This window comes from Callospermophilus lateralis, chromosome 6, assembly GCF_048772815.1.
Source record: "Callospermophilus lateralis isolate mCalLat2 chromosome 6, mCalLat2.hap1, whole genome shotgun sequence".
Taxonomy (NCBI): domain Eukaryota; kingdom Metazoa; phylum Chordata; class Mammalia; order Rodentia; family Sciuridae; genus Callospermophilus; species Callospermophilus lateralis.
Genome location: NC_135310.1, coordinates 28,902,802 through 29,191,159, shown reverse-complemented (window position 1 = coordinate 29,191,159; position 288,358 = coordinate 28,902,802). Strand labels below are relative to the sequence as shown.

General features: G+C 39.1%; 3 protein-coding genes, 1 non-coding gene and 1 pseudogene across 4 annotated transcripts in view; 4 read left to right on the top strand and 1 right to left on the bottom strand.

Moving 5' to 3' along the window:
• Positions 1-22,021: 22,021 nt before the first annotated feature.
• Perp (p53 apoptosis effector related to PMP22) lies at positions 22,022-37,684 on the bottom strand. The gene is made up of 3 exons (XM_076859690.2): positions 37,302-37,684; positions 27,841-27,981; positions 22,022-23,345 (listed from the first exon to the last, which is right to left on the bottom strand). The coding sequence occupies exons 1-3, from the start codon at positions 37,513-37,515 to the stop codon at positions 23,119-23,121; spliced, it is 582 nt and encodes a 193-aa protein (XP_076715805.1). The 5' UTR covers positions 37,516-37,684; the 3' UTR covers positions 22,022-23,118.
• Positions 37,685-79,672: 41,988 nt separating this feature from the next.
• On the top strand, positions 79,673-79,779 carry LOC143402719 (U6 spliceosomal RNA). Its single transcript, XR_013091780.2, has one exon. It is a non-coding gene; the product is annotated as a U6 spliceosomal RNA (small nuclear RNA).
• A 6,321-nt stretch (positions 79,780-86,100) lies between these two features.
• Arfgef3 (ARFGEF family member 3) lies at positions 86,101-246,286 on the top strand. Its single transcript, XM_076859689.2, has 34 exons — positions 86,101-86,185; positions 94,270-94,321; positions 124,746-124,827; positions 127,252-127,383; positions 143,348-143,416; positions 150,996-151,118; positions 155,255-155,297; positions 157,697-157,775; positions 165,251-165,355; positions 166,179-166,512; positions 176,192-176,304; positions 177,261-178,171; positions 186,125-186,291; positions 187,221-187,386; positions 190,754-190,861; positions 191,216-191,431; positions 191,575-191,685; positions 193,581-193,731; positions 195,542-195,862; positions 197,667-197,800; positions 199,755-199,900; positions 201,604-201,783; positions 210,821-210,965; positions 212,600-212,722; positions 216,628-216,731; positions 218,060-218,204; positions 224,026-224,154; positions 226,055-226,231; positions 227,856-227,970; positions 228,715-228,817; positions 228,953-229,084; positions 231,184-231,305; positions 243,465-244,686; positions 246,095-246,286. The coding sequence occupies exons 1-34, from the start codon at positions 86,101-86,103 to the stop codon at positions 246,284-246,286; spliced, it is 6,537 nt and encodes a 2,178-aa protein (XP_076715804.2).
• On the top strand, positions 167,609-174,462 carry LOC143401643 (GTP-binding protein 10-like; annotated as a pseudogene).
• Positions 246,287-284,723: 38,437 nt separating the features above from the next.
• Positions 284,724-288,358, top strand: part of Smim28 (small integral membrane protein 28) — a 4,255-nt gene continuing 620 nt past the window's right edge. Inside the window, exon 1 of the mRNA XM_076859433.1 lies at positions 284,724-284,834. Within this exon, the coding sequence (XP_076715548.1) occupies positions 284,724-284,834 (111 nt within the window). The remainder of the gene's footprint in view (positions 284,835-288,358) is intronic.

Below are 288,358 nucleotides of genomic sequence, written 5' to 3'. Positions count from 1 at the left end.
GGAGTCCTATAGGAGAAATTTGTACTCTGTAGCCTGAAGCAACTGCCCATGTTAATTAAGCACTCAGGATTCTCACATTCTGCTATGGATCTCTTGAGATCAAATGCTGCCTTACCACCCCAACCCCCTGTAATCACCAATTCATATTAATAACTTCCGTTTTTCAGCACATGCTCTTGGCAGACAGTGCCTTTAGGGGATCCCTGTACCGACTCACTTAGTCCTCATATCCTTATCTTGTGGTCATATCCTTATTCCCCCTTCTACAAACAGGGAAACTGAGGCTTTGATAGACAAAGTAATTTTCCCTAGGGCATACAGTTAATAAAGCCCTAATTAAAAAACCAAGATTCCTGATGGCAAAGGAAGAATGCTATGTGAAAGGAACAGAAAACCAACATGAATCAAACTATCTGAGCCAGAGAAATACAACAGAAGGAAAATCAGAGGGCAAAAACTCTCCTTTCATCACCTCTACAGTTCTCTCACTAAACCTATCTTACCTGCACTACCAAAGGGAAATGAAGGCCATGGTTAAAACACAAGGGGAAACCAATAAAATTTGTCTTGGGGCCCAGTATTGGAATAATGTCAGGGATTTTCCAGGATAATTTGATCATCCAGTGTTTCCTCTTATATGCTGAGTTTAGAACTTAACCCTCAAGAAAATGTGACTCTAATCAGTTGATGTGAGTGACTTGGGGAAAATCTTGTACCATTTCTTTCATCACTGAAATATGGTCAAGAGGCAATGTGAAAACCACCAACTGTGCTCAAGGCTGACATATCTTCTTTCTATTGCTATTTCTATACTTTTTCTGCCTAATAGGTTCCTGGGCTCTGTAGGCCCCAGTATACCCCTCTCAAAGTATAGTGGGCCCCTTATCTGCAAGAGATGTGTTCCAAAACCTCCAGTGAATGCCTAAAACCATGGATAGTACTCAACTCCATATATATGATTTTGCTCTATGTATATATCTATGATAAAGTTTAATTAATAAATTAGGCACAGTAAGAAATTAATAATAATAATGAAATAAAACAAATATAATAATGTACCATAATAAAAATTATGTGGAAGTGGTTCCCCACCCCTCAAATAACTTATTGGACTATATTGCATCTTCAGACCAGTGTTGACCCAAGTAACTGAAACCACAGACAATGTAACTGTGGATAAGGGGGACTGATGTAATAGTAACAAAACAGTTTTGTAGGCATACATTGATCAAAACTCCATTAAACACTTCTCCATCAGACATAAATCACACATCAATTAGAGCTGCTTCAGACAGAGCCTATTACTATTTCACTCAACTGTAAAATGAAACATCTGCCCACATATGTCCAACACTAATTGTTTTTTTTTCAAGTTGAAAGTCATTTTCATTTGTGCAATATGTCTCAGTGTGATTTGATGAAGGCATTTTGCCAAAAGCAAGTTGGGCTGTCTTTCTGAGCGTCATATTCATCATTACATTTGCAGCTGCTTTTAGAAGCTTCTCATGAATACAACTGATACTATTTTTGATCCAAAATTTCATTTGTTATAAAACCTCTTAGGTAGAGAAGAGGGACTCCAGATGTGAAGCTGAAACTAAGAAGCAATGTGTTCTAGAACAAGGAAGAAGAGCCAGTCTTTCTTTTGGCTTAGACAAGTAATTAAATGCCATTCTTCAGAATCACTAAAATAAATTAAAAACTAATTCCTGCCTCCACTTGTAGAGTTCTGATTCTCCAGGTCAACGTGTCCAAGACTAGGAGTTAAAAAAAAAAGATTTCACAGATAATTCTGATGATCAGCACAGGACAGAACTCAATGCAAAAATCATTAGGTTCCCGAAAGCCCTCTAGACTGGTTCTTTTCTATGAGTTCTAGACTTATTATCAAATTTTCATTTTTTAAATAGTTGTATCTTTATAAAAGATGACCAACTATCATTTAGCATCTATTAATGAGGGTTTAGGATTATAAAATTAGTGTTTTGACACAATATTTGTATTTTCTTTTGAAATCAGAGGACCTCATAGGAGAAACTCCACTCATGGACCCTTGAGACAGCCCCCTCTCAATAAGAACAAGACTGATACATTGGTCTTGTGCCATCAGTAAGAAAGGAAATGCTCCCCATGGCATGACAACACAATGCTCCCCCCCCCCCACTGACAGCTCCCCACTGCAGAAGCTGGAACATAATCCAGGGAGTGGCAAGAACATGTCACAAACTAGCAATGTCAAGTGCAGGATTAGTCTCTCCCTTTCTCTAGCCTCCTGTTTCTTCCATGGTGGTAACTAGAAACATGCTGGTCTCACATTAGAACCAAGAAAGATATCTTCAAATTAAAAAAAATGACAATAATAATTAAAGTGGGGAGATAGTAAATAAATATATTCTGTGAAAAGATACTGAGTAGAAATATTTTATTAGTTGATTTAATTTTCAAATTTTATTAATGTTATGTGTTTCACGAAAGCAGTTACTTTTATCTGTTTAAAAATGAGGTTCTGATTAGTTTAACTCTGAAAAAACGATTTCTAGAAAAGTGTTTCTGCATCAACCTCAGATATCCTGAAGCTAATCCTACTTTAGACATCTTTTAATTGGATCTACATATCAAGGATCAATTCTTAAGGGAACAGATAATTAGATGACATCTGCCATGTGGACCCAGGCTGGAGGCTTGAAAGCAAAGGTCCTGCCTAGGATGTATCTTTCTCCCTTATTCCACAAGAAAGAACAGGTTTTTAAACCAGAACTTGCTTTGTTTTATAAGCTAGGTTATCTAGGCCTATACCCCTTCTTTGTTATTTCCCATACATTATTCCCTAACGTCAGATAGTGTTAACTAAATGTTCCAGCACCTGACTCAGCAATGCTTCAGGGACTCAAGAGTCACATGTCCACAGTTATCCTGAAGCCCCAGAGAGGAAAGACTCCTTCAGAGGCCACAGCTGCTATAAGCTGAAGCTTGAGGGGGAGAATAAATCTCAGAGTACAGAACAAAGGCAGTATGTTCCCAGTACCTCCCCCAAGGAAATTCTCCTTTCAAGGACAAATTTAGAGGTTCAAATTTTTTTCCCTTATTAAGTAAAGTTGCATATCTGCATCTGACACAAGACATAACTGCAACCAAAATAAGTTAATTACCTTCCCCTACATAATACAGCTGCAAGTGATAGTACAGAAATGAGAACTGTACCATTTAGAAATTATATTACTGGTGTTTACACTTGAGGAGTTATAGCATCTTTTTTGTTGTTGTTGTTTAGTACATTTTTTTTAAATGGCTAAAAAAAAAAAAAAAAAAAGCATAGCACAAAATTTACCAACTTTGAGTACACGGTCAGTAGTGTAAGGTGTATTCACAGTGTTGTTGCACAACACATCTCCAGAACTTTTTCATCTTGCAAAACTAAAACTCTGTAACGCATTAAAAAATTCCTCATCCTCACCGCACTCTAGTCCCCATAGCAGCCACCATTCTACTCTCTGTTCCAGTGAATTTGACTATATTATATGCCTCATATAAGTAGAATCTCACAGTATTTGTCTTTTGTGAGTGGCTTATTCGACTTAGCATAATACCCTCAAGGTTCATTCTTTTCGAAGCACACAAAAGTATTTTCTTCTCTTTTTTTTTTTTTAAGAGAGAGACAAGAGAGAGAGACAGAGAGAGAGAGAGAGAGAGAGAGAGAGAGAGAGAGAAAATTTTTAATATTTATTTTTCAGTTTTCAGTGGACACAACATCTTTATTTTATTTTTATGTGGTGCTGAGGATCGAACCCAGCGCCCCGCACATGCCAGGCAAGCGTGTTACTGATTGAGCCACATCCCCAGCCCTATTTTCTTCTCTTTGAAGACTGAGAAATATTTCATTATATGTGGTACCACATTTTCTTTATCTATTCATCGGTCAAAGGACAATGAGTTGCTTCTGCCTATTTCCTACTATAAATCGTGGAGCTATGAACATGTGTGTGCAAGTATCTCTTTGAAATTTTGTTTTCAATTGTTTTAGATACAGTTCCAGAACCAAGATTACTGGATAATATGGTAATTCTATTTTTAATTTTTTAATGAACTACTCTAGTGTCTTCCATAGTAGTTACACCATTTTAAATTCTTCTCCACACATTTGCCATCACTTTTTATTTTCGGTTATGTGCATTTTTTTTAATAGCTGTCAATTTAATGAGTAAGAGGTAACATTTAATTGGAGTTTTGATTTGCATTTCCCTAGTTACTAATGATATTTAGCATCTTTTCTTATGCTTGTTGATCACTTGAATGACATCTTGGGGGAAATATGTATTCAAGTCTTTGCCCATTTTTCAAATGATTTGTTTGGGTTCTGGTTGCTGAATTTATTTTTATAAAAAATTTTGTAGTTATAGATGGACATCATGCCTTTATTTTGTTTGTTTATTTTTATGTGGTGCTAAAGATTGAAGCCAGTGCCTCACACATGCTAGACAAGTGCTTTGCCATTGAGCTATAGCCCCAGCCAAATTGTTGATTTTTTTGTATATATACTGAATATTAACTCTTTAACAGATATGTGATTTGCAAATATTTTCTCCAATTCTATAGTTTGCCTTTTCTATTAATTATGTCTTTGGATACACAAAAGTTGTCAAAGTTTGATATAATCCCCTTTATCTGTTTTTGCTTATACCTCCTGTGCTATTGGTGACATATCCAAGAAATTGTTGCCAAATCCAAAGCTACAAAGCTTTTACTCAGTTTTATGATTTTTAGGTCTTAATAATCTTCAATCCATTTTGAGTTGTTTTTGGACATGATTTAAGTTAACAGTACAGCTTCATGTGGATATTGAGTTTTCTCAACATTGTTTGTTAAGAGATTGTCTCCCCCTCCCCGCATCAGTGGCCCTGACATCCTTGTATAGGGTCATTTGACCTTATATGTCAGTCTTTATTTCTGGGCTCTCTATTCTACTCTATTGGTTTATATGTCTGTCTTTATATCAGAATTTTTTATCACTGTAGTATGTCCCAACTAAGCTTCCTTAAAAATTTATAATTAATTTCATGCATGAGATATTTCTCTGATGCTAAATTACTTAGTTGTTATTTTATCTCTTAGGTATGCATTTCAATGTCATTAACCATAGTAAGAGAAACACAGGCATTGGTAAAAAAATGTGTTTGCAAGCCAATGATGGATTGGTATTTCATTATGCCTCAGCATACCAGTTGATCACTATAATGGTATAGTGCAGTCTTTCATGGAGGGTATTTCTTGTAACTCTAAGCATAGTTTCCCATCCTTATTAAGCTGAATGATTACACGAAATTAATCAAAAGAATTAAATTTTCTGACCTCTGTGCAAGGTATTACAATTTTATTTTTATTTATTTTTTTGGCTTTTTAATGTACTTTTATTTTTTGTAATTTTTTAAATTTATATATGACAGCAGAATGCATTACAATTTTTTATTACATATATGGAACACAATTTTCTATATCTATGGTTGTATACATAGTATATTCACACCAATTCATGTCTTCATACATGTACTTTGGATAGTAATGATCATCACAATACACCATCATTAATTACCCCATGCCCCTTCCCTTTCCCTCCCACCCCTCTGCCTTATCTAGGGTTTGTCTATTCCTCTCATGCTCCTGCTCCCTAACCCACTATGAATCAGCCTCCTTATATCAGAGAAAACATTTGGCATTTGGTTTGGGGGGATTGGCTAACTTCACTTAGTATTATCTTCTCTAACTCCAACCATTTACCTGCAAATGCCATAATTTTATTCTCTTTTATTGCTGAGTAATATTCTATTGTGTATATATGTCACATTTTTTTTATCCATTCATTTATTAAAGGGCATCTAGGTTGGTTCCACAGTTTAGCTATTGTGAATTGTGCTGCTATAAACACTGATGTGCCTGTGTCCCTGTAGTATGCTGTTTTTAAGTCCTTTGGGTATAGACCAACGAGAGGGACAGCTGGATCAAATGGTGTTTCCATCCCCAATATTCCAAGAAATCTCCATACTGCTTTCCACATTGGCTGTACCAATTTGCAATCCTACCAGCAGTGTATGAGTGTAAGGTATTACAATTTTAAAGCAAAGTACATAAATTGAATTAAACAATAACTGTCATTTGGCTCATGAATGAGTAGGAGGTATATTGGTTCGATTATCTTAATAGATACAGCTAAAATTTGAGCTGTTTCCATCCTGGGATATTCCATGTTCCTCAGAAGAATTAGTTAATGATTAATTGGGGACAAGGAAGCTTGGTGTGGTGATATTTTGCTCCAGGATGTTTCAGACAAAAAGAGACTCCTCAACAACATCTCCAAGACAGACAGTTCCTTATGCAGTTTAGGTGAAGGGTGTGTCCTACTCTTGGCTCCAGTGGCAGCCCAAAAGATAAAAGAAACTCTCTGTCTACATAACAATCATTAGCTCCCCCATATATCCTCAGTGTTATTGTCTCCCGTTTTGCGGAGAAATAAACTTAAGTCCACAGAGATGAAATGCTTGGCCAGAGAACACAGAATAAATGATAAAACATGGCACATGGCACTCAAAGTCCAAATTCATCAACTAGTAACTAGCTTTCTTTACTCTGCTATTTTCTTAATCTAAAAAATTATCCAAACATTTGATTTTCTGAAAGCATAAATTAGATAATTCCCCAGCACCCTTCAATGCTTCCCACTGCAAGAGGAATAAAATCTAAAATCTGTATGATTCAACATTTGACTACCTTACTGAACTCATATCCTACCATTTTCTCCTCATTCCTTATATCCTAGCTATCTTAACATTCTTTATCTTCCTCAAGCATACCATATTTTTCCCATCTTGCTGTTCCTTCTGCCAGGAACAGTCTTTTGAAATTTTCTCATGATTCTCTCCTCCTCAACATTCTTTTCCCAATCCCAAATGTCACTTTCTTTGACATTTCCTGGCCAGTTCAAAATCACCTAACTCCACCATTCTCTCTTCCATTACCCAGGTTGTGTTTTAAATATCACCTGCTCCTGCTTAAAATCATCATATTTATTTGATTTGTTGACTGGTTATCTTCACCCACCAGAATATCATTTCACTGGGATAAGAATTTCATCTTGTTTTTCTCTGAATTTTCAGTGCCTAGAGTAACACCTGTTGCAAAGAAAGTGTGCAATAAATATGTTCTGATTATAAAGTTAAAATGAACTATTAAAAAATTTGTAAAATATAAAAGATTATTAGAAAACACTTTATCTCATTATTCAAAAGTAGCAACTCTTTATTTCTAGCTGTGTATGTGCGAGTGTTTAATAAAATAGTATATATAATAATATATAATACAGCCTGATTTTAGTACCTGGCAATAGTTATTAATTATGTACATCCATATCAATAATAATTATTATAAAGTTGAAATATGCCTGCATAAAAAGAGTAAAAACTAAATATTGAAAGTCATAACTCAATCCAGTTCCCAGGGGTAATAATTGTCAAGATTGGTTGTATTATTCCATGGTTTTTCCTTTGTCTTTATACATAACACACACATTTTAAATGCAACATGTCATGTATATAATACGTGTATGCATGTGTGTATATAAAAATATATATGGAAAAATAAGATCACAGAAGTCAAATTTGCTTTTCTAATTTCAAAATATATTGAGATATTTTCTTGTCAGAACATGTTCAAGTTTTTAAGGGATTTTTAATCTTTAGAGTGGGTACAGGGTAGGGAGAGAAGTAAGCCAATGAAAAACAAGTTGGTTCCTACATCAGAGGGCTCAGGAGTTAAATTTAACTCTATCTCTGAAGGCAGAAATTCAGGTGGGGGTGAACTCAGGGAGATAGATTCAGTTTACAAGAAGCATATAGAAGTCCAGTTCCCCTTCCTCACCACAGAGTCAAGTGACTACCTCTTCCCATCCTTGTCAGAAGACTAGAAATGTATCCAGAGGGTATGGGACACAAACCATAGCTGAGAGTGTAATACAACACTTGCTGAAAACATACGGGGTATAGTCTATATGTTCAATGGTGAAACTCTTAGCCCATTCTCATCCTGGCTTCTAAAGTAATGACAGGAATATCAAGCATCAAGATAATACTCAAAATTTAAAAATAGAGACGAACACCTATACATGAACAAAGGAAAGATGAAGTTCAAAGGAAAGGGATGAAAAATAAACTTCAAAGACTCATTACTGGGCTGGGAGGTAGCTCAGTGGCAAAGCACTTGCTTCGCTTACATGAAGCTCTGAGTTCTATCCCCAGTTCCAAAAAAGAAAAGACAAAAAAAAAAAAAGAAGAAGAAAGAAACTCATTACTAATTCTTCTTCCATAAAATAAAATAAGATAACAATAGTTTTCAAAATGAATAATTAGAGAATAAAAAAGTTCCTACAAATTGAATATTTTAGGCTCAACAGAAATATTTAAAAAATAAATATTGAGAAAAATCACTGCAATGGTAGAACAAAAAGACAAGCTATGGAAAAGGGAAAAGAAAGTAAAACATTATGAAAAGGACAAATTTTGCTCTTCCTCTTCCATTAAAGATCAGATTATTAGATCGTAGCAATTCATTCACATCTTCAGCCCTGCTTTTAATTCTAGTCCTCTTGCTATTTCCATCACTCTGTAGTTACTTCTTCCACTGAAATCTTGAACCTCTCAAAGTCATCCATGAGGGTTAGAATCAATTCTTTCCAAACTCCTGTGAATGTTGATATTTTGAACTCTTCCCACAAATGTTCTTAAGGGCATCCCGAATGGCAAATCCTTTCCAGAAGGTTTTTGGTTTACTTTGGCCCGCTCTGATTTCCCCAAAGCTGAAGGTGGAGAATCACTATACATGCCCCAAGGACCTGTGTCTCTTTTCCTCTTTGCCCATGGGATTTGGGCACCTTGCTTAGCTCGTGAAGTGCTCACAATTTAATGCCCAAAGAGAATCCTCAACCAATAAGAGACAGAGGTCAGTCGAACAGTACTCTGGCCTCTTCTCTTGCAGGACAGTTCTAGAGGCTCTAGAGCATAACTGAGCCCCAGTTGTCCACAGTAACAACCACCTCTTTAACATACACTTTATTGACTTTTCTCCCTTCCCTGCATCACTTTCCTCACTTCCACATCTGGGATTCCTGGGATCACCTCCCAAATACTACCTGTGTCCAAATTCTAACTTTGCCTCAGGTTCTGCTTTGGGGGAAAAATGAACTGAGGCAAGTGGTTCTAGAAATGATCTCAGGATGGATCCTGCAGTTGGCCCGGTGGAGTCAGATAGCCACAGGGCTGCACTGGTGGCAGTAAGCGCAGCTGTGACAAGCTGTGGCATTGCAGTTACTACAGTGTTCACCTTGGATGGGTTGGGTTGGAAGAGCAATCTCTGGCTCATAGGATCTGTTCAGCACTGGATTCAGGGGCTACCGAAGTGGTAAGAACTGTGAAATTGTTGAGGAAAGCAAATAACAGGCTCTTTTCAACCAACAATCAACTCACTGTGGCACACCATGAAAGCCAGGGGTCCTCTTTGAAAGCATTAAGGAGACTCTTACCTCCTGCATCTGGAGGGCAACCTGGTGAAAATCAGGGATAGTGTTTGATATAAGAATGAAAGACCTGCAGAGGAGGTTGAAGGTGCAGTCCCAGGAGGTCATGCAAGTTAAGAACTAGGCCTCAGTAGGGAAGGAGTTGGACTCTAAGACCTGGGATTAAGGGCACTGGGAAAAAAAAAAAAAAAAAAAAAAAAAAAAAAAAAGCTTCAGGCTGTCCTAATGGCCTCCTCCCTTTGGATTAAAAAAAGAAAAAAAAAAAAAACCTTATTTTCTGGAACTATGCCAAGACCTAACCTGATGCATGTGTCTTTCTGGCTATTCCTTTCTTTGTTGCTTCTAGGTCAATGGCTGGGGCAAAGTTTCAGAATATCCTGAATGGACAGTAGAGTCCTTGACCCAGGAAGAAAAATAGTTGACCCAGGCTAAGATGTCTGGCAAGAACTGAGGGAACATATATAAAAGTAGATTTTGAGAATACTGGATTAAGGGATGGATCGATGGAATGAATAACCCTCAAAACAAGACAGGCATGCCTAATTTTTCTGCATTTGGCTTTAATGCACTTTACAGATATTTTTTATAAATTGAAGGTTCATGGTAAACTTACATCAAGCTAGTGTCTCAGTGCAGTTTTTTATGCAGCACATGCTCACTCTGTATCTCTGTCATCTTTTGGTAATTCTTGCAATAGCTCAAACTTTCTCATTATTAAATCTGTTATGGTCATCAGTGTTCAGAGATCCTTGATATTGCTATTACATTGTTTTAGGGAGTCACCAACCATACCCATATAAGACAAACTTGATGTTGTGTGTGCTCTTCTACCTTCTTGGGTTGCCCTATTACCTGAGATGCAACAATATTGAAATTAGGTCAATTAATAATCCTATAATGACCTTTAAGTGTTCAAGCGAAAGTCACATGTCTTTCCCTTTAAATCAAAGTTATAATTGACTAAGCTTAGTGACAAAGACATATTGATAGCTGAGCTAGAACAAAAGCTAGGCCACTTGTGCCAGTCAACCAAATTGTAAATGCAAAAGAAAATTTTTGAAAGAAATTAAAAGTGCTATTTCAGTGAACACAAGAATGATAAGAAAATGAAACAGCCTATTGCTGATATAGAAAAAGTTTAAGTAGTTTGAACAGAAAATCGAGCCAGTCACAACATTCTCTTAAGTCAAAGCCCAAGTCAAGGCATGGCCCTAACTCTCCCAAATTCTGTCAGAGCTGAGAGGTGAAGAAACTGACGGAGAAAAGTTTGAAGCTAGCAGAGGTTGGTTTGTGAAGTTTAAGGAAAGAAAATAAAGTGAGATGGGAGGAAGACAGTGCTGATTTAGCCTGGTACCCAGAAGATCTAGCTAAGAGAAATGTTGAAGATGGTCCAGCTTTTCACTGTAGACAAAACAGCCCTTGGTTGCAGGAAGATGACATCTAGGAGATGTCAATACCTGACTTCAAAGCCTCAAAAGCCAGGCTGACTCTCTTTTTATGAGCTAATACACCTGCTGGCTTTAAGTTAAAGCCAGTGCTCATTTACCATTCTGAAAGCCCTAGGCCCCTTAATAATGCTACTAAATCTTTACTCTGCTTATGCTCCATAAAGCGAACAACAGAATCTGGGTGACAGCACATCTATTTGTAATATGGTTCAATGTTGGGACCCACTGCTTTGAAAAAGATTTCTTTGAAAATATTACTTCTCACTGACAATGCATCTGGTCACCTGTGAGCTCTGATGGAGATGCTCAATGAGATCTATGTTGTTTCCATGTCTGTTAACACAGTGGGTCCTTTTGCATCCCATGGACCAAGGAGTGATTTCAACTTTCAAGTCTTATTATTTAAGAAAATACATTTCATAAGACTATAGCTACCATAGTGATTCCTCAGATGGATGAAAATTGAAAACCTTCAAAATAAATTTAAAATTCTCTGGAAAGGATTTGCCATTCTGGATTCACGATGCATGGGAGAAGGTCAAAATATCAACATTTACAGGAGTTTGGAAAAACCTGATTCCAAATTTCACCCATCCTGGATGGCTTTGAGGGATTCAAGATTTTAGTGGAAGACATAACTGTAGATGTGATGGAAATAGTAATAGAACTAGAATTAGAAGTGGGGCCTGAAGATGTGACTGAATTGCTGTGATCTAATAGTATTTCAATGGATGAGGAATCACTTCTTACAGATGAGTAAGAAATGATACATTGTGATAGAATCTACTTCTTGGTGAAGGAGCTGTGGACATCATTTAAATTGACAACAAAGATTTTAGAATATTTTATAAACTTGGCTGATAAAGCAAGGCCAGGATTTGAGAGGATTAACTCCAATTTTGAAAATTTTACTGTGCTTAAAATGCTATCAAACAGCATCACATTTTACAAAGAATTTTTCCCACATTTTTTATTGGTGCATTATAGTTGTACATATTGATGGGATTTGTTGTTACATATTCGCACAAGCACACAATATAACAGTATAATTTGATCAATATTACTCCCTAGTATTTCTCCCCTCCCCTCCTGCATCTCAGGTCCCTTCCTCTACTGATCTTACTTTGACTTCTAGGAGATAACTCCAACTTTGTTTTTCTGTTTCCTCTCTAGCTTCTGCATGAGAGAAAATGTATGACCCTTAACCCTCTGAGTTTGACTTATTTTACTTAACATGATAGTCTCTGGTTCCATCAATTTTCCTTCAAATGCCATAATTTCATTTTTCTTTATGGCTGGATAAAACTCCCTTTTGTATATATACCACATTTTCTTTTATTTATTTATTCATCTGTTGATGGATGCCTAGACTAGTTCCATAGTTTGGCTATTGTGAATTGTGCTGCTATAAACATGGGTATCCACATATCTCTGGAGTAAGATGACTTTAATTCTTCAGGGTAAATACTGAGAAGTGGTATAGCTGGGTCTTATGGTGGTTCCATGCCTAATCTTTGGAGGAGCCTCCATACTGATTTCCACAGTAGTTGTACTAATTTGCAGTCCCACTATCAGTGTAAAAGTGGTCCTTTTTCTCCACATCTTCTCCAGCATTTCTAATCATGTATATTCTTGATGACTGCCATTCTGACTGGTATGAGATGAAATCTCAGTGTAGTTTTGGTTTTAATTTCCCTAATTGCTAATGATGTTGAACATTTTTCATGTACTTGTTAGCCATTTGTATTTTTTCTTTGGGAAATGTCTTTAGTTTCTTTGCCCATATGTTAATTGAGTTATTTTATTTTTTTGGTCTCAAGTGTTTTGAGCTCTTTATATATTCTAAATATTAATCCTCTGTCAGAAGGGTAGCTAGCAAAGATTTTCTCCCATTCTGTGGGTTCTCTCTTCACATTCCTAGTTATTTCCTTTGCTGTACAAAATATTTTGAATTTGATGCCATACCATTTATTAACTCTTGGCGTTATTTCCTGAGCTTAGGGGTCTATTAAGAAAGTCATTGCCTGTACTTAAAAGCTGGACTGTGGCCCTATGTGTTCTTCTAGGAGTTGTGTAGTTTCTGGCCTAATTCTGAGGTCTGTGATCCATTTCAAGTTGATATTTTTACAGGGTGAGAGATAAGGGTCTAGTTTCATTCTTCTACATATGGATAACCAGTTGTCCCAGCACCATTTGTTTAAAAGACTGTTTTCTTTCTCCAATGTATGTTTTCGGCATCTTTGTCAAAGATCAGATGATTGTATCTGTGTCTTCTGTACCATTGGTCTACATGGTTATTTTTATGCCAGTACTAATGCAGGTTTTGTTATTATAGCTGCTACAGTAAAAAAGTTTCATAAAAGGGAGGAATCGATTGACATAGCAAGCTTCATTGTTATCGTAAGAAATTGCCACAGCTATCCCCAACCCTCAGCAACCACCACCTGGATCAGTGAGCAGCCATCCACACTGAGGCAAGAACCTCCATGAGCCAAAAAGAAAAAAAATGACTTACTAAGGGTTTAGTTTATTGTTAGCCTTTTACATAATGAAGTATTTTCTTAAAACTTTTTTTTATGGTTCTAGGGATTGAACCCAGATTCTCATGCATGCTAGGCAAGTGCTCTACCACTGAACCCTGTAGGGTATTTTAAATTAAGGTATATGCATTGTCCTTTTAGATATAATGCTGTTGCACACTTCATAGACTACAGTGTACTACAGCTTCTACATGTACTGGGAAACCAAAACATTGGTGCAACTTGTTTAATTACGATGATAACATTGTGTGGTGGAATGGAACGAAATCTCCAACATGTTGGAGGTAGGCCTGGAGGCCACCCACCCGGAGACAAGTTGATTGCATCAGATTCTTTAATTCTGGAGAGCATAGTACTTTATCCTGTCAGGGTCCAAATTATCTCAATTTCCTTTCCCTGTTCCTGTTGCCTCTGTAAAGGTTGGTGGAATATACTCCCCCAAAATATGCCACTTTGGCCTAAGAATTATTTTGAGTTAAAGGCACTTGAAAAATAGCAGATGTACAAAGAGCGTTCCAATCTTCCTTTTTCTTCTTGAAAACAGGAGATTAAAAACTCCCCTGAAAGATGTTCTCCCTGTACCAGGAAAAGAGAAACATTCCTGAGAAGAAGTTTAGAGCCAAGAAAATTTGGTACAAGCAAACCTTGTTAAAATAATTCTTACCTTCCTTTAGCCTCCTCAGGTGGTTTAGTAACTTTTCCATAATTGCCCTTTTTTCTTTAACCTAGCATAAAAGTATTTAGGTTTTCCCAGCTCCCTGAGTCTGTTTGTCCTTATGAGGGCTCCTGTGTCATACGTTAAACTTACATGCTTTATATACACATTTCTCCTATTAACTGAAATCAGCATCATTCTCTGGCTCCACTGGAGCCCTGAAGTGGGTAGTGGTAAGGTTTTGCATCTGCTACATCCACAAGCCCCATTCTCCAAGGACTTAACAGTGTTCTTGAGTTATTGGCATGAGATCCTGTGTGTTTTCTTAAAGGGAGGCAAAGTTGCAACGATTACCACACTGCCATGAGATCCATTGGCCTTTTCTTATACTACATCTCCCAGAAGCTGTTAGACTAATAAAACATGAAACCACCTCTTCAGCTCAGCTAAGGAATCAGTTCCCAGACAACAACCTTTAGATCTGGGGACCAACTCAGAGCTGTATCATTACCCCCAGTGTCTTATTTGGGGAAATGTATGCCTCTAGAACTAGTCTGTAATTATGGCAGAAATATATTAACTAGGGGGCATAATAAGGGTTCTGCTGAACTTAAAGCTACTGCCTCTGGTCATTTTTGGGTTCCTCATGGCCAGCAGGGATTAATTGACCTTGATTATCACAAGGGGGTGTAGTTGCTGTTATAAAAGATTAATTAAAGACTTAGCAATAACTGTCTCTGTGGGGATCATATTTGGTTTTGCTAACCCTTCATTTTTTAATTGAACATTAGGGACAATGGCCCACAGCTGCATTGAGACATTCCGGTCAGAACCTCCTGAATGTGGGGCAGAAATGATCTGAGCAAGCCAGCAGTGGTGGACTGTGGCAGACAGGTATCATTTCATGGCCCCATATTTACTTTGAAAGTCTCTAACCTCCCTATACTTTGGTATCCCTAACTCTAAAATGACAATAATAATGACCCAGTGGGATTGGTTAAGATCAAGTGAAATAAGCCTGGCAAATAGTAAAGGAGTAACAAATGGAAGATATTATTGATATCATTTTATTCCTTAGCATAGAATTGTTTTGAGTAATACCTATTAACATCAGAAGCATTGATTTTTTTGGGGGGTGTCTTTGGGGAAAAATCTGATATTTTTCTTGAACTGAAAATACTAGATCATAATTCTATATGGTGGCTTTTTTTTTTTTTTTTTTTTTTTTTTACTGAAGTCTTATAGGCATTTGTAGAATGCAAAAGAAGATGATACTTCTTATCAGTTAACTCCTAAAAATGAGAAATCTATGTCTAACTGCCAACTTGGCATGGAATATGAGCCATACAAAACTTCTTTGAGTTAGCATTTTGGCTATTTTGAGAACTTTGTTGAGTGTCAATTGGTGTTTCAGAGAAAGTTCTGTGTTTTAGAATTTGTCTGCCCTTGTCTGCCAGTCCTAATTCAGCCTGTGATGACTCATCCCCAAGGTTGAGAAAAACATGACTGTTACCAAAATAAACACAGGGCCTCAAGAAAGCCTATCTCACTGACTACCTGCTAATAGATAGTAGAACCAGGCTATCCTTGGTGAGAACCCAAGGTTTCCTTGTGCTTAACATTCTCCCATTCTTCCTCTATTTCCAAAAGCAGCCCTAGGGTTACACAAAATGCATTGCTAACCTTTTCTTAGAACAAAAAAATAAAAGAATATGAACAACTGGACTTGGTTTATACATAGCCCCTTGGTGCCACACAAGCTGCTGAGATGACAGATAGAGGGTTGGAAGCAAGCTCTTCTCCGGAAGTGGCTTTCCTTCTAGCATCTCAGCTTTACCATGGGTTGAGGCTGGAGCCTTTAAACAAAACTCAAACAGGACACTCCCTGAGAGATTCCCAGAAAACCCCACTGGGCAATTTGGTTAATAATTAGCCAGTTGCCATGGAAGCCTTTTGATAGTCTGTGCAGGCAAGAAGCACCAAAGTAACTTTCTGAGTGGAGGAACTTCGGAGTGACATTTCATTTTTTTAATATGGTACAGTTCATCATGCATTCCTGTGTATTTATAGCATATAATGAACAGGAAAAGCCAAATATCATTTGACTCGGCTTAGATTTTAATTTGCAATGTTTCCAAATGTTGACTTTACCCATCAGAGACATAAATTGGAGAGTGTGATACCCACGGTGAGAGATGTCTCCATTTCTGAACCTTAGAGAAGAAAATTCAAGGGAAGTGAGCAGGGAATGTGGGGGAGAAAAGAGGAAGAGACTCAATTGACTTACTAAAAATGATACCAGTAATTTTCAGCCCTCCCAAAGTTTCTCTTTGCACTGAGGACAGACCCACTGTGGAGTCTGGATGTCCTATCCCACAGCCAGGGCTGACTGGTAGGTGTGTGGGGCTGTATTCTGTACACAGGTACCCAGAACCCATCCTTGGGTGCTCTTGGTAGGAGGCTGCATCAACCCAAAGGAAGAATCAGGTTCTCCTACGTCACAGTCCCTCTACCTGGACAATCACTCTAGAGTGAGGAGCAGGAGGTATCTGTTCTCTGTGGCTAATGTGCTATTCTGATACAAAAAGCATTTATTTTTGTTAAGGATCTGCCAGGAATTCATTTTATCATGTCAGTGTCTCTAATATTGTTGTATCCAATTTCTAAAAAACATATATCTTAAAAGAGTATTTTATTCTTATGACATGGCAAATGCCAGCTTCCTAAATGTACTTCAATTTTCATCAGTCATCTCAATCTGCCCTGAAACCAGATTTTTTTTTTTTTTTCATTTCCTTGAGAAAGGGTCAGGCATTGAAGTATTTATTGACTTTAGATACTGGGTGGAATAGCATTTGGAAATACAAATTTTCACTGTGGAATTTTAACTTAAGAATTAAATTAAAATAACCAGAATAGAAAAGGAAAAAAAAAAAAAGAACAAGAATACAGAATTTTCACATAGAACTTGCTTTCAGAGTCTCATTCAGCAATTTACTTTCAGTAATTAAATTCAAAGTTTCAATTTCAAGTCTAAGTATTCTTTCTTAAAAGTAACTTAATCAAAACCAGTTGCTAATAGCTGGTTAATTATCTGTGTCTTTGAACTGGAAAAACTGGCTGGGCAAAACACTACACAACTGTCTATTATGATTATTTAATGACTCATTATCGCTAGCACAATCTTATGCCATTAAATCAACAAGATTCCATTTCTTCACCAGAGAACTCTCTCTCTCTCTCTCTCTCTCTCTCTCTCTCTCTCTCTCTCTCTCTCTCACACACACACACACACACTTCGGAGTTTTCCTATTTATTTCTAAGGAGACATGACTGGGTATGAATCTCCTTTAGTTTTTCTTTTGCCTGTCTTTTCCCACACCTGACATGCATTATACTCATCTCTGCCACACCCAGAACACACACCTAGATACTTCCCAGAATTGCAAAATTTGGGAACAATGCTCTGTACTCTGGATCCAGGCTTGCCAAGCTCACCTAAGAATTGTCTTAGAAAGTAAAAGGATCAAGATCAAACCTTGATCTCAAGCCCAGCAAGTCTACAGAAATTCTAAAATCCAAAACCATTTTACAGCAATAAGATAAAGCAAATTTTGACCCCAGTAGACCTGTTTTTAAAAATCTGGTGCAAAAATAACTATTGCACAAAGAGTGAGAAAATGAAGAAGCAGTTTAAGATGGGGAATTGGAACTGAATCCATTCACCCCAATTCCTCTCCTCCATCTGCTCCTGCCCCTCGCTGAGCACAGCACTCTGCACGTTTGAATGAAATATTCTGGTGTAGAGTCATTCTTTCTTCATAGTAATTGAAATTACTCCAAAGGGATTTCAAAATTGATTCCTACTATGATTTTCCTGACAATACTTTGAATTCTTCTCTTTAGAAGAGAATTAGGTACTAGAGGACTATTACAAATGTCTGCATATATGTCATGTATGTTCCACCTAAATTAAAGTCAAGATTTCAGGAGGAGTACCTAAGAAGACAGTGTCCTTCCCAGATGTGAAAGGCTTTGGCCACATCTCCTCTGTTCTAAAGATTTGTAGGGTGGGACTCAAGGGTTAAATGATGAACTTTAAAACATATTTATTTTAAAACAAGCCAGGCTATATTTCAGAGTAGACATTGTATAAAAAATTTGAATATGAGGGTTATGCATTCATTTTCCTCTGCTTGGAGTACTTGGATGAAAGAGTTAACACAATGATGCATTAAATGCATCATTACATTTCTACTTCTGATCAGGTATCTTCTATAATATTACCTAAGCCAAAAGAATTGGCTGTGCTGTACTTATATCTGTGTACTTGGTTTCATCTGTGGTCACAGGATATTTCTTTAAGCAACACAAACTTCAGAATACCATAATTAATACTCACAAAATTCTATACAGTACATGGATGATTCTAATGTCTGAAACTAAGTTGAACTTCATTAGGAACATAAATATAACATCAAAAGCATTTATTTATGAAAAGCTAACAGTAAATACTTAAGAAAGCTATACTGCAGTTTTATTTAAGAAGCTCTACTCATCAGGTCTCCAAATCGAGACCAGACACTCTCGTTTCAACCACACCCTGCGATGGTTTGGAAATGGATTTATATGTGTAATGCTTACAAAGTAATGACTCACGTGGTCCAATCACAGAGAAGCGCTCCAAAAGTAGACAGGTGATAATGAAAAGTCATTCTCAAACAATGGGAACTGTTTCTTAAAAACAGTGCAGTTAAGTATGTAGCTCTTGGAGGTAGATTTTTAAAGATCTTTTTCCCCTTTTATCCCCTTCATTGACTTCACCCCCACCTCTCCACAGATGGCCAGACTCACACAGGCCTGCTCACACTTTTGGCCCTTCCCCTGACCCATATTTCTCCATAATAAGATGCTCCAGACACACTAGCCAGGTAGAAACCTCCTTGGAGGGTGAAATAGAAGAGATTGAGGAACCCAAACCAACACAAGGAGGGAAGGCAGGCCAGGGAACAGTGCCAATACCGTGCCACACCCTAGTGTACCAAACCCTGCCCAACACCGTACATTATGACTGTCCTTGTCATTTCATGTTCCTGTGCTTCCATTTCTTCTCTGAACAAGTAAGAATAATTGAATCCATATGAGAGGGTCAAGGAGAGGTTTATACAGGGTAGTACATGAGAAGCCTTTAGGACAGAGCATCTGTTAGCCTGATCATCACCTCTGGGTTTTACCTGAGGAAGACCTAGGCCTACTGTCCCACGTCAGGCCTACTGGCAAATGACTGAGAGAGGAGACCTCTAAACACACCCCTCAATTCTCACCCTCCTCCCTTCCATTCCTGCTCTCTCCCCTGCCAACTCCAAGCAGAGCACCCCTTTGGCACTTACCAAGAATCACAGCTGTCCCTTCCCTACAGACTTGGGTTTGTTGAGGGTGGAATTTCCTGGGCTATGAACAATGTCACTCATTTTTCTTGTTTCAGAAATTTGACAAAAATCTCTGATTAGCTAGTGGATCCCTCTTCTGTTATAGATCTTTTCCTTCCTGTTTACTGTTCTATAGTTTTTGCTCTGCTGTTCAAAAGAGACATGTTTAATAGAGTCCACTCCACATCTTGAATTGGAAGCTCCCTGGAATACAATAAAGTTGTTGTTTTACTTGGCTCTAGGTGCTTTTGATCGAGTTTATAGTTACTTATTTAGCAGCTGTTCCACCTCAAGGAATATTCTTCGATTTTTTTTTTTTGAGAGAGAGAGAGAATCTTTTTTGTAGATGGACACAACACAATGCCTTTTATTTTTATGTGGTGCTGAGAATCGAACCCGGGTCCCGCCCTTGCTAGGCGAGCGCTCTACCGCTGAGCCACAATCCCAGCCCCAATATTCTTTGATTTTTATTAGAGAAAAAATTCCATCACAGTATTAAGGTGATTTTAATCATTTTCTCTATTATGAAAAACAATTTGAAAAAAAAAAAGCACAAAAAAAAGTTGCTTCATTTTATCCTTTTTCCCTTTCCCAGGATTGAGGGGATTATAAAACGAGCAAATACACAAGTACTCAAAATCTCAGACTTTGACCAAAAAGGTCTGATTCGCAATCATTTTAGGTAAGAATACTGAGACCCTCAGGGACATAACCTGCCCAATCCTGTACAACTAGCAAGAGCCAAAGCTGGGATGAGACTAAGATGCATTCTTTCAGGTCAGCCTAGAAAAACTATGCAAGTCAATTATTCGCCTGAGCTTATAACATTAGTAAGAATGTCTTTCAGCAGAAGTTTGTAGAAAAAATAACATAATTAAATTACGGTGGCTATCTTCTCCCATTGCTTTAATTTCCTTAAAAGAGGAAAGCCTATCAAATTTTATGGTCAGTCCTGCATGATACAATTTTGAGGCTAAAATTAATTATATTCCACAACTTCCCATGTGATCACTGAGAGACCTTGACGTGTTACATTCAATAGCAAATGGCACCCAAACTACTAAGTTGGATTTGACCATGGGAAATCTCATACAATGCCCAGTTAGTCTTTAGGTGGTTTTTCAAATTCTTCATTATTTCTGGAATTCTCAGGAATTTCAGGACATTAAAGTATCTGTCCTGATGACTCTGGACCAACAAGGAATACAGGAATTCCGCACTTGAACAGGGCTAAAGGAAATGGAACATTTCAGCAAAGTAATGACAGTGTGTCTTGTCCCAGATCTTCCATTGGCCCCAGGAAGTTGTATTTTTCCTTAGCGTTCGCCATTAAGATACAGTGTGTTATTGACTGAAGAGGGGAAGAAGAAAGTTGAAAGAGAGAAATTCAAAGACAAAAGAGTATGCTTTAGAGAAGCTTGTGATCTGAGTCATTTTCATGTGCAACAGGAAAAGAAGTTTTCCTGCTCTGTAGGTATCCATTATCTTCATGAGTTAGCTGTGCTATTATTTTGGCAGATGGTAGTTTTGACATTATTAATTACCATTTTAAATTATCTAGCAGTCAAAGAATAGTCAAGTTTTAAAACAAAAATTTGTCATACATAATCACACCATATTCCTTTAAATTTATGATGGAAAATGGTTTTCTCATAATTTGAAAGGTATAAGAGGAAAATTTACTGCCAAGGATCAATTAGTCAACAGAAGCAGAGAGTACCTATTCTTCCACCTGTCACTTTGAAGCCCTTCTTCTTACTCACATACACCATTGTAGAATTAATTTATGACTTATGGTGGAAAATACTATTGAATGCAAGATAGTCAAGGAAAAGAAGTAGACCACTACCTCCTCTTCCTGAATGGAAGAGGACCCACAGATGATGGAAGAGGCTGACACAGATGATGGGAGAGGATCATCTGAATCTTCACTTCACCCACACAAATCTTCCCTGGGTATCAGAACCTACCAGAAATTTTAGTCAGTTTCCTTTTGCTAGAAGCACTGGATAAATGTTGTCTGATGTCGGTGCATGGATTATTCATTCATTGAGGGAAAAGCTCAGAGAGTAGACCGCTAGATTCATTAATATTTCAAAAATTATAATTGAACACCTAAAAGAAGCAAGAACCCTAAAACTGAGAAAAAGCAACTTTTCATTTTATCTAATGTTCTTACCCACTCACAGCATTTTTTTAAAAAATTCCCTTCCCCAAAATAGCTAATTAGCAACAACAACCGAAAAAATAAAAAGTGCAAATTAGACAAAAGATTTGAAACCTGGTTTATTGGGAAAACTCACAATGAAAACTGCAATTGTTTATGCTGCAATTTACAAAACAATAATTTGATATATAAAATGAGTTGGTTATCATTATGTCAGTAAAAATGGTTTAAAAACCCCCCAATAATTTAGCCAATATATACTTAGAGAAACTCACATCCCTGTGTTCTCCTGTTGTATGTTTTACATCAGACATTTTAAGTCTGTTTACCAAGGAATACCAGGTTTTTAACTATATGTTGGTTTTTGTTACAGTTAAAATCTATCAGAGCTGTGTCTATATGATTACAGCACAGTTAAACCCAAAATGAAAAATCCAAGCCACTTCTTCTCCCTGGGCTGTTTCAATGGCACTTTTGTGATAGTGACAGCCTCCTAAGGCTTCACAACATGACCTAATCCGATCCATCAATCAGAATGAATTAGACTGGTCCACTTTTCAGTCCAGTCTACATTGGTACTAAACACATAGACACAAAACAAGTATAGATGTATTAATATAGCATTTTCCCACACCCTAACTCTATAAACTACTTTAAAAGAGAAATTTTCATCTCAACATTTCACTACTTAAAGAGGTCTTTATACTAAAACCTGTTTCACCCATGAAACAATACTTTCCTGTATAACACATCAAGTTAAGGCAAAGCTTAGCAAAGAAGCAACTATTCAGGACATTAATTAGAAATTCTTACAAGTGATAGCCCCTAGGAAATTATTTTGCTTCTTTGAATAGCTGAAGACTTGAAAAAGTATTTTTTGTTTTGCTTTTATTCTGAAGATTTGGTCACTGATAATTTTTACCAATATCTCCCTCTATTCCTTAACCCTTATAGAAACAGTCCATTCTATATGGGAAAAACAAAAAACTTGATCAGACCATTAAATCTTAGAAGCCATATCCTTCTCACCTTATTAAGTTTGTGTTTATATTCGTTTACAAATGCAGCACATTATAGACAGATATAAGGAAATACTGCCTTAGTAACTAGCAAAACAAGCCTATTGTATTCCACAAAACATATAAAAGATGAATATGAAAGTACAACACTATTTAAAAAATTTTTTCTCCCGAATTATTTTAGCACTTTTGTCTAGTTTAATCATAGGAACGCAACCAAATCATAGCTTCCAAGTGGGCTGGAGAAAAGCGTCCTCCTCTGGTCCATGTCAGCAGCAGGGCTTTCTTTCACTCCTTGCCCACATCAGGCAGAAGTGTAGAAGTACCTGGGCTTGGCGTTGCCCAGCAGGTCATCTTCGTAGTTGGGGAGACAGCAGAAGAAGAAGGCGCAGCCAATCAGGATGATCGTGGCTGCCCACCCGAAGCCGTAGGCCCAGTTGTAGATGTAAGTGACAGCTATGTTGGCATGAAGGTTGAAGGTCTGGGTGTACTTCACGGGGTAGATTACCAGAGAGATGATCTGGAACACAGCTGAAGGAAAGAAAAGAATATCGGAGTATTAATGCATGCAGACATGAATGAATGAATGCACAGAACAGATTACTCCTTCCCACCAAGTTTCTGACTTTAAATATGTGTTAAATCCACCTAAAACATGAAGTGGATGAAGGAGTGTAGTTAACTATGAGCCAAAAACCATATTGGCTAATAAGAGACACCTGGCACCAAAGAGCTTGACACATATATAACGACTATATGAAATACGGACAGAACACAGTAAGAGATCACTTTATATTGCATATATTGTTCTCCTATTGTAAATTTGTGTTGTACAATAGAAAGCAAAGTGGTAAAGAAGTCTTTTTTTTTTATCTTCATGTTTCCTGTGCCAAATACAGTTAATGAAACAATGAAGCCATGGTGGTAATGATCAATGCGGAGAATCACCAGAAAGTCCCATAGAGAAGGTGAAGAGTAATGCAGAGACAGAAGGCAACAGGGAATAGCACCCCAGGTTGGGGGAAAAGAAAGAATTAAAAAAGGGAATAACCAGCATGATTTAGGGAAGGACAAGAGAGGATGTGGAAAGGAAAACCTTCGTCAAAAATGGTTTTGAATGAATTGGAAATAACTTTCCCATGTTCATATATGAATACACAACCAGTGTAACTCCACATCACGTTCACCTACAAGAATGGGGGTCCTAATTAGAATAAGTTATACTCCATGTATGTATAATATGTCCAAATACATTCCACTGTCATGCATGTCTAAAAAGAAAAAAATAAGAAAAAAATACATATATTAATTAAGAATAGCTACCTTTTAGTATTTAAAAAGAAATGATTAGATTATGAGAATTTTGAACTAATTGGTAGATTAATCCACCATATGGATTGTCTGGGTGTTAACTGTACACAGGTAGGATGTGGCTGGAGAAGGTAGATCCCTTGGTGCTTGCCCTTGGAGTTTATATTTTATCCTTGTTTAGTGGTGTGCACTCTCTCTCTCTCCTCTCTCTCTCCTCTCCCTCTCTCTCTCTCCCTCTCTCTCTCTCTCTCTCTCCTTCCTGATTGCCATGTTCTGAGCTGCTTACCTCTGCTTTGCCCTTTGCCATGATATCTGCCTCACCTTGGGCACACAGCTACAGTTGAGCCACCTAAATGGAACCTCTAAACTATGAGACTAAATAAACTTTTGCTCCTCTAAATTGTTCTTCTCAGGTATATTTGTCACAATGAAGAAAAGCTAACTAAAACACTAAGTTATTGCTGTTTATAGTAATCCCTGAAAAATCCATTTTTATTTCTCTAGAATCAGTAATGATCTGTACTTATTCATTCTTTTTTTAATATATATTTTTTAGTTGTAGGTGGACACAATACCTTTATTTTATTTTTATGTGGTGTGGAGGATTGAATCCAGTGCCTCACACATTCTAGGCAGGCGTTCTACCACTGAGCCACAACGCCAGCCCCCACTTATTCATTCTTGACTTCAATATTTCACTCCACAATCCTTTCAATAAAAATTATGTCTTCTCAAAAAAATAGTTCTATATGCTGTGTTGTAAAAATCACAGCATTAATTATCATTAAGCATCATATTTAAAGTTGCTTAAAATGCCCATAAGTTTTTAGAGTCTACATTTGGAGTCTACAAAGAAAATGCAAGATTTTATAAAACTATAACAGTATTTACATGCTAAGTTATGTTTTGCCTTGATGTGCTTAATGTGTCTCTCATGTGCACTGCTAAGTCCAAGGGCAGGAACGGATTTTAGCCCATTAAGACACTGCTCTCAAGAGCAGGCACCAACTGGCTGTGCCTAGGAACGCAGCAGGGAATGTCTAATCCTCACCACCGGGTTTTTCATTATCTTAATTTTACTCTACTAGCTCCACAGATGTGCCCCAAAGTGCACAAAGTTCTCTTCTTTTTTTAGAAAGGCAGTAGATGTTCCCATATCTTGATTTGCTACTTCTATTTTTCAACTCAATTAAAATGTTTTTCTTCTCTGGCACTTTTATGAAGGTCAATCATGGTGCAGATCTTTAAAAAAAAACATTTCTTGACTTCTAATATACTAATAGCAAAGCTACTAGTTAAGCTTGTCCTTCACTCACTGCAAAATATTGTATAAGACACACAAAAGTAATCCTTCTCTATACTGACCTCTGATTTTCCTAGTAATAAATGTTAAATGTTGTTAAATAAATGTTAAATATTGTTTTCTAGTAATAAATGTTAGATATTGATTGGTTCATTATACATGAAGTTCTTATAATGATTTGGATGAATTTCTGCAAAACGTAAATTATATCAGTGTTCAACTTTTCTGATTTTAACCATATTATATATAAATTAAAAATAACTTTTGCTGTGAAATATATCTTTAAAAACAAGTAAACAGTATTCAACATTATTACCACCAAAAATGCATTTAGATGTCTAGACCTTTTATTCTTCTATATACATTTCCTTGTCGAACCTTAAAGGAAGGGATAAATATTAAATTATAATATGGGAACACAGGTTAAGCAGGACATTTCAGCTATAAACCTGTTGAGCACTAGAACTAATTTTCTATACATTCTACCTTGTTAGCTTGGACAGCCACTACTTGACCTTACTGTTTTAATGCTAAGACAAAGCAATGGTTGAAGGAGTTCTCCTAGGATATTTTTTTATCATGGTTAAATATACATAGCATAATATATATCACTTTTACTATTTATAAGTGTTTAATTCAGTGGCATTGAGTATACTCACAGGGTGTGTAACCATCACCACTATCTATACCCAAAACTTTTTCACCGTCTTCACATACACTCCATATCCAATTAAAAAAAAAAAAAATAGCTCACAGTCCCTGGAAACATCTATTCTATTTCCTGTCTCTATGAACTTGCCTTATCTAGGTACTTCATGTAAATGAAGTGATATTTTGTCCTTCTATGTCTGGCTTATTTCACATGGCATAATGTTTTCTGGGTACATCATTTTGTAACATGATCAAAATTTCATTCCTTTTTATGGCCAAAGTAGTCAATTGTATCTATATATCACATTTTGTGTGGCCATTCATATGTTGATGAATACTTTGCTTCACCTTTTGGTTATTGGGAATAATGCTATGCCCGTGGTTACAAATGTGTATCTTTTTAATTTTTAATTCTTTTGAATGCATACCTAGCAGTGATCTTGTGGGTCACATAGAATTCACTAGGATTCTTCAATTAAGGTTAATATCCTAGCATGTTGTTCCTAATAGCAACTTAAGCAGATAACCATCTAGCCTTCTACGACATGGGAAAGGAAAGGATGACAAATTAAATATGTTCCTGTGATGAGCTTTCATAAATTTGAACTATGAAAAGCCACACAGAAGTGGAGGTTTCAACAAGGTTCTTCATATCTTTTGTGATTCCAAGTTATTTCTGATATTTAAAATATCTTTTCAAAAAGCAAACTTTGAAATATGAGAAGCACAGAGTAAGCTTTTGTTTTTCAAACAAGAGAAATTTTCAAATGTCCAATGGAAAGGCTGGGCCAGGACTGCACTGGTTATTCTCTGATGCCGCTCCTTCCTCTCAGCCAAGCCTTCTCACTCCTCATTTGTGTGGCCCTACGCTCTGCAAACTCAACTGATCTCAGCATACAGTGGTCTTCCTCCTGGCTCATGTTCAGTCTTAGAGATAAGGCTATCCACCAGCTTCCAAGACTATCTGCTAACGTTGTATTTGTCCCCAGATCTGCAGTCTGCTTTGGTCCTATGAGCCTTGGTTGATATCTGTAGCCTGTGGCCTGGTTTTGCTCTTTTTAGCACCTTCTTTTTTCTCCTCCTCAGAAAATCCAGTTTTGCATCTGAATCCAGCTCTGCAGCTGAGGTCTTGCCCCTTTGATAGGTGCCTGACTAAAATTTCAAATAGCTCTTGTTTCTAAATTCCTATATTTTTACTATATGACATTCTATTCCACTATTAAAGGACCACTCTGAGCCCTACCCACCTGCAGAACTGGATTTCTTTATATTATCTATGTCTGAATCTCCCCTGGCACAAGCTCTATGCTGTGGATTCTAGATATGGTCCCTCCCCACCTCACTGCAGAAAACCCTTTCATGACCCACCATATCACAAAGTCACAATATTCTTTCAATAAGTGAAGTGACACAGGGACACTCAGTTTCCCCCAGCACAGGGCTCACAGGAGGCCAGGACTAGGGACCACTCTAAAAACCACTATACTTCCAGAGGAATATAGCTCTGGTCCCTTGGGTAGGTAGGTACCAGTGGATGGAGCCACTAGGAGAGAGAGGGGCATACACAGAATAACTTGGTCACTGGAGTGGGAAGCATAAAATACTGTCGAAGGCACAAGAGGAAAGGAATCCTCTGTTGGTGAGCTATTTCCAAGAATAGATCAGAAACCATGATTATCAAGGATCTTCCTGGTAGAAAGAACATGATCTATTGATGTCCACTGTAGATATAAAGGAAAAATTGCTGCCACCCAGTCTTACCAGCCAGAGCAAGGAGGCCTCCAATCACTCTCAGGAAGACAAGCATTTGAGGTCCACAGAGCGCAAAGAAGGAGAGGATGAAACAGATGACCAGGATGATAAAGCCACAGAAGAGCATGGCGGCCGCGGCTCTTCCCCACGCTGCAAGAAAAGGGAAACAAATTAATCAGGCAGACATGTCAAATTTAAAAACTGCTTATCAGATACCAGTAGGGGGCTTGGGTTGCAGGTCAGTGGTAGAGCACTTGCTTCTCCTGTGAGACACTGGGTTCAATCCTCAGCACCATGTAAAAATAAAATAAAGGTACTGTGTCCACCTAAAATCAAAAAAATTTTTATCAATAGGGTTTTGTTTTTTCTTTCTACTAGCAAAATTTGTGTGGAGGGACAGTTTCCTTTTGACAATACTTAAGTACCTTCACATTTCAAGGGAAGATGAGGCAATTCAAATATACAGACTGTTCATCTATTGAGATTCAGGAAATGTTTACTCTCCTCAGTTTGGGGATAAGTGTTTACATCTCTGAAATGGAAGTTCCTCTTCTTTAAACTGTTTCTTATTAAATAAATTTGCCATACAAATAGATCTATTTAAAAGGTTTTACCAAGCTCTAACACAACATGATCAGACTAAACATTCGTAGTATTAGAGAATTTAAATTACAAATTTTGTAGGAAATGTTTCAAATGCCTTTAAGGGTTTTTGTTTTCTATTAATGTTTGGTTTCATGGAAAAAGAACAAGTGAAAACATATGTTTATAACTAGGCAGAGACGCTAAATAAAACAATGAAAAAAAAAAGCCATGATTCTACAACAAGTTTGGTAGCAAACCACCTTGCTAAATTTCTGCCTAAATTTTTCCTTTCTAAAGTATTCAGAATTTATCGCACAAGAGTTCTTAATTATTGATCTTGGCCCTAGAAAGAGAATCAGAATGAATTCTAGGTTTGAGGAACCTACAGGGGCCCCTCATGTAGGAAACCCATCCATGATACACATACAGACAACTCCAGTCTACAATTCCAGTCACTCCACCAGCACTGATTTCTAAACACTCTTTGCATACAACCTTGGATCTAGAGCTTGAAAAATAGCATTTAAGACACATGCTAGCTCACTGACTCCTCACAACTTCTTAGGCTCACAAGAGTTTCAGTTCTAGTTTAGAAATGAGGATTTACTTGGGCTTTAAGAGTTCAGATAATCAGCACACAGTCACATGGCTAGTAAATGGTTTAGATAGTTAGATTTCCAACCTGTCTGAATCCAAAACATGAAGTTTTTAGATACAGTTTAGATGCCTTAAAATGCACTCTTTAAAAAGGTACAGCTTCATAGTTTTCACTATATTCGCAGGGTTGTGCAAGCATCACCACTATAATTGCAGAACATTTTTATCACCCCAAAAAGAAACCTGTGAGCCATCATTTCCCAGTACCCCCTTCCCCAGCCCTGGCAACCACTAATCTAAATGCACCTATTCTGGACATTTCCCAGGATCATATGCCCTGTAGCCTTGTGTGATTGGCTTTTTTCTCTGAACCTGGTAGTTTTTTCAAGGGTTCATCCACATTACACCATGAATCAGTATTTTCTTCTTTTTGGTGGTTGAATAATACTCTATCATATGGATATTTTGTTTACCCATTCATCTGTTATTGGAAGAACATGTTCTTAACCTATTACTCATTATTGCATTTGAAAAGGAAACTCATTTGCCCTTTGCCCTGGTTTTCCTTCTACTCTCTAACACATCACACAGCAGACAACATTCTCCCTCAATTCTAGGTCATTTGGGTACTCCAAGTCAAACAAAGACATGGGCCAGCAGGAAAGACAGGGGCTTTGGAGCCAGCTAGACCTCATTTACACCCTGCATCTGCTACCTGTTAGCTTCATGCTAGTCTCTTCACTCTTCTCACTGTTGCCTGCATGACTTTACCTCCCTCAAGCCTTAACTCAGATGTCACTCAGCTAAAAATGCTTATTGCAAGGTTCATGTAAGGATGAATGCTGCTGTGTGCAAATCACTAGCTCCCTAGAGGTCACTGCTCACAAAGATCCTCCTCTATTTCTATGGCTTTTCTCCAGGACTCAAGTTTTATTCTATATTTGGTGAATAAAACCAAAATGTGAATTTTTTCCTCACTTTTGCCTTGTCCTTCAAGTATGGAAACTTTTAAGAGAGAAGGGACCATGTTTTAGAAGGAGCATTAATTAACTAGACTGCCTCAGAGTGTAGCCCGTAGACCATACGGTCGTTTTAATCAGTGGTGTTCAATAAACATGCAGATTCCAGCACCTCCCTCCAGATTTAACTGAATCAGAGATGGAATATTGCATTTTGGTAGTACCATGTTTCTTATATCCATACTAAAGTTAGAAAACAACTAAGATTCATACTTAAACTCCCCATAGAATAGATATAGCACTACCAAAAAGGAGCCCAGAAATTTCAGTATATACCCCTCTGTCAATTATAGTCTCATTTCTATAGATTTTTGAGTGTGTGGTTATTACCAGCCATTGAGTTTAATTAAATCCACTTGTGCCCAGGGTGGTGGCACGTGCCTGTAATCCCAGCTGCTAAGGAGGCTGAGGCAGGAGGATCACGAAAAGTCAGACTCAGCAAAAGAGAGGTGTTAAGCAACTCCATGAAATCCTGTCTCTAAATAAAATATAAAATAGGGCTGGAGATGTGGCTCAGGGGCTGAGTGCCCCTAAGTTCAATCCCCGGTACCACCCAAACCAAAAAAACAAATCCAATCATTAAATTCAAATGAGCAAAGATTTACTTTTCCTTGTATGAGTTCATAAATTCGATACTCTGCAATTCCATGTGCATGTGGAGGACTGCAGACATAATGAAATACGCTGTGGGGCAGGGGAGAGCTTTCAATAGTACAGGAAAAACATCCTCATGAGGAATCCATTTCAATAACCAAAGTTTCTTACTCACAGACCCATGTTTTAAAAGTCTGGCTAAATAAGTTATGTGTAATATTACTATAAAATAAATAATGATTCTACTTGGTTATTTGAGTTAAATTAACACAGATTATTGTGATTGCTGCTTCCTCCCACATTTTAACTGAAGTATAATTTATGCTTAGTTTCAGGTACTTGAAAGGAATTAAATAAAAGAAACAGTAAGCTAATTCACCCAACCGTATGCCAACAAGTGGACATCCATACAAAATGTACCATTTTGAAAAACTGTTCCTATTAATTCTGTTAATGTCTTGATTATTTAAAGTGCTGAGTCTAAAGAAAATCGAAATGGAAATAAAGCAACATTTTGTCTTGGGAAAGGCCACCTTGGTTGTAGAACGTGTAAAACCTGCTCCTTACAGCAGGGAAACACCCACATTGAATCATGTAACTATCATTTAGACAGAAATCTTGGCATAGTTTTGAAGGTCCTCACTGAGGAATGACAGACCTCTCCACATAAGGCAAGCGGCTTCCCACGTCTGTGACTTGATGTAAAATGATCAGATGGACCATACCAGGTCTGAGCAGGCTGCTTGAGACCCAGTGTTCTGAGAAGGGAATCATCAGTCCTACAGGCTTAGAGCAGGGCTGTTCTCCACAGTATACATTTTGTAAAAAGTTAAGTGTATCTATCCTAAGTAAATTTTGACTCAGCTGTCCAGACTAAGCCCAATATCTATAAATTTAGCCAGCCCTTTTGGAACTACTCAGATTTCTTATATGATCTAAATTACACCACATTACCAACCCTAATGGGAAAATATCAATTTTTAAAATTGGTGCTAAATCTAAACTTCTTTTATGATATAACAGATGGCCTGTAGTTCTTCAAATGCAGACTTCATCTTATCTTTTCTGAACACAAGTCTGTCCTTCATTACTATTTTATTACTCCAGATTTTAAGGCCTTTCTTAATTGCACGCATGTGGTACCAGGGAGGCTTCTCACTGTCAGTTGTTAGCCCCCGAATTAAGACAACAAAAGCCAGCAGCACTCCAGGGGAATAGATGCTGTGTTTCTGTGTAGGAATTTTTGTTTGTTTTGTTTCCTCAGGGGAACACCAATTTGGTTTATATTCATACTCTATGTCCTAAGTTGATTTAGTAAGTACCACTTGGAGAAGATTATGTTGTCAAAGAAACCAGCATAATAAATCTACTTTCAAATAAAATGGATAAACAACAGCTTATCATCAAACTTTGCTATTACCTGCTAAAATTCAACATTAAATCAATGGCCACTAATGAAACTGGAGTTTTCCTGGGAAGTGTTTCTAAGGTTCTTCTGTTGTTTGTATGAGGAAGCGTCCTATATTTTTCTCCAGAAATTATACAGGAGAACACATATTACAAAGCAGATATGGGTAGGAAAAGATCAGCAAGGACAACGGATAAGAAAAAGGTAAAACTAAACAAAATCCTTGAGGGTCAAGTTAGAAATGATAAACTACAGTTTGGCAGGGGTGGGGGAGACACTTATCTTAAAACAAGGAGAACATTGCTAAGATTGTTAATGTTGCTGGTGATATTTTGGAGACTATGTACTACTATTTCCCCCAAAGTGAGTGCTTCTTTCATGGATTTGCTGAATTCTTCAGGTGTTTTACGTGGACACCAAATAGACTGAAACAATCAGTACCCTTCCCCTTGCTCCAGGACACCAATGTCACCCAACTAGGGTTTGTTTCCTTTCCAGAATGAAGGATTTGCCTATTAGTAATAGCAAAGGCCCCACTGAGGGGATCTGAGCTGAGTTTTTGTCAAATATCTTCATATTGTTTCTATAAGGTTCTTTATGCCACATTCAGGCAGAATTGAAATCATAGTTAAAAAAGTAAAAGGTCCCACCTATCCATAAATAAACATGAGTAGATACTATACTCAAAAACACTCTTTTGCAGAGTCAATGAGGAGGTCATCTGTATTGACTTGGCCAGTGCTTCTGAAACTCAGGGGAAGTTGTTAATGCAGATTCTGATTCAGTAGGTGGATGTGGCACTAAACCTCCAAGATCCTGCTGATGCTACTGGTATGTGACCTGGAGTGGCAAAAATTCAGAGGACAACAGAATGTACTCGCAAAAACAAAACAAATCTACCTAGGAAGATGCCACCATCCTGCAAGGAATAGTTCATCAAAGAACTGCAGGGAGAACCACAGGGGCCAGCATTCCACAGCTGGTGTGAGATTCTTCACATGCTCCACATTTTCTCCTGAAACTGGGCCAGGCGGTGACTACTTACTTACCACTGTGCTCTTACAGAACTACCCTACTCCACCACGTTATGGTCTTCTTTCATATAATCAGTGAACGAGCAAGCCCTCCTACACAGGAAGAAGCGAACATGAGAATTTTTACTTTGAAGACGAGAATTAGCAATGAATTGGGGATCTACCCTTAAATATTTAAAATCTGTCCGAAGGAAGAAAGAAACTGGAAAGCAGAAATCCAGGGAAGCACATTCCAGCTCAGTCGGTATGAGATGGGGTGTTTGTAAACAAATAGTATCATTCAGGGAACAGAATGAAGTTGCCTAATAAAAAGAACCTGCTCAGAACCTGCTCCTCAGCTGAAGTTAAGGAGCATGGGGCTTTGTCCAGCTCTTGAACTGGATGCACTTTAATTCTAACAGTCCAGGAGTCTGTGACTTGACATGGCAGAGACAAGTTAGGTCACAGGAAAGGGACTGAGGATCCCTGGGGTAGCAACTGCTAAGAGCAGCAATACACTAGACCAGCCTATAAGACTGGTTAGACTTTAAGACTCCAAAAATCAGTATATATTTAAACTACAGAGTGGCCAATTTTTTAATCTAATGTGTAAGGAAGTAAAGATACACACATGTGAAGAAATACAAAGAGTCATCTGCCCACTAATGTCTAATGTCATAAAATAAGTTTACTCTCATCCAACATGCTCCCCCAAAAGCCACAGAGTATAATCTCAAAATGAAATCCTGTAAGTTGAATTTGGCCTGATGTAAACTATTGAGTTCATAATTATTATTCTCATTTTCTATACTTTTGAGAACCATAGGACTTAATGATCTAAAATTATTTCATATAAACTCTAGTTCTTTGAGTTTTCCAAGAGGAATTTCTTGTGAAAAACACTGGATGTATCTGGTTATATTCAAAAGGTATCTCTGAGGAAAATGAGGCTCTGGCCAGGCACAGTGACATATGCCTTATCTCCCAGAGATATGGGAGGCTGAGGCAGGAGGACTGCAAGTTCAAAGCCAGCCTTAGCAACTTAGCAAGATCCTGTCTCAAAACAAAAAGTAAAAAAGACTGGGGATGTGGCTCAGTGGCCAAGCCCCCTGGGTTCACTCCCCAGTACCAAAAATTAATTAATTGATTAATTTAAAATGAAGCTCTGCATTTCTGAGTTCTGACTCCAGGTAACAACTCTCCACTTTCTTTTCTATTCCTCTGTTTCATAGATCACACCCATTATTCTCCAAACTGACAAGCTAGAGCCTGCCCCGATTTGAAATCTCTATAGCCAATGCTTAGACTATATTCCTGATTAATTTGTCCTTAAAACTAGAAAGGTGCTGGCAGCTCAGGAATACTAAGCTATGTAATGCACATTCAAGCTGAATCTCACGTTTTATTTTTAGGTGACTTTGAATGATCATTTCAGTCGTAAACCTCAATTTTCTTTTCCCTCTTGACATATACAAATCAAAAAATTCAAACAAACATCCATTAAGCTAGGCTTTAATTTAGCTATTAGCATAATGTAAAAGATAATATTCAGAATATAATTTGACTCATTTTCAAGGAAAAATGAGATAATTTGCTCATCTGAATTTTTTTTTAAATCACCAACAATGAAGAATAGTGTCCTGTTTTTCATATTTGTAGTGCTAAGGAATTATTTGCCTTTATAAAAACATTCATATTCTTTAGTATTATTGCCAATACTTTCCAGAAATAATCTGTGTCTTCACCACAAAAAGAACATATTTTCACCTAATGAAAGAGCTGGTCAAACACAGTAATGAAAAGGTCTACTTTCTTAACAGTACAATGGTAATCGGGATACTTATTTCCTACTACACATCAAGTTTTTAAAAAATGATCATACTCAGTTCTCTATCCTGAAGTATCACTTTGTTCAAAGCCAACCACGGTGATCTGTTTTACACAACCTGCTGCATGTTTGTACCCATGTGGGAGTGTGTGTAACTGCGAACTGCATTTAAGATAAAGTGTGATCTCAGCTAAACATTGTTTTCAGCAGGCCTTAAAGAGCTATGTGAAAATCTACAGAGTTCAGAGATGCCTAGATAATCACCCTATAACACAGAAGTCTCAATTTCTACACTTGTGGGACAAAACTAGCCAAACAGTCCATGCAGGAGATGGATGGAAGAACAAGCACTTAAACTCATCTTTGTCTACAGTGGTGGGAGGTGGACACCCCCCCCCCCCTCCGTGTTGGCTTCATATCTAGCTGTCTTCTTCCCATGGTCAATAGCCATTCCTGGATTTGTGGTGTGATTCTAGGGCCTGAGTCACAGCCATTACTGGCACTTCACTATCTTTGCAAAGGTGACAGAAGTAACTCAACTGAGATGTCAAAGCCACTATTGATTTATGAAAACAAGGTGTGCTGCATCAGAAAGGTAGTGATAGACTTTTCAAGATTCACTTGGAAAACTGAGCTTTTCCAAAGGGCAATTTCTGTAGCAAATTCAAAGGAACCATGCACTTGATCTCTTGATCTGGTGTGCTTTTTATAATGAAAAAAGATAATGATTCTGACTTCTCTATCTAAAGGAAATAAAATCCACCAAACTAGAAACAAAACCTGCTTATTCCCTTCAATACACTGACTACTATATCAGCTTAAGGCTGAAACAGCCGCACCCTAAAAGGTGAGCTCACCCAGCCCAACAAGAAACATTAAAGTGGCATTGTGCCTGTTTCAAAAGAGGGTTGCAGTCACAGCCAAGGCCCAGCAGGCCAGATCATGTCCCAACAAGAGTGGGACATGGCTCTACCAGCTTACCTCATATGTGGAGGATTACTGAGTGTTCTTTGGGTCTGCATAGGAGTCTTTGGCCTCAGAACTACTCAGATCTGTTTTTAAAAAAACTCTAAGCAGATCTCAAGTCTCCTACAGGAGACTGAGTTTGAACGCATTTTAACTAGAAGATAGTTATATTATTTCAAAGTAATTAATTCCCTCTAAAGCCCTAAAATACTTGTGATAATACAACCTTAGCAGGCAAAGTGTTTGTGTATGTGTTTTCGGAGGGGGGTGGGGAAGCTTTAAGGAAAGCAGGAATTCCCTGCAGTCTCTCCATTTTATTACCTGCCTAGTGGGAACCCTGCCTCCTTTTCAGGAACGTACACCGTGAGAATTTCCAAATGATTCCCTAAGAGTGAGGCTAGGCCTAGCCACTGATAACAGGGCCCAGAACCACCAATGAACAGGATTTGTTTGGAAACTGTAGGCTCCTTCAGGAAAAGAGTCAAGTCGGGGTGAAAAAAAGCAAGGCTGCCTTCTTCCTCTTTAAAACTATATCACTTAGATGGTGAGGTCTCATTTGGCACCAAGCTTTCTATGATGTCCACAGGACCCCACTCCCTACACAATGCCAATCACAATGGACTCCAGCTGTTATTCATATCTACCCTGGGGGGGGGGGGCAGAGATTCCCCTGTAAAAGAAGATGCCTTTTCTTAAAAGAACTATTGTCCACTAACCAGTCAAGTACTGAGGCTTCCTCCAGCCTGGGAAAATAGAATACTCCATCTGCAAGGAATTAAATGTGCCAACTCTGCTTCCCTTCACTTCGCTGATGTAGAAGATGAGTTTGCTATTTGGATATCAAATCAGATTAAAATAAATATTCTAAACAGCAATGCCAATGCTTAAGCCAAAAGGGCACTCCCTAGAGCGAGAGCTAACAAGAACTAGCCCAACAGGTAAAACACTTAAGTGTCTACTGAAACCGTAACTGCTAAAACTGCCAGAAAGGACTTTCTTAGTAGAAAAAAAAGAAGTTTCTTTCCCTTCAATCCAATTAAACGAATTCACCTATTTAGAGAAGGCATGCTATTTTAATACTTATATTTTAACCACAAGAACCAGAAGAGGAAGGAGAGTGGAAAGAAATTTCAGTAGGTCTCCAAGAAAGCATTATTCTTTATATTTACTCATCTAAACCTCCACAATAGCTGGAATCTTCTTATGCAGGTAATTGACAAATCCTACAGGGAAAAAGCATAGTTTGAACTAGGGCCATTTTCTTTCGGTTTTGAACCTGACTTTGGTCATCCAGAACGGCAGCTTCTTGTAGCTCAGGTCGGATACAAGAACCTCGGTTTAGTTTAGTTTTGTTTTGTTGTAAGCAGCCACGCCTGGAACCCCGTTAGGGCTCTGGACGCGCTGTGTCTCCCCCAAGCCGCTGCCCCGAGGGCTTCCTGGAGGCGGCGGTGGGCACTCACCGTAGTCCATGAGGCTCTGGCAGCCATCGTCGTAGGACCCGCTGCCGCCGCCCTCACTGAAGCATCTCCACCACAGCGAGGACGTCTGGATGTGGTCGCTCGACTGCAGCCAGCCGCGGCCGGCCAGCGCGATGATGTCGAAGGCGATGGCGCTGAGCAGGAGCAGGGGTAGGATCCACCTGCAGCGCTCGCAGGCCAGGCCGCAGCGCAGCATGTCGACGATCGCGGCGCGGAGCAGAGGAGCGCGCGGAGCACGGGCGGCGGGGAAAGTGACCCGCAAGCGCTGGCTCCACGACAAAAGGGAAGAGGCCGCGGGGAGGCGGCTCCCAGGAGAACGCCGCTCGGGGCTGGCCGCGGGGGCGCGGCGCGCGGGCCCCACCTAGATTCCGGTGACTCAGAGCGCGCCGCCCCGACCTGCCCGGCCGGCCCGGGGCGCGCGCGGCAAGGGCGGGGCCGCGGGTCAACCCGACCGGCTCGGGTTACACCCGGCGGGACCTCAACCCGCGGTGTGGACGCAGGGGGCCGCCCCTCTCCAGCACGGTGGTTCCTAACACTTGGACGGCACGTCTGTCTGCGCGCACGGGCTGCGCACTTTGGCTCCGTCGTCCGACACTAGTGTGACTGTCAACAGGGCGACACTTGGGCTTGAAGCAGTTCGAGTTGGGTGTTCCAGCTGTCCCTGTGGGTCAACGCTGTCCCCGCCCCTATAGGAGTCAGGACCTGCGCACCCCAACCCAGGACCCCGTCCCTGACCGCGCAGGCAGAGGTGGCCACTTCCTCCCGGGCTCCACCTTTGCACCTTGGACCGTCGCTCCCTTCCGACTCATCTGTTTACAGGGCTTTTCCCGCTGGGTCGCGAGCTCCCAGTCTGCAGAGGCCATGTTTTCAGGGTGGCCTGGTGTCTCGCACCCAGTCTGGGTCAACAGGGAGCTCAGGGGCTTTCAAGCATGAACGCAGTTTAGCAGATACTGGCTTCAGTCTCGGAAGCGCTGCGTCTGGTTTCCCTTAGGTAACTTAATGTCATTTCTGCTGCAGTCCAATCTCTTACACAAACCTGTAGCTACTGAAACCCCACTTTTGTCTCTCCAAAAAAAAAAAAAAAAAAAAAAGAAAAAAGAAAGAAAGAAGAAAAAAAAAAAAACCATGTCAGCATGTGGTCAGCATCAAAAATCCCACCACTCAGCGTCCTGAGCCAGCTTCTGCCGCAGCCCTTATTCCTCAGGTGTGGCAGAGAGGGTGGGGCCGCAACCTGGAACCAGGATTAGGAGAAACTAGTTCTGAGAGTGTGGCGCCATGGTGGCCTTGGGCAAGTGACTAAAACACCCAGTGAGGGGCACATTTTACCCCTTACCTCAAAGAGTTCTTCTGAATCCCTTGTTTGTATTAACTTAATATAAAAGAAATGAGAAGTACTTAATGTCTCAAACTTAGCCCTCTGTACTTCAGTTTGGTACTCATAATAGGAACCAAATACTATTGTTTTAGACAGTTCTCTGGCAGTTTTTGAGGGTGAATAAAATCAATGTACAGAGAAAATCAGTGTCTGAAACCACATGAAATTCTCCCTCTAGGCATTTTACATAAGCCAAGTTTTATTTATACACCAAATTCACATATTTTCATTAGGAGCAATTATTTTTCCTTTTTTTAAAACACTGAATAGTTTCTCTTTTATTTTTTAAATACTTCAACTTGAGGCAGTGTGGTATAAATGGATGTTAATTTTCATCTATGCTTTGGAAGCAGTCTGTTGCCCTAAGAAGGAATTTGATGGCCATGCCTCAGAGGCCACAGATACACTTCAGCTATCTGTGTCTTAGTACAGTGAAAGTTGGAATTAGACTATCATTGATAAAAACTTGTGTTTTCACTTTCAAAGAATAGCACAAGAGGGTATTCCGAAAAATGTTAGCTGCATGCATTATAGATTTTGTGAAGAAAATTGTGACATTTATGTTCTGAAGATTTTAAAAGTAACAAAAATATTTGTTTAATTAGCTATGTGCAATATATTTGGGGTTTTTTGGGAGGGCAGGTACTGGAGGTTGAACTCAGGGACACTCTTCCACTGAGCCACATCCCCAGCCCTACTTTGCATTTTATTTAGAGACAGAGTCTAACTGAGTTGCTTAGCACCCCACTGTTGCTGAGGCTGGCTTTAAACTCACAATCTGTCTCAGCCTAAGCTGCTGGGATTACAGGCATGTGCCACCCTGCCTGGCAGTAATATATATTTTAAGGAAAAATCATGTTTATACACATCAAATAGAACACTGATCATTGCAAAGTGGTTTTCCACAAAATAAAGAGTTTCACTGGAGTCTTAATATTTCTGAATAATTTCAAATTAGTTGTAACTTCTTTTTCTTATTCCAATGTAGCCATTTCCAATGGATTTGAGGAAAAGAGCTAATTAATGCTGAGTTCAATGAAGGAAAACAGTTGTTCAGAATTTCTGGAAGAGACCACATTGACCCTGGCTAGGTTCCAACAATAATGCTCTTACCATGATTTGCACTGTAGAACCAGACAGATCAAGCTTTCACATACTAGCTGTGTGGCATTGGGAAAGTTACTTAACCTCTTTGTTCCTTGATTTCCTCATCTGTAATATGGATTGTGCTTGCTCCATAATGTTGCAATGAGCATCAAAATATCATATATATATATATGATATTTGTGAAGAAAATTCATATATATATATATGGGGGGGGTGTATGCATGTGCACGTTAAGTGTTTATTTGAACCTTGAGGTCTTTATAAAATTAGAACTCAAATGGAAGAATTTGGATAATTAAATTTAACTTTTCGGGTTGGGCTTTTGGCTCAGTGGCGGAGTGCTCTCCTAGCATGCACGAGGCACTGGGTTCAATCCTCAGAACCACATAAATGTAAAATAAAGATATTGTGTCCATGTAAAACTAAAAAATAAATTAAAAAATAAATTTAACTTTTCACAAATGTCAATGGCAATGAAAGTTCAGGGTTAGATCCTCAGAGGGTGAGGGGAAGACATATGTTAATATTCAATCTGCATAATTTTATTTTATAAAATGTTTTCTATCACCACATAAAGCTTCAAAACTTCCACAAGTATCATCAATTGCCAAAATTACAAGGTGTAGAATATAGAAATTCTGCCTCTCCTCCCTCATAAATTAATCTTGTCATATATATGTATATATATACACACACACACACACACATATATACATACATATATATATAAACATACGTACATATATATATATGACGGCGGAATGCATTACAATTCTTATCACACATATAGAACACAATTTTTTATATCTCTGGTTGTATACAAAGTATATTCATACCAACTCATGTCTTCATACATGTACTTTGGAATAGTAATGATTATCACATTCCACTATCATTTCCAACCCCATGCTCCCTCCCTTCCCCTCCAACTCCGCTGCCTTATCTAGAGTTTGTCTATCCTCCCATGCTCCCTCTCCCTTTCCCACTATGAATAAGCCCCCTTATATCAAAGAAAACATTCAGCATTTGGTTATTTCATATATTTTAAAGTATAATTTTTAAAATTTATTTATAAATAAATAAATATTTATTCAGGATAATGCCTGCACAAAACTTAAAGGTATTGATGATGGCAATGATTTTTCATGTTTCTCACTTTAACAAGTTTGAAAAGGGGAACTTCCATGTTGATAATACTATGAATGAATACCAACCATAATTCACTGAGTTATCTTAAGACAGTACAATCGTCTGTCCCAGCCTATTCATGATACAATGGAATATAGTGACTGATAGACAATTAACTAGTTCCCCCTGCTGGATAACACAGGGATTGCAGAGAGCTTGACAAAAATGTTAATTGAAAAAAAAAATTGAGGAAAGTTTTTAGGTCGAAATGTTATTTATATACATAAAAAATCTGCATATATTTAATATAAACGTCATGATGAGATTAGAGATAGTTACATGCCCAGGAATCTGTCACCATAAAGAAAAAGATTTCATTTTTATAATTTTGGTTATTGTGGTTATAAAGGAAGAAAATGTGGCAAACAAAAATACATAAAATTTAAGAGTGTGGGACGTATTTCTTATTCTCTTATATATCATAAGAGTTTGGGAGATATTTCTTCAACTTTTATTTACCTCATATACATCCATCCCATGACCAGTCCTCTCCCAGGCCATGTTGAAATGATCCCCTGAGGATGTCCTGGTTATCTCTGGCAAGACCTTAGGCCTTCAACAGAGTTCTGTTGTGGCTGTTCAGCTGACACCAGATATAAGGTCCCCTCCATTTCATATGGAGCCACTGAGTCTCTCCTGAACACGGTAAATATTCCTAGTGTCAATTATTTGGCAAAGAAGCTGGTCATGATTTTTCATATTCTGCATTAATGGTAAAGCTTGACTGCTATGGACCAATGGGAATCAGTAATAAAAATGTAGGCCTGAGTTAGAAACAACACCTGAAATCCAAGAAATCAAGTATGTCCTGCATAAATTAACAATGACTGGGAAACATGGTAGATGTCAACAGCAGGACTCCTGGGCCACCTCAGCCACTCCCTCCTGTTCCTTTGACCTAATAATCCTCAGATCTTAGCAAAATGTCCCTTCCTCAGAGAGCATTTCCTGAACTCTCATTTAGGTGAGGTCCCTGATACATGCTCACAAGGCTCTATGTGTTTTTCCTTTTCAAATATTTCTTGCAAAATTTTAAGTATATATTTACTTTTGTTAGTAAGTTTTTGTCCACTTGCACCTACATCACAGACTTAATGAGGGCAAGGATGTTGTATGTGAACTCTTGCCATTGTGTCTGCAGTTCCCAGTGCTGGGCACATGACAGGATTTCAACAAACACTTGTTAATGTAGTCTAGCCTTTAAATAACTCAGGATCTGAGCACCCTTTCTTTTAGAAGGTCCTATTGTGAAATTGTCATGCTCATTCCATGACAGCACTGTATCCTGTGACCCTTCCCCTTGAGATCATCAGGTTGCATATTGAGTCTTCTGACACTGAATGTTTCTTCTCTTCTCTTGGTTCTTGGCTCTTACATTTTTTTCTCTTTGGTTGACTTAAAATCTTCTATTATATCAACTTCTTGGGGTTTTTTTAAATCAACTTTTGGCACTTCTCTGAACACCTTCTGGATTTTTAACATTTCTCATTGGATGTGATGCTCAGAATTAAACCTGGAGCTCAGGGTGTGGTCTTCGCAGTACATTTTTGCTTATTTTTCCTTCCAAAATGCTAAAGGTACCCTTCAAGGAAACAGCTCCTTTACAAGGTGACAATTTGAAGGTTCAATGATTCAAAGAGCCAATGTAAAATAAGTGATCAAAATATTGTCCCACACACTCATCCCCACACATAGGAATCTAGTTTAGATTGATTGTGCCTCTTTCTTTTAACTTCCCCTATCCACAAAAGAAGATATCCCTCTTTCTGACATGAAATGACTCAGAATAAAATACCTACTTCTTTAGACTTTACTGAAACTACTTAGGTGGTTTTGCTTTTCTTTTTGTTCAGTATGATTATGGAGTGGACTAATTTTTGTCTTCTTCTATCACAATTAGAATGACCTTGTGAGGTCCTGACATTCTGTGAAACTATGATCAGCCAAGAATCAGCATGGCCTTGCTATTGGTTGCCAGACCAACTACTAGTTGTCAAGGATTCTTAGTTATTGTTGTTGTTGTTTTTTTTCTGGGGGGCAGGGAACTGTGTTGTTATTGTTGTATTTTGTTTGTTTTTCCTTTCTCAATGGTTCTTCACCCTTCCCTTTCCTTTCTCCTTAATATGCTTATATTCTTCTGCACCCCATTCCTACCCCTACCCAGTATTAGATTCTCTGGGGTTCTTTCCTTGGACCACTCTTCTTGTCTTTCTGTATGTTTTCCTTGTTTGACTTCATCCACTTTCACAATTTCAATCTCTGACTCCGTACCTGTGATTAACCAATATGTATCTTCAACGTGCACTGTCAGTTTGTACTCCTAAACTAACACCTATTTCCTGTAAACCTCTGTAGCATCATCATCATCTGGGTCACCAAAATTAAAACTTCTGGATCCTTCTTATCTCTGCATCTCACACTCTGCCTTCAATAATTTAAAACGTTTCACCCATTTCACTTCCCGAATATTTCTCTCTGCTCTGTCCCTGCTGCTCCTACCCCTCACTCCTACCTGCATACTCCCAGGAGAATCCTCCACAGATGACAAAAAAAAGATTGGCTGAACCTGACACCCTCCTGCACCCTTCACTGGTCTTCCACTGCTAGGGTTATGTCTGAGCTTCCTAAAAAAGATGCACAAATTCCCCTTTAGTCTGGTCCTGTTTGCCTTTCTGGCCTCCTCTGTCATCTCTTCCTGTCCTATACCTGCGGGTGCTTTTTGTTCCTCACATACATGGTTCCATTCTCATCTTTATTCCTGATGTTACTTCTGGTATACATTTTTTTCCCAGTCCCAGTCCCCTACTTATTCATCTAATCACTGTCTACTGATCACTAAGATCTACTTCAGGTGCCCCAAGAAAATTTCCTTGGATCTTGTCATCTTCCCCATATCCCCACCTGCCATAAAAGGTAATCATGTGCTCTCCCCCCGCACAGTGCCAGCACAAGTTCTCATTGTGTGATTTTGTAATGATCTCTCTTATGTCCCCACCAAACTGTGATATCCTTGAAGAAAATGACCATGTATTATTCACTTATTCAATTCAATTAATTGTTTCCCGGGTATATGGATGAATGCATGCATGCATGAATGAATGAATGGCTTTGTCCATGGCTACTTGTCATATTCAGCCTCTCTGAGATTCACTGTATTCATCTATTTGTTGAGGTGGTTGCAAAATGAACTGTAAAGACATTTATAGCTCTAAAATGCCACAAGATAAAAAAATTTTCTTTTAGAAATCAAAATTTTAAACATTTTTATTTAAAACAGTAGATGGCAGTAGAATAATGTTTTTCAGCATAATATTTGCAAGCCTGATCAAATACTCATAGAAAAATGAAGTTACACAATGTGATTTTAAACATGCCTCTATGCCATAGTTAATAAAGTAGTAGTATTGATTGTAATTCATTGTATAAATTAGTTGCAACAGATGAAATGTATCATACTGATGTAAGTTGCTAAACATAGGGGAAACCAGAACTCTCTAATATTTCTGCAGGTTTTCTGTAAATTTGAAACTGTCCTAAAAAATAAAGTGTATTTTTAAAAAATGCCTGTTTATTGTTTGGAAGAAATTTTTCCCAGAAAAAATAAACAGGAAAAGTCCACTATCAATCATTTTCCTCATATAAAATTAATTATGGGAACCCCAATGTCAACAATTAATCTTCAGATTTTAAAAATAAGCCTTTAGATATCCAAAATTATCTATTTAAACAAAAATAAATAAATACAGCTAAATATTTTATTCTGTTATGGTTATGAATATATTTCCTACTCATTGTGGAAGTCAGGAAATGATAGAAGGTATAATGAAAAAGCAAAGCAAAGCAGCCATTCTGAGGTAATTACTCTTATTTTTAAACCAGAGAAAATGCTACTGATATTTTGACTTATTTTTGTTTGTTTGTTTGTTTTTAATATTCATCTCTGCTCTACACTGTCGAGATTCTTTCTTGGCTTCTGGCAGCCTCCCTACGTCTGGTTTCTTTTTCCTCTTTGCAGGTTTCTTTACTGGCTACTGAACTCTGACATCAGAGGTAGGTCCTACTACTACCCCTCTCTTCTCCCTCCACATTCCTTCTTCTTCTCCTTCTTCTTCTTTTTTTTTTTTTTTTTTTTTTTTTTTTGTACCAGGGATTGAACCCAGGGGCATTCAACCCCTGAGTTACATCCCCAGACCATTTTTTGTATTTTATTTAGAGATAGAGTCTCCTGAATGGCTTAGGGCTTTGCTAAATTGCTGAAGCTGGCTTTGAATTTTCCATCCTCCTATCTCAACCTTCGGAGCCCCTGGGATTACAGGCATGCCCCACTGTGCCTGGCTCACATTCCTTCTTTAAATGGTCACAACTATTCCATCCCATGGATACTAAGCTGGAAATGTTTATTTTCTGTCCAGACATCTCTTCTAAACTTCATCATGTTGAGTGTATCACCTGCATTTCAAACTTAAAACAGCCAAAACTGTACTCTTTCACCCCCATATCTATTCTTTTACCCTCTTCATTGTTTTCTTCATATTAATAAAGGATCTGAGCATCTACCCGCATCCAGGATGCTATCTTCAAGCCCATTCACCCACATCCAACCAGAAAAACGAAATGCCACCTGAAAAATTGACCTCAAATCTATGATGCTTGCCTGAGCTCATTGTCACCCTTTTAGTGACACTTTCCCTACCTGGACTAATGTAAGAGCTTCCTACCTGACTTTCTAACTCCCACAATAGAGCAGCTGGAGAGATGTCTAAAGACACAAGTCACTTCCCATGGCCCCTGTACTGAAACTAAGGCCACTTGCTGTGGCCTCTAAGACCTGGCAGGCTCTGCCCATCCCTGTTAAAAGCATTGGTGTGGCTTTTAATTCTTGCTAAAATTCTGACTGCTATTGTTTTTCATTACTGAAAAGCACCAGAAAAAGCACCAGAAAGACATGAAAAATATCTATAATCTTATCACCTACTCAGAGATAAGTTGATATTTTGATATATCTCTTTCTACTTCTCTTGTATTCTCTGTGAACATATACTGTCATGCATGTGCACACACATATACACATATGTATTTGTATTATATATAGTTTCATTTAAAAAAAAATAGAATCAACTCTAATAACTTTGCATCCTGCTTTTTTCCACTTGATAGGTAGGAATATTTTAAAGTAATTGATATGCATTACCAAGTAACTTTTCAATTTCTATTGGCTATCAACTGTACTGAATTGCTAACTTATGTTATGGTTTAGATGAGGTGACCTCCAAAAGCTCATGTGTGAGACGTGCAATAACTTTTAGAGGCAAAAGGATTGGGTTATGAGATTCTTAACCAAATCAGTGCATTAGTCCACTGATCTGAACTAACTGGGTGGTAACTATAGGCAGGTAGGAAGAGATAGGTAAGTAGGGACATGCTTTGGGGTTTTATAATTTGTCCCTGGTGAGCAAAGAGCGGATGTGCATGCGTTCTCTCTCTCTCTCTCTCTCTCTCTCTCTCTCTCTCTCTCCCCTCTCCCTCTCTCTCTCTCTCTCCCCCCTTCCTGGCTGTCATGTCCTGAACTGTTTTCCTCTGCCATGATATTCTGCTTCTCCTCAAGCCCAGAGCTATGGAGTCATCCGTCTATGGATTGAGATCTCTGACACCATGAACCAAAATGAACTTTTCCTTCTCTACATTGTTCTTGTCTGGTCCTTTGGTCACAGCAACCAAAAAGCTGACCAAAACACTTACCCTTGCTACTTTGTTTATTTTTGCTGCTTGGATCTTTATATTTTTGTGTGGTATTGCGTATAACATTCATTTTTCCAGAAAACATTTAACGAGTTTTCATACATACAAACATCATGTCAGGAAATAGTCTAGCAATTCAGAGGTGAAGGCCACCCCTCAGTGCTCAGGATACTGGGGAGGCATGGCCACCAAGTGATCCCAGCCTAAGTACTGTGCCTAAGATCCTGTTGTAGGGACGTGCCTTTAGTGAAGGGAGCAGAGAGGGGCGCAGCACTCCAGGCTCTGGAGCAGTCAGCAGGATCATTAGGAGTGGGGAACAGAGCTGGTTTCAAGTACTTTTGTTCTCTGTGACCAAATTCCAACTAAAGTCCAATTCCCAGCCCCCTCCCTGGGACCACGGTGGCAGCACTTACATAAAGGACTCCTTGACATGCTTTCAGTGGTTATAATAAATAAACATTTGCTTAAAAGGATTATGTTCCAAGGACTGTGTTATTCTACTTCACAAATAACCTCTTATGAAATTCTCATAACTAACTTCAGGTTAGATACTGTTATGCCCATTTTACTGAAACTGAGCAACTAGATAAATTAACTTAGTCGTTAAGAGGATTCAAACCTTGCTCTACTTGCCACAATGTCCATGCTATGTCACCCCATCCTAACTATCTGAGGTGATCTAAAAGCTGTTTCTTAGCTAAGCACAGCATTTGGAACAAACAGAGTTAAATGAACAGTATCAAGGGAAAGAAAGGGGGAAGGAAGGTGGAAGTACTGGGGAACAATTTCTGCCAAATTATATTTTCTATCATACACATGTACAAATAGGTAGCAAAGAATCCCAACATTATGTATAATTATAATGCACCAATAAAAACATGGAAAAAAAGAGTTAGAATACGCAAAATATCTACAGATAATAGTTAAATAACAACATCAGTTCCAAGCTTTGAAAATCACTAGGTAAACAGAGAAGGAAACACTGAGCTCAAATCTGGAACCCAAAAATCTAATTAGAAATAATAGTAACATGAATTAAGTGCTTCCAGGTGTGCAGAATTACTCTAATAGTTACAGAATACGTATTTGTTTCTTTAATTTTTGATCAACCCTGTGAGGTAGGTACAATTGTTATACCTACTTTGCAGAACCACAGATAATTTAAATTACTTATTTAAGCTCTCTCAGCAGGTTGGTGTTAGAACTAGGATTAGAGCAATGTTACACCAACATTCTGGCTGAAAGTCCTTAGCACCTCCTCCCCATGCAATTAACAACAACAATAATAAGGACAACAGCAGCAATTAAACCTGATACAGTAGCCCCCTTTTAGCCCAGGAGAATATTTTCCAATGTCCCTGTTGGATACCTGAAATTGAAGATATACTACTAAACTCTATATATGCCATGTTTTTTTCCTATACATATGATAAGGTTCAATTTTTAAATTACGTACAGTAGGAGATTAACAATTACTACTAATAAAATAGAAAATTTAGAATAGTATGCTCTAATAAAATTGCAAGCATTTATATTCTTGCACTTTGGGACCATTATAAATTAAAATAAAGGTTATTTGTACACAAGCACTGAGATATAGTGACAGTGGACCTGATATCCAATATGGCTACTAAGTGAATAATGGGCTTGTAGGATATACAGCATGAATACACTGGACAGAGATATGGTTCACATCCCAGGCAGGATGGAACTGGTTGGAGTGTTTTTATCATGCTACTCAGAATAGTGTACAATTTAAAGCTCATGAATTGCTTATTCCTGGAAATTTCCATTTAGTATTTTCAGACAATGGTTGACCACAGGGAGCTGAAACCAAGGAAACAAAGACTGCAGAAAAGACAATCACTGTACAGCACGTTTAATCACATGTTAATTTATCTTACCCTCACAACATCTCCACAAGGTAAGTAGAATTATTGCTTCTGTGATGAAGCAATACAGAGGAAGAAACTGAGGCACAGGAAAGCTAGATGACTTTTCCTTAGATAACACAGCTAGTAAGTGGTAGAACTGGGCCTCAAGCCCAGAGTATGCATAATTAACTCCTAAAACTTCCAATTTTAGTGTGCATATTTTAAATTTATTGGAGCGCATTTGAAATTTGTAGAGCATACCAAGTTGTCAGTATATATTTTAAGATTCAACTTATCTCTCTAAATCAATTCTACACTCACTCCCTTGCGCATGCCCTCTCACTCTCTCTCACACACACTTTCTCTCTCTCTCTTACACTCTCATTACTGTATAAAGATTATTTCTGTGCCCCTGAGACCATCACAAAAATGCTAATTATATGTCTCAGGGTTACTTCAGCCTGGAAAATTTCCAATAAATAGTGTGTGAAGACCTAAATGTGTAATTCATGCCCTTAAAAAAATGCAGGCCCCAGTGGAGCTGAGTTGTACTAAAATTTCTTCTCGAACAAATTGAAGAAGCCTTCCATGTTTGGGAACTTTTTGTATTTAAAATTCATGCCTTGCAGTCTGTTTCAGAAAGTGACACTTTGTCATATTTGGAACTTGAGAAACATGACAGCACCTCTCAGCAGGTCCTCTTCCCCCTACATGTGACCCTTGACAGCTTGGCTCAAAGCCTGTTTGGTCTTGTCTCTTGCCCCTACACAAGTTTTCATCTTATTGCTCAAATGCACCTCATTTTTTTTTTTCAGAATTAGAGAGAGAGAGAGAGAGAGAGAGAGAGAGAGAATTTTTTAATATTTATTTTTCAATTTTCGGTGGACACAACATCTTTATTTTATTTTTATGTGGTACTGAGGATCAAACCCAGTGCCCTGCGTATGCCAAGCAAATGCACTACTGCTTGAGCCACATCCCCAGCCCAACTTCATCTTGAAGTCCCAATAGTCTCCACATTAGGAAACAACAACAACAACAAAAAAAATAATAATAATAAACTGATCTGCCATGTGAGTAGAAATGAGAAGGAGAGAAATAACTTAAATATATGAATATTATATAGTATCTAACACATCTGTTAAAGAAAAACAGAGGCTCCTAAACTTATTCAGGGAAATTTCACTTGCTGGTAAGCTAGATCCAGAACATCTTCATAGCCTGGAGTCAGCTAACATTGTCCTGCAGGGAGGCAAGAGGAGTAGGAGTCAGGAGGTTTATTAATTTATCAATGTTCAATTACAGATGTATAGAAAGAGAGATGTTGACTCTTTGAACTCACCAAAAAATGTTAAATGGATTGCAAGGATATCTTCAAGTCTTTTGACAAATATCTAGCTTCGTTTCACTAGAAATAAACTTGGCCATGTGGCCTTTCTTGTCCATTATTGTATGACTGTTACTGCTTTCATTCACTGGACTCAAATGAAGAGCTCTCTTATCTAAGTGAAGCAAAAGCCCAGAGTATTTTTCTCATCTTTCTGTGTTGTACATACACCATGCACATACACATCACATGGTATATGAAATATATAAAAATGTTTTTGCTTTAGTAAACTACTGATAAATTTCTGCTTTGAGAAATGCAATAGATATGTGAATGCATCACTTATTACATTTACAGAAACATTCATTAATTAGAGAGCATAAACAGGTCTGAGAAAATTTTTATAAAAATATCGAAATCTCAAATGACAAAACACGCAAATGAAGTGTGGTAATTTATTATGAGAGGGTCTGGTTTTTGCATTTTGAAAAGATTTAAACCAGTGTTTTCTTTAACGTTTCCATGCTTTAGTTAAGCTCCTCATTAGTTGGATTAGCAGCAACTGGAAATGAATATAGATCCCACCTCTGTTTCCTTTGAGTTTACAGCCTAATTTGGGGGACAGCTCATAAAGGAACATATATGATATGAAAACAAATAGCATTGAAAACTCCTTATGATCAAGGGCACAGTGGAGATATATTGAACAGAAAACCAGAGGAGAACTGGAAAGAGAATTCTGTGGTAGGCAGATGTTGTAATAGGTTGCAGTAGTACTCCTCCCCTCCACACACACCGCCATCCGTATGTTGAAGTCTAATTCCCAGTGTGATGGTAGCAGGGGGTAGCCATTGGGAACAAAACAAGATCATGTGGGATATATATGTGCCCTGAGGAGAAGAGACACCAGACAGCTCTTCCATCTGTCTGTCTGTGTCTCTTTCTCCTATGTAAGGATGCAATGGGAGGATGGCCATCTGCAAACCACAAAGGCAATTCCCACTGGATCTGCTGGCACCTTGATCTTGATGTTGGGTTTACCAGCTTCCAGAAATGTGAAAAATGTTGGTTGTTGTGCTTAAACCCTCTATGGTACTGTTGTTTGAGCAGCCCAAGCTAACATAATAGGTGTATTCCTTTTCTACTGCTGTGTTCTCTATTACCACAAGTTCAGCAGCTTAAAATAACACCATTACTAGTTTACCAATCCGTCACTCTGATGCCTTGGGTTGCTACTTGGAGTATTCTCCACTCAAAGGTCTCATGAGGCTGAAATCAGGCTGTGAGTGGGACTAGGTTCTTATCCAGAGGCTTGGGGTAAGAATCTGTTTCCAAGCTCATTTTGGTTGTCAGCAAAGTCCAGTTCTTTGTGACCATACATGTAAGGTCCCTATTCTCTTGCTCTCTTTCAGCCAGGGTCCTCTCTATTCCATGGCTTTCTCCATCTTCAAAGCCCACAATACCACATAGAGTCCCTGTCACACTGAATCTCTCTAACTTACTTATCTGCTGCCAGCTATAGAGAACTTTCTTCTTTTAATGGGTTCTTGTGACTTGATTTTGCCTACCCAGTTAATCTCCCTTTTGCAATATAGGGTACATGACCACAGGAGTGATGCCCTCATCACATTCAGAGATTCCACCCACACTCAAGAGGGGGGATTCGACAAGATGGAGGGATTCGACAAGATGGAGGAATATAGGGGCCATTTGCAGAATTCTGCCACCCTAGCAGAAAACAGCAGAGGAGGAATGAGAGTGTATCTTAAAGGAAGGACAGGACTAAAAAGCTGATTACAGGAGGAGCAGTTTACTCATTCAATAGATATTTATGTAGACATATCTACAGTTGAATATTGGGACTGAGATGATAAGAAGATGAGATGTGATTCTGACCTCAAGAGATACAGATAAGCAAGGCCATGGGCAGAACTGAGTGATCTTGTGGTCAGGGGGCAGTGAGAGTTTGATCCTTGATCCATCCCTGTCTTCAGTTTGGAGAACAGAAACAGTTTCTTAAGTAATGCTGGGTAGAGTGTGGAGTAACGTGGGTGTGTTTGGAAGACAATGTGTAGACATGTGAAGCTTGAAGGTTTAGGTGAAGAGGTAGGAAAATTTGCACAAGTGGTGAGGGGCCTCTGGAAGGAAAGACCACTAAACTTTCTCCCAGAAATCTAAAGTTATTAAAACCTGTCCAGGTGAACTGGGATGGTTCTAAGCCCATCTACTAGAAGAGAAGATCAACAGAGCTCTTAGATTTTAGAACAAAACCAATGGTTCCTGTGAGCCAGTCCCCATGTACAGTGGCTCCTAGGCACATGTGGTAGAGCCAAGAACATGTCACCCAGATCCTGGTTGGCAAGCCAGTACCCTGAGACAAAGTGATGTGAACAGAGAGTTTGGGAGCCCAGGCTGGATTTGGAATGAATAGTTTTGACTGAGTTCAGTATCAGGGGCAAATTATCCTTGATCCATCTCTGTGGCAAGGATAGGGACCTGCAGGAAGAGCATAGGTGTTGTGAGCTGGAGGTTCTAACCCATCTACTGCATGTGACCCCTAAATGCTGTAGGGACAGAATCTTCTTATACTGTCAAGATCCAGTAGAGTATTGAGGCAGATGATGATGCTTCTCCAACTTTGAAATTGTTAGAATCTGTAAACAAGTCTGGATGGTGCCTGGCATTTTGCTAGAGGGAGTGGTTTATGAAGTAACACCAGCGAGCCATTAAGTGTAGAGATTTCTTATTGGTTGACTGCTGTATCTAGTTTATGTTAATTAAGATAAACTGTGTGTAATGTATATATACCCCTCCTGTCCTACAATAAACAGCTCCCACTCCTGCTGTATCAATGTACACAAGTTGTTCGTCACCCCCCGGCTATTTTGCTGCAGCCGGACTGCGGCATGAAATAATAAGTGTTAAGCAAATACACTTAGGGTTATTTCATAATTTCCCTGGGGCACTACAAAGGAAGAGGCCCAGGGCAGTAATCTAATGAGAGCTACCATTTATGGAGTGTCTAGCTGACATCAGGAGTTGCAGCAAGTAATTCCCTTACATCCTCTGTAATCCATCCAAAATTCTTAAGAGACAGACACTGCAACTTCAATGTTTCAGATAGGGAAACTGAGGATCAGATTGGTGAGCTGGGATGGTCCAAAGTCTCACAGCAAAGAATCTGTAGCTAGAGTTGAGTGCCAGGTCTGTCATCTATGCTCTTTAAATTGAACACCACTGCCTCTTGGGACCATGCTTTAAAAAAGATGAAATGTGCTTTTGATTCTAATTTTTCAGGATGTCTAAAAATTTATGAAATAGCACATGACCTACATTAGTTGCTTTGATGGCATGTTTTGATACTAATTCACTCATCAGAGAGTAATGAAAGTGACCTTGGGTGAAAAAGACCCAAGTGGCGAGAATGTCAGACTGTCAGTAGAGAGATCTTGGAGCTTAGATCATATTGTGTCTTGCAAACATCATAATCAAAGCATTAAGCTGCTTAGATATTCTGGGATGTAGCCTGGTTGGTTGTCAGCACGGTGGTCATTGAACATTCCCAGCAGAATACTGGGGACATTCTGGACCTGAACAAAAGCTACTCTTTGGTGTATCTGGACTGGATGGGTCCAGGCTATACATCTGCCCAGCACTCAGCTTTCTCTGATGACCACTGACATTCAAGGATATCTCTCTTGATAGGAAAGAACTGGAAACCATGGAATGAGAGGGAGAGAGACCAGAGAACAGAGATAAACCAAGAGGAGAAAGGGGAAAGGTGGTGTTCTCTCACAACATCGGGCAAGGAATCACCAAATGGACGAAAGTGCCCTCTAAGGGTTCAGATGACACTAGCCCCTTCAAATGCTGATTATGAAACTTATTTGGCCCTGGGATCATGTCTCAAAGGAATATCCCACCTTCCCAGGTCTCAATCTACCTCTGAGTAACCTTTTGGAAAAAGAATAAGACTAGGAAGGAGCTAGAGTTGGGTCTTGACTTTGCAAAATTATAAGACTGGGAAAAATACTGTCTGTCTGGAATTAATTTGCCTCATCTGTAAAATTCAGGCATTGAAGTAGCTAATACAGAGTTGTAAAAATGAAAAATGAAGCATTCAGTGAAATCAATTATCCAAATAATTTTAGCCTGAAAAATACTTTCCGTCAAGAAAATCATGGCAAACAAGCTGGAGGTGATTCTTGTACCCGTTCTCAATAAATGCAGACATTTCTCTCTTTATCATACCTGTTTACATACAGTAATACTGGGCAAAATTTTTGTTGATAATAAAAAAAATTGAATCCTGGAAGTCTTACTTCTGAAGATTGGTAGAGCCTAGGATGAGAATAGGTATGGAATCTAAATACCCTATGTCTAAATATTTAAAAGTTATAAAAGTCAAGACAACTGCTGTGACCTGCACAACTGAACTGTAGAAACTGTGGAGGAATGATGGGGAATCAAGAAAGATACACAAACACGTACAGAGAGAAAGCTGGGACCCGGTGGGATACTGACCTCTAATGGAGGAGCAGTGACCCAGAGCTAAGTCAGCACATTTATTATATAGGGTCTCACAGTCAGGAAGTTAAAACTATAGGGGCATTGTTCTTTATGCACTAAAAAATTACAGAACTAGAAACTTTTTTTTGGTAGCTATTCTACTGTTGCAGTGCTAGAAACATCCTGCTATTATCCTGCTGCACCCAGGAATATCATTGTCCATAGTTTCTGCAAAGCAGACAGGCTTGAAAGTTGCAGCACTTGCACAATATTGTAGTTATCTTGTTATGCTCAGAATTCTTTATCCAGGCCAGCTGGTGTCTGAATGCAAGGTCAAGACTGTTACTGTTCCATACCTTTGCACAGAACTTCCTCAGGCAGAGCTTTACCATAGCTCCTGGGAAATCTTGTTCTGCATCTTTGCACAGAAAGTTCCCAGAGCAAAGCATAGCCACAGCTCCGAGGCCGTCAAAGACCATGATACAAGTCAATGCTCTCCACAAACAACAAACTTGAAAATAAAGTATATTCTATCCTCTTACCTTAACAAATATATTTTCCTAAGGATGAGTGGTCATGTCTCCTTGTCTCTAAGGACTCCTGGCACTTTGTGGAAAACACAAAGAAGGACCAGAAAAGGGTCCTCTAAAGCCAGCCTGGACAGAGGCTTGGAACAGCAAAGCTTCACAACACCCACCAGGCTTAACCCAAAGACTGAAGATCGTCAATGAATACCTCCTGCTTACCTGTGCATCTGGGCACCTTTTTCTCTTGTGGACATGGTAGGACCTTCCAGCCATTCCTTCTGGAACCCCACTCACTCAAGAGAAATGTCATCAGACAGACCCATGACCCATATGCCTGCCTGTGCCCTACACACCACTCTCCATCTTCTCTGCTGAGTGTCAACCCACCTGCCCTGCCCTCATCTCAGCAAGTCTGTTCTGCCATCAAATTGTATCATTTAATTTTGTCTGGGGACGTTTCCAGCTTTTGGTTTTTTAAATTTAAAACAATATCTTTATATGACTAAGACAGGAAGTATAGATTATATGTTAATGATGGTTATTTATGAGTTGTAAAATTATACAGTTTTAATTTTCATTATAGCTATATTTTCTAGATGTTCTGCAATAAATGTATTAATTAATTGTTTTTTCTAGGACTAGGGAATGAATTCAGGGCCTTGCATATGCCAGGAAAACAATTAGCTATATCCCCAACCCTTTTTAATATTTTATTTTGAGATAAGGTTCTGCTAAGTTGCCCAGGCTGGCCTCAAACTTCCAATCCTCCTACCTCAGCCTCTCAGGTAGCTGACATTACAGGCATATGCCACTATACCTGGCAAATGTATTAATTTTTAAAAAATATTTTCTTAGTTGTATATGGACACAATACCTTTATTTCATTTATTTATTTATTTTTATGTGGTGCTGGGGAACGAACCCAGTGCCTCACATGTGCTAGGCAGGTGCTCCACCACTGAGCCACAACCCCCACCCTATTAATTTGTTTCTTTAAAAAGAACCATAATTTATATGATTCCTTTAGATGATTATTTGGGCACATATAAGCTCTGCTTTGCCAAAAATATGTCTTCAATATTGGTAGACCTCATTTGTTTTTTCATGTACCAGATCTCTCTATATAGGATAACCATAGTTAACTCAACCATTCTATAGATGAATATTTAGGTTGTTAATAGTTTTTTGCTATTATAGGCAAGGCTGCAATAAACATTCTCTGTTTCTTTTTGCAAGTATTTCCTTGGGATGAATCTCTAGCAGGGAAATCTTGGGTCAAAGATGGTGTGTTTAAAGCTGATTGGCAGCTGGACTGGGACCGTAGCTTAGTGGTAGAACACTAGCTTAGCATGCAGGATGCTCTGGGTTTCATCCCTACACTGAGAAAACAACAACAGCAAACTTACTGACAGTCACAACTTGACTTCCAAAAAGATAACATCCATATTTGTTTCCACTATAAGTACACAGAAGTTCTGACAAATGTTTGCCAACATCATGTTTTACAAATGTTTCATTTTGCCCGCCTGATAGATGAAAAAATATGGTATTGCCTTAATTTGATTTTAAGCTCATTTTGAGCAAGGTAGAATATATATGTGCATTAGGCATTTATTTGCATTTGTTAATAATTTAAAATTAAGGCTCTGTACAGTATTCAATTCAGGGTTACTGGTGCTCAGAGAGAAAATATAAAAAAATAACCTCTCCCTTCTCTAATTTAGCATTCAGTGCTGATACCCACCACCTTTTCAGGTTTATTTTCTGATCATTTCTTATAATATTTACACCCTCCTACAACCTGTCCGTAGGCCACTTTGTACCAGTGACTTTGTATACCTCAAGTTTAGGAAGGTAACTAAATTTTAATAAATAAATAAAACAGAACTAATAGTAACCGCACACAAGCAAGACTCAATTGCTTGTAATAAAATCCAAAATCCTTTCTAAGGCCTACAAGCCAGTTCATTTGGCCCTCACTAATCTGGCTATCAGGTGCCACTGGTCCCTCCCTCACCAGGCCCTCTCCTGGTCTCTGTACTATCCATCCAACACATTGAGTACTTCACTGTCCTGAGGACTTTGCAGTTTCAGTCCCCTGTGTCAGGAACAGTAGCCTCTAAGCTCTTCACTTACACCCCTTAGGCTCCACTTCATTCCCATCTGAACCAGTCTCTCCATCCCTTTCCACGCACCCACTTGGTTGCTTAATAATCACTGTCTACTTCATTTAGAGCAATCTGAATGTCAAGGGTCCCCAAGAACTCATGGACTCAGTGATTTGCTAGAAAGAATCACAAGTTCAGAAATGCTATTATGCTCACAGTTGTGGATTATTACAGCGAAGGGATACAGATAAAGATCAGCAAAAAGAAAAGGTCCAGGAGCCCCTCCCAGCACAGTCCATGGCAATGCACTGCATTCTCCTAGTGACACTGTATGACACTGCATGTCAACGACCGCCAACCAAGGAAGCTCACCCCAACCATGCTGCACAGTTATCATGAAAGCCAATCAATCACAGACCTGCAGTGCCCTGGAGAAAGACTTTTGCTACTTAGTCTCCACTGCCCCCTAGAGGTCAAACTGATACCTCACAATGGGCATCTTGGGCATTCAAAGAGTGTTATCAGGCAGGATATTTCAAGAGCCCAGAGGTTAAGAGCTGGTCAAGAGCCAGTCCCTCTATGACAGGACTTTCTTTGGTGCATAATTAACCAAATAAAGGGTTAGCAGTTAACCCTTTACTGTGCAGAATGAAATTGCTTTGTTTATTCATTGCTGTTGACTGTCTCTGTCCTTGGAAGATGGTTCCATGAAGGCAAAGACCTAGTGTGTGTCCTCCTGTGCTGCACACCCAGAAACTACCCCAGTGCTTGGCACAGATACATGTTTTATTTATTAACTGAATAAATAATAAGCAAATGGAACTTTGCTTAGGTATTTACCATAAGTCCCTATTGCCGCTGCTGCTTATATAGGAATTTATCATGCTCACACACCTTGAGAGCTTGGAAGAAAGTTTTAAAACACAAAATTTTAATACAGAAAAAATATTAAATTTTTTTCTCCCAAGTTAAATCCTTATTAGCATAAAATTGCAGGCATTCCTTCAAGCAATTTTTAAATTTCATAATTATTTGGCTTGGCATGAAAATTCGATCTAAATATGTCAGAAGTTTGAAAAATAATTTTGGCATTGTAATGAATCTCACTTTATTGCAGAGCCTGCCTTTCTCAAATTATAGCCATAATTCTACTCTAATGTTTCCTGAAACATTTATGAATTCCTTTAACTTACATTTCAGTAGCATCTTAATCTTTTAAACTTCTTGATGTGGAAATATCTTTTTATCTAATGTCATAATTTCTTGCAACATATTCCACTGAGTAAAAAAGTTATTTGATAAATGAAATAAGTCTCCAATGTAGAACAGTTTTCTCTTGGGGAGTGCAGGGAGTTTTTATGATCAAATTACCTAATTCTTACTTTGTACCATCTGTTCTGGCCACTAATTATAAATGACAGGTGAACAACTCACAAATATATAACAGATAAAAATGATTTAAAATTCTGTATATGCTTCTTTCCTTTAAAAAATGCTCCCAAGAAGACATTATTATACATGATTATAAAGGCACAAATTATAAAGCAAACTGGTCATACAAAACAGAACAATTTGTTTCCTGGGCTAAAGATGTCCTAAAGATACTGTGATGCCAGGTTATGATTGCATTGAAAAGTCAGTAGCATCTTCTGCCTTAGACATAATGGAAAGTGAATTATTTAAGGAATGATGCTTATGGTAGGGTTGATAATAGTGGTAAATAGTTTCAAATACACTCACTTTGTAGAAATCCCTGTTTCAAGAAAAAAAAGGATAGTTAGGATGAGAGTATGACAGTGTGTATAAGCTCTGCAACTTTGTATTCTCAGAATAATGATAATAATGATATGAAGGTAATGAGTAGTCGAATAAATCCTACTGTGGACAAGGAATTTAAGCCCTAATTAAATCCATAGTCTCATCATAATCATATTGTTTCTGTTTAAGCAAGTGACTGTCCCCTAGTTTTGGACAAATCATTTGCCTGGGAACTCAAATTCTGATATAGTAGATTCTGTGCTAACTCTACACTTTGCTAATAATAAGAATCACCAGATTTCTTATTGAATGTAACTCTCTAAGCTCCATGCCTGCAGAATGTTTCTGTAGTGGGAGCAGGATGGATAATGTTTAAATTCCACATGGTATGCTGGGACAACAGGAAATATCATGGGCAAACCAGGCCGTGTGTTTATTATTGGTAGATCTGGGTGTATATTTACCAAGAACTCCAGGTGCTTCTCGGAGTGAGTGAATGGGAATCTTCCTGAAAGAATTAATCTCTCTGTATCCCTCAGGACCTTCAGCACATCAAAGAAGAGCTTCTACTTGGAGGGAGCCATGTGGTAGGTAACAAGGAAGGATCTTCAGGTACAGTGACCAAATGTCCTAGTCACCTGGAACTGGAAGGATTCCCAGGACATAGGATTTTTGGTGCTGAAATGAAGACAAGTCAGTGACCCCTGTCCAGGAGAGTCAAGCAAGGTGGCTTCTCCAGAGATTTAGGAAAGGGAGAAGGTAATGAGAGAGAAGTCATAAAGAGAAATAGAAACTCTCACAGGAGTGGAACATTATTGCTATCCAGTGGCACAAAGCTACCTGGGAACTGTCTCAGGGATTTATCTTACTGAGAAGGGCAAAGTTGGATAAAACACAGACAATTGAAGCATTTGGTGGTCACGTTTCCCTGAATGGCCACAAAGTTGTCTTCCATTCATTGTTCAAATCTCCACATTCTTTGCACAAGTCTCAGTGAGGCTGTTGGTCCTATGGTGCTGGGTCTTCAGGAGTCTGTAAGCAAGACCCCAAGCATGTTGGACACATGCTCTCCTTCCTACTGCCCCCAGCAGAGTGAAACATAAATTATAATTGAAGGCCTCTTCCACTCAGTATGACTCTAAAGTCCCCGTTATCTGGTACACAGCAGTAGAGGAAGGAAGCCTGAGGTCTGAGAAGACTCATAAACATGAATTTGATATTGGGGAAGGGAGGACTAAGCTTCTTATTCCCATCACAGTGATGGGGATTCTGAGGTCGGAGGCACAGAGCCTGTGAGCAGAGAGGTAAGAATATAGGGTGTAAGGGCCCCAAATCAGGTCACTGGGGGGCAAGCATTAATTATGAAAGCAAGTAATTAATTGTAAACTGTAATATGGACTGTGAAAGGAAAGCATAAGGGGCTTGATAAAGAACAATATGAGAACATAACTTATATTGGGGGAGGCAGGAAAGACTCCTTTAGGAAGTGATATTTAGTCTTAAATGGGCGAAGTATTACAAGGACATGCATGTGAAAATCCTTAAGGCCTTAAGGGGGAAACTGAAAAGAAGACAGTATGACCTGAGCAAAGAGAGTGAGAGTAATGAGCAGACCAACACATAGGCAGGAGCCAGACCAAGAGGACATTAAGTCACAGTGAAGAGTTGGAATTTCACCTGAGCTATCATTTCACCTGAGCTATCATTTCACCTGAGCTATCTTGGGGAGCAATTTGAAGTTTTTAAGCAAGATATCAAAGGATAAGTGATATACTCTATCCTGGTAGGAAAGTCCCATGTCCAGGGCAAACTGTGTTCCTCTCCAAAAGCCTCCATCTCTGCTCCAGTTTTGTCATGTAAATGGATCTGGGGGGACAGGTCAAATTTAGGGAATACCAGCTGGAGGGCAAAGTCATAAAGTTAGGACAATTATTTTAGTGCCTAAAGTCTTCAATTCATTAGTTTCTTGACTATTGACATTGATCTGGAGGAATATGTTTATGATATTCCACAAAGCTTTGTATTATTTACATTTTATTCAATAAATCATATGAGAATGAAGTGTCACTTAACAAATCTCTGGCTGACATAAAACTTAGAAAAAGCAAATGTACTGAATGACAAAATTCACTCAAAAGTATGTCAAAATAAGGATACTCTCAATTAAAATCTTTTGGATGTAATGCTACAAGAAATTGAAAGCCTTATATTTATGATACAAATCAATTATAACACCAAAGAAAGTGAAAGGAGATCCATGGAATGGGAGAAAATATTTACAACTCATATATTTGATAGGCAACTTGTATCTAGAATATATAAAGAATTCTTACATCAATAAGTAGACAAAGATCCAATATTAAAAATGGGCAGAGACTCTGGGTAGACTTTTCTTAAAGATATACAAATGACCCAAACCATAATGAGATGCCATTCTGCAATAGTGGGATGACTGTAATCAAGAAGACATACAGTAAAAAGACATGGTGAGAATATGGAAAAATTGGATCACACATACATTGTTAGTGGGAGAATGTAAAATGGTGTAGCCACTTTGAGAAACAGTCTGGCAGTTCCTCAAAGGTTAAATATGGATTTACTGTATGACCAGCAGTTCCACTATGTGTATACCTAGGTATTACCCAAGAAAAAAGAAAACATGTATCTACACAAAAACTTGTACACTGAGGCAACATTATCTGAAATAGTCAAAAGGTAGAAATAACCTAAATGTTCATCAATTGATGATGGGTAAATGAAACACGGTATATCTTTATACTGAAATATTATTTTTCCATAAAAAGCAATGTAGTCTGAGATGGCTACCATGTGAATAAACATTGAAAACCTTATGCTAGCGAAATAAATCATCCCAAAGACCACATAGTATAGGATTCCTCTACATGATATTTCCATGAAAGGCAAATCTATGGAGACACATTGGTGGGACCCAGAGTTTGTGGGGGGTGCGTGGTGACTGCTAAAGCATGCGGGAAGTAAAGAAGTTTCTTTTTGAAGTAACAAAAATGCTCCAAAATTTATTGCAGTGATGATTGCATAACCCTGTTAATATACTAAAAACCAATAGATTTTACATTTTAAAATAGATAAATTAAGTAAATTATATCTCAATAAAGTTTTTATAAAATTATATAAAGTATATGAATTGATAAAGATAAAATTTACTCAAAGACAAGTTACCAAAGTTCACTCAAGAATAAATAATCTGGGCCTGGGGATGTGACTTAGTGGTAAAGTGCTTGCCTGGCATGCACAAGGTCCTAGGTTCAATCCCCAGCAACACACACACACACACACACACACACACACAGAGAAAGAAATAATCTGACTCTCCTCATATTTAATAAAGGAAGTATACTGATGGTTAAAAACAATTCCACAAGAAAATACCAAGCTCATATAGATTTAGTGGTGAATTTAACCAAACACTTGATAAAGTAACAACAGTTCTACATAAACTTTTCTTGAAAGGAAAAAAGAAAACACTTCTTAATACATTTGATGAAGTTAGCATTTCCCTGATATTACATCTGGAGAAGATATTATAAGAGAATACTATAAGTCCCATTATCTCTTATGCATATTGATACAAAAATTCTTAAGATATTAGCAAATTGACTTGAGCAATCTATTCAAGAATAATAATACATCATGACCAAGTGTGGTTTATCCCAAGAATGGAAGATCAGTTTAACACTTGAAAATCAAACAATGCCATTCCCCAGATTCTATGCTAAAAAAGAAGAGAATATGATGATTTCAATAGATGCATAAAAAGCATTGGAAGAAATATAATGCCCATTATGAGAGAAAACAGAGGATATTGAAAAGGAAAATTCCTGAGCATGATAAAGGTCATCAGCAAAAATCTTTCACTAACATTGTACTTAATGTTAAAACATATTCCTTTTAAGATAAAGGCAAGCATGCCAGTTCACATTTAGCATCGCACAGAGCATCTCAGCTATTTCAATTATGATAAATAAATAAGTTGTATATAGCTGGAAAGGAAGGAGCAAATTGCGATCTTTAATTGTGAATGACATTTATATACAAAACTGTAAGTAATCTATAAATACTTTTAGAGTTAATAAGTGAATGGTACAGAAAAGTAGGATATAAGATCAGTGTATGAAAACCAATTATATTTTTATAAACTAGCAACACACAACTGGAAATACAATTTACAGTAGCATATAAACAACATGAAATACTTATGTATATGTAACAAATTCTGCACAAGCCCTGTATATCGAAAATCACAAAGCATTGTTGAAATTAAAGTAGACCAAAACCAAGGGAGAAATACACAATACTAATGCATCAGAAGACTTAATATTGTTAATGTATTGATTTTCCAGAAATTTATCTATAAATTCAACACAAACAGAATCCCAAGAGAAATTTTTAAATTGAAATTGACAAACTGATTCTAAAATTTATGTGGAAATGTAAAGGTGTTAGAGTAGCTAAAATCAACACAGTGCAGTATTAGCGTAAGTTAAAAATGGAGATCAATGAGACACAGTAAAGAGTCTGCAAATAGACTATTTCCAGAGAAACACAACCAATTGTATGTATGTATGATTCTGTGTATGTGTGTGTGTGATCTGTGTATTCCACAAACCTCACACATATGAATATCGAGATTTGTTATGAGGATTATTTAATGTAATTGCCAAGGCTATGAAGCCCCAGAAGCAGCTGTCTGAAAATGTTCAAGAAACAGGAAAGCTGGTGGTATAGAGAGTTCAGTTCAGGTCTAAAGGCCTAGAACCAGGAAAGCTAACTTACACTCTGAGGTCAAGGTCCTGAGAACTCAGTGGGGATGGGGAACACTGGTATAAGCCCTAAAAAATAAACACCCAAGAAAGTGGAGCTCCAGTTTCCAAGAGCAGAAGATGCTGTCCCAGCTCGAGAACAGAGAGAATTCAGCCCTCTGGGGTGCGCAGAGAATTCCACTGAGTTCTCACAGATTGGATGATGCCCACTCACATTGGTGAAGGTGGATCTTCTACAGATTCACATACTGCTTTTTTTTTTTCAGAAACAGCATCAAAGACACAGCCAGTAATCATATTTTATCTGACCATTCATTTTTAAGTTGATACATAAAATTAACTACCACACAGTCTACCACATATGTCATCATTTGATATCTGACAGAGGAACTAAGGTAATTCAAAAGGGAAAAGAGAATATTTTTAATAGATGATGTGTGACTCAAGGTGGGGAAAGGGGATTTACTTCCTATGAGCATGAGGAAACCTAGGGTGGTGGATCCATTCTGTGTTTTGATTGGGATCATGGCTACATGACTGTATATTCCACAACTTACAGTAATTCCATTTATAATCTTTCTACTTTACTGTGGTATAAGAGCAAAATGATGCAGATTAACGGAAGTTATACTTAGAATTTTGAATTTTTATCTTATTTTCAGGGCAAATGACATTCGGTACCATCCCCTGGTGCTAGGCAGTAGCAGGAAGCGTTAGCTCCTTGTCATGAGGGGAAACAACTGATACTCTATAGCACACTGTGTGGCTTTGCCAAGATGTTGGTAAGTGTAGTAAATGAATTTTCAACTTATGATAGTTTCAACTTACAATGATATGATCTGTAATAAGTTGAGGATTAACTGTATAGACTTGCCAAAACTCACTGTACAATTAAATAGGTGAATTGTATTATATGCAAATTTTGCCTCCATGTAGTTGACCAATATTTTTAATCAGGTCACATGGAGGAAGTTTTACTTGGGAATGGTTTCTATGCAAAAGACTTCTGAATGAGTTTTAACTTACAGTATTTACGATGGGTTTATAATGTGCCATGCTTATTTTATGGACCATCACACATCCATACCTGTAATCCCAGGTCCTCAAAGATTGAGAGAGGAGGTTGCCGATTTCAAGGACAGCATGGCAACTTAGTGAGATCCTGACTCCATATAAAAATTTAAAAGGCTGGGGATGTAGCTCAGTGGCAAAGCACCCCAGGGTTCAATCCCTAATACTGAAGATGGTGATGTTAACAACAGAGACAACAACAGGTAATATAAATTTGGGCAATATGAAATTTTTATGAAACAGTATAATAGCACTTTGCTTCTCTTTACTAATCAATCAGCCTTTTTCTAGAGTACTGTGAGTCTTTCAAGAGGGGCACTAATGACTAGACAGCATGAGCAGGAAGAACTGGATGTGTCTTATTCTGGAAACCCCCAATGAATGAAGACAATTTAGGGAGTTGGGGAGCTTCATTCAATCATAGAGTGAACCTATAGGGAAAAATTATAATTATCTTAAAGAGCTCATAATTCATTAAGCATTTAAGTCCCTGCTATGCCCCGGGCATTATACTACACATTAATAATGTTAAGGGTAGCAGAAGAAATTCTTGTCATTTTATAAAGATAGATTCTTGTTCCAAGAAAAGAACATTCTTACAGGAACAGTTATCTACCCACAAATGAATCCTTTATAAAAGAAGTCAAACTTCTCAGTGTATGTAGGTGACGACTGCAGTCCCAGTTACCAGGAGTAAGAGTGCTTTATTTTGTGAAGGAAGGCAGTTTATCTTTGAGTTTGTTTTCTAAATATAGCTCTGCAGAGTTATATAGACAAAAAAAATAATTTAATGTGCACCTGATAATGAGGAAAGATACATTTTAAAATATTTTTCATTGAAAATATGTATTTTTCTGATTATGAATGCAAAACTTGAGCATTATATTGCAGATAACTATGAAGAAAATTTATTCATAATGTAAACACCTGGAAATTACTATCATTAACATTTTATTAATGTCCTTTGAGGGATTGAACTCAGGGGCACTTGACCACTGAGCTATCCCCGGCCCTATTTTGTATTTTATTTAGAGACAGGGTCTCACTGAATTGCTTAGTGCCTCACTTTTGCTGAGACTGGCTATGAATTTGGGATCCTCTTGCCTCAGCCTCCTGAGCTGCTGGGATTATAGGCATGAGCCACCACACCTGGATTTTTTTTTTTTTTTTTGGTACTGGGGATTGAACTCAGGGACACTCAACCACTGAACCACATTCCAGCCCTTCCTTTCAGATCTTTGTTACACATTTATTACACCACAGAGAAAGGAACACAAACACACACACACACACGCACATGCACACACACACTTTTTAATCAAAATGTCATCTGTCATCCTATTTCTATTTGATTTTCTCACTTGAAACCTATCATGGAGCTCACTATGTCAACATATATTGATTTTTCTTAAATTGGATAGCATCATGCTGTGTGGAGTTACCATAATTTGTTTAACCAGATGTTTCTCTAATGATCTGCTTTAGCAATATGGCTAAAAATGGGATTATGTGTGTGTATAAGGCACAAACTGCCTTTCAGAAAGGAAGGTTGTTATCAGTTTTGCCAATATTTAATAATCTGAAAGGGAAAAATGTTTATACTTTCATTGATTCTATATTCTATGCATATTTATTTGAATCTGGTGCCATTCATTCATCATTTATTGATTTATCCAAAAATATTTCTTATATAATGACAAGTGAAAACAGCTTTGGTTCTGGCCAAATGGCCTCATGGAATTTACATTCTAGTTGACAGACATTAATCAGAAGATCATAAGTAAATGTAAACGTACCACTGTGGTAAGTACTATAATGGTGAATCAGTGCAAGGAGTACCTAAACAGAGAACATGATAATTAAGTGGGGATCTTAAGAAGCCAGGGAAAACTTCTCTGAAAGCATGATGGCTGAATGATCTACAAATTGCCTAATCAAGGGAGCAGAGATGAGGGCTAGGTTAGGAGTTAAAAGAACTCTAGGTAGAGAAACAGCATATTCAAAGGCACTGTTCATTCATGTTCTAGGAACAGAAGAAATGCCAACATGGATGGTATACAATTCAGTGCTAATATAGAGCTGGAAAGAAAGGAAGAGCCCAATCACACAGGGAGCTGTAGTTCATGTTAAGCTGGCATTTGAGAAAAATATAATTTATTCATATATTCCACTGGCAATACTTACTTATGGATTTTGGTCTTTATCCAGAAAAGAGTTGGAAGTCATTGAAATATTTTAAGCAAGAGATTCATGTAAGATTTATGTTTTGAAAATAAACAGTTTGGCTTCAGGTTGGAAAATGTTTGAGGGTGACCAGGTGGATGTGGGTAGCCTCCTCCAGGAGCTAATAAAGTGGTCTGGAAGAGAGATGGCTTAGACCAAGGTTGTGTCAATGGAGCTAAAGAGAAGAGAATGGGTTTGGGAACCCTTGGGGATACAGGATTTGATGAAAAATTGGTCACTTGAGGAATAAACATTACAAGATCCCTGGCTCCAGGGAGGCACTGGTGCCTTTCCAGGGATTTCTGCAAAATAACTACTTTTAGGAGGAATCTTACTGTGTTGGTCAGCTTTTAATTTCTATGACCAAAATAACTTTGGTCATGGACATGAACAATTTAGAGGAGCAAAATGTTATTTGGGGCTTAGGTTTCAGAGATTCAGTCCATGGTCAGCCGACTCTGTTTCTTTGGGGCTGAGGTAAGACAGAACATCTTAGTAGAGGACATGGTGAAGGAAAGGTACTGAGCTTATTGCAGCTGGCAAGTGGAGAAAGAGCAAGGAGCAGAGGACAAGATATAGTCCCCAAGGGCACACCTCCAGTGATCTACTTCCCACCACTCCCCCCCCCATATGTAGATTAACCCACTCATGAGGTTACAGTTCCCATAATCCCATTGTCTAATGCAGAAGCTTCTCAGGGGACTCTTCCTATCCAGACTGCAACACTTGTGTTTAGATTTGAACATGTAGTTTGAGCACTTTTGAATGGTATATTGATCATTTGTGTTTCTTCTAACTCATACCTGCTATTGTGTGATTTTATCTGGTGTTGCTCTTTTTCTTATTCATGTGACACCCCGATGATTGTTAGGGACATTCAACCTTTGTCATATGTATTGCAAATGTTTCTCTCAACTTGTCCTATTCTTTGGTTCATTTGCTTTTCATTTTGCTTATCATTGAAAATTTGAAAATTTTAAGAAGTCAATAAATACATCATGAATCTTTGTATTGCCTTTTAGTTTTTGAAATTAAGCTGTTGACATCACAGAGGATTTAAATGTAGTTATCAATTAGGACTTCCATCCTAGGAATCCATATCTTTTAAATCTTCTGAAGAAACTGGGGCGTGTACCTCCATGGGAGAGTACTTGCTTAGCACACGAGGCCCTGAGTTGGAGTCACCTCAATGAAGATATGGATAACCCTTTCTAAGAAAATAGAGAATTCGAATTTTCATAACAAATGTCAACTTTGTCATGTTTTCATGTGGAGTTTAATATATATACATACATACGTACATATGTGTATGTGTGTGTGTGTGTGTGTGTGTGTGTGTGTGTGTATTACTTGTCAATAAACAATTTAGGATATTTCCAATCAGGTACTTCCAGGTGATCTGATCCACAACCCTGTCAACCACTGACATGTGGTTGAGAGAAGTGGCATGTATTCCAAAGATGGCTCCAGAGTCATCCAGGTCTTCACATCTTTGCATCTCAAAGTCTTAGCACACTATGTGTAGAAAGAATTAGCAAAAATGCTTCCAATGAAAATACTTAGAACATGATATTTAGAAACTGTTAGTGAATGAACATCCCCTGATTTGTAAATTCTTGACTTAATAAGATTTATGAATAACTTGCCTGCAAAGTCCTCCCTGTCATTTACACCATGATTTCCAGGAATCTTCTGTCATCAACAATGTGATCCACAAAGCCTTCTCCATTTGCTGTGAAGACCGCCAGGGGCCATGTCTGGCCCCTCTTCACCTCCTTTTCCTGCCTTGTTTTGGGGCCTCTCCAGCCGATACGACTCCACTTTATTCTTCCTATTGCCAAAAGCTTCGGAGACCCAGGGTCCTCAGGCTCAAGAGTCTCAGAGCTTAAGACTTGAAGTGTGAGTCTAAGATTCTCAGGTATCTCTTCCTGGGAACACTAAGAACTACACTCAGGAATATGCAGCCCTATGATGGATTAAATTAGATTCTGTGTTTGCCTGAGAATATCATGACCACTTACAACACTCCCATACAGAGATTTAATAAAATGCTTTTTTTTTTTTTTTTTTTTTGAGGTTGGGGGTTATCTGTAGAGTGAACATTAATGGCTATAATAATTTGATTTTTTCTTTCCATTTGATGAATATTCAATCAAATGAGCATTTTATCTTTAATATTAAAGGCCAGTTCAATTGTAAGGATGAAAAGGGAACCGTTTCTTTCTGGGCATGCCTGCAGCTAGCTCAAGGGAGCTCTGCCATAAAGGCAAGCAGGATTGCTTTTCCCTTCAAACCCATGGACTATGGATTCCCTTCTACTTCTACTTGTATATCAAAACCTAAATTTCTGAGGGACATGGTCTTTGCTTGAAAACAATGTTCATATTTTTCTTCTTAAATCAAACTATAACTGAATTACAGAGGGAAACATTCAATCTCTCTCACTTCTAAATTTCCCTAAAAGTCTCTTTGGTGTTTGCTGGAACAATTTTTGCAGAATAAATTTCCACGTGTGACAAAAGTAGGTCAGAGCAGTGTTCCAGAGAAGATAACAGGATAATTTTATGGTTCAATAGAAATTTTCGTTTCTTCCACTCCTGGGATCAAAAGTCTCTTCTCTGAAAAGCAGGACCAGCATTAGAATTCTCCACTTTGGGCACCCATCAAAATGTGACTCTGTGTCTAAAAGTACATCCACCCTCAAGAACAGTTTAAATAGCTTATTTTTCCCACAGAAAATGAAAAAAAAATCAGGTTTAAATACAATGTAGAATAACTAATAAGAACATCAAGATAGAAATATAATTGTTCACTTAATCATTCACATATATTTTTCAATTGAATAATCACTATGTACCATGTGGACATGTGGCAAAACATGTTCTCTTCCTTTTTGGCTCCTAAGCTAATTGCACCTGGAAGAGATGCCTTAGATGGAGAGTGATCAGCACAAGTGACAATCTCAAAGGCTCTGAAAGTATATGTGATCACCTATGTAGGGTGGAAGGCTGAGACAAGGGTTAGGGGACCAGGCTAGGATTGAGTGTCAAGTTACATAATGTTTCAAGTTTGAGCAGAGAAGAGAGAATCAGACAACAAAGACTAATAAAGTACAGTTATAAAAAAGGAAGAAGAAGAGGAGGAAGAGGAAGAAGAAACAAATAAGGCAAATGTGGATTAGTAGAATCCAATAAAAGAGTGTGGTTTCAAGAAAACAGCAGTCAATGACATTCATGAATGGTGTGACTCCACTTTGTGGACAACCAGAGACATGAAAAATGTGTTCTAGATGTATACTGTGCATTGAAATGTGTTCTGCTGTCATGTATAACAAATTAGAAGAAATAAACAAATTTTATAAAAAGAGTTAAAATGTAACATAACCTTTGTCTAATGTATTTGAAGAAAAGAGACTTGACCAGAGGAGAAAGGCTAGGACCTAATGATAAACCAAAGCACGTGGCAGAAGAGGCATCACAAGAAGCGTAACATAGAGAACCTGGACCTTGGCCTCCCCTCCCATCTCCTGCTCTTTTCTACTCATTCAAATCAAAGCCTGAATATCCTCACATATGGGAAGCTACCTGCACCTCGAGTCTCGGGTAGGTACCCTCCAGTATGCTTCCATTGAAAATATCCTGTTACTTCCCTTCACAGCAATGAGGAAAGGCATTTGTTGGTTCACGCAATCTGAACAGAAAGACTGAAAAACTAGACTTGGGAAACTTGTCAAATTCAAAGGTGGTCAAGCAACACAGATACAATCACAGTCACTTCTCCAGGTGGGGCACTAGTTAACCAGGTGCCTCTGGCATCATATTACAGTAGGAATGAACTGCAAACCACCCATGCTCCTTCACTTTATTAAATTGTGTCCCATAAAAGTTATGTACAATTTAAAGATTAAAAAGTTAACACCTCTATAGCTACTTCTGAGCCATTATTTTGAAGCCTTTGAACACTCTTCTGATTACTTCTCCCTCGTTGCCCTCATCTTGCAGGAACTAAGCTCCTGGATTGCATTTCCCTTAGAGTTTTACCAGGTTTGTGTCCCCAGACTACACATAGCATGTTAATTTTGCCTGTGTTTGAACTTTATGGTAATGATATTACACTGCATGTGTTCCTCTGTGACATGCTCTTTTCACTGACTCTGTCATTACCTGCTGATAGGAAATAGCTCTAGTTTGTTCACTTACACTGATTTATTATATCAATATACTGGCCAGATTTATCTTACTGTTTATGTCTACTGTTGATGAAGTAAAGTGGTTCTTCTTTTTCTCCCCAGTCCACAATGCTGGATGTACATGCCTTCTGGAGCACCTATGAAAGAACTCATTGAAAGTCTGTATTAAAAGCAGAATCTTCTAAGCAAGAGAGAATGAGCATACACAACTTGATTAAGTAATGGAAATTTTTTCCAAAACAACTGTAATTGATATTCCCACCGGCAGGGATGAGCTTTCCCATGGCTCCAGCGCTTGATAACAATTTTTGATTTCTAATAGAGCATGTCCCTGCATAGCATCCAGCTTTATTATTTGAGTCAAGCTAGGGGGTGCAGCACAGCAGCTCCCAGAGGCCCTCAGTTGGGTTTCCTTGATTGTTGATACATTTGAGTGTCTTCCTCTGTGTTTACAGGCCACACTTTCTGCTCTTCTGTGAGATGACCATCCATGCCTTTGACCCATTTTTATACTGAGCTGTCTTGTCCTGATTGATTTATAGGAGTTCTTCATGCACACAGGATGCGAGCCCTTGGTCAGGTTGTATTTCCAAATATCCTCTCCCAAGTTGGATTGCCTTTAAACTTCCCACGGTGAACTGAATTTCTTAACTTTAATGCAAATTTCCATTGTGTTTTCTGATTTTTGTGTCTTGCTTAAGAAATCCTTCCTGAGATCATAGCAACATTTCATTTTCATTGAAAGGTTTTACAAAATCTTCATGTATCTGAGGGTTTTATTTAATTTTATTTCTAGGTGTGAAGTAGAGAGATATGTATTTATATATATTTTGTGTGTTATCATTGATTAAAAAATGAACTGACACCCTTCCCCCTCATCCACAATGCTAGCTCTGTCCTACATTAATTTCCATTTATGTCAAGGTCTGCCTATGGGTTCTAGATTCTGAGTCGTTGGTCTGCCAGTCTATCCTGTGCCAACCCGACATTGTCTTGACCACTATAGCTTGATAACAATTCTTGATTTCTAATAGGGCATGTCCCTGGCTTGCTATTTTTTCCTCAGGAACGGTCAAGTGCTCTTGACCTTTGCTCACTCTCTTTTCTTTTCTTTCTTCCTTGCTTTCTTTCTCTGTTTCTTGCATGCTTGATTTCACAACTGGGGATTGAAACCAGGGTGTTCCACATGCAAGGAAAGTGCTCCACCACTGGGCTACATCCCCAACTCCTTTTATTTTTTTCAATTTTGAGGCAAGGTCTTGCTAAATTTCCCAGGCTGGCCTCAAGCCTGTGATCCTCCTGCCTCTGCCTCCTCAGTAGCTGGGATTACAGGTGTGTGACATCATGCCCAACTGATCTTTGTTTTTGCAAATGAATTTTAAATTCAGCTTTTTGTGTTCCAGGCCCCCCAAACCCAACCTGTTGCAAAATTCACCAGATATGCTTTTTTCCCCCACATTCATCTTTCTTTACACAAACGAGGTTATATCTCTCCATATACTTAGATTTCCTTGAAGTTCTTCAATAAAGACTGATAATATTCTGAACAAAGAACTTGCACATGTTTTCTTGTATTTATCCTGAGTGATTATTATTTTACATTACTAATTTTTTTCTGTTGAATAGAAATCCAATTATCTTTTTATATTGATATTACATCTAGAAATCTTGCTAAACTCTTACTAACATTGACAATTTGTCTGTGGATTCTTTTGAATTTTCCGTGTAGATAATTACATCATCTGCAAATGATAATGCTGCATTTATGCCTTTTCTAATTCTTATCCTCTTATTTTTTTCTTGTATCATTGTGCTGAGTAGAATTTTTAGCCTATATGATGTTAAATAGAAGTGTTAATAGGAGTATTGTTGTCCTAGACCTATTTACCCCCCTTTGTCTGGCATTTGTTGTAGAATCAGAATCCCAAATGGACACATTTGATTGGCCAAGCTTACATCACAGATCCTTCTAACAGCCAGAGTGGAGGGGAAAAAAAAAAAAAAGTATGCAAGGTGCTTAGCTTCTATAATATGAACTCAAGCCCTTTCTCTAACTCTCCCTACTCATATGCATATTGAGATGCAGGACAATAGGAAGTAACTTGCAATTGCCTATGCATTTTTCTCTATGCACAGTAAGATTCTCCTTAATCAATCCAATCACATTTTTCCTTTCAAATTGAAACTCTGAGAACACATGGGGGATTCTCCCAGTTCCAAGTCATTGGTGGAAGCTCCTGTGGCTTGCTGCAGGGTCTTAAAGGGGTAAAACTTGGGGAAAGGATCAGGAGAAATACAGAGCTTTCTGAAGAATGTAAATTTCTTGTCAGTATAAAACCCCAGAATTGTGTCCTCAGACTTTTCCTCCCTCTTCCAAGAGTTTCTCTACTTTTGTCCCCACCACGGTCACCTCTGTCTCTCCCCTATATTTTCCTCTTCCTTGCGTGGCTGAGCAGTTTCCCCACTCTCCCTGTCCTCTCCTAGCTATGAAAAAGCTACCCAGCAAACACACTATGTTAGCTTTCCATCATCCTAACACAATACTGGAAATAATCAATTTATAAAGATAAAAGATTTATTTTGTCTCATGGTTATAGAGGTTCCAGTCTGTGACTCAGTTTGACCCCAAATTGAGTGAGGGAACATACTCCATCACAAACAAATTAAAAAGCAAATGGCAAACTTAAAAACATAATTGTCATATATATGACATAAAATTAACATTTCAAATAAATATGAACAACTCTTATAAATTGATAAAAAGAATGTCTTCATTTTTTAAATGGACAACATAAGCAGGCAAGGAAACAATAAAAATAAGATACACGATTTCATTTTTTAAGTGCAATTATAAGCAAAAAGAAAAGTTGTAATTAATTATTCCAGCTAAAATTTGGACAAATGAGGAAAAAATTTAATACACTATTATGCTGAAGGAGAAATAAGTTAAAAACCCAAAATAAACCAAAATGACCAGGATTATAAATCACATCTCAATAATAACCCTGAATGTCAATTGCCTAAACTCAGTAATCAAAAGACATAGACTGGCAGATTGGATTTTTAAAAAAGACCCAACAATATGCCTTCTTCAAGAGACTCACCTCCTAGGAAAAGACATCCACAGACTGAAGGTGAAAGTTTGGGCAAAAATATATCACTCACATGGACTGTGTAAAGAAGCAGGGGTTTCCATCCTCATATCAGACAAAGTGGAATTCAAACCAGAGTTAATCAGAAGAGATAAAGAAGGACATTTCAAACTGCTTAAGGGAATCATACATCAACAAGACACAACAATTATAAATATTTATGCCCCAAACAAGGAAGTGTCTATGTACATCAAGCACTTCTCAATTTCAAGAATCAAATAGACCACAAAACAATAATATTGGGTGACTTTAACACAAGATCTCTCACCACTGGATAGATCTTCCAAACAAAAACTAAACAAAGAAACTATAGATCTCAATAATACAATCAATGATTTAGACTTAATGAACATATATAGAATATTCCATCCATCATTGGCCATACTACCAAAACTGATATACAGATGTAATACAATTCCTACTTAAAGCCCAATAACATTCTTCATAGAACTAGAAGAAACAATCATGAAATTTATTTGGAAAAATAAGAAACCCAGAATAGCCAAACCAATCCTTGGAAAGTGAAGCAGGATGCATCACAATACTAGAGCTTAAACTACACTGCAGAGCCATAGTAACAAAAACATTATGATATTGGCACAAATAGAAACATCGACCAGGTGTGTAGAATAGAAGACACAGAGAAAAACCCATATAAATACAGTTATCTCACACCAGACAAAGGCACAAAGAACATACATTGGAGAAAAGATAGCCTTTTCAACAAACGGTGCCGGGAAAACTGGAAATCCATATGTAGTAAAAATTAAATTAAACATCCATCTCTCACCCTGAACAAAAATCAACTTAAGGTGGATCAAAGATTTAGGCACTAGAACAAAGACCTTAGGCCTAATAGAAGAAAAAGTAGGCTCAAGTCTTCATCATGTCCCTTAGGACCTGGTTACCTTAACATGACTCCTAAAGCACAAAAAGTAAAATTAAGAACCAATAAATGGAATGGATTCAAAATAAAAAGGTTCTTCTCAGCAAAGGAAACAATCAATAATGAGAAGAAAGAGCCTACAGGATGAGAAAAAAAAATCTTTACCACACGCACTACAGATAGAGCACTAATCTCCAGGATATATAAAGAACTCAAAAAACTTTAACACCAATAATAAATGATACAATCAATAAATGGGTTAAGGAACTGAACAGACACTTCACAAAAGAAGAAATAGAATCTATCAACAAACCTATGGAAAATGTTTATTATCTCTAGTAATAAGAGAAATGAAAATCAAAACTACTCTACTACTTCATTTCATTCCACAGCAATTATCAAGAATACAAGCAATAATAAGTGATGGTGAGGATATGTAGGAAATGGTACACTCATTCATACAATCCTGGTAGGACTGCAAATTGGTGCAATCACTTTGGAAAGCAGTATGGAGATTCCTCAGAAAACTTGTAATGGAACCACCATTTGACCCAGCTATCCCACTCCTCGGTTTATACCCAAAGGACTTAAAATCAGCATACTACAGGGACACATACACATCAATGTTATAGCAGCTCAATTCACAATAGATAAACTATGAAACCAACCTAGATGCCCTTCAACGGATGAATTGATAAAGCAAATGTGCTACATATACACAATGGGATATTACACAGTCCTAAAGAAAAATGAAATTATGGAATTTGCAGGTAAATGAATGGAACTAGAGAATATCAAGCTAAGTGAAATAAGCCAATCTCAAAAAAACTAAAGGCCAGATGTTTTCTCTGATAGGTGGATGCTGATCCATAGTGGAGCGTGGGGTGGGGTTAGGGAAGAATGAAGGAACTTAGGACTGTGAAGAGGACAGTAAGGAGAGGGGTGGGGCTATGGGGATGAGAAGGACAGTAAAATGAGACATTATTACCCTATATACAGGTATGATTACACTATTGGTGTGACTCTGCACTATGTAAAGCTAGAGAAATGAGAAGTTGTGCTCCGTTTGTATACACAATGTATCAAAATGCATTCTACTGTTATGTATAACTAATTAGAACAACTTTAAAAAATAGAAGGGAGACCAGTGGAATATAGGAAGGACATCAAGGGGAGGTACTTGGGAATGAAATTGATCAAATTATACTGTTTTATTCTATGCATATAAAATATATTCATATGTGTATATATATATACACATATGAATATATTTTAACAAATCCCACCATTATGTATAATTATAAAATGCCAATAAAAAAAGAACATTTTAAACTATCAAAAAATATACTCTTATGCTGACGGACATATGTACTATGGTAGAAGAACGTGCTTATATTCTTTTAGTGGAGACTGGCAATATGTGGTTAAACCCTGGAATTGCATCTGTTTTGTTTTTTTCTTTTTTGGGTACTGGAGATTGAGCTCAAGGACACTCAACCACTGAGCCACATTTCTAGCCCTATTTTTAGTATCTTTTTAGAGACAGGGTCTCACAGAGTTGCTTAGCACCTTGCTTTTGCTAAGGCTGGCTTTGAACTCTATATCCTCCTGCCTCAGTCTCCAAGCTGCTGTGATTCAGGCCTGTACCATCACACCTGACTTGCATCTGCTTTTTGACTCAGCACTTGTAGGAATGTATTCTAGAAAGATATTCTAATAGGAAAGTAATACAATAACCATTACAATTCACTGAAGCTGTGCTTATAATAGTACAAACTGGAATCCAACAATATGGACAGATTGAATAGAGTTTGCTAGAGTCATCTGATGGAATGACAAGCAGCCTAACTAAAAATGAAAAGTTGTCTGTAAAAAACCATTGAGTGAAAAGAAGCAGAATATATGAAAGTATAGTTCCTTAATCCTAATTACGTTAATAACTCTGATCTTCAAGTTTCCTCTTCAGACCTTGAGATTGACATCTCTAGGTGACAATGACATCACATACATGACCTCTATGCACTATGAGGCAAATGAGCAAATACTCCAAAAGAAAAAGGAAGTTAAGCGCCCCTGGATTCTAGAATCTTGGTCCATCAAATGCCTGCCACCCTGTTTGTTTGTTTTTCAATATTTATTTTTTAGTTGTAGTTGGGCACAATACCTTCATTCTATTTATTTATTTTTATGTGGTATTGAGGATCAAACCCAGGGCCTCGAATGTGCTAGGTGAGTGTTCTACCGCTGAGCCACAACCCCAGCCCTACCCTGTTTGTTTTTATGTCCTTTATTTTAATTCTTAAGTTTGGTCTTATACTTGTTTTTAACAGTAATGTTGTTCTGACACAAACTGTTGTACAATAGCCAGAAGCAAACATCAAGTTGTATCATATTTAAGTGCATATTATAATTATTACTAAAATAGAAAATTGCTTTTAAATTTTATCTGTTTTGTGAATATTGTGTTTTTGTTTTGTTTTGTTTTTAAGTAGGGTTTTATCACCTGAGTGTGTTGGTGCACACCTGTAATCCCAGCTACTCAGGAAGTTAAGTGCCCTTGGATTCAAGCCCTAGTACAAAACAAAGGTGGTGGGGGTTGCATCATATTCTATATATTACTTAAAGCATTATTTATAATCATTTACTTTTCTAAATGCTCAGTATCATTAATGATTTCATAAACAACCTTCAAATTAAATTTTTTTCTTTTATGCTAAATTTAATACAAAGCTGAATTTAATCCAAAATTATGCTTATTGTATTTTCAGATTATACAGGTACATATTTGGGGAAAAAAACACTTCACATTACAAACAAGTTTCTTTAGCACACTGTGAATTGGGCATAAAAGTAAGCGAAAAGATCTATTATTTGAGTATCAGGTAGAAAAAAAAAGAACTTAAAAGGGAGAGTTGATCTGGATGAACCAAGGTGGCCAATTTTCAAAGCACTAGCAAATCCACTAGTTGTCATCAAATTTAGAAATTCTGAATCAGGACTACTTCCTAAGTGTTCATAAATAGGGAATTAGTCAAGTCCTCAACACTGAAGAGCAAACTTCTTTGCATCTTCAGACACCCCTCTTTCAATTACCAAATGTAGGGGTTGTCATCTATTCATTTCATTTACACTCAATGCATGACATCTCATGTTTTATGAGAAAAACAAAAGTCACCAGGTGCAGCTGCCACAAATTTCCATTCCCACATCAATAAGGTAAACCAAGTCACAAACCAGCCTTCTACTTTTCCCTCCTGTCTGTAGATTGGCCTTCATGCCTACCTGGGCAATGACCATCTGTACCTAGATGCCATCTTCTCGTCTCCATAGGACACTTATTTCACCATTAGGCTGCTTCCTCCCACTTCTTCAGCTCTGCTTTCTTGTCTCTCTCTCCCTCTTTTTTTCCTCGCTGGACATATTCCCCATCAAGAGACTCTTTAGACTCAAATCTCCCTCTAATCTGATGCTTTTCAAATTTCATGCCTCTATTAGTATATTGTAAAATAATTGAATGTTCACCAAAATATATATTTAAATATAGTAGTATGAAACCTACAAATATGTGCAACACATATATTCTAAACAAGAACTTTCCAGGTTGTGGAAAATACTCCAGACAATTAAGTTGAGTGACAGCTAGTGGCAAGGGTGTAATGAGGATCTGTGTTGACTGGGAACCAGTCCTGCTCACTGGTGGCCCATCTGATGTTTGAGATCGGATCATAATTGTATCAGGAAAGTTCATATTTTATGGTTTAATTTTATGTCATTATACTTTACAGTTGATTGGGAAATGAAGTTTAAAAGAAATTTATCCTCTGTTGGCAAAGGCAGCAAGACTTTCCACCAAGATTTGGCTATGAGTTAACAACTTTCAATGTGGGCTTTGTTTTGTTTTGGATGAGGTACAATTTTACAAGTGTTTAACTGTGATAACTGTACATTAATCAAATTTATACAAAGTGTTCTTAAGAAGAATTCATTATTAGAAGAAATAAAGATGTAGAAATCACAGAAACCTGTTCTGTTTGAATTGCCAGATCTGGACATGTATACAGTGACAAGACAAGAAAAAAAATATTTCTTCTAATATTCTTTCATATGAAAACTTGAGATCTCCCCAATTCCCCCCTCCCCCCCAAAAAATCTTGGAACTACAGCAAGCAAAACTTGTTGATAAGGCCCTCAAATGTTTTCAAAGAAAGGAAAAAAAAAAGATATAACTTCATCAAAACAAAATTTCATATTGGTTAATGAAAGCATCATTTCATATTCTAATTGCATATGTGTGTGTTGTAAAAGAGAAAATTGCTTAAGTACTTGCTGAAAAATTATTCTCTGCACACATGGATGCGATGAATATGATTCTTGATAAATCAGCTATGAAATTTACAACTAGACTTCTAGTGATAACGTAGTCTCAACAGATTTATAGTTCTACAGGACATATAGAATTGAATTAATACTTATTAGGCAGACACAGATGGTGTGAGGCCACTTCAGAGCACTAATATTGTGCTTGCTTCAGCAGCACATGTACTAAAACTGGAACAATAAAGAGAAAATTAGCATGGCCCCTGCGCAAGGATGTCATGCAAATTTGTGAAACATTGTATATTAAAAAAAGAGCACTAATATTTCAAGGGATTCACATGTTCACTTTATGCAAAATATATAGGACATGATGACTTTTACAAAGCATTTTTGTGTTGTTCATATTTAATCTAGCACATAATTGGTTAAGTAATTTAATAGAATTGGAAAACACATTATATGAAAAACAGATTCAGCTGGAAAATTGTAATAGAATTGCAAATTTGTTAAGAAGTAAACATAACCATAAAACATAGTAGGGTAATTAAAAGTATTCTTAGAAACTACTATTGATATTATTATTCAGAACCCATATTTCATACATTCTAAAGATTTTGGTGTTCTAAGGATTCTACCAATCCTCCTAAACTTGAAAATGAGAGTAATGATAATTAAATAATTTAAGGAAATTTTCACTTTTCTTTACATCTTGTGCCAACATTGGAGCTATGGCTGCCATTGGTAGTGTCTGACCAAGCGCTCCTCCCTTTGCCATAGAAACAGAACTGTGGCTGGACTCTGGGAGACTGGGATAGATTGTCACACACAGGCCGATTTCTGCAACTCTGTCTTCAACAGAAGACGGTGGAAGAAGGAATTTATGTGACTTGGGCTCTGAGGCGTGGATTTCTCTATGTGCCTAGGGCCCATTCAGGTCACACAGATGAGAATAACTCCCTGTGGGATGGCGAAGCAGTAACATGCAAGTAGCACATTCCTGGAATGAGCTCCTGGACCTCTGCACCAACCTACACCACTTGGGTCTTAGTTTAAGTTAGAAATCAGTGTAAACACTGTCTTGTTGGGTCTTCGTTAGAGCAGCTAAGCATTTCCATTTCACTAACTTACATATACGTGATATCATAGTGAAGGTCGGGTTTCTACAAGCAAAGTAGTAAGTTATATGAGTTCAGGAATGGGAGCCACACTTTTCTGTTGCAAAAGCAATCTCATTTGATTCACATTTGGAAGATATTTCAGCAAAAGTTAGCACAAGAACTCCTATTGTTGACATTGTTAACGAACTGAATTTGTATTTATAGGGATAAAATAATATATACTGCAAGGTGTTAGATATATGCAAAAGTTACAAAATACATTTAAAATAATCACCACAGTCACTATGTATCATCAACATTTTGCAACACATGAAGAAAACAGTATTAAATAGTGGCGTATAATTAAAGAGAATAATCATACTACAAGTCTCTACTTCAAAGTTTAATCATTTCCAAAAAATAAAAATGAAATATTATGGAAGGCATTTTGATAAATGACCCATTTGTTTTCCAAAATCCTGAAAATCTATAGTTGAGTTAAAGTCAACATCCAGGCAGGGGATGTAGCTCAGTGGTAGAGCATTTGCCTAGCATGCACCAGGCCCTGTGTTCAAGCCCCAACATCACCTACACATATACACTGATGCCGAAAGGAGAAAGCTAATAACTGCTACTTTCTTTGAATACATTGAAATGTGATTATAAATTTATCATCATTTTGGATTAAGATTAGAGAATTCTTATTGATGAATAGTTTATTGTCATTAACAATATCCACAGAAACTTTAATGTGTTAGCCAGAATTTTTAAGCAACAAACTAAAAACATGCAAAAGAATAGGCATTAAATATAAATCGCCGTGAATATACATGTAATATTGTCCTCATACCCCAGCCTGGAATAAATTTAGGAATAGGCAAATGTGACTGCAGTAATAGTAACCCTTATGATACATAGTAAGTATTGTTTTATAAATAAAACTTTTGTTTCAGTTTTTAACCTACAAATGTACATATGTGTATACTGGATAGCAATACAAAGCATGTTTTCCACTGTGAGTTGTAGGGAAAATGTTCGGAGGTGTTCACTTTTTTTTTACAGCCAACCTCAGGAGTGGGATATTTATTCATGTGATTCCACCTGCTCTTTGTCCTCTGCAGCCGGGCTCTTGCCCCGGGAGCCTAACCCATCTCTCATATCCATTCCATCCTTCCTTGTGTCTACCTTTGTCCTTTCTGTGACGGTTCATGTGTTTGCTGACTTTGAATCTCATTTTTATACCACCTTTAAAAAAAGTAACATTTTTGTAATTATAAAAGTAAAACTGTTTAATGAAAAATAAACTTACCCATAGCTTCACTGGAGATCATCACTGTTAATATTTTTATGTATTTCAGCTTTATATAGATGTATGTATTTTAAATTTGTGTGTATATCTATATCAAATATTTAAATAAAAAAATTGGGGTGGTTTAGTGTACAGAAGTACATAGCAATTCACAATTTGCTTATATTGCATATAGTAGAAACTGTTTTTTATATCATTCAGTATCTTTCTGTCCCATTATCCTAAAGCTATATAGGATCCTGCTCTGTGGATACCTCACAAGTTATCTCTCCATTTCCCTGTTGATGGACATGCGGGTAGTTTTCATTTGTTTGTAATTAAAAGAAGCGTTGAAATGCTTGTACAAAAATCTTCATTTATTTCATTAATCACTTCCTTAGGATGATTTCTCATAAGAGGGAATAACTGGGCCAGCACCATCCAGAGTCCCTCCAGGAATGTGACTGACTACAGTCCCTCCAGCACCCACGACATGAGAGGACCTTATTGACAGCTCCTTACTAACAATGCATGAAAAATAACAGTTTTAAAGCACCAATTAAAAATAAAGCAATAAAGGCTGGGGCTGTAGCTCCGTGGTAGAGCGCCTGCCTCGCCCGTGCGAGGCACTGGGTTCAATCCTCAGCACCACATAAAAATAAATAAATAAAGATATTGGGTCCACTACAACTAAAAGAATATTTTTTAAAAGTTTTTTAAAAATGAAGCAATGAGTAGAAGGAAGGACGAGTAGAGCAGAGGAAGGGAAGCTGGGAGAAGGAGAGGATGGCAAAGAGGAAGCACTGGGGACTGAGGTGGAGCAAATCATATCCCATGCATGAATGATGATGCCAAAACGAACCCCATATTACATAGAACTATAATGTATTAATAAAATCATTTTAAAAATAGCATTTGGTCAAATTGACTAATAAAAACAGCAGCTTACTTAAAAGTTTGTGCTCTTGGGGCTGGGGCTCTAGCTCAGTGGTGAGGTTTGATCCTCTGCACCACATAAAAATAAATAAAGACATTGTGTGTCCATCTACAACTAAAAAATTTTTTTTTTTAAAAAAGTTGGTGTTCTTTTGAGTAGCAGCTGCTTGTACAGTTTTTTTTATAGGTTAATCATTTTATTCTTTATTGACTTTTTCCCCTTTCTTTCTTCCTTTTTTTTTTTTTTTAATCAGAGATTGAACCCAGGGGTACTTAATCACTGAGCCACATCCCAGCCTTTTTTATATATATTTTATTTTGTGACAGGGTGGGTCTTGCTACGTTGCTGATGCTAGTTTTAAACTTGCAGTCCTCCTGCCTCAGCCTCCTAAACCACTGGGATTACAGACATTAGCATGGTTACAGACATTAGTATGGTGTTCAGCATTTTTTTTTTTTTTAAATAGCAGTTTGGAAAAGTTTTTTATACCTTTATCTCTGACATTATCATAAATATTTCCTGGTTTGTAGGTTAAGTAAACTTGTGATTTTAATTATAAAAATAATAAATAATTTTAAGTGGACTAAAAAAATATAAGTCTATATAAAATTAAAAGAATTTTCCTCTTTCCTCCTTTAATTTGCTTATTAATTTTGTATGAAACTTTTGGCTTAAAGTCTTTAACTTGCCAAATCTATTGAAATTTCTTTTTTCTTTTCTCTCCCTTTTCCTCCACACCCCTTCCCTGCTCCCCGCCCCAACCCTTTCTGCCTTAGCTGGTTTGATAGAAATCTTAATGCACTAAGATAAGTGTACTCACTTACATTTTTTTTCTAAACCTTTTGTGACTTAGCATTTAAATCTAACTTTTTAATAGATTTGTAATGTATTTTGATATATGATATAGTTGTGATGGATGAATAGTTAACAATGCAATTTTTAAAAATATTTTTTTAGTTGTCAATGGACCTTTATTTTACTTATTTATATGCAGTGCTGAGAATCTAACCCAGTACCTCACACATCCTAGGCAAGAGCTCTACCATTGAGCCACACCCCAGCCCCCAAAATGTGATTTAACATTAGTATACTATATGCTACAGTGTTTGACTTTTATTTATTTATTTATTTTTCACTGAAAACCTTTCTTCAAATGATGGCTTCATTGGCTGTGTGGGTGATAGAGGGATTTGGGGGAATTGTGAATTTGCAAGTTTTGCCTCCTCAGTTCCCAGGACTTACAGTATCCCCTGCCTGCTAGACACCCTGCTTTGGCACTTTGGCACTCCCTTCCCTGGCTACCCTCCCAGTCCTTGGATTTCTGACTTCCTTCTAGCCTCCTCAGGTATTTACTCCTCTGCCCCTCATTTGACGGCTAGGGTCCTCCTACTCAAAGCAACCAAACCCTAGGCATCAACAATGCTATATGCTTAATGACTTTAAATTCCTCCTTTCCATCACAGACCCCCATCCTGAGTTCCTACCCATAAGTAAAATACCGCAGAGGTACCTCATTTTCATTTCAACCTGGCAATGTTCAAAACTGAACTCATAAACTCCCCCTATTCCAAACTCTTCTTTTCTTTCTCTCTTCTTTAACCTAGAGAATGAGGCAACTGACCCCCCAATGTCCTAAACAAGGAAACTGGAAATTTTCTCTTATGCTACCACCACTCCTCCATTAAATGCTATTTATTGCTTCTATGCCCTAAATGTCTCTTATATTTTCTTCCCACTTACAAAAGACTTTATATTTTTTCCTAGATTGCTGCAAACGTTCCTACTGTTCTCCCAGGTGCTAGTCTACCTCTTCTCTGCAGTCCATCATCCTCACTACCACTATAGTTACATTTCTTTCTTTTTTAAAAATTTTTTTAGTAATTGATGGACCTTTACTTTATTTGCTCATTTATATGTGGTGCTGGGACTCCAACCCAGTGCCTCACATGTAGGAGGCAAGTGCTCTACTGCTGAGCTACAACTCCAGCCCCCACTACAGTTACATTTCTAAAGAAAATCATATCTCACTCCAGTCAGAATGGCAATTATCAAGAATACAAGTAACAATAAATGGTGGTGAGGAGGAGGGGGAAAGGTACACTCATACATTGCTGGTGGGACTGCAAATTGGTGCAACCACTCTGGAAAGCAGTATGGAAAACTTGGAATGGAACCGCCATTTGACCCAGTTACCCCACTCCTCATATATACCCGAAGAACTTAAAAATCAGCATCCTACAGTGAGGAGGCCACATCAATGTTTATAGCAGTTCAATTCACAATGGCTAAGCTATGGAATCAACCTAAGTGCCCTTCAACAGATGAATGGATAAAAAAGAATTACACAGGGTACTTTCAAAATTTGAGGCCCTGACTCATTCAAGCTAAATGGCTTCAATGAAAAGGCGCTGGTGCGCCTCCTTTCTCAGAGGAAGAAAATTCAGTGCAAGAGTGGTAGGGAAGAGGAGGAAAGAAATTTTAAAAGGCCTTTGCATTGAGGACGTGTTTGGGTGCAGCTCTTGTTGGCTGGAAGTCACCTGCCTCCCTGGGCCTGGTTTCATGTCCACGTACTGGGCATTAGACTGTAACACCACACACAGCCGCTCACGTCTTGGTCCTATGCTCCCTGCAGGCAGGAGCACACAGTCTGTTCACGGCCGAATCCCCTAGCCTGGCTCCCAGCGTGACACAGGTGGTGGCCCAGAGGGCTGTTCACCACTGAGTGAAGGCACATATTTTCTGGTGAGGACTCAGGGATGCAGCAGGCGCAGCGCCTGCACGGCGTTGCGGAGTCGGGGGTCGGGGCTGGGCCACCCCAGCTCAGCCCAAAGCAGCCGTCGGCGCGTGTGGGAGGCCAGGAGCGAGGCCCCTCCCTGTCTGCTGCCCGCAGCCGACTAGGAGCTCCCAGGGGCTGAGCCCGGCTCCCGCCCGGCGGGCGAGCCAGCTCCGGACGTCCGCCTCCACCTTTCCGCGAAGCCTCGGTGTCCCTGCCCGCCTACACCGCAGGGTCAGCGGCCGCGGCCTCCAGCCTCCAGCCTCCGGCCCCGGCCCGCCGCAGCCGCCACCATCGCCACCGCCGCCGCCGCGCGGAGCGGAGCGCACCTGACCCTGGCGGGCGGGCGGGGCGCCGGGGCGGGGCGGTGGGACTGACGTGGCCCGCGGCATGGAGCGGGCGTGATTCATCAGCGGGCTGGGGACGAGCGCAGTGGCCGCCTAGGCGCCCAGGACCAGGCAGCGGCGGCTGCGTCCCCGGCCCGGCTGGCCAACGCTCTCTCCCTGTCGGCGGCCCGGCCCCGGGAAGGTCAAGATGGAAGAGATCCTGAGGAAGCTGCAGAGGGAAGCGTCCGGGAGCAAGTACAAAGCCATCAAGGAGAGCTGCACCTGGGCCCTGGGTAAGCGCGCCGAGCCGCGGGCGGGGAGGGCGCCCGGCACCTGCTCCCGCCGCGGGAGGGCCACGCTGGCACTGCCCAAAGGGCCCATGGGCTTGCGGGGCCGTTCGCCGTGCGTGGGTTATGGATGCTTGTCGCGCAATAGCGAGAGTTGCCTCGGTGAAATGATGTGGGATAGGAGAAGCTTGGCTGGGGCGTGGGCATCCCAGCTGCCTCCCATCTAGTCTTTATCTTCTCCCAAACCTTAAACGGGAGCTGCTGTCCTTCCTAGATCCCCAGCACCTTGGACAACTGTCACCCCTTGCCGAGAGTTAGGACCCCAAACCGGTGCGAATGTAAGGCCCTGATTTTGAAGCGCCTGTAGGGAAGAGGGAAGTTAAACCAACAACCCAGATCTCAAACATTGGCGTGTGGAACCAGGAAGGAAAGATTAAGCTTTAATTTGCTTTTCCTGAGAGACGCCAGCTTGCTAAGTAGTAGCTTTCGTGGTTATTATGGACGGAAAATAACATATGGGAAGAATTGCCGTTACCTCTGTAATTCGTTTGTGATCTGCCTTTCAGACAGGTGGGATTTTAGATTTGTGAGTGTGCTAGCATTGAAATAAGTTCCAGGTAGCAAATTGGCGTTTTCCATCTCTGGTTGCAGAACTCAGCAGCAGAAAGAAACGGAATGACATACCAATTGTCAAGAATTTGGGCAATCAGAATGGTAATAGAGATCAGGAGCATAAATTGGGTGATACTGATGCTTCTTAAATAGAAAAACCTGAGAAGAAACCAAGAACAGCTCTGTGGGCCCCTCGCCTTGCCTTGCCCATGCTTGCATATGATGCTTCAGTAACCACTATATTAAAAAATAGAATCCCTTTCCTTGGGAATCAAGAGACAGTCCATGCTTGTCATGACACTGGGTTGTGTGATAGACCAAAAAGAGAAAAGAGAAGTGCCATCAGTCTTTCCACTAAACGTAGAATTCTGATAGCATTTCAGGGCACTCTGTTAGTGTTTAGAAGGTCTTAATTCACATTATGTTTGGGTGTGTGTACAATCATAGCAGCATCAGTTTTTGCTTAACCTGTGCATCTCATCACAGAATTGTCTTGAGTATTGTCTAGGAAGTTTATCTTGTACATAGAGCCAGCACTTGACCATTGTAGTTTACCATTAAAGAAAAATGGATTCAATATCTGAGAGCAGCAAGGCTCTTAAAGCCACAGGACTATTTTTTTGCATTGCTATTGTCATTCAGCAGTGATTCAGAGCTAGATTCCCAAATGCCTCTAATGAAGGGTCACAGATGGCTGGTAACATAATAAAGCAGGACCTGACTGTGCACTAAACATGTCATTCCTACTATTCATTATTATTTTGCTATAAATTAAGCAGATTTAGATAAACAAGGTGAAAGAGAGTGATCTAGTATGTTTAATAAGTTTGACATTTGATGCTCAACATCTTGCTAAGTTAAATTACAATGTTGTAGCATTTAGGCCCTAGAAGTCACAGATGAAGCCTAAAGCTGAGACAGGTAGATTTCTGGGTCAACCCCAAATCCAGCCTGACTGTAAGGGTAGACATGGTTCCTTTCTCAGTGATTTTTCTGAAATAAACAACAGAATAGGGAATTGCATGAAATAGTTAAGTAACAGTGCAGAGCACTCATATGTACCTTGGAATGAGCAAATCGGGAAAGCAGGCCAAAGAAGGGGGGGGTGAATATAAGGTCAGGATGTGAGGGGGATTGATGTGAACTGGAGGGCTTTTGAAGTAGGTTTCACTTGAAGAATAGGTAGGCTGTTCTTTTTTCCTCGCTTATTTATTTAGCAAAACATTATTGAGACCTCTACTGTATGAGCATGAGATATAAGGATGAATGAAATGCTTCCTGGAAAGAGTTAGAAGGGCCAGTACAGGGAGAATGCTGTGTAAACAAAGGCAAGGGAGATGGTTTCCCACTCCAGTCCCTTTCTGTTGCCTCATCAATGTTAGCACCACAAAACGCTCATCACTACTCAACCCCATGATTTCTTTATAGGTTCACATGTAAACATCTTAGAATGCATTTCAGAATCTATCCCCAGAGTCCCCTTTTAATCATTCCCTTGTCAAGAGCTCAAGGACCCAGGGGCAATCAGCAGCGGCATTTGTTGGACACACTGCAAAACATACTTCCCCACCTTTGCCTATGCTAGTCCTAATGCCAGGAATTCCCTTCCCTGACTCTCCAAGGCCCAGCTCACACCCGAAGCATTTCCTGTGCTCCTCAGTGGACCCAGTTGCTCTGCTGGGTTCAGAGTCCTGCCCTCACAACTCTCTTAGAGAACAGTTACGACTTTGGATCATAGAGTTGGTGTACGTACAAATACTCTGTTAGGGAAGAAGAATTGAGAAATATGCTGCGTGCAAGAAATCAAACAAGTTAAAGTCAACGTAAGCTAAACACAGTTTACTTGTTCCATCCATTAAAGAACAGAAGAACAGCTATGGGTTCAGTTTGGTTCAGAAATCCTCAAGGTTTTGTCTTGCTCTTTATGGATTGATCAACATGCTCTGCATGGATATCCACTATTGTGCTCATGAGTCACCACGCTTAGATCATCTCATGAAAAAGGATCATCATCCACTTAGGCCATTGTGGGAGATGATAGGGCCCCCTCCCTCACCTAGACCATCATGGGAGAGAGAGGTCCTCTCCTACCTAAGCCATCATGGGAGAGAAAGGTCCTCCCTCACCTAGGCCATCATGAGACAGACAGGCCCTCCCCTACCTAGACCATCACGGGAGAGAGGGGCCCTCCCCCACCTAGAACATCATGAGACAGAGGGGCCCTCCCCCACGTAGGCCATCTCAAGACGGAGGGCCTCTTCCAGTCACTCCTGCCTGGTTCTTAGTGTTTTCTTGTTCTCCCCTTGTCCTGATGGTTCACATGTAGTCCTCCAGCCAAGGAATGCGGTGGCTGACTGGCTAAACCCAGGCCGTGAGTCTGACTGAAATCCAGGGTCAGTGAAAGATGGTTTCCTCAAAGCAAAATTAGAGTGCTGCTCAGAGGCAGGAGAGTGGATGCTGGTCAGTCAGGCCAACATGTCCATGGTGCAGCCAACTGGGCACCGGCACGGTTGCTTCTGCTTTTCTGGTGGCTTCTGCATATACAGTATGAGAGGCAGATGTTCAAAAAATTCTTTAGTGACTAGTTTGGACTTCAATGGTATTCATCTTTATTTATTTATGAGAGTTCTATGTGTTCATTTCAGAATATTGGAAAATATTAGAACATTATAAAGAAAAAATATCACCTGTATTCTCAGCACCCAGAGATAATGCTGTAGACAGTTTAAGAGCTTTCCCTTTTGCAAAGGGTCAGGACACAGCTAGTGAATTGTCATTTGTTTTTCAAGCCAGCATTTTCTTTGTTATTTTTTTTCTTTAATGCATTTTTAACTTGAGCATTTTCTTCTACTTTGTCATAACACTTCTCTGAAAATCAATGTTCTTAACGGTTGTGGAATGACTAGCAAGGGATATGTGTGCAGCACCTCTTTATTTAGTGCCATCTGGATTCTCTCTTGTCAGTGGGGAATGGCCTAACCAGCCAGTTGCAAAGAATGAGTAGGTTGGGAGTGAGCTCCAGCAGAGCCTCAGAGAATGGTTTTTTTCCTTCAGGAACCTGCAGTTCTAGAGGCCTATGCACTGGGACCTGGTGGAGGAAATAGTGGCAGAGAGTTGTTTCTGGAAGGGACCATGCCCTTGTTTTAGAAGTACTTCTAGTATTTTACAGGTATCAGGAGACTTATGTGGAATGAATTGGGAAAATAAAGGAGAGGGGAGAGAAAATTAGAGGCAGGAACCCCAGCTAGGAGAAGGAGGATCATCTATCCAACCACTTCCAGCCATCTACCCATCTCCTTTTCCTTCCCACCACAGGTTCTGTTACCTTCACAGACAGACTCCTTAACAGGTGTCCTCACTTTCTACTCACCCTTGGTCTTGCTCTGGTCAGCCTTTCCCCTCATTAATAATATTGGATGCTGCTGGGTGCTCACGTTACCTGAGGTTACCCAGGTTATTACAGCCTCGAGCTGGTATCTCCCCTGGTCGAACACTTCCATGCCCATGGCTTTGGCCCAGTCTCTGAGAATATGAAGCCTGCACTTCTACATTTAGTGCACACCTGTGCTTTGACATCCAGCCCCAGGCAGCTACCTACTCAACATCTCTACTTGAGTGACCAAAGGCACTTGAGCTTAACAAAGTTCAAAGGAACATGTGTTCTTCCCCACTCCCACCCCCTCCCCAAATCCCATTTATTCCTGATTTTCCTAACTGTCTGCTCAGTTGCTTAAACCTAAAACTTAAAATCATCCTTGATCCATTTTTGTACCTTGCTATCACAGTTTAGATATGAGGTGTCCCCCCAAAACTCCTGTATTACTCTGGGAATATTCAAAGGTAAAATGATTGGGTTTTGAGGATAGCAACCTAATCAGTTCATCTTGGTTTGAAAGGGCTGGGTAGTAACTACAGGCAGGTGGGCTGTGACAGAAGGAGGTAGGTCACTGGGGGTGTGCCCTGGAAGGGCTATTTTCCCCTGCAGCCCTTTTCTCTTCCCCTCTTCTCTCTCTCTGCTTCCTGGCTGCCATGAAAGGAGCTTTACTCCTCCTCCATATCCTTGTGCCGTGATATTTTGTCTCACTGTGGGCATAGAGCAATGGAGAGAGAGCCTCTCCCCTACCTAGACCATCAGGGGAGAGAGGAGCCCTCCCCCACCTAGGCCAACATGGGAGAGAGGGGCCCTCCTCTACCTAAGCCATCATGGGAGAAAGGGGCCCTCTCCCCTGAGACCATCATGGGAGAGAGGGGCCAACCGTGGACTAAACTGCTAAACCTGTGAGCCAAAGTAATCTTCCTTCCTTTAAGTTATTCTTGTCAGGTGTTTTGGTCACAGTGACACAAAGCTGACCAACACATTTGCCATCATACTTCGTCATGCTGTGCTCATTTTTATCTCCTAACTACACCCCAAGCCTGTCTACACTATTTCTAGCTCTTCACCTCTATTCTAGCTCTCCAATGCAAACTGCTTTCCTTCCTTGTCTTCCTTCAAATTATATCAAGGTTTAAAAATAAAACAAGAAAATACACTGAGAATCCCAACCACCAGCCGGAGCTGCTACTCTGGCCAAGCTGCCATCTTGTCTCACCTGGATGACTCCTTCCTGGGCTGCCTCCCTGCACTTACAGTCTCAGGAGCCTGAGAGATCTGTTGAGACCCAGCCTCTTAACTGTTCTTCTTCATCTACCCTAGTCTTTTTTAGGCTATTTTCCAAACACTATCTACCTTAGAAACCTCTGTTTTATCATGACATGTCATGCGAAAATTCTGACTGGCTACCCATTAGGATAAAATCCTAAGTCATTAATGTGTCAGTCAAGGCCTGCATGGTCTCCTTTCTACCTGCACCATTCTCCTCCTTACACTCCAACACACTGACCTTCTCTCAGTAACACACATACACCGTGCTTCTTCTTCTCAGCTCATTAATTCGGCAAGTATTTAATGAGCGCCTCCTATGTGCCTGCTGCTATTCTAGGTGCTGATGCCTCAGTGAGCAAAATAGGCAAAAAAAGATCCTGTCTTGCCTTCAGGGAGTTTGCAGACTCTTGGAGGGATGACAGCCAGTCATCAAGAGAAATAAAAACATAAACAGCTCAGATAGTGATAAGACCTAAAGGAAACCATAAAGCAGTAGAGGGAGATGGGAGGTGCTTGGAGGGTAAAGGGAGTTGTCATTTAAATTGGGCATCTAGAGAACACCTTACAGAAAGAAAGGCTGTGAGGTGGCTTCAGGAAGGAGCAGAGAGGCCAGGTGGCTGGAGCAACTGAACAGGAGAAAAGGAGGAGGTGAGAGGCCAGATTGTAAGGGCCTGGTGTGACTTTTATTTCAATGGCATGTGGGTCATCTGATGTGGAAGAAGGAAGTGTCCTCAGTTGGGTCTTGACAGATCTCTTAGGCTCCTGAGATTGTAAGTGCAGGGAGGCAGCCCTGGAAGGAGACGGAGGAGTCATCCAGGTGAGACAAGATGGCAGCTTGGCCAGAGTAGCAGCTCCGGCTGGTGGTTGGGATTCTCAGTGTATTTTCTTGTTTTATTTTTAAACCTTGATATAATTTGAATTTATCATTTCCTCTGCCTGAAAATGCCCCCAGCTCACCCAATTTGTAGTCATTTTTTTCAGCCTCGCCACTCCCTGCAGAAAGTCCTGGCTCCACGTCCATAATCCCATCCCACCTTTCCCTAATTCCCTGTGTTTTCCTTCAGGGCAATTACCCCAGTTCGAAAACCAAAATGTTTACTCCACAAATCCCTCTGCCATATTATTCCTCACTGTTGGATCCCTGCTCTGGCCCAGGATTTAGTCAGTGAATCAAGGAAGGGAGACAGAAACCGTCCCTGACATCTAAGGACAGAGTCAGGCACTCTGCCATCCTTATTTCTATAGCTATTCACAAGAATCCCATGAGGTGGTGTTGTCCTCCTTTTGGAGATGGGAGAACTGAAGCTTGGAGAGGACAAGTGACTTGCCTCATCTCAGTACCACAGGGCTGGTGTGGAACAGAAATAGAACCTAGTTTTCTGCCATCTCTGTTGGTGCTTCTGTGATGCCGTCTCCCCAAGCTCTGTCTGTCCTGGGTGATTGAAGGCCAACCTGCAGGCCTTCCCCTTATTGCCCACTGGGCTCTCTGCCTTGGTTTCCACCCTTTACCTCACGTACCTGGAAGAAGGCTCTGAGACTACTTGGGCTCATCATGGCTGCCATGTGGCTTCCCTTTCTCCTCTCCCTTTTTTCTGGCTTACTCTTAGCATTTGTAGAGCTGGGCACTGTTACACATTCTGAGTTGGCTATAAACCCCTCTCTCTGCAGGGGAGAACCATGTTGATAGGGTGGTTCCATGTTACTACCTCTCCTTAGAAAACAGCATCAACTTTCCCGGGGCAGTGGTCCATGTTGTGCTAACTGCTGGACCATGCTTACTCACTCATGTGACCTTTGAGCTACATTTCCGGTCTTTGCTTTCTTGTGTTCATCTCAGGGCTTTGCTTTCTTTTCCTTCCATCTCCTACCTGGCCTCATGGCACCACTGATCTTCCTGTTTTGCTGATTAGTTTTCTTTCTCAAATCCACTGTTTTTCATTGGCTAAAACAGGCCTAGATCCTCTTTTACTTTGGCCTGTTAGTCCTGAGTCTCAAGGGTTCTTTTGGTGTCTCTTTTCCCCTCTGATCTCTTAGCAACATGGGAAGAGTATTTATCCTTTTCCAAGGAAATAGGTCAAACAGATGGAGGTCGTTCACTCCGAGCAGTGAAGAGAAGAATTGACACAATTTGAACTGGTCACCTGGAGACATTGAAGGGATTAAACAGAACAGTTTCTGGGGGAAGAGAATAATGAGCTGTTCATTGTCTCTACCATAGAAGGCAGCAGTAGTGTCAATAATCACAAACAATGACAAAGTATTAAACATCCAGGTTGATTAATAAGATTTGGGGATGAGTCTCCCAATCAGGATCCCTGACTACAGTGTGATTTTTAAAAGGGTTTAATTTACCATGTCACAAGTGTGTGTGAGAATAATGAGATGCTGCCTAAAGTGCTTTGTGAACTTGAAAGTCTTTCTCAAGTATGTGTTATTATTAAAGGATATTGAAATGGTATTCTCAAGGAAACAGCTTTAGTTTCTCTGTTTTGATTGCAAGATACACTATCTTGGTCAGTGGCAAGCGGATGAAGTTGAAATTCTGGTTCAAGTTAGGAAGTTAACTATTTGTTCTTTGTCTCTAGAGGGAAATGTGTGCTCAATTTTAACCTCCCTCCCACCCCCCACCATGGTGAGGCAAGGTCCAGGGAAGCCTCTGGGGCTATCAGGAGGAAGGACTTTAAAATAAGGAAGATTTGCAGGTAGATAATTAAAAATTCACTAATTTATAATTGTAGGAATATCCAAGGAAAAGAACAATGATATTCACGTACAATATAGATTCTCAGTCTTTAAATACCTAGTTGTAACTGTGTGAATATTCCTTTTGCAGAAACCTTGGGTGGTGTGGACACCATTGTCAAGATCCCTCCCCATTTGCTGAGGTAAGAGATGGAGACTGTATAATAAGCAGAGGTGAATAATGCCCACCATGTTTTCCTGAAGGCCAGATAATGTTATTAGTTTATAGCACTTTATGGGCTCACTGACGACTTTTTGCATCCCTGAACTAGAATATTTTATGAGGTCAGCACCTTGGAAATCTGACTGCATTAATCTCACTGGTAAAGAAGATCAAGTTGATTAAGAAGAAACATGATTCAAATTTAGGTGAGGGCCTAGTCAAAGAATACTATCTTCCACTGCAAATGAGAAAATGGTGCCCACTCTGGGGATGTAGCCCTAAACCACATTGGGTGGATTTAAACTCTCACTCTCACTGAAACCGTGGCTGGATTCCATCTTGCTGGTGGCAACTGTACAGCCCCATGCAGCAGCCCTGAGCTGCAAACCTATTTCCCCACCTTTTTTTTATCTATGCTACAACTTTATTCTGCTCATCATGAGAGAAATACATGTCCATAGTGAAAACTCTGGGAAGCACAGGAGGATAACGAAGCAGTTGTTTATAATTAACACTACTTTAGAATAAGCAGTGAAAAGAGTTTAATAGGTTTTCACAAATCTTTTTCCATGCACATATAGTTTTACAAATTAATATGAAATTTTATTTACAACTTTGTTTTATGCCTGTTTTTATTTACTCATGATCATATAAAGAATGTTTTGTAATGCCAATGTGTGTTCTTCAAATTAAAGTATTAGATATACTTCCATCAACTGGCTATAGCATAATTTATTTAGCCCCTTTTCTATTATTAAGCATACATCCAACTTTTTCTTTAAGGTTATAAAAATATTGAATTTACAGCCTTTTGTTGAGTATGGTGTCTATATTGTCAGAACATGGTGGTTTATTAAGTATTTCTTCTCTTTTCAAGTAGATTAAACAAGAATTATGTTTCTTTCTGTTTTAAAATATCCATTACTTCTCCTATAATATCTGATATAGGCTTATTTTTTAATAAGGGACTTACATGTTAATCAAAGTGAGTGTACTTTAGTGTGCATAAAACTTGCAAAGGGACAGAATGTGTGGCAACAACACATCTGTCTCAAAGAGAGCTGTTTCTGTCGGGGCATCCAAGAAGATTAAGAACTACAAAGGCGTCGGTAGTTTTAGGGAGTCAATTCTTTTGGTACCTCACTAGTATAAGTAGTACTTTTTTTTTTTTTAAATCTGGATCCTTCTTTGAATTGGTCATGTTCATGACATGGAATAGTGGGCTTCATTGTGGCACATTCATATGTGCATATCAAGTACCACTTCTTAAGACTGATTTGCTTCAAACTGATTTTGTCACATCTCTCCCTTTCCATCTCGCCTTTACTGTCCCTCTCTCTTGCTTGTCAAAGTTACCATCCAGGTTCTTCTGTGATTCATTGTCCTGGGGTGCAGCAATCCCATCCTACCAGCAAAGAACCATGAAAATACAGAGTCCACATCAGGAAAGGGAATGATTATAAGAGCAGGGAACATCTTTTAGCATGTTTGGTAGTTTTCCTTGGCTTTCAGCAAAATTAAAGGAGGATCTAATTACCTCTGATAGACAAAAATATTTTTTTGACAATGCCTCTTTCATTTTATGTAAGCATGTATAAACAAGGTTTCTTCATCAATAGCAGTGAAAAAGGAAAATATATGGAATTGATGCCAAGTCCTGTCTTATTAATTATTAATACTACTAATAATGAGTTATTATTGTCTAGTACTCATTTGTAGGAGATATGAACTCATTGAAGGAAAAAATAAACTCTGTCCATTTTTTTGAAAATACATTTTTTACAAATGCATTTCTAATATTAACTATATAAGCATTTAATAAATAATTGTTGGTTGGGGATGTGGCTCAAGTGGTGGCGTACTCGCCTGGCATGCGCGGGGCACTGGGTTCGATACTCAGCACCATATAAAAATAAAGATATTGTGTCCACATAAAAAAAAAACTAAAAAAATAAATATTTAAAAAATAATAATTGTTAATGTTCTTTGGATCAATTGTGTGCATTAGTAATGATGGCTCAAATTAAGAAATAATCAAACACTGTGAAGCCTTAAGTTCACAGGAAATTTTCTAAAAATTACCTTAAATATACTTTATTACAGAGAAATATCATAGGGAGATTAACAAAACCTTTCAAGTATTAAAATATATTGAGAGGACTGAGGCTATATAGCTCAGTGGTAGAGCATCTGCCTCGAATGTGTGAGGCACTGGGTTCAATCCTCAGCACCATATAAAAATAAATAAATATATTGTGTTGATCTATAACTAAAAAAACGTTAAGAAAAAACCATATTGAGAGAAAATTCTCTGGGGAAAGTGAAATATGAAGTGAAATATGAATTTAGAGATAAAGAGAATAATGTAATACTTTTTGCTGATAAGGATGAGTTTGTTCATTTATTTTTGATGGAAGAAAGTCATTTTCAAATTTCTGTGGTATTTAGATTTTATGAGATGCATTTACAGAGTGATATGTTTTAATTAAAAATTTTTAATAATCCCATAGAGCCATAATTACAGCATTGCAATTAAAACTATAAAGAAGAAAATCTAAATGTGAACTTAAAATATGTGAAAAATGGTGAAACCTTCTTAATGATTCTGTGTGTAAAAAATTTAGTGGCCACTGCTTTGAAAGTTGTTTCCCAGTCCAAAATGTGGACTAACCTGTCCACGAGGCTTTCTGTGGTCCTGGGTTTATGATAGAAAGTCTTTCTTCAGTGTGAGGGCTACAGATAATGATGGAACCAGAAGGGGATTCCTCAAGGGAATGTTCATCAAAAGGCAACTGGAAAAAATGAAAAAATCCCTTTGTCTTTTTTTTTTTTTTTTTTTAATGTGTTGCAGGGGTAGGTGGGAGGGGGAGCAAAGGGAGATGGGTTGGAAGGAATGTAGTTTTAAAGGGACCAAGGATGTGTGTTGGGTCCTCCTCTTAACCACTTAGCTTTACATCATTCAGTGGTATGGACTTTACCTCAGAGCTAGATAACCATCTTGCGTACTCAGAGGAGGTGGTCACAAAATTGGCGAGAAGCAGATGAGGGACTATGGATATCATGACATGTTGTCACCATTATTGGTAATATAGTTCAGAGTGCTTATTCTAATGACAAAGAGCTGGTGACGTCATCCTTGTCCACAGAAGTGTGCATTATTGGATTTCAGGTGCACAGTGAGATCTGTGAAGCATATTCATACAGGGAACCGAACCCTATGAATGAGACATAGCAGACGTCTCATCTCAAACCCCTTTTATTCTGAAGAAGGAGAATGAAGACATAACAAAAATGGAAAATACTGATATGTAGCAGCAAGTGTTAATTTACCATAGACTTTTTTTTTTTTATGTATAAGGAGGTTTGGGTTTCACTAAAATCCACAATAGAAGAATTCTCTCAGAGCTCTTCTAGGATATAGGAAGAAGCCATAACTAGAGTGTAAAGGAGCTTGGGATCAATAATAGTGTGATTTCCTATTTCATGTCATTATTCAGAAGGTGACATAATGAGGAGATGTACAGTCATGGGCTTCCCCCCTTTGTTGTGAGTCAGCCCTCCTCTAATCCATTGATTCATCTGCCAGGCTCTCAAGCTCTCTATTAAGTCATTATGCTTAATGTGGCACCCTTCTCTAGGAGCATCTGCTCAAAAACATCTAGGCATTAAATATTTGTCGGCTCACAAGAGACGATTTGGACATGTTAATTATTTTTCTTTAATTATACTTATATATGGGAAAGAAACCAAATTCATAAAATCTCTCTTGCCTTATCCTGATTTTGTACTTAGATTTAGTTTCCATTTCTCTGGAAGTGATTATTTGCAGGTGTCAAAAAGAATTATTGTTTGTTTTGGAAAAGGATGTAGGAAATCCTTCAAAATCCTGAATACTTTTTCTGTGCTTTAATTTTTTTTCTTTTGCCATTGACTACTTTCAATATATGACCACTTTAATAAATAATTGCTAGTGTTGCTTTGATCAGTGGTGTACATTAGCAATGGTAGCTCAAACCTGAAGAATGGTGAACTCTTGAGAATACCTATGTTGTATTGTCTTTCCTTTTTTTCCTTTTGCTGTTGACTGTTTATAGTGCTTTTTGTACAAAACTAAGTTTAAATGTCATGTGAATGATTTAAGTGATTGGTGAATGCATAGCAAATTCTAGGGGAGAATTCCATTATAAAGCTTATTAGATGGAATTAAGGAGTGATAAAGAGATATTGATTGTTTGTGTACAAGACTCTTTCACTGGGCAAAGGCCCACCCTTATTGTTGATGTGGTGAGCAGTATTAGGGAATCTGTCCTATGGACTGTTTCCTAAATCTGGTAGCAGATAGTCATGTGAAAAATCTTTCCACCTGCCTGCCCTTGGTCTTGCCCTAGGGTGAGTTTTAAGAGTCCTTATCTTCTTCACTCTTTGCTCCTCATTTCTCTTCCTAAACTACAAGATCTCACATGCATCTTTGCAGGGTTAAATACAGTCTATCAATTAGGGGGCTATTGCAGTTTCCCTGCACTGGGGAGTTCAACAATAGCTCAGGCTGTGCCCTAGATTAGAGTCGCCATCTCTATGCTGTGCTTAATTTACAAGCAAAAGTCACTCAGGATGTTCCCTAAGAGTCACAGACTTGGTAAAATACTTCGGACTACGCCAAGTTGCTGCTCATAGTCATTGACACCATTGTGATTAGCCATTATTATTATTATTATTATTATTATTATTATTATTATTATTATTATTATTTTACCAAGTCATGAAAAAGACCTGAAAGCTAATCCAAAACAATTAGCAGTTATCTTAGTCTGGCCAGGCTTCTTAACAAAATACCATAGGACTGGATAGTTTTTAAACAATAGAAATTTATTTCTCCCCATTTGGGGGGCTGGAAATCCAAGATCTGGGGGCCAGCATGGTCACTTCTGGTGAAAACCTTCTAGAGGGTTACACACTGCCAACTTATCCCAGTGTCCTCATATGGTAGAAGAGAAAGGGAGCTCCCCCAGGACTCTTTTAAAGGCACTAGTCCCATTCATGACAGCCTCCCATTTGTGACCTAATCACTTCTCAAAGGCTCCTCCTCTTAATACTATCACCTTGGGGTTTAGGATTTCAATGTAAGAATTTGGGAAGGACACAAACATTGGACCTTAGCAATAGTTAACAGCATTCAATGTTTTCTGACTTCTGACAGCTCTTTATTTTACCCGTTTACTCTCTATCCCTCCCTGATTTTTCTCTTTGGTTTTGGGAATCACCAAAATAACGTGGTAATTTTATGGGATTTTCAGGACCATTGTGGCTTTGCGTTTTTAGGGCTGATAGCTGTGTTCTGTGAGGCTGTCACCAGTCTTACCTAGCAGAAAGCACGTGGTTTAAGTCCTGTTGGAATATTACAATGTTTAGATTTTTGCAAGTTAGTACATTGCCCATTTCTTGCCCACTGGTTCTTATTGTTGTGGGGCAAGTCGCTCAGAAAACACACCAAGTCCCAGTTTTGTCCAAATTAAAGAGTCTTTATTTAGTTATCTGGCCAGGATTGCTCCCTATGGGACCCATAACTGTCTCTGCAAGGAACAGCCTTGAGCCCCAACATTTTAGGATATTTAAAGGCAAGAACCGCAAAAAACACATCCGGGTTGACATAGCTGTAAGCAAGCAGGTACAGAAGCTGAATTGGGCAGTTAGCGAGACAATGCAATGGGTACATTGGTATTTCCCATAGGACTTTCCAGGTTGGCATAGCAGCAAGCAATCAGAAGGGAAGTGGGGTCAAAGTGACCCTAGTTCAGTACAAGTTAGATCATGGTTACTAGTGTCTAGACAATCTATCTCTGACAAGGTACACTGTCCAAGAAAAATGGAAACTAAAGAGAACAATTTTATATTGTATAAGAATTGCTATTTTGTGTTGCCACATATGTTATGCTAGGTAACTATTAATGGGTACAGAGACGAGGCTTTCCCATGGGAGAAGCATTTCTTACGTGCCATGGAGTCTCAAGGTAAAGTGGAGTCTGTTTGGTCATTGCCCAGATAGCCTGCCCCATAACATTATGATGGCCTGGTTATGCTGATACCTAGATCCATCTGATCATTATTTCCTCTGAAAATTTGAAGAGCTGTGACTTTGTCCCTTGCTATTTGTTAAAAGGAAAAAGACTTATGCTTCTAATGGGGACCTTTTAGCATCACTGTTATTTGTAATCATTGCTTCTTCTAGATCATTCTTGACTTGCTAGACCATTCTCCAGAGTGCTCTTCTTTGTCCAGTGGAATCTTGCAATTGTCTCTATCCCAGGAGTGATCCATCTCTCTGCTGGCCCAGCTCTGTCCTTTCCAATGGATTGGAAGCTCCAAATTCAAGTAGCTCTAGGTCTGGACACCCTAACGTATTTTCGTGTAAATCTGCTAGAGGGGACTTCTCCCTCCATGCAGACAAAGCTGGGAGACCTCAGGCCTCCATCACTTGGGAAGCCATGGGGGAGCTGGCTAGCTCTCTGATGTACAGCCCTATCTTTTCTATCAGATTTCCAAAGAAATCAGAACTCAAGTGAGGCGAATGAGGCTGAGTTATCCAATCAAAGAACTGGATCCTGTCTTTATTTAAATAGTATGTATTTTGTTTGTTATAGCTTATTTGCATTTTTAAATTTTTGAATGTGACATTAAATATTATTTATCTAGTTACTGAGTTTTTTAGTGATTGCTTAGGCCACACCCAAGGCCAGTGACAAGGGGTTCACCCTGAGCTGCATTCCCAATCTGGCAAGAAGATCTCACAGCTACTAAGGCCATCCACATTCCCAGGCAAGCTTTGGCCATGTTTAGAAAAATCCCTCCTTATTCTTTCCCACTGGTAGGGTGGTACTGTGGGCATTTCCCAGTCCCCATCTCTCTTATGTCCTGGGCCCACCCCCTAAATTGAAATACAGCATATTTATCATGGTCCTCTTTCTTCCACAAGCCAAAACTAAGGCCAAAATGAAAGCTGTCCAAGGATTTGGTTAGTAATCCAATGCTTCCCCTTTACATGAGCTGCTCAGCTATTAGCAGTACATGTTATAGGCTGTCCTCTTCCCTGAGCCTGTCCACTGTGTGGCTGGGGCAGCATTTCTCACTTCCTAAACCTGCTGTCCTTACAGTCTCTCCTGAGGTCCTTCTCTCTGTGTCCTCAGCAGACTCCAAGTAATTCTGTCATGGAGCTTATCTACGTGGTTGGCAGTTATTTAAGGGTTCAGTTCTTAGGTCCCACCCCTAGGGAGCTATTCTGTATACATTATTCATCTTTGTGTCCCCATCCCAGCACCCTATACATATTTATGGGATGAAACCATCTCTTCAGACTTCACGTCATGCTTCCCAGGAACCCTGCATTCTCACCTCCTGGATTCTTGGAAAACACAGTATTTGGGGGAATCTGTGCCAGAATGGAACCTCAGTGTTGGCAATAAAACTTTTAATATCTTACTGACTGAGGTTTCAAAGGTCCCAAAGAGTACACCCAGAAGCCCAATTCATTGACCTCAGCTAGTGTAGTATTAAATCCCTTGCCTTCCACTTGACCAAAGCCCAGACTTGCACAATGTGTATTAATCTTAGATCATGGGTGAGTGTGGTAGTTATCAGGACTCCCATCAATGTTCTGTACAAAATGATGCTGATTATACAAAGACTCCAGTTCTCATTAATTTCCCATGAAACTCCTTGGCCCACTTGAAAGAGGCATGCTGCCCACCTTACCCCCATCCCCACCATCTATCTGACTTGATGAATCTGACTTAAATTGTTTCTGTTCTAAAGAATAAAGAACATCTGCTCCCATCCTCCTGAAATCTGGGATTCTTCCTTCCTTCTAACCTCGGTTCCTTACAGCAGGACTGGTCCAGAGAAGATAAAACTGCCAAGGGAATCCTCGAGTTATCTTGTTAAAAGGCAGCCACTGGCAGCCAGCCTCTGGTGACATTGCTCACTGAGCATTCCCTTGAAAACAGTCCTGCAGTTCCTCGGCACTACTTCAGCTACCATTTTGCTTATCTTCTCCATGATTCTTCAAAGCCAACCTCGGCTTCATACTTTCTTCTGCCAGTTTTATTTCCAGAAAGACTCCAAAGCCCCCTTTCCCAGTTGTCCTGTGTGTACTCCCCATCATCATGTCTCCCTAGCCTAGACCTTCCTTTCAGCCCACATTCTCAAGTTTCTCCTTGTCTTGACTCGGGGACCTACTGGCCTTTCAAACAGGTGACAGCACATTCATCAGCATTTGTACCTGGAAAGAACCATGGTAATAGTTTCCCGTTCTTCACATGGTTTCTATTTTCATTGCTTCTGTGCTGCATTGATCTATTTTAGTGCTTTAATTCTATACTTTGAACCCTGGAGCCACCTCTGCAGAAGGTGGAAGTGTTTTCATTTTGTAAACACTTTTTTTTTTTTTTCCCTCTCCTTCCCACCTTCCTTCCCTGGTTACTACAGCTGACTTTTCTTTGCGGAGTCATACACATGCTAATAAGTTTGGGCTGTGTGGAGCCAGCTCTCATGAATCTTGCTGGTTCTGCACAAAAAAAGGAAACAAAAAAGGAGCTTTACGACACTTTGCTTGGTCTAAACCTGGATCACTTTAAATGTTGGATAATTCTTGAGCAAGTATAAGCAGTAACATGGGGGAGACAAGGTCAGCTTTCTGGGGCTCTGGGAGAACCTTTTCCATGAGAAAGTCTTGTCCTAGATGGGAACTATTCTAGCTTCCTGAGAGCAGTTGGCCCTAAAAAGGTGAGTAGAAGGACATTCAGGGTTGGCATGTCATTCATGCCAACACGAAACACCCACCTGTGAAGAGAAAGTGGCAGATGGCATGGCCACTGAAATCTATGTAAGAAGTCGGGGTGCCCTGAAGATCTGGTTCTGTCTTCTCCCTTTCCTGCTGCTTTGGAAGAGAGTGTCCCTGTTACCTTTGAACATGGTGTTAAGTGACAATTCTACACTATTCCCAATGTACACTTTCTCGTATGCATTATCTGTCAGCCTGTAAACTAAGCCTAATGATTTTCCTCTTTCATTCCCTTTGATAAGGGAGACCTCCAATTAGTTCTTAATTATAAAGCATCTCTTGTTAATAGACCTGACCTAAAAGCACTTTTTAAGTCCTCACTGAGAGAAGAAGCTAGGACAGAGGGGCATTTGCCTTGAGGGAGAATGGGAGGAGGGTAGATATCATTTCAGAACCCAGCCATGGGTACTTTTCCTTCCTTTATGACAATCTATGTCTTTGTAACACATAGCTTCGTAGAGAAGCATTAAAAGGAAGCATAACTCCATTTTGAAGAAGTATAACATTCCCATCATGGGTTTTGTTTCTAGGCCTTTTCCTTCCTTTTGAAAGGAATAAGGATCGAATTTTTGCCTTGTGGGTTATTCTGTTTGTCAGTCTCAGAATGTAACTGACTCCTTTGGGCAATGTAGGCCCAAATTCTTGCTTTAATTTGGAAGTACACCTCTGAGAAGTTGTTGACATTGAATGCTTATAGAAGTGGTTCCAAACTACGGCTTCATTGATTTCAGTGATGTCAGTAGCCCAGTGGGTATTTGTATTTCTCTTTTAAATTTTTTTTTTCCAGGGGAGGTATGAGGGATTGAACTCAGGGGCACTTGGCCCCTGAGTCATATCTCTGATCCTAGTTTGTATTTTATTTAGATACAGGGTTTCACTGAGTTGCTTAGTGCCTCATTTTTGCTGAGGCTGGCTTTAAACTTGCAGTCCTCCTGCCTCAGCCTCCCAAGCTGCTGGGCTCACAGGTGTGCACCACTGTGTTCTTCTTCACCCTCCAGAAATTTTCTTCTGCAGAAATCCTGGTGCAATGACTAGAATTATATTTATTTTCTCGGGAAGACTGTATTAAATATTGCATATTTTATTTTCTTGTATTTTTGTTGTACTGCATATTTAGGTCTAGCTGAACTCTGTGTGAATCAGTAGGATTATGTAATTACTCAGTGCCCCGATGCATCTTTTTCAAGTCCAATACATTTGCTACAGATCTCCCTTTACCTAGAGTCCAGAACTCTTAATATCATGGTCTTTAATATGCTTCATAGCCTTATGGTTCACATTTTCCCATATAAAGTTGGGACACATAAGAACACAAGTTAACATTTTTCAAACCTTTTTTATGTGTCAGGTGCTGTATATGCTGGTTGTATGTAACCCTGACAGCTGCCCTGTGAGGGGGGGTGGAGGTCCTGAGGCTTGAAGGGGCTCTGGAGCTGGCCTGACTCCTTGAGCCAGCCCAGGGCACAACCAGGGGAGCTGGGATCCAAAGTTCACCTTCTTAACCCTCCAGGGGACATTCCTTCTCCCACTAATTGATTTAACACACGGGTTTGTTTTTTCTCATTTGCAATTTATGAGAAGAGCTGAGATCTACTAAATTCATTTCATATAGTACATTATTTGATGAAGCATTGTTATTAAAAAAAAAACTCTTGGAAAATCTGCTTTATTTCACTACTGCTCAAGAGCAACTTACTAACTAACATAGAAATATGCATTATACTGTGTGATTCCTGAGGGGCCAGGACTTTTAAAAGAGGGGGTGTCCTACATTCAGACTGAGGGGCGAGTCATGAATTATTAGAGCTATTGAGATTAGTATGTATACATGGCATTGCCAGGAAATGACCTAAATTGACTTTTCCTCTTTGTAAGGCAGAGGAAACCATAGGATAAAAGAGACTCTGGTATGGAATTAATGTGAATACCCACTGGGAAAGCCTGAGTAATTATGCAATTAAAGAACTAACCCTTACCTCTCCAAGCTTCTGCAGACTTGACTGAGGCAAGAGGCTAGGTAGCAATTAATATTGCTTCTTCAGGAGGGTCAAGATGAGCAACTCTGCAGATTTACAGGAGAAGATTTAAGGTCAGCTCATTTTTAGGCCACAGGTAAAGGAATAGATTAGATTTTGAGCTGGAGCAGACTTTGTGTTTCAATTACATGAAATTCAGAGGGAACTAGATTATTTAAAAGATTCTTTTTTTCAGCCAGGTATGGTGGCACACACCTGTAATTCCAGTGACTCAGGAGACTGAGGCAGGAGGATCACCAGCTTGGGCAATTAAGCAAGACCCTGTCTCAAAATAGAAAGGGATGGGATGGGGGTATATATAGCTCAGTAGTAGAGTGCTTGCCTAGCATATGTGAGGCCCTGAGTTCAATTCTCAGTACCATAAAAAAAAAATTCTTTTTTAAAGAATTTTTTCCCTCCACAAAACTGTAACTTCAAAGGAAACAGTGGCATGGGGAATGTAATCCCAGAGGCTCAGGAGGCTGAGGAAGGAGGATTGTAACTTTGAGGCCAGCCTCAGCAATTTAGCAAGGGCCTGTCTCAAATTTAAAAGGGCTGAGATGTAACTCAGTGCTTATGCAACCCCCATTGCTTGCTTTCTGATGTAAACCCCACTTTGTTTTTCTACTTACCAGCTGGGAGAAAATGTTTCAAACACAAAAGGGGTTTTGTTTGCAGATTCCAGAGGCTGTTGATGGGGAAGAAGCCAGGAAGCTGTGTCCACTGTGCCCAGTTGTAGCAAGAGTGGAGCTGGGACAGGAAGGGGCAGAGGGAGGGGACTAAGCACAGAGAACCCCCTGGACTGAGCACGTGAGGGAAGGCTTCTAGATTTACCCTCCAGCATTTTAACTCCAGCTCTAGAATAAAGCTTGGCATGCAAGACAAGGCCAATAACATGACATTTGCTGAAAATGGAGAGGGAAGGTTTTGTGTGTTTCAGAGATAGTAAAAATACAGATGTGATTTAAAGCCAACAGGCCTCTTGATTAAGAAAGCAAAGGATAGTTAATATAAGGTAAGCACACCCAGGATACTGGGTCGGTGCTTGCTCAAGATGATTGCCTGTCTGCTGTCTTTGTGGATGACTCTATTGAGGAGTCTGGAGAGTGGGGTTGGTAGTGGGAGGATGGGGGTAGGATCTAGTCTCTGATGGGACAGTCGGCAGGTGGGGATGGAGTCAGAGTCCAACAAGCAACAACATTCTGTGTGCCAGGAGCACAATGAGGGACAGGACATAACCTGTCCCCTCAAGGAGCAAGCCACTTGCTGAGGAGAAAGTAAACAGGTCATTGTAATACACCAAGTCCTGGGTGCAAGTCCTGGTTCTTCTGCGAAAGACCAAAGAGGCCTTATGCAAATCATTTTCCCTGTCAACTTCTATAAATAGAGATGGAAAATGAAAGGTCTGGGAGCTACCTGTTTCCCCATTGTGACCAGTCTGGAAAGGCCCATAGCAGGCCACAGAGTGGTCTCAGCCTCCCTTGGGGCGGGGGTGGGGGGGCTCAACATGAAGCAAGACCTTTGTGTCTCCTCCACACTGGGCAGGGGAGCAGCTTCCACCTGCAGGGCCCACTCTCAGGCCTCCCTGTTGCTGCCAGTGATCAACAGGACACTTCTGAAAGCTTTTGTTCTCAAGACCCTGTACACTTTTTTACATTTTTGAGACTCCAAAGAGCTTTTAAAAAAATGGATATGTAATACATTGTTTTGAATGTTTATACCATTTAACATACTAGAAATTAAAATAGAAATTGTAAAAAATTTACTCATTAAAAACGTCAATGGTAAACCTATTACATTACATGTTCATAGAAATTATTTTTTAATGAAAAATAGCTACTTTTATTCTGTTTGAGCCATTTTCATAGCTATGGAAGATTGTGAATATTACATAAACTGTTGGGCAAGACTGTGGATTTTGCAGAATGTGCAACCCAGAAGTGAATCCTGGTAAATAGGCTGGCTGTATCTGGCAGTTTACACTGTGATTAAACTTTTTATTTTTTTCTCTTCCAGTGCTGAGTTTGAAAGAGTGATTTTAGATAAGAAAACATGGGTATTTAAAACAAAGGGGCAGATAAGAATCTGGATGTAAAATGTATTTGTTCCTGTTCCTAAGGATGCAAATTGGTCCTTGGGAATTTTAAACAAATGGCTTGAGCAGGCAAGATCTGGCAAACATGACTGTGGCAGTCTTAAATGTTTGTTAGAATAAATTCTGGGGGTTGAAATAAAGAAACTGCAAGCCTATAATCCCAGTGGTTCAGGAGGCTGAGACAGGAGGATCACAAGTTCAAAGCTAGCCTCAGCAACTTAGCAAGACCCTGTCTCAAAATAAAAAATAAAAAGGGCAGAGGATATGGTTTAGTGGTTAAGCGCCCCTGGGTTCGATCCCTAGTAGCAAAGAAAAATAAATAAACAACCAAACAGGGATCTAAGGCTATTCTGGCTATTTCTATCAACGTGTTCTTCTTTCAGTTTTGCTTATAGATGCAGGAGATTTGGGGATGGTCTCTCATGGCAGTCTGTGATGAGGTTGCTGTTGATAGTCACTAGAGAGCACCCCACATTTCCACATACCTGTTGAAAGAGGGTTGTTTAACCAGGTGCAGTGGCACACACCTGTAAACCCAGCAACTTGGCAGGGTGATACAGAAGGATCACAAATTCCAGGCTAGCCTTGGCAACTTAGTGATATGCTGTCCCCAAATAAAATTAGTGAAAGGGCTGGGATGTAGCTCATTGGCAAAGTATCTCTAGGTTCAATTTCTAATGCCACAAAAATAAAAAGAATAGACATATCTTCTGGGATGTTATTCAGGGGTTTTCTTAAAACCCCTCTTATGAGACAGTTGTGGGCATTTGTAAAATTCTCTGGGCCTTCCATCATTTTCCTCTGGAATAGAAACCATTGCTTGCCTACTGGACATTCTACTGACCCTACTCTCCAACAGAACCCCTGGAGTATAGGGTCTCCCATTATTTTTATCCACCTGTGCTCTCAAGGATGCTGCCCTGCAGCTGGCCTGGTTATTTGGTCTGGCTACAGGCTTGGCCTGCTTCAGGAGGCAAAAGGGATGCTGCTCAATCTTGATGAAGATGACGGTCATTCTTTCTTTAAAAATTACCACATTCAAATGGGATGCTTGGAGTCACTGCAGCTGGTTTGCAGCTATGAGGGAGCCAACGTGGAGATAAAACTGACATGTCTGGACTGGCTTAGCAGAAAGATGGAAAAAGCTGGGTTCTTTGCTCTGTCATGAAGACACAGAAATACTTGAACCCAGAGCCAACTGCCTCCTTGTTGGATTGGTGGGGGTTGGATTTCCTGTTACTTGCAGCTAAAGTTTCCCTCATTGACACACCCTCCCCTCATGGAATCCATGTGATTCTGAAGCCCCAGAGAAGAGAGCCCAGGCCTATGCAGCAGCTATCACCAGTCTGACCTGTCAAGACTGTAGGATCCTTTTTCTCTTATCTGGCTACCTTAGGCCACTTTATTGTGTTTATACCTTTTCTGTAGGATAAGGAGTTGAGATTCTAAATTAAATGTTTGATACCATTAGTAAAACAGGAAGGAGAGCTCCGACATCTGTGGCGTTTACTAAGTGTAGGGCTTAGAGATGGCAACTCGGCATCCTCTCCCACATTGTGGATGTGCAGCTACATCTGTATTATAGCCCTTTTCTGCCTCTATAAATGACTGGCTTGTGTTCTCTCCCAGCTAGACCCTCAACTCCACCATCTTATACCTGTGGCCTCTGAAGCAATGTGCCTGAACCCCAATATTGAGGGCCTTTCAGGGCTACAACATGCACTGTATTATTAAATTTTATAAGTACAATTAGTAGAATGTGTATTTTGATTAGAACACTGAGGCTTGAGTGGTAAAATCATTTGCTATGAGGCCCCACAATTAATACATGATTAACAGGGGGTCAAATACAAGTGTGACTAAAAAAGATTCTTTTAACTAATGTGTTATGGGTTTTCAATGCATATTCAATATCTGTTGTTGAGCTATCTCAGTATAGGAATTATTGTTCCTATTTCTGCATTTCATCTTTCACTCCTGGGAAACGTTTCATGACAGGCATATAAATGATTACCTGAGTTTTGGATCTTAGTAGAGTATATTAGTTATGAACACATTCAGTTGTAGGTGATGGAAAACCCAACAGTGGTTTCAATGAAATAGGGCTTCTTTTCCTTGTATGACAAGCAGTCTTGAGGTAGGCTTTCAGCACTGGTATTTCCAGGATTCTCATGGGGGTCCATTATATTTGATTTTGCATGCCACAAAAATGTCTATTACAACCCCACACATCACATTCCCATCCAAGAGAAGAAGAAAGCAAAAAGACAGAAAAGAAGTGTCAACAAAACAGATCTGGTCCTTTCAGGAAAACGAACACTTGCAGATGAGACATCTAAGACTTAAATGTGCGAACCAGGACATGAGATGAGGACTCCTTCCAGAGCCTCTTCCCACTGTGTATTCCTTGTATTCTGTAAAGAATTTGCTTTCAGAGCTCTATCTCCTGCTCAGTAGAGAAGCTAAGCTCCAGGGAAAGCTGAGGAACCTGCCAGGATTAGGCTGCAGGTTTGTTGGCCAAAACCAAACCTCCTCGTCCCTGGAGTTGGGCAGTCCCTTAACAGACCCCGTTGCCTCTCATGGTACTAATGGCCTCCCTTAGTCCTGTTCCACTTAAACCAGAGCAGGGGGCTCCCTGCTCAGATACTCCTCTTTCAGTGGTACCAGCAGGGTAATCTCTGGCTCTCCTCTGGGACCAACAGCTGGAATCCAGACTGCATAAGGCTATGTGGTCCCTCTGGTCCCTGAGGAAAGGGAATGCCACCTGGTGTGGCTGTAAAGAGTGGCAGTGAGTGAATGCCCCCAAAACTTGAGCAGGAATGTTTATTTCCCAGCACATCCTGCTGGGTACATTCTTGCTCTCTGAGGCTGGAGCAAAGTGTGCCTTTCTTGGTGCCTCTGACACAGTGGGAAGAACACTGTGGACCAGCTCAGCTTACCCCTGATGCCAGTCATGTGTCAGGTTACCCTGGTAACAAGGCAGCTGCACAGCAGGCAGGATGATTTGGAGACGGAGCCATTTACTCTTAGTTTTCCTCCCATTAGTATTAGAACAGAAAATAGGTAAGGGTTCTTTTTTTTTTTTTTCCTCTTGTGGAAGGAGGTGCACCTTTGCTTAACTGGAAGTGTCTTTACAATAGGATTTGGTCAAGAAGACAATTATTACAGAATAATGTTATGGTATTCAACATTCTCGAACACTACATAAATTTATTGGCAAATTCCACTTTTCTCCAGGTGAACATCTTCATCCCCTTCAGGATCTTGGCTTGTTTTTCTCTGATTTTGTGGGCACCCTGGGTGTACTTAGAAAACTCACTGAGTCTCTGGATGTAGGCTCTTCAGCCAAGTTTGCGTGAATGGCTGTGCTACATTTGCTCTTGTGAACTCTGGCAGGTCTGAATGGCCAGGTGACTTACATCCACCATGTTAAGGAGGGTCACAGCCCATCAGCCTCTGCAGCTCCATTTTAGAGCCCTGGCTTGAGATTGTTGTCAGGCACCTCTCACTGTGTGTGTTTTACTGTCTTTGGTCTTTAATCGTTGCACTGAGAGAATAATCTGCTACTGTTTTTTTTTTTCCTTTCTTTTTCTCCAGTGTGTAAAGAAAAAATACTGGACATATTTGTTTTCCTTGCAGCACATGTCTTATTTAGAGAGATCACACAGCCCCACAGTAGGTTGGATACTACCCTGGGGGAGAAAAGCAGGCATCTCTACCAATATGGTGGCCTTTGGGTGAGTGTGTGTGAGGTAGCTTCAAACAGGCAGAGGAGAAGTGTCCAAACAAGCCCTCCAACCCTTAGAACTAAGTTTGTCCTGAGAAATACAGTCTTGTCTTTGCATCAGACAGTGCCAGACCCGAGGCCACCTTTTTGGCAGGTGCATAGAGATCTTAGTTAGCTGATAATGCAGGTTGGGGGTGGTGTGGAGTGTGTGATATGTTTAAAGTAGGAAGCTAATGAAGAAGCAAATCAACCTCTCTGTCTCTGGCTCTCACCCAAGGCCTATTTTTGAAAAGTGCTTGCTGTGCAGAATCTGTTGGGATAGTCAATAGCTGAAACACCACACATATACTTCTGCTGGGAAAAGTCGCCACTTATTGGAAAATAAAATTTTACAACGTTGTTCTCTGTCTGATGTTTCTTGCCAAGATGGATTACTTAATGGGAGTTCTTTCTATAAGTAGATGGCTGAAAAGGACTTTTGAGGTCTATGGAGGAAGAACCTCGTCACAGATGACAGAAACTGTAGTTCAACATGTAATGAGTTTCAGTTTGGCCTGTGGTATGAAGCACAATGGTTTAAAATTATTTAGAAATTAAGACACCCCCCCCCCCACACACACACAAATGACATGCTTGTGAGAAGAATAATGTCAGGTTGTGAACTGAGAATGTTCTCACCATAGAAAGCCTAAAAAGCACAATGTCTTGTCACTTGAACTATGCCATAGGTCTCATTACCTCCCACATTATAGATGAGGAGATGCAGGCTTTGAGAAGATGGCTTGCCCTTGGCTACCTGGTAAAATCTAAACACTCACCTTTGACTACTGAATACCAAAGTTACATCACCCAGACATAAGGAATCTGACATTTGGTTTGTTTTCTTCTGAGTGTATCTAATGGAAATTGGGACACATGCTAATATTTTGTAACTTGCTACTTTCCCTCAGTTTTATATTAAAAATGTTTTCTAAAGTTATTAAAGATTTTTTCTTTTTTTTGTACTGAGGATCGAACCCCACAGGGCCACATTCCCAGCCCTTTTTTAAATTTTTATTTTAGAGACAGGATCTTGCTGAGTTGCTTAGGGCCTTCCTAAGTTGCTGAGGCTGGCTTTGAATATGTGATCCTCCTCCTTCAGCCTCCAGTGCCACTGGGATTACAGACATGCCCCACCACACCCAGCCTCATTAAGGATTCTTTTAGGACTATTAAAATTCAATCAAATTAACTTGGGAAAAGTTATTTTAATATTTTTGTTTTGTTTTGACAATGGGTCAAAAATTGGCTTAAAATATTAAAGAGTTCCTCCTCCTTGAAGATATGGCGTAAGATTTTAAATTTAGTATAACATTGAGATATGAGCTTGGAAGGCCATTTACTTGCTGAGTGGATTTCACAAGGATGTTTAGTTGATTAACTAAGGAGGGTTAATATGCCCCTCCACACACACATAGTAAGTTCATACTATTCCTAACCCCCTGTGTAAACAGCCACCATATCCGGTTCCATGGAGTTAGGGAGACACCAACTCTGCCAGCAGGGGCTCTGGGAATGCCAGTAGGGATGAGCAGAAGGAAGAAGGATGTAGCATTTGTAAGGATGGACAGATGGGTGTGTAAATGAGAGAATGTGAGGCTTAAAAGCACCAAGTGTGTGTTTGGTGAATGATTGACTGGTAGAGTTGATCCCCGCACCAGAGATGAGGCCTTGAGGTACTGCCCTTGGCTTTCCCACATATTCAAACTGGCCTGATACTTAGCTTTGACATCTGAGGCTGAATTTAATGATTTGATGATGAGTATTTTATTGCTGTAGATGAAGGAATCAGATTCTTCTATGTTTTGGACACATGGGCCTATCCATTTTAATCAGAGTTTGCTACTCAGATGTAGGCAGTTCCCAATTGTCCTGACCCTTGGAGAAAAATGGGGATTATTGCATTGGTTGTTATACATTAGGTGGTTTGGAGGGGAGAGCATTAGTAATCTGAATGAGTAAAATTTTTATTACATTGGTGAATGTCCAGGGATGCCTGTGCTTATTTCCACATTGGGGATTCCTTTGCCTTTCAGGTTAGCCTTTGTTCCCTTGGGATGGGAAGATAATGTGTTGCTAGGGAAACAGTGTAGGCTTTAGTGTCATATAGCTCTCCATTTGAGTCTGGATGCACCCCATTTACCTGCTCTGTCATGGGTACAAGACTCTGGGAGCTTCCATGTCTTGGGCTGTGAAATCGACATTGCAATGCCCACTGCCCCAGTGAGGATCAAATGAGATAACACAATGGGAAAATTTCTGGCTCACAGCTGCCTCTGATGGAAAGGCATATCCCCTCTCTTCCACTCCACGCCTCTTCCTCCAGAGTAGTGACCTGAGTATTCCCAGTTTTTCCTGATTTTTAGCATCAGTGTTACAAATCTTCCAGCAGCACCTGATGCTTTCTCGTAGGTAGACAGTCAACTGTCTCTGAGCTGGTTAGCTCGTTGGTAACATGGAAGGAGTCGCCTATCAGGTAGTGTTGTAAGGACTAAATTACATGAGATCATGTATGAGTAGTTCAAATGCCTGCACAGAGTGGGCACTCAATGACTGGTGAGTACCAGCACCAAGTGGGTGTATCTCAGGACAGCCTGCTTCCTGAGCACCACAACCTCCTCTCGCTTCTTTGCTGACATCCTTTCCTCTGCACTCTCATTTGCACAGAGCTCCATCCTTTACCCTCTGCCTTGTTCTTTCCCTTGGTAGTTTCATTCACTTTCTAGGCTTCAGCTACCATTTTTGGATGGACGACTTCCAAATCTAACCTGAGCTTCTGACCAATGCATCCAGTTGTTTACCCCTTACACTTGGATGCCTAAAGGAACTTAAACTCTAAATGTACAAAAAATAGAGTCATTAATTGTCCCTCTTAACTTCCTCCAGTCCGTTCTTCCACGAGGTCATCTCTACCCTGTCGCATGTTGTCTCTGGGTTCTGTCTCCTCCTTTCCAGTTTTGAATGCAGGCACCAAAATGTATCACACCTTCAGTGCTGCGTCCATCTAGCAGAATGGAGTCCTTCCTCCAGGCTTCCCTGCTTCTGGTTAATAACAATGACAACAACCAAATTCTAATAGCAAGATAATTGTGACATTATGTAAAAGCACCGTGGCAATCCTTGGTTGTGTATGTACAATGTGCTGAGTGTTAGTGCTACCCTAAGACCTGAGTGAGGTGAGGCCCTGCCCTGGGCCCATTGTGGGGCCACCATCCTCACCTTAAAGCCAAGGAAGTGTTTCCACCCAGAGTCTTCCCTACTCCCAGATCACACTGAGGTGCTTGAGACCTCAGGACTCCTTGTTCATGCTATGCAGGGTCTCTGACACTGCTCTTTCAGGAGGTAGATGGTACCACAGGTTTGTAGTTTGCTGGCCTGAGGTCTGGGCATGAGCAGCTGTCTGCAGGGGTTATGACTGACCTTGGCCTGCAGGCTGAGGTGTCCTTGTCTGTGCCCAGAAGACACCTGGTGAAGCAAGTGTGGTTAGAAAAGGGAGTGGGCCAGGGGCCTTCAGGAGTGCTATAAATATTAGTTATTTAACTAATATAGTTGCTTATCTAATCTTTGCAACACTTCCTGAGGTAGGTAATATTTGTTCCATATTTTCAGGTAGAGAAAATAAGGACTGAACAGGTGAAACACTTAGGGCATAGATTGTAAATGGCAGAGCCTAAATTTGAATTGGATTTCTTCCCAATTTTTTTTTTTAGTCCTATTCTACTTTTCTGTTCATTCTCTACATTGTAGTCACAGGTACATTTTGTAAAAAATGCCGGAGATCACTTTATTCCCTTGATTAAAAATCTCCCATTAGCTCCTAATTGTTAACTGGCTCCCAGCCAGTCTCTCTGGGGTGACACACAAGACCCTTCACACTCTGGCTCATGTCTACCTTGTCAAACTCGGTTCTCGCCAAGCCTCCCACCATGACTTCCCCATCTGGTCACAGTAGGACGTGAGCTGTTCCACAGACCCACTCTGTACCTTTCACTTGCAATCTCAGCCAGGAATGTCCTTTTTCTCTTCTTCTCACGGCTGAGTGAATCTCATTCTGTCCCCTTTATCTCAAGGCCAAATGAATAACACCTTGTCTGTGAAGATACTTTCATTTTTCCAGGATCTGCCCCCCATCTTCATTCTGCTCTTCCAGTTGGTTCTGTCTACCAAGCACCCAAGTGCTCTCGACCTTGTTCTTGTGTTTGATGATACATTTGCTGTCACCTCCCATCGGGTCCATGTGGACAGGAGCTGGGTGTCATATTCATTGTTATAGTCTAACATTACACTTCTCGGACAAATGGCAGGCAAAATAAATATTATTAAAGAATGAGCTAATTATTACTAAAATTCTTTCCACAAATGGATTTTTAGTCATTTAAGAATAGCATTTTGGTTTGGACAGTTGTGTTGATCTAGTAACAGATGGGACTGGATTATAAGGCATTTTGATACAACTGGAAATTTCTATTTTTTTGCTCCTACTGCTGGAGATGGAACCCAGGGCTATGGCATACTAAGCATGAATTCTATCACTGAGTCACATCCCAAACCTTGGCAATTTCAACTTCACAGAAAAAATGTTCCTTTACATTTAGCCTACCATTTTGCTGTCATAATTTTTAATGCATAAGATACTCTAATAACTGTGTACATGTATTATTTGTGAGCTTTAGTAAGCTAGTTAGTTATGAATTGGACATAAAATCACATTTTTTTAAATCAAAGCAATTAGTATTATTCTTTTTTTAAAGTTAAACCTGTCTTTGATTGCTTAGACTTTTCTGAAAGATTAAGTATGCCATAGAGTTGCCATTTTTCAAGAAGCAGCTCCACATTTTGTAGGTTACCAGCACATGAAAAAGATGGTTGTTTGTGTCCAGTTGATTTGCTTTTCTTTGCTAAGATTGCAGTATGAGAGTGAGAAGTCTTGCTGTTTGTTTCTGCTTGCACTCCATAGCAGAGGTACTGCCCTCCTGCTGGAGATTCTGGGCAGAGCCTGACTCTCGCTTGCCAGCTGGAGTGTTTTCATCATGAACAATCATTAAGAAACAAAATGCATGTGGTTTCACGATCCACGGGCCGGGCAAAGCAATTTGCATAAGCGTGTGCCATGCTGCTATGATTTTCCCACCCAAGCCCGCAGGCCTGCTTGTAGGAAAACATGTCATAGAAATGGAAGCAAGGTTAAGGTAAGCCTACTGACTTTAAATTATATATGTGACTAAGATAACTGTACTTTAGGATCATAAGCAAGCCCAGTTTGGGTGAGGAAGACTTTAGGGAAAAGAAAGAATTCAGTAAGTATTGGAAAGATGGTAAGGAAATTTCTCTAGAGGAAAGAGAGAGCGAAGATATTCCAGGAATGGGCCCCTTTTTCAATAAAGTGGGAAGAGTGGTGACAACAGAAAAGATGAAGTGAGCCAGGAGGAAGTTCAGGAGGAGTTAGGGGGGACTGAGGCCAGAATGGGAAACTCAGCGCTTGGGGTTCCAGGCCGAGAGCTTTGAATGAGAGGTGGAGCACATGAATGCAGGATAGGGCTAACTTCCCTTTTCCCTCTCTTTCTTTTCTTTTCTTATTTCTTTTTTCTCCTGCTAAACACTTTTGGTTTTGCTTTTGTTGTTGTTGTTTTGGTTTTTTTGTTTTGTTTTGTTTTGTGGGGCACTAAGCCTTTTCTTTTTTATTAGAGCATTCTAATTATAACTAGTAATTAGATTCATTTTAACAAAATTATACATGCATGGGATTCAATTTTATTTCAATCCCTTTTTCCCCTCACTTCCCTTTGCTCCTCCCTCCTTCTAGTCTCCTTCTATTCTTATTTTCCTTTTACTTATTAATTTATTCTTGATTTCTAAAAAAAATAATAATTAGCCCTCTATGTGAATTTTGCATCTACTTTTAATATACTTTTTTAGTTGTCCATAGGCCTTTATTTTATTTATTTATATGTGGTGCTGAGAATCAAACTCAGGGCCTCACACATGCTAGGCAAATGCTCCAGCACTGAGCCAAAACCCCAGCCCAAACTCAAAATATTTTTAAAAATTGCATCTGTACTTTACATGTACAACAGACTTTTTTCCTGTTATTATTCCCTAAGTGATGCAACTTTTATTGCATATTATTCCATTCTACAAATGTACCATAATTTTTCTAACCTTATGAATAAAACTGAAATAAAAATCTTTGTATAAAACTTTGTAGCCTCTCTATTTCCTTAGAGAATTTTCCTAGTTAAAAAACTCATTTCAGAGTATATAATGTTTTTAAGCTCTTGATAGATATTGATAAAGTGTTTTTTATGAAAATCTTAACAAAAGTTTTCCATGGTGCCACGGGAGTTGATTCTCTCATGAATTGTTGGGTGTGTTGATGGAGGGGAGGAACAGGTTACTGTACATCACAGTGGGAAATGGGAAAGTTGGTGAGAATATGACTAGTTTGGACCTAAGGTGAGGAAATGGAAGAATGGATGGAAAGAAAGGAGTTTATTGATCAAAGATCTTTCCCCTGCTTGCTATGTATAAACAGCTTAACCCATCTTTGGAACACCATTGAGACTGACAAATGGTGAGCATCATGGCTGCGTACTGGGGGAGTATGGCCTTGGGGCTCAGTGGGGCTCAGTGCACGCTCTGCCTCTTGTGCAGAGGTAAATCTTCTTCCTCTCGATTCCCTCATCAATAAATGCTGATGATATTTGTTCCTTTTCATTGGATTGTTGGGAGAGTTATTAAATGGGATTATATGACTAAGCCCTTAGCGTAACACCCACACACTGGAGGTTTTGATAAATGGCACTTCTATCACTACCTTCCCTTATACCAGGAATCCTTTGGTGGAAAGGAGCAGATTCTTGACCCAGAGAAAAAGGCCAATATGTGGCCAACACAAAGTGAATGTCCACTTGCTTTGAACTTTTTAATACATTTGCTCCTCTTTACAAGTTCAGCCAACCTTTAAATGGTCTTACTGTTAGTGCTTCTCAGGAATTTTACCTTTTGTTTGTTTTTAAAAGGTGAATTTATATTTGTCTCTATCTTGGACAGGAATGGTACCTGGTTTTCCTTTGTTCTATACTCAGTGCTAAATTCAGTGTCTGGCACTTCATATGTGCTCAATATTTGTAGAAAAATAAATTCTAGAACAACTTCTGTTAGGGTCAATACAGATGTCATATCACCTTCTCCCTCTCAAGTTATAAAAATTAGTTTTTTCCTCCATGATTATATAGAATGTATATCTTATGATAAAAATATCAGTATCGATAATACTAGATTGTAGATGAAAATACCAACACTTAACTCATCATTAGTTTTTTTAAAAAATGAACAGAAATTTATTTTTCCTTACAAATTATCTTGTTGACCTGTAGTGTTTTACATTTTTAAGTATTGTAAGAATATCAGATGAAAAAAGTTAAATCCATTGCCCTTTCATGACAATATAATAATATTTTGGTATTTATTCCGCAGAATTTTTTGCAGCTATTTAAAAAATAGATATATCAAACAGTAGAGATAAAAATCTAGTATTGAAAATTCTTCAGATGATTGATAAGCATTCTTCTTGCAGCTGTCCTCTTATTACAAAACCAAATCAATTAACACAGTGAGACCTGTAATGTGAACAGAACTTTCCAGACAGATCAACAGGTCTATTTGTTATAAAGAATATGTAAACTGTTGATGTAAGTTTCAGAAACAAGTGGAAGAAAATTAGTTTTTACATAGTATTTTGTGTCTATAAAGGTGAATTCACTTACTTTTTTGAGCTGAGCGGGAAAAGGAAATGCTGTGGTGGTTTTGTGAGAAATCCAGTCTTAGTGGCTTTGAGAAAATATTTTCTTCAGATTATGCAAGTATACTCTAGAGTTATTATGTAAATATTATATATATATTCTATTTGTATCAAAGAAATATATATTAAATATATAAAAGATTCCTATCTAGAAAAACCCACTGTCAATCTTTAGCTAAGCTCCATCTGAGTAATACCCTAACGATTTCCATTGTTGTTATATCCTTTTGTACTCTTTGGATTTCTTTAAAGAATATTTCAGCCTTTTATAAGAAAATGGTAGATAATAAAAGTTTATTTCTTAAGCTACAGTAGGAACCTAACTATATGCTATTTTTAGGTTTCTCTTTACTAGATTGAATCACTTAAAATTGCCAATGTTCCAACTTACAAAAATGATGCTCAATTTAATAACTGCAATAGGTTGGCTGAGGAATCTTGAAAGCTTGGAGGAGAAAATGGATTTTAGGTTGTTCCCAGCTATATCCCTAAGGCCTAAAATAGTTCCTTGTAGGTGAATCAAATCTTAGTTTTGAAATATGAAACAAAAGAATTGACTTTGATAAAAATAATTTCATGAAAACAGAAATAAAATGGAAATATTTTAACTGCATCTAGAGAAAATTAAAGAACAATTTAGTTCCCATTGGCTCAATGGAATCAAATTTTTAAAAGCTTAATCTATAAAAATTTATTAATGTTGGTACAAGCTGTTTACACCATCCATATTCATAAACATGAATGATAGCATCCTGAGGGTCACAATGACAGAGGGGTGAAGATCCTTCTGTTCTCAAACTGGGAAAGGTCATGAGGACTGGGAATAGGATGGTTGAGGCTTGAACCCACCACAGCAAAAATTTTTCCACTTGTCCAAATATCCTATAACTTCTCTTAATGCCACACTGTCAAATATAACACACATTGGTTCACGAATTCTCCCTCTAAATAAGATGATTTACAATACCTGTTTGATGCCTATCTCCATTTCTGACCCGGCAGATGTTTATAGTAGTGTGACATACACCATCATTGATAGAGCCCTTTGTTGGCATAAGCATGTAATGTAGGCTTGAGGACACAAGTTTGATAAACATAAGAGCTACATCTAGATCATGGCTTTGTCGCTTACAGATATGTGACCTTGGGCAAGAAATCTAATTTCTCTTAGTTTCAGTTTTGTTGACAGTTAAACCTTGTCTTAGTCTGTTTTCTGTTTATGCAACAGAATGCCTGAGACTAGGTAATTTATAAAGCAATGAGGTGTATTTCATCTCATGTCTCTGGTAGTGGGGAAGTTCATAAGGACAAGTGGGCACCTGCAGATGGAAGGGCATGAGGTTGAACTTGCTTTATCACTACCCTCTCTTACAGTAGCTCACCCAGTCCCTAGAGAGCAGAACTCACTCCTGAGAGATGGCATTAATCCATACAGGAAGGCCCCATCACCATGATCCACACACTTCTCACCAGGTCCCATCTCCCAATACCACTGCTTTGGAGACCAGATCTCAATATGAGTTTTGGTGAGAACAAAAAATGTTCAAACCACAGCAAATCTCTACCTTTAAAAGTTATAATCAGATAAAATGATAACTACAAATGTGTGTGGCTGGGTACATTTTATATATAAGCCACTGATGTCAATCAGAACCATGGTTATGCATTAGCATCAGACAACGATTAATAAATGACTTAGCTCATAGAATCCTAGAATTATAGACTGTAAGCAGCCCTTGCAAATGTATGATACCTTCCAGCTCCTTCCTACCCCATGCATCAAAAAAGAATCAGACAAACATTCAGAAATATCTTTGGTTTTACTTGCAGTTTTTGTTTGTGCTCATATTAATAGGTAATCACTGGTACATCCTAACTCTTCCCCTGTTGTCCTATTTTATTTTTCCTTTGTCCTTTGTTATTTTCCAATCTAATAAAGATGGTCCGTGAACTGTGACAGTGAAGCTAAGGAAACAGGTTCAGTCTCCTTGACACGATGAGACACAGTGTCACAGGATGATGTCTTTCTCGTGAATATGCAGCCTGCTAATTATTCTTCTTTAAGAGATAAAGGCATGTCAGAACACGAAACCCGGGGCCACTGCCTTTATTTAATTAGGCAAGAGTGAATTTACACATGCCTCTGCATTAAAAAAAATCACTAGATGTAATTGGCTGTTGGTTTTCTGCGTGCCCTTTTCCCAATGAGGGAGCATCCAGAAAGATCAAAAGATGATTTATTCCTATGTAGTATGTGCAAGGGGGACTGAGGGCCTTGTTGCATCTCTATTATAAATCCCATCCTGAGACCCAATTAACAGGCCTGTTATTCTCCTTCATTAAAATCACTTTTAAGAAGTGAAGGCAGGAGGGGTTTTATGATGTCACAGGGCAGATGAGGAGATCAGTTATGCCCTCATGAGTTTTATTTATTTCTACGTGTGTTACTTCCCAGTTGAAGTCCGTATCTGAGGCTGATGACCCTGCTTTGGGGGATGGGGAGGGATGAGAGGCCTTGGCTACTGAGGAGTCAGACATTTCCCCTCCCCTCTGTGCACTCACAGCAGGAATGTAGGAAGCTACCTTTCTGCCCAGGGCCCAATATAAAACCACCTCAAAGGCCATCTTAGCAGAGCCCAGACAGCCAAGGAACACAGCCCTCCACTCGCTACCGACCCTGCACTTTCCACCATGTTGGGCAAGGTCTTCTCCCCTAAGGGTGAAGACTCTTAACTTAGGATCCATGTGGAATTGGTTTTTGGAGGCCCCTTAGTCCCCTGGAAATGATATATGTCTTCCTCTAGAAAGAAGGTCTTTTGCCAGGTATTTTGGTGTCTGTGATCTAAAGAAAGGTCAGACACATTTATTCTAGTTGTGCTCTGAAATTTTGAGGTTCAGAGGAACTTGGTTTGGGATGTCAGATACAGATTTGAATTGCCGCTAATGCATGTTATCTGTGTGACCTTGGGCAGCCTCCAAAAACTTCTCTGATGTGAAACAAGGATAGGAATGAATGCTTTGGGATTGTAGTGACAGATGATACTAAACACAAAAAGTAATACATGCTAGTTTTCTCTTTCATTCCATGAATACAAATGAAAGCAGGTACCTGTTCTTAGTCTTTTCTAGATCTTCCTCAGTACCCAATGTGGTGCCTGGTACTCAGTAAGCACTCAGAAGTTAGTTGAATGGATGGCCAATGGATGCAGTGCCTTTGTTTAATACCCAAACAAAACCTGTTTATAGTGATAATTCTTAAAAGCACTTGTTTTCTAAGAGAAATCTTGGAGCTCTAATTGGCTTTGCTAAACCCTCCCAAGACAGTTAACCCCATGTCCTGTGCAGAAGCTTTCTGTACACATGAAATGATTTGATCTGCTCATCCTATGCTGAAAATCATGATCTGCGTTGGGCATGTTGCCCGTGTGAGGGCTGGACAGCCTGTAGGCCGAGTCTGGCCTTTGCCCATTTTCTAGTTATTTTGGAACATAGCCATGCCGTTGCTTTATTTATTGTCCATGACTGCTTCTGTGCCTCAGCAGAGCTGAGTAGTTGGGTCAGAGACCATATGAATTACCCAGTCTAAACATGTAGTCTAGAGCTATAACAGTCATTACCTGGCTTTTTACAGAAAAATTTGCCATCCCTGGGATGTGCTCTATGCACTTCTCACTCTAAGGAATGAGGGTTGATCTTAAGATTCCTTTTCTAGGGTTAAGAAGGACTAAGACGCACCAGCATTTTAAGTGTCTTGATGAGATTACACACCCTCTAAATGGTTCAGGTTTGACTCCAGGTCTGGATGATTCCACAGCCCATTGTCTTTCCACTGAACACAGATACCTTTCAACTTATCCAGAATCTAGTTGAACAAATTCCGCCTGGCCTTCGTGATGACCATTCCTGGAATGGGGAGCAGCTCGGTGGCATCTCCTGAAGGCATGGTGCAAGTTGGCCGTCCTGGCATTTGTAAGCAACCTGGCCTCAGGTCAGCAACATCAATCACCTGATGACAAAGTAGAATGAGGGTCTCCAGGGCTGCTAGTGCCGATGGCAGGATAATATGGATGTTCAGTTGTTCCTGTACAAACCCCGGGCTGCTTTCCAAGGATTAAGAGGTTGCATATTTCCAACCGGATCCTGTTGCTGCCAAATGTGGCATCCACTCTTGCTGGGTACCCTTGGTGATTAATATGTAAAACTTGTATATTTTTAGCCTACAGCTACCTAATGGATTTCCCCTGCTCCAGGATATTAAACTGTGAGAGTTTGGGGCCTCTGGGCCTCCTCCTTATTACTCTTATTGGCAGATCTGACTCCAAATTAAGGGTGAAGGTTCTTTCACAGTGGATTAATCCTGTTAGAAATTTGATTCCTCCCCGCCCCCTCCAGGGGTTTTCAGGTGAACCTCTTTGCTGTTTCTGCTGTGCCCATTATTCCTACTTATCACTGAACATTCACCCTCCCAGTTAACTTCTCCAGGCTAATAAATTGGTTACGATAGAACAAGAGACCAATTTGGAAAAATCAGCTTCTCCTTCTCTAACTGGACAGCAGCATTTGCCTTGTAACTGTGACAAGTTGACAATACTAGCAGTGACAAAGTCATGGCCACCCAACTTGGAAGTAACAGAGTTGGGTGGTTTATCCATCTGTCAGAGGACGTGTCCAGTGAAAAGTAGCTGTGGTGTTGACCAGTTGTCATATAAAAATGGACACTGTGACATTGGACTGGGGAGGGGAGGGGGAGAGGACTCGGAAGGGGAATGCTCTTCCATGTGCTGTCAGGTCAGTCTTTGTGGCCGGCATCAGGGAGTGTCTGTCTCTCACTTCATCTGTTGGGAGCTACTGATGGAAGATTCCACAGAAAAGCAGCTGAGCAGCGGGTTGGACAGGGAGGAATCAGAGCTATAATTAACTTTCTGTCTCATTGTGTTCTGCAGCAGTGACCCTTATTTCTCCAAAGATGAAATCCTACAGTCTAACTCTGTGGCTCTCACACTCCCGAAAGTCAATGAATCTTTTAAGTTTCTGCTGAAAATATAAACAGAAAAAAAAAATGGGTCCGTAATAGTTTATTGTGGGTGGAAGGACTTGATAAAAAGAAGTAACATTTCATTTGTTATGCCAGTGTAACTCCATGGGGAAATAAAGAGTTGATTAAAATTCTTAGTCTATTGTTTAATTATTTAGAGTGGCTGCTTCTAAAAGATATTTTTGTCTTTGCAGCACTTTTGATTTATTCCTAACATTTTAATCCCTTTCTTCTTTTTTTAAGCTTTAATGTAGCCAAGTAGCTCTCCATGTTTTGGTGTTTATTTGGTTTTTTGCTTATCAAATGCTATTGATAGCTGAAAGTATTTCTGTCATGGAAATGTGTTTATTATATCTACCTCTTGGTGGAGACTGCAGATAATATTTTTAAATGAATTTACTGTTGAATACTTTGAGTTAGGGAGGAATTGACAAATTATCGTTGATGAGGCAGAGAGTTGGTGATGACGCAGATAGGAAGGGGTTATGAGCAAGTCACAGAAATCTATATATGTGATGCTTCTGGGGTTGTTCACCTTGGGTGTAGCCAGGTGAGCAATTCAGTTGTCTGGGAAGAAAGAGAAAAGCTTGTTCATGGATGGTGTATTGATTAATGTTCCATATGCTAACTAGTGAAAGTAATTCTATTCACTCTTCCTGTAGCCCAGCTGTAGATATGCTGTCCTTTCTACACAGCTTTTCTTTTCCCTGTATTTCAAAGTGCATGTGCATTTTCATTATTGGTTATACTTTTTGTGCATGTGTGTGGCAGTGTTTGGGGGCGGGGTACATAAGGCTTATATCACTTGACTGCCAGCTTTACTGAGCTCACAGGTTGTCCTTATCTCTGTATTTGCCAGGGAGAAGTGCCTGCTGCCTCTCCAGCTGGCTTTGGAATCCAAGAATGTGAAACTGGCCCAACATGCTTTGGCAGGGATGCAGGTATGGCTTTGACAGAATGCAGTGGAACAACAGAAAATGACAGGCCACTTTGGCAAAGAAAGAGCGAATAGTTAACATTTTAAATACAGGTTGCTTAAAAATTTCTGTAAAAATTTGAAATAGCCCTAGAAAATAATTGGATTTTCTTCACCAGAATTGCTTAAGTGCACAGAATTATTCGGTTGAGTCTTTGTAGTCAAACATTGATTCATGGAAACCCAGCTAACCTACAAAGACATGAAATAGTTTTTGTGTGGTCCAACTTTTAGGAGACTAAGTAAGAGATCCCAAGAAAGAGGGACCCCAATTCATACCAACTCAAATCTCGCATACATTCAACATGTGGTTCTGTGTAATGAGAACTGATGGTAAACTGGAAAGATTTTGTTTTGTTCTTTATTCTGCTGTTAGATTGGTGAATGAATTAATTCATCTTGTTTCTAGACTAAGACTGGGAAGAAAAAAGAAATTTGGTTTAATAAGAAAAGTCTGATGACTTAAACACATTTCTCCCTCTGAGCATTTGTGTTTTACATCAAACGTGATGTGAGAAGGTGATGACTGTATAAACACACTGACTATTTAAAGCAGTTTGGTTTCTAGAGACAAAGACAGTGACATCCAGGCCAGCAAGGATTCATGGCTATGTATTGGTGGCACTTGTCAATGTCTTTTTATGCTGGTAAGGACAATTTTGTAGTTAGCTTTCCAAGTTCACAGAGCCCCTTAATACCTCATAAGAGTTAATACATATGAAAGAGAGGACAGCTCTTTTTACTCCCAGTGGGTTGGAATTAGATGATGTATACTTTAAGATGCAGCAGCAGTTGAGATTTTTGAATTGTCAATAAGATTTCCAGCAATGACTGCGCCATCTGTAAAAATAATGAGTTTGTTTTACCTGCTGATTTTGTTCCCTTTTCTCTTGTATTTTATCAATTTGAGATTTTCCATTTTTAATTTTTTTTTTAACCCTGGAACATTGTTAGCTGCAGTACCATGCTTTCACAGGCTTACTTGTGTTAACTTCGATGACTTGATGACTTAGTGAGTTGAGAATCTTCCTGTTACAATCTGTGCCCTGCTCCCCACCACCTGGTAACTTTAGGCACATTTTGGAGCTCCCTAGTCTTTATTATTTTATATAAAAACAACTTTGTATATAAAATTTAAATCTGAGCAGCCCTAGGTATATAACATCATCCTTTTGAAAGAATTGGGCACAACATCAGGGAGTCTTGAGTAGGAAGCCAGGGTGCTTGCTGTCCCCCTCTGCAGTGGCATGAAGGTGAAAGGAAGAGTCTTCATGCTGGATTAATCTGAATTCCCAAAGTTCCTTACAAGCAGTGACTCTAAGCTGCATCAGGAAAGAATAAATTAGACAGGGATAAATATAGAGTTCTATATTGGGGTTTCAAGAAATCCACCATACCAGTTCAGAATCGGGGAGAACAGCTTAATTGCGACCTTGTGAGAATTAGGGGTTTCAGGGTGAGTCAGTGTGGAATATGCCATGACTACCAGCTAAACGCTTTTGACCTGAGAGTGTGACTCAAGTTATGAGTCACATTTAATATCAGGTCACCTAGAAGTACTGCAGGCACTCCTGGGGCCACATTCTGAGCAGGAGAGCACCGCGAGACCTTCTCATGTGGAGAACCCTTGAAGGAAGCTGAGGAAACAGCCTGGAGAAGAAAAGGCCTTGGGAAACCTGATGGCTGACTTCACATGTCCTAGACACTTAATTCATATGCCTCTGGGGAAAGATAAGGGAATAGGGTGGTAGGTTGGCGGGCTACACACAGCCAAAGGAAGCATTTGATGAAACATGTAAGTTGTCCCGAAGTAGCAGAGGGCTGTCCTAGGAGCAGGACTCCTGGGAGTCCTCATTGCAAAACTCCCTTCTCATTTAGGTCCATGAGGTCATTTTCTAATGGGATATATAGACTGAGATTTGTGCATCCTAGAGTAGCTCCTGGACAAATGACAGCTTGCATTAGGGAATAAAAATTTAAATATCAGACAGATGAACTTGTGGCATATGAAACCTTTTCCTTTCGTGACAGAGCTCCATTGAGAAAGGGTATATGTGTGAAAGACTACTGTGTGGCACTAGGTTGCCATGGCCAGGTTCATCCTTTATCCCCACCACCGGATAACCTAGATGGCCGGCACATTAGCATTTCACTTGCTGACATTTAGAGTGAATTATCTAGTGTCAGGAAAAAGTCTTTGCCAAAAACCATTTATCCCAGGTTGGATGCATTTCTCTTTTTAATGGCATGTAGCATTTCTTTCCTTCCTAATGGCCTCCAGCTACGCACCTCCTGAATAAGAAAAACAATCATCGATACATAAGATACAACAGAATAGGCTGTCCCCCTGCTGCCTTATCTGTGATCACTACCTTGTGCCTCTTTACAGAAGCTGCTGTCAGAAGAGAGGTTTGTATCCATGGAAACAGACTCTGATGAGAAGCAGCTGCTCAATCAGATCCTGAATGCCGTGAAAGTGACGCCTTCACTTAATGAAGACCTGCAGGTGGAAGTGATGAAGGTTGGTTTGACGTGGCCACCAGTGTGCGTCACTGGGACAGGAACACATTCTGACCCAGCACTTGTTGCTACCTTGGAACTGCCTCCGCTTTGTGGTCATTTTTCATTTGGAATAGATGGTTATTATCCCTGTGTGTGGTTCTCCCAAATTACCTTGTCTGTTGAATGGCAAAAAGGTGCAATTTCAACAAATCTATAAGATATTTGACCTGATCCTGCATATCAAATGCGGTTTGGAGGTGTGTCATTTTTTTAAGAGAGTATATGTGAGCAGTTAATTTCAGCTTGAGGTCAGTCTAATTCTGGGTATTCTGCCTGCCTGTGTATGTCACAACAAAGCAAAGACTTAATCCAAGATATGACGTGTACTGAGATTGTAGCAATGGCTGGTTAGGGGGCCGAAGACCATCCTTCTGTGGAATATCAGAATCAAATCATTTTTTTTCCCTCAACAATGTCAATCTTATCTCCTTCATTTCAATTACCAGTTCCATTTTAGGAATGGCAAGAGTCCCTCTCCTCTCCCCTAACTTTCCCTTGAAAATCACCATGACTGGGACTCCCTCACTGCTGATGGAAGTGGGTCATGTTCTGTGAGTGAATGCTGAGTTTTGCAGAAAAAGATGGAATGTGCCCCAGTACAGCACCTTGGTCACAGTAACACAGCAGGAAGATGGTTTTTCAAACTGTCATCTGTCCTCTTCCTCTCTAGAGAAACAATACAGAGGAATATTCGAGAATAGTTGATATCATATAGTGGTCTATTTATTCCTGGAAATACACTGATGGATTTTGTCTTAGATAAAAGGCTTTGCTTCTTTGGATTTCAGTTTCCATTCAGAAGTGAAAAAGTTGAATTCTGTCACTTTGTTTCCTGAAGGTCTATGCTTACCCCTAATGCAGTTGGAAGGTAGGTTGGGGTGGTGATGGAGGGCTCAGACTCTGAAGGTGGCCTGTCTGGTTTGAACCCTCTTTCCTCCATTCTTAGCAGATTGTCCTTGGCAAATTTCTTAACTTTGTGTCTTGATTTCTTCACCCATAAAATGCGGGGAAATAGGAGCACCTACACAATAGGGATGTTTTGAGGATGAAGTGAGATGACATTCATAAAGACCTCAGCACAGTGTCTGGCACAAAGCAAGTGCTTTGGAAGTGTTTCAGCTGATACCAATGTGGCCTGATGCTTCTGAGTCAGAGTCTCCGTGAGTCGGACTAGGAATATGCAGTTGTCTCTGGAGTCCTGAGTGAGTCTTAGACACATTGATTCCCTGAGCAAGCTGGTTTTTAACATCTCACCTGCCTTTCACTCTCCTTTGATGCTGAAATGTACAGTTCCGCCTTGTCCTTTGCTGTAGGCCTCTGTGCCATGCACTCACAGAAAACCTCGAATAACCGCCTCCAGCTGCGGTTTCCTCATCCACCTCCTTCCTGCCACTTGAGGAAAAGCAGGACCAGCTGCCTCACCAGTCGGTCTTCCTCTGTGAGGTCCCCACATACTGGAGGGTGAGCTTTGATGTCATAGAGAGAGCATACCTCACAGATTCTGTATTATTCTGGAAATTCTCCTAGGAATGATTTTTATTTGTTTGTTTGTGTGTAGAATACAGAAATTTACATTGAAAATAACAAAGTGTGGGTTGTTTTAGGAGCTACAAAGAGTTAGGATGTTTGATGACGCTGTCAACAGGAACACCTGTGCTGAGACTTGAGCTTGGTCTGTAACTCCTGCCCTGCAGTGCCGTCTGCTCGCCTTGCTGAGGGCAGGAGGTGACACATGTTAACTCCACTGGAAATTGTGGGGAGCCCATTTTAATGGTCTTCCTAATGACCCCCTAATAGACCCTGGTGCTTACAGTTGATGCCTAGAAGGAAAATCAGACATTGTCCAAAAAAAAAGAAAAAGAAAAACAATAATCTGGACCATCATTCTTTACAATTAGATTTGCCAAGCCAGTTCAAAAGGCCCTTAAGATGATAATGGCTTTGCTATGTGCTGTTAGTTTTAACTATTTAAATATTGGAACTGGGAAAAAAATAATTCACAACAAACCTAAAAGCTATTTTTGGTAGTGTATTTTGAACAAAAATTTAGTTAAAGGTGAAGTAAGTATATTTTGGGTAATATTAGCATGAAATAAAATTTTGGAGAAAGTCATGTATCTATCATTTATCTGTGATAGGTTACAGGGGAAGGCTTCCTCATCATTTCTTATATCTCAGACTTAAAATACTCATTTATGTGTAAATATTGACCTAAATTATAGACTCTCTGGCTTAGAATAAAAAATTTTATCTCCTTACTCTCTGCACAAGGAATTCTATATTTTTAGTGATCTCCAGAGACTCACACCCCTTTATCTTGTAGTTCTGGTAATGATCTGAGTAAAAACTCTTAAGTAAGTTCTTGTTTTATTAATACCATGTCTACATCAAAAATGTTCTTACTACCTATTCTATTATATTAAAAATAGGAGAGGGAATTGGAAAAAAAATGGATTCCCATCACATAGGAAGGGTATGTTCCTTTAGTCTTGGTATTCACATAACTTATTCTGGTGATAAATTATTTAAAATTTCCTGTATAAATCCTCCAGTCATTTTATATGACTATTTTTTAGGCACAGAAAATCTTTTAAAATAAGATATGGTTGACATTTTCAAATATTAGTCTGGGAAAACAGTTCAGGAGGGATAAAGTCACATGACGCGTTTTCTATTGATGTATGTCTGAGCACAGCTATGGTACATTTTTATAGCAGATCCTAAGTGTTATTTTTAAAAACCTATATTGTGTATCTTATGTATATATTGCTATCTTCTAGTGTTTGTAAACATGAGAAATCCAAACAGGTCACATTCTTGTGAGTATATTGTAATTGTATCAATTCCTACAAAGAAATGGTTTCCTCTTTTAGAGATTTCTCCAAGATGAAACAGAAACTAGCTAACAATGAAACCCAAGATTCTAGCAGTAGTGCTCTCATTTAGAAAGAAGGTCCTGGACTTTTAATCAGAGGATTAAAAACAAATCAGTCACGCTTACTTCTAACAAATTTATGGGGAATGAGGTTTGAGCACATGGTCTAGAAACTATTTGACATGTTTTACCAATAAACAGGAGGTGGGGAGAAAGGTAATTTTTGGTTTATCCAAATGGCTATGGAATCTAGATAAAAATTTTATAGCTTGAGCAAATAATGTGTCAGAACTATAGAGAAACAGAAGATTTGTCTGAAGATATATTACCTATGAAATGGATTCATAGATGGCAGAGAGCTATTTAATATTTAGTTCAAATACTTGTCTGATTTGGTGACATTTCCCCTGCTATGTGCCATTTCCTTAAGGCCATGGAGACTTTATGGGAGCCATGGACATAATGGCATCTCTGACTGGAGTAATTAGGACTTGCTTTCCTTCTTTCTAATGGGTAACCTTTTATGAGGTTATTAACTGATACAGCTGGCTGAGTCTTCAAAACTGAGAGGAATTATGGCTGACCTTCTTCCTCTGTAAGCACGTGAGAGGGCTAAGCATCCTATCTCAGGAAGGCAGGCTTGCTTTGGTGATAAGGAAGGATATGATACTGGAGCCTGGGGAAGCATTTGGTGAGTGTTCTATTATGGGAAATCTTATTTTATGTACATCTTTAGATAATAGAAGTGGATGTTGGTGGAGTGTGTTATAATTTTCAAAGGAGAAATGACAGGGTCCGATTATTTAACATTTATATGCGTCAGACACTCTAGCAAGTACTTTATATTCATACCAAGGTCACCTAGCTAGTGAAATGACAAGGCCAGTATTTGAACCATGATTCAGCCCAAGGGAAAACCTGTGCTCTTAAACAGTGGTTTCCCTTGCCTGTTAAGACTGTCTTGAAAGACCTGTTAGGAGGTAGACATTACTATTCCTCTTGTATATAGATGGTCAATCGGAAAATATAAGTGGTAGGCTAATGAGGGGCAAAGCTAGGTGGCTCAGAGTGCTGTGTTTTTTCTATGTCCTTCCAGGACAATGGTATCCCCTAATTCTATGAGCAAGATTAAACATGAAGTAAGAAGCAAATAGTCTCTGTCCCAAAAAAATCAGCTAATGGCTCTGGGTATGTGCCATAGAATTGGGGAAGGGAAAGACGATGTCATCTGCTATTGAGGGGTTTTGTTGTTGTTGTTCTTTTTAGATATACATGACAGTAAAGTGCATTTTGACATACTATACATACATGGGGTATAACTTCCCATCCTTGTGGTGTCCATGATGTGGAGTTAACACTGATTGTTTATTCATATATGAATACAGGAAAGTGAGGTCTGATTCATTCTACTGCCCTTCCTATTCCCTGTTGAGGTTTTGTTTTGTTTTGTTTTGAATATGACAAGACTCTAGCAAACATCTCCAGAAAATACAAAGGACAAAGAATTGTGGACAAGGAATTTACTATCCAGGTGTGACTGGCAGTCCTTAACCTCAGGGTGTCCACTTGGAACTCTGGTGTTGCAAATTGTAGAGCAGAGTGCTTCCAAACTGTGCACCAGCACTGCCAGTCTTTGGTCTTGGAGTAAGGAGGAAGCCAGATGGAAGGATCATTTGTATTTTGTTCTTTGTAGCAATGGGTATTGGACCCAGGGACTTGTGCATGCTGGGCAGGCACTCTATAACTGAACTATAACCCCCTAGCCCAGAAGGACCATTTTTAAGTCTCTTTTCAGTAATGTTCTAATGGAAGTCTTACACTGGGAAATTTATCCAAATGGTGAGTTTTAGTGTTCTTAACTCTGGCCTTAAGAAAAGAGTGATCATTAGTGAAGTTTGAGGGTAAAATAGCTAATTTGTCTTGCCTTCTCCTATAAGAGAAATGAAATCCCTCTTAGCCTAAAGCTGCTGAGACACTTTAGAAGATTTGCAGCAGCCTCTACCATTAAGGAAAAATCCAATGTTTGATGAAAAACGTATAACTCCTGAATGCACCATTGTTGGAGATCAATTGAACAACGTACAAACCTATTATTTGTGCAGTAAATGCAGTGATGTATCCAAATATGTGGCTCCCCTAAGTCATTTGTTCTTAGGCAGCTCTCCTCCTTCCTGCTGCTGAGGCTAAATGAGATAATCATTTTCTGCTTTGCACACATATTGAAATAATTCTTACTAAGTGTTCTCCCTTTGAATGACTGCCTAAAGTAGGTGAAGAGATGTACAAAAAAGTGAGGAACAAACATTAAAAACTATTTTCTTTAAATAATCTATGCATTATTTTCTAGGTAAGTTTTTCGTGTAATTTACTTTTTTTTTTTTTTTTAAAGCACCACTATTGCCAGGTTTTTACCATTTGAACACATATAGGAGTCACTCTATCAACTGTTTTAAAACTCTCCTGCTGGGTGTGGTGAGATCCCAGCAGCTTAGGAGGCTGAGGCAGGAAGATGGCAAGTTCAAAGTTAGCCTCAGCAATTTAGCAAGACCCTAAGCAACTTAGAAAGACCCTGTCTCAAAATTTTTTATAAAGGGGGTTGGGGATGTAGTTCAGTGCTTAAGTACTGCTGCGTTCAATCCCTAGTACCAGAAAACCAAACAAAACAAAAACAAAGTTTCTCCCCATGATCATGAGTTAAGCAAGCATAAATGTAGAGGTATTTACTGTGGATGTTCTAGAGTTCCTAGAGTGGAAAGATTCTTTCTTCAATCATTTTGCAGCAAATATTTGATGGCTTCATGTGTGCCAGGCACTGTGCTGGACATAGATGACCCTGTAGTGAGGAAAATGAGAACCAAAACCAAACAAAAATGATAGCTTTGTTTGGAGACTAGTGATGAAGACAGAAATCAGTGAAATATGTAAATATACCTTAACTATAATAAATGCAATGTCAAAATAATCTAGAGACTAGAAGAGTATTTTCGATAGGGTCTGTTGGAGAGTAGTTTTAAGAGTAGGACAGAGGAGGCTATACTGAAGAAGTGATTCTTAAAGTGAAAAAGATCTAAAGCACAAATCAAAAGCAAAGAGGCAAGGAGGGCGATGGTTAGAGAGAGGGAGAGAGGATTGCACTATTAGGATTCATCTTAGCAGAAACAAGGCAGAATTTTATCTTTCTTTCATATCAATCTAGGTCAGTACTAGCTAAACCACATTATTAGACCTTCATTTCTTGGCTATTTTTCTTCCACCTGATAGTCCACAGTGGCTTCACATACTCAGCCAACCCATCTGCCTTCTAGGCAACCAATAGAAGGAAGGGGAAAGGGGAGGACATTTTTGCTTATCTTCAATTGGTAGAACTTGGTCACATGGCAAACTCAGTTGCAGGGAAGTCTGGGAAATGTAGTCTTTACTTTGGGCAGCCATGTGCCCAGATTTCTGTTCCTGAAACAGGAGGCAACAGTGTTGAAAGACAACTGGCTATCTGCCATGGCACTTATCACATGAGAATCATAGTCTGGCTTATTTCCCCCCAGTCAGAGGCAGCTGGCACATTATCCCTTCTGCCGCCTCCTGCTCTGTTCTCATTGTACTTTTCTCAGAGGGAGGCAATGAAGTTGTGTTCAGGTGGTTATGAGGTTAGCCCAGGCCTAATAGACTCCCTTGCAGTGGCCCATTCAGGGAAACCACACATTGTTATTCCTAAACCACAACTAGTTATTCCTAAACTTTTAACTCAGGCATGACTGGAAAATGTCAGTAGTTAGTAAGTAAAAACTAATGATATACTATTACTGCTGTTTTTCTCCCTTTGGTGCCTAGCAGAGAAGTTGGCACATGGTGTACTAATTACTTGCTAATTTTAGTTATTGACTAATGGAGAGGAGAAGGGAACACATGGTAGTTTTTAGTGGCCCACCAGGAAAAACAACAAACAAAAGAAAATAAATCATGATTACAGATAACAACCTATGTGAGTTCAGAAATGAGAAAGATCAATACAGATTTTATTTTAGAATTGAAATAACCTCCTAAATCCTTTTTGTAAGTAAATTGAAGTTGGGGTGGTTTAATTTGAGAACAGGCTTAAAATCTCTGGAGCAGAATTGCTTTTACAGCCACTTAGATTTTTCTGGAAAGGCTTTGTAGAGGGCTGGGAATTGATCTGGCCTTCAAATATGCAGTTTGGGATGAAAAGATAACTTTCTAGGCTTAGGGGTCTGAACTAGTGACAAGGCCAGGGCAAGCTTTACAGCTTCTGAAGAATGACAAAACATACCGAGAGAATAGAAATCTCCCCCAGTTGATCAGTATTCGTTGAGGAATTTCATAGGGCCAGCAGGTCTGCTAGAGGGGGAGAGGCCACAGTGTGACTGTCCTGTGAGACAGTCCTTGAACTCCATCACCTTTTTAGATTTCTTGTTACTTTTTCCTCTTTTCAAAATGTATGGTAGCAGAGTGGTAGGAGCACAGCTTCTGTATCTAGAAGGCCTGGTGGTCTTGGGAACTTACTCTCTTTGTTGTAGCCTGAATGTTCTGATCTGCAAAATGTGAATAATTATTGGTGCATATCTCTTGGGGTTGCCATGAGTCTTAAAGGAGCTAAAAATAAAAGAAGTGCTTAGAACTGTGCATGGTACAGGGTCGTCACTAGCTTTCATTTTGGTTCTAGTTAATAGAAAATAGTATGTGTTGCTTAATGAGAAAATGAACACCTCTGAACTCACTCAAATTATGAACAAGAGCATTAGAGATATCATGAGTTTCTTCTAAATCTCTCTTTTTTTTTATTCATTTATAGATCCTCTCTGTATAACTTAAGCTAGGATAATTGCTGTCTTTAGTAACAGAAGAGTGTATCATCATATATATTGCTGGTTTCTAAAGAAGGATCTCATATTTAATACTGTTGAATTACAGCTCTCTATCTTAAAAGAAGATTTTTTAAAAAATTATTATGTATCAGTTATCCACTTAGTTATATTTAAGGCCCTAACCATTAGCTCTGATCCCACAGTCTATATTTAGCTGAATTGATAAGTTATCTTCTGTCCTAATAGATGGAGTTTATGATTTAGATATTTTAGAAACCATTATAATTATTAAATGTTTTGCATACAGAGAATCAAGCTGATTCTAGCTCTTTAAAAACTCTGTCTTTACAAACTTGATTGATCATGTCCATAAGCATCAATTCTAAAATCACCAAAAATTGCATGGTTATATGGATAGAGATTATTTGAGATGACACTCCCATTCTGGAAGGGAAAAGAAGAGGGAAGATTATGCATATTAATGCAATTTGATTTCTTAAAAGTCTGAGAGATTCCATGTAAAGGAGCTTATTATATGTTAAATTAGGGGGAAGAAAATCCAACTCATTGAACATTTTTTTTTAGACTTTATTTTCATTAACTTGATTACTGCTAGTCAGCTTTCCATTGCTGTGACAAAATGCCTGAGAAAATCCACTTATAAAAAGAAGAGATTTATTTGACCCTCAGTTTCAGAGGTTTCAGTCCGTGGTCAGCCAGATCTGTCACTTTTGGGCATGTGATGAGGCAGAGCATCATGGTGGGAGCCTATGGTAGAACAAAACTGTCACTCCATGGCTGCTGGGAAATAGGAAAAGGCCATGTTCTCAATATTCTTTTTTTTCAAGGACATGTCACCAGTGATTTAAGTTTCTTGCAACTAGGCCCCACCTCCTAAAGTTTCTACCATTTCCCAGTAGTTCCTAAGACTGGTGACCAAGCCTTCAACTCAAGAGCCTTTTGGGTGCATTTAAGATTCAAGCCCTAATGCTCAGTAGATATATTTTTGTTACCAACAGTATATCATAAACTATGTGTAGGATTAAAATCAAAACATTCAAAGACAAGGGTTTATAATTTAATAGGAAAGAGACAAAGAGGTGCACAATTACCATACTTCAACTTTCATATCTGCAGATTCAACCAGTTGAAAATGTTCAGAAAAAAATTGCATCTGTGCTGAACGTGAACATATTTTTTACTTTTCATTGTTCCGCAAACAATTATTTATATAGCTACATTTTATTACGCATTGTAAGTCATCTAGAAATTATTTAAAATATTTGAGAGGACATGGGTAGGTCATGTGCAAATACTACACCATGTTATATAGGGGATTTGAGCATCCAGTGATTTTGATATCTGTTTGAGGTCCTGGAACTAATCCCCTTGGATACCAAGGGACAATTAATTTGTGATGTTTATAAACTGAAGGATTAAAATGTGAGGACACATTGACTTAAAAAATGGATTTTCCAGGCCTCTAGTTAGGAGCAAGAGGAGTAAGAGCTATGACAGCTTGTTAAGGGAGAAGTGAGAAAAGAAGAAAATAGGATTAGAAACAGTTTGTTCATTTTTCCAAGTGAATTAGATAAGTTCATTTTAATTAATACTTAAACAATTTTCCATGATCATCACTGGTACACATGTCCTAGAACTAAGTGCTAAGGGCTTATCTGATGAATATCAGCAACTCATTACTAATACAACAGGTAAAGCCAGAAATGAACCTGAGACAGGACCATAAACCAGTGAGTAACTTTAAATGTTTTCCAAACTGGGCATTCAGAAATTCTAGCATAATCTTCTATTGACTAGAAAAATATCAAGTAGCCATTTGCTAGAATTTAGGCAGCCTGAGTCAGAAAGTGGTTTGTCTAATAACCTGTCACCTTGGCTAGAGGCAAATCAAGTAAGTCATCAGTGGTAGAAATTTTATGAGCTGAAACCTAGTTTGAGTCAAAATGAAGATTGGAGTTGTAGCTAACCACCTGTTGCTAGCTGCCATTCAAGTTCTCTGGACAGTGAAGAATTAGTGGCTCACCTGCCTCCCTTCTGGAAGGTCTGGATTCTAGCTCTACAGAGTCATATTGCAGAGGTTCTCAGCTTTATCCACAGAGTATGGGGCAAATGGTCTAAAACAGTGGTTGTCACAATTGGTAAGAGGAAAGATGTGCCACTGTCATCTTTTGGAGAGAAGCCAGAGATGATGCCAAATATTCTACAAGGTACAGGACAGTCCCCCCATAAGAAGGATCACTTATAATTCATTTCTGAATTGTCAAAATGTCAACAGCACTGGGGTTGAGAAACTTTGATTAAAATAGGAAAAAGTGTTTATCTTGGACATCTACATTTTAAATCTAAATAAGGAAATATCCCCTTCTATAGGTGCTATGGAACTCCCTCATTCCTTCACTCTAAAGACAGACATTGTGCTACTCTGCTGTCTTCAGAAGACTGAAGCTACTTGGTCATTTGTGCAGGGACGATAGAGAAAGTGGAGGTACACTTTTAGCCATTCAGGTTCCAGAAGGCTGGGAGTGCAGAAGTTGGCATGCCCTGCATACTGTAGAAAGGCATGTGGGGTCTCAATATTCCCATGAATTTTCTGTCTTTGTCTTTGCCAACTTAGAGTAAAAAAAGAACTGGAGTGTTTCTAAAGAGAAGGAATTATGCAATGATTTTTAATTTTATAAAGTTTCAAGCCAATGTGCATGAGAGGCCAGAAGGAAATATATGTTAAGTAACAAAGCTACACTCTCAGCCAGAGCCAGGGCTGGAATTGGAAATGTGCATGGCATTATTATCTCCAAGCCACAAGGAGAGTTCAAGACTTTCTGTGGCCTGCACTCACATTCGTAGCTAATTTCCTTTGCTCTAGTAGTTTATTTTGTTTGGTTTAACTTACAAATGACGTCTGGTATTGTGAAAAATGAAACCACAATCACTCCAAGAAGCACTTGTGAATAAATTAAGGTAATTTTAATAGTTCAAGAAAGAGGAGAAAAACTATTTTTTACTCCTTCAATATGCCTCTGTGTCCACCATGTGCCTTAGGCATAGATTACGTCCCCAGAAGCTCGTTTTTTGGCAGTACCTTTGCCTTCTTTCCTGGGTTTAATTAATTTATCTATGTATTACCACAGCGTTACAACTTGTGTATTACACGGTTAGGCCCCAATATACCTTTTCAGAGTACATTGTGTTTTCCCAGGCAGTTGTTCATCACAACTTATTATAGTCACTTATTTTAAGACTATCTTCACACCAGATGTTTGCTCTGTAAGACTAGGTATTGTGTCTTTTGGCTCACCACTGTATGCCTGTGTTAATTTTTCCTCACTATGACAAAATACCTGAGAAAAATAAATGATTTATATGGGCTAACATATTCAGAGGTTTTAGTCCATGGTCAAGTGTTTCCGTTGCTCAAGCCTGGGGTAAAGCAGAACATCATGGTGGAAGGGTGTGGCAGAGGAAAGATGCTCACCTCATGGCAGACAGGGAGCAGAGGAAAAGGGGCAAGGGACAAGAGATCCTTCCAGGACATGACCTCAATGCCGTACTTACTCCAACTGGGACCCACCTCCTATCGTTTCTACTACTTCCCAATGATGCCATCACATTATGAATCCATCAATGGACTAATGATGTACAGCCCTCACAACCCAGTCACCTTCCTGAGGGCCCCATCTTTGAACACCGTAGCACTGGGGACCAAGTCTTCAATACATGAGCCTTTGAGTGACATTCCAGATCCAAACCATTAACAATGCCCAACGCCTAGTACTGGATCTAGCTTCTAGTCCCACCTCAGTAAATATATGTTGAATGAATCAAGAATGCCTGAACAATGCAGACCACAGGTAGATGGCAACATGCAGTTCCTACCAGTAACTTCATGTATCACATCTTTACTCCTGAATATTGTATAAATGGTCTTGTGGAGGATGCATTTGGAATCTTAACAGAGATAGCTTTTATTTAATATTTATTTTTTGGCTTTAGGTGGACACAATATCTTTATTTTATTTTTATGCTGAGGATTGAACCCAGTGCCTCATGCATGCCAGGTGAGCACGCTGCCACTTGAGCCATATCCCCAGCCCCACAGAAATAGTTTTTTGACTCATCAGTGTTATACAAGATCTGCTTCATGATGGTGTGTGCAAAAGATAGATCTTCAGCAGATCTTAACAGGAAAAGTTAGGTGGGGAAATGTTCCATAGCCTCCACTAAAGATGTTCTGTGACTATTAGAGATGATTTTCTCCCCATTCAGAATGAAGTCCTGCCAGCTTGCTGAGCATTCTGAATGGGGAGCTTACCAGATCAGAATTGCCCCAACCAGGTCACCTGAAACTCCCTTATTACAGGTTGAAGATCCCTTATCCAAAACACTTGGAACCAGAAGTATTTCAGATTTCCAAGTTTTTTCAGTTGAAATATTTATGTGGAATTTACCAGTTGAGAATCCCTAATCTGAAATGCTCTAAAAACTTTTGAGTGCTGCACTCAAAAAGTTTTGGAGCATTTCAGATTTCTAGGCTATAGATGATCAACCTGTATTACCTTATATGATTGCAGGAACTGCCTTTAGCCAATCACACAACCTGTATCTGACATTCAGATTTCCAGAACAGTTTTCTTGCTTCATGGAAAAACCCTGGTCATGACCATGACATGCCCTTGGGAGAGGATTAATCCAGGATGTTCCCACTCAGAAGAGCACAGCTGTGATCTTATACTCCTCACCATTATCCTCATCCCTCTGTTCCTAAAATGACCATGTTTTCTAGATTCTTATCATTGCTCCCCATTCTTGCATTATTGCATCCAGTTCACTTTTTTCCTTTATAGTTTAATTCTAATCCTTTTTTTGTTTTTACTCAGGGTTTCTAGACACATCTTTAATCAAAGGATGCTTCTTGTACATAATAACTATTCAATGATTGGGTTTTTAAAAATGATTTGGAACTTTTTGTAATCATAATAATCCTTCCCTTTTTGTGGAAAGCTTTGCCCCTGTTTTCTCTATTCTCCTCTAAGCTCATTTATGAAGGTGGTGCCAGTAAGCCCATTTGCAAGATGCTGTCACTCAAGTTTCTGCTACTCAGTGATAACTTAAGTCAATATGCTTTAATGACCCTAGGAAACATATTTTTAATGGAATTTCCCTCAATATTTAGGTGCATCAGTTTTCTTTGGAGCCAACATGCTCAGAATATTAATTTAAACTTTTTGCCCACACATTAGACAGTGAAAGTCAGATTTTAAATTAATTTTCTGTTATCCTATGTTTCCAACACCCCATCTGTGTTTTAATCCAGTGGATTAATGCTTGCTAGGCATTGGGAGCATTAACAGTATCTCTATTTATCATTTTTGATAAGTTGTTGCTATCTGCTGCATCATCCTGGCCAGACACTGTGCCTTTTATGTATCTTGTGAGTCATGGGGGGTCACAGACACCATCAGCTCTGTAATTAAAACATGCTGTGCTTTCCCCACAATAAACTGCTCCAGTTTAAGGCTTCATTAATGTGTTTCACTTCCTCTCATTATTTTCTGGTTTTAGTTTTTTTCCACATAGCTCAGTGAGTCTTGGAATATTGGTAGTTGAACACTCAGAGTGCAAAATCTTTCTTCAACCTTGGTCACTGTTGGCTGGCAGGTAAATGAGGGACCTGCAGCTTCATGTGCACTGTGTCTGGAGCCCCTCCCTCTACACTCACTGGGCTTCCCTGCCACCCAAAGAGTAGGGCTTCCTTTGTTCCTTTGAGGTTCTTGATCCCTTGATTACCGAATACTGCCAACATGGCCTCCTCATGCAGACTTAAAACTATAGGCCCTATTCCTATGTCTCCAGCCACCATTGCCAAAACGCAGCTCTTGATCACAGAAAACTGGGTCACACTTTGAAAATGTCTTTCTAAAATTACTTTCTGTGCCCCTTGTATGAGCACATGGGAGATAGAAGGCAGAAAGCCCATCTGTGTCCCATAAGTGACGTTAATAATTAACCAGTTCAGACAAATATTTGCCGTCGTTGTCTTCTTATTGTAAAGTGTCTCCCGTTGCCAGGCTCTGTCACCAGCGCTTTACAAATCAAGAGACCAGATGGACCAAGTGACCTCCATAAACTACCACGGCCATTTTTTCATGCCTTCCCACCCCCTGGCATAAACATGGCATTCAAAGAATAAAAAAAAAAAAGGGAAACTATGCAATGTAGCAAAAAAACTAAAATAAGAAAGCATCCGATGAGAGAATCCCGAGGGCCTTCCCCAGGCCCAGCAAATGTTCAAGTCCAACAGGAAGATGGGGCTTAGTAAACGAACAAGCAACTTATGAGGCTGAGGCACACCCTGAAGCAAATGAAACAAGAAGGTGTGACAGGCCAGTTTGGAAGGGGTGATCAACGAAGGCTCTCTGAGGGGATGGCATCTGGGTTGAAGCCTGAAAGAAGCCATCACATGAGCCTCAGAGGACCTAGCACAGGAAGAGACCAAGAGGGGGGTTTAAGCAAAGGCACTGTCCCTTCACACTACAGAGACATAGAAGGTGGAGTCTTCCTCCAAGCCTAGATTAGGTCTTGGTGACCCTTCGATCCCCACTTTCATCCCTCCTTGTCTGCCAAATCCCAGCTCCCAAAGATTGTTACTGAACAAAAGAAATTCATTTCCCATGAGTCTAAAGGGCAGCTGCTCCCACAGTACCTGTCTTGGCCACTGAGCTGATTTTCATCTGGGCCAGCTCTTGAATATGCAGCACCTTAAGAATCAAAAAAACTGAGGGATGGACCTACTATTAAGTTATCTATCCTGTGACTCACACTGGCACAAATATCTTTTTTCCTTCTTTAGTTATATCTATTTGTGACTGTTCCCTAGGGCTGGCTAGCTTATGGCTAAGACTAAGAGAGATTTTTTTTTTTTCTACATCAGACAGTTGCTTGCTGGCATACTGATTAAGTGCATATCTTGTATTAGGTAATTTGTGAGGCTTCTGTGCTCTTTCTTGAGTTAAGCCAGAGGAAAAGAATCCTGGGAAGGCTGCCCACCCCCTCCCAGGGCTAAGCTGCAGGCAGGGCATGGTGTTGATGGAGGCATGGTTCAGTTGGAGGAGCAGACACCAGCACCCCGTGTCGGTTCCTTCAACAGGAGAAGTCATGAGCCAAATGAAGGGTGGTAGAGGTGGGGAGAGTCTGGGTTTGTGCCTACAAAATCAGAAGCAATCCTTAAATGCCATGGGTTTTATTGATCTGTTCCTTAATGGCTCTGTAAATTGAAGGCAATATTTTCAATGTTCTTTCAAGATCTTGCAATTATCATCAGTTATTGTCTATGTATTCTGGGGACTAAGGAAAAACTGGACTGGGAAATCAGAAAACCCCATGCAGTGTTCTAGAGGTAATTATAGAAGAGAAGAGAGGCATAAAAGATATACTAATTCCATGAAATTTGGAAAGGAGACAGAACAGAAAAATTACAGTAATATTTGAGTCTAGGGAAAGGTAGAGAGAGTGTTGTCTAGTGGCTCAGCACAGTCAGATATTTTGAGTTCAAATCTCAGTTCCACAGTTTGTTACCCGTATGATCTTGGGCAAATTCTTTATAATCATTTTGAGTCTCCATTTTCTTCTTAGTAAGATAGGAACAATCATAATAAAATTTATTAAAAATGTCAGTGAAGGTTTGAGGGTGTGGCTGAATGGAAGAGCTCTCACCCAGCACATGTGAGGCACTGGATTCAATCCTCAGCACCGCATAAAAATAAATAAATAAATAAAATAAAGATATCTACAACTAAAATGTGTGTGTGTGTGTGTATATGTGTGTGTGTGTGTGTGTATATATATCAATCAATGGAGACAAGTCATGTGACAGCCTAGCAGTGGGTGTGGTCATTTTTTTTTTCTGATCACTCTGATCTTTTTTTCACTTTGATTGCTATTGGACAGACGCTTGGCTGCAGGTTTCTGGCCAATCTTACGGGATTCATTCCTGGGGTGAGAGGCTCACAGCTTTTATGCTGGAAGTCTCATCTTTCTTTTATTAGGTGCTAAGTGACCACTGGTTGGAGAGCAGTGGGTAGGTTAGAAAAAAACATTAGATAGAGCAGACGAATCATCAAGCTGGGACTGCAAATGGCCTGTGAAACAACATTCCCTTCTCTGTTTTGACCCCATGTCTTCCTTCTTCCCTCGCCTCCTGTGGGTTGCAGGTGTTACTGTGCATCACCTACACCCCGACCTTTGACCTGAATGGGAGCGCAGTGCTGAAGATCGCGGAGGTGAGTGCCACTTGTGTTTGTAATGCCTGCTCATGGCTGCTTCATCTCTCACTGGGCTAAACATCGGGATGGGGCTGAGCCCCAGCAATGATCACTGTGGGGAATTTCTAGGAAGGAATCGCTCTGCAGACTGCATGCTCTGTGGCCCACTGTGCTTTCTCATAAATGTGCGCTAGAGTTTGCTTAACTTGAAGCTTTAACCACAGAAATAACAGTACTGGGTCCTCCAAATCTGCCACAGCCAAGCTTATTGCTTTCTTGGTCTATTTTTCCTAAGATGAATTACAAAGCATTTGCTTTTTTTTTTTTTTTTAAGACACTAAGTATGAGATTTAAAGAGATGTTCATTGATTAAATCCCACTACTGTCTCCTAATCCCTGATGGATGCCTTTTGTAGCTGACATCAAAAAGCCTTCTTTTCAGTCCCTTGTAGAATAGGGTCGCACATGTCTTCCACCATGCCCAAGAACATGTCCAACAGGAAACTTGGCTTCTGGGATGTCTGGCAAATGCCTTTGGCTTTTGGAAACATCATCATTTCAAAGCTGAATTTTACTAGGCTTAGAATAATTTTCCTTCCACTTCTTGAAAAGATTGTCTTCGGGACTTGTTTTTTCTGGCAAGAGTACATAGTCAGATCACAAAGAGGCAATCATTCTCTGAATTCTGAAATCATGGAGAAAAAGAAAGTCCAGTGACCAACACTCATGAGTAGTATTTTTATGAGCGGATATATGTGCTTTTTACGTTTAAAAAGTGATATATGTGCTTTTTACGTATTAAAAAGTGAAATTACGTGAAAGTTACTCTTGAGCATGTGGAAATTTATGTGTCTATCAAAAGAGAAGCAGCAGCCAATTGGCTGCTGGTTTCCAACTATATATATCTATAAAGACACATTTTCCTTAGCACATGTAGATTTTACTCCATAAAAAGTAATGAATAGAATAGTTATCAGTAATTGTTTTCAATTGAATTTTAAGAGATACTGAGAGTGTTCTTATTTGCTTATCACAGGACAATGTAGTTTCTGAAAACAGCAAGAAGTAGGATTAGCATGAAAAAGGCTTATTCTGAAGTAAGATGGGGAAATGCCATGTGCTGCCTTGCACATGGAGCCCAGGACTGGGGACAGCAAGGAGTCATGGGGCCTTCAGGAGGGGAGGGCCACCAGGGAGCTTTATACCACCCCTGCAGAGCTGGAGAAGGTTCTGTTGTCATCACAGAAATCAGCTTTGGAATGGGAATCTGAGGCAAAATGTGTAAATCTTGAGCAGTGGACACACAGGGCCAGGGCCAACACAAGTGAAGGTTCACTGAGGGTATCAAGAAGCCACAAGAGGATTCAGCAGGATAGATCATCAAAACACAACGGTCTCTACCAAAACCAGAAAAGGAAAACAACCACCAAGAAAAACCCTTAGCCTAAGATGAAGATTACAGATAAAGGCACTCAACTGTGGTAGTAAAAAGAATGGGCTCTGGAGCCCTAGCCCTACAGTTTGGTGCGAACCCTGAACCCTATTCTCCCTTACCCCTGTGTTGCCTGAGCAACCTTGTGTTTGCTGTCTGTAAAAGAAAAGATAAATACACCAGTTTTGGTGGTGTGGGTGTTCCAATTAGACATGAAAACTACAATCCAAGTAAAAAGTTGTTCCTACATGTCCAGACACATGGTAAATGTTATATATTTGCCTTTAAAAAAAAATAGTTGGGGAAAATTTTATAAAGACACCTTAAAACAAGCCATTGAAAAACCCTCTGGAAATTCAGGCAGAATCTAGCTGTTCCTTCTCACCTTGGTATACGTTGACAATTTACTCCAGCAGAGTGTTTACCCTGAAACCTGCTGATCGGGAAATGGAATGTGTACTTAAGTATGAAAAATGAGGCTATTTCCCCAAGGTCCTGCTGAAACTACAAAAGGATCATTAGACTCTCAAAATGTAAATAAGAAGGCAGCTTCGTGAGTGTGTCTGACTTTATCTTGTTAATTAAACTATACTTAGGAAACTTTTTCAGAAGAGCACCTTCTGTGTTGCAGGGAGAAAAAGAAATATCATCAAATTTTTAAGTGGACAATTATGAACTATCCAACAATATCCAAGTAGTGTCTGATCAATTTCCTGAACAATCATTATTAAGACTCCTTCTTTGCTGTCCACATTAGCAGTTGAATTTTCCAGGGACAGATATCTAAAATAGGAAAAAGCTTTGGATATACAAAGTTCCAAGGTTTGGGGGTAAAGGAAAGATGGAGTCATAGCCTAAAGTTCTCCCAAGCTAATTAGCAGATGGATTTGGGATGGCTTTGGGCCTACTAAAGAGTCTTCTATGGGATTTCTGTAAAACAGAAAACCCAGTCTATAAATGTGTATTTGCTGGTTTCATCTTACCAACTCCTAGAAACTTCCAGTCTTTGTTTCTATGGCATGCTGTCAGAGCCAGGCAGAACTGATTTGAAGAGCGTTGTTTTTTCTCTAAGATTTATATTTTTAGAGTCCTCCCTTTTCCCCTGCTTTCTTTCATCCATCTATCTGTCGATTTCAAAACACTGATTAGTAAGAATAGCTACTAGTCACAGAGTCCGTAGGGCATGGCAGTGAGTAGTACCACCACCCACCCACACACACACATATTATATCTATTATATACTGAAGGTGTGCAATCTCCACCACAACCCAGCTAAATAAAGAATCCTAAACAGAGTAAGGTTAATTTGCTTGCCCAGGACATTCAAATCCAGACTTTATATTGCAAACATATGCTGTTAAACCACTATGCTATTCTGTCCTCTGGCTGCCCTCATTCTTACAAAATGTTAGTAGAATCTCAGAACAATAATATTGGCAATTGAATGGAGTTTTTAGGAGGCATATTCCCTATAGACCTTTCTGGAGGTACTTATGAGATAATGTTTATGTGGTGTTTTTACATATGAGGCTAAAGTATAGATGCATTTTACTTTTTGGTTACCATAGATTTAAGTCTCTATTAGGAATATGTCACTTTTTAAGGCATTTTTACACATTGATCGTTTATCTTTTCTGAGCATTATTTTACCAGCAGAGGGTCTGGAGGTTACTAGTAGTTCTACTTGCTACTCTGGTGAGCTTAAAAACATTGCAGTTCAAGACCTACCACCAGAGATTCTTATTTAACAGTTCTAGTCATCACTAAAGTATTTTTTAATTGGTATAGTTTATAATCCTTGAAATGTTCAGTAATACTTTTCTTACCCTGTTGTGGTAGCACTATTCGTAGACATAAAATAATCTACAACTATGAAACATATATAATTCATAAGAAAGATGCCCTGACTCACTTATTTTGGAAACATCTTATATGTTATGTTCTCTTGGAGTCTGGAAAGGTAAGCCCCATATCCTGGCAAGAAAACTGCTAAGGGAACAGGTCCACTGCCTCAAGCCAGTGGAGACCACAGAGGGAGGAAATATCTTCAGGAAGTGTCCCTGTTTCTCCTTGAAGCCCTCCCTCTTCCTCCCTGTATTGATTCTAGTTGGATTCCTGAAATGTAAGTTCATAACCACTTACTGCTAAGCTGACCTTCATTGCAAGAATTTCCACTCTCTTCAACCTGTGACTCCTGAAGCCTTTCTTTGGAGTCAGAAGATATGCAGAACAGAGAGACCCTTCCCAACTTGCTTTGGCTGGTTCATAGGGCAGCAGCTGAATCTCAGTAGACTCCAAACCAGGCAAAAGGCCCTACTTGGGAAAGTGTAGGAATCAATGGAGTGAGGTGTCATAAGTCATTTTAATATGTCACCTTAGGCCACGAGGAGGAGAAAAGTTGCAATCAGAGTTTTCCATGTATGACTAGCATTTTAAGACATTTTCAGATTGAAATCCAAAAGGAATACAAACAAGCTTTCCTACCCAGATGGTAATCAGACTTACTTATACACACATTTCATAGGGATGATATAACTTCAATTCCCTCTGTGTGTGTGTGTGTACCAATCTATGAAGTACCTCTTGAATGTACCCACCTGTTATAGTTGTTCACCTGTTAGGAAGGAGACCTTTTTCAGAGAAGATAAGAAATGGCCTGGCAACTGTGTTGTCACCATAATTCATCACAAGAGTTTAGACTTACAGTGGTCACCAAAATTTTCTATGGTTCTCATGTGATCAACCAGCCTACAAGGACTTTTCTCTATAGAAGGCATTTCTATTGCTGTCTTGTTATCTTAATCTCTGATCCTTTCTCATCTTTGAAACCATAAGCTATTTTTCATCATTTTGTTTCATAATTGGAAATACCCTAACTCTTCTCTTTATGGAAACTAGGACTCAGTATTATACACTATTTTAACACAGCAATGACACTGACCCCTTTTGAGTGGCAAAGAGAAGGTACATGTATAGTTCAACAAAGTGAAAGACATGTGTTTCCCAAAGCTCAGTAAATTCCTCTTGAGGCATTAGCCAATATATATTAAATATCAACTTTGTTTCATTTGCCACTTAATATTCAATAATATAGCAACCCACCATGGGTTTAACCTAGTACTCTTATTTATCAGTTCACTTACCTGATGACTCTTGCTTATGTATGCCTGTGGACTGGGTCTTGGTTTTTTGTTTTGTTTTGTTTTGTTTTTCCCCTTCTGCTTTTGTGGTTGGTTTGGCTTCATTAACCATCTGTGTTTTTGCTCTCAGTTGTGTTTAGCATGTCGTAAAGCTGGACATCCACAAATGCATGAAATGATCAAAATGTACCTTATGACCCTGCTCACTGCCCTGTGTCACCGTGTGTTCCCTGGCAATCAGGGGCCTGTGGCTTTTCACCAGGTATTTCCCTTGTTTCTTTGCACCTAGGCTCAGGCAGAGGTATAGGCCTGAAGCTTTTCAGTTGCTAAGTTTCCATTATGAAAGCAAAGGTAGGGGGAGGCACAACAATTTGGGGGGACTAAAAAAAGAAACCCTGAGCTCCTTTTTTAAGAAACTCAGTCTGCCTTTGAACTGGGATCCTCTTAGCTTCTCTTATCCTATGTGCTCATCTTAGTCCTGCCCTTAGGGAAAACCCTCTTATAGTGAAAAACCTCTGATCTTAAATATAGCAGCATTCAGGTTTCAAATGGAAGTTCTATTTCTGTGAGCCTTCCTAGTTGACCAATTTGTGATTACTGCAGCAAGTTTAAGAAACTGCTTCAGAAAATTTCAGGAAAGCTGATGAAGTACTTCATCCTAAGTACCTACAGTTAGGATATTATCAACAAGTGGTGAGTTTTATTTAACAGAATATATCTTTATAATATTCAGTATGTATATTCCCAAGTTAGGCAGAATAAACTTCTAAGATAATTATATTTTTTCAAGCTAGTAAACATGCCTCCTACAAAGTCAAATTCAATGTTATCCCTGTAGTGGTGGCATTAAAACTCAAAAATATGCTTGGCATTTGCCAAGTTCTTGTTTCTTTATAACACTGTGTTATATAAAGTCTGAGTCCTCATGTGTGCTTTCTTACATGGGCTGAAGTGACTGATGTATTTTTTTAAGGAAGACTGTCTAGTGTGCATGGCTCAGTATTCAAGAGAATTTATATTAAGTATATAGTTGGGCTCTCAAAATAGTTGCTCTTTCATCTTCAATGCTTTTAAGGCTTAAAATTTCTCCTTAAATTTATGTCAGTGCTTAAAGATCAACAGTTACAAAGATTTCTTGGAAAATGTAAGCTATAAAGGAAACTGTTAAATTGTGAGGTGCAAATAGTACTAGTGTTCCAGATTAGGCAGAATTTGGTTTCGTCCGAGGGGAACAGTGCCCTCATTTAGAAGTATTTTCAAGATTTTTAAATTATTCCCTCACATGCCAAAGAAGAAGCCTTTTGGGGATTAAAACACCATTTTTTCTATGTTTGTATAAGTTAACATCCCTTCAGATCCAATATAATCATAATCATTTGAGAAAATAAATTTCACATGTCCCAAATAGTTTTATGAAAATACATACTGTGTAACTTCTATTTTTTAACTATAAAATGAATTCATCTAGGTCAACTTCCAAATATAGTGTTAAGTTTCAAATGCACCTTTGAAACATTAAACACTCTAGAGGAGATAAACTTTTTTTAAAAACTTACTCTTTGTACCTGGGGATGTAGCTCAGAGGAATAGCATTTGCCCAGCATGTGTAAGGCCCTAGGTTTGATCCCCAGCACCAAAAAGAAAAAGAAAATATTTTCTTTTACCTAGTTAATTTACAAAAAGATTTATTTTCATGAGCTTTCCAGAAAACTCCCATAACTCAAGCAGTAGCAGCAATAAAGATTAACACTTAGTCTCTCTCCTATCTCAGTGATCAATCATTAAATTTTCCATTTGGGTGAGAACTTCTACTTTTAATATAAATAATCTTGGAGTTATTCCTAGAAAAAATGATTTAGGTAAATTAAATCCTGAGCTATGTTTTGTGAAATTGCAAGGACGAATACCTTAAAGAGAGGAAAAAAAGTAGATGAATTTAAAGTATGCTTTGATTTTTATGCCCATTCCTATAGCTTCAAAAAAAGAATTTAGAAGAAAGAAAAACAAACAGGAAAACCCTGAAAAGTCATGACATTCAATATCATCATTATCAAATGAGGTTTGGGTTTTTTTTTTTTTGTTTTTTTTTTTTTTTTTTAATTGGGATTTCTCCATTAGTAACCACCAGGGAATCTTCCTGGGCTCAGCTATACAGTCTCAGGAGGCCCAAAGAGGCCTTACCAGTTATTCTCATTCAGCAGATACAGGACAGGAAACAGAGGCAGGTGACATCAGGCACAGAGTTTCCACAGAGATCCTCATGCCACTCCAGAAGCTGGCCTCTGGCTTTCAAATGCCAGTGTAGGTGCAAGAGACTGAGAGCCACATCAAATGAAGGCAGAGTCACCTTGGCTTTGGAACCCCATGTCCCAATTAAGAACCAGTGTTTCTAAAACAACTCTATGAACAGAGCCTGCAGAGCTCCCTCAGAGCATGGGATCAATTACAAGAGTCACCAAACTGAGGGAAGTCCTGTGGCTTCCCAGCAGGTATTTAGAGTTAACACAGTTATCTCCATTGAGACCCAGCATAGTAACTAGGAAACATTTCTACAGTGAGCTGTTCCACCTTTATAAAATATCCAGAAGAACACAGCTAGAGAGTCAATCCAAAGTCAAATTCATTCAGAGCAAAGAGAAAAGGTTTCAATAGTCCTCTATCCACACTTTATAATCCACAAGTTGATAAATTCTGTTCTGTTTGGCCATGAGGGGAGCTTTTCCTGATTAATTTATAGCCACCTGAGTTTGTTCTAAATAGAATTATTTAGTTCATGTAAAACTCACTAATTTGCAGCTCAAAAGAATAAGAATGTAAGAATGGCAATCCTAGGGAAACATGACTTTTCTATTTGCTTAAAACATATTTCCAGATATTTTATATACATTTATTTTCATTGAAAACTAGTCTGAAATCAAGCTTTCTATTTAAAAAGGATTTGGTATTCTCCCTGGTTAAAGCCCAAAACAGTTGATAGTGAACAAATGCCTAGAGCTCATGTAGTACTGTCTTATTTCTTTCCCAGGTGTGCATTGAGACATACACCTGCAGCTGTCACCAGCGTAGTATAAACACTGCTGTGCGAGCAACTCTCAGCCAAATGCTGAGTGACTTGACTTTGCAGTTACGGCAAAGGCAGGAGAACACGGTAAGCCTGAAGCACCCCACGTTCATCATGGTCTAGGTGGCATCTCAGTGCGTAACTGCAGGCTGGGTGTCCCACACCTGGGATTCCCCCTTCCACAGCTACTTCCCTTTGGAAACACTAGGAAGGGCCTGCTTGTTCTGAAAGAAAACTCATTAAATGAATTAAACTGTTTAGAAATTTTCCTACCTGACCCTGAAGTCTTGAAAGTTGTTTTTCCCTATGGTTTCCATAATTGTTGAGTCAGTATTTTAAAAATTTATCTTTCTTTTAAAACTGTTACATTGAACACTTTTTAAAGTTTATTGTGATAGTAAATTTGAAACTATAGAAAATGAATAGCAGCCAGGCACAGTGGCCCACACCTGTAGTCCCACCAACTGAGGAGGCAGAGGCAAGAGGATGGTGAGTTCAAAGCCAGCCCCAACAAAGGAAAGGCGCTAAGCCCATTAATTTAGATCTCAATTTCATCTCTTTGGCTTTATCTTTTAAAAACACTAGAATGAGGAATTAAAGAATTTGACAGGATAATCTCTAAATTTCCTCTTAACTCCACGGTCCCCTGACAACTAGAAAACTGAAGTTAAAAATGAGAAATAATTGAAGTTAAGCACAGAATCTGAATTCCTATACAATTAATTTCTGAGCTATTTTGGATTGCAACTGAAATTTCCCTTTTCAAAAAGTAACTAATGTCATTTCAGAACACCTCTTGCAGATCTCAAAATAACTTTAATGTAAGTTATTACAGAGCCAGATTCTGGGGGAAAAAAAAAAATCCTCTAAATAAAATACAAAAAAAGGAATAGGAATGTGGCTCAGTGGTCAAGTACCCCTGAGTTTCTGGTACCCAGGGGAAAAAAAAAAAAAAAGAGAAAGAATAACAAATAGAGTTCATCTCATGCTTTGAGATTTGGTCCTTTGTCAACTCAGAGGTTATGACAGGAGGTTCCTGTCACTGCTGGGGCTGTCAGAGTAAAGCTGCTCTTGTATTCTCTGTCGTAAAAGCCTCTCTAATCTAGAACTCCTTGCTCTAAACTTGAACAGATTGTCTAAAATGAGTTTCTAGAGAAAAATGTAAGTGTGATTGGCTTCTTGTATGTATTATTTTCTGAGAATGTCAGTGAGAGGATGGGAGGATGGGCATTTTGTTTTTTAAAATCTGGCTCAGTGATAACTTAGATAAAAGTTATTTTGAGATCTGCAAGAGGTGTTCTGAAATGGTACTAGTTACTTTTTAAAATGGGAAATCTCAGTTGCAGTCCAAAATAGCTCAGAAATTAATTGTACAGAAATTAAGACTTTGTGCTTAACTTCAATTATTTCTCACTTTTAAGTTCAGCTTTCTAGTTGTCAGATGATTGTGGAGTTAAGGGGAAACTTAGGGATTATCAGGTTCAATTCTTTTATTCCTCATTTTACTGTTTTTAAAAGATAAAGCCCAGAGAGATGAAATTGAAATCTAAAATTAGTGGGCTTTTCATTAAGAGAACCAGAACTAAAGCCCCGGTCCCCTGACGGGCTCCCAGTCCACGCTATCAGCTCATGTATACTCTGGCAGCCAATATTTGAAAAAAGGCGCTAGTCTTAAAAAATCAAATACTGTTTTCTTTTATGTTTGCTATATCCAAAGCCCAAGTTCTGGTTAAAAATTGTTTTAACTTGAGATATTACTTTAGTTTTTCCCCTGATTAAAAATGATTTAATTTACCAAAAGATTTTGAATATGGTGGTTGAGAATATTAGTGTTTTTTTTAAAAAATCTATAAATAGAAAATATATTAGAAAAAGTGTTCTTAATGAAAAGAAATCTAAGCTGTTGAGAATTCTTATGTTCATACACAACCACATCATGATAAAATACTCTAATATTAGCAATATCTTAATGATTTAAATGAAACATTTGAAAGAAACTTCATGGTTTCAAGATACTTTCAATCATTAGTTCATTTAAAAATCTTATTTTTAAATGTTTAGAAAGGACATTCACACCATGCAATGATATTTCAGTCAATGACAGGCTGGACGTGGAATGGAATTCACCATACTTCCTGGGGTGGAGTAGGCTATATCACATGCATTAGGTGATGTTCTCACAGTAACAAGTGCTTAACAATGAGTTTCTCAGCAAATGACCTCATTGTTAAGAGACATGTGGCTGTATTGGGTTTCAAGCCAAATAATTCAATCTTTTAGCTCTTAGTGCTCTTCCAGAAGAATGGTAACAGGTGTGGTTATGGAAGTCTGGTTGATACCACAGAGGTTATATATCTCTGTCCTAGGCATATAATTTGTGACTACTCAGCCATCTGGTTCTGCTTATCCTTGGCCATTTAGATTCACCCCAACCAGAGGCAAGATCCCAAATTAGGTAGAAACTTAGTATTTTTCATTATTTTCTATTACTCATACAATTCCTCAGAGATATAATTTCATATCCCAGAAAATGCAGTTCTCAGGATGCTAATGTTTGAAGCATTTGTGATGTCTAAGAGGGGGAAATATAAGTTTTGCCATCCAACAACTGGATATTTTTTTTTCAATGCCTTTGAAGAGAAGTCTATGGAAATGGTGAGGTTTGCTCTGAGGAGGCTGTGTGTTTCTGGGGGACACTTAACATTACCTGGGAACAATGTATATGCTTCCCATCATGACGCATCACTGATAAGACATCGAGGGGCACCTCAAATCTAGAAAGACCTACAAACAGTGGAAAGAAAACAAATAATGTAGAATGCAAAAGCATTAATATGAAGTCCATCTTCAACCTAATGTCTATCTCTACCCCCAGAATGGATTACAACTTTGTATTTTGATTTGTTATCCTCAGAAATCCTAATTTTTTTTAGCTTTATTCTTGAATTATTTAGATAAAATAATTAAATTAAAAATTATTGATTTTTTAAAAATTATTGATTTTTTTTAAAAAATCCCCAAAATTGCCACATATAAATATTTGTGGCTAGGGATTCTTCTACCCTTGAATGTAACTTGCATGTGCCTCCTCATAAAACATTTTTCTAACCTTGTGTTTAGCCTAGTGCTGAGTTGTACAGTGGAAGCAGTGAGCTTCCTGCAAATTAATGAATGGAAAATAGTAAAAATATGTGCCTGTTAAACACACACACACACACACACATACACACACACACACACACACACAACAGTGCCATGGATGATTTACATTGGCTAGTGGTTAATTGGCATGAAAACTCAGTGGTCACTAGGTAATTTCTGTGTTGGGAAGGAAGTCTCATTCTATGTAAGCATCTTTCCCTTCCTGTTTATCCAAGGAGCTATCTCTGCCCTTAATAGCTCTGGATCCACCTAACAACAACCGAGAGTGGCAGTGTGATAACAGGAAGTTAAAATGCTCCCCATTAACCAGGGGAGGTATGTAGGAAGAATGGAGGAATTTTGATTGGGCAAAGGGGAGGAGGTGGAGGGGAGGGACATGGGGGCAGTAAAGATGGTGGAATGAGATGGACATCATTACTCTAGGTACATGAATGACTGCATATATGGTATAACTCTACATTGTGTACAACCAGAGAAATGAGAAGTTGTGCTCCATTTGTGTACAATGAATTGAAATGAATTCTGCTGTCATGTATAACTAATTAGAACAAATAAAAAAATGGAAAGGAAAAAATATGCTCCCCATTAAATAGGAAGATGGTGCTTTTGAGATATGGTCATCTTTGGGCTGCTATTTTGATTTTTCTTAAGACTATGACACATGTCTATATCTGTGAGAGCATAGGAGAGTGCAATCTGTGTCATTGCCCTGGGATAAATTATTATCTGTGCAAAGATGAACTCACCTCTTCAGGTAGGCAAAGCTGCAGATGGTAGCCCAGCAACTGGGATCATATAATACTCCATGCACCTTAACTTCAGGGAAATGTGTGGACTCTTGAATGAATCTGGGAACTGATGAGTTCAGTTCTAAACATCCTACTCTCTCATAAATTTAGTGAGACATATGAAAAGCCATCAAGAGCTGGACGGTATACTAAGGTAAGGTAGCTGTGCCCAGAGCACCCAGGACGCCATTGTGTTTCCTAGTGTTTTCCATTGTCTAAGAGTTAGGATTTTTCTTGCTTAAATCTCATAATTGTGTGTCTCTCCCTCCCTAGATAATTGAAAATCCAGATGTCCCACAAGAATTCAGGAGTCAAGGTATCAAATTCAGTTTTTACTAGTTCAGCTTAAAAAGTGGATGTGAGAACACCTACTGTGTGCCTCGTGTTGGGGGTGTAAAGATGAGTGCCTCTCAGGTTACTTTACCATTCTCCCTGGAGGTTCTGCTTAGCTGTGTCTCATGAGGTATTATTTAATCAGCTGCTGTCTTCCTTCTGTTCCTGCACTCTATGCCAACTGCACCTATTCTATTTCAACTGTATGAGGGAAATTAACTCTTTACAAACCTCCTACTTGAAGGCTGGTTTTTTGCCTGTTTGTTTGTTTTGTTTTTTATTCTGCTCTCCATGAAGCCAGGCTTAATTGCTAAAATAAAAATTTGTTAGAGGATTATAAAAACCTAGTTGACATACATTGTTATGGCACTAGAATTATATTTGTCAAATACCAATTTATTGACGTGAAAAATGAGTCATCGCACAGGGAGTCTTGCAGACAGCCCAGTTTAAGTTACAGATGAAATCAAGTTAAGAAATTTTTATTCTGACTGAGCCACAGGAAAAGAAAGAAAAAAATGGAGGTATACAGATAATTGACAAGTAATTCAGTTGTTAAAAATGGCTTTGACATTCTGAGATGTGGAACACTTCAAATCATCTAATTAAAACTTTATAGGTTTTATTTCAGATTTTATTCAGTAATATTAAAAATGTTGGGAAAATATGCTGTTCTTTTATATTTTTTATCAGTTAATAATAGGGAGAAAGGGTGGGGGTGGGGAAAAATGAGAAAGGGAGGGAATGAAAGGGGGAGAGAAAAACAGCTAAATGCCATAATTAGGAAAAAAAATGGAAATGGGGGAAATGAGAATGAGAAATTCTTTTAAGTTGTTTTCTCTGAAGCATCACAGAGGTGCAGTTTTTTCCCATCATGCCATGCTCTTGGACTGTGTTCCAGAAAATGTTTTAGCATCTTTTCTGCTTTTGAAGCTCTCAGTGATAGGCCACAAGATTCTCCACCTGTCCTTTCCTTTCTTTTTGGCTATTACATTCTCATGAAAGCTCACTTTAACATAGGACGATTTTATAAGCTGAAAAGGGATTTAGGATTGGGGATGTGGCTCAAGCGGTAGCACGCTCGCCGGGCATGCAAGGGGCACTGGGTTCGATCCTCAGCACCACATATAAAATGAAATAAAGATATTATATCCACCGAAAACTAAAAAAATAAATATTTTAAAAAAAAAGAAAAGGGATTTAAAGTCCTTTTGGTGAAGGACACATCTCTAAAAATTCTTTTTGTAAGGAATTAATGGAGGGCCTTACTTGAAGTTTATCTAAAATTGAGCTTAAGAATCTTATTTATTTTAAATTGTTTTATCATTATACCTTATGATTTATTACTTTCTTTCCTACATTTGAGGTCTTAAATTTTGAGGATCAGTCACTTGTTTCTCTTTTCCCTGCCCCCCTCCATCTCTTTCTTTCTCTCTTACACTCTTGACATTGTTCTCTCCATCTTTGTTGACATCAGGGTCCTTCATTCATATTTACGTCCACCAGATGCTTTGCCCCCTTGGTATAGATCCTTACAGGCTGCTGTTGTTGTAAACAAATGCTTCCACTTATTATTTCACTTTGCCCAACCATTCTGTGCAATCTGTGTTATTTATCTCATTTGCCCTAAGGAAAACCAACGCTTTCCAGGCTTATACAATCAGCAAGTTGTGAACCTGTGCTTGAACAGATTCCAAATTCCAGCCTTTTTTTCACACAGTGCTTCTGTGGGAGTTTTGATTCTAGTTTCTGGAAATTAGAGTATGTCTGGAGGGGAAAGTTATTTTTCTGATATTGCCGGTTGCTCCATTACCAACAAAGACCCTGTGCCCTCCAGATGCTGGACAAATAGTTACAGAAGGTAAAGGTGGTGATTGAATTATTTGCTCCCCCCCCCCCCAGCGCGCACACACACACATGCCTGGTTTCTAGTTCCAAATGCCTGTCTTTTTTCTCGATGCTTCCATATTTTGTCTCTCTGGGATGCAATTCAGCTCTGCCTCAAAGACCCAGAAATTGAAGAAATCAGAATGAGGGATTTGTAGATAGCCCAGTGGTCTAAATATTGAGAAAATCATTATCAGTTGTGTTGTTTCTCAAATTCACCAAACATCCTTTCATTAAGTGGGAATGAATTTTATTTATAATAAGAAACAGTGTATTATTTTCTTCCTGGACTATCTTTTGTTTGTTTCACTTTAAAAAGGGAGGACAACATTTCATTCTTTTTGTGATTGTCTTGGGAGCCTAAGGGAGGCTCCACATCTGCAAACCATCTTCTCAGTCCCCCAAAACATCAAAGGCAGAGGATGGGAAGGAGCATTGAGAGGGCTGCCAGTGGCCCCAGCGGTGACTAATGCTGTAACCTCCTCTGTTTTGAAGGGTCAACAGTAGAGGCCCTCTGTGATGATGTGGTCTCTGTCCTCACTGTCCTGTGTGAGAAGTTACAAGCCTCCATAAAGTAAGTGCTTTTCTGCTGTCACTCTTATCCACCAATGGTCTATTTCTGAAATATTGTCTGTCTACAGCATCACTTAAAATTACAGATGATAGGGACAGTAATTCCCTCCCACTGGGATACACCTGTCATTCCAGAGAAATGTATTCACAGACCTCAGGCAATCCCAAAATGTCAAATACCATTACCAAAGGGTATAATTTTCTGAAGTGAAAATGGGAAAACAACATCTCGCAAAGAGGAGTTAATCCCTGGTGCGTGGAGCTGAGTGGAGCGGATGTTGAGCTAAGAGCTGGCTGATAAGGGGGCTGCTGCTACCTCGGCGTAGCCCTGCTGTGTGACTGTGAATGACTCTTCTCATTGAACTGTGCTGCACTTTCTTCCTCAGTTGAATAACGGTTGGATCATGTGGACTTTCTCTATTTCTTCTTTTAACTGTACCTAAGCCTGTGAGCTCATATGCCTAGCTTTAAGAAAGGGAGTGTTACTCTGACTTTATATAATCTCAGTTAGTTACATACCAATTTAATCAATGGTATTAATTCACTTAGGCCATGTCTCCTGCTAACTCTCCATGCAGTAAGTTAAGACAACTTCTGCATCCGGTTGTAGCCAAATTATAAAACAGCCAGACTTTCCAAGGTGGGGTGAAAAGACTCCACCAGCTACCTATATGGTGATTGCAAAATTTTACCACAAGAAAAGATTCTAAAGTGCCCTTTGAATTATGAAAGACACATTAAACTATCATTTACTGGTAACTAGGACATTTGATAATGAAGATAATGTTTATTTGTAGAATTTTAAATATGGTAATGATTTGGAGACTGGATTAGTTGCAGACATGAATGAAGTCTTTCACTTTGCTAAAAACATTGCAGAAAATTTTTTTTTTGTTTTTGTTTTGTTTTTCAGACTCAGGATTATTATAAAGCTAAGCTTAGAAGTGCTCTTAAGAGTTGTTGTCAAATGGTTTCTGTATCGATTTATCCATTGCTCCTCTAAGTTGCCTGCCTACTTTAACTAAATGAAACTCTCTTTACATCAGGCACTTAAAGGTCAAATACACAGAGACAGAAAAGAAAATGGCTGTTACAAGGTTTGAGGGTTGAGAAATCAAGAGAGCAGCAAATACGTAAGATGAATAATTCAAATGACCTGATGTGCAACATGAGGACTATAATTGTCAACAGTGTATTTATTCAGGATTTTTGGTAAATGAGTAGATTATAGATGCTCTTGCCATAGCAGGGGAAAATGCATAACTGAGGTGATAGATATGCTCATTTGTTTCATAGCAGAACCATCTCAATATACACAGGTATCATACAACACCATGTTGTATATGTTAAATATTCACACAAAATAGGAAGGTCTATTTAATTCATGGACAGTATAAACCAAAAAGAAATGGCATTTCACTTGTTTCCCACCCTCCCCCCTCAAGTTTCTCCCACCCCCAGACCCTACACAGGAGGCAGGTCTGGACTTTCTCCCCTTCTGGAGGAATGAGCCTAGCAGCAGATAGGATTTCAGAGGGTCCTGCTGTCCCCTGCTCAGTTCCCCACCTTTCCTGGCTGTAGAGAGTTGGAACAGAAGAACTGACACTCAGACTACTGTCCTAACTTGAGAGCTTTGGCACCAACTGCAGTGACCCACCAGTAGGGTCCCCCTGCCACCAGATTTTCTGGGAACTATCTCAGGATGCACCTGCTGTATAAAAGTATAATCATCTTCCCTCACTCTCAATAGAGTCCTGCTCCAGATGGGTTAGATATTCACTCTACTCATCAGCAAGCAGGGTTTTGATCTCCTCTAGTCCTAACTTCTCCCCAGCCCTGCCCAGTTCTTACCCATCACAGAAGAATCAGCTGTTACATCAGAACTGGGGTATCTTTCCATTTGGTACATTCACTCCTAAGACTCACTCAAGAGTGAGGTTCGATTACTGGTGGCCCAACTGCATTATCTTTCTTGGGTTACCTGGGTTTAAATCACTGTTCTACTCCTTATTAGTTCTTAACTTGGGGCAAAGATCACAACTACACCAAGCTTATGTATTCTATACAGTAATTAACATTATTCTTGGGATGATTGTATAATATTAGAAGTACAAAATATTTTAGGATTTTTATAAGATGGAATGAGGAAATTCACTTAACAGATGGATAGTCAGTATCCATCAGACAAAGATTACTAGGAACAGAGGTGAACAAAAGCTGGGCTTATTAACTCATTATAGTGAGAGGGTCTGTACGCCGTGGGAAACTAAGGAGCTTCAAGTAAAAGGATGTTCAGAGGAATCATGATAGGATTTGAGCTTGAATTAGGTGATGTTGGAGCAGGGAAAAAGAATTGAGAGTTATGTTCAAGGACTGAGTGATTTCAGAAAGTGAGGTCCATTCTAGCATTGGACACCTGAGCTTCTATCTAATGCATGAGGGGAACAGGTTGGAGCTAGAGTTGTCACTGGAGAAGAGGTACACATCACTCACAGGGGTGGGAACACTTGGTCACTTTGTGGTTGTGTAGAACTCCCCCCTTTTTAACCCTGGTTCAGATGGGTTGTTGACAGGCTTCCACCCTGTGTGTTCCGTCACAGCTGTGCAGGGTCCTCATCTGATGTGGACATTCTTTGGCATGGTTTATGTTCCTCAGGAGAGCACCTCAGCCAACTGGCAGCAGCTAGATAGTAGCCAGCCGTCAAGACCCCACCCTAGGTCTTAGCACTGTCAGAAGATAAGACAAAGAGCAAAGGGAAACTAATCAACTAAACATTTTTTTTTCCCTGGGAAAAAACTGAAATTTTTAAGTTGTAGAAAATTAACACTTAGCCATCAGAATAAGTCAGAATGAGATTGTATCTCTATAAATGGTAGACTTAAGATGTACCATTGCTCATTGGTTGGAAAAGAATCCTCACCTAGGTCCAGTAAGTGCTTGGCATTAAATTCGTGATTCTTTAAACCCTAATGGCTTCAGGGACACCTCCCCCAATATGGGGGCAAGATCACCTGGTTTACCCAGGACAGTTCAACTAAGCCTGTTTTGTAATTGTTATAGGCATTTATATTTGATCTCTTTAAGGAAGTGTTCCACTTAACAAGTGGGATTTTTTAAATTATATGGTGTCTAGCATATAGCAAATATGCTACACACTATATAAATATCAAAATATATTTGATATATTTTGTTTCTAAACTGGTTTGTTTGCTTTCAGAGCTATTGGTTGCTAATTCTAGCTTTGGGTGCAGTTAGGACCCCTGAGCTCTTTAGAATAAAAATTTGACTGTCATTTGTTAGGAAAATACATTGAACGAACATGCATTGTGTGTGTGCATGTACATACGCACAAGAAATCAAAGGTCATGGATTTCTGTTGGTTACTGAAAACAGTTCTTAACCCCATGACTTGAGAATAGGCATTAAATGAGAAAAATAATTATTGTGATGCATATGTACTTTCTCGGGGTTCTCACTGAATACTGGGTCAAAGGTGACTTTATGCACACTGGAAAAGAGCCTGATGGTTTTGATGGGATTTTCATAGTCTTGACTGGTTATTTTGATGCAGTTCCCCTGGTCATAATTCTGCCTCCAGAACTCATTTGCTTTGTTTGATATTGGTCTTTCTCATCATGAGTCCTCACCATTTGGGTGTGTAGGGGCATTGCTAAAGAAGCTCAACACAGTGTGCTTAGTACCGCTGAGACAGGAAGCCTCTAAATCCACTGGCCCAATCATGCCAGGCCCTTGTACCAGTGTTCTATTCTTTCTCCTTAAGTGCTCTTAGCTGTATGGTTCCTTCTGATTTTACTACCTTAATTCCTTTATTTCTTTTATGAGAACTTGATGCCTCCTCTACCTTCTAAATAGGTTCTTTCTCTAATATCTCACAACCATCAGTACCTCCCAACAACCATTTCCAAAATCAGTGCCCATACATTTCATAGGACTTTGCCTTGGTAGAGGAATATATCCCTGATATGCTCAATCTCTCAGCAATATTCAGAAAATATATTAAGGTACACGACACAACTCACCCATGTGCCTTGGAGATGTGGTATTAATAGAGTTCTATATTAGGCAAGATGAGTTACATGATCCTGCTTAAATCCAATAATTTTTGGAAGGATAATTGGGCTTAGAGTAATATTTATTCATTCTCTGCCTGTCTGTCACTGCCACCTTGTCCCAGCCTCCCTCTCCTCCTGGCGCAGAGTGTCAGGCATGAGTCTATAGCAGAACAGTCTTGAAATCAATGAGGGCAGCCTAAGGGCTGTGTCATTTTTTCAAACTCCATTCAACTCCTTACACAATTATTCGATGCCCTTTCTCCTTTATCAAACTAAAAACAAATCCCTATTTAAGGAGGGCAGAGTCAAATGGTTTTTAAAAAGAATTCTAAGAACTCCAGAGATCCCAAACATGTTGCCCTGCTGGACACTAGATTCTTTTTGATCTTGCACATGCCACATATTTGTCTGCAGCTGTGCAAGTCTGAAAGGCACCCATCTTTTATCTGCCCAGTGAGGGTCACTGGTGGAAGGTGCTTACATTTTAAAGAGCTCTCTTAATGGCATGACTCATGCAAAGCCACGCCCATCCTCCAGACTGCTGCAGCCCACAGAAAAGCTGCCGTGTGCAGTCTCCAAGGAGACCTCTGGGCCAGTTACCTTGGTGATGCATTCCCTGTCAGCCCAGCTGATGCCTTGGGACTGAGATATTCACTGTGACACACTTTACACACTTGACTTACAGGAACCTTGACTATAGCTTTTCTCTGAACTCATTTCTGATGATTTCAGAAACTGAGAACTTATTTTTCTATAGTTATTTTAGTTTTCCGATGTTAGACTGACAGTTTGAGAAAGATTGCATCAGGGCATTTAATAACTATTTTTCCTAGTAATGGATCCAGTGATTGGTCAGAAAGATTAACTTACAACTACAGCAAAGACCATCTTTCCAGAACTGATTTTTTCCAGTGCAACTTGGGGTTGATATTGTGATCCTCCTGTTTTGCCCTCTCCAATCTGTTCATGCTAAAGCATCCAGAATGAACATTCTAAAACAAAAATCCCACTTGTCACTCTCTATGCAGAATGAAGTCCAGGCATCTTAGCATGATCTGTGTGACCCATCCCCTCTGGCCCCTGCCCACTTCTCCAGCCTGACTCCTGACTACACCATGTTCATGTCCTGTGTTTCAGCCAAACACCTCTTAGTCCAAATTTCTTCCTCCTCCTTCCCCGGCTTCACACCCACCCACTCCCCAACTCATCCATGTGACAGGCTCCTCCTTGAACTTCAGGTCTCCATATAAGATTCCATTTCTTGTGGAAGTTCTTTCTGGATTTTTCTAAGGAAGAGCCCCTCCTGGGGAGGTCTCATAGTTGTATTAAATTACTCTTTTACAGCACTTCCCATTAGTACTTGATCTACTTATATGTCTGTCTAATTCCATAAGAATGAAGAACATGCCATTCCAGGGCAGGAACTATGTCTTGTTCAAAAGTATAGGAATACTTATAGGAAGAGGAACCTAGAAACAGGAGGCACTTACCTGGCCCACAAATGGCTAGTTATTTCTTGCCTTTCTTACTCTTCTCCACCTATCACCTTCCTCTTGACTAATAAGAGTAATAATTTTTTATGAGGTCTCAGTCCTGACCCATCTCCCTTCCATCCTCAGAGGGTCTGATAGAGTATATCCACATAAGGTGACATTGCAATTTCCAGATAATGGCATTATTTTAACCATTGTGCAGTTTTTTGGATGAAGGATATCTTTTTAAAATATGAGTCAGCAAACTTTTGTAAAGAACCACATACTATCTGTCTCCTGTTTGATTTTGTTTGGTTTTGTAACCCTTTTCAAATGTAAAAGCATTTTTTGATTTCCAGGCCCTGGGCAGGATTTTTTCTCCTGTGCTGTAGCTTACCAACAAGTTTTAGAAAGCAATGTCAATTTTAGGGAATATAGTGTAGCATTCAAATGAGGGATCCTCCCCCCACTCCGCCCCGCCTCCGTCTTCCTGTCCTTCATCTTTCAATTGCAAAATCTTCCTCATCTTGGCAGTTATACGAATCTAAGTCTCTGGACTTTGGGATAGTCAGCTTTTCTTCTCTCCCTACCTCCTTAAATTTCTAGTTGGCCTGTCGGGAGTCTTGACCTTCCCTTCTATCTACTTCTGCTGGGAGTTGTTTGAACTGTTGAAAACCCTAGGCTTCCTTTTAACATTTGCTTATTTAATTTAAGTTAGGAAAAAAGAGATAAACTAAAAATATTTTTTTCAGCAGATGTCTCCTTTTTCTGAATATTTTATTCCAAAAAGCCTCCTACATGGATCATCTTTAAAGGATATGTATGCGTAGTAAATGTGTCCTTGAAAATTAAAAAATTTTTCACCACTATCGGTCTCTCTTACCACCTACTGGGATTTTAATACTTTCTAGTGGGCTGGAGAGAAAAAAAAAATCTGCATATATAAGAGTGTGCTTCCTTCCCATAAAGTTTTCTGATTTTTTTTGTCTGCATCTACTGAGAAACCCTATAATAATAATTTGAGGGAAAATAATTTTTGCATTGAAAAACAATGTTTCCTCTATAAATAAGGAGGGTCAAATGTGAATAGGAAAGAGTTGACCAATTAAAGGATAATGTGGTAAAGGTTTTCTTGAAACATTTAGACAATTAAACAAAATTAACATATCTAGCATAAACTGTAGATTTTTATTAATGTGATAATGTTGTTTATTAATTGTATTAAATGTATTGTACTAATATAAGATCTAAGAGTAGGATAGACCATGTGTGAGGGGTGGGTAAAGTATAACTATGTTTCATGCTCAATTTTTACAAAAATCTACCAAAAACTATTCTAAAATGTGAATCTTAATTTAAACAAATCAGCATAACTGTATTACTTTGTTAGCACTGTCGTAATAAAGTACAAAAACTGGATCCTTTAAATAAGAGAAATTTGTTTTCTCACAGTTCTGGAGACTGCAAGTCCAAGATCAAGGTGTCACCAGGGTGGGTTTCTTCTGAGGGCTGACGGGGGATCTGTTCCCAGCTGTCTCCTTGGCTTACTGAAGGTCATCTTCTCCCTGTGTCTCTTCACATTAACCTGCCTCTATGCACACCTCTGTGTCCAAATTCCTGTGTTTTTTCAGGACAATGGCATGTTGACTTAGGGACTATGCTAACAACCTCATTTTAACTTGCTTACCTCTATAAAGACTTTTTTTTCTAAGTAGATCACATCCTGAAGTACTGGGGAGTGAGACTTCAGCCTGTGATTTGGGCAGAGAAAGGACACAATGCAACCCCCCATAATATTAACCACTGCTCCCACCCCAAATTTGTGCTTCAGTGATACCTAACATTTTTAAAGTGTTTTTCTATAGCACCTGCACTTTAATTCTGCCTTGTATTGTGTCTGCATTTGTGTGTTGGTCTTGCTCTTCCCCAGTGACAGCCAGCAGCTGCAGCTTCTGTACCTGGAGTGCATTCTATCCGTGCTCAGCAGCTCCTCCCCTTCCATGCACCTGCACAGGGGCTTCACGGATCTCATCTGGTAAGCACCTACTCCTATGTACCCCACGCCAGCCCAGGGGTGCCTTGCAGCTGCAAGTCCAAGATCACTGTGCCTGTGACCTACCAGGAGTTTCACAGAAGTCTTGTAAGGAAAGTGCAGGAATTGCACTCACATGCATCAGAACAAAATTCAGAGAGAAAATGATGATTATTATAACAAAATATGCTCCTGAGGCCCTCTTACATTTTGTTTACATGGTAGGGTCATGAAGAGAGGCCCCAAGAGATTTTTGTGGGTTCTCAGTTTGTTATAAAAGCCTATAAATGCACCAGAAACCAATGCAGGAAAGAGATTTTGAACTGTACTCTACTCTAGTACATTCTTCTCTCAACCTGAAAACCAGTCACCTACTTAAAATCAGAGATTTCTAGAAGTGATAGGCCCCCCAGGCAGCCAACTGGTTTCTCTGGGTCTCTGGGCATATTGACAGGGAGAGAGCTGCATGATAGATGTTAATATGGGATTTCAAATTAACTTCTTAAATCAAATAATTGTTATTTATAGTAAAAGTGAAACTTTACAGTTTTTAGCATTTTGAGGCTATTTCTTCACATAAGATGGTTTCTTAATGCTTCTCTGGATATTTTTATTTAGTTAACCTTAGCCCAAGAAATGAGGAAAAATATCATTGATACACCCAAAAGGGAAGGGGAGACTTGGAAATCTCGGACAGAATGTAGTCCAACAAAGGCGCAGTACAGAGCTCAGCGCATCCTGGGCACTTCGGTGGCATCAGTGTTGCCCCGGGGTGGTAGGCACATTTTATTGTGTGGCTCCCAGTGAAATTTATCTTTCCTCCCAGGAAGAACCTCTGCCCCGCCCTCATCGTCATCCTGGGGAACCCCATTCATGACAAAACCATCACCTCTGCGCACAGCAGCAGCACCAGCGCCAGCGTTGAGCCGGACTCCGCCGCCCCGGCTGTTTCTGACCATGGCCGGGGCTCGGGCTGCTCCTGCACAGCGCCAGCCCTCAGCGGGCCAGTGGCTCGCACCATCTATTACCTTGCGGCTGAGCTGGTTCGGCTGGTGGGGTCGATGGACTCCATGAAGCCCGTGCTCCAGTCCCTCTACCACCGCGTGCTGCTGTATCCACCACCCCAGCACCGCGTGGAAGCCATCAAGATCATGAAAGAGGTAGGCAGCGTGGGAGGGTGCCGCCCACCCTACCCACGGAGCTCAACACAGAGTCTTGCACTCAGGATGTGCTCAAAATGTTTGCTAATCTTTTAGTGGCACTTCTTTGCTGCCAGTTGAAATGCAGGAACAGACGGTAGCTCTAAAATCAGGGCGGTATGTGTGTGTGGAGAGCCAGGGTAAGGAAGGGTTTGTAACACTCATGGAGGCAAAGCCATTTGATAATTAGCTACGTGTTTGTTAAAACTCCAATAAATGGCTGGGTGTGGTGATGCACGCCTATAATCCCAGCAGCTTGGGAGGCTGAGGCAGGAGGATCACGAGTTCAAAGCCAGCCTCAGCAAAAGCGAAGTGCTAAGCAACTCAGTGAGACCCTGTCTCTAAATAAAATACAAAATAGGGCTGAGGATGTGGCTCGGTGGTCCAGTACCCCTGAGTTCAATCCTTGGTACCTGCCCCCCCCACCAAATCTCCATTAAATGTGCACCTGAGTGAGCCCTAGGATGAGAGTTTATTCTTAGGCGCTGTTTGTGCAAATATGTGTTTACTTGCCTTTGCCAAAATTGGATCTCAAAATGGTTTTATACTCAGGTTATATATTATCCGTAAAAAGAGCTTTACTAACCTTTTCCTGCTAAAAGGAATCCCTTTGCCCACCCCACATCCCCATGACTCATTTCTTCCAAATGTGGTGACCTCAGTGAGAATATAAAGGTTGTCTAGCTGGTTGTTGCCATCCCAATGTGCTACTTATAGTTTTTGAGAAAGAATTAGGGTTATTTGGAAAGAACTTTGAAAAAGGATTCCCTACTTTTTCCCCCAAGGGGGGGAAAAGTGGTCAGAATTTTTGTTTTTATGGACTTGCTTATAAAAGTCAAGTTACATTTTTCTTAGAATAACTAACCGCTCCCTTCTCCGAAATCGGAATAATGAAATCTCTTTGTTGATGATTCATTCATTTTTTAGCAATACTTGTTACCAAGTACTAAAACATAAATTTTAAAAAATGTAAAACATTTCTTACATAATTGATTATTAAAATTTTTAAGATGAGCTTGCTGGGGCAACTGCTGCCCTCCTTCAGCTGGTGGAGTCGATGGACCTCTTGAAGCCCGTGCTCCAGTCCCTCTACCACCGCGTGCTGCTGTATCCACTTAGGTGGTGTTTGCTCACAGAATCCCCAGGTGACTCTGTGGTTATTGTATTCCTAAGACCCTCATTCTGTGGTGCAGGTGGTATGTCATCTTTCAGCCTTGGCACTCCGGTCATACTTTCTCTTGCAGGTGGCAGAATAGCAACATTTTCCACAGGTTGACTTCTGAGGTGGTACAGCCTCAGACATACACAGCAGTGGGGCAATGTATGCGCAAATTATTGCCACACTTTCAGTGATGGTTCTTTATCATCTCACTCTTGCAGCTGAGACCAAAGAGAAAAATTTGAATTGTTTCTTTCTGTTGTTTTAATGAAATCTGACTAACAAACAGTGGAAAGTTCTGACCCAACATTTCCAGAAATGAAGGAGTGGTTTTGATTTACTTGCTGGTTAGGAAAAATCTGTGCACACAATAATAATTGCTACTTTTCCCCTCCTATTTGCCAGGTACTTCATATATATTGCCTTTAATAAAGTCTGTAGTAACTTTGTAAGGTTGGAGATCAGCTTCATTGTTACCAAAAAGTATTGCTGTTTTTTTTCCCCTCCAGAGCTTCAAGCAATATCAATCAAAAGGGCAGCTTTAGGAACTTGCCACCATTAGGCTAGTGAAGACATCACAGCTTTGGATGTCACCACCCAGATGTCAGGGACCCTCTCCCAGGGACCTGCCTTGCCTCTGTTAAACTTGTTACTTAGCAGAGAAGAGAGAAAGCCTGCTCAGCTCCTCCTCCTCAATCCACGAGTCAGGTCAGGGCTCCCCCTTCACCTGGAAGAAGTACAATGAGAGCGAAGAGAGACTCCAATTCTTCCTCCACTGGATGCTCTACATAGAACATGAAGTCAGGGGAAGGGGATTTTCTGTCCCACAAAGAAACTAAGGCTTTAAAAGGTCAAATGCTTTCCCAAGATTTAAAGAAAGAGAAAAGGTACAGACCTTGATCTCCCTGACCTGAAGCCCATGGTCCTATTCTAACCCTCACTTATTTCTGGACTTGACACTCATATGACAATACAAATGATTCTAGCAGACACTTTTCTGACCACTTCTGAAGCCCAAGGATGAGAGTCAGGATTCAAACCCACTTCCTGTCACTCACCAGTTAGGTGACAGTAGATTAATTCTTTGACTCTGAATCTATAGTTTTCTCATCTGCACTTTATTAGCATATCCCAAAGTTTACAAGTTCAAAGTGCAACAGTTTGCATAAGTACTTTATAAGTATAAAATGTCAGATATGTAGTGCACTGATTATACCCATGAGGAAGAGGAAAATGAAACATATGGAGGTTGAAAATAGCTAGTCCAGTTCTGACTCACCTCCCTTTCTCCTGTCTACCTTTTTCCTTTTGTCTTATACAACTTGTTTATAAATTACCACTGTTAACAATTTTGCCATTGCCAGGGCTCTTTAGTGGCTCCAGGTTGCCTCTCTTACCAAGTTTAAATTGCTCTGCTGTTTCCAGAGCCTTCTGCCAGCATTCTCGTTTCTCGTCATTTCCCAGGATGCACCGTTCTGTCTCTCTGACCCACTCTAATCCCCACTTTCCTGCCTCTATTCAGTCTCTTGCCCTTATTCTCATGGGCCACTGCCACTCCACAGAGTTGAGTTATTACAACAGGAGGGACCCTGTGGATTCTTCTCTCCCTGGAGGCAATATGCCCATTTTCCAGATAGTGAAGCCAAAACTCTGAAAAGAGAAGTCACTTGTCCAGAGTTCTCTATCTTATGAACAGTAAGACTCAGATGTGAATCCAGGTGTTCAGTTCAACTGCCTCTTTGCTATCAAAATTCTCTTCCTTTGTGTCTGTCTCCTCAGATCACTGATCTTGCTCTTTTAAAAACTCTGTGCACCATTTGGCAATTGACTATATGTCCCAATGAGCCGACTGCTTCACAAAATGTCTCCTCAACTATATTTTTATATGTATTGCTTTTGTATTTTCCCCCAAATATTTAACACTACAGTGCTTGAATCGGAACATGTTTAATACATTTTGACTTAATAACAGATGGAACTGGAGATAAAGGAATACCTTGTAAAAGCAGCCGTAGCCTTTCCTTTCCCTCAGAATTGACAGACTTTGGAGCTTTTGTGACCCATGGTAGAGCCACTTGACATCTCATGCTAAGGAAGTACAGTCAGCCCTTCTTTGCCATTGGTTCCACATCAGAGGATTCAAACAACCATGACTCAAAAATACTGGGGGGGAAATTGTGTCTGTACCAAAAATTATATCCTGCCATTATTCTCTAAACAATACAGAACAAAAACCATTAAATTGTATTAGACATTATAAGTAATCTAGGGATGATTTAAAGTATATTTAAAGTAAGGTGTAGGTTGTGTGCAAATGCTATGACATTTTATATGAAAAACTTGAGCATCCTCAGATTTTACTGTCCACAGAGGGGACTGGAACGAGTCCCCTGAGAGGACTGAGAGAGGACTGTACCCTTCATGTGTTGAATGTATTTTACACAATTTCTTTACTGCAGAGGAAATTAGTTCTCTTTTCCCCTGTTCACAGATTTTTCTAGTTTCCCAGGTCATTTTGCAGAGGTAAGGTTAGAATTAGACAACTTAATCTGAGCAGTGTGTCCAGCCAGGGAGTCCAGCAGATGAATGGGCCCAGGCTGTTCTGAAAAGCAGTGCCTCCACTTTATACAACAAAACCCATAATTTGGTAAATTTGGTAACCTAGATACCAAAATGTACGGGGTTTATGCCCACAAAGAAAGCCACTCAGTACCCAGGATGTTTGTTTAGCCTTTTAGAATTTAAACGCTTGGTTTATTATTTCCCTGTTCTTATTCTCCAATGTCACTCTGCCATAGGCACTATGTACCTATTGATCCAAAACATACAGGACATTGTGGTTCTCAAAGTACATTTTCTTTTCTTTTCCCACTTTTACCCACAAAATTCAATTATGAAAAATTACACATTGCCACCTCTTGTCTCTGCTGTGTTGGGCGTCAGAAGGAATTCCTATTCTTCACCAGACCCAACTCACCCACTGATCCCACGCCCCTCACACCTACCTAAGAAGCCAAGCATGAAAGGGTCTTGCCTTTTGTTATTTGTCAAAGGTCTTCAGAAGCCAAGTCCCTCCATCTCCTTCCCCTCCAGATTCTGAAGCAATTAACAAATAAATACAAAATTAACATAGGAAGTAAAATACAGTTTGTCTAATTTGTTGCTAGTAAAGGTAGATTAGAGAATGTGGTAGATTCCAAGAGAAACCAAGATTTCGAATTCTTATGCCTGAAATAGAGCATTTCAGATTTCCTGCTGTAGGGAATTTCAAATTTCTATTCCTAAGCCATAGAACACTTTCTTAGCATGCACAAGGCCCTGGGACCAATCCCCAGCACCAAACAAGAGCAAAACTCCTGTCCCTTGAAAGTGCACTTACCCTTTCAGTAGGAGAGGAGTAGATAGAGGCCCATAGGTCCAGCCACTGGAGTACAGGTCTGTCGGGAGAGGGAGGGAAAGGAACAGGAGGAGGTGGAGGGGAGAGAAAGAGACACAGACCTGGATGACATTAGTCCCAGAACAATCATTTCTGTCTTGCTGTCAATGAAATGTGGGGAAAAGGTAGAAATGTCTATCTGTACCTCCCAGATATCAAAAGTTTCTGAATTTTTTTTGTATATGATTACTTTATAACTTCTTTTGAGTAATCTCTTCTGTAATGTTTCAAGAACCCATATTTAATACACTAAAATAAGTATTTAAAAACTTATGATAAATATATTTTGAAATATTAAACTTATAACTTTTTATTGGTACATATTTATACAGATTAGTGGATTTAATTTGGGCATATTTATATATTCATAAAAGCAGATTTTAATCAATTACACTTCCCAAACCTCTCCCACTATTCTTTCCTCCCTGCCCCGACACCCTTCTGTTTTTAAATTTATTTATTTATTTGTTCTAATTTGTTATACATGACAGCAGAATGTATTCCATTTCACAGTACACATATGGAGCACAATTTTTCATTTCTCTGGTTGTACACAAAGTAGAGTCACCCCATTCATGTGTTCATATATGTACCTAGGGTAATGATGTTCATCTCATTCCACCATCTTTCCTATCCCCGTGCCCCTTCCCTTCCTCTCATTCCCCTTTGCCCTATCCAAAGTTCCTCCATTTCTCCCATGCTCCCCGCCCCCCATTATGTATCAGAGAAAACATTTGGCCTTTGGTTTTTGGGGATTGGCTTACTTCACTTAGCATGGTATTCTCCAACTACATTCATTTACCTGCAAATGCCATGATTTTATTCTCTTTTGATACTGAGTAATGTTCCATTGTGTATACATACCACAATTTCTTTATCCATTCATCTACTGAAGGGCGTCTAGGTTTGTTCCACAGTTTAGCTATTGTGAATTGAGCTGCTATAAACATTGATGTAGCTGTGTCCCTGTAGTGCTGTTTTTAAATCCTTTGGGTATAAATTGAGGAGAGGGATAGCTGGGTCAAATGGTGGTTCCATTCCAAGTTTTCTAAGGAATCTCCATACTGCTTTCCAGATTGGTTGCATCAGTTTGTAGTCCCACCAACAATTTAAGAGTGAGCCTTTCCCCCCACATCCTCACCAACGCTTGTTGTTTGTATTCTTATGCCATTCTGACTGAAGTGAGATGAAATCTTAGTTTTGATTTGTATTTCTCTAATTGCTAGAGATGTTGAACATTTTTTTCATATATTTATTAATCGATTGTATATCTTCTGAGAAGTGTCTATTCAGCTCCTTCGCCCATTTATTTTTTGGGTTATTTGGGGTTTTTTGGTGTTCCATTTTTTGAGTTTTTTATAAATCCTCTTTGCTAAATTGGGTTTCTCATGCATATATATCTCATATATATATATAGATTAGTGCTGTATCTGATGTGCACATGGTAAAAATTTGCTCCCATTCTGTAGGCTCTCTCTTCACCTTACTGATTGTTTCCTTGGATGAGAAAAAGCTTTTCAGTTTGAATCCATCCCATTTATTGATTCTTAGTTTTGTTTTATTTCTGTGCTTTAGGAGTCTTGTTCAGGAAGTTGGGGCCTAATCCAATATAATGAAGATTTGAGCCTACATTGTCTTCTATTAGGTGCAGGGCTTCTGATCTAATTCCTAGGTCCTTGACCTACTTAAAAGTTTCTGATTCTGTAGATATATATATATATATATATATATATATATATATGGAAAAAAATAAAGAATAGAACCCTTTAAAATATGGCTTTTTCTACTTATATATTTTATATACCTTTTCCTGTTTTGCTTGGAAAACGAACAGACATAATCATGGGATACCTGTTCCATAAACCCTTCATTAACCATTTTTTCCTTCAATATGTTAACCTCAAAATGACATTTTCTGTAAATGTTTTACCATATGAAAACAAAAATTGATTGAAACTGAAAAATTATGAAAATTCTGTACATGAGAACTTGTGGAAGGATGGCTATTGTCGGTTGAAGGATACTTTTGGCTTTAACAGCTTATATTAGAGAAGAAAACTTAAAATAACATCCTAATTCTCCAATCTAAGGTATCTGGGGAAAAGACCAAAATAAGTGTCAAAAAGTAGAAAAGAGGCAGAGTAAAGATAAAAGCAAGAAGTAATGTGATAAAAAGTGGACACAGATCCTGGGCCATCGCAGTCACGGTGTGTTGTGGTCGCAGATTGTTCAGAAAGGGTGGGAGTTTCATTGGTAACTGGAGACTCCTCATTTAGGTGGAAGAGGTGGTGACATCTGGATCGTGGCCCATAAAAAATGACTTGTAAGAAATTTAAAGACAAATTTCCTCAGCAGCAGTTGGTGGGTGGAGGAAAAGCAGTCAGGTTAGCACCTGAAAGTCTCCAAAGGAGAAGACCTTGAAATCCCAGTGCTCCCAGGCACCTCCATAGCTGGTAAGCAGAGAGATCTCAATGAAGAGAAAGACAGAATTTCAGTAGCTGAAAGTGGGCTTGGTGGTAAATTCCAAATGTCTTAGCACTAAAAGGTCAGAAACAAGAGATGCACCTTGAAATAACGCTTACAGCTGAAGATGGTCTAGTAAGATCCCGAAATGCTGGAAAATCCTCTTTGCTAAATTGGGTTTCTCATGCAAAACCTGCTATTGCAGATTATGCATTTACAACTGTAAAGCCCGAAATTGGAACAATTCTGTACAATGATTTCAGATAGACCTCAGGAGCTGATCCTCCCAGATTTAACAAAGAAGCATTTATGAACAAAGGGATTGTCCACAAGTTCCCCAAGCATAGAGAAAGAACCAGACAACTAAGGGGGTTTCTGCTTTCTTCCCAAACTCAATCAAAACTGCCTTTTAAACCATACTATTGCTTGCAAAGCAGTTAGAGTGGTACAAAGAGAAACCTCAGACAAAACCCTCGCTCCCATCAATGAATACAATGGACTTGTCAGATGCCCAAAATAAATTTCATGAACTTATAAGCCAACTCTAGAATCCTGCAGAAAGTTTCTTTTAAAGTGTCTATGTCGCCTTATCTTATTTAGTGCACCCCCCTCCAAAAACTTTTATATTTTCTACATTTATTTAAAAAATAAAAACATGACTCCAGAGAGGACTTTGAAATCCCAACATTACATCCCTATCTCTACAGTTACCTGAGAAGGAACTGAAGAATTCAAGAACTGTTTAAGAAAACCACTGGATGATCAATCACACCAACCAGGAAGACAGTGTGTACCCTACCAGTGGCTTAACTTACCAGCTTCCAGTACAGCATCTTATATCAAGCCACCATAAAAACATGATGTTATAAGCTCCAGAAATGATAGAACTTAAATCTAATAAAAATAGTCCTAAGAAAGAAGGAAATCTTGTTGTTGGTAATAACATGGATGAATCTGGAATATATAAGGTTAAGAGACATAAGCCAGGCATAGAAAGACAAATTCCACATGATCACATTTACATGTAGAATTTTAAAAATTTGAACTTACGAAGAGAGGAAGGGTGGTTACCAGGAGATGGAGGAATGGAGGCTAGGGAAATGTTGGGTACAAAGGGTACAAAGTTTCAGTGAGTAAGTTCTGAAGAGCTGTTGTACAGCATACTGACTGTATATAACATTCCAGCATATCTTGAAAATTAGTAAGAAAGTAGGATTTAAGTATTCTCACCACAAAAAAATGTCTGAGGTCATACATGTTAATTAGCTCTGTTGAGCCATTCCATAATGTTTACCTATTTCAAAACATCATGTTGTACATGATAAATATATAGTTTTATGTATCCATGTATAAAACTATTGAAATTGCTTTTAAAGGGAAAATATATTATAGAGGGTCAATAAAGCAGAAATTGTTAAGACTCATTGGAAAACTTCTGTCTAGAGCAACAGAAAAATTCCAGAACAGGTTCAAATGAACAGAAATAAGAATGAAAAAGATGCACCCAGCTATAGATGTTAGAAACACTGAGGCAGTGGGAGAGGGTGTCAAGGCAACTTTGAAAACCTAGAAAATTTGAAAACTTAGATAAAATGGATAAATCCCTAGGAAATAATGCAACTTTTAAAAAGTTGGCTCAAAAAAGAAATCAAGGTCCTGAAATCAAGGTCCATTATCATTAAAGGAACTGAATCAGTAGCTTAAATCTTCTCATTAAAAATATATACCACCCCATATGGCTTTAAAAATAAGTTATCAAGCACCCAAGAATAGATTATTCTGATATTTTTATGAACTTTTCCAGACAACAAAAAGAGAAAATAGTTCTCAAACCAGTCACCCCGCTAGCTAAACTTGAAAGCAAAATAAGACAGAGTCCAGGAAAGTGACATGAAAGCCACATCTCAGAACAGAAATGCAAATGCTTTCTGCTTCTGTGCTGCAGCCTTTCTGTTTGTTTTTTAAGCAATACCTTAGAATTTTCTTTGTCTGAGCCAGCCCTCACTAGGGAGCTGGGGAGCCTGATGTGTACTATCTGACAAGAAGAATGATTAAATCAGTTTTATTATGATTTTTTAGTTATAATTAGTTTTATTAAAATTTGTAGTTAGCATCTCTAATCTAAAATCTGAAATGTTCCAAAATGCAAAATGTTTTGATTGCGAGATGATACCACAAGTAGAAAATTTCACACCCTGAAACTTTGTGCACAAAATTTATTAAAAACATTGTATAAATCAACTTTCTACTATGTGTCTAAGGCAAACAGGAAACACAAATGAATTAGTGTTCAGACTTGTGTGGCCTCCCCAAGATATATATATATAATCTCCCCAAGATATATATATATGTGTGTGTGTGTGTGTGTGTGTGTGTGTGTATTTCAAAATCTGAAAAGAAAAATAAATTCTAAAGCAGAAGCACTTCTGTGCTAAGCTTTATAGCTAATGGGTGCACAAGCTATGGTTGTTTCTCCTTACACAGTATCACTCAGTGGAGAAAGAATAAGCTTATTTATTCTCACAATTTTAAAACTTTGTGTTACTCACTTTCCTGTTATGTTTTTCCCCTTTTTCCTAAAGATCCTCGGGAGCCCACAGCGTCTCTGCGACTTGGCAGGTCCCAGTTCCACTGAGCCAGAACCCAGAAAAAGATCAATCTCAAAAAGAAAATCTCACTTGGATCTTCTCAAACTGTATGATATTTCCCCCACTCCTTTTCCTTTTTGGGGGAGGAGAGGGTACCAAGGATTGAACCCAGGGGCCACATCCCCTTTTTAATTTTGAGACAGGGTTTCACTAAGTTATTAAGGGCTTCACTAAGTTGCAGTCCTCCTGCCTCAACCAGAATTACAGGAATTGCTGGAATTACAGGCATGTACCACCATACCCAGGGATACTTTCCCCTTTTAGATCTATATTGCTTGGTGAAACTGCTTCTCTGAATTCTATTCATCTTATTACCAAATTCCTGAAATTTTCATGAACCTACATTAAATGAAAGGTGCATATTTATTAATTACCATTTGCAAGCCATAGAAAAAGACATCATAGTTTGTTATAATCATACTACTTTCCTTATTTTCATATTGACTTAACACCAGATATGTAAAATGAAATGTTAAAAAACTATTCATTGGAGTTGTTTTAGGGAAAACCTTTTTGATCTTTAATACAGTAGCTGTAGAATTTCTTCACCTATAGCCTCAATGGAAAACTGAATATTATATGATTTTAGTAGCTGTATTGACATGTATCTGTTCAGAAGTGTTTATTTTATAGAGGAAGATCCACATTATCACAAAACATTGTATCAATTTTCTATTGGAAAAAAATGAGCAAAATATAAAAGTGAGATTGTTCAGTGTCCTTAGGAAAATTACAAGTTTCCTTCAGGAATTTTCATTTGTACCTTGATAAACCAGCCAACTGAAAGGGAGTGTGATTCAAGGTGGGCCACTTTGCCTGGAGGTTTTCTTAAACTGAGAATGGTAGCTTCATTCATTCACTGTTCGGATCATTTTTAACTTACTGCAAATTAGACAATCTCTTTTGACCGCTGTTCACTTTGCCAGGCTAACAATTCTGGTTCATCTGGGGACATTTTTCTCTTTCACATACATGTGCTCTTCCTCTCTTGAATGCTGTCCAGCATCATGGACGGCATGACCGAAGCGTGCATCAAGGGCGGCATCGAAGCCTGCTATGCTGCCGTGTCCTGCGTCTGCACCTTGCTGGGGGCCCTGGACGAGCTCAGCCAGGGCAAGGGCTTGAGCGAGGGTCAAGTGCAGCTGCTGCTCCTACGCCTCGAAGAGCTGAGGGACGGGGCCGAGTCCAGCCGCGACTCCATGGAGATCAACGAGGCTGACTTCCGCTGGCAGCGGCGAGTGCTGTCCTCAGAGCACACGCCGTGGGAGTCAGGGCACGAGAGGAGCCCAGACATCAGCATCAGTGTCACCACAGACACAGGCCAGACCACCTTGGAAGGAGGGTTGGGTCAGACGACCCCAGAGGACCACACAGAGAACCACAAGAATGGGCTCAAATCACCAGCCATCCGAGAGGACAAGGAGACGCTGGGCAAAGTGTCAGAACCAGAGCCAGTAGACCAGCCTGATGTGGTCCAGAGAAGCCACACGGTGGCTTACCCGGACATCACTAACTTCCTGTCTGTGGACTGCAGGATGAGGTCCTATGGATCTAGGTACAGTGAGAGCAACTTCAGTGTGGATGACCAAGACCTGTCGAGGACAGAATTTGATTCCTGTGACCAGTACTCAATGGCAGCAGAGAAGGACTCGGGCAGGTCTGATGTGTCCGACATCGGGTCGGACAACTGTTCACTGGCTGATGAAGAGCAGACCCCGAGGGACTGCCTGGGCCACCGGTCCTTTCGAACAGCAGCTCTGTCTCTCAAACTGCTGAAGAACCAGGAAGCGGACCAGCACAGCGCCAGGCTGTTCATGCAGTCGCTGGAAAGCCTCCTTCCTCGGCTCCTGGCTCTCCCCACTGTGGAAGAGGTAGACTCCGCCCTCCAGAATTTTGCCTCCACTTTCTGCTCAGGTTGGTAGACCATTTTTTACTAGATGCTCAGAACCCTTTGCCTTCCTTAGCCATGAGCATCCTGCTTGCAGCTTGGAATCTCAGAGTGTGTTAGTGAATCTTGGGGTTTTCTCTATTTAAAGAGAGAACAGGAATGTAAGACTTAGTGGTCGAACCCGATTCCTGGACAGAGGAGCTCGACAGCCTGGGCTTCTGACCTGCTTGGTATCCCTTGTACCAAGGTGAGAGCCCAGCAAACATTGTTGGTCCCCAAGGATACCTGTGTGTCCAAGCACAGTGCTGCCGCTGCTTGTAGTAACCATGTTCTCGAGTCATCAAGAAATGGTAAAACTATACATAGGGTCTTCTGTTTGAAATTAATATTATCCATATAAAACCTCCATTGCATGTCTCAGTATTTCATATATAAAATTTAGGTCTCCCAGAACTTTGTGTTTATAAACACCATCCTCCAGTCATTTCAGATCAATGAGTTGTTCTCCACATGAATACTGACTTCCAAAGCTCTCTTCATTTCTTAAGAGAATTAAGAAATATAATCCTAGCAATGTCTTTTGTAAAATTTGAGGCTAAAGTAAGTCTTTTAGTTTTTTTTTGTACCTTTCAAATTTATGTTTATTTTTAGTACATGCAAAACAGAGCTTGCATTAATTATTTTTTAATGTGGCCATTATACCTGGTACTCCAAATGTTGCAAACTAACCAAAACTTTATAGGTTTATAAAATATCCCATCAGAGCCAATATGTTGTATGAAATTATTTTTTACATGTAGAAATCAATACCTTGAAAAATACTTCATAAATTTTTCATTGTTTCTGAATATGGTTTTTAGTGATTGTGATTAAGTTACTTACTTACCTTTTTGATTCTAATGACATCCACAGTGCTCTTACCATTTAGGAGTTGGTCTCTAAGTGCAAAGTGTAGACCTGTCAGTCTGTGGTCCTATTATCAATAAGGTAAATCTCCTTGGTTACCCACTTTGGTTTGATTGATGGCACTGGCCATGGTTGTGGGTCAGCTGAAGCCACTGGATGCTGGCCTATGGCCATTTCTGAACCAAGGCCTTTACTCTTGCTCCCCTTGCAAGGGCCAACTCCAAGATTATTAATTAACAAAAGAGAAACATTGGTGCTATACTGAGACAAAGGAGATGGCATATTTCCCTTGTTACCGCAAGAGAAAGTTAATGAAAGTAAAACTGGAAGGAAAAACTTTGCTGAGCTATAAATCAGATCTTTGGCTTTTGAGGGCTGTGGGGGCACAGTATTGTACCGAAGATCAAAGAGGTGGCACTCTAACACTGAACTATACCCCCAGCCTTTCTTATTTTATTTTTTTGAGACAGGGCCTCACTAAGTTGCTGTGGATGATCTTGAACTTGCCATCCTCCTGCCAGCCTCCAAGGTAGCTGGGATTGCAGGTGTGCACCACCACACAGCTTCTTTTATCTATTTTGACATCAAAAACCTCAAACCTTTTGCAAAAAACTTTCCTTGTGAGCTTACCCCTGCCCCAGTTAGTGGGGCTGCTTTCTTGGCTGAATTATGTCCCTTTTGTCTTTCTCAATGATTCCTATCGTCAGACAGCTAATGTGCCGTTGAAATGAGCCTCCTCAATTCCACATGACTCAAGAGAGCCTTTCTTTTAAAACAAAGCTTCTTATGGTTAGGAATTTGTAATCGTTCAGACAAAAAATGGTTTTTATAAAGACGGTACTTAACGTGAGCCGCGGTTACTGCAGGAGTGCCTCTCTGATTCCATGTAGAGCAAGGTGGCATCTGTGTAAGGTGGCTCCTCTGGATGGAAAGAATGCTCCAGTCTTGCACAGCAATCAAAAAGGGTCTGGCACTTACTGTTCCTTGAGTGAGTGGTTTTCAGTGAGTCTTGAAACTTACTATGACCAAATTGAAGGCTGGCTGCCAGCAACAGGAGATTTATAATTTACCAAATCTCACAAACAATCAAAGAACACAAATGAATTTCAGTTGGGCAAGAAATCACTGTTTCCTTGCATTTAAAACAAATCTGATTAAGACCTCCAGCCTGCACAGCTGGCAGGATATTTGGTTTCTGCCTCCCTTCAGGTTCCCATCCCAGAATCAAACTCAAAGCTTGATCTTTTGGAAATCTTTAAAGGGAAGCCTCTCACCTCTCACACGCCAGTAAGCCCCCTTCCCAGTTCACAGCTCCTGGGGTTCCTGTGGTTTTGCTATCTCCCTGCCAGCCTGGGGCTGGGATGCTCTGGTAGGTCTGGAAGCCCCTGCTCTTTATTATCCATTCCCCTCCTGGTCCTGCTAGCTCTGCAGGTACAGAGGAGCTGCAGGAAGGGACAAGCACCATTATTATTGGTTTAATAAATAAGAAGAGAAGTATTCCAGAAACACAGTTGGAGAGCAGATAATCTAAAAAAAAAAAATCCTTCTCCAGCATCCTGCAATTTGTGGAATATAAAATTTGTAGAATATGATACTATAAAGACAAAATAAAAAATAAACAATAATCATATCACCTTGAGGTTGTCCCTGAAATATTTTGGCTTCTTTTCTTGCAGGCATTTTTCAGCATATAAATGTGCTCATTTGCATGTATCTGCAATAATAATAATAATAGTTAACACTAACATAGCACTTCCTGTGTACTCTGTATTCTCTAGGGGTTTTAGGTATATTAATTCATGTAATACCCTATAAGGTAGCAGAGCTGTTATCCCCACTTTATTGTATTTTTTTTTTTTTTGGAGGGGGGTTACCTAGGATTGAACTCAGGGGCACTTGGCCACTGAGCCACATCCCCGGCCCTATTTTGTATTTTATTTAGAGACAGGGTCTCACTGAGTTGCTTAGCATCGCTTTTGCTGAGGCTGGCTTTGAACTCGTGGTCTTCCTGCCTCAGCCTCTTGAGCTGCTGGGATTACAGGTGTGCACTACCACACCCAGCTATTATCCCTACTTTATAGATGAGGAAATTGAGACATGGAATAGTCAGTCACCCAAACTACCACAGCTAGGAAGAGCTGGACCCAGGATAGGAAGCTGAGCAGTGTGGCTGCAGATAGGAAGCTGAGTAGTGTGGCTGCAGAGAGCAGGCTCTAAATTGTCACACTCCCAGTGCCTGGGTGGGTAGAGAGAGAATACACACACGTAGACAGGGAAAGAATGTAGTAATGTAGTGTATGTCATTGTTATGTTGCACTTAATATTTTGTTAGCATATTCCTGTTTCTTTGAATATTCTTTGAAAGTATGATTTACGATACCTCTATAACATTCATTTCTGTTAACTCACCACAAGATATTTAATGTCTCTCTTTGGTGGACCCCTACGTTAGTCTCTACATGCTTCTCTTGAAGGCTTTTTAATTATTTAGGAAAGGCTGTGCTTTTCAAGAACACAAAAGTCCCCTGGAGTTGATCTGCCCTGAAAAGTCATAACAGAAAACGTGGAACAGCTGTCCAAGGCTCAGAAGTCAAGGATGGCTCCTGGGAATCCATACTATGGGAGCAGGGACTCAAAGATATATGTATTGAAATATATAGGTAGCATTATTTAACAGTAAAAATATCAGAAATAACCAAAATGCTCCAAAATATGGGAAAGATTAAAAGATTAAAGTTGGCACCATATAGCCATTAAAAATGATGATTTTGAGTAAAAATAAATGATATGGAAAATGGTCAAAATGTAATTTTTAAAAGAGAGATTCAAGATTAACATTAAAATGTTAATATTGCTTACACAGAATGGCATGATTATGGATTAATTTTATTTTCTTTGTATCTTTTCCCAAATCTCTAAGCATAATTTCTTATAACTTTTACCAGGAAACAAAGCAGCAATATTATATAAAAATTGGAACTATAGACTCTAAGAGATATAAAGTCATAAAACATTATCATGGAGGCTTAGAAAGTTGATAAGGCCCATGCAGCATTGTTGAGAGTAGCTGTAAGAACATCACTGTGCACAGTTGGTGAGAGGAAAACATAGTATGTATAAAACATCATGGAAGATGTTTGGGCTGTATCTATTAAACTGAATATATATACATATATATTCTGCTCTTGGAAATTTATCCCACCAATACGCATGCTAAAAGTAGTTTCATCACCTCAGCTTTTTTTCGTAATTGAAACAACAGAAATGACCACCAGGTGAACGTTAATCATTCTGATCCCCAGGCAATCACGCAGGGCCCATGTACACGTGTTCAAGAGAGTGAGGCAGATCTGTAAGTGCTCATATGAAGAGAGGCCTAAGATATCTTCTTGGCAGATGTCACATTACAAAACCATGTGTACAGTATGATTTTATATGTGATTACATTTCCATACATACAAGGAAGTTTTGCTGGGAACATTATCACTGAGATTCCGGAGAAACAAGATTGTTCTTACTTTTTTCTACTCTACAGTCTTGTTAAATATTTTAAATGAGGTATTTAATGTGAATTTTAAAAAGAACTGTTATATTATCTTGACATGGAAGAGACTCTTAAGGGGTCTTTTGTGCTTATTTTTTATCCATTTGTGCACTGGTAACCAGTCAGGGAGGTGATCTATCCTCCTCTTCCTGACAGTAAAGAGCATTTCAGTTGCAGAGGGACAGAATGAGCTTCAGTTATTGAAACTGGGAAACACAAATACAAAAGCCAGAATATGTTAAAGGTTCCTTTAGTTTGTCACTCCAGATCAGGTAGCACTGCAATGAGACCAATCAGAAGGACACTTGGGAAATAAAAGAACAGAGAGTGACATGCAACAGCAGAATCTCCTCACAGCATTGGAAGCCAGTATAGCATGGCACAGTGCAAGAATCCTGAATTTGGGCCCAGAAGACCTTTGCCAATTTCTAGCTGTACAACTTTGAGCAAGTTAGTTAATATCGCTTAGGCACTTTTCTTGCTAGTAAACAATGTTTGGGAAGAATCAAATTAAATAATAGATGAGAAGAGATTGGTTTTAGGCAATTGGCATTTAATTAATTATACCCACTGTATTCTTTCCCTTATTATTAATATTACCAGTGAACTATATCTGGTATAGCAAGCAAATGTCTGTTCTCCTTAACTGGATGGAATATCCCTCATTTTGTTTTATTCACACATTTGCTAGCTCTTTGTAACTGAAGAAATTAGTCTGCAGGCAGATATAGGCCAATACCAACAGATTGCTGCCAACAAGTCAAACAAATTATTTAAGAGTTGGGTACATCCACTAGCAGCGCATTCCAGGAGTATGCTGCATCTCTGTCTGGGTCTCCATGTGGATAGATACAAGAGGTATCTTTTTCCCTTTTTTATCTTTGAGCAAGTGTTCAGTTTTCTGAAATATGTTGCAAGGGAAATAGTAGCTGATTTCAAAATCTTTAGAGCAGTTATGACTGGTGTCTAAAATCAGTACAGATTTCTCCCCGACCCCTTATTCACAGACTCAAATGTATCTTTCACTTACTATCTAAGGTACTTAAATTCCTATTCCTGAACACTGCTTTTTGGTTTACAATGCAAAGAGATGAATTTTAGGCCCTCTATCTCTTCTGGAGAACTGGAAGCAACCCCACCAGGACCTTCAGAGTGCTGGGGGTTCCCATAGACCACTGGGGCTGAGACATAATTTCATGTCCTGCTCTACATTTCAAGGACAATGTAATTTTCAGATCCTGCTTTCAACCTGACCCTCCTTTTAAAAATGCACCTTGGCTCATGATCACAAAGTACACTCAGCAATCTCTTAGGGCTGCAGCAGAATTCTGTTAGCACTCTGTAAAGCCAGGTGGGGGTGGTACCTCGTCTCAAACTGTCTGTGGTAGTTCTGCTGGAATTTCACATGCACATGCACACACATACATGCATGCACACACACACATGCACACACACACGCATGCACACATGTACACCTAGATGTGCTTACTCCCACCATAAAATATTGGAAAGATCATCAATTTTTTTTTTCAATTTCAAAAGCTTTTTCTGGCCCTTACCTTCTTACTAGCATGTTCCCTAAGCCACAACCCCAGCCCCATAACTTTTTAAGAAAAAAATATTGAAAAACAAACCAATAGCTATTACATGGTTGTGTGCCTCTCTATTCCCCCATTTTTATAAAAATGGCTTGAGATAAAATTTACACACCATAGTTTAACCATTTGGTATGCACAATTGTTTTTGATATACTGCATTATTGTTTAACAGTGGTAAAATGTATGTGACACTAATATTTCTAATCATTTTTGAGTGTATAATTTGGCACTAACTACATTCACAATATTTTGAAACCATTGCCACTATTTCCATAATTTTTTTTAAATTATACCAAATAGGAACTATCCTCTCCCCTCTGGTAACCTCTAATCTGTTTTCTGTCTCTATGAATTTATCTATTCTAGGTACTGCACATAAGTGAATCATATATATTTGCTTATTTCACTCAACATAATGTATTTTTTATTTATAAATGGACATAATATCTTTATTTTATTTATTTTTATGTGGTGCTGAGGATGGAACCCAGGGCCTCACACGTGCTAGGCAAGTGCTCTACCGCTGAGCCCCAGCCCCAGCCCAGCTTAATTATTTGAAGGTTCATCTATGTCATAGAGGGCACCAGAGCTCTCTTTCCTGTTTATGGCTGAATAATATTTCATTTACATACATGCCAGATTTTGTTTATCCAGTTGTCCTTGCTAGATTCTTGGATTGTTACCACCTTTTGCTTCTTGGTTGTTATGCAGTTCAAATCCTTGTTTTCAATTTTTTTTTGAAATATAACTAGAAATGGAATGGCTGGATCATAAGACAGTTCTATATTAAGCATTTTGAAAAGTTTGTATTTGAGAGTAACTCCCCTAATCATCTCATACACATGATTGCATCTTGTTGTCATAGCAGTTTTTTGTTCATTCATTCTTATTCAGACATTCAACAAAAATTTGTAAGGGTCTATTATGGTTTGGGCACCATTATGGACACTGGGGATTCTATAATAAACAGAACTAGTAAAGTCATACCTTCTCATAGATCTTAAGTAATAGTGATACTGGCAGAAATTAAAGAAATAAATATAGGTATAATGTTGGCTAGAATAAATGCCATTGAGGCATAAAAAAATGCCGGGTGAGTTGGGCGCAGTGGCGCATGCCTGTAATCCCAGCAGCTCAGTAGGCTGAGGCAGGAGGATCACAAATTCAAAGACAGACTCAGCAATTTAGTGAGGCCCTCAGCAAATTAGTGAGATACTGTCTCTAAATAAAAAAACAAAAAAGTCTAGGGATGTAGCCCAGTGGTTGAAGGCCTTGGGTTCAATCTGGTACCAAAACAAAACAAAACAAAAAAGACAGCAGGGTGAGGAAATAGAGTATTGGGGGGGTGGGATTCTATTTAGATGGAATTGAAAGGGAAGAGTGCTGAAAAACTGACACTTGAACTGAGAAATGAAAAAAATCAAAGGAGCAAGTCATCAGGCGATCTTCAGGAAACCATTTTGGAGAGTGACAAAAGTGATGCAAAGATCCTGAGGCAGGCCCAGGTGGGTGTGGTGATGAGAGAGCCAGAAGATCAGAGGGCTGCAGGAGTGAGAAGGAGAGGGGAAGGGGAAACTGGGGTTTGTTATATTGTCATGGGAAGCTACTGGAGAGTTTGAGCAAGGGATAGAATGTAGTCAGTTATTCTCCCGATTCATAGGAAAACAAGGTGAGAGAGGACTTAAATGATTTACCAAAGTTGCAGCTGCTAAGTATCAGATCAAGATACAGCTCGGGCAGATGCACACTCTTCCTCCTGTGTGTCTCTCTGGTCCTATCAGCATCTGGCTGGCTGTTGTTGCTATACTATGCTGTAGAAAAGCTCTACACCATGCACTATCCATCCCCAGGACCAATTCTCAGCTCCCCAAACGCAGGTCTCAGCAAGCACCTTGTTTGAAGCCCCACTGCTCTCTCAACTCCCCCCCCAGGCATGATGCACTCTCCCTGCTTTGACGGGAGCAGCAGCCTGTGCTTCCAGATGCTGATGAACGCGGACAGCCTGTACACAGCCGCACACTGCGCCCTGCTCCTCAACCTGAAGCTCTCCCACGGTGACTACTACAGGAAGCGGCCGACCCTGGCGCCTGGCATGATGGTGAGTGTGCGTCTCACTGTGGCTGCTCCAGCCTCCTGGCTACACGGTTGAGCATCGGTGCCTGGAGAGGATCAGCACGGCGTGTTGTGGTCCACACCGCTCAGCCGTGGTCTTGCTGTGAGCTACAGAGATGCCCACAGGGAACTGTAGCCAGGGAGGAACTCTGAATCTTGCTGATGGCCCAGTAATTCCTCTGGTGGCTCTGTCAAATGTGTGTAAAACACATTAAAAAAAAAAAAACAAAAAACACATCAACACGTTGAGATCAGAAGATGTACAGGGAATTTCCTGAAAAATGAAGATGTACTGTCACAAACCTCTTGGTTGTATTCCAGAACATTCCCAGACCTAGCCAGAACTGAGGCTGCTGACGGCTGCTGATGAAGCAGCTCCTGTAGGGTGTTGATTGAGAAGGACACTGATTAGCTGTAGCTGGGCCCCTTAACTGAGCAAGCCTCTTAGTGTTGTCCTCTGGTATCAGTGTGTGAGGCTGAATCCATGGATCTTCCAGAAGGGAATCAACAGCCATTTGTTTGCTTAATACATTATGCATTCCCAAGGGTGAGTGATTACTTCATAAGGATAGTCAGGTGGCTCTTAAGGTACACACGTTCCTTTGGGGAGCACATTCCATCTCTGTATTGTTGGAGCAGGGAGAAGAGGAAGCTGTCAAAGGTGGCTGTGCAGTCTGCGGCTCTCCCCCCAGCACAGTTAGAATATAAAGTGCAGCATCTTATCCTCCTGCAGGGTACCTGTCAAATGACGGCAGAAGCGAAAGGGACTACATGTAGCTGGGGACTTCTCCATCTCAGCCTCTCCCCACTTGCAGCTTCCCACCCCCAAATAAAAAGCCCTGAATCAGTGGCTTGGGAGCCTGTTCATTTGCAGAGGGTCACATGTGGGTTCCTTTTAATGTGCTCACTCTGCAGAAAGAGTTCATGAAACAGGTGCAGACCAGCGGGGTGCTGATGGTCTTCTCCCAAGCCTGGATCGAGGAGCTATACCACCAGGTGCTTGAGAGAAACATGCTTGGAGAAGCTGGCTACTGGGGCAGCCCTGAGGACAACAGCCTCCCCCTCATCACCATGCTGACCGGTGAGTGGCTCTTTCCACTCAGCAGGGTAGGAAGGCTCGTAATCAAAGTCTCTTTGAGGTAGAAGTTGTGCTTCAAGCAGACTTTTGAAACAGCACCTACAAAGCTTCTCCAGCAGTCGGTGACAGTTCCAGAGAAGTGTCATGAATGCAACCTCACAGGTATTTTCTGTCCTTTTTCCATGGGGAGCCGGTAGGGCTGTCTGTGTCCTAGTAGACAGGGACTAACTTAGCACCGTTGCCTATGGTGCAGGCTATAGGCCTCTTCAGTGGATACCTAGTACTCTCTGGGCACAGGGCCCAGAGTTACTCCAGGAAGCTCTCACATGCTAATAGAGGCCCTCTACCATTTACTGCTCCTGGGATTTGACCAGCAATATAAAACCATTGACCTTAAACTTGGTCTTGTTCCCATTTCCTGTCCATGTCAGAGCTCCTCCCTTCCCTTCCCCGCTCTCCCAGAATTCACAGTAATGCTAATACACACCTTCCCTGTCCAGTATCTTTCCCTTTCAGTGTCCAGAGTTTTTAATATCCTGTTCAGCTATTAGAAATTTCATATGACAGTAAGGAGAGCAGTCTTCAGTATCATGTTGGAGCACATTTGGATTTTTTTGTTTGTTGTTGCTTTTGGCAGATCTTGTTGGTCTTTCCTGACTTGGCCAAGATGTCAGTTAAAGATCAGGAAGTATCCAAGCGTTTGCTCTGTTCATCAGAAGTGTTAATCAGTTAGATCTTCAGGTTTGCTCTGTATTTGTTCAGAGATTGCAGGCTGGTGTCTGATCTGAATTCTCATCTCATAGTTCCAGCTGATAGGTCATGAAGGACAAATGTCGCAGCCTTCACTATAGTGTCCTGTATCCTCATTCAGCTAAATAGATCTGTATTGGGCAGGAGCAAGGTTGTGCTGGGCAGCACAGTCCTTCTGGGCAGCACAGTCCAGCTGGGAAGCTGATCTGTTGGCCAAATGGCATGTCATGTTGCCTGCAGCTGGTATTGGGGGCTCTTATAAGTTGACAGATTTGACTATTGGCAGATGGAATCCAACAGGGAGGAATTTGGGACATGGCACTATTGAGGAACCATGCAGGAAGTCAAGATATACAGTGAAATCCGTCCCCGTGGGGCAGAGTTCTGGTCATTGTCTGGCATTTGTAGTTTTGCTTCCAGAACAAGAATGGAGCTGGGGAGGCAAGACTGGTTCTCAAGCATTGCAGATCAAAATCACTGGACAGTTACCAGTTTGTATTTTGTTGATTACAATAGCATTCACATTCATTTGAAAAAATAATAGTCTATATCTATGAGGGACATTTATTTAATGTATCTATAAGCAATACTTGGTTTTTATAAAACCCCTTCAGTAGGCATGGAGAATTCTGTCCAGAGCTTATAAATATCTTGGAATTTGGATCTCCAACATGCCAACTCTAATTCTTCAATTTTCAAATACCACAGTTTCTGCCAAATAAGTCTGTAAAACTATTACCTGAGGCTTAATAAAAGGGGTCATTCAGTAAATGAAGAATGAGCAACAGACCATTCAAACACCATTAATCAGTCACTCCTTTATAATGGAACAGTAAGTTCCATTGCTACATCCAGAGAAAAGTTATTTAGCTTCAGTTTAATGGCAGAAAAATAGTCTTTTCATGGGAATTTAGCAAAACAAGATTTCATGAATCTTAGCAGTAAATTCCATATGTGAAGCAGCATCTTACTACATTTTGGAAGCTTCTGTCTGATTGCTTCATTGTGTACAAGAAGCATCAGCAGCAATATGATCACCAACTTGGCACTGAGTGGACGTTCCTGGTGCCATGTCAAAGCCTTCTATAGCATTGTGAAGTTTAGTGCTTAAATAAACTTTGCATACTCCAATACTCCTTTACCTAGCATATGGGAAATACTGTAACTTAGATTTTTGGCAATTTTTGGCAAATGGCATTAGGCCATTTTATCAAAAGTCAAAATAATTTCAGAGGAACTGGCCTGTTCTCACTTCAGCAGCCATAGAGATTCCTTCCCCTGCCTTTATTTTATTTTATTTTATTTTATTTTTTGATTTTTTAATTTTCCAACATGTTGCCAGGGAACCTTCAGGATTCTTAAATTTTTTTAAGAATCAAAGATACAGTGAAGCAATTCTAAAACACCATGCAAAGAAGTCTCATCTTCTTGGGCTGAGGCTGAAGTTTTAAACTCAGAATAAATATATACCAGCCTCCATCCCTTTTCCATCCCCTGTCCGCATTGCATTCAACTATATTGTCACACCCAGGTACATGGTTCCACTTCTCAATGGCTACTCTCTTTATAGTGAGAAAATTGATGCCCAGAGAACAGAGTGCTTAGCACAGCTACAAGGCTGCCTGATACAAAGCCAAGACTGAATCCCAGCTTTTCAACCCCAGGCTAATTTTCTTCCTGCCAGAATGTTAAGGAGGGGTTTGTTGAGCCAATAGTGTTTGGGAGTTTGTTTTAACAAAAATTTATACAAAGTAGTTCAGGATCCTGTATAGAACCAGAGTATGCTGCCATGGAAAGAGGCTTTATTGGGAGTTAAAAGACATAAATACTAAGTCTGATTCCTTCCTTTACCAGCTTCATGGTCCTGGGCTGTTTTGCAACTTTAAGAATTAAAGTTGAATGGAAGAGATGGAATAGCAGGGAGATGGAATCACAGCGGCTGGAGTGTAGCTCAGACTTGCCCAGCATGCATGAGGCCCTGGGTTTGATTCTCCAGTACTGCCAGAGGAAGAGTAATTATAATATGTGATGATACTCTTTAAAAAATGAAAAATATAATCCTAGCCGTGCTTACTTTCTTTGAGTTATTTGGACAATTAAATGAAAAAAATATTAGGTGAAAACAGTTTGAAAATTGGGAGGTATTATTATCTCTGCACTATTATTGTGCTTGACAATTAGAGTAAACAATCATTTGATCAAAGAGGCTGATTCTCCTATTAATTCTGATGAGGAGGCTCTGAAAGAAAAATCCACATTAGGGTAATGTGTACACACACAAAAAAATGAGGATTAATGTGCTGGTCTTGAATAAGAAGAGTATTCAAAGATCAAAATATTTAAATGAATAAATTTTCTAACAACAGAGATGGCAGAATTTAGCTTTAGTTTTTCACATACAAAAGATACAACAGCATAACAGAAGAATCCTTTGAAAATGAAAGAAACATGGAGTGACTGAATAAAACAAAATTTACAGTATTCTGATGAAAGTTGCTGTGTGCTGAGTACATAATAGATACAGTGGGTACTTGTTGGAGAAAATGGAACATGGCACTGGCCATTTGTCTCTGACTGGAGTGCTTTATTTAGGGAAAACCTTGCTCTCTTTCTTGGACAGATATCGATGGCTTAGAGAGCAGTGCAATCGGTGGCCAGTTGATGGCCTCAGCTTCTCCAGAGTCTCCTTTCACCCAGAGCAGGAGAATTGACGACTCCACGGTGGCAGGTAAGGACTTGGGTCTTGAGTTTATGAACATTGATACAGGCTTATGTTACCAGCAATTAAGTCATCGTGTGGTGATGCAAAGGAACCGAGATTGCACCTTGGAAGCAAAAGTAACTGATGGAAGTTACTTAGCATCATCCAGCTGATGATGTAACATTTATTATTTATAAGCACAAAGTGAAACACAATGCAACCCAACCCAGTGAATTATATTTCCTATCAGAGAATTGCATGCAACTCAGTATTGCAAATTGGATGGCCAGAGAACCTCAGGCTTTTTTTTTTTTTTTTTTTTTTTTTTTTGCCAGGTTGTTGTTGTCTCTGGAAAATGACCCATACCCCTTCCTGTTCTAGGTGTGGCATTTGCTCGCTATATTCTGGTTGGCTGCTGGAAGAACTTGATTGATACGCTATCAACCCCCCTGACTGGCCGCATGGCAGGGAGCTCCAAAGGGCTGGCCTTCATTCTGGGAGCTGAAGGCATCAAAGAGCAGAACCAAAAGGAACGTGACGCCATCTGCATGAGCCTGGATGGGCTGCGGAAGGCTGCCCGGCTGAGCTGTGCCCTAGGTACTGCGGGAGTGGTGTCCCTAACCAGGGGCCTGTGGGGGGCCCTGCAGAACTCACCAGGGAAGAAGCATGTAGAAGGGGTTCTGCCAGTGAGTGGCTGGAGGACATCGTCAGTTAAGGGTAGTCGTTTGTTTCTTCTAAAGGGGTTGCTGCTAACTGCGCCTCAGCCCTTGCCCAGATGGCCGCTGCCTCCTGTGTCCAGGAAGAAAAAGAGGAAAAAGAAGTCCAAGAACCCAGCGATGCCATAGCAGAAGGTAACAGCTGAAGGGCCAGAATCTGCCTGGTGCCTTGGGCATGCCCCTCTGCACATGCCCATACACCTCAGCAAACACATACACTGCAGATCTATACCACAGTCACAAGTCCCACAGGTCACAGGCTTGGGACGTTTGAGGTGAGGGGTGTACACAGTCCTACAGAAGGTCCCTGTAGAGATGAGAGACACACTAGTCACTGGTAACCAGAAAGGTGCAGTTGGCCACTAACAGAAGCCCATGGGGTCCACCTGGCTGAGCTGTTTACATCTCATGCCACTAGCTCTGGTGACTCATGGAGGTGCCCATTGGAAGGCCTCTCAGGGTATAGTGGGCAAGGCAGATCCATTAATTTTCTGAAGGGCAAAATCGAACAGACAGAAGCAGTCCACAAGAGGGGACTCGGGAGATCTCACTCCTGTCAGAGGAAAACCTGAGTTGTGTGGACTCAGAAAAGGGTTGAGTTTTATCTCATTAAAATCAGTTTGTTAATGATGCTCTGGCTGCCTAAGCCTAAGGGGAGGGAATGACCTTCCCAGTAGCAGTGGAAGACGGACAGCAAGGCAGACAGCAAGCAGGAGAAAGGCAAACTGGGTCCAGACTGCACCAACACCGTCACCACGTACGTGAAAGCAGTGGTCACAGGAGCACTTGCACACTCTTAGCTGAGAAAAGCAATGTAGGTGAGTGTGCCTCAATCTCGAATAAGATTTAGAGATCTACTTGAAAGCAGAGACGTTCTCACGGATCCCCAGTGTCCACTAAAACAAAGGTCTCACAATTTTACTTACAGATTGTTCAATCCTGAGCCGCACAAAAATCCTTGCATTGACAGTTCTTTAAAAGGTCACAAAACCAAAGTCCAAAATATTCTAATTATAAATAAGTAATAAATTAAATTTGTATTATATTTATGAGACAAGTGACATTTTGCTAAAAATCACTTTGTTCTTTACAACAGAAATATGGTTCAGAGTCCTTTAAAGTCAACTAGCTATTTTCCTCGGTTTTGGATCATCACTGTTAACCCACCAATCTAGGGACTTGAAACCTTTATTCAAGGAAGACACTGTGTTATTTGGTCATGCCTGCATCCTTTCTCATTAATCATTTATAATTATTATTATTATTTTTTTTTGGTGGAGAGGGCACCAGGGATTAAACCCGGGGGCACTCAACCACTGAGCCACATCCACATCCCCAACCCTATTTTGTATATTTTTATTTACAGACAGGGTCTCACTGAGGTGCTTAGCAACTCCCTTTTGCTGAGGCTGGCTTTGAACTTGAGATCCTCCTGTCTCAGCTTCCTGAGCCACTGGGATTACAGGCATGCGCCACTGTGCCCGACTAATCATTTATAATTATAATAATTTGCTCTTATATATAATGTAAATTCAGGGAGTGAAATGATATGCTAATTTTCAGTTATAAGGAAGTCACCCTGGTGATCAGAATGTGCACACATAGTTGATTATGAGATGACCACTGCAAAGAAAGTATAACATTAAACACTCTCAGAACTTCCAGACTACCTGAGTACAGGGGAGGGTAAAAGCTCTGAGCACAGATGGCTTTAGCTGGCGTTGGCATATGAAGCCCATCCACACTGCTATGCCTGAATCAGAGTTATGGGGCCGGGAGGATATACACCTACCAGCTCAAGATCTGTCTGACTTCAGAGCCAGAGCTGGGGTCACCAGTTTGAATGGGGCCTGTCTGAGGGGTTGTTGGCATGAACCGTGGGGATAGGCCAGAGAAGCATTAGAAGCCAGTGACGTCTCGTTTCCCTTTCGCCCTTGCATGACGACACATTCTTTCATTCCCAACTTTTCTCTCTCCCTTTCTGTCTCCCTCGTTCAGACTGTTATTTTAATAATGTCTTTCTGACACAGTGAAACTAAAAGTGGAGCAGAAACTGGAGCAGATGGGGAAGGTGCAGGGGGTGTGGCTGCACACAGCCCACGTCTTGTGCATGGATGCCATCCTCAGCGTAGGCCTGGAAATGGGAAGCCACAACCCGGACTGCTGGCCACACGTGTTCAGGTGCATGACGGGATCCTCACCCCTGCCCATGGCACCAGCCCTGCCTCGGGAGGCCCCGGGGGCGGGGGGGGGGGGGGGAGCATAGACTCAAGGGGCTTCCGGCTCTTACATGGATTAGGATCATTCACAGAGTTTGAGTACACTCCAGATGAGAGATAAAAAGAGAAGGGAGATACAAAGGCCCCACTGAATGTGTGTTTTGGAGAACAGAGGGACAGAACTGGATTTAGGGAATTGTGATTTATCTATTGACATTGCCAGGAGAGGCAGGTATGTTATACCAAGGAGGAAAAGTCAATTTCTTAAGTAAAGGATGGAGGAAGATCACGTAAGTTAAGTGAAGAGTGTGCAAAGGTAAAAATGGTCTTGTCTGTAATACATCATGTTTACCTATGTCCTCTTTACTGAAAGAAGGATTTTGAATTGCAATGCATGTTTATATAAAGTACCTAATTAAAGACGCCTACTTTAATTCAACTAGACAAAGGAAAACTAGAATAGTACTTCTGTGCCAAAGACAGTTCAAAAACTTGCCTTTGAACTTTGTAGTGTCAAAGTGAAAATGAGCCCCCATCAATTACATAGTGCAGAGTCCTGTAAGGTGAAAAGCACAGAGTCCAGGTCCTCCCATGACTAACACAAAAAGCACCTCTCCCCACACTGTGGCTTCATGGAAGACCCAGTTCAATGGCAGGAGTACCATTCACCAAACAGGCAAGGGACAGGTGTCTGGCTGTGCCTTGTTTTCCCTGGAGCAGAGGCCTTGAGACCTCACCAAGTGGGAAGTGAGGCAGGAACATCAAGGCAACAGCCCAGAGCACCAGCCAGATTTGGGTTCAGTTTGACATCACCAAAGCAAACACAGCCACAGGTGTTTGTTGAATTTCAAAGGGGAAAGCACATGGAATAATCAAGGGTTGAAAAAAAACAGCCAACTTGAGAGGAAGGTATGAAAAGACTAGGATAAATCAGCCTGAGGCAAGTCAGGCTTCAGTATACAGGGTGGTGATGACTGACAGGGAAAAAGTTCAGACGGCACCGAGCAATATGTATAGAATCAAAAAAAAATCTGATTGCTAACAATCCCATGGATTAACCAGGGTGCCCTTCCCAGTAACTGGATTGTTCTGAGATGAGAGATCTCTTTCTTACAAAGCATCTGAGTCCCAAGTTCAACTGGAAACAGAAACTGGCAGGTGCACATATTGTTAGTCTGCTCTCTGTTTGGCATGTTCAGGGACTGTCCCAGGTCCCCATACCTCACACCCACAATGAGGTATGTGGAGCTTATCAGGACCAGACAGGACTTGACTGGGTGGAACCCCATTGTGGTAGGAGGGCCTGTCCATCATGTGCTAGTTGTAGGATCCCATAGGAAGGAAACACTTCCCAACTCCTAATCAGAACACTGTATAGAGGGGGAAAGGGTCCCTTGGAGAAACTAGCTCAAATGGCCAGAGTCTAGATACACCAGTGAGCTGGGAAGGATAAAGTGGGTGAGGTGGGCTGCTTTGCCCTTCTTTCTCCCAGACAGGGTGATGACTGAGAGAATCTGAGGAACCCTTCACCCATTTGAAGCCTGTATGATCCAACTAAAAAAAAAAATGTATATGTGTGGGCATGGATAGATATTTATAGGTATATAGTAAGGAAATGGGAGAGAAGGAAGAAAGGGCAGACTATGAGTGGGGAGGAAGTGGGGTGGACTGCAGAGCTGGTTAAATTTCCTTTGTGTTTCACTGTGGGGTGGATGTGTGATGGCTGGTTGGGCTGCAGCACCTAAGAGCTGCTTGTCTTTGGCTCTCTCCAGGGTGTGTGAGTACGTGGGCACATTGGAGCATACCCACTTCAGTGACGGCACCTCACAGCCCCCTCTGACCATCAGCCAGCCCCAGAAGGCATCGGGGGGCTCTGGACTCCTTGGGGACCTTGAGAGTGAGGGTCCCTCCCAGGAGCAGAGCCTGGAGCAGGGGCCTTCCCTGAGCACGGCCCCTGTGGTCCAGCCCCTCTCCATCCAAGAGCTGGTCCGGGAAGGCAGCCGGGGCCGGGCCTCTGATTTCCGTGGTGGCAGCCTCATGAGTGGGAGCAGTGCAGCCAAGGTGGTCCTCAGCCTCTCCACCCAGGCTGACAGGTATGTGCCCTCATCCCACATTTCCCCCAGAAGGAAGCCTGCATCTATCTGATTGGTCTCATCATTGGCCCAGGAACAACTTGACTTGTTAGCCAGTCATTAAACCCCTTTCAATATTTTACAAGCAGTTCTGTCTCACCATACCCCATCCTCAGAAGAACCCGATTTCTAAAGACTGTGTTCAGCGTAGAGGCAGGCTACCTGCAGTTCAGCTGGCATCTCGGGCAGCTTCACCTCTTGGGCCCTGGTTTCCTCATTAATAAAGTAGGGTGAATTTTAAGAGTAACTTTCTCACAGGGTAATTGTAAGGTTAAGTTCATCAGTACACCTAACAGCACCTAGAACAGAACTGGGCAAATAGTAAAAATCCATTGTTTTTGTGATTCTTATTATTCACAAAATCCCACACCCAGAAACACACATGTTATTGGTTGGTGCACAAACAACTATGTTAAGGGAAAATCAACAATGGCCCCAACTGGTTGGTGACACTTCCTGATGCTGAAAGTGCTTTTGATCACACATGGTACACCTCACCTAACTCCTGGGCATGTGGTCATCATGCCCCAGGCTTCCTAGAACTGGTACCATGAAGTTTATTTAGAGAGGACACACACAAAGGGGCTTGGAAAGTGGACAGAGCATTCCCTGGTCTGGGGCTTAGACAGCCCTGACTTCCTGTCCTAGCTTTGACACTGACCAGCTGCCTGATCACGCCTATAGAAATAGTTGCACTGAGACTTAGTTTCTCTACTGATTCATATAATATTCATATGTACAACCAGTATATTCACTTCAACTCAACAAGTTGGCCATGAAAGTGTTTTGGAGTCTGGGAAGTAATAAGCAGATGTCAGGTAGTGTTATAACGTACCCTGTTTTCTTACTAGGACGGGGGACAAGAAATGGTTAATGGCACCCAGAAACCAATGGCATCAAAATTGGAATTACAAAACAGCCATCAAAATTTGTTAGTTTCAGTAATTTGTAAATATTTAATCTACCAGTTTCCATATTAAACCTTTTTTTACTCCTTGAAAAAAGGCTCAGGACTCCATTTCTACTAATGATACTCCCCTCAAGCAGCACATGGCATCCCACAGTGCCACCTGCCCTCTGGTATCCCCACGGCAGTGGGAGGGGGGAACCCAAGAGCAATAGCAGGCTGGCTTGCTCCCTCCTCTCTGTGGCTGCATGAAACTAAGGTTTGATCTTTACACTCCTCATGCTAGGGACCCAGGGATCCTTCCCCAATTTTTGTGCTCCCCATCTCCCTCCGAAGTCATTCTACTAGAAATGTCTATCTCCAACTGAATGGAAAACAAGAATAACTGGCTAGGAAGTTCATGACCAGGGAGCATTACTCAAACCAAGCGCCTTACTTAAGCCAGGCGCCCCCCTGAGCTCTACCGTTGAGTTCCACCCAGCCCTGGGGAACACTCTTTCTTCCAAAAGATACTTGAGCTCCCTTAAGGTGTATAGTCTCAATCATCAGTTATAGGCAAACAGAAGCCTCTTGGTTAATTCACTGAGTTTTAAGCAATGAAATTGAAGCTAATACAGAGGATTCCACCCTCAATTACTTAATTACCTTTTTTTAATGCGCTTTGTACCGTTTGGATCCTCATTCCATGGTTAGCACAAATTTGTGCGTAGTAGTAACAGATAAAATAATACCATACGTTTGTCTACAGTGTTTTCCAGCGTTTTCATTAATCACTTCAAGAAAATTACCATAATCATCCTGTCATAATGACCTTGATGAATTGTTTGCAAATAACAGATGTCCTCTGTTTGCACCCAGGCTCTTTGAAGATGCTACAGATAAGCTGAACCTAATGGCTTTGGGAGGTTTCCTTTACCAGCTGAAGAAAGCATCCCAGTCCCAGCTTTTCCATTCTGTTACTGATACAGTCGATTACTCTCTGGCAATGCCAGGTAATTCTTTCCCAGAAGGAACTGTGCCGGGAAGTGAGCAGGAAACATCCCAGGTCTCTGATGCCAGCAGCACGCCTAAGATTCAAATCCACATTCCCTTCTCACAAGGTCACGCTAGGGAAGTTCAAGTGCAAGCTTCTCTTTCAGTTTTGAGGCACAACATGAAAAGGGTGATACATTCTGTCAATGCTGCTGCTCATGGGGGAGGCAGGCTGGGTTGTTCTGCTGAGGTTTGTGCTTGTGACATTGAAACTGTGTGGCAGATTGCATCCCGTGGGGGTGGGGTCCCTTCTCCATATCACAAGCCCTGACTTGCCTGAGTCCAGCCAGCTTGCAGAAAGCCACTGATTTCAGAAGGGGTGGTAGAAGAGAAAAATGGAAGGATTAGCAGAAGCTTAATCCTTCCCTTAGGAAACTGCTCTCAGGTTTATCCTACTAAAGATGGGTCGGTATCACTGCCTTCACAGATGAGGCCAGGTGAAGAGAAAAGGCTTCCTGAAGGGCAGCCCCGTGAAAGGAATGGAGTTGAGTTCCAAATGAGTGGCATGTTGCTCACATAATCTGTGTGCTGGGAACAGACCTTGGATGGCGGCAGGTTGCAAAGTATAATCACTGAGGTCCCTTCCATGTTAGGAATCTGAGGTTCTGAGATATTTGGCCTCATGATGCTTACTGTAGATTTTGATTTGAGAACCACAGTCCTTTCCTCACTAGTTTTTAATAGACTTTCAAATTTTAGCTATATAAAGCCATTAAGCTTCCAGAGCATCTCTGATTGCAGTGGTAACCCTCAAAGTCTTTTGCATTAGAGACAACAGGAAGCTCTGAGCTTACAGAGAAACAGTGAGCAGGATCAGGAAGAGGTGGCAAATGGGTGGAAGGAGCTCTGGCTTTGGAGTCCATCAGATCTGAGTTAAAATATTACCTTTACTACTTTCCGACTGCGCCCTCTGAGCACATCATTTCATCTTTCAGGCATTCAATGTTTCACCCCATAAAGTGGCAATAGTTATATTTATTTCTTAAGATTGCTTTAAAATTACAGTGATTAAAGAGGTAGAGAACCAACATAACGTCTGGTTCAGTAAAGGTCTGTGGTTATTCTCAACTATTACCACTGTTCTGAAGTTTATTTGATGTGGCATGACCAATTACAAAGGAGTTTAGTGGTTAGAAGAGCCAGATAAAGATCAGCTTTTGGGAAGATGCCTGGGGTAGCAATAGGACATAAGCAAGAAACAAGTGGGGAAAATTAGGGTGTCAGTGGCAAAGAAGTAGCAAGAAACCAGAGTAGGCAAGAATTATATTGGAGCCACACAGAGCAGGTTAAATGGATGCACTTTACTGGACCGCAAGAGGGCTTGGTCTGGTCTACTCTGAAAGTACTGCTGAAATGCCATTAAGGACTGGCAAAGGATGACAGTAACAGTAATCACAATAGCTAAAAGCACTTATCAGTTAGTATGTACCAGGCCTGAAACTGAGCACTTAATGTGTTCAAATCACATTATGTAATCCTTAAAGCAACTTTAAGAAGTAGGCATGATTATCCAATTTCACAGACAATTAGAGGCTGGAAAGAAATCTTTGGCCCATGAAGGCACAACTACTAAATGGTGGAACAAGGACTTGTGTCCAGGCCGTCCAACTCCCCAGCCACCTACCTAACTACTACTGCATTCCTTCTTTTAACAAATATTCTTCACACCTGTCACATCTCAGGGACTGAAGACATGGTGGTGAACAAGAGAGAGGTGCTGGCCTTGCTGAGTGAACCACCTGGTTGGTCTCTTTTGGATGGAGAGTCATCCCCTTTTTTTTGGTTAACCTATGCCAAAGAATCTTCTGGTCTGAGAACACTGCCTTGATTTTCAACTGTTCTCTCTCTGATTCGAATAGGCCAGATGATTTTCAAGTCTGGGCTTTCTGGCTTTTATGTTTCGCCTCTCTGTAGGAGAAGTTAAATCTACCCAAGACAGAAAAAGCGCGCTTCACCTCTTCCGCCTGGGGGATGCCATGCTGAGGATCGTGCGGAGCAGGGCACGGCCCCTGCTGCACGTGATGCGCTGCTGGAGCCTCGTGGCCCCACACCTGGTGGAGGTGAGCCTGGGAGGTGGGAAGGGGCTGGGCTACCAATGCAGGGATGTCCTGCTGCAAAGCAGCGTAGCAGCAGCTATCAGCACAGTGGCCATGGGGCAGCAAGAACTCGCTCATCACCTGCTCACCATTGTTCCCCGATTGTACCTCAAGGGGTCCAAAGACTCACCCCATGAGGCAGTGCCACCCTGGTCCCACTGTGGCCGTCTCTCTTTACAATTCTTTATACCCCAGATCTTTATTATTTAGGATAGGCTGTCAGTCTGAGCCTGGAGCCAAAAGATGAGCAGAGCTGGGACTGGGCGTGGTGGCACATGCCTGTAATCCCAGTGACTCAGGACGCTAAGGCCAGAGGATCGCAAGTTCAAAGCCAGCCTTAGCAACTTAGTAAGGCACTAAACAACTTAGTGAGACCCTGTCTCAAAATAAAAAAAAGGACTGAGGATACAGCTCAGTGGGTAGGCACCCCTGGGTTCAATCCCTGGTAGCCAAAAAAAAAAGACAAGCAGAGAGTTCCTAATATCTTCACTTTTATACATTAATATAACAATGTCTTTGGTTCCTGCCACTCTCTTTTTTCTAATAACTTAATTACTTGGGAGAGTGTTCTTTCAGGGGAACCACATGTCCTGATTTTCCCAACAAAATTAACACTAAGACCCTTATGCTTTCCAAGAAAGCCGTTTATGGGAACTCTGTCTCTAAGCATCTTAATACAGGATGATTGGCTACTTGTAAATGGGCAGGGGGAAGCATTGCCCCATTTTACAGTGGTAACTATTTCTAATAGCCCATTAAGAATAAAAGTGCTATAGCCTGTTAAGAATAATGCTATTGTTTCAGCACTTACCCAGTAAAGACAATGTTACACAATAAAGATCTTTTTTTGGAACTTAATTTCTAACCTAAGAACATTCTAGTAGAATAAAGGAGTAGAAAATATCAGTTTAGTCACAAGAGAGTGTATCATCTATATACTATACAATACCCCCAAAATCTACTAGCGTCAAACAACAACCAGGTGTTTAGCTTGTGATTCTTTGGGTCAGAAACTTGAGGAGGGCTCATTTGGGTAGTTCCTGACTTGGCCCAGCTTGGCCAATTTGGTCAGCTGGTTCAAAGACCAGGGCCAACTGGTTCGTGGCCCTGGGAAGACTGGGCAAATTGGTCCCTCTGTACATGGCCTTTCTTGTAGATTGACCTCCAACAGACCAGCCTCTGCCTGTTCACATGACATTCATAGAATTCCCAAGCACATTAGGATAGCAAATCCCACATCACAACTACTTTTTAATTCTCTACTAACATAATGTTCACTATTGTGCTACTGGCCGAAGAAAGTCCCATGTCCAAATTCAGGTCAGTATGGGACAGGACTTCTAAAGAGTACAGATATAAGGAGGTGTGAACCAATCAGAACTCTTGTTGCAACCAGCCCACCTCACTGAGGGAATATGGTTCACCTAACCTTCATGTTCGGGGCATGACTAAGAACTTAGTCATGAGCAGTTCCATGAAGAGGTTCTGGTGTCTTTCCAGTGAGCATGTTCTGTGTCATCCAGGAAAATTATCATGTTAAAGAAAAAACACAAAAATTGCTAGAAACTTACTACCTTGGTGTAATGAGGTGGACTGGGAAAGCTGTCACAAACCACGTGCTTCCTACTGATGTCCCCCCCGGTGTTCCACTCTCCCGCACCCTGTAGGCTGCCTGCCATAAGGAGAGACACGTGTCCCAGAAGGCGGTTTCCTTCATCCATGACATCCTGACAGAGGTTCTCACTGACTGGAACGAGCTGCCTCATTTTCACTTCAATGAAGCACTCTTCCGACCTTTTGAGCGTATCATGCAGCTGGAGTTGTGTGATGAAGATGTCCAAGACCAGGTCAGTGTGACGTCGTGTTCCGCATCACCAGATCTAACAGCGAGTGTGGTGGCAGGCACCGTTCTAGGAGCTCTGCATACATAATCTTTCCAAGAATCCCATTTTGGGTCAGTAAAAAACACAGGTTAAGCATTTGACCAGGGATACCTAGTTAATGATTGTTGGAACTGGGATTGGAGCTAAACCACATGGCTCTACTGGTGCCTCCTCTTCTATCTAGGCTGAACTCTTAACTAATATGGTCCTCTCCACTAGGAGACAGACTGGAAACAAACCAGCAGCAGACCTCATATCTAAGAGGATGGTGGGCTGGGAATGCAAACAGACCCTTTCTCTAAAATCCACTTACAATGTAGAATAAAGGTTTTAAATTTACTTTTAAATACAATGACATACTGGCAAGAAAATTAAATAAAGCTAGAGAGACAAAAGGAATAAAAAAGGGAGCTCACAAAAATAGAAGGGAAAACAGTGGAGGAAGGGAGAAGGGTAGGGAAAAAGGACATGAAAGAGAAGGTACTTAAATTGTGTTATGTGCATGTACGAAGATGTCACAAGGAATCCCGCTAGTATATATAATTGTTTGCATCATTAAAGACACTTTTTAAAAGAAAGAAAGATTAAATGCCATAAACTAAGCAACAATAGGAAGCCACCAAGGAAGCAGAGCTCTGCAGCTGATTTTTCCTGGAAGGATCTGCCATCAGGTGAAGCAGGAGTTCTGCATATCACATTGTTGAGGGCCCAGGGACAGAAGAAAATCCTCACTACAAACTTTGTGAAGCTGGTGTTGGCTGGGGGCAGTGGCTGAGGGGGACTGAAGTAGAAACAAGCCCACATGCCACCCTCTCCAAGAATAATTTCAACCTGTTACTAACATTGGCTCTTAGTAGAGATTTTTTAAAATAGATAAATAGCTCTCTAGGATTGAAAAATTGCAAGCTGGCCTTTTCCTGGGATCCGTGTATGAAGTAGCACAGCCCCAGGAGTCTGAAAAGCTTCCCACAGGCATCACACAGAATCTACCTGGAGGAACTCATGTCAACTCAGCCACAGAAGAATATCACACATAAAGTTTCAAGATATGTGAGCTCATGGTATTTAAGGGAAAAAAAAAATCAACAGACACACAGGAAAAGAAAGCAGCAGTTCGAACTGCCAAAGCAACAGATGGCACCATTGGAGCTAAAAAGAATTGAATTGAAATATTGTTATCTTCCACAGAGAGTATCAAATCAATATGGAAGTTTAAGGAGAGAAAAGAAATGAATGAAAATATGAATTGACACCTAACAAGTAGGTTGAGAGATTCCAATAATAAAGAACTAAGTAATTCAAATCGACCTTCCAAAAGAGAAACAACTAGAAAAAGTTGGATTTAAAAAATTATTTTTTCAATCACTTGAAGACATCGGAGTACAAGAAAATGAAGAACTATAGGGCCAGAATTTGGGAGAAAAAGAATACCTAGAGTGGTGTTCCGGGGGCTTCAGGCTACTTTTTCTGAAAGCAAACTGAAAAAGAAAACTGAAAAGCTAAGAAGCTAAGCAAAGTTGAGTCTAGGACATGCCATTCAGTTTCAACCTGTTACATTGGCTCTTAGTAGAGATTTTTTAAAATAGATAAATAGCTCTCTAGGATTGAAAATTGAAAATTCTGAAGAGAAAAGGACATTCTAGGAAGAAGACTGAGCCTTAAATAGACTAGTCATGACAGAAAGTAATCCCATCTTCAAGTGATCCCAATCATTAACTTAAGATCGAGGTGATGTGAGATTTCTAGAGCCTACCATAAGCATGGGCACCTTGCTGACAGACACCACCATTACCCTGACCTTCAAACTATTTCTTGGTTTACAGGTGTGATGTCTACATTTAGTAAAAAAAAAATAAATAAATAAATAACCAGACTCATTAGGAAATACTATGTCATAGAAAACAAAAACAATAAAAATAGGTACACACATAAGGACTCAGATAACTGAGTTATCAGGTAGGCTTTAAAATAACTACGCTTAAATGTGTTCAGAAAGATTAAGGACAGGAGAAAAATTGTCTATGGTGGAACAAAGAGGTTAGTAAATCCTGTCCCTCCCAAAAAAAAAGAAGAAAAAAAAGCATAAAACTGGACAAAACTGTCAGATGACAGTTCCAAAATGTGATTCATGGTAGACACCAAATGGAATAGCATGTGTTCTTAAAAATGGTTCACTCGAGAACTTCAGTTATGAACAGTGGAGGGTCTGCGTCCTTGCCAGAGACTTCTCCCATCACGTGTACTCTCAAGCTCTGTTGGCAGAAAGAGTAGTTTGACCAGTGTGAAGGTAACCAGGAAAGTCAGCTTTGCTTTGGAGAAGAGAGGAAACAACCATTGGCTTGTCAACAGAATGTGATAAATTTATTAGGAAATGAACCAGGGAGTCCTACAACTTGATAGCCTAAGGTGAGCTGTGAAGGAGTAAGAAAAGTAATATGAGAACAGAGTGAAGAGATGATCTACAGAATGGGAGAAAATATTGCAAACCATATGTTTCACGAAGGGTTAATACCCAGAATATATAGGGAGCAAAAAACTTATTAGCATAAAACAATCCAATTTAAAAATAGGCAGTAGACCTAAATAGACATTTCTCAAAAGGGGACAAATGAATGAACAGTGAGTATATTAAATAAATTAAATAAAGCTCAACATCACTGGTCTTCAAGGAAATGAAAACCCAAACCCAATGAAATAGTACCTTACTCTTTTTTTTTTTTTAAGGATGTTATCAAAAAGACTAAAAGTAAGTGCTAACAAAAATGTGAAGAAAAGAGAACCCTTCTACAACTGTTGGTGGGAATGTAAATTAGTACAGACATTGGCAAAAAACAAATGACAGTACCTCAAAGAATTAAAAATACAACTATCATAATCTAGTAATCCTACTACTAGATACATACTTAAGGAAATGAACTCAGCATGTGGAAGAGACATCAGCACTTCAGTGTCAATTGTAGCAGTAAATGTCATAACGATACCCAAGAAATGGAAACAACTTTTTAAGTATCCATCAACTGATAAATAGGAAAACCTACATATATCCAATGGAATAATAAAATTCAGCCATAAGAAAATGAAATCTTGTTATTTGCCATAACAGATAGAACTGGAAATCATGTTAAGTGAAACTAGCCTGGTACAGAAATACAAGTGCCATATAATCTCATTCATATGTGGAATATGGGAGGAAAAAAGATGATCTCATAGAAGTTCAGAGTAGAATGGTAGTTACAAGAGGCTAGAGAGGATAGGGAAAAGGGAGGAGTGGTAGAGGTCAATCAGTGGATATTAAGTAATAAATAGGAGTAAGAAGTTCTGGTATGTGATTGCACAGTAGGATGATTATAGAGAACCATAATATACTATATATTTCAAAAAGCTTGAGGAAAGGATATTGAATGTCACCAAAAGGTGATAAATTTGAGGAGACAAATAGATTTAACCTGATTTAAACATTACATGATATGTACATGTATCAGAATATCACATGGTACCCCATATGTACTATTTTTATATATCAGTTAAAAATTAAAGGGGAAAAATGGGGGCCAGGGGAATAGAACATAAGATCCTGGAAACTAGAGATTCATGGAGTAGATAAGCACCTCACTGGCTGATGGAAACGTGGACATAAGAGGGATAAACCACAAAGATCCCATCAGAAAGTCAAAGACCGGGGAGATGTAGGATCTGGCTGAACCTCCCATATTCTCCCCAACCTACATACATGGATTGGCAAAGAGTAGAAGCCTTAAAAGCTGGGGTTTCATTAGTCTCTGCCCACATCATCAGCTGACCACACACAGGCATGAACACTAAGAAGTCAGACTAAAAGAAAAATAAAAATTAACTAAAAACAGAGCAGAGACATCATCACCTCATACCATGGGGGAAAACAGATTCCACTGAGTTTCAAGTTAATTTGTTTAAAATAAACCCCACCCCAAAGTAAATCAGAATCCTGCATTGTTAAATATATTATCTAAAAAGTCTAATTTCAGACAGTAGAGGTGGTAAATGAGACATGCAAAGGAAAGAGTGGGGCAAACTTAGAGGGGAAAATAGTAAATAGAAACTGACTTAGAGTGATCCCAGTGTTAGGTGTGGGAGACAGAGGCTTAAACAGCTTCTATAAATATGATCAGGAAATTAAAATAAAATATTATTCCAAGGACTCGAAAATAGGGAATTAAACAGAGAAGTGAAAATGCAAATTCTGGAGAAGAAAAGGGCAATAACTAAAATGAAAATTTAGCTAGATGGGTTTCCAGAAGGATTTGCCATGGCAAGAGAGAGAGAAGGGGGGGGGAGGGAAGGGAGGTTGGGGGGGGAGAATCAGTGAACTAAAAAATAGAGATTAATAGGAACCATCCATCCTCAAGATCAGAGAAATAAGTTTGACTAGAAATAAAGCCTTGAAGACATCAACCATATGAACACACATGTATTGAGAGTGCCAGGCAAATAAAGGGGTAGGGTACTATATTTGGAGAAAATATTGAATTCCAATTAGTTTCAACGCAAAGACAGCTACAATAGACCGTGATACTCAAACTGCTCAAAGACGGTGACAAAACCTTGAAAGTCACAAGGGAAAGACAGCTCTTTACTACAGATGAATAGCATTAGAATTAATTGCTGACTTCTAAGAAAAAAATGAAGGGCCTAGAAGACAATGTAATGACATATTTAATGTCCCAAAAGTAAAAAAAGAAAAAAACTGTCAATGAATAATTCAATGAATAATTGAAGAAATTACCCTTCAAAAATGAAGGTAAATAAAAAACAGTCTTAGATAAATAAATTTTAGAGAATTTCCTGCCAGTAGACCTATCCTACCAGAAACTAAACCTCATAGAGAAAAGAAACAGCACAAGGTAGTAACTCTATTCTATAAGGAGAAAGGATATGTATGTGGGTAGATAGTTAAAAATTGTATGTTTCTCATCTTTTATTTTAAAATATGTAATGTATAAAGCAATAACTCTGGCATTATATTGTTGAACTGATTAAATATAAAAATGTAAATAAAATTAGCAAAAAAGGACAGTCAGTGAAGATATGTAGAAGCAAAATTGCTGTTCCACAAAAATTATGTCTGCTAACTTGTTGTAAAAATGTGATACATATTATAACAATCAAGAGAGTAACATACACACATATACAAAAAAAAAAAAAAGATAAAAACTAAGCAGAGATGTAGGTGTAGTTCAGTGGTAGAATGTGTACTTAGTGCACCCAAAGCTCTGAGTTCAACCCTCAGCACCAAAAATAATTTAAGTGATATTCAAAAGTGTGTTTAGCATGAAATAAAGCAGTAAAGGGAGAACATAGGAACAAAAGGATGCATGTGAAAAACAAATAACAAAATCTTGGGTGTAGAGAGAACCATGCAAAAATAGCATGAAGTGCACAGTGGAAAAAAAGATGCTCAATATCATTAGTCATTAGAGAAATGCAAATCAAGCCCACAACAAGACAAACTTCACAACTGCTAGGATGACTTCAATCAAAAAGAAAGATGCTGGCAACCTTGGTGAACATGCAGAGAAATTGGAACCCTTATATACTACTGGTAGAAGTGTAAACCATGTACCTTGTTTGAGAAACAGTCTAATTCCTCTAATAGTAGTCCCCAAAAGAAATGAAAACAAATATTCATAGAAATCTTATGCACACAGTTTTCAAGATGGAGGAATAGAGGAGGTTGATTTCCTGGCTGCTCTGTGGCATGGAACCAAGAAAGCAGACAGGTAGCTTCTCAGCGGTGAGGTCGTGGAAACCTTCAGGGTAGAAACGCTACTGCCTCAGATCCAAACCATTAGATGGGTAGACACAAAAACATGAGAAAGCAATAGAATAAATCACCTCAAATCAAGATACTCCAGTAACAGAATCCATCAACACCACAGTGGAAGAAATGTCAGAGAAGGAGTTCAGAATGTTCATAATTAAATTGATCTGTGAAGTAAAGAACATTAGAAAGATCACTTCAATACAGAGAGATTCTGGGGGAAAAAAAAAAAGCAGAGACCCTGCGTCTAATAGAAGAAAAAGTAGACCCAAATCTTCATCATGTTGGATTAGGCCCCAACTTCCATAAAAAGACTCCTAGAGTGCAAGAATGAAAATTAAAAATCAATAAATGGGATGAATTCAAACTAAAAAGCTTCTTCTCAGCAAGAGAAACAGTGAGGTAAGTAGAGAGCCTACAGAATGGGAGCAAATTTTTACACTTGCACATCAGATAGAGCACTAGTCTCTGGGGTATATAAAGAACTCAAAAAGCTAAACGCCAAATAAATAAATAACCCAATCAATACATGAGCCAAGGAACTGAACAGAAACTTCACAGAAGAAGAAATACTACCAGTCAACAAATACATGAAAAAAAAGTTCAACACCGCTAGCAATTAGAGAAATGCAAATCAAAACTACTCTAAGATTTCATCTCACTCCAGTCAGAATGGCAGCTATTAAGAATACAAACAACAGTAAGTGTTGGTGAGGATGTGGGGGAAAGGCACACTCGTATATTGCTGGTGGGACTGCAAATTGGTACAACAACTCTGGACAGTAGTATTCCTCAGAAAATTTGGAATGGAACCACCATTTGACCCAGCTATCCCACTCCTCAGTCTATACCTAAAGGACTTTAAATCAGCATATTATAGCGATGCAGCCACATCAATGTTTATAGCAGCTCCATTCACAATAGCTAAGCTGTGTAACCAACCTAGGTACCCTTCAACAGATGAATGCATTAAAAAAAATGTAGTTAATATACAATGGAAAATTACTCAGCCGCAAAGAAGAATGAAATTATGGCATTTGCCAGTAAATGGATGGAACTAGAGAATATCATACTAAGTAAAATAAGACAGTTCCCAAAAACTAAAGGCCAAATGTTCTCATTCTCTCTGATGTGCAGCTGCTTACTCACAATAGGTGGGGGGAGGAATGAGTGGAAGTTCATTGGATTGGACAGGGGAGAATGGGGGGATAAGAATGGGAAAGACAGTAGAATGAATCGCACATGACTTTCCTGTGTTCATATATGAATACACCACCAGTGTAACTCCATATCATGTATAACCACTGAAAAAGAATTTTAAAATGTAAAACAAAAGAAACTCTTGTACACAAGTGTTCATAGCAACATTACATATAATAGCAAGAAAACTGAAAACAACCCAAATTTCATCAGTTGATAATGGATAAATAAAATGTGGTATATTCATTCAATAAAATATGCTATCATTCGATTGTAGGGAAGGTTGTTCAAGTCCGTAAATATCCTTTGAAAACTTTGAATCTATGCTTTAAATAGGTAGAATTTATGGGATGTTATTTATAACTCATTAAAGATGTTAAAAATGTATATTGACTCAACTTCAATCAAAAGGCAGAAATTACAAGAAAACAGCAAGATACTAAAATATACAGTCTTCTTTTGGATTAAAAGGCACCAATAGGTTGATAGGAAAGGACTGAAAACAGTAAGTGATGCAGATTGGAACCATGAGAGTCAAGATGACTGTGTTAATGTCTGGCAGCACGGGGCGCTGGGTTCGATCCTTAGCACCACATACAAATAAAATAAAGATGTTGTGTCCGCCAAAAACTGAAAAACAAAAAAGTTAAATAAATAAAAAAAAATTTAAAAAGACATTAATAGAAGAAATATTACTAGAAACAAATATTTCATAAGTATGAAGGAAGACATATCAATAAAAATGTGTATGTACCTAACAATAAAGCCTTAAAGTACATAAAGCAAAAACAGAATTCAAAGAAGATATGGACAATGTAAGAATTACAGGAAGGGAGTGGAATGGAGAGTTATTATTTAATGGGTGCAGAGTTTCAGTTTGGGAAGATGAACATATTCTAAGGATACATGGAGGGGATGATAGTTGTATGATGGTACTTAATGCCATTGAACTTTATGAACTTTATACAATGGTTAAATGGTAAGTTTACATCATGCATATTTTATCATCATAATAATGAAAAATAATTGTAGTGGAGCATTTTAACACTCCTTTCTTAGTAGTTGATAGATGGAAAATCAGGACATAGGAAATGAACACTATTAACCAGCATGGCCAAACTGACACCTGGAATACTCTGTCCAACAAAAGAATACATGGAACATTATCCATGAATCTGTTAGACCATAAAACAAGTCTCAATACATTTAATAGAATTGAAGTCATATCAAGTATGTTTTCCAGCCATATAGAATTAAATTCAAAATTTAAAAAATTAGAAAATGTCCAAATATTTGGAAATCAAAAAGCCAAAATTCTAAATAGCCCATTTGGTCAAAGAGAAAATTATTTCCAGAAAATGGTACTAGAACATACTTCAGAAAAATGAAATTACGCTCTTCTCTTACCACATACACCAATAAAAAAAATGCTCAAAAATAGGTCATTATTTACATATAAGAGCAAAAACTAAGTATTTCTAGAAAAAAGCATAGAAGGCAATTACTGAGAACCTGGATTAGGGAAAGATTTCTTAGAAATACTGAAAGAATGACCCATTAAAAAGAAAAACCAATAAATTAGAGTTTATTATTATTGAGAATTTTGTTCTTTAAAAGGGACCATTAAAAGGTAAAAAGACAAGCTCAAGTTGTGACAAATATTTGCAAACTATATAACTCAGGGAGGACCTGAATCTTCATGTTATATACAGAGCACTAACAACACAATAATAAAAAGACAAGGAGACACACACCCAGTTTAAAACATAGCAAACTATTGACAGATGACCTCATAATCTTGTGAAAATTTGTTCAGCAACATTAATTACTAGTGAAAGGCAAATTTATACACTCTGGCCACATAGGAGATTCTTGAGTGAGCCTGTCTGACTTCTGGTTTTTCTTTCATTGAAACTAACTTGGAAATAGTGGGCAGAGGAGGATATTACCCTTCCCAGAAATTCTTGTGCCTCTGTTAAGTGCCACCTCCTTTGCCCGTGCCAGGTGGTCACATCCATCGGTGAGCTGGTTGAAGTGTGCTCCACGCAGATCCAGTCGGGATGGAGACCCTTGTTCAGTGCGCTGGAAACAGTACACAGTGGGGACAAGTCTGAGGTGAAAGAGTATCTGGTTGGTGACTACTCCATGGGTAAGAATGTGCCAGTGATTCTTGCAGCTGAGATTTCTTTTTTTTTTTAATTGATTTTTAAAAAAAAATAAATGACAGTGGAATGCATTACAACTCTTATTACACATGTATAGCACAAATTTTCATATCTCTGGTTATAATATAAAGTATGTTAACAACATTTCATGTCTTCATGCTTGTACTTTGGATAATGATCTTTATGTCACAGTTCATGATATCAAGAGAAATTGAACTAGAGGGAAGACAGACATTCCACCATGTTTTATTAATAGGACATGGAGTTCAGCAAGAACCTTGGGTCTGTGTCCCACCAGCAGGCCAAGAGCCCTGTCCCTCATCAGGCCCTGCTCTTGCTGATAGTTGAATGGCCTCTGTTGGTTCACTGAATGCAACGTTGCTGTATAGATTTCTTTCCTGAGGCCAAAATAAAAATATTAAAGATTGAGCATCTGAAAATTGGAAACCTGAAATGCTCTCAAATCTGAAACATTGTTGGCATTCCACAACATTCCAGATTTTCAAATTAAGGATGCTCAAAGCAGTAAAGTTTATGCAAATCTTCAAAAAGTGAAAAACTCTGAAATCTGAACCACATCTGGACCCCAGCATTTAAAATAAGACATATTCAACTTGTATTCACTTGCTAGTAAGAAACAGAAAAGTGGGCTGGGGAAATAGCTCAGTGATAGAGTGTATGCCTCCCATGCACAAGCCCCTGGGTTTGATTTCCAGCACCATAAAACTTACATATGCACATACACATACACATACACATTTAAACAAAGGGGAGTCAGAATTAGGGAGTCTGGTCTGGCTGAAATGAATGGGCATGCCCAGCAATGTTGTCCCAGGAACACCCCTACATTCAGAAACCAGAATAACTCATGGGACTTATCATATAGTTATGCCAAGTTTTGTTGTGTAATTCTGATGTGTTATGGTAATGTAGTAAGAACACAGCTGGGACAAAGACACAGGTAGGATCTGGAGGAATGTATGAATGGGCTTCCTTATGCTCTTGTGACCCCTTCAGGGGGTCACATGGCTCACTCTGCCTCCATCAGTGAAAATACAGCAACCTGTTAATGATGTTTCTGCCCAAGGACATCAGTTAGAGACCTAGCTGGAACTAGTCAGGCAGGCATATAACACAATTCCAGACAAAGGAAAACAGCATAAACCACATTGTTCTCACAGTCTAGGCATCGTGAACCACCTTATGAGTTAACTGTTGCCAGGGAATATTCTGGAAACTGAGTTCCTAGATACTGAGGGCAAGCAGGCTTTTTGAGGTTAGCAGTCTTGGGCCTTCTATATGAACTCTTCTGCACAGATATGAGTAAGTGCACATAAATCATGCAGGAGCCTTCCAGAGGCCACATGTCTCACTGCTCTACAGATCTACACATCACTTGAGCCCTGTATTCCTCCAGCATTGCCCTCACTTCTCCATCCAGGGTAATGTGCAGCCTTCCTGCAGTTCCCCTGAAGGTGAAACTGAGCAGGACAGCACAGCCATCCAGTCCAAAGGCCCAGGCAGTTCCCCAGGAGATCTTTTCAGAGGCTCCTTGGATGGTGCAGCGAGTCTGAGCAACCTGAGCAGTGGAAACCTATCTCTGATATTCCTCCCCCAGGAAAAAGCCAAGCCCCAGTGTTTGATGTGTTTGAAGCTTTTCTCAATACCGACAACATCCAGGTCTTTGCTAACGCAGCCACTAGTTACATCATGTGCCTTATGAAGTTCGTCAAAGGACTGGGTAAGTGGAATCCTCCTTTCATGCCTCATAACCTCTGAAGACACTTTCCAGGATGACTTTGTGCCAAAGGCCCTGGAGACAGGGCCCACTGACCAGTAGGAGAAAACAAACATCATGGGATATAAACAAATGGGGTGTGTCGAGTACTCCGGGACAGAAAGCATATTGGGAAAGCAACTTGGGTTTGATATTTTTTTCAATTGCATTCATGGAATATCTTGTAAGATAATATATTTTCAATCTATATGTTGTTTTGCCAACTTATTTTCCAATCTTAAAATATTTTCATATTATCTTCAAAAACTGCCCTTTGTAGGAAACTAGCCTCCTTGGTGTCACACAATTAGCAGTCTGAGTTTGATTTCCCAGCTCCTAAGAATTCAGAATGCCTCCCACCAGGCCTTATTAATCATAACATGTATTTTGGACATGTAGACATCTCTTCTCTGAGGCCTAAAGTATTTCAAGAACTAGGTCATTTGATTTTATGCTTAATTTAGGAACATTTAACAGTGTAAAGTCTTGCTATACAACAAGACCTCCTGGAGCTGATTTTTTAAAATTTTTTTGTAGTTGTAGATGGACAGAATGCCTTTTTTTATTTGTTAATTTTTATATGGTGCTGAGGATTGAACCCAGAGCCTCACGCATGCTAGGCAAGCGCTTTGCCACTGAGCTACAGCCCCAGCCCTCGAGCTGGTTTTAATATGGCACAGATTTGCCTGAGGTGAAATGGAAGGAAGGGGCAGTTAGTTAACCCAAACATTTAAAAGAAACTTGAACTTTTGAGAGTTTTGCCATGGAGTACATTTAGACTTGCAGGCTGAAACCCTTGGAAATACTAATAGTATAAAGTCAATATTATTTTATATTCTTGCTATGTAAATGATGATTCTTATGCAAAAGAAAATCAGACACAAAGAAATTGTGTGTCTCATGTCACCCTTATTTTTGGAACAGGAATAAAATGCAAGTTTCAGGATAGAACTCAGAGGCCCTAAGTCTGATCTATAGACCATTCTTGTTACAAGTGCATCATCCTCACTCTCTGATATACCATAGTCTCACCTTGTCCACAGAACCCCAGAGGATGCCTGGAACCATAGATGGACCAAACCCTATATATGCTATGATTTAATATGCTATGATTTAATATGCTATGATTTATAAATTAGGCAGAGTAAGACACTAACAATAACTAATTATAAAATAAGAACACTTCTAACAATATACTGATACTATGACAGTCTGATAACTCAGGCAACTACTAGAGGACAATAGACAGGTAACATATACCATGTGGATATGCTGGACAAAGGGATGATTCGCATCCCAGGTGGGATGGAGTAGGATGGTGTAAGATTTCATCATACTACTCACAATAGCATATCATTTAAAACCTATGAATTGTTTGTTTCTGGAATTTTCCACCTAATAATTTCATGCTATGGTTGATCACAGGTCACTGAAACCTCTGATAGTGAAACCAATAATTCCAATTATCGTCCATATTATAGGGAGAGAAATATGAATAAAACAGATTTCTTGCTGCAAGATCTCACAGCCCCTTTGGAAGCAGATACAAAAATCAGTAATTATAGTCCATAAAGACAAATGGTTTAATAGAGATGGCAGGGGGAGGGCGGCACTGATACTAAAATGAGTAGTACCTGAGTCAGGGTGTTTGTCAGTAGGGCATACAGGTTTCAAAAAACAGGTAGCATCTGAATTTTATAAAGTGTGCAGGTTTGCCTTTCTAGAAATAGGGTACGTTGAGGGTGCCCTGACAGGTCAAAAAGAAAGGGGCCAGGCTGTGTTGCTACATGCCCTGTCAAGAAATGTAGAATGAGTAGGAAAGGTTTTTCTGCTCGGCAGTCATGAAGATCCATGCGATATATGAAATTAACACTGGCAGACACATGTCCCTTAGATAGGGACAAGAAGCTGTAGGCAGAAGCACCAGTTCTGGCACAGTTTGGAGAGAATAGCAATGAGAGAATAGGCTCCAGCAGTATTCTAGAGGTGATATCTAAAGAGCCTGTGTCTGCTTAAATGTGAAGCCTGAGACAGGGACAACTGAGGACTACTCCCTGTCCAACAAGTGTCTTGGAAGTACCAGTGTTACCCAGAATTAGGATATCCAAAAGGAGAGCAGCTTGGATATAGCAGAGAGTGTCTCAATGTGTTCAGATTGCTATAACAAAATACCTTAGGCCAGGTAATTTATAAACAATAGAAAGGTATTTCTCACAAGTCTGGAAATTGGAAAGTCTAAGATCAAGGCACCCAGAGATTCAGTGTTTGGTGAGGGATCGTATGCTTCACAGCACTGTCTGCTTGCTGCATCCTCACATGGCAGGAGAAGAAGGTGACTCTCTGGAGCCTCTTTTTTAAGGGCACTGATTCCATCCACCTTCTAATACCATCACCTTGGTTATTAGGTGTAAACATATAAATTGTGTGGGTCGGGCGTAAATAATGATCATGGCAGATAGGAAAAGTATTTATTTTTTTTTTGGCCAATGAGACACATTTTCTATGAAATAATAAGAAATGCCTAGCTACATATTAAAAATTTGAGATTTTGGTCTTAGGAGTTAGGAACTAAAAATAGAGATGCCAAATTATCTGAGTGCATGTGGAAGATATTTAAAACAGGTTCGATTTTTGTGTGTGAATTATAAGGTGGAGTGATTTGTCTGGAGCTTGGGGTCAGTGGGAGACGCAGAGTTCTCAGTACAGCCACACTGCCCGAGTACTGCGCAGCTCCATGGAGTGCCATCACAAAGATTTGAGTATGTGACATGGAAAAATGTTGGCATAGCTGCTGTGATCAATGGGATAGGAAATTATTTATGTATTTCCACCCATTTATTTCAATGTGAATTTGACCTGGCTTCTGTTTTGATATCATGAAATATAGTCATGTCAACTAGGGGTTGGCAAAGTACTTGCAAGCCAAATCTGACTCAGTGAGAGTTTTTATAAATAAAGTTTTACTGGAACACAGCCATGGTCATTTGTCCATGGCTGCCTTTGTGCTACAAAGAAGTTGAGAAGTTGCCATACAAACATATGACCTGCAAAGCCTTAGGTATAACTGTCTGGCTCTTTACCCAGAGTAGGCCAACTCCTGATCATAGACCTTTTTTTTTTTCCTTTTTCTTAAAAGAAGAAACATGCCTCATTGCTTCTGAGTTTTAACTAATGCCTAGTAATTATGTCTGTCTACTCACAGGGGAGGGTGTTAGTTGCTACAATAGTAGACAATTAGAAACAATTACAGTGTTGAGGAATGATTTTGTTAAAAGTATTGAAATATATTCATTATATGAGAAAAATTATAATTCTCAATTATAATTTACTTATTGAAAATCTAGATGCCCTTCTATAGTGTTTCATCTGTACATATATACAAAAAAAAAATAGAATTCATTTAAATTCACTTAAGTAATCTCTGTCCCCAAACCCTCCATGTTTTTTCAGACTCTTCCCAGAGCCCTCGTTTATCATCATCATTTAGTGCTGCGTACTGGCAGCACACAAGCTCCTTGTCCATTAGAGACTAAGTGCTTCGTTCCAGTCCAGCACAGGGCTTGTCCCTGGGGTCATCTTCTCCCAACAGAGCTTCAGAAGTGACCCCATCTGGCAGCAGGGCCTGGAGAAGTGAATCGCAATGTGTCCATGAACAAAAGAGCACAGCCTGGCTACTGAAAGTACTGGGGTAGAAAAGAGAAGAAATGTTCACTGTAGGGTTAAAAATGGCCAAGGGGGCTTTTCTCAGGGTTGTGCCTTGGGGTCATTTTTCTTTTCCCCCACTCTCTGCTTTGGTGACTATCTGATGAACTTGCATGGTGTGAGAGAGCGGATGGGAAGTCAAGGGTGGTTTTGTCTGTCTGTCCTAGGGGAGGTGGACTGTAAAGAGATCGGAGACTGCGTCCCAGGAACAGGAGCCACGTCCACAGACCTTTGCCTCCCTGCCCTGGAGTACCTCCGCCGCTGCTCTCAGGTACGGGGAGAAATTGTTGAGGCCCACACTCAGCTCCAGTCCCTTAAACCTGCCTCACGGGTGTTCCCAAAATACGAGCAGATATCTTTTGCTGAAACCCAGGAGAGACACTGCCTTCTGTGTGAGAAGATGGGAGCTTAGACCTGGAGTATATATTTTTGTTCCTACCCTTTCCATGAAGAAAAACAAAGATATACTGGGACACTCGATGAGATCCTGAGATCTCCGAAACTTCTCACCTACCCTCAGACACACGACTACCGTAATCTCTGCTTGCATCAGAAAGGGTCACAGGACCATGGGAGGTCATCCTGGTAATACTTCAAAGTGGACCATGGAAAAACACACACACACACACACACACACACACACACACACACACACGAGGGATATGTTCAGTTAAGATCTCATGAAGAGATCCAGTAAGACAATGCTTATTGAAGTGAACAGCTACCTTCATTGTACACTATCCTTGTCTTTGACAAGCAGGACAATGCTCCCTCCTCCAGACATCATCTCCTCAGGCTCAGAGACAGCCCTCTCTCTGTGGTTTCTTTCCTGTTTTCTCAGGTTGTATACCAGACCTCTTCTGGGGTCCACCTGCCCGTCTGTCAGTGATACCACTGAGTCCCATGAGTTGAAGAGGAGAGATGCTTCTGATTTCTTCCCCCTGCTGCCTTCCCCAGGCCCCATATGCTGTCTCCCCATCCCCCTTCCACCCCAAGTCCTTCCCTCTCACTCAGGGCTCCAGCCACATTTCCCTGGTTTCTAGAACTATGTGGACCCAGCAGGCATGATTCTAATTCATGAAACTGTTGGAGGACTGTGCTCCAGCAGCAGAGGAGAATAAGGAGCCCAGCCACCTGCTCTTCAGCCCTGCTTCTAAGACTTCACCTCTCCCCGGCTGCCCTCAGACACCTCCATTACTCCTCTGCTCCTGCCCGTCTCTTTCCTGACAAGTTGGGTCAGGGATGGGGAAGCCAGAGGCTTGTATTTCATCTTCCTATAGACTCTTCTCAGGGATCCCCCACAGGCAAAATTCTTGACATGTTCATGGTTCCCTTAGTAGGGTTATAAAACTCTTGTAATAACGATACTAAAAAATTATCCACTAATTTTTATTGGCATTGCTACTGAGCTATTTCATCATCTTCATTAGATAAATGTCCCTTGTAAGCTCCCTTATAAATCATCACAAACTAACTTCAAAACGTTTCCTGTGTCCCCTTTGTCACTGCTGTATACTTATATTGTTCTTTTACTCCCTGAGTACAGATTTTTTCAATATCTAATTATAGCATTTGGATTTTTTTCTTTTTATTGTTCAGTTACTAGCCAAAATCTACAAAATGCCCCTGAAGCCAATATTCCTTAGCGGGCGGCTTGCTAGTTTGCCTCGAAGACTTCAGGAGCAGTCAGCAAGCAGTGAGGATGGAATCGAGTCGGTCCTGTCTGATTTCGATGACGACACTGGTAAGTTGATTGATTGGCCTAAACCAGATTATTTGCTATGTGCACAGTCCCAGAAGTTTAAGTCAGACGTTAAGTAGCTTACAGTTATAAAAGTAGTCCTCCTTTTTTATTTTTTATATCAAAATAAGTTTGCCTAAAATTGGTAGGTATGGTCTTTTCAAAAACAGCACTTTACAATCAGTGCCTCCAAACCTAGATATTAAAGATGCACCTTTGCAGATTCCACTAAATTTAGTTTCAAACTCCAAATTCTCTTGAATTGAGCAAATTGGAAAGAAGTTGCACTAGTGCATTTTGTACTTAAATTGGCTAGTAATTGTCTTTAATAGCTTTTTGGAAACACAATCATTATATAATGACTTCCTGCAGGACTATTTGGTTAGAGACTGGGGAAATTAAGTCATTACTGAAGAGGGAAGCTATTTTGTGACTGGTGAAGCTGAAGGCTCAGGAAAAGAATAGTTTCAAAAGAATCTGTTTTAAATTAGGTCCCATGTACTCTCCTGTGAATCAGAGTTCAAGCTAGTAACTTGGAATAATTTTCAGGTAGGTTAACTCATGTTCACACCAACTGTCTTCTGTCTCAGAAGACCCTTCCTGTTCCACTTTAAGAAATGGAAAGTATAGGACTGGAGTTGTAGCTCAGCAGTAGAGCACTCACCTAGCACATATGAAGTGCTGGGTTCAATCCTCAGCACCACATAAAAATAAATAAATAAAATAAGGCATAAAAAATAAAAATAAAACTTAATTTCCATTTATTTTTTCTTTTTTAAAATAATTATCTCTTAAATAAACCTATTTGGGGTGATAGATTGTTTCAAGTCCTTGCAAAAGAACTTTTGGGGGCAGGTTTTTCACTTGTTTTCATTTCACTGTCACAAATTTATGGAGGTAACAGGAAGATTTACAGTTTGGGAAAGGGATTATCTACAGTAAAACCTCACTAGTTCAGATTGGTTGAGAGGAAGCACTAAATGAAAGAATAAATATCAAATATAGAGGACAAAGCACTGAATATTGACTAGATGTTACTTAATGTAGGTTTTATTTTAATGATTAGATAAGAATGATTTTTACTTAGCATTTGAAATCTCCAATCCATATAATTATAAGCAGAAGCTAATGTTATTAATCTATAATACAGTCTTTAAAACAATCATAAATGCTGATGTATTACCATGAGCATTCTTCTTCACATTTGTGCAAATAATTAATCCACTTTTTTCAAGGAGGCCCATCTTCTTATGGATAAAGCTCAGCCAAGAACCTATCTAAAGTTGGTTCCACATTATCAATTCTATGATCTTAAAGTTATTTTATGAAACACAGATCAAAGAATAAAGTTAAAAGCTGCAAGTCAGTTTTAAAACTGCACAATTTCTCTGGAACATAATTACTCCCCCACCTGGAAAATTCAAACATATGCAAAACTAGACAGATGAAAGAGTATACAAAAATATAGAGATAATATACAAAACTAGACATAATGGTATCACCCTCTTTTAACGACTATCAATTTATGACCAATCTCAGGTGATGTCTATTTTCTTTTTCTTTCCCTCTGTTTTAATTTAAGGCAAAACCCAAATCATTTTAGTATTTCATCTGGAAATATTTCAGTAGGTGTGCTTTAAATATAATATAGGAGGCAGAGATATTTTCTATATTTCCCCCTTAGTTCTAATATGGGCTCTTTGGCTGGAACTAGGAATCCAACTAATTTAAGATTAATTAATCAAAGAAAGCATAAAATTTTATTATTTTCACATGAACATGGAGATCTTCACAAAAGTTAAGTTCAAAGAAATGACCAAAGTATAATGCTTATATAGTTTTTAGACAAAACACAATAAATTTGTGAAAGAATAACAATGTAAATGGATCTCTGGGCTAAGGTAAATTCTAGAGATGTTCCTAAGAGATGCATTGGGGAGAGAGGGTAGAAGATATGAATTATTTCAATAGTTTGTTTATTCAGGTTCATTATGTACCAGTTACCAGTCTATGGTGATCAAAGCTGTTATCCAGCCTTGGCATGGGAAGGTCATCCCTCTAAAAGAATCTTTATGTCTTGTTGCATGTATGAAAAGATAGGCCAGATGGCACCTTTCTAAAATATGGTTTTTCAAGTGATTTGAGCTAGAAATAACCAATATACCAACTCAGCACATTTTGAGATGGTATGTCCTTCAATAACAGCCATTAATTACCACAGTGTCATTATCATACCTGAACAATGGTGGATTAGAGGTTGCCTGGGTTGCAATGAGTAGCTACTGCTTGATGGTTACAGAGTTCTGTGTGAGGTGATGAAATAGCTGTAGTGCACATCATTGTGCATCTAATTAATGCCACTCAATTGTACCTATAAAAATGGCTAACTTGCTATTTTTTGTTGTATGTATTTGCCACAATAAAATCATTTTCACCAGGTGTGGTAGTGCACACCTGTAATCCCAGAGACCCGGGAGTCTGAGGCAATAGGATCACGTGTTCAAAGCCAGCCTCAGCAACAGTGAGGCACTAAGTAATTCACTGAGACCCTGTCTCTAAATAAAATACAAAATAGGGCTGGGGATGTGGTTCAGTGGCCAAGTTTCCCTGAGTTCAATTCCCAGTACCCCCCCCCATAAAAAAGAAAAAAAGTCATTTTTCAAAAAAAGACTAAGATGATTAAACTAAAAAGAAAACTTAATTCTTTTGCTAATATTAGCTCCCAAGAAATACAACAATTATTTGAATATAGAATTTACAGACCATATCACCCTTTGTTCACAATTTTTATTGGTGCATTGTATTGTACATCGAGCATGCATAATACATACTGTACATTCGTGCATGTGCACAATGTAATGGTATAATTTGGACACTTTCACTCCTCAGCACTTTCCTCTTCCCTCTGTCCCTTTCCTCTCCTGAATCCCCTTGATTTCATGACATCTTCCCCCACTTTTCGTTTTTCCTCTCTAGCTTGCACATGAGAGAAAACTTCTGACCCTTGACCTTGTGACTTATTTTGCTTAATGTGATGGTTTCTAGCTCCATTCATTTTCCTGTAAATGACAATTTCATTTTTCTTTATGGCTGAATAAAACTTCATTTATATATATATATATATATATATATATATATATATATATATATATAGAGAGAGAGAGAGAGAGAGAGAGAGAGAATAATATATATGTAATATATATTTCTTTTCTTTATCCATTGATGTATACCTAGGCTGGTTCAATATTTGGCTATTGTGAATTGTGCTGCTATAAATATGGATATGCATGTATCACTGAAGTGTGATAACTTTAATTCTTTAGGATAAATACTGAGGAGTTGTAAATAGCATATGGTGGTTCCATGCCTAGGCTTTTGAGAAGCCTCCATATTGATATCCATGGTTGTTCTAATTTACAATCCCACTAACAGTGTAAAAGAGTTCCTTTTTCTCCATATCCTTTCCAGCATTTATTATTGTTTGTATTCTTGATGACTGCCATTCTGACTGGTGTACAATGAAATCTCAGTGTAATTTTGATTGGCATTTCCTTAATTGCTAATTATGTTGACCATTTTTTCATGTATTTGTTGCTGGCCATTTGTATTCTTTTGAGAAGTGTCTGTTTAATTAATTTGCCCATTTATTAATTAGGTTGATTTTTTTGGAGTAAAGTTTGAGTTCTTTATAAATTATAGGTATTAATCCTTAGAAGAATAGCTAGCAAGGACTTTCTACCACTTTGTGGGTTCTCTGTTCACATTCCTGTTTCCTTTGCTGTGTAAAAGCTTTTTTAATTTAATGCCATCCAATTTATTAACTCTTATAATTATTTCCTGAGCTTTAGGGGTTCTATTGAGAAAGTTGTTGCCTGTGACTATAAGTTGGGGTGTTGAACCTACATTTTCTTCTAGGAGTTGCATAGTTTCTGGTCTAATTCCAAGGCCTTGATCTATTTTGAGTTGATCTGTGCAGGGTGAGAGATAAGGATCTAGTTGCATTCTTCTACATATGGGTAACCAGTTTTCCCTATACCATTTGTTAAAAGAGGCTATCTTTTCTCCAATGTATGTTTTTTGGCACTTTTGTCAGATGACTGTAGATGTGTGAGTTTGTGCCTTCAATTCTGTACCATTGATTTACTTGTCTGTTTTTATGCCAGTACCATGCAGTTTTTGTTACTTTATCTCTGGAGTATAATTTGAAGCCAGGTATTATGAGGCTTCCAGTATTACTTTTTGGCTTAAAATTGCTTTTTTGATATTCTTGGTAGTTTATTCTTCCAAATAAATTTTAGAACTATTTTTACTAGTTCTGTGAAGAATGTCACTGGTATTTTGAAGGGGATTGCACTGAATCTGTATATTGCTTTTGATAGTAAGGCATAATTAATATCATTAAAATGGCCAATCTATGAACATGGGAGGTCTTTCTATCTTCTGAGGTCTTCTTCAGGGTTCTACAGTTTTCATTTTAGAGGTCTTTCACCTCCTTGGTTAGATTTATTCCTAGGTATTTTTTTATGAATAGGATTATTTACCTGATTTCTTTCTCAGAAGCTTCATTGTTATTATATAGGAAAACTATTGACTTTTGTATATTGATTTAGGAACCTGCTACTTTGCCAAATTTGTTTATTGGCTCTAACAGTCTTGGTGAAATTTTTTAGATCTAAATATAGGATCATATTATCTGCAAACAGTGATAATCTGGCTTCTTTCTTTTCTATTTTTAGCCTTTTTATTTCCTTCTCTTGCCTAATTGCTCTGGCTAGAATTTCTAGCATTATATTAAATAGGAGTAGTAAGAATGGTTATCCTTTTCTTCTCCCAGATTTTAAAGGAAATGCCTTTAGTTTTTCCCCATTTACTATGAGGTTGGCTTTGAGTTTTTCATATATAGCCTCTATAATGTTGAGATAGGTTCCTTTTATCCCTAGTTTATTCAGTGGTTTTTATCACAAGTGCTAAAATTTTCTTAAAGGCCTTCTCTGCAACTATTCAGTGATTTTTGTCCTTGGTACTATTTGTGTAATAAATTATTAATTTTTATTAAACCATCGTTGCGTCTTTGTATGCCACAACCAAGTTGGTTTTATTCCAATCTTAATAAAAATAAGTTGTGTTCAACAATATATTTTTTTTGCATCTAAGTTCATCAGGGATATGTAGTTTTCTTTCCTTCATATGTCCTTATTTGATTAGAGTGTGATACTGGATTTATAGAATGCATTTAGAAGTGTTCCATCTCTTTCTATTTCATGGAATAATTTGAGGAGCATTGGCATCAGTTTTACTTTAAAGATTTGGTAGAATTTAGTTGAGAATACATTCAGTCCTATGCTTTTCTTTGTTGGAAGGCTTTTAATTATTGCTTGTATCTCATTACAAGTTATTGGTCTAATTAGGTTTTCTATGTCCTCTTGACTCAGTTTTGACAGATAATATTTATCTAGACATATTCTATATATGCTAGGTTTTCCAATTTATTAGAGTATAAGTTTTCAAAATATTCCCTAATGGATTTCTGTTATGTCTGTGGTGATTTCTCATCTCTAATTTTATTAATTTGATCTTTTTCTTTTGATTAGTTTAATAAAAAGGTGATATAGCCCTTTTTCAAAGGGCAGTTTAGTTCTCCCTTTGTCAGAACATGTAAATGATAATCTGTCCCTGTATATGTAGGCAGTGAGCACTAACATCCCCAGGTAGTGTCTCACATCTGATGTGCTTGACTGCTTAGATAAGTTTTTAATCGAATCTTGCCATGATTCTTCATGATGTTTAACTGGATTGCACAGAGATCTGCTTTTTTGGTCTCCAGGTCTAATAGAAGTTTGGATTATCCTGTTAGAGCAACTCACAGCAGCTGTGTCCAACTGTCCACGTCAGCACCAACCACCAACCTTGGATTTACTCTTTGAGCTGTTGAGAGATGTTACGAAAACACCTGGTAAATATGTCTGTCTGATTTTGGGGGGAGGGATGTTATTTTTTTTTTCAGGATGGTTTTTCTGGATGTCTACCTGTTTTCACTGTTCCTACACTTAATGCAAAGCTTCACTCATAATAGGTGTTCAATAGGTATTTATTGAATGGCTATGATGCATTAATATGTAAGATATAATACTGGGGACATATGTTCATACTTTTTCCTTCCAGTCCATTTATAAAGGTCCCATGGTGGTCACTTAGGTGTGTTGGACTCCCACATTAATTGGGCCTAGGCTGTTGTATCCATAGTTCTGTGATTCTAGTCGTCTTCCTTGGACAGATCATTCAGTGCATGCTCTGGGCCCAGGGTCATCAGGAGGTCTCACCAGGTCTACTGCTTGCATCCACAAACCACTCACAAATATATGCAGTAGTCAGACAGCCACGTCTTATTTGTATAAAGGTCATATGTCATTAGATTTGGAAAAAAGACATTTAATACATAGTGCAGTCCTCTGCCTGTATAAGGGGATAGGGACCTTAGAAATTTGTCTTTTCTGAATTAATCCAGTTTAGCACACACAGTTCTTCACCACAGTTTCTTCAAGTTCAAAGAAACTTGTTATAGGAATGTGGGTTTTTAGTAAGAGTCAGAACTCTAAATGAAACCACTAATTGCTGAGAAGAAGAGACCTATAGTCACCATTTTGAGTACTTGATAATTGATACTATTTAGAATTCATAGCAATTTTTAAACTGGAATTTTTTTCAGAAAAAAACAACTCATGTCAAAAAGCTAAAAGCCTTCCATCAAAGAAAAAGCAAGTATCTTATAGAACTGATTATATGATACTCTTTCTAAATCTGTCTTACTGCTAAGTACTATTTTCACATTAATTGCCACTAAATGTATATGAAAGCATTTAACCCAATAATTCTCTTAGGACTCTCTCATATAAGGAAATAAATAGTAATGAAGACAAAATTGTATGAGTGCCAAAACATCTTAATGCAAAACAGTTAATTATGGTAAAGAATAAAAATAATCTGAAGGATTTAATATCCACAAATAATATTTAATGACATAATTGTTTGTAAGTCATTATGTTAAAATTTATATACTATGGAGTATAATTACTACAATATAAAATTTTAGGCATTTATGAAAGTACATATGCATTAAAAACCTAATAGAAATATATGAAATGTTATAATAAAAAGAAGGAAAAAAACCCCGAGATATAATTCTCATATAAAAAAGGTATCTCGCTTTTAAAGTCAGAATTTTAGTAATTTATTCTATAAGGAAGCACAAAAATTGTACTTATAGCATTATCTATAAAAGCAAAATGTTAGAAACATCTTAAACGTCCATCAGTAAAGGAATGAAAAAGTAAACTGTTTCATATATATACAATGGGAATACTATATATGGCTCTAAAAATAAGGAATATCTCAATTTGCATATCAAATATGAAGACCAAGGTTCACATTTTTCTCCTTTATGTGAAAGTATTTTTAAAAACTTCAAAGCAGCATGGTGGTTAACACCTGTAGTTCCAGCTACTTGGCAGGCTGAAGCAGGAGGATGGCTTGAGCCCAGAAGTTCAGGGACACCCTATGAAAAGAAATAAATAAAACTCAATATTTCTTTATATTGTACATAAAAATGCATATATGTATCTAAGTGTTTACATCTAGGGACTAGGATTTGATTAAATATTATAGCATCATTGTTATTTGAAATTTTTATAAGAGCTTATTCATATAAACTTAATATAACTATAGTCATGCAGAAGTAAAAGAAGAAAAATTACATTGACTAAGGAATACTAATGGTAATTCTTTTCCTCTGTACCTTCTCAGATAATGGAGAGATCTTTCAAGTTTCATTTCTGATCCTGACCTTTCTTTTTCAGGACCAGGATTTGGAATCTATGCAGTTGTTCACCTCCTTCTTCCCGTGATGTCCCTATGGCTCCGTCGTAGCCATAAAGACCATTCCTACTGGGACGTGGCCTCTGCGAACTTCAAGCACGCCATTGGTCTGTCCTGCGAGCTGGTGGTGGAGCACATTCAAAGCTTTCTACACTCAGGTAGTAATGGCACCACAGCAGGTCATTCTGGGCATTGCTTTAGCAGGCAGCATCATTGTCCAAAAGTGCTTAGTGGATACCTAGTACAAATACTTTTGTCCTGGGAATAATTAAAATAGAATTACATAGTCAATGCCAGCCTTCTAAGAGTATATCATCCTCCAACAGAATAAATATGTGTAATTGAAAATAAAACACCCAATAACAGCTCTAACCTAACTCCAAGTACATAATATACTACAAAGAAAAAGAAAAGAAGGAAGAAATATTGCTGTAGCTGGGAGTGAGGAGGGTGTATCCTGCTTCATCCAGGAATATTAAATGAAGGAAATAGCCCTTCAGAAAAGGCTTTAATTATGGACAAGACATTGACAGTTTAGAGATAGTAAGAAACTTCTATCTGGCACTTTGAAAAAGATGGAGCTGGGCATGATGCAGCATGCCTGTAATCTCGGCAACTGGGAAGGCTGAGGCTGGAAAACTGCAAGTTCAAGGCCAGTCTCAGCAAGATCTTGTCTCAAAAAGCATACAGGGCTGTTGCTCAGTGGTTAAGCACTCCTGGGTTCAATCCCCAGTACCCCCACCAAAATGTGGAAGTGTGGGATGAAGAGCATGTCGAAGTTAGCAGAGGCAGGAGAAATATATTAGTTTGGAACCCATGGAACCACAGTTGTGAAATGTAGAGTCTTGTTCATGACCTGTCACAGAAATATCTGGAGAAGAAATATGGCTGCTAACAGAGATAGATAGAGGGAGGGAGAGAGAGAGTCTGCTTGCTGGGAAGATATACTAAGGAGAACTTGACCCTGAAGGAGAATTTCGAAGTATAGATAAGAAACTGTGCCTCTATTAACTTTAGTAAGAACAATTTACCTTGCAAGATAAGAACAGTAATGGGGAAAGAAAACAAGTAGGATTTTCCACATGAGATGGCAACTGTGTCCCTAGGGGTCAATGTTCTAGACCAGAGCATTGCTTAGCATGGCACATAATTGTTTGTAAGTCATTATGTTAAAATTTATATACTATGGAGTATAATTACTACAACATAAAATTTTAGGCATTTATGAAAGTACATATGCATTAAAAACCTGGATTTTTAATGGAGGATTCTACTGCAAATTCCTTCTGTGGCATCATAAGGACCTCAAGGGAAAAAAATGTAGATGTATTCCTTGAATTGAACATTGGAATGTGATTTCCGGGATTCTTGTGTCCTTTCTTCTGAGAATAGTATGTAGACAGAGCTAAGAAGTGGTAGGACTAGGACATTTAATTCAATTTAATTTGGCTGTCAGCAGAAAGGAAGGTAAATTCTAATTGTCCATTTTAAGTTTAAATTTGTAATCAATATTCAGGCTATATCATTTTCTATTCCATTTAAGCATATGAATTATTATATAGCTAACTTTGAAAGTTTAGATCAACACATAAACATGAACCATATGGATGAAACAAGCTGAAATTGGGTAAAAATCCAAGAGAAGTGTTTTGTTAGGGGGTGTTCTTTTCCCCACATATGTATGTATCTCTATCAGACTCTCCTCTCTTGCTATAGATAGCTATTTCAATATATCCCTTTACACTGGAGTTGTACAAATCTTAGATTTTCTTCTTCCTATAGATATCAGGTATGAGAGCATGATCAACACCATGCTAAAGGACCTCTTTGAGTTGCTGGTGGCGTGTGTGGCCAAGCCTACAGAAACCATCTCCAGAGTGGGCTGTTCTTGCATTAGGTGAGACAAAGCTTCCCTGGCTCCCCACAAAGTTGTAGGTTTCATTACAAAATCCAAGGAATTTATCTTTTGTAGTAGCAATCCACTTTGGGGATTGATTTTTCTAAGTAAAACTGAGCAAGTACTAATATCTGTTGTGTAAGGCATTCTTACAAGGTACTCTGGTGCACAGGAAGTAACCTAAGTCAAGATCCCTACCCTCAGGGAACTCAATGCGTATTCAAAATGACATGATAGAGATGGTCACATGACAAAGGATGATCATATGGAATAATCGATGAATGCCAAGGCAGGGTAAGAGGTGCAGGGAGAAGGATAAGCAGGAAGAATTTTGGTGTGGTAGTAACACTTGGTCAGATCCTCCAAACCAAGTAAGGTTTCCAGAGGTGGGGACATCCCAAGCAGGAGAGTAAAGTAAACAGACGCATGGAGATAAGCAAGATAAGTGACAATAAGGGGTTTATTTCCTATGAATGTGGTAGACATGGCCCAGAAAGAAAAAATAAATGCAGAGTATATACAGTCCTGCATATGAGCCTAAGCCAAAACTCTGGCCTGTTTGTAATGGGGACCTGTTGATAATTCTATATTAAAGTGGTTTAAGAAATGGTATTTTGAGAGTGGAATGCCAGGTGGAGGGACAGCAAGAGTGATTGGAAACAGGAAGCCCTTCACGTAAGGCCCTAAATTTTGTGGTAACAAGATAAATGGATTCGAGACTTCTTTCCTCGTTTCTTTTGGCAGGTATGTCCTGGTGACGGCAGGCCCAGTGTTCACTGAGGAGATGTGGCGGCTGGCTTGCTGTGCCTTGCAAGACGCCTTCTCTGCCACCCTCAAGCCAGTGAAGGTAAGCTGCTTGAAAGAAAAGCACCCAAGTGGTCTCTTCCACAGCCCACCAAGCACAGGGCCACATCAGATCCCAGGCTGGGCCTGGCATTGAGAACCAGGATACACCCAGTAAACACATGCTGTTTCTCCCTAGGACCTGCTTGGCTGCTTCCACAGTGGCACTGAGAGCTTCAGCGGGGAAGGCTGCCAGGTGCGGGTGGCAGCCCCCTCCTCCTCCCCCAGTGCCGAGGCCGAGTACTGGCGTATCCGAGCCATGGCCCAACAGGTAAGGGCTCGGCTTTGGATCTCGGGGCCTCACATCACCAAATTGCCTTTCATTCCATTAGGACCACATACATCCTGGCCCTGACCTCTGGTCAGCACCACTCTTCCCAGGAATGACATTAGCCTAGGCACCTGCATCACCCCCTCTCCACCTTCCCTCGCTTGATGCACCCTCAAGTACCCAGATCAAACAGAGGCCTTCCTGCAGCCTGACCTCTTTATGCATATAAGGAGCCTAAGCAGGTTTTTTAAGTGTTTGCTTAACTATTGTTACTGCTAAACTATGAGTGCCTAATGATAGCAGATTTGATTTTTTAAATCTCCTGTGCAGAACACAGATCTTAACATTTAAAAGTGGCTTAAAATTTGAATTCAATGTAACTGGTCAGTAAAATATATCCCCCCATACAAGAATCATTGCATATCAATGGCTTTTCCCTTTAAACCCTAACCCTTAAAAGTTGCAAATGTTAGTTGTGAGCTCCAGAGGAGCAGAGAATATATCCTAGACATTTGCCTTTGGTGATCCTAGAGCAAAGCAAAGAGGAGGTGCTTAGGATATGTTTGTTGAATCGATGAATTACTGAATCACAGAAGGCCTCATGGCATTACATGACATGGAAATCTCCCTCTAAGAAACTCAGCAGTAAAACTAAGTGCTGTCCGTAAGTTCACATATATTCTTGACAATGCTGTTCATGGGAGTAAAAGAAGTGAAAATAGACTAATTCCCAACAACTGACTAGCCCAACACCCCATCACAAGTTTGAACTGTGTTCATAACACGCAGCAATTTTGACTACATATGTGTAAAATGTGAAAGTTTTACACATGTATAGGAACTGTCACATTTGAATTACATTTGAAGAAAGACTTGGATGCTATATTCAGAAAGCTCCATTTCTCTACTAGATCTGCTTGGATTCTTAATAAAAAAATTTCCCCCAGCACACCGACAATCTAGGATCCCCTGATTATCAATGGAAGGAACTCAGTTACCTCCACAGGGTCAGTTGAGAAGTTTCCTGGCAGGCCTGGCTTCTGAAGAGCTTTCCCCAGCAACACTCAGAAAGGGGGACAAGAGTCTTCCTCCATCAGCCTCTCACACCTTCTGCTGAGCACCTTCATAACATCCTGGGACCTGATGATTCTGCTGGTTCTGAAGGGAGAGAACAAGTCCCTCTGAAGCATCCTTGGCCAGTCTGAGGAAACAGAGAAGAAATAGTAAAACTGTAACAAAGAGGTACTTCCAGCAGTATGGCAACTGTGGATGGCGTGGAAAGAAGACTGGCTCAAACCAAGAGGGGTCCTCCAAAGAGTTTGTGTGCCTGAACAGGAAGCTGTGTCACTTGTCATGTGTGCATACAGTGGTCTTTCCAGCCACACCGCAGGAATATGAAAATGTCAGTGGCATCTTCTGAAATAAATTGCCAGAAAAGAAGAACAGGGAAGCAATTTAGGCCCCTAGAGTTCTTCCTTCCTTAATCCAAACCTTCCTTTTATATTCACTCTTAAAATAACCCAATATTCAATAATCTGGCAATTCTTACGATACTTGGAAAGAAGTTGTTTCCTTAAAAATAGTTTACTACTTCCAATGGTAATTTAAGTCAGGAGAAATGAAATCATTTGGATCAGAGCACTGACATTTTTTAGTTCCTTCTGTCACTGTGTAATGCAGTAGGCTTAGCCACATCAGTAATCCTGACATAAGTCTTAATTAATTATTCCTGCACTGGATATAAAAAGATACCAAACAGATGTCAAATTCAGAGATAATCCTTTACAAATATAGCCCCTTTTTATTTACTTTTAATATTAAACGTCAGTGCTGGCTATTTGGAATATCCTCTACTGTCATATGATACAAGAGGTAGCAACGTTAGCATCAACGTCCATTATTTACTCTAATGCTTTGCATGTATAATACACATAAATTTGTTTAATTAAACATATACTAAATAGGAAACCATTATCCTCATTTTATAATAGAGAAACTAGGTAGAAAACAAACAACTCACCAGGACTACCTAGCTAGTCTCTGGTGGGGTCAGATAGAGGATGTTGGGTCCTGAACTGTGTCCCTGTATTCCCTTGCAGGTATTTATGTTGGACACCCAGTGCTCACCCAAGACTCCCAACAACTTCGATCATGCCCAGTCCTGCCAGCTCATCATTGAGCTGCCTCCTGACGAGAAGCCAAACGGCCACACCAAGAAAAGGTAAGCAACTAACCTTAAACACAAGGAAGCTCATTGATGCCAGTTGTTGCTAATCCAAGCTTTGTCCAAGAATACTGAAAGTGTTTGTGAAGTCAGTCCTTCAGCAGGTTTTCTTAAATATGGTTAGCCTTGTAACCAAAGCTCCCATTTCATTGTTCAAGTTGCCACAACCAAGTAACATAGGGTAGGTGACAAATGGCGGTATTCTCTCACAGGTCTCTAAGTTAGATCAAGGTGTTGGCAGAGCTCCTTCTCTCATTTTGGCTTACAGATGGCCATCTTCTGTGTCCTCTCACACATCCTATCTATGTTTCTATATCCAAATTTCCTCCTCTCATGGAGACCATAGTCATATGGGGTTAGTACCCACCCTAATGACCTCATTTGGACTTCATTACCCCCTTAAAGAACCTTTCTCCAAATACAGCCACATTCTGAAGTACTAGGGGTTAGGACTTCAACATATGAATTTAGAGTGGACACAACCAACTACATGTTATAATCTTTCATAAAACAATTATTGGCCAGGCACCGTGGCTTGCACCTGTGGTCCCAGCCACTAGGGAGGCCGAGGCAAAATTTGCACCCAGGAGGTGAAGGCCAGCCCAGACAACAATTATTGTAATTTGAGGCATTGTTCAGATTGTTTCAGTGAGAAATACATAAAATTCTCCATGGATGATACCGCTGTCAGGAAGCCAAAAGAACCTGTGTCCTGCCAAAAGAAACATGTTCATTTAAAATACTATCACCCTGCCTAAAAGAGTTGGAGATGAACTTCTGACCATCTAGTGGTAACGGTAGGCATTTGAGCACTAACTGTAAAATATGAAGGATCGATATTTTCACTAGCATTTTACTCACAAGACACATTCAGAGAGGCTGAGTCACTTACCCAAGGACTCACAAACTTCAAAGTATAAAGCTAGTATCAAAACCAGGTCTGGCTGGGTCCTTTGCCATTTGGGAGAGAAAGTTGGTGCTGAATGCTTACAACCCTCCACGTCCCTAGAGTTTACACCCTAGCCACCAATGTGATGGTATTAGAAGGTGGGACCTCTGGGCGGAAATTAGGTCATGAGGGTGGTCCTCATGAATGGGATTAGTACCATTAAAACAGACATGAGAACTCCCTTGCTGCCACACGAGGTCACAGCAAGAAGTCAGCTTTCTGCAAGCTCCAGAGAGCCTCCCCAGAATCGAACCAGGCTAGCACCCTACTCTCAGACTTCCAGCCTCCAAAACTGTGAAAAATCAGTTTGTTGATTAGATAGCCAATCAATGGTATTTAGTTACAGCAACCTAAGCTTAGACAGATATCATTCATAGACTCTGGTTAATTTGTTCAATAGTTAGCTAAATTTAGTCAAATGCTTGATACGTACATGGGATACATGGGATATTCAAAAGTTGTGAAGCATAAATAAAAAACTAGAATAACTATGTACCTGCCACCCAACTTCAGAAATAGAACTTTCCCAATACCCTCTCTTCTTTCCCAGTTCTAGTCTCTGCCTCCTTTAACTGCCAGCCACTAGTTTTTAAGTGTCATTTTTGTGTGTGTTATATACCAAAAGTTGTATAATCCTTTCACATTTTAAACATCAATCCGTTTTGCAATTCTCATTCTTTTTCTTCCTCTTGTCCTTTTATATATATATAAATTATATATATATAAAATTTCTGGTTCCAATGCAGCCAATTATTCTTCCTGAAAGATTGTTGAAGTAGGAAAAACAAAAAAGGAATAGTAATGGGCTGAGTTCAAATTATAAATAAAACAGAAAAAGTAACATAACCTATTATTATGTCATTGGCTTAAAAGATTCTTAAAATTTGGGGATTGTAAAATATCAACATGGTTTCATAAATCTATTCATACTCATTGTAGTTAAGTATAACAAGAAAACCATATTAAATTCCTTAGCCAATCCCACTAGAGAACTCAGCCAAACTATATTCTTGGATTTGGCTTTTATATATATATATATATATTTAAAAAACGCAGAAGATACAGTGGAAGATGAGTGAGACCAAGAAAAGTTGTTACATGATGCTCTATTGCATCCTTAAAGTTCCATGTCAAAATCACCCATGGGGCTGGGCACAGTAGTGCATGCCTATTATCCCAGCAGCTCTGGAGGCTAAGGAAGGAAGATCTCTAGTTCAAAGCCAGCCTCAGCAAAAATGAGACTCTAAGCAACTCAGTGAGACCCTGTCTCTAAATAAAATGTGAAACAGGGCTGGGGATATGGCACAGCAGTGGTCGAGTGCCCCCGAGTTCAATCCCCAGTACCAAAAAAAAAAAAAAAAAAAAAAAATACCCATAGGAAAAATAAATTACCTAGAACCAGATTATAGCATTTAAATAAAGAGCTATTTCAGTTAAAATAAAAATAAAAGAGCTTTGATATTGATACTCCAAGCATTACACAATTCACATAATCTTAGAGTTTTAAGAAGTCCTTTTACTGTGGATCTGTTTCTCTGAAACTGACATTAGCATGTTTTTAGTGAACCATTTGTTATGCAATCAACTTTTGATTATCCAATCTGGGGGTTGGCTTTACTTTGCACTTCACATCAGAAGCAGGTATGTAGTCTTAAAAGAATACTGAGAAAATGGTTGAAAGATTTGGGTACAACAAAAATTGGAAAATACGTTGAAATTCTTGGGTATGCCAGGCACATGCATGCCTGTCTGTAATCCCAGCAGCTCAGGAGGCTGAAGCAGGAGGATCACAAGTTCAAAGCCAGCCTCAGCAAGTTCGTAAGACCTTTCTCAAACTGGAAAAAAAAAAAAGAAGAGCTGGGGACATAGCTCAGTGGCAAAGCACTCCTGGGTTCCATTCTGGTACCCCACACACAAAAAAAAAAATCTTGGGTACAAGAAATTGGAAAATTATTTGATTTTGAGATCCTTATCTCCTATCAACAAATACAAGTTGCATATTCATAGATATTTCATTTTTTCATATGTTTCTAAAATGTTGATTCCTTCATTATCCACTTCTTTTTCTCTTATTTGTTTTATCATTTAGCCAAACCTAAAATAAAGGGGATTTTCTGTCTTTTCTTTTTTTTTTTTTTTTTTTTTTTGGTCCTTTATTTTTTTATTGCAGAATCACATCAGTTACACTTCCATTGATTTATATATTGCCATACTAGGGTTTGTTGTATTCTGCTGCCTTTCCTATCCGTTACTACCCCCCTCCCCTCCCCTCCCCTCCCCTCCCCTCTCTCTACCCACTCTACTGCAGTTCATATCTCCCCCTTGTATTATTTTTCCCTTTCCCCTCGCTACCTCTTGTATGTAATTTTGTATAACCCTGAGGGTCTCCTTCCGTTTCCATGCAATTTCCCTTCTCCCTCCCTTTCCCTCCCACCTCTCGTCCCTGTTTAATGTTAATCTTCTTCTCATGGTCTTCGTCCCTACTCTGTTCTTAGTTACTCTCCTTATATCAAAGAAGACATTTGGCATTTGTTTTTTAGGGATTGGCTGGCTTCACTCAGCATAATCTGCTCTAATGCCATCCATTTCTCTCCAAATTCTATGATTTTGTCATTTCTTAATGCAGAGTAATACTCCATTGTGTATAAATGCCACATTTTTTTTATCCATTCGTCTATTGAAGGGCATCTAGGTTGGTTCCACAGTCTTGCTATTGTGAATTGTGCTGCTATGAACATCGATGTAGCAGTGTCCCTGTAGCATGCTCTATTTAGGTCTTTAGGGAATAGACCGAGAAGGGGGATGGCTGGGTCAAATGGTGGCTCCATTCCCAACTTTCCAAGAAATCTCCATACTGCTTTCCATATTGGCTGCACCAATTTGCAGTCCCACCAACAATGAACAAGTGTACCCTTTTCCCCACATCCTCGCCAGCACTTGTTGTTGTTTGACTTCATATTGGCTGCCAATCTTACTGGAGTGAGATGGTATCTTAGGGTGGTTTTGATTTGCATTTCTCTGACTGCTAGGGATGGTGAGCATTTTTTCATGTACTTGTTGATTGATTGTATGTCCTCCTCTGAGAAGTGTCTGTTCATGTCTTTGGCCCATTTGTTGATTGGGTTATTTGTTATCTTGTTATCTAATTTTTTGAGTTCTTTGTATACTCTGGATATTAGGGCTGTATCTGAAGTGTGAGGAGTAAAGATTTGTTCCCAGGATGTAGGCTCCCTATTTACCTCTCTTGTTGTTTCTTTTGCTGAGAAAAAACTTTTTAGTTTGAGTAAGTCCCTTTTGTTGATTCTAGTTATTAACTGTTGTGCTATGGGTGTCCTATTGAGGAATTTGGAGCCCGACCCCACAGTATGTAGATCGTAGCCGACTTTTTCTTCTATCAGACGCCGTGTCTCTGACTTGATATCAAGCTCCTTGATCCATTTTGAGTTAACTTTAATGCATGGCGAGAGAAAGGGATTCAGTTTCATTTTGTTGCATATGGATTTCCAGTTTTCCCAGCACCATTTGTTGAAAATGCTATCCTTCCTCCATTGCATGCTTTTAGCCCCTTTATCAAATATAAGATAGTTGTAGTTTTGTGGGTTGGTTTCTGTGTCCTCTATTCTGTACCATTGGTCCACCCGCCTGTTTTGGTACCAGTACCATGCTGTTTTTGTTACTATTGCTCTGTAGTATAGTTTGAAGTCTGGTATCGCTATACCGCCTGATTCACCCTTCCTGCTTAGCATTGTTTTTGCTATTCTGGGTCTTTTATTTTTCCATATGAATTTCATGATTGCTTTCTCTATTTCTATAAGAAATGCCATTGGGATTTTGATTGGTATTGCATTAAACCTATAGAGAACTTTTGGTAATATCGTCATTTTGATGATGTTAGTTCTGCCTATCCATGAACAGGGTATATTTTTCCATCTTCTAAGATCCTCTTCTATTTCTCTCTTTAGGGTTCTGTAGTTTTCATTGTATAAGTCTTTCACCTCTTTTGTTAGGTTGATTCCTAAGTATTTTATTTTTTGGGGGGATATTGTGAATGGAGTGGTTGTCCTCATTTCCATTTCAGAGGATTTGTCGCTGATATACAGGAATGCCTTTGATTTATACGTGTTGATTTTATATCCTGCCACTTTGCTGAATTCATTTATTAGCTCTAATAATTTCTTTGTAGACCCTTTTGGGTCTGCTAGGTATAGAATCATGTCATCTGCAAATAGTGATAATTTAAGTTCTTCTTTTCCTATTTTTATGCCTTTAATTTCTTTCGTCTGTCTAATTGCTCTGGCCAGTGATTCGAGAACTATGTTGAACAGAAGTGGTGAGAGAGGGCATCCCTGTCTTGTTCCAGATTTTAGAGGGAATGCCTTCAATTTTTCTCCATTCAGAATGATGCTAGCCTGAGGTTTAGCATAGATTGCTTTTACAATGTTGAGGTAAGTTCCTGTTATCCCTAGTTTTTCTAGCGTTTTGAACATAAAGGGATGCTGTACTTTGTCGAATGCTTTTTCTGCATCTATCGAGATGATCATATGGTTCTTATTTTTAAGTCTATTGATGTGGTGAATAACATTGATTGATTTCCATATATTGAACCAGCCTTGAATCCCAGGGATGAATCCTACTTGATCATGGTGCACAATTTTTTTGATATGTTTTTGAATCCGATTTGCCAAAATTTTATTGAGGATTTTTGCATCTAGGTTCATTAGAGATATTGGTCTGTAGTTTTCTTTCTTTGAAGTGTCTTTGTCTGGTTTAGGAATCAGGGTGATGTTGGCCTCGTAGAAAGAATTTGGAAGTTCTCCCTCTTTTTCTATTTCCTGAAATAGCTTGAAAAGTATTGGTGTTAGTTCCTCTTTAAAGGTTTTGTAAAACTCTGCTGTATACCCATCCGGTCCTGGGCTTTTCTTAGTTGGTAGTCTTTTGATGGTTTCTTCTATTTCCTCAATTGATATTGGTCTGTTTAGGTTGTCTATATCCTCCTGACTCAATCTGGGCAGGTCATATGACTTAAGAAATTTATCGATGCCTTCACTATCTTCTATTTTATTGGAGTATAAGGATTCAAAATAGTTTCTGATTATCTCCTGTATTTCTGAAGTGTCTGTTGTGATATTGCCTTTTTCATCCCGTATGCTAGTAATTTGATTTCTCTCTCTTCTTCTCTTCGTTAGCATGGCTAAGGGTCTGTCGATTTTATTTATTTTTTCAAAGAACCAACTTTTAGTTTTGTCAATCTTTTCAATTGTTTCTTTTGTTTCGATTTCATTAATTTCAGCTCTGATTTTAATAATTTCTTGCCTTCTACTTCTTTTGCTGTTGTTTTGCTCTTCTTTTTCTAGGATTTTGAGATGGAGTATGAGATCATTTATTTGTTGGTTTTTTCTTTTTTTAAGGAATGAACTCCAAGCAATGAATTTTCCTCTTAGAACTGCTTTTAATGTGTCCCATAGATTCCGATATGTTGTGTCTGTGCTTTCATTTATCTCTAAGAATTTTTTAATTTCCTCCTTGATGTCTTCTATAACCCATTGATCATTTAGTAACCAATTGTTCATTCTCCAAGTGATGCATGTTTTTTCCTTCCTTCTTTTATCATTGATTTTCAGTTTCATTCCATTATGATCAGATAAGATGCATGGAATTATCTCCACTCCTTTATATTGTCTAAGAGTTGCCCTGTGACATAATATATGATCTATTTTTGAGAAGGATCCATGTGCTGCTGAGAAAAAAGTGTAACTGCTTGATGTTGGGTGGTATATTCTATATATATCAATTAAGTCTAGGTTATTAATTGTGTTATTGAGTTCTATAGTTTCCTTATTCAACTTTTGTTTGGAAGATCTGTCTAGTGGTGAGAGAGGTGTGTTGAAGTCTCCCATGATTATTGTATGTTGGTCTATTAGACTCTTAAACTTAAGAAGAGTTTGTTTGATGAACATAGCTGCACCATTGTTTGGGGCATATATATTTATGATAGTTATGTCTTGTTGGTGTATGGTTCCCTTGAGCAGTATGTAGTGTCCCTCTTTATCCCTTTTGATTAACTTTGGCTTGAAATCTATTTTATTTGATATGAGTATGGACACTCCTGCTTGTTTCCTAAGTCCATATGAGTGATATGATTTTTCCCAACCTTTCACCTTCAGTCTATGTATGTCTTTTCCTATCAAATGCGTCTCCTGTAGGCAGCATATTGTTGGGTCTTGTTTTGTGATCCATTCTACTAGCCTGTGTCTCTTGATTGGTGAGTTTAAGCCATTAACATTTAGGGTTATTATTGAGATATGGGTTGTTCTTCCAGCCATAATTGTTTATTTATGTTACTAAACATGGTTTGTTTTCCTTTTTGATGATTTTCCCCCCCTTTACTGTCCTACCTCCCACTGTTGGTTTTCATTGTTATTTTCCATTTCCTCTTCCTGCAATGTTTTGCCGAGGATGTTTTGAAGACATGGTTTTCTAGCTGCAAATTCTTTTAACTTTTGTTTATCGTGGAAGGTTTTAATTTCATCTTCCATCCTGAAGCTTAATTTTGCTGGGTACATGATTCTTGGTTGGAACCCATTTTCTTTCAGTTTTTGAAATATGTTATTCCAGGATCTTCTAGCTTTCAGAGTCTGTGTTGAAAGATCAGCTGTTATCCTGATTGGTTTACCCCTAAATGTAATCTGCTTCCTTTCTCTTGTAGCTTTTAAAATTCTCTCCTTATTCTGTATGTTGGGCATCTTCATTATAATGTGTCTAGGTGTGGATCTCTTATGATTTTGCACATTCGGCGTCCTGTATGCTTCTAGGATTTGGGGTTCTGTCTCATTCTTCAAGTCTGGGAAGTTTTCTCATATTATTTCATTGAATAGGTGGTTCATTCCTTTGGTTTGGACCTCTATACCTTCCTGTATCCCAATGACTCTTAAGTTTGGTCTCTTTATATTATCCCATATTTCTTGGATGTTCTGCTCATGGTTTCTTAACAGTTTTGCTGAGCTATCTATGTTCTTTTCAAGTTGAAATACTTTGTCTTCATTGTCTGATGTTCTATCTTCTAAGTGTTCTACTCTGCTGGTAGTATTCTCAATTGAGTTTTTAAGTTGGTTTATTGCTTCCTGCATTTCTAGGATTTCTGTTTGTTTGTTTTTTATTACCTCTATCTCCCTGTATAGTTGATCTTTTGCTTCTTGGATTTGTTTATGTAATACATTGTCGAAGTGGTCAAAATGATCTTTCATTGTCTGATTTTGCTGTCTAATGTCTTCCTTGAGACTCCAGATCATTTGCAGCATGTATATCCTGAATTCTTTATCTGACATTCCATCTGCTGCAGCTATAACCTCTTCTAAAGTTGAGTTGACCTGCATTGCTTGTGGTCCTTTCTTTCCTTGTCTTTTCATATTGCTCGTGTTTCTTTCTGCTTAGTGAAACTGTTGTGTTTTTGAAATTTTTCCCCCTACATATTTATATTGCTCTTGTATAGTTGAAAAGTCTCCCTTGCAGGGGCGGGCAGCAGCTCTGCTCCTCCTCCAATTGGAGTGATCTGTCTACCACGCTGGCGGGCCGCTGGGACTGTTCTGCCGGTCGGTTGCAGGTCTGCCTACCTTGGAGGCGCGGGCAGCGGCTCTGCTCTGCCCTTCCTCCTATTGGTGTGACGTGTCTACCGCGTCACCACGTCCATGAACCCCTGGGCCTGTTCCACCAGTTAGTCGCGGATCTGACTACCTTGCAGGTGTGGGCGGCGGCTCTGCTCTGCCCCTCCCCCAAGTGGTGTGACGTGTCTACCACGCCGGCAGGCCGCTGGGGCTGTTCTGCCAGACTGTCACAGGCCTGCCTACCTTGCGGACGCGGGTGGAGGATCTGCTTTCCCCCTACTCCAATTGGGGATTCTTGACAACCACGCCGGCAGGTCGCTGGACCTGTTCCGGGCGCAGGCAGCGGCTCTGATCGGCCCCTGCTCTAGCCTGAGCGACGCGACACCACGCCGGCGGGTAGCTGGGCCTGTTCCGGGCTCTGGCGGCGGCTCTATTCGGCCCCTGCTCTAGCCTGAGCGACGCGACACCACGCCGGCGGGTCGCTGGGCCTGTTCCGGGCGCAGGCGGCGGCTCTGTTCGGCCCCTGCTCTAGCTGGAGCGACGCGACACCACGCCGGCGGGTCACTGGGCCTGTTCCGGGCTCTGGCGGCGGCTCTGTTCGGCCCCTGCTCTAGCCGGGGCGACGCTACACCACGCCGGCGGGTCGCTGGGCCTGTTCCGGGCTCTGGCGGCGGCTCTGCTCCGCCCCTCTGGCCTTCACTGTATTCAGCAGGACCCGGACCGAGAGACAGTTTCCGCGGGTTCTTTATCCCTGGGCCAGAGCAGTTCCGGGAGCCAGAATTCGGCCTCTCCGGACTTGGTGCATGCTCCGACAGGAGCAGGCTCCAAGAAGCCGTATCCGCGGGTTCTATAGCCCTGGGCCAGAGCAGCTCCGGTAGCCGGAGCTCCACCGCTCCGGGCTCGGTGCGTGTTCTGATAGGAGCAGGCTCCAAGAAGCAGTTTCCGCGTGTTATTTAGCACTAAGTCTGAGCAATTTGTCTGCGAGACGCAGACAATTGTCAGCCTGAAATTACCTGTTCTATAGCTGAAAGAGCTGCAATCAGTCAAAAACAAGGATGGTGGCCGCTGGCTTCCTCCGTGGTCTGGCCGGTGTGGAGAACCGAACTGGACCGTTTCCTTCCCCGTCTCCAACCCAGAATTCAGCTCCGAGCTCAGCAAATGCCTAGCTGGCAGGAGCCCGCAGAATCAGCATCGCTGTATCTCTGCGCCACCAGCCCGTCGTTTCCCAGTGCGCGCCGCAGACTCCAGCCGCAGGGCGATCTGCCGAACAATCAGCGCTCCGTACGGACAAATCGCTCGCTTTTGAGCCCCTGAAGCTGATCCTCGTGCGATGAAAATCCTTCCACTAGGTTTTGGAGCACCCCAATTTTGCTGGAAATTCCTAACAAGATAGCTTTTAGCCGTTCTAACTCATCATTTTCCCTCACAGTGACGCATTACTCGGAGTTACTGCACTCCCTTCGCGGCCATCTTCCCTTTCTGTCTTTTCTATATGCATAGTTAGCAATTAAAGCACCAAAGATCTTGGTTGATGAAGATACTGCAATTTGGACTGGGATTGTGGCTCAGCGGTAGAGCACTCACCTAGAATGTGTGCGGCCCTGGATTCAATCCTCAGCACCACATATAAGTAAATAAAAATAAACATATTGTGTCTAACTACAACTAAAAAAAAATAAATATTTTTTTTAAAAAAAGATACTGCAATTTAAAGATACTAGAATTTGCATCAACCCTCTCTTTGGGTGCTTATCAGAATCAGGCTTTCCATTTCTCAGGGAGGGAATAGGAAACATCCTAGTAGGCTGAGGGTTTTATTCCTTCAGAAGACTAATCAAACTCACCCCTGCGGTTGAACTTCCTTGTATGGGAAACCCGCTTCCAGGGAAGGTGGGGCTCAGGGGTCAGAGCCATTTCTCAAGGAAAACATTTCCTCCAGGCAGTCTTGCCCCAGACAGATCTGTTCTTGTTTTTCAGTTGGTTATAGAGACCTACTGGGTGCTGCTCTTACCAGACAGTTTCTCAGGATGATGAATAAGACACTGCCTTGCCTTTCCTATGTAATGGGAAGAGAGGACTAGTGAACAGACTTGTGTGGTTCCTGAAGGATTTCAGAAGAATGCATATTCAGGTTCCCTAAACCTTAAGTAACCTGCCAGAAGTTTCTTAAGTAGGAGCGGGAAGAAGGAGAGAATGATAAGTCTTTTTGTAATAGGAGCATAGTTTCTATTTGGGATAATGAAAAAGTTCTAGAAATGGTGATGGTTATGTAACACTGTGAATATACTTAACACCACTGAGTTGTACACCTAAAATAGTTAAAATAGTAAAGTTTTGTGGTAAATACGTAATAGCATAACATAAGTGGTTTATTTTAAAAAGTTACTGGTTTTGAATGACAGCCCTTTAACAGCTTATTCCATCTTTGATGAGATTAATGTCTTTTCCTCAGTGACAGCTGCCTAAAAGTCAAAGTCAGTATTTAGGTTAAAAAGTTACTGCTTTTGAATGACAGACCTTTATAGCTCATTTAGATTTATTCAAGAATTTTTATTATTTTCTGCTAGGTAAAAGACTGTCTGCTACTTACAAAAAATAATCTTTAAATTTAAAGACATAATTAGAATAAAGTAAAAAGTTATTAACATAATGGTTGGACCTTTTAAATCAATATTGTTAATATGAGTTATCATAATTTTATAATTATCCTGTTATGGGAATTAGTTGGCAACATAAAAGCATGAACTATTTTCACAAAATTCTACAAGCAATGAAAAGAAACCACAAATCCAAAACCACATTGGTGAACTAAAGTGTTTGGTAAATGTGGTATCTGGGATTGAAATTGTTTTCTTAGTGCAAGAAATCAATCAATCAAAAGGGGCTAAATCGGCAAGCATTTGAGCACCCACATCTAAAGCTATATGGCAACTATTCCTCAACCTGCACTTGTTCTTCAACCAGGTGCCCTGGCCTGACAGGGAGGATTTGCCTCCCTCACCTCCCAATCCAGGTAGGCACCTCAGGGAAACCAGATGGCCACCCAGGGCCCATGAAGAAATCACATCACTATTTCCTAATGTTTGCAGTGTTTGCCCAATAATATCAATAGCATTTGACTCTCTTCTCTTGCATGTGCTGGAGACATAAAAGTTTGATATATATGTACCTGAAGCATTAACATTTAATCCTGGAAAAGTGGTTTGGGTATTAAAGCCAAACTTCAATCAGATTTTTTTTAAAAAATGATAAAACATCAACAGATTTTGAATTCTGTTACTAGGAAAGAAACTGTCATGTCCTATAATTGTACCCACTTTTAAAATTTTTTAGAAAAATGTTGTTGTTTCCTAAGACTTGTTAGTTCAGTATCATAACTTACACTCTAGAGCTCCTGGATTTTAAGAAGTGTTGGAAATTCCACTAGTTAACATTAAAATCCCACTAGTTAGGATTATAATAGAAGTTTGCCCATTTTTAAGGAAGGCATTGGAATACAGATAGTTTGGTTGGTAAATTTACAGATGTCATTCTGAAACTGGTAATGTCTACATTGCCTTGAAATAACCAAGAAGGCGCTAATCTGCCCTTTATTTTCATTTGAAGCGTTTCTTTCAGGGAAATTGTAGTGAGCTTGCTGTCGCATCAAGTGTTACTCCAGAATCTGTACGATATCCTGTTGGAAGAGTTCGTCAAAGGGCCCTCTCCAGGAGAGGAGAAGACGGTCCAAGCGCCAGACACCAAGCTGGCCGGCTTCCTCAGATACATCTCCATGCAGAACCTGGCGGTCATATTCGACCTGCTGCTGGACTCCTACAGGACAGCGCGGGAGTTCGACACCAGCCCGGGGCTCAAGTGCCTGCTGAAGAAAGTGTCCGGCATCGGGGGCGCGGCCAACCTCTACCGCCAGTCTGCCATGAGCTTCAACATCTATTTCCACGCCCTGGTTTGCGCTGTTCTCACCAATCAGGAAACCATCACTGCCGAGCAAGTGAAGAAGGTCCTCTTTGAGGACGACGAGAGAAGCACAGATTCTTCCCAGCAGTGTTCATCCGAAGACGAAGACATCTTTGAGGAGACGGCCCAGGTCAGCCCCCCGAGGGGCAAGGAGAAGCGGCAGTGGCGGGCGCGGATGCCCTCGCTCAGCGTCCAGCCGGTCAGCAACGCCGACTGGGTGTGGCTGGTCAAGCGGCTGCACAAGCTGTGCATGGAGCTGTGCAATAACTACATCCAGATGCACCTGGACCTGGAGAGCAGCGTGGAGGAGGCCCCGGTCTGCAGGAGCGACCCCTTCTTCATCCTGCCCTCCTTCCAGTCCGAGTCCTCCACGCCCTCGACGGGTGGGTTCTCGGGGAAAGACACGCCTTCCGAGGATGACCGAAGCCAGTCGCGGGAACACCTGGGCGACACTCTGAGCCTGCGGGGGGCCAGTGGGGACGTGCTGATGCTGCCGCCCAGCCCCAAGGTGGAGAAGAAGGATCCCAGCCGCAAGAAGGAGTGGTGGGAGAACGCGGGGAACAAGATCTACACCATGGCGGCCGACAAAACCATCTCCAAGCTGATGACCGAGTACAAAAAGAGGAAGCAGCAGCACAACCTGCCCCCCTTCCCCAAGGAGGTCAAGGTGGACAAGAAGGGGGAGCCACTGGGTCCCAGGGGCCAAGACTCCCCGCTGCTGCAGCGCCCCCAGCACCTGATGGACCAAGGGCAAATGCGCCACTCCTTCAGTGCTGGCCCCGAGCTGCTGCGACAGGAGAAAAGGCCTCGCTCGGGCTCCACTGGGAGCTCCCTGAGTGTCTCCGTGAGAGATGCAGAAGCACAGATCCAGGTACAACCCCCCCAGGCAGAGGGTGTGGGAGGGGGCTGGGCCCCAACCACCAGATGGGTCCCCCTTGGAGGGCATGCATACATGGTGAGATTTGATAGAAACCAATAGGAGATATAAACCCATTTGCCTCAAAGTGAGACGACCAGGAGAGACTAAGATGGAGGATCTGCCAGTATCAATACATCAGTGTGAAACCAAAATTTTATTCTCAGATAATTTCAGAAACTGTTTTTCCATGTTGTAACATACATTTTTGAGAATTAGCAACAGACTTAAATAAGATGAAGAGAAAGCTTATAAAACTGATGGACTTTAAGTGTCATTGAGTCCTGTGTCATTTGAAGATAGAACTATAGAATTTCTAGAATTTCTTCAGTGCTAAGGTATTATGTAAAATTTTTTAAAAAGCAAAGTAGATCTTATTATATACCAATGACCTGTTTTCATTTCCAGTCTTTCCATCCTTCCTAAGCACATAAAAAATTCTCATTCTTAGGATTGTGGTAGAGCGCTTACCTGGCATGTGAGAGACCCTGGGTTCCATCCTTAGCACCACATATAAATAAATAAAATAAAAGATCTATTTACAACTAAAATATATATATATATATATATATATATATATATATATATATGTAAAAAATTCTCATTCTCAGGGGGCTTTGAAAAAATCATCCTGGTTTTTGTTTGTTTTTTCAATACTGGGAATTGAACCCAGGGTGCTCTACCGGTGAGCTATATCCCCAGACCTTTAATTTTGAGACAGGGTCTCACCGAGTTGCTGAGGCTGACCTGGAACTTGAGATCCTACTGCCTCAGTCCCCTGAATCTGGATATGTGTCCCCACACCTGACCAAGAAAAGAGATTTTAAAGTATCCAGTTACACTGAGATGTTTAGTTTTTCTTGAGCAGATGCCTTTCTTGGCAAATCATATCTTAATAGAGTTTTCATATTTGGGGTTTTGCTTAATTTTAAGTTATTTTAAATCAAGGCAGAACTATCCTAAGTCTTGTTGTTACACAAGACTGCTGATTAAAAATATCATATGGCCTATAGAAATTTCATTATGAGAAGGCAAGGTATTTATTCCTTAGATTAAAAGAAAAACTAAGATTTCAGAAGTTTGCAAAAACTGAAAATAATTTTGTGTGTGGTGCACAGGGCCTTGTGCACTCTATCAACCGAGCTATATCCCCAGCCCAAAATATTCTTAATAGTACGAGTTTCTGCTTTTTCCTTCATATGTGTAGTTAAAAACCACAATTTACTATAGATGCATTAAATTATTAGCTACTACTTTATTATAGCTGAATCCTGATGAAACCCATCTATAGATTGACAGGGCATAACCACATATCAAATGAAACTTTAGACAGCCAATAATTCTCTTCAATCCTTTCTCTTAGGCATGGACCAACATGGTGCTAACAGTTCTCAATCAGATACAGATCCTTCCAGACCAGACCTTCACTGCTCTCCAGCCAGCAGTGTTCCCGTGCATCAGCCAGCTGACCTGTCACGTGACTGACATCAGAGTTCGACAAGCTGTGAGGGAATGGCTGGGCAGAGTGGGCCGGGTCTATGACATCATTGTGTAAAAGACTCAAATTCCATCCCCAAGGACATAAATATCACAGAGAGGTTCACAGTCGGCCTGCCAATCCAGCTGATTTGCCACACTTAAACTAGGTCTCAAAGAACAATGTTCCCTCATGTAAAAAAAGAAAAAAGCCTTTCCAACCACTCCCTAATCTGGACTATTCTGGATAATTTGGTGGTATCCAAGTGATCCTCTGATTTTGCACATTATTACAGAAGAGTCTACATTCCTCGATACATTTCTAAACCTTAGTTTATTTCCGAGAGTTTGTGCTTGCGATTTTGTCCCCAAATGGGTCTTTTTCAAGGGCCACTCCTTAGATCCATCATTTTTAAAATAGATACAATTCCTAAGAAAATATCTGCTGGTAAGTCAAGCTGACGTATAAACCCTCAGATATCTAGTACCAGACATTAGTAATTGGAAGAAAATCTGTACTATGACTGAGGGTTTGGCTGGGAAGCAAACAGCTACACACAATGTATTTTTCAGTGTCATAATCAAGAGAGAGACAACTTCTGCTCTAAAATATTCCAGAACATTTCAACATTATCACCAAGTGGTTAAGATTTTCAGGTTCATATTCACCAACTTCCCCATGTAAGGTACTATTGTGCCTTTCTCTATTTCTAAAGGAAGAAAACTTTCCAAGCAGGGCTTGAAGTCTGTGGATTGGCAGCCTCTAACATGAAGCACCAGTGGTAATAGCCAATGCATTTATTGTCAAGAGACATAAGACTGACGAGCTACCCTGCCTGTCCCATTAGTCTTTGCTTTTGCTCCCAAGGCAGGAAAGGAAAGAAAAAAAAATGGTGCCTTAGTCTTTTGTTGCACAGACATTTCTACACCCCACAATTATCTGAATGCAAGGTACAATATTTGGTTTTTAAGAGAACAGTATACTAAGATGCAACTCATTTTATATCAATACCTTTGGAGGAAAGGAACTCAGAGTCCTCCATTCAGTGAGCAGATTTCTCAGGGAAAGGGGCAGAAGTATGAAGAATAGGGAGACAGCCGGCAGGGGTGGGAAAGGGGATTATGATGAAATCATTTTTAATCTTAAAATGACACAACAATCATGAAATCATGGGTTCAGTTATACAAACTGTAACCTCAGAAGAAAATAAAGCGAAATTGGAAGGGGACGTTATAAAGTTTAGAAGATAAATTTTTTTGTATTTAAATTTTCTCTAGAAAGTAGATTTAAAGTCTTGTTATTCATATCAATTTTTAAGTGGATAATTCTTTTCTTAAGTATTATAAAATGAATGTGAAACCCTCATTATGATTTTTTTCTCTGCACCCCCCCCACCTGGATTAAGCCCAGGACCTTACTCATACTAAGCACACATTCTACCACTGAGTCACACCCCAACCCTTATTCTATTTTATATGTCTTACATTATAATGATTGAACCTTTTCAATCAAGTCCATTTATATACATTCTAGACAACAGAATTAGTTACCACATACATGACTTTTTCCCAGTGTCTAAAAATGTATTTATGTATCAATTCTTCAGTATTGAAGTACACACTTTAAATGGATTGAACTTTATCCAGTGATGGTATTCCTAAGTTTTGCCCTTCTTGAGAATTATGTAGTTATCTACAAGGTTAAGAGCAAAACAAGGTTCTCCAACTTATTTAAGTGATCAAAAAGATCTTTCCTTATCCAGTATGCCATCTAGAAATAATCAAAGAATCTTCTAGTCCCACAAAACATTCTTTGCCTTCAATTTTTACTCATTGACCAACAATTCAAGTTTAGGAACAAATCAACTAGTATTGCTATTTAATAGGCATTAAATTAGTAGGAGAGCAAAGAGCTGTGTTCTATCCATAACTTTTAATTTTTATACTTGGTAAGTAGAATTGAAAGTTGGGTAAGACTCCCCTCCTAAACAAAAAACAGTTCACCATGGTTGTCTGTTTCTTTTTTTGTGACTCCTCTAGGGTTCAATTCTCCTTTATGAGCTTATGAGTACTCTGCAATTTACTGGGGGGAAAAGTTTCAGTAAAGCAGAATATAAAATTAGAGCGCTTACAAAATGTTTATACATAGCAACTTTTCCTAAAGTATAAAAATTTATCCAAGCACGGTGGCACACACCTGTAATCCCAGCTACTTGATAAGCTGAAACAGAAGGATCACAAGTTGGAGGCCAGCCTCAGCAATTTAGCAAGACCCTGTCTCAAAAAATAAAAAGGACAGGGCCTGCAGCTCAGTGATACAGCTCCCCGGGCTTAAAAAATTAAAACAAAAATTCAAAGGAGACCAGTGTCTCATGTGACAGAAGTATGTTTGAAATCAGAATTCATACTCCCACAGATTTCTATTATAAGATCAAAGTCTAGTTCATGAAAATAAGTTTCCCCGATACTGAGTCTAAATGTTGTTCTGTACCAACCTGACTATGGGCCCTAAGAATTAAAAGACGAGAAGTATACCCAGTTCTTTATCAACAGTTTTGTAAGAGGTTTTTGGTCCTTCCCGTCATCTTGTTGATACGCCATACCAAGTCCCATGTTGCTCATAAGCCCGCCTCCATGCCTAATGTACTGTGAGCTCCAGCGCTACATAAACCACGTCAGATTTCAACCAGAAAAGCATTAAGTCCCAGCAGCAATACTTCAGGGCAAGGTGCAGTTTTCAAGGAGGACATTGTCTGATGCAAAAGAAGTCCCTTTGAGGAAATGGAGAAGAATGAGAGGGAATTAGGAACACATGGTAGACAATGGCCTCTCCCAGACCAGTCAGTCCCTCACACCTTTCCTGGTGTCTCCATTCCCACATTGACCCCTCTCTTCCTTCACTCGCTCCCACAGTCACTTTTTAGGAAGCTGTAAGATCAAGATCAAGGTCAAGGCAGCCTTCTGAAGTTAAACATGGGTGTTAGCATTGTATGTACAGCTCTAAACAGAATAAGACTTAATACCTTGTTTCTAGTTATCTGTATTTACTGCCAAAATGTATTACTTGAGGCCGAGACTTCTCTCTCCTTATAGTTTGGTAAAGTGTGCCACATGAAACAGGCATTTGGAAAACGCTAACTATGAGAGAATCACTGATTGACAGCCCAGCCAAATATTCCCACTCTTCTATGAACACAGTCTTGGTTTTTTGCTGCAGTGCTGGGGATCAAGCCCTGGGCCTCGCACATGCTTCATAGATACTGAAATGGAAAGTCTTTTTCAATTTTTAGGCTCTTTAATGACCAATCAATAAGGATCCAGGCAGATACTATCTATCTACTAAATAATTTAATAGCTTAAATTAGTTTAAATCGAACATGACAAAATGGTAATATAATTCAAAAGCACCTGTGTTTTTTTTTGTTGTTTTTTTTTTTTTTTTAGTTATACATGACAGTAGAATGTATTAGTACTTCTGATTTGAGATATGCTGGTACAATGTCACTAGGCTTCTTGTTCTTGGTTTCAGAAGGCTTATACAGTCCATGGAGTCTCCCCAAATCCACCATAGCTGTGCTTACGTAGGCACTGTTTCTTTCCCAGGAGGGAAACTCCATCAGTGTCAGTCCCATCAAACTGAACAAGATGAAGACCTTTGTTTAGAACTGATAATAGCAGGAGGTAACAAACAGCAGAGAGGAAGTGACTAAGTGTCACTGTGAGTATAAACCTTCACCTTATCATATTTAGTTTTTACAGTAGCCTTATAAAATAGGTATTGTTTTCTCATTTTTTCAGATGAGAACACAGACCTTGAGAGGTTCATAAATTTTCCCAACAAGTGAAATGCAAAGTTGACTTCAAAAGAAGTATTGCTGAACTCAAAGGCTTCCCCCAGCACCATGCTCTAAGTGTCTGGAGGAAACTCTAGTGGGAAAGAGAGATAATCTCAAGGAACTAGGCAGTTCAACCGAGAATATTTGCTCGAGATCCCAGCTCTATCTAGGATGTTATGGAGATATTTTTAAGTAAGATTTTTTTTAAATTGTGTTTCTGTATAGAAGATCATATACATTTCAAACACATCAGCGTTTGAAAATAAGGAAAATCGAAATCTAAACTTTCATCTTAAAGCAAAACACTTAGTGTTAGAAAACCCACTAAGTTAGAGAGAAATGATGAAACACAATTCATGGCCAGCTATTAATGCAGGAAAACCATGGCAGACTATGTCTGGAATGGCATGCATAATTCATAAACCTTTTAAATACCATTTAACCAACTAAGAATAAAGTGCCCTGTAGCCAGCAGTGCCTCTCTACTTGCTTCTCTGGGAAGTGCTAAATTTGTAAGTCAAAGTTTGGGAATATGCAAGCAACTGTTTTTAAAATGTACACTCTCTGAAGAAGCAACTGGAAATAATATTATTTAAAGATCCAGGTACTGAGGGCATCAGGATAGTATTCGTAGCAACCATGTGCCATATGACCTCAATATTTGTACTTGCTCTACAGACAAGAAAGCAGGCAAAACCACAGGGTCCTGCAGTAAGCCGAGGAGAAAACGTAAACGTGTTTGGGTACTACTTCAGTGATCCCCGCGAGATCTAGTGTGGCCTTAGAGAAGCAAAAGAGCTTTTTTGAGTACTTTTTTCTTTTAAATATGAGCTTGATATTGGGAAAGATTTATGAAGTTGGTAAAGAACTTGATCTATAATTATGCCTTCTCAAAAAAAAATGTTCTCCTTATTCACTGTTAGAACAATCTAGAAAACTTACATTTGTTTATTTGTTGACAGATTCCCTTCCTCTAGCTGTATCGAAGTGTTTGTATTTGATGTAGAAGTAAAAAGACTTTGGAATGTAATACCATTTTTATTTCCAAAACCACAAAAATACTCCTTTAGGGAAGACAGACAAAAGAACATTCCCGCTTCCTTATTAACAGTGGCACCAATTATTGATTGGAGAAAAACCATTACTATACCACTGGCACCCCATGAAACCTTTTCTATCTTTGTAAAACACACACAGGGGTTCCAGGGAGGAAGGACTGACTGACCATCTCAGTGACAGAAGTACACTCAACTGCTGGAAGGTTCATCCAGTTATGGTCCTTCCTTCCTTTTCAACCAAGAGAATTATTTGTCCTGTTAATTCCTGTCCTGCCAGCTTAATCAATGCTTTTCTAGTTTCTTATGTCTTAAGAACAGTGGTTCTTAAACTTTAGCACATAAGAATCATGGTGGGGTGGTGGGGTGGGGAGGTGTTGATGAAATACACATTGTTAGGCCCACACCTAGAGTTTCTGATTCAGTCAGTCTGGAAATGAATATTCCTAACAAGCTCCTAGGTGAGGCCAATGCTGCTTCTTTGGGGACACTCTTGGAGAATCACTGCCATGAAAAATATCCAACTCCTAACTTTTAAGATCAGCCTGACTTATCAAGCACTAGAGAAAACCTGAACTTACCCTTGGGCAGACAACTTGGGGTTGGATTATCCGCAACATTCCTGTTCAGTCTCCCCAGTTTCCAGTTTTCTTATACCAACCATTGGTTTTTACATGCTAGAAGACAATGAATGTATAAGTTCTATGGAACAGTGATACGTCTAAGCTTCTCGTCTTTGTATTTAGAAACACTGATTTTATGAATGATTGTTTGTTTCATGTTGACCCTTTGACTTGTACTGAAAGTGGTTTAAGGATGTAGTGTTTGCATTTCTTCCTGTGTGGTTTTAATGAGATGTTTCCATGTTGGCTCTATTCCAACCTTGGCTCCTGGCTTACAGAGGTTTCTGAGTAATTACTCCCTTGCCAGTTGTTTTACATCTTGCATTTGTCATTGGAACATCAGTGTTTCAAAAAGACATGGCACTACTTGCTGTGCCTTCATCTTTCACTTAACTGTCTGCTGTAAATTAGTATTTTAATTTCGTATATCTGTAAAGAGTCTACCAAATGGCTTCATGGAAATTTGCAAAATGAACCAACTCCCTTTTGAGCAGTAGATGCGCCTGTTGTGACTTCTCAGTAAATATGTGCTTGTGCGCGTGACCTGCATCATGGAGATGTTGTTCATTATCTTACCTTTCAAATTCTGGGAAAATGAAAGAGTGAATCAATGTACTTTCGAAATACAATGAAATTATGTTAACTCAAATATAGATGGGGGCCTTAGTTTACTTTTTAACTCTTTATTCAATTAATGAGCTTTAGAAATTATTTTTCCATTAAAAAGTAAGGAGCAGAGTGAATGATTCAAGAAGAAAAAATTAAGGACCTTAAAATCATCACTCACTTATAAACTATATTGATTACATATAATTCTTACCAATTCAATAAAGTTCCTCTAAAGACTTCTGCTTAATAAATACCCTGACATAATTTAACTTAGATGATTGTATGAATAGAAAGTAGTAATTGTAGGTATAGAATTAATGAGATCAAAAACCATATCGGTGTTAATAAGATCAGGTATTGCCTCTGTGGATGGAAATAATTGGAGAGTTTATTTCCCTTTTGTTTATGCATTATTTTAACAACCGATTTTAATTTTAACTTAAAATCAATCTCTAGAAATGATTTATATTCAAAACTGTTTTATCAACTGGTGCCAAAAACAGAAGAGTAGAATCTGAAAGCCAGTCTATTGAACTAGCATGTAAAATACTAGGTTTTAAGTTTAAGGAGGCGTAAGTCCCTGATAACTACAAGCCACCAGTGATCATCCATGGCTACCTCATGATGATGCACAAGCTGCTTGCTATGGCTCCCTCTGCGGTTCTTTAATTTTAATGTGTTGGAAGTGCTTCTCTCTTTAAATAAATAAATAATTGGTTTGTTTTCCCACTAAGTAGGCAAAGCTGAACAAAGATGAGTGCTTTTGGGTTTCACTTTGGTTGAAACCACATGGTATAATACCCAGGTATGGCATGATGGGGCAGGAGGAGGTGCCTATAGAGAAAGATTATTTTTGTTTCTTGGTTTGTATTGGGTTTTTTGGGGGGGTGGGTGAGGGGGAGTTAAAAAAAATGTTTATTGCCCTAATCATGCCAAAAGACTACTATCAAGATGCTTTTCTAAGAGGAATCAATTTAAATAAATTACATTATAAACAGTTACCCTACTCCCATCTATCATTTGATAAAGCCAGTGGGTAGTATGGGTCCTTTTATCCCTTCTTGCATTATACCAAAGAATCAACTTATTTTCACTACAAATTATAAGTAAATGAAGCTTGGTATAGCCATAATGATTTGAGTCAGTATGCCATTTTACCTGTAAAATGCAAAATTTATCCTTGCAACCCCACTCACCAGGAGCCTTGAAGCTTTTTGTTCACTCCAAAGGTCTTGTCAAAGAAGTAGTTTGTTTTGCTTTTTTATTTAGTCATTTTGATCACCTTTACATTTTTAAAAAACACTTGAGAACCAACCTCATTTATATGTTGCTATACCTATTTCATTTGATATCTTTTCATTGTTTACCAGGTCTCTGTAAGCAAGCCTGCAAGTGTATTTTGTGTACATTTTATCTGAGGTGAAAAATGAAAATTCTAAAGAGAAAATATTTTAAAAGATATTGTATTTATGTTGCTTGTGTTGTAGAATAAAGACTCAAATGCATTAAAAATTGATATGTGAAACAATTTCCTTTACTAAATACATTTACCAAAATAACTTATGTAAAAAGCATGTCTAACAGAATTCTGCCAAAACTACTATTACACTTTATAACTATGAATAGAAAAGAACTGTTCCAAGTTTAGAAGATAATCATTATTAACCATTTGCTATGTGCCTAGAAAACAAATTTGCAGAAATATATACCATTGTTCCTCCTGTCCCCATTTTTTAAAGAAAAAGAGATTTTGCCATATTGTTTTTATATTTATCAGAAGATATTGCGGCTCATTCATTTTTAAAAAGCTGGAGTATTACTATTTGTTCTTGAAAAATCATCTCAATAATAGAAATATTATTTTTCATTAATTTCAATTGGGTATATATAACAGCAGAATGCATTTTGATTCATTGTACATAATTGCTGCAAAACTTTTCATTTCTATGGCTGTACACTATGTAGCGTCACACCATATGTGCAGTCATACATGCACCTAGGGTAATGATGTCCATCTCATTCCACTATCTTTCCTGTCCCCATGCAACCTCCCTATTAGAAATGTTATTTTAAAGGAGCATTGAAAAGAAAAACATAGTCATTTTTTGAGAACTTATTGGATTTTGGCTTTTAGACTTGAGAAGTCTATAATGGTATAAGCCTAGGAATCACCATGCCCATGTCATGGAAAAGTGTCCATAGAGGAATAAAAGACATTCAATGTGCTGTAGAAATGGAATCTGTGTATGTGACTTCAGCTTAAGGGTCTATCATTCTGTCATACACTATGGTAATCTCACAAATGCACCCGAAGACTCAGTTGCTTCTAGTTCAATCCCCAAACCATCCCCCCACAAAATCACTTCTATCATAAGGATGAGATGAAACTAAAATATATCCTAATATACCTTGCAACACTATGTTATAAACATACAGGACCAACCATGTTTATGGATGGTGAAAGCTCTGCTATGTCAAAGCAAAGGCCTTTGGCCTCAGCCAGAAATGCAAAGATCACAGCCCAAGTTTTTCCTCTTCCCAGGAATGGGGAGCCTGGACAACACTTGGCTACTCAATTGTTGAGTAGCACTTGGATGCTATGAGCATCCTAGTCTGCAAGTCTGTCTGCTCTGTAAAAGAAAAATAAACCTTTATTTACCTCAAAGGATGATTGTAAGACAAAATGAAAGCTCAACCGAAAACACAAATGCCCAATAAGTGCTAAATACTATTGTGTAGGATAATAACTATTTCATAAATAGCCCTACTGTTTTGCAAGTTGATATATATTTGAGATCTACTACATACATATGCTTAACATTCACACCCATGAATGTGCTCCAACATAAAAAGCTTAACATTTTGTGCCTGCCTGATACGAGGCGGTCAGAAGCCCAGGTGCAGACCTCTTTAATCAACATTTTAGAAATAAATTCTAGGTCAATGGCCAATTCTTCAATTATTAATATCCAGCAATGAATATATCTAATGCATAAATCCAGATGTATTTCTTTAAAGCAGAGACTGGATATGCTTCAACTATTTGGCTTATGATCGAACTTGTATTACAATTTAGCTTTGATAAATATTTCACATCACTCATTAGAAAATTCACTTCCCCATCTGGCTCCAAGGTAGGTTCAATAAGCAAGTGAAAATAAAATTGAAGCCTAATGCAATATTATGGTTTTCACATATTGATCAACATTCCTGTTATCTCAAGCCTTGGAAAGAGCACTTCTTATATCTTCCTCTTGTTTGTTTTTATTTATAGAGTCTTGGTTACAACATCAAGTCATTGGTGCCCTGAGTCTGCCCTGCCAATTTAATCTGCTCACCCAAAATATTTTATTGTCACAGAAACAAACCATACAGTTTAATGATCACATTCAAACTCAGAGGTTATAAATTCTAGAAAAATTTACAAGCATATTCTTAATCTTTTTTTTAGGTACTAGAAATTAAAATTTCTATTGCAACATAAAATAATCGAATGCACAACAGAGATAAGACCTGAAACATGGAACTTTGATTTGCTTTAATATGGTTTCCTGGTCTTCTTTATATCTACCAGCATGTTGTTTTCTATACTGAGCTACTGTTGTAACCAATACAAAGAATACAAGGAAGTAAAGCTTCATTCTCTAGCAGAAAATGAATTACCTTTAATGAAATGAATTAGATGTTTAATGTTGTGATGCAAAGGCTCCATTTATAACTCAACTTGAAAACATGAAAATTGAAACTAATTTACCAGTTCCAAAAGAAAGATATTATTAGCTATATTATAATTGAAATTTTAATATTTCAAGATTTGTTTCACTCTACTCCTTTGACAGCCATTGAGGCAGTATGCACTCCATGGACTTTCCTAACATAACAATGGGTTACAAAAAATAATGTTCTTCTCAAGCCTAAAATAGAAGCAACAGAAAAAAAGATACAAATTACTGACCTTCTTAAAACCATTCAGAGCTGGGGGTGTACTTCACTGATAAAGCACTTGCCTAGCATTTAAGGCCCCGATTCTATCCCTGATACCACAAAAAGAAAAAATAATTTAGAAATGTCCTTCTTAGAAAGTTAATAATTCTACGCACAATCAGGGTTAAAATTTAGATAGTTAAATTGGTAAATTTAACTAGCTCTTATTCCTAAGGAAAAGAAAAATCTGTAAACCTTTGGGGACTGGGGATTGGAGCATAATCTGGAGACAAAAAATACCATCTCCTGCCTACCAGGAGTCTCTCAGCCCCACTCTGCTGCGCTGTCCATCTACACTCAGCTGAACACACCAGCACACTGACTCTTGCCTGCTCCCATGATTCCCAGGAGACAAGGGGAAGTAAGTGAGCAAAATCAGAGTTGTTTCAAAGGCTATTCCTGAAAGGATACACAGGGTTCAGTAATTATCATAATAACCTGGATAGTATCTTTCATGAAATTGTAAACTGGCCAAAATTCAGGCATGGATACAGATGTGGACTTAAACCAGGTACAGTGGTGCACATCTGTAATCCTAACAACCCAGGAAGCTGAGGCAGGAGAATAGTAAGTTCAAGGCCTGCCTGGGCAAGCTAGTGCGACCCTGTCTCAGGAAAAAAATAAAATAAAAAAGAACGGGGAATGTAGTTCAGTATTCAATGGTAAAGCAGCCCTGGTTTCAATCCCTAGTAGAAATAAAAACAATAATTTAAAAAATAAATAAATAAAAAATTTTAAAAAATTAAAAATTAAAAATTAAAAAAAATTAAAAATAAAATAAATTCCAACCTTATATAAAAAAACAATTAAATTTGATAAAAGGACCAGATCTCAAACGGTCAGATGAAGCTGACAAGCCATCTTTCTTCAATGCATATTTGACTGCAAAAGTGCATTTGGGATATTAATTTATGTTCACTTCTTTTCTCTCCTCTCAGTAGTCCCCCCATTCCTTTCTCTCTATTTAAGCAAATAACTGGCTCTGGAGTTCATTATTTTAGGGGAGGGATATAATAGGGCAGAACACACAAAAATGTCTGGGAGGTTCTGCAGGACTTATATTCTAAAAACCTAAGACACACACTCTCCCTTGGGTAGAAATATGAGGGAAAATAAATTTTATTTTTCAGATAAGAACTTAATTCCTTGGGAAGTTTTTCAACAGCAAGAAGGCTAAAGATCAGAGGGGACTCCTTCATTGAGAAGACTGGCAGACCCCAAAGATGGCAGGCCTGTGCCATGTTCCTTCACTGCAGGCTAGCTTAGACTACAGGGGGAAATTCCCAATCCCCGGGTATGGCACCAAATAACAGAAAGATCTGAATGCCCCACACACAGCACACCACCAGCAATGTCCGGAGCTGGCCCTGAAGGACTGAGCTTGCCCAGCTACGGGGGGGTAGCTCATTGTAACTTCCTTGGATGGGGGAGCAAGGACCCAGGTACCCCAGCAGAGCAGAAAGCGCTCAGAACTCTGCCTCAACCCCATGATGTAGAAGTCTGCCAAACTGACAAAAGTGATGCCCCCTTGGCAGAAGAGAGGCCCCAAGCACTTCTTAGTTGGTAGTGTAAAATAAAACTAAAATTACATACATGAGGTTGTGGGATGACATTTATATTTGCTTTTATAGTGAAGTAAAAAAAAAAAAACCCTGAAAAACTTTGTTAGGTTTTTTAAGGAAATTGGAATGGCAAACAGAGAAAAGAAAGAACCAAAACAGAACACAGTTGTTCTTATAAATGCAGTTATTTCCAAGCAAGTATCACCAGAGTACCACTCAGCTGACCTTCTAAGTCCAGTGTCAATGGTCCTTGGTCTCAGAAAGCAATCTGCCCTCTCAGGAAAAGAGGTGTCTCATGAGGCCATCCCTTTCCACTGGAATTCCCAACTCTTCAATCTTAAACCATTTTGACAGCCTACATTGTGGACTCCACCACTGGGCAAGGCCCCATTTGGGCTAAATAAATCAAATGTATTTGTTCAGCAGATCCCACAGCCTCCATCCCGTTTGCTTCCAGGCAAAGTTAGACACCCATGACTCCAACTCACAGTTTAGCTATCAGCAAGAGACACCTCCCAATACATGTGAATTATAGCCAAACTCAGCCTTGGAACTTCAACTAGGTTCTTAATGCTATCTTCATAAGGACAACTGACAAGGCAATGTAACCATCTTATGGAATGACTCAGCCCCTGTCATAGTCACACACACCCTCTGCTTACAGCTCCCTCCCACTGTGGTTGGCTTATGTACCTGAACTAGCTCAACTGCTCAAATTTTAATCTTCTCAAAACATAATGTTCATAAGACTCAACAGTTGTTGGTTGTTGAACTTGTAGTTGTCCAGACCCACTTCCCATTTTTAAAATGGAAAAGTTTAATGCTTCTGTGACAGGAATGACCCCTTAAGTTTTTGTTATTTGTGTTTTTGATAGGTCTTTTTTCTTTTTATTTTTATTTAGTTAGTTATTATTTAGTTATAGATGGACACGTTATTGTTTATTTATTTTTAGGTGGTACTGAGGATGGAACCCAGGGCCTCACATGTGTGATGCAAGTGCTCTACCAATGAGCCACAACCCCAGGCTTGACCCCTTAAGTTTAAAAATTAAAAAAAAAAAAAAAAGACTCATGTAAGCAGAATAAAAAGTTTCAAATTACATTAAAACAGAGCTGACATTTAAAGATAAATTAATTTTCTATTAAGGTCAGCCCCCTATTAATAAAAACACCAATACTTTACATGTCTAGAATTTGTTTGGCTGATAATTACTAAGCTAATGTTCACTCTAAAACATTTAGTAACTAGTATTGACAATGATTTTACAAAAGAAATATGATGTATAAATGGTCAGACTCATTTATCATCACAACGTTTCAGCCAATAGATCAATAAATCAAGATAAATTTTATTTATAACACTGACAATGGGTTGGCCACAGTAGGTTACTTAGTAATTGCTTTTTCGTTCTTGCTCTCAATTTTAGGGATGAATTTATACACCATTAAAGTGATAACTTTCTTAATAAAGGCGTGAGTCATTCGGCAGAATTTTCAAAAGGAACAAGAATCTGCTATTCCATGTAAAACCTGTCTTAAAAGAATAGCCTTGTGTTCAGATTTCACCTCTGAATGGAGCATCAGATAGTAAAAGAACCAAGAGAAGCTTCCAAATCTACATCCTCAGAACTATGCTAGGCATAGCTCTTTATTTATTTTAAGTTTTTTTTTCATTCTCACCAAATTCTGCAAGGTAAGTTTTCCACATTTTGCAGGTAGAGAAAGGGAAAGAATTACTTTGAAAGTCTCAGGGCTAGAAATTGGTAGAGGCAGAAATTCAAACCTTGTTCCATTTAGCTACAAACCCATCCTCTTCTGCTATGATATGAGTAAAAATTGAAATGAATTGAACAGCCTGGTTGAAGCCTTGCCAAGTGCAGCGTATCCAACATCAATTGTAGAAAATCACCCACAGATCTAAATTTATGTCTTTTTAAAATTTACACCTTCAAAATGATTGTGCTATACTAGTCCACACAATAAGAGACTAAGTCTGGACTCAGAGCCACTGAACTCAGAATAAATCCATCTGCTAAAGGAATAGGTAGCATATGATTTACCTGGGGGTTGTAATCAACCTTATAATCAAGCATTTGCCAAACAATACCTTGAGAAAGCTAGTACTCAACAAACTTAAAGGTCACTTCAAGTATCCACAACTTTCAGAATTTCTAATTCTATTCTTGGACTCGATTGTGCTGTTGAAAAGTAATGTTTTCAGACCAAATCATCTTAGCTTCCTTTAGAAATACCTTCACTAAATTAAGATTTAATGTTTATGCCTCAGCTTTTAAAGAGGGTCGATACAAGAAATCACCAAATGTGTCTTCCATAAATCCATATTAATGTAAGTGCATTACACATTTTTTTTCTTATATAAGGAAGCATGAGGACAATTTTTCAAGAATTCCAAGCCATGGCCTTTGATGACAATTATTAATCTTCTACTCTATATTGACTTTTTAAAGGGTGGAGGGGTTCTTTGTTTGACTTTGCCTCTTCTGTCAGGAATTTCAGAACTAAATTCAGGCTTGAGTAAGCAAAGCTTAGGAGCAAGGGGAGAGGAGAGCTGGGGTACCAGCTTGCTGCTGAATTCTTAGTTCACCTAACTCACTCTGTAACAATTTGACAAGGGAGTGTTCAATTTCTTTCATTTATGACAAGGAAAGTATACCGAGATAGTTTTCCTAAGGCTGCCGAGCTGGACAACAGAGTTCAAGCCCAGGTATAAATTAAAATTCAACTTTTTCATACACATTGAGAAAAATGGTTTCATCCTAATGCCCTGGTAGCACCCATCCCCAGCTTGTTAGTTTTAACTTATGACCAACCTCAACCATAAAGTCTTTTGTAACTTGTAAATCATGAGTAATTAAAACAGATCCAGCTAACTCTGTGAGCTAATCAACATTAGGTACCTACAGATTCTCTTAACAAAACAGGGGCCTCTCCAGATACCTCAGAGCGTCAGATCAACACTAGCCACACATTGTTCCATGGCAAAAATCCATGCCACAACCCAGAGAGTCTAAGAGGTGCCCCTCAGTCCCACATGGGTCCCTTCAACAGGGAAAAAAGGACTGTGGGCTTTCCAGTCTCTCTTTAGAACTCATCCTTGTCAAAAAAGTTGAGACTGACAAGAAGGAAAAGATTGTGATGCAGGAGTTCTCAGAGTTAAATTTCTGTTCAGTGCGCCAATTGTCCTTTACTTTAGGAAACAGCATTTCCTACCACCACAGCAAGTAACCCTGAGCACTCACTGTGTACAAAGAACTTTATGTGCATTATGGCATATGATCCTAAGAGCACTTCTGAGATAGGCATTATTTCTATTTGACAGAGGGAGAACTTCAGGTCTAAGGAAATTGCCCAATTCACCCAAAGGGCATTTGTGTTTAAATGGAGGAGGTAGGATTCAAACCAGACAACCTCGCTCCATAACCTGTACCTTTTTCTACTAGCCTATAGGTCTCTCCATAAACCTATCAGAACAAAATAATCTTACAAATTACAAAACGTGTTTATCAATGGCATCTAAGTAACATCTATATTTGAATTTTCTCAGTCTCTATTAGTCCAAAATAGGTGAAATTCAGTAGAGCTGAGTGATTAGGAGCAAGGAAAGACAGAGCACAGGTACGATGCTGCCTCCTGCATTGATCAAATATATAATCTCATTATGGTACTAGAGATCTAAGTAATTCTCAAAATAGCAACAAATTAAGGTTTTTATTAAGTAATCTATTTTGTGCTTATATTCCAAGTCTATTAAAAAGAACTTGACTCCCAGCAACTTGGGAGGCCAATGCAGGAGGATCACAAGTTCAAAGCCAGCCTCAGAAACTTAGTGAGGCCCTAAGCAACTTGGCAAGAGCCCGTCTCAAAATAAAACATAAAAAGGGCTGGGGATGTGGCTCAGTGGTTAATTTTAGTTCAATTCCTGGTTAAAAAAGAAGAAGAATTTGAGTTACCCTCTAAAGTTGTACATACATTACTTTGATTCAATTGCAGTAGTCTATAACCATGCTATCATCAACAAAATACCCTTGACAATTTTTTTTTTTCTTTAGACAGCTCCTTCTACTCCCTCATCATGAAAACCAGTTTCTCCTTGATGATTCCACATTTCGTGAACTCACTTGGGAGTCATGCTACAAGAAATAAAGCAGTCTCCAGACTCCCCACCATGTTTCCAGACTACTGCTCCAACTCTTTATCAGCCCTCTCCCTTCAAACCTGGGTTCCACTTTGGTCTCCAAGTGTAGTCATCTTTCTCTTTCCTCTTTAAATGTTTTCCTCATTTTCTGTCCCAGGTAAGCAATAACTAGATGGTGATCTAATCCTCACAATCCAGTTCATTACCATTAAAAGAATTCAAAGATCCTCCCAAGATTGAGCTTCACAGTCCAGGTCGTTTACACCCATCATTCTTCCTGAAAGTTACCACTTGGACAGATGCCCAGGCCTATGCCCAAATGTGGATCCCTTAATTACATAAGGAACCAGAAACTTAAATTTCTAATTGTCTGTAGAAAAAATCTCTAAGTCTAAAGGGGCAAATCACATACCACCAACATCCCAGTTTTCACTGAAGAGAGCATAACATCTCAATCTGAAGTCTCTGCAGATTTCAGATTAATTCCTCGCAGTTTCAGACTTTAACCAGAATGAAGATCTCCTCCTAGCACAAACTGAGGTGCTATCTATAAAGCAGAAACTACTTTCATCCCCCAAAACTTCAGTTTTCCAACTTTTAAAATCTAACATTCATAGTTGCTTTAAACACACACACACACAAAATTGCACATAGAAATACACAAACCAGAGTTCATTGAACCAGAGTTTGCAAGAATTACTAGTCATTAATTTTCTCCTGTTGTATTTTCTAATTCTTCTGCACTGTTTACCCTGATGAGAAAGAAAATTGCAGTTTAAGAGTAAAGACTTTCCAGGCACAAATTACAAGTTTGTGAAGGGGAGTCCATCATAAGTTTATTTTCACCACTCTCAAATGGTTTTCCTAATTCTAGAATTTCCTCTCTCAATCTGTTCTCCACATTGATGCCAGAGGGATTTTTTTTGTGTTTCTTGCTCCTTTAAAGATTTAAAATTATTTGTCTATTTGGGGGGAAAAATTAACTCAAATCCCTATAGCTCTAAAAGCCCATGCCATTGATCCCATGCTCCTTTTCTGACCTCATCCTTTCAAGCTCTGGACATTAGTACTCGATCTTCATTGCATAATACTTGGGAAGGCTTTATGCAATCAACAAGTTTTTACTCAGCATATTCATTCGCTGGCCACCATGATACAGCCTGGACATAAAGTGATCCACCAGACAGACACCATCCTATCTTTACGGAGCTCCCACATAACTTCTGCTTTTCAAAATCCGAGAGTTCCTTTAAGCCTGGTGACCTGTCAACATTACTCCAGGTACAGCTCAGGTATTCTCACTGTATTTTTTTAAAATAAGTGTTATAGATACAGTTTATCTCTCCATTTTTTAAGCCTTTAATTTTTCCTCAGCAATGTTGTATAGTTTGTGTACAACTCTTGCATATATTTGATTTGGAAGGACAAAATTCAGTCCATAATAGTCATAAATTGCATATATATCTTTGATATATATTGCTGGATTAAATTTGCTAAAATTTTGCTAGGGGTTTTTGCATCTTCATGAGCAATAATGACATAGCTTTCTTTGTTGTATGGCTATAACTTTGGTTTCAATATGAGAGGGAATGTTATAATCTCCAACTACACTTGTGGGTTAGCCAATTTTTTATTTTAGGTTCTTCTGTTTTAGTTTCCTATATTGAAGTTCGGTTATTAGATGTATACATATTTAAGATTATTATGTTATCTCACAAATTGACCCCCTCATGGGCTGGGGACATAAGTTAGTAGTAGAGTGCTTGCTTAGCATGCAGGAGGCCCTGGGTTCAATCCCCAGCACTGAAAAAATAATTAAAAAATTGACTCCCTTATTAATAATTTTAATTTTTATTTATTTAATTTAGTACTGGGGACTGAACTCAGGGACACTCAATCACTCAGTCACATCCTCAGCCCTATTTTGTATTTTTATTTAGAGACAGGGTCTCACTGAGTTGCTTAGTGTCTTGCCATTGCTGAAGCTGCCTTTGAACTCACAATCCTCCTGCTTCAGCCTCCTGAGCCACAGGGATTATAGGTATGTGCCATCACGCCTGGCTATAAAATTTTTAAGCCCTGTTAATATTCATGCTAATAAATTTATTTTACATTAATGATATTAATCATTAAGTTAATGATTACCTGGTGCACTTTTTCTATTCTTTTCCTTTTAACCTATTTAACTTCTGTATTTATAGTTGATTTTTCGAGGGCTGGGAATGCAGCTCAGTGGTACAGTGCTCACCTAGCATGTGCAAGGGCCTGATTTGATCCTTAGCTCTGGGGGAAAAAAAGAAGAAGAAGAAGAAGAGGGGGAGAAGTTGAACTTTTAAGAGAGAGTTTCCCACCAGGTCTAATGAATGCAGCAAAGACTTGCTCTCAGAGGAGATTAAGAAAGAACAACCCCCGTTAAATTGGAGAACAGCCAGGTGTTACCAAAGTCAAATCAGTAAGCACTTTGAGAAGCGGGAATTCAGTGGGGACCAATGTACAGGGACATCCCGTGAGATGATAACTACAAATAGTGCACAATCCATCTGAAGGTTGTGATAACTCTCATCAGCCCCATGTCAGAGCAAGGGTGAAGACAGAGGTCAAACTGAGGAAAGAGGAGCTACTGGGAGGAAAAACAGCAGGAATGATAACTGCTTTTAAATTGTGGGGTACGGAGGGCAAGAAGGCAGCCCATGGAAGGAATGGGGGCCAATGAGGAAGGGTTAAGTTTCCTGCTTTATTTTAAGGTGGGAAATAATCTAAAATTTATGGACCTGGAGGAAATAAGTTGAAAGAGGGAGGCTAAATAATTATTATTCCCTAGGGATGGGGAGTGGCATTCTAAAAAGTTCATGAAGGGGATGGGGAGGGGATCTTGGAGTGGAATTGGAGGTGCGAAGACATACACAAGTGCACTGGAGAAAGGATGATGGGGGCTGGGCTGGGCTGGGCGGTTGTCTGGAGGGGATCGGGGTGGGCAGATCTTGCTTTGGACAAAATGGACCACTCTTCTCCAGCACAGCTGCCACTCTGGGGGATGAGAAAAGAAAGGTGACAAAAGGGAGGTCAGAGAAGCATTTTTGCTTAATAGCATTTCTTAATGGAAAATTGAGTCCAAGAGAAAAGATAAGGGGTTGGCAGAGGATTTAAAGAAACTGGTGGATGTTTAAAAAGAGTTGGAGAAGCCAAGACCATTCTCACATCCCTATCTGACTCAGAGGCCCATGTTGGAGGTTCAGTTATTCTTTGAGCAGATCACTGCCCAAAACGTTTCACATTGACTTTATAATTTACTGGTCTGTCCCCCACATGACTCTAATCTTCTTTGGTAAGGGACTATTTTATATGCACACATCATAATGCCTAGAATTTACTGGCTATTCAATAACAATGTTTGATCAATAATTGAGGTAAAAATATTGCCAAGTAGTAGAGGCTCTGTATTACTTGCTTTGTAGTTAATTCAGAATTTGAGGCCTTGAACTTGGACTCTATAACATAAGAATCCTCTAAATTCTAGTATTCTATAATTCAGCGAGTAGGGTTAAAGGGTCTTCAAATTTCAATCCAATATTGACACTTGTGGCATTATAATAACAAATATCTGAGAGAGAACTACCAACAGGACCCTTAGAAATATCTGAAAAGTATATCAAATGATACAAAAGCAAGAAATAGAAATGTAAAATTCAAAAAATTTGATTTTACATATTACTTTTTAAAGAAATGAGTCTTTAAGTGGGAGTGTGGACCAAAATTGACATTTTAAATCCAATGTTCTCAAATTAAATCACCAGGATCCCAACTGTATGTCAAAGAATAGGACTGTTAAATAATGCACATTTCAATCCAAAGCCTTTCATCTGGATAAATTGGACCATGAACTTACTATTGATGTCATGCCCCTCTGTATTTCAGCAGTGATTCCCTAGAGTATACAATATATTTCTAAATCACCTAAATGTTGAAAATTATACAGCATATACCGCTAACAATACCTAAACCTTTCATTTTTTAATTAAAAAAAATCAACTTTACCAAATGTCTTCTTTGATATAATGAGAGCAACTAAGAACAGAGCAGGGAGGAAGAGCAGGAAGAAAAGATTAACATTAATCAGAGACATGAGGTGGGAGGGAAAGGGAGAGAAAAGGAAATTGCATGGAAATGGAGGGAGACCCTCAATGTTATACAAAGTTACATATAAGAGGTTGTGAGGGGAAGGGGAAAATAAACAAGGAGGGAAATGAATTACAGTAGATGGGGTAGAGAGAGAAGATGGGAGGGGAGGGGAGGGGAGGGAGGATAGTGGAGGATAGGAAAGGTAGCAGAATACAACAGTTACTGATTGGGCATTATGTAAAAATGTGGATGTGTAACCGATGTGATTCTGCAATTTGTATTGGGGGTAAAAATGGGAGTTCATAATCCAACATATGTAATATGAGATGTCAAGAGCTTTGTAATATTTTGAACAACCAATAAAAAAAAAAATCAACTTACTGCCATTACCATATAGACATATCTCAAATCTCAGATTTTACTTATATATTTTAACAGAAACTATAAATATGCCCCAGGATGGTCAGTTCTTAGGATCATATCTACTAGTGAGAAATATCACATATGGGAACATTTTTACCAGGGAAGAAATAAATGTTCCACTTACAGAATTTTCAGTGTTACAAAATGCACTCTGCCTCTAACAACAGTCACATAGTTTTAGTTTCCTCAAGTACAAATGGAAGGAATTTAACCAGAATTGTTCAGAAATTTTTGATGAAAAAAGTAGAACTGAAAATTTATAATCAAAAAAAAAAAAAAAAAGTACTGGGGGGGGGGGGTTCAAGATGGCAGAATAGAGAAAGTGGCTATCCTGGCTGCTCGATGGTGGGGGAAACCAAAAAAGCAGATAGGCAGCTACTCACCAAGGTGGGTGAACCAAAAAAAGGCAGTGCGGGGGTCAGAGGGGCTCTACTGGAATTTAATACTGGATATTCATGGAAGATTAGGAATTCAGGGAGGTTGGATATAATAAAATATGGAAGAAATTCCCATTGCCACAGCCACTGCCACAACCAAAGGTGCCATCCAGAGTGGTCACTCTGTGAGCAAAGCAGAGGAATAAGGGAATTAAACGAACCCACATTTTTAAGAGGCCTCTGGGTACGGCAAATTTAGAGAACATAGACACTGCCCAACTAAACTGAAAGACACACTGCACAATATCCTTGTGTGGGAAAGAAACCCCATCTCTCCCAGCTACATTCAGAGGACAGAGGAAGGAACCATTTTGCAGCCAAGGTATGGGGTTGGCAGCTAAGGAGACCAATTCCTGGCAAACCCAAGTCTGGCCTGAAATACAGGCCAGGGGACAAATGGTCAAGGAAACCCACTTGGCTCTTCTTCTCCCCTGCCAAATGGGCTGTTGCCTGACTAGCTGGGAGACACATCTGGCTGGGAATTCAAAAGGTGGGGTCGGGGAGATTGAGTTTGGAGAATGAGCCGAAGACCGGGAAACATGCGGTCTGTAGGTAATGAAGTGGACTAAGAATTGACTCCTCTACCACCCAAGGGGAAGTAGGGGGAATCCCTGGAGTGCAGTCTTCCAGCGTGGACTGGGGATTGCTAGGTCATAGAGGTGCACTAATTTTAAAATCTCCTGACCAATTTGCATTGAGTAAAGAACCTGGAGCATACCTAGGCCTAAAACCCACCTCCAGGAGTTCCGCCTACAGGATTTCCTCTCATTCCAACAACCCCACTTTGATGACCCCACCTAACCCAGCTGAGAAGGGAAGGTGAGACTCTATTGAACTCTGACAGAAATGATTAACTTTTCATCAAGATCTTTTTTTTTTAATTGTGACCTTAATGGTTCAAGGACATTTATACATACTCATATTTGTTTTTTCTCATTTTTAGCATTTGTGAAGCCAATTATTTTTCATGGATCAGTATTAGTATATTTTTTGTTTTGTATTTTATTTTAATTTTTAAAATTTTTACTTTATATATATATATTTTTTTTTCTCTCACTTATCTGTTCCTTTTGATTCTCTCTATTCTTCTACTGATAGCCAATCTTTATAGTTCTCTTTCATTCATCCTTTTATTTTTTACTTCCAACTTCCTCCCTCACAGTCATCACATCCTACATCACTACTATTCTCTCCCTGTCTATCATTCAAAATTATAAACCCTTTTGCAAACTTCCTGTTTTTATTGTAGGCTATAACTGATCATATTATTTCTGTATATTGTGACAATAAACATTGTAAACATCACATCATGAACTATTTGGTTTAATGCTATGTATTTTTGCAATGATTATTGTTATTAATTATCTCCCACTAAACAGTGAGGTACTGGAAACATTCAGGGACACTGTAAATACACAGTTTAGAAATTATACTATCTCAGATCCCTACTGTTAAATACATAAACACACAAATAACCTAAAAAAGCAAGAGAGAAAAATCACCCAAACAAACCAAGATACTTCAATAACAAAATCCACTGACACTACAGTGGAAGAAATGTCAGAGAAGGAATTTAGAATACATAGTTAAATTGATCTGTGAGGTAAAGGACAAAGTAAGGAATAAAATCAGTGATAAAATATGGGAAGTGAAAGATCACTTCAATAAAGAGATCTGAGAGTCTGAAAAAAATGATGCAGAAATCCTTAAAATGAAGAATCAATAAACCAACTTTAAAATTTAATGGAAGACATCAACAAAAAACTGCTTGGAATATAGAGTTTCAGGGAATATAAAATCTTGAAAATAAAGTTGACAATGGAGAAAAGATGTTAGGAGACCATGAAAAGAGCTTCCAGGAAATATGGGATAACCTGAAAATACCAAATTTAAGATTTATCAGGATAGATGAAGGCTCAGATACACAAACCAATGGAATGCACAATCTTTTCGATGAAATAATATCAGAAATTTTCCCAAACCTAAAGTATGGAATGGAAAGTCAAATCCAGGAGGCTTTACAGGATGCCAAATATACAAAATTACAACAGACCCTCACCAAAGCACATTATCATGGAAATGCCTAACATAGAATAAGGACAGTTTTTAAAGGCTACCAGAGAAAAATGACAGATAACATGTAGGGGAAAACCAATCTGGATCTCAGCTGATTCCTCAGCCTGAACATTCAAAGCCAAAAGACTTGGGATAATATATACCAAGCTCTGAAAGAAAATGGATACCAGTCAAGAATACTGAACCCAGCAAAATTAAGCTGTTGGTGATGAAATTAAAAGTTTTCATGATAAACAAAAGTTAAAAGAATTTACAACTAGAAAGCCTGTACTACAAAACATACTCTGTAAAATATTTAATGAAAAATGAAAGTGAAAACCATCAAAGAGACAAAGTACATTAGAGAATAGTCAACCAAAGGAAAAACTAATGGAAAGTAAAAATCAGAACTAAATCAAAATGATAGAGAATAAAAATCATTTATCAATAATAATACTGAATGTAAATGGCCTAAACTCATCAACCAAAAGAAATAGACCCACAGATTGAATTAGAAAACAAGACCCAACAATATGCTGTCTCCAACATACTTACCTTATAGAGAAAGACATCCATCTACAGACTAAACGTAAAAAGATGGGAAAAAACATATCATGCATATGATCTCATAACCAAGCAGACGGTCCTATCCTCGATAAAGTTAATCAGAAGGGACAAAGAAGGACATTCATACTGCTTAAGGGAATTATACATCAACAAGACATAACAAATATTTATGCCCCAAACAATAAAGCATCTATGTACAAACAAACAAACCTTCTCAAGTTCAAGAATCAAACAGACCACAACACACTAATACTGGGTGACTTTAACATACTTCTCTCACAACTGGATAGATCCTTTCCACCAAAAACAAACAAACAAACCAAAAAAACCTATGGAACTAAACTAAAAAATACAATTAATAATTTAGACTTAACAGACATATGTAGAATATTTCATTCATCAAGTCATCTCTATTTTATAGAAGGATCCATGTGTTGCTGAGAGGAAAATGTATCAACAAATAACCTAATATTACATCTCACAGCCTTAAAAAATAAGAATAAACCAACCCCAAAAGCAGAAGACAGAAAATAATTAAAATCAAAGCTGAAATCAATGAAATTGGAAAAAATACCCCCCCAAAAAAAAAATCAAAAAAAACAAAAAGTTGGTTCTTCGAGAAAAAGCAACACAATTGATAAACACATAGCCAAGCTAGTGAAAAGAAAGAGAAAACTCAAATTACTAACATTGGTGATGAAAAAGGAACTGTCATGATAGACACTACTGAAATATAGCCAATAATCAAACTATTTTGAAAATTTACACTCTTATAAAATAAAAAATCTTGAAGCATTGACATATTTCTAGTAACATGACCTACCCAAATTGAATCAGGAGGGCATAGAAATTTTAAACACATCAATTTCAAGCAATAAAATTGAAGATGCAATCAAAAGCCTACCAACAAAGAAAAGCCCAGATTCTGAGCTGAGTTTTACCAGACCTTCAGAGAACTAACACCAACCCTCCTCAAATTTTTCCAAGAGAAAAGGAGGGAACCCTTCCAAACTCATTCTATAAAACTAATTCATTTGGAAAAATTACAGCCCAGAATAGCCAAAGCAGTCCTCCACGAGAAAAGTGAAGCAGGTGGCATCACAAAACCAGACCTTAAATTATACTGCAGAGGTACAGTAACAAAAACAGCATGGTATCAGCACCAAAGCAGACACATAGACCAGTGGTATGTAATAGAAGACATAGAGACAAACCCACAAAAATACAGTTATCTCATACTAAACTAAGGTGCCATAAACATACACTGGAGAAAAGATAGCTTCTTTAACAAATGGTGCTGGGAAAACTGGAAATCCATATGTAGTAGAATGAAATTTAATCCCTATCTCTCATCCTGCACAAAAAAACTCAACTCAAAGTAAATCAAGGACCTAGGCATTATACCAGAGACCTTGTGCCTACTGGAAGAAAATATAGGCTTAGGAACCAAATTCCTCAACAAGACTTCTAAAGCACAAAAAAATAAAATCAAGAATAAATGGGATGGTATCGAACTAACTAGCTTCTTCACAGCAAAGGAAACAATCAAGAACATGAAGAGAGAGCCACAGAATGGGAGAAAATCTTTGCCACCTGCACTCACATAGAGCACTAATCTCCAGGATATATAAGAACTCAAAAAATTTCTCACACACACACACACACACACACACACACACACACACACAGAAACAGCCCAGTATATAAATGGGCTAAGGAATTTAACAGGCACTTCACAGAAGTATTATGATTGGTCAACAAATATATGAAAAAAGTGTTTAACAATTAGAGACATGCAAATAAACTACACTGAGATTTCATCTCACTCCAGTCAGAATGGCAATTATCAAGAATACAAGTAACAATACATGTTAGTGAGGATGTGGTAAAAAACACTCACTTATACATTACTGGTGGGACTGCAAGTTGATGCAATCACTCTTGAAAACAGTATGGAAATTCCTCAGAAAACTTGAAATAGAACAACCATTTGATCCAGTTATCCCATTCCTCAGCACATTTCCAAAGGAATTAAAATCAGCATACTACAGTAACATGGCCACATCAATGTTTACAGCAGCTCAATTCACAATAGCTAAGCCATGAAGCCAACCTAGGTGCCCTTCAACAGATGAATGGATAAGAAAATGTGGTATAGATACAAAATGGAATATTACTCAGCCATAAGGAAAAAATGAAATTATGGCATTTTCCAGTAAATGGATGAACTGGAGATTAGCATGCTAAGTGAAATAAGCCAATCCCAAAAATCAAAGGCTGAATGTTCTCTTTGATATGTGGATGCCAATACACCATAGGTGTTATGGGGAGAGAAAAATAGAAGTTTATTGGATTAGACTAAGGGAAATGAAGGGAAGAGGGGATGGGAATAAGAAGACAGTAGAAATAATTGGACAACACATTCATGTTCAACATGTTCATATATGAATACATGACCAGTGTAACTGTAAATCATGGACAACCACAAGAATGGGAAATTATACTTCATGTATGTATAATATGTCAAAATACATTCTACTGTCATGTATAACTAAAAAGAATTTAAAAAATTATAAAAAGCATGGTGGTCAAATATGAAATGTTCTATACCATAGCAGTACATAGTAGGATACTTGAGAATCTGACAGGTCCTCTAGTGAAAGAAGTTTTCTAATTACAATCTCATTTCTCACAGTTACTTGGTTATATAACATTTGTCCTCCTCTTTCACTTATTAAAATCCCAAAGTACTAGCAACATGTGGGAAACCATGAAAAAAACATGATTTTAAAAATATTTTTAATTGTATTTATTTATGTGTGGTGTTGAGAATCAAACTCAGTGCCTCACACATGCTAGGCAAGCACTCTGCCGCTGAGCCACACTCCCAGCCCAGAAAATATATCATAATTTTGATAAGCACTAATATTTTCAGAAGTATGCTATGTTAAATGAATAAATCTGAAGCTAAAATATACAATAAACTAGACAGATACTGATTACAGACAACTAGTCAAGTGGCAATATGGTACAGTTTGAATAGTTCTCCACTTGGCACTTGGCTATATGCTAAATATATTGTAACAACATTTTTGATACTTTTCAGAGCTCACTAACAAGAAAGACTACTCTGTCCAGGCCAGCTAGGTGATCCTGAAATCGAGAACAGAACACAGCAAGATATAGACACTACCATCACCATGGAATTATCTGACTATGCTGAGGTTTTTGACAATATGTACAAGCTGAATCTGCCACTCCACAGGGTCCTGTGTTAGTGTTTGCTCCCAAAATATTGAATACAAATTATCCCTAGGGGAAGAATCTTTAATTGAGTTTCTCCAGTTTCCCAAAGATCAGGTTCAACAAAATACGGACTCCTGGTTTGAAAAGTTACCAAACACATTGGAGGTAGGGGGAGGAGTGCAACTGTTCCTATCTGAGTTTAAGGAAAAATAGACTTTGGTCAGGATCCTCCAGAGGCTAGAAAGGCAAGGATGGATTCTTCCTCCATCTTCAGAGAAAGCACGGCCCTATTAACACCTTAATTTTGGACATCTAGCCTTTAGAACTGAATCATTCATGCATGACCTTCATCTTCAATGCATCACATCGGAGAGCACATGATTGTCATTTTTTTCCCATTATTGATAACATTAAGTTTGCTCATTTGATTCAAGTGTTCTGCACCACATCCATTTACCTTTCTCTACTTGCTCTGTGCCTCAACCACAAACTAAATCAAGTGGAAGAAAGAACATCTAAACTTGAAAACTGGTCTTTTGAAATACCCCAGACAAAAGGCAGGGGTGGATAAGAATGAATGAAGACAGCACTCAAAACCTTTGGAAGGTCATCAAATAAACAAATATCTACATTTCAGAATACCCATAAACCAAGGAGACATGATATGACATGTGCATTAAAGACCTTCACCATGATATATCATATTCAAACTGTCAAAAGTATAAGACAAAGAAGGAATTCTTAAATCTGCAGGAAGAAAAGCATCAAATCACTTCTAAGGGTATTCCAATAGACTAATAGCAGATTTCTTAGAAGAAACCTTACATGCCAGGAGGATATGAAATAATGTATTCTAAGTCCTAAAACAAAAGAAGAGCCAACCAAAAATAGTATATCCAGCAAAGCTCTCCTTTAGAGAGAAAGAAAAAAAGTCCTTCCAAGATAAGCAAAATTGAGAATTCATGTCCACCAGCAGAGTCCTTAAAGAAATTCTCCCAGAAATGAAAGGTAATTACCATAATAAAAGCATTTGAGAGTATAAATTCCACTAGAAGAGTAGATACACAAAAGAGAAATATAAAAGAATAAACATTACCAATACAGTAAGCCATCAAAACACAATGATGACAAGAGAGGAGAAAAGAATATTCAAAACAACTGAAAGAAAAAAAATCAACAAAATCACAGGAGTAAGTCCTTATCTATCAATAATAACCTTGACTATAAACAGACAATTGAAAGATACAGACTGGCTGAATGATTAAAAAAAAAAAAGACCCAACAATATGCTGCCTGCAAGAAACTCATTCATCAGTAAAAACATGTAAAGACTAAAAGTAAAAGGAGAGAAAATGATATTCCAAACAAATGAAAACCTGAAGTTATCAGGAGTAGATCTATCTTCATCTGAAAAAAATAGATGTTAAGACAAAAATTATAGGAAGACACAAGATCAGTAAATAATGATCAAGGGGTCAGTTCAACAAGAAGATACAATAATTGTAAATCTATATGCAACTACTGTCAGAGTACACAATTTTATGAAACAAACACTACTAGAACTAAAAAGAGAGATAGACTCCAATGCAACAATAATGGAGGACTCCAATGCCCCCCTTTCAAAAATGGATATAAAAATACAGACAAAAATATCAACAAAGTAATAGAGTTAAGCTATTCTGTAGATAAAATGGATTAGACATTTACAGAACATTCCATCCAACAGCTACAGAATATACATGTTTTTGCATCAGCACATGGAATTTTTCTAGAGTAGACCATATATTAGGCGACAAAACAAATCTTAACAAATTAAAAAATATTAAAATAACTTCCTTTCCAATCACTATAGAATAAAACTAGAAGTCAACAACAATAGAAATTATACTAAAACATGGAGATAGCAACACAATTCTGAATAAACTCTGGGTCAAGCAAAAAGGAAAAGTTAAAAAGTTGTTCTAAAACAAGTGAAAATGGAAACAATATACCAAAGCTTATGGGGTACAGCAAAAGCAGTACTGAGAGTAAAGTTTGGAGCAATACCTGCCTATATCAAAAATAACTGAAAGATTTCAAATTATCTAATGACCTAGATATGTCAGAATAAACAAAAGACAAAAATTAGTGGAAGGAAAGAAATAAGAAACATCAAAGCACAAATAAAAAGGATAAAAACAATAAAAATATTAGTGAAACAAAGCAGAGTTTTTGAAAAGATAAACAAAAATCAAAGAACCTTTACCTAGACCAATCAAGGATAAAAAGAGAGAAGACCCAAATAAATAAAATCAGAGATGAAAAGAGAGACAATTATAACTTGTCTTGATACCACAGAAATATAAAAGATTATTGGGGTAAAACTAGATACTAACAAATTAGAAAACCTAGAATAAGTGAACAAATTTCTGGTCACATGTGACCAAACAAAATTAAACCATGAGAACATAAGAAAAAAACCTAAATAGACCAATAACAAACAATGAGATTGAGTCAAGAATAAAATATTGCATGCCTATAATCCCATCCCTTCTGAACAATGAGTCAGAAGAGCCACAAGTTCAAGGCCAGCTTGTATAGTTTAGAGAGACCGTGTCTCAAAATAAAATTATAAAGGAGCCTGAGGATACATCTCAGTGGTAGAGCACTTGGATAGCTTGCATAAGATTCTGAGTTCAATTCCCAGCATTGGGGGTGAGGGGGTTCCCCAAAAAGAAAAGCCCAGGACTGAATGATTTCACTGAAAACTATTGACCAATATCCCTAATGAACAATAGATGCAAGATTTCTCCACAAAACAGTAGAAAACCAGTTTAAAATATTTTTTAAAAGATCATTCACTATGATCAAGTTGTTTTTCACCCCAAGGAAGAAAGGATGGCTCAACATACAAGGATCAATAAACTGAATATATCACATCAACAGAATGAAGGATGAAATTCACATTATTGTCTAAATAGATGCACAAAAAGCCTTTGATAAAATTCGACATTTCTTCATGATAAAAATTCTGAATAATTAGGTATAGAAGGATTACACCTCAGTATAATAAAGACTACATATGACAAATCTACAACCAACATCATATTGAATGGAGAAAAGCTGAAATCATTTCCTCTAATATCAGGAACAAGGCAAGGATGTCCACTCTCAACACTCTTATTCAATATAGCATTGCAAGTTTTCACCTCTGTTTGCAGATGATATATATTAATTCTATATATTAAATTCTATATATTATTTCTATATATTAAAAACCTAAAGACCCCACCAAAAGACTTTTAGAACAAATAAATTCAGTAAAGTAGCAGGATACAAAAATCAGTATGCAGGGCTGTAGCTTTTCTATACACCAATAACAAATTTACTGGCACTTGGCTATATGCTAAATATAAGAGAAATAAATCATAAAAGTAATCCCATTCACAATAGCTACAAAAAATAAAGTACCTAGGAATAAACTTAACCAAGGAACTGAAAATTCTAAGATTCTGATAAAAGAACTTTAAGAACACATAAAAAAGATGGAAAGACCTCCCATGTTCATGAACTGGGAAAATTAATATTGTTAAAATGATCATGCAACCCACCATGATCCATGGGTTCATTAAAATATAAATGTTGTTCTTCACAAAGAAAAAAATCCTAAAATACGTATGGAAGCACAAAATACCCCAAATAGCCAAGCAATTGATTAAAAAAAAAAAAAAAAAAAAAAGGTAGCAGCATCAAAATACCTTATTTCAAGACATACTACAGAACCATAATAATGAAAACAAAACATAAACCAATAGATTAGAACAGAGATCCCAGAAACAAACCCTCACATCTACAGTCAACAAATCATAAAGATGCCAAAAACACACACTGGAGAAAGGACAGCCTCTTCAATAAATAGGGCTGGGAAAACCGGACACCCATAGGCAGAAGACTGAGAGTTGAAAAGCTATATATCTCACCTTGTACAAATGGATCAAGGACCTAAAAGTAAGACCTGAAGCTCTGAAACTATTAGAAGAAACTATAGGGGAAACACTTTAAGACATTGGTACAGGCCATGATTTTCTGAAAAAGACCAAAAGTACAAGAAACAAAGCTAAGAACTTACAAATGGGTTATGCCAAACTAAAAGGATTCTGCACAGCAAAGAAACAATCTATGGAATGGGAGAAGATAATTACCAACCATTTACCGGAAAAAGGATTCAGATCCAGAATATTATAAGGATTGTGAGATTGTTTAAAAACCAAGTAATTCATTTTTTAAAAAATGGGCCAAATACTTGAATAGTCACTTCTCAAAAGAGGAAATGCAAATGCCCAACAAATTAATGAAAAAAAATGCTCACTATCACTAGCCATTCAAGAAAAGAAAATTGAAACTACAATGAGAGCATATTCCATGATTGTATAATTTTATCAAAATGGATAGCTAAGAACCATCAATTAAAAAAACAAACTATAATGAGGTTTCATCTCACCCCAGTTAGAAAACTATTATTTAAAAAAAAAAAAAAGAATAAATGCTGGTGAGGATGTGAAGGGATAAACGAATCCAGGAATCCTTACACACTGTTGAGTATAAATTAGTACAGTCATTATGGAGGTTCCTCAAAAGACTAAAAATAGATCTGCCATATGATTCAGCCATCCCATTTCTGGTTATCTATCTAAAGGAAATGCAATCAGCATACCAAAGAAGAAACCTGCTCACCCATGTTTATTAGAGCATTATCCACAATAGTAAGATATGGAATTAGCCTGATTGTTCATCAACAGATAAACACAAAGAAAATGTGATATATATATACATGATAGAGTATTATGCATCCAGAAAGATTAATGAGATCCTGTCATTTCTAACAAAATGGACGGAACTAAATATATTATAAGAGAAATATATTATAAGAGAAATAAATCATAAAAGTAATCCCATTCACAATAGCTACAAAAAATAATTTACTTTTCTGCATAGGGCCACAATGAACACAGGATATTGTATCAGAGGAAATAAGGCAGATACATAAATGTAAGGACTACATGTTCTTTCTTATATGTGGATGCTTAAAAAAAATGTCAACCTGAAAGCAAAATAGAGAGAATAGACCTTGGCAAGGGATAGCGGATGGTTTCGATCAGTATACACTATGTATATGTGTGTGTATGTGTGTGTGTGTGTGTGTGTGTGTATGTATGTGTGTGTATACACATATATATACACATTTATACACACACCATATATATATAATATAGACATACACACATATCATACACTATATCACACTGAACCCCATTAATATGTATAGTATATGTTAAAATTTTTTCAAATAATAATGCAGATTACACCAAAATGACACTAGCACTTCATTCTTCCAAAAGCACTTGTGTGTCCATATTATATGTAGGCCCTGATGAGCCTTTGGGAGAACATGACTAAAGGACAACTCTTTGTCTTCTATTAGAGGAGAACAGCTTTCAGACAGTTCTGATGTGGGATATGACATGAGGTAAAGAGAAGCATGCATTTGCTGCAGGAGCCATCCAGGGAGGTGGCAGTTGATTGTGTATGGCCAGTGATGATAGAGACTAATCAGTACAGCATCTCCCCTGCAGAATTATACTAAACCAAGTCTTAAAGAGTGAATAGGAGAACTCCTAGTCATAGTCGTATGACATTTGCCATTTCTAGATTTTTGTACAAAGTGAAGCTGCTACACCAAATAAGGGAGAAACAGGCCTCTTCATCACTGACAGTCCCTTTATTTCACAGACGGTGAAGTATAGTTTCTCCCTGTTCTGGCTCCTGAAATTGTGTAATCTTGCAAAACCTGGATAATTTTCTCCCCAAGATGTGTAGCGCAAGCCTTAACTTACTAATCTGTGAAATGGGAATAATCCTTTTAGCATAGAGTTGTTTTTTTAAAAGGGGTAAGTAGATAACACAATAATTCATGACAATTTAGATATTAAGTAAGTAATGATGTTCCTCCACCCACTAATTCACCCCCGTCATATACATGAATAAAGAAAATATGGGAGGTGATATTTATTCTTCTGTGCCTGGTTTATCTTACTTAACATGTTGTCCTCTGAGTTATTGCAAATGATAGGATTTCCATTTTTTAAGGTGAACAGTATTCTGTTGTGCATATACACCACATTTGCTTCATCCATTCAGGCATTGATGGATACAGACTGATTCCTGTATTGACTGTTGTAAATAGGGCCACAATGAACACAGGAGTATAAATGTCTCTTTGACAAACTGATTTTATTTCCTTTGGAGAAAAAAATATATATATATAAAATATATATAATATATATGTATAAAATATATATATTATATATATAAATATATATTATATAATATATATTATATATATAAAATATATATATATTATATATATATGTCCCCAATATACATATTAATTGTTCCTCCATATAATTTTAAATTTCCTGTTCAAACCTCCACTCCCATAATGGCTTATATTTTCCCAAAGTAAACTTCATACCAGTAGTTTGAGGTTTTTTTTGTTTGTTTGTTTTTGTCATTTTTTGGTTGGTTTTAAAAAAGCTGTTTTGGGGTAGCTTCCTCTTTCGGTTCATAGTGTTAGTGAATCTAGTCAAACTGCCTCTCTCCTTCCAGATTATCAGGTCCAACATCAACAAAAACAAAGACCAGATCTGTGACCCTTAGGTGAACCCCTGGCTGCCCATGAGTCTCTGAGGCAAGGTGATCCATCGCAGGGCTGTCTATAGGCCACTGATTCATCTTTCTGTCACCCTAATCAAATATAAGCTTATTTAATTCTTATAATGGCATCTTGAAACAGTGCACTGACCAGTTTACTGAAAGTCAAATGCATTTATTTGTTTAGTAATTGAATGTAGGAAAAAAGCTATCATTTTATAGTCATCTTCAGTTCATTTGGATCTTTTCTGACCATTAGTTTAAGGCTTTTTCTCTATTACCGAGCCAGAAAATAAAATGTGTAATATAACAAACTCCCCTACCCAATTCATCCACAACCAATAAAACCAGAAAATCTGGAAATATCAGTTCTCGAAATTCTAATAGCAAATTATCTGTGTTGAGTTCAATGAATTTTTTTTTAAAAAAAAATCACCAAATGAATTAAGACTTAAACTAATTTCAAAAAAGAGAGAAGTAAAATAATTAAATTGAAAATGTAAGAAATTTTATTCTGAAACTCCTATAGAAGTTTTAGAGGTATTTTATATGATTTTTGATTAATCATAGTCAGTATTTATAATTAATATCAAACTATAAAAATTTAGAATAAAAGAATGTGAGACCATTAGAAAAGCTGATGGAAATAGAATATATTCTTCCTTTTAATGTGAAAAAAATAAGCACATGCTGTGGAGATAAATTCAGAAAGACTTTGATAATTAAAATCCACACATATTTTAGAGTTGAAATACAATACCATATCTATAAGAGGTTACAATAAATCCAGATTATTGGCTGGCTCTGTAGGCCAAGAATGTCTCACCAAGTTGCAATTGATAGCAACTCCTCAGTAAGCCCCTCTCTAAATGAATAATTCTGTAATTTATTTTTATTTTTGATATTAGGACTGAATCCAGGGACCCTTTACCACTGAACTATGTCTCCAGCCCTTTATTTTGAGACAGGGTCTTGCTAAATTGTTGAGGGTCTCACCAATTTGGCCAGGCTGACTGCAAACTTGCAATCCTCCTGCCTCAGCCTCCTGAGTCACTGGGATTATATATAGATGTATACCACCGTGCCTGGCTGTAGTTTACTTTTGAAATAATACAAAGCTGACTCAAATAAGTGCAATAGTATTAGAATTATCAGCACATTATGGGAATGCAGAGGAAATAATGATTGATTCTAATTCAGGTTCAAAACAAGAAATTATAGAATGTTACCCCATCGTGGCTTTACGTGGACCTTCAAGGATGGTAAATCGTGAAATTATTCTGTCTTATTTATATTAGCATATTCATGGAAAAATTACAAGCTGTGGATCAGCAAAGAGAATCATACTCCTATTTTTTAAAATCCACCTATAATTCTACCTTAGGAAAGAACAACATTGTTAACATTGGCTCTTTGTTTCCTTTTGTTCTTTTTGCAGTCTTGGGGATCGAACCCAGAGCCTCACACACGCTAAGTACATACTCCACAACCGAGCTACACTCCCAGTCAACATTGACTTTTTTTTCTATATGCAGAGACATGAACATTTTTGTAGTTCTCTGGCAAGTGCCTGATATGTTATGAACATGTTTATATCTATCTTTTCATTTTATGGACATTTTAAAAATTTTTAGTTGTTTATTATTATGGACATTTAAAATATCTTCAAACAATCTTACAATAATATACATCCTCCATTCCTTGAAGATTCAGTCTTTAAACACTCAGATTCCATCTTTGAGTACTCAGCAGATTATTTCATTAGGAAGAATTTCTAGAAGTGGAATCCTTGAGGGTTTTCCCTATAGTCTATTAACTTGATCTGAGAACAAAACCCTCTTGAGGGCTGGGGTGTGGCTCCGTGGTGGAGTGCTTGTCTAGCATGCACATGGCCCTGGGTTTGATTCTCAGCACCACAAAAAAAAAAAAAAAAATAGAATTATATGGGCCGGAGTTGTGGCTCAGTGGTAGAGCACTCACCTCACACAGGTGAGGTACTGGGTTTGATCCTCAGCACCACATAAAAATAAATAAATAAAATAAAGGTATTGTGTCTATCTACAAAACTTTATATATATATAATCTCAACTCTGCTGACTATTTCTCTGTCCAGCTACTGCACTATTTCTCTGCTGCCCTTTTAAGCAGATTAATTCAATAGTTGTTTATATTCACTAATTTCCAAGTCTTCTCCTCTCTTTTTCTCTTAAACCATTCCAATCAGTTTGTTCCCAATTATTCCTTCAAAACTGCTCTTGTCCAAATAACCTGTGATCTCCACCCCAACACATTTTGTTAAAATCGACATTAAATTTCATTCATGACCACGTTGACTTCTGAGGTAGACAATCATTCCGTCCTCTGGAAACATCATCTTCACTTGGCGTCTAGTACACACTCACTGCCAATTCACTGTCTCCTCATCCGGTTGACACTTAATTCCCTTGAGGACCTCGTTATGTCTCTCAGGTTTAAATACCATCTCCTGGACAATGAGTTCCAGTTAGTGTCTCCTCTTTAGTGCTTTCCTTTCAACTCAAACACAACACAAACTTCCTCCCTTCAGAACTCAAATCCTGATCTTTACTCTTCCTGCCTTAAAAGCAAAACCCTACCCTACCCTACCCTCAATTCTCTCTGTAAATGACAGCAGTCATCCTAGTTGCTCAAACCAAAACCCTTGGATCTTTCTAAATCTTTCCTACCTTGTACCGTCTTCAGTTCTTTAAGAAATCCTATTGACTATACCCCTAAAATATAGCTAGAATCCAGAATCTCCACCTCCAAAGCTCTTCTTCCTGTCCATTATTTCTCCTTTGAATATTAAAACTAAACAAAAAGAAAACCACCTATCTGATCTGCTTTTGCCCTTGATCTTGTATCTATTCATAAAACAGAGACCTGAGTGGTCCTTTTAAAATTGTCACAAGATCTTGTCATTCTGCTCAAAATTCTATATGGCTCCTCCATTTCAGAGTAAAAGCCGAAATACTTACAAAGCTCTATAAACTCAGACTCTTTGCTGTCTTCCCTCCCTCCTCATATCCTCTCTGACCTCATCTCCTCCATTTATCCAAGCTCACTTTAAAAGCACTGCTCCAGCCACCCTGGGCTGCTGGTCACTGAGTGAAGTCACCAGGCATGTGCCTGCCTTGGGCCCCTCACGGCATTCCCCTTGGTGCGTGATGTCTTTCCATGCAGTAGCTTCATGGTTGAGTACCTTGCCTCCCTCTTTGCTCAAATACTACTTCCCCTGTGAGGTCCTAATTAACTGCCTACTTTCACAGTGCCCCCCTCCCTTCAACCTTGGCTCTGCCCCTTCTCTGCTTTTTCTCCACATATTTATCATCTTCTGATATATATTTTGTTTGCTTCTCTTGGCAAACAAATAGATCCACAAAATAGGAAATATGTCTGAATTCTTCTCTGCAGGAGGAAGATCAGTGTTATAGATGCATAATTAATGCTTTTAATCCAGACTTCCAATTTGCTTCTCCAGGAATTAAGGTATTTCAATAAGTAGATAAAGTGGAGAAGGATGGTCCATGTTGAGCCCACAGTATTGGAAAGCTACTGGCATGGAAGAAAGCAAAATATTGTAGTGATTGCCAGGTATTTATGTGGTCTCAGAGGTGAGAATTCAGAATTTACTAAAAAGAAACATATCAAAGAAAGGCAATATTTGAACTGCAATCACAAAACCAGCTCACTCCACCAAAAGTAAGAAAAGATTAAATGAAAAGGGATTCTATGCTGGGATACTGATTGGAGCATACTTACCGATCATCAGAACCTAGCAAAAACTTAACACAAACAAGTTGGACAAATCACCAAATGTATCAACTGTCTTTGAAAAGGTATGAACACTATAGATACTCTTGAGAAATTTGTGCCTATCTAGAAAGTTTAGAGTTGAGATCATCCACTATTGGCCAGTAGATGATAGTCTTAGGTGAGAGAAGAAGAAAGGGGATCCCGGTTAAGAAATTTTACTTCAGCATTATGGCAATCACTTGGGTGGAAATGGTGCTTAATGAGGATGTGTGTAGCTGCAACTTTGAGTTCTAACACTTTGAGTAAATCTTTGAAGCTGAGGTTTACTTCACTAAAAAGAAGGATTTCAGCATTATGTCTGCTATGATTTGAATGCATCCCCTTCAAAACATAGATGTTGCCAACATGATAATCTTAAGAGGTGTGGCCTTTAGGAGATAGTGAGACCCTGGGGATTGTCCCTCTTACAATTTAGGCCCTCCTGAAAGAGGCTTCACTCAGCTTTCCACTAGTTCCCAGATGGTGAAAAAGGAAATTCTATTATTTATAAATTACCCATCTTGGGTATTCCACTCTAGTAGCACAAAATGAACTAAAACATTGTCTTAAATGTTAAATAACACATATGTTGAATTAAATATCCCCGAGTTAATTCAGTGAACATGCAAATCAAGTTCAAATCAAAGCTTTTAACTGTGATAGCAATAATTGTATAAAGTTCACAAGAAAATCCGTAGGGAGACTATTTAGGTACTGGTAATTTGATTCAAAAACATTGAAATCAGCAAACTTTCCATCTAACAGTCTAAGCTATTGTCTGTCTGGCTTGTGTACAACTTTATCATTAGGCAACTTTCATCTAAATAATTCAGTAAAATATTATTAATGGGTCTTTGCTTCTCTACCAAGTACCCCTTCGTTTTGTACTATAAAACCCAGAAACAATTAAAGAGAATTCAGCCTAGGTAGCTTTTCTTGATCCTATGTCCCCAGAGAGGGGTTTGGTAAGGGAAGGGAGAGGGTCTTAATTACATCTAAATATAGCAGCTCTGTGTTCTCCACGACTTTGTTTGCACTGTAATAATGCTAATGCAGAAAACTTTCCCACCTGAAATTTATTTCATAGCTGATATTTGATGCCAATCCTTCTAGTGATAAAGGCCACAAACACAAACCCAGAGGCACTGAATATAAATGCAGTCAGTCCTGAAAGGTATCTCTGGTTGGTTTCTTTTCCCTGTTGCTACTCATCAGAAGACGAGTTTACCAAAAGCCATCGGCCGCACACATCTATCCTGGATCCAGGCCAAGAGCAAGCAGCACTGTAGAAATCCAAGCAGCAGGGTGGAAAGGAGACCGGGTCATCAGCTGGGTGACACCATGAGGGGATTGCTGAGCAGCAGCTGGAGGAAGTTTGGACACGCTGGCCGGGGGACATACGAGTGGCTAACCAGCGAACCAAGCCTGCCTCTTCTGGAAACCCAGCTGCAGGTCTGTATTCTATGGCTTCAGCCTCTTCTCCCAAAGCTTCTTGGATAGTTTCTAAATTAATAATGCCTATATTTTTTAGGTTCTTATAAACTTAGTGGCAATACTTTGCATTATGGATATAATAAAAAATATATGAGTTTGCTGACTGGCATGGTCTGAAGGCACTAACTTGAAAGTTGCCTTTTTTTTTTTTTAACAATGATAAGTAAAACTTGGCACGAATGTATCTAACACTATTTGATACATCAAATATGTCAGAGTTCCTGAGGGTAGGGGTTTTTGACAAGTTTTTATGCCTTCAGTTATAACTATGTTCTTTGCTCAGTAAGCAATGTCTGTATATAGAAATAAGAGGCTTCCTTTCATTCTTGACTGGAGAACAACCCCCGTTTTTAAGAGTTTGCAGAAACCAAGCATCTTTCTACAGGAAAGCGAGCAGGGGATTAGGGAAGTTAGTCACTAAGAAATGCAGCAGCTATTCTGACTTGTATGCCAGATCACCAAAGGAGCCTCCTTGTAAGGCAGCATTAAAGAAAAATATTCATAGCAACTAAAATCAAGGAACTTTTATAACCAGAGGAGAAATGGGTGACCCTGCTGATCACACAAAAAGAGGAAAATAAACCTATTCTCTTGTTTTCTAGAAAATCAACTTGTAAGATTGGTATTTAAAATCGCTAAAACCAACTTTTACAGAAAAAAAAAGTCCTTTAGCAGTTACACCTTTTATTGACTATTTCTCTAAAATATTGCCTGAATGATAAAGCCCTTGAGTAATACACACATCAGAAAAACATTAAAACTTAAAAGACAGCTTTGAGGTTAGTGAACACATTAGAACATTTGACTAGAAAAGATATCACTTCTGAATTTAAAAAATTCCAGCCATTTTAACTAATATGAGGAATAATTAAATAAACAAATAAAGTATACTAAAATAAATGTGTTCTATAGCTCTGTAAAATTTCTTTACAAGGAAAAAAGAAGAGTTCTTTTTCTTAAAAAATTGTCCCAGTTGTCTGTATTAGATAAAAAGACTTGGTATTTGGACAAATTTACCTCAACCAATGGAAGTATTGGTTTAGCAGGCTCTGTGGTATTTCTTCTTTCCCAAATTTGTTCAACTAATATTATAGTAGTATAATTGTAAATAACAGAGTCTACTGTACATAAATCCTTTTAAATAGAATATTAAGTAACTTAATGATTTATGCATATTGAACTTAGGGGATATAATAGGGAATTTTAAATTTGATGGCAACACCGATAAGAGGCTATTATTATCTGTATTATTGATATAGAATAGAGGAAAAAATAAATTGTGAAAATAATCTATGTTTACTGGATTTGAAGAGCTATTGCTTTAAAAGGGAATGGTTTTAACAGAGTTAATGATTCATCTAGAGGGAGAAAATAAATTATTTTATCTCTTGACTTCAATTTAATTTTTTATTATAATAAATTTGTTTTTAGTATTATCTACTCTTGTGCTTTTCTAATCAAAGTCCCTTATTATGTCACAATAGATTTTAATTATTCTGATATTAAACTAAACATGTGGAAAAAACAGTAAAAAACTCTAGTCTAGAAATATAACTTAATTACACACATAAAATATATCACAAAATATTTTTGAAAATATTTTACTAAAATATAAATTCAGTAATGTCAGATTTTATACTCACTCCAATATTCTAGTCTTATCAAAACATTTCTAGATTTCTTCTGATTTAGTATTTTACTTTTAGTAAATCTGAAAATTTGAGTCACTGAGACATGGACATTAAAATATATGTTATTTACCAGGCATTTTACATGCATTAATTCACTCAATTCTCATGCTAATCCTCAAAAATAGATATTTTTATTTTCATTTAATAAAGAGGAAAACCTAAACCTAAAATTAAAACCTAATTTTAATTTCCTTAAAATTTCAAAGCTTTCTGAATCTACCTCGTAAATATTACAACATCAAATTTAAACCTAAGCAAGTGACCTCCATGTCACAGATGTGTCAGAAGGTCTTCAGAAGTCAAAGCCAGGGCTGCCAAACCCCAAAGATCACAGATGCTCTGCTTATCAGGAAAACTTTTAATTTTGATGTTTTTAAGCTAGAATACCTTAACTCATATCTCACCAAGAACAAAATATCTGGCAGAATACATCTTTGTAAAGCATCTAATTTTGAATGAAAACAACATAGTTGTAAAGTCTATAGGAATTTTAAAAAGATCACACTTTGGTAGATAAGCCATTTCCTTAAGGAGTTGTGACCAGCAAAACATTTGTCCTTTCCACCAAAATCAAGGCAAAGAAACCCAGCTCTTATACACATTATTATATATTACTTAGAATAAGAAAATAAAGAGCTTAATATTTTGTTTTCTTATTTTAAATACAATTATGGGCCTTTAAACTGATTTCCTTTTCTCTGTAGTAGTGAATATTAACATCTACATTTGTTACTATATGCTTTATACAATAGAAAAACTTTTTAATACTTCATTATTTCTTAATGGTTGTATTAATATTGTCCTAGCAATACATAGGCCAGGTACTGTGGCACATGCCTGTAATCCCAGTGGCTCAGGAGGCCGAGTTAGGGGGATTACAAGTTCAAAGCCAGCCTCAGCAATTTGGTGAGGCCCTAAGCAACTTAGTGAGACCTGTCTCAAAATAAAATATTTTAAAAATGGCTGGGGATACAGCTCAGTGTTTAAGTGCACCTGGATTCAATTCCTGGTGCCAAGAAAAAAAAAAAAAAAAAAGCATATACAATTAGAACGATTTTTTTTTTCACATTGTTTTCCTACCCTGCAATTGAAACATCAATTCATGCCTATATTATTACTCCATGAGGAACCACTGTTACTTTGTGAGCTAATACCTCTTAGGTTGCCTAAGAATCACCTGTAATTCTTTTTTTCTTTTTCTTTTTTTTTTTTTTTAGTATATACTCTTTTATTGAGCTTTCCTTTTTTTATTTTTTGACAGTTATTTTATATTTTTTTATTGGTTGTTCCAAACATTACAAAGCTCTTGACATATCATATTTCATGCATTTGATTCAAGTGGGTTATGAACTCCCATTTTTACCTGGTATACAGATTGCAGAATCGCATCGGTTACACATCCAAGTCTTTAAAGCGGTAGCGCGCTCGCCTGGCATGTGTGCGGCCCAGGTTCAATCCTCAGCACCACATACAAACAGAGATGTTGTGTCCACCTGTAATTCTTTTTCCTTAAAATTTCAAAGCTTTCTGAATGTACCTCGTAAATATTACAACATCAAATTTAAAGGATTCAACAATCTCTTTCGAAAGTGCCACCATCAAATGAGAATTCAAACATTATTTGTGGGAGGATCGTATAACCACATGACATTTTGTTTCAGAATTAAAAATTTTTAAGTTTCATGTGATCCTTTTGTGGCAATAAAACATTGTTCTAATTCTAAATAAAATAAGTACAGAAATGGTAAGGAGTTCCCATTCAAAGAAGGAGTGGGAGATTTGCCAACTAAA

Excerpts from the sequence above, each read along its gene's own strand:
- Perp (XM_076859690.2), bottom strand. The coding sequence starts at position 37,515 with ATGCTGCGCTGCGGCCTGGCCTGCGAGCGCTGCAGGTGGATCCTACCC. Across the intron at positions 27,982-37,301 it reads CCAGAGCCTCATGGACTACG|CGTGGGGAAGAGCCGCGGCC; the intron begins GTGAGTGCCCAC and ends CTTTTCTTGCAG. Across the intron at positions 23,346-27,840 it reads AGGCCTCCTTGCTCTGGCTG|CTGTGTTCCAGATCATCTCT; the intron begins GTAAGACTGGGT and ends TCTTTCCTTCAG.
- Arfgef3 (XM_076859689.2), top strand. The coding sequence starts at position 86,101 with ATGGAAGAGATCCTGAGGAAGCTGCAGAGGGAAGCGTCCGGGAGCAAG. Across the intron at positions 193,732-195,541 it reads TGCTGGCCACACGTGTTCAG|GGTGTGTGAGTACGTGGGCA; the intron begins GTGCATGACGGG and ends GGCTCTCTCCAG. Across the intron at positions 231,306-243,464 it reads AACGGCCACACCAAGAAAAG|CGTTTCTTTCAGGGAAATTG; the intron begins GTAAGCAACTAA and ends TTTCATTTGAAG.